Source organism: Heteronotia binoei, chromosome 2 (genome assembly GCF_032191835.1).
Source record: "Heteronotia binoei isolate CCM8104 ecotype False Entrance Well chromosome 2, APGP_CSIRO_Hbin_v1, whole genome shotgun sequence".
Lineage (NCBI taxonomy): Eukaryota > Metazoa > Chordata > Lepidosauria > Squamata > Gekkonidae > Heteronotia > Heteronotia binoei.
Genome location: NC_083224.1, coordinates 163,521,411 through 163,809,768, shown reverse-complemented (window position 1 = coordinate 163,809,768; position 288,358 = coordinate 163,521,411). Strand labels below are relative to the sequence as shown.

The following is a 288,358-nucleotide window of genomic DNA, read 5'->3' as shown; positions in this document are numbered from 1 at the left end:
GGCAAAACAATGATGGTCTTTAAACGAGCATTGGTTCTACCCAAAATAAACCATATGCCTCTGGAGGTTTCTGTGGTGCCTTCTTGCCAACCCATTGCAAAACTTTTGACTTTTTTTCCCTCCTTTGTTAGCTACAGCCAGTTGCTTTTGCTGTGGCAAAAATATGAAGAAGTTTAGGAACTGGAATTTGAAGGATTGAGCCAGTTTATTTATTAAAAGAAAAATAAAAAAAATTAAAAAACACACAGCTGCATGGGATGAATCCCCAAAACAAAAGATAGAACACCCTTGCATACATCAGTACAAGTTTTTTATATTGCTACTGTAGAGGTAATGGTTAGAACACAAAGCTGGTTAGATTTGGTTTTTACTATAACCATATTTTTTTCTATTAACTTAAGCAATTCAAATCACCTAACACATTTTTATAATTACTTTTTCTGTTAAAGGCATTGTACCAATGCATCTGAACAAGTTAAAACCTGCCTTATCAAGACGTGGCTCGCTGTCCCAACAACATAAACCAGCCCCCCACCCACCCAATCTGCCTATGTAACCAATTTCTCTTCTGGCTAGTGGCTTTTCTTTATTTTTGTCTAGCCCTTGCCTAAGTAGACTGGGTGTATTCAGGGCTATTTTTGTAGGAAAAGCCCAGCAGGAACTCACTTGCATATTACACCATACCACCTGACATCACCATTGCTTCACATAGGGCTTTTTTTGTAAGAAAAGCCCAGCACAAACTCATTTGCATATTAGACTACACCCCCTGACACCAAGCCAGCCGGAACTGCGTTCCTGTGTATTCCTGCTCAAAAAAAGCCCTGGGTGTATTAATATTTCACTACTATTAACCAACAATGATCAAGTCTCACTTTGAGTGACATATTCTAGCTATCATTGCCCACCCAGGAAGCTACTTTACTGGCTACACATAATCCAAGAGCAAAAATATGTACCTCGTTTGGCACAACCATAAAAGCAGAAATGGTTTGGATGACAACTAGAGCATAGTTGAAAACTTCCAGTTCTCTATGGTCAGAGTTTAGTGAAGTGCCTGCTTCATTGTTTATGGTGAGAATATTTCCCCTCACTGTGGTAGCAAAACCAAAAAGGAGTCTTGGGGCACCCACAGAACATTTCTTTTGGCAGGAACTTTCATACATAAGATCATACTTTGTCAAACATAGGAAGAATTCCTTCTTGTTATACTACACATTATACCTGGGTTCCAGTTATTACGATCTATCGTTGTACTCCTCTGTTCAATGGCTGTTTGTATTGCAATTTTAATTTATATGGTAATACATAAAAACATTTTTTTAAAAAAAAGAAAAGCTGCACAAGCCCCAAATTTTGTATTGACAGGCTTGAGGTCTTGTGCAAGTTAAATAAAAGGTTAGAAATTAAAAAAAAAAAAATAGGAAGAGAATCCTCAGTTAATTGCCAGCTAATGGACGGGAAGTAAAACAGCTATCATCTGTAGCAGTTCCATAGTGGTGGCGGAAAGTGACGTCAAGTTGCAACCAACGTATGGTGACCCAACAGGGTTTTCAAGGCAAGGGAGGGTCAGAAGTGGTCTACCATTGCCTGCCTCTGTGTCACAACCCTGGACTTCTTTGATGGTCTCTCACCCAAATACTAACCAGGGCCAGCCCTGCTTAGCTTCAGAGATCTGATGAGATTGATCTAAGCTCAGGTTAGACCCAAGTCAGGGCAATTCCATACGAAACTTAAAAGTATACAAAAATAAACAGCGCCCAGCCACAGTAGTTGTAAATGGTGACAATTATGCTAAGCAGCAGAACACCAGTAATAGCCAAGAAAGGTTTTGGCTATCTAGGTTTAGTCTATCTGGTAATGTTAAGCAACAAAGAATATCGCAGTCTATGCTCTTGAGAGTACATTCCAGTAAGTATACAGAGACTTACTTCTGAGTAATGAGACCGTTTGGTGTAGTGGTTAAGAGTGTGGACTCTAATCTGGGAGAACAGGGTTTGATTCCTCACTCCTCTGCGTGAAGCCTTTTGAGTGACCTTGCACCAGTCACAGTTCTCGGAAAGCTGTTCTTTCAAGAGCAGTTCTCTCAGAGCTCTCTCAGCCCCGCCTACCTCACAGGGTGTCTGTTGTGGAGAGAGGAAGGAAAGAGATTGTAAACTGCTCTGAGATTCTGAGTGAAAAACAGAGTATAAATCCAATCCAATCCAATCCAAGAGATTGTAAACTGCTCTGAGATTCTGAGTGAAAGACAGAGTATAAATCCAATCTCCTCCTCCTCCTCCTGCTAGTTCACACTTATGGCTGCCAACTGACCTGTAGAGAAATGTTCTGTCCCTTGAATACGGGCTTCATGGGATGTTATTTACCCAGTGATGTTATTTACTTCCATGCTATAAAAGCTTCACTTGGCCCATTTCCACTCCTTAAGCCTCTGTTAAAGGGTCAGGACATTTTTTCCCCAGGTCAGGTGGCAACCCCAAATAAGGATCTCCCTTATTTTGGCACCTACATTCCACGAAAGAGTTTTTAAAGAACTGGTGGTAGGAATGTCTAGACCAGAAAACACAAAGAAACTGGGCTGAAGTTATGTGGGACGGGGGGAGACTGGGTTTCACATGTTGATTTCAGTTTTCCAGATCAATCATCAACTGTAAGCATTTAGTATGATATGTGCACACCACTTCAGAGACTCCAAATGCAAAGGATATGACCTACGGGCTGCAAGTCAGAATCATTATAACAAAAATAGATTCTCTGAACAGGACCAAAATTCTTGTTAATATTAGCATAGATGTCTTTTCCTCCTGCTTGAATTACATAACATCTCTATGGTGCTGCAGCAGTCAACAGTGGAAATTTGAGATGTGGAAAATTAATATAGGAAAGCACTCAGAGGTTTTAAGTATCTTCCAATGCTGTTTATCTGATGGATAGAAGTAATGGAGCCATCATCCTGTGACCTTGGGATAAAGAAGCTCTGTTTAGACCAGCAGCAAATGCCATTTTAATTGAAAAACCACTGGTATAGAGTGCCAACAAATATATTTAGTAATTAGGAACTGGCTTAGCATGGAATGCATACACACAGCTACAGAAAAAAAGCAACCAATTTGTCTGTAGAAAGATTCTCAGAGCTGAATTCCTTGACTACCACTTCATATTTTACCAAAAACCGGGACCCTCGCATTAAGATTCATTACCTGCACTCCATGGACAAAACTCTTCTCCTCCCTTTTGCAGGTGGCGTTTTTTGTTGAATCACAACAATTTGTCCTGCACTGATTTCTGAAACATGCTATTCATCAACTCTTCATAGCAAGATTTTAAAATTAAGTATCAAAAAATCATTATGATCCTATTCCTAAGCACACATACTCAGGTCCATGGAACTTACTTCCTCCAGGCCAAATTAGATATTATGGCAACCACAGGTGTGACCCATGGACACTGATTTCCTTTTATAGATGAATGTTACCATTTAAAAACCCGACCACTACTGGGGCCCACAGTATGGTAGGACCAGGCAATCTTGTCCCCCATCACCATACACCTGATCAAGTACCGAAATAGCCATTTGAAAAGATGCATGGAAAGAGGGGAAGATGATATCATCTGATTCTGCCATGGTGTCAATGTCCACAGGTCAGACCAGTAGATGCTGTAAAATGTAGTCTGGCCCTAATAAGTGTGTTTGAAAGTACAGTTTTACATTTGATGTTATTATACTTGCAGAATAATTGCAACTCAGAAAACATTCCACAAGTTTGATTACCTGCATATATGTGGTGTGTAGGGGAAAGCAGTATACTGACATTTGGTGATGTTTTATTGCATTTATCTATATGTTTTATTGCATTTATCTGTATTGCAGTTATCTGAATCAGAGATGCAAGTGCTAAAGTGCTAAATGATACAGGATTAGAATTTCCCACTTAAAAAAAAAACACAAACCTACAAGTAATTATAATTCTGCAAAGGCAAGTACAGAGAAGTTCCCAAACAATGTAGCTGCTATGATGTATGCAAGATAACTCAGCATGATTCCTCCCCCTCAGGATATGCACAGTCCAAGGGGAATCTGTTTGTTCAAAAGCTAGTTCAAGAAGTATTTGAATGCCATTTTCTGCACAGGAGCAAAACCTATCATAATGATGTACAGAGACCAGAAAGAAGATGTAATGTGCAGCTACTATACAGGTACTTGTCTTTCCTCTTCCCTTCCTGTGCAAGCAGCAGTTGCAGGGAAAGGGGAGGAAAGAGAGGAAAATTTGCTTCAGGAAAATGATGTAAAGACAAAGCTTAAATACACACACACACCCTCGTGGCAAAGTCTCAGTCTATATGTGTCCCCATAGCACACGGCTATTTTTATCTTCCTAGCTCACATCTAGTTGGTCTCCTATATTTTAATTGATTGGATCTAGCAGAGGATTCCTCTGAATGAAAGTAGGGGTGATTTTCTCTGATAAGTCCTCCTGATATAAATCTCTGACTGTATTTCTTCATGCTATTCCTGGGAGCCCACTGTCCCCAAGGACTCAGCGCTCCATTTCGGGAAGCATCTGGGACTGCAGTAGGAAGGGACAAGATGAGAATTCTCATTGTACTGATGAAAACGTGTCAGTGGAAATCACCACTACATCCAAGCACAATATTTGTATCCAGCTTTTGAGACAGAAGTGGCTCAGAGGAATTTATTAAAAATCCAATAGAATTAAAAAGTTCACTATAAAGGTATTTTCAGAGAGGGGGGTTCTCAGCTGAGCTGGGTTCAGGCACACTGGATGAGCCTGTTGAAAACTAGAGGGAAGGGGCTCTTGGGGGAACCCAAGGGATGGAACAGAAATCCAGAGAAACACTATGTTGGGTCTTGCATTTCAGTCCTGAAGTTACAACGCAGCAAACGCTACAGACGTAGCTCACACATACACTCCGCCAATCAAGATCTGTGGCGGGAAGTTTAACTGGCCAGGATTGGACCTGGCCAGGCTGAGGGTTGTTCCAGGGTATGTATATAATTGGGACCTGGCCTGCGTTTCACTCTCTTGTGATGTACTCGCTAATAAAGCATGTTGCCTTCAAAACGTCTCGCCACTCAGTACATTACATTGGCGACGAAGGTGGGATCCTAGCCAGGTAACTCCCCAAGCAGGACTTCGCTGACCTGGCTGGAGACGAGGAAGGCACGCAGTTGAGGGAGAATGAAGCGCCCGCCGCCATGGCTAACCCGAGTGGGATGACGGGCCACCTTCTGAGTTCGACCCCGCCAACCCCAATAGGTGGGAGACCTACACGGAGCTGGTTGACTGCTACTTACGAGCGAACATGATTACAGACAACAGCCATAAGAGAGACGTGCTCCTGAGTGTCTGCGAGGAGGCCACATTCGAGATAATAATAATAATAATAATTTTATTTATATCCCGCCCTCCCCACCAAGGCAGGCTCAGAAACATGTAAAGTGCCATAACATACAGCAAATATCATACAATAAAAATACAATAAAACACATTAAATAAATAAATTAAAACCACAGCAGATCGGTGCTATAATACAAAACGATGTATATCAGATGGCTGGATAACATTTCAGGATTCAGTCTTGTAGGCCATTTGGAAAAGAATAGTTTTACATGCTCTGCGGAACTGATTATAGTCCCGCAGGGACTCAATAATTTTGAGTCTCAATAATTTTGCCCCAAAAGGGCAAATTTGACACCGGCCGGTAGTGAGCCAATTCGGCCGGGTCAGATGTAGCCTTTTTCAGGAGAAGGCGGACCATTGCCTCCTTCAGGGGCGTTGGAAAAGAGCCCTCTGAAAGAGATCTATTTATGATGTCCCGTATAGGACATCTTAGCTCCTCCCGGCAGGCCTTAATTAGCCAGGAGGGGCATGGGGCCTCCAGATCACAGGTAGTTGGGCGTGCAGTGGCAAGGGTTCTGTCAACCTCCTCCAAGCCGAGTGGGTCGAAGTGGTCCAGGATCGAACCAGAAGACACGCACGGGGCCTCGAGTTCACTTACTGTATCTAATATGGCAGGGCAGTCATGGCGGAGCGACTGGACCTTGTCTGCAAAAAATCTCGCAAAAGCCTCACAGCCTATCTCCAATTTCTTAACATTTGGTTTGCCTTGTGGAAATGTAGTAAGGTTCCAAATTATCCTAAATAATTGTGCCGGGCGCGAGTTTGCAGACGCAATCTTAGCCACAAAGTATCTTTTCTTTGTGGCCTTGATTGCCATCTCATGGGACCTCATAAACTCCCTATAAGATATTCTAGTCGCTTCGTCGCGAGTACGCCGCCATTGCCTCTCTAGCCGTCTGAGGCCTTGTTTCAGCTGGCGTAACTCCGGGGTATACCACGGAGCCAGCCTAGTCCGAGGTCACAGAGGGCGTCGTGGTGCGATCTCATCAATGGCCCTGGAGAGCCGGCTATTCCAGGTCTCAACCAGGTCATCAAGGGGAACGCCAAAGGGCCAGGGATCCCGCAGTGCTGTTTGGAACCGTTCCGGGTCCATCTGGCTCCGCGGGCGAGCCATAATAGGCTCATCGCCTAAACAGGTTTGGGGTGGCATGTCTACACGAGCCTTAAGGGCAAGGTGGTCCGACCATGGCACCACTTCCGTGGCTATATCGTCCACCATAACCCCGGCCGCAAAGATCAAGTCTAACGTGTGTCCGGCCTGGTGAGTGGGAGCTGTAACAAATTGAGAGAGTCTTAGTGCTGCCATGGATGACACCAGGTCCGTCGCCTGACTAGAGGCCGGGTCATCGGCATGGACGTTGAAGTCACCCAGGATTATCAACCTTGGGTGCTCCAAAGCCCAGCCTGTCGCCGCCTCGAGTAGGGACGGTAAAGCGCTGGCTGGTGCGTTAGGCATACGGTATACCAGCCAGACCACCAACCCCTCTCCAGCCTCTCACGCCAAGCCTGCACATTCAATACCCTCGATCCTTGGGGCCGGGAGCGCCCTAAAGGAGTAAGCCTCCCGTATAAACAACGCCACTCCTCCCCCCCGCCCGCTAGTCCGCGATTGGTGAAAGACTGAATAACCTGGGGGAGCTGTTTGTGAGAGGGACACTGTGTCACCCTCTCGCACCCAGGTTTCGGTCACGCATGCCAGGTCCATGTCCTGTTCTAGTAAGAACTCTCGAAGAACTGAGATCTTATTATTAATGGACCTGGCATTGCATAACACCAATGACAGAGGCGAGTTATTTAACCTGGCCCTACTACCTGCCACCGTTGGGATGGGACGCAGATTGTAGGGTGAGCAAGCCCTGATTTGTCTCAGTCTCCCTCCCTTGTATCGTCTGTTCCCACCGCCATACCCCCCCCCCTCCCCAGGAGCACTGGAATCCTTAGACCAGCCATTCCCCACTGGTGGTAGCCGCTGTCTTAACCGCCGCCAACGCACAACAGTCACTAGTTCCCTCCAGCCCACTCCACCCTACTAGGTCGCAAAGGGTCTCTCAGCCGTCACGAAGATCACGGAGAAAACGTACGAAGAGGTAGCCAGACTCCTGGCTGGGCATTTCTTGCCCCAGCCATCCATCATCGCCCGCCAATTTCTCTTCCACTAGAGGAATCAAGGGGCGGGAGAGACGGGCGCCGTCTACCTGGTCGTCCTCCACCAAGTTGTGGGGAACTGCAGCTTCGACAAGCTGGAGGAAGCCCTGAGAAATCTATTTGTCTGGGGCCTCCGAGATGAAAGATTGCAGCAAAAGCTCTTTACAAAGGAGGCGCTCACCCTCCAACTTGCCTTCAACGAAGCCACCGCGTTCGGGAGAGCAACCAAAGCTTACCACAACCCGCGAGCTGAAGCCATCCACCAGGAGGAGATGACGCCAGGCAAACCAGAGGAGGAGGCACACCAGCTCTGTCGCCAACCAGGAAAGGGGCCAAGAGCGCCCACTCGGCCACAAGCAACAGAGAGACCAGCCAACACCAAATGCGCCAGCTGTGGAGCTCCACATGAGCGACGGGACTGCCTCTATCGCAACGTGGACTGCAGGAACTGTAGAAGAGTGGGCCACATAGTGCGGGCTTGCCGGGCCAAGGCCAACTGTAGACGCCAGTCCACCCACCACGACTTGACCGATGCCTGCTCGACCGAATCGACTAGCCTGCAGGTAATGAACTTGCCCCTCACCACCCCCAATAAGGTCAGGGTGTTGGTCCTAATCGAGGGCGCTCCATACCTAATGGAGCTGGACTCGGGCTCCTCCATCTCCATAATTTCAAAGGAGTCTCTAATGAAACTTTGCCCACGTGGCCAGCTTCGGCTGCGACCAGCTGATTTCATACTGCGGGACTTCCAGGAAAACCCCATACAGATTTTGGGTTGGGCCACCGTAAGGGCATAATGGACTCTCTTCTCTTGTTTAAAACAATTTTATTCCAGTAACATATGGTAATAATCAATTCTTGCATTATTAATTACTTCTTTTTATCTATCCCATATATTACTTTTCTAACCTCCCCTCCCCCCGTTACTTGACCCCCGCCGGTGCTGTATACTTAAAATACTAATATTTAAAGGTACCCTTAACTAATAAAACAAAAAAATCTATTTTTCTTTCTTTTAAGACTTAATCATTATCAAAAATTGTCCAATGTCCTTTTATTTTCCACTCTTTTTCTATATAACTTCTAAACTTCTTCCACTCCAACTTAAAAGTTTCTAGATCATAGTCTCTGAAAATTCTTGTCAATTTGTCCATTTCACTCCATGTTATAACTTTTATAATCCAATCCCATTTCTCTGGTATTTTTTCTTGCTTCCCTAATTGCACATACAATGTCCTAGCAGCTGAGAGCAAGTACCAAATTATAGTTCTTCTTTTGGAAATTTTTCCATATATAATCCCAACAAAAAAGCCTCTGCAACTTTCTTAATTTCATATCCCAAGATCCTAGATATTTCTTGTTGAATCATCTGCCAATACTTTTTTGCTCTTTCACAAGTCCACCACATATGGTAAAAAGAACCTTCATGTTTTTACACTTCCAACATCTATCTGGCATCTTATTATTCATCTTTGCCAACTTTTTAGGAGTTATATACCATCTATACATTATTTTAAAACAGTTCTCTTTAATACTATGACATGTTGAAAGCTTTATAGAATTCTTCCAAAGATATTCCCAAGTTTCCATCTGTATTTCTTTATTTACATTAATTGCCCACTTAATCATTTGAGATTTCACTACTTCATCTTCTGTAGACCATTTCAAAAGCAGAGGTAGAGGAACTAGAGATCAAATTGCCAACATTCGCTGGATTGTGGAGAAAACACGGGAGTATCAGAAAAAATGTCTATTTCTGTTTCATTGACTATGCTAAAGCCTTTGATTGTGTGGCTCACAACAAAATGTGGCAAGACCTTAAAGAGATGGGAGTACCAGACCACATCACATGTCTCCTGAGAAACCTGTATAAGGGTCAAGAAGCAACTGTCAGAATGGGATATGGAACAACTGATTGGTTTAGAATAGGAACAGAAGTTCGAAAAGGATGTATATTGTCACCCTGCTTATTTAATTTATATGCAGAGTACATCATGCGGAATGCTGGCCTGGATGAAGCAGAAACCGGAATTAAGATTGCCAGGAAAAACATCAACAACCTCAGATATGCAGATGATACCACTCTAATGGCAGAAAGTGAGAAGGACCTAAAGAACCTCGTGTTGAGGATGAAAGAGGAGAGCACAAAAGTAGGCTTGAAATTCAACATTAAAAAAAAAAACTGAGATCATGGCATCTGGTCCCATCACACCATGGCAAATAGAAGGAGAGGACATGGAAGTAGTGACAGACTTCACATTTCTGGGATCCAAGATCATTGCAGATGGTGACTGTAACCATGAAATTCAAAGACATTTGCTCCTTGGGAGGACAGCTATGGCAAACCTGGGCAGTATAATAAAAAGTAGAGACATCACCCTGCCAACAAAAGTCTGTATAGTCAAAGCGATGGCATTATGTATGGCTGTGAGAGCTGGACCATAAGGAAGGCCAAGCGCAGAAGAATAGATGTTTTTGAGATGTGGTGCTGGAGAAGAATCTTGAAAGTCCCTTGGACTGCAAGAAAATCAAATCAGTCAGTCCTAAGGGAAATCAACCCAGACTGTTCCCTGGAAGATCAGATGCTGAAGCTGAAGCTCAAATACTTTGGCCACCAAATGAGAAGGGAGCACTCACTGGAGAAGATCCTGATGCTGGGAAAGACAGAAGGCAAAAGAAGAAGAGGATGGCAAAAGATGAGATGGCTGGACAGCGTTACTAATGTAACAAACACGAATTTCAGCAGACCTCGTAGAATGGTGGAAGACAGGAGGGCCTGGTGTGACTTTGTCCATGGGGTCACGAAGAGTTAGACTCAACTGTGTGACTGAACAACAACAACAAAAATAGACAGTCCGGGGGGGTCTTTAACAAATCCATGATGAAAAAATTTTGACCACAGTTTCATTCCTGAGAAATGCTTTCAAATTCTAAGAATGAGCAAGATATCGTTTAATATAATTTTTATTTCTTCCTTGTGTGTAATATGTATGCTATGTTTGTTTGTAATGAGCGTGCAATGCAACATGTGCTTGTATAGCATAATTAAGTTCTCATTAGCCCATGTCAAAAACTAGAAATGAAAAAGGTGCAAAAAGATTATCACAGTGGTTCATCAAAGTTTTGAGCTCCTTCTGTATGAGGAAGGGTGCATCTGGAAGTCTCTAGTGTGTTTTTTCAAGATGACTAAGGTTTATAAAATTATGCATAGTGTAGGGGAAAGTTGACAGAGCAACACTGCCCCCCACACCCCGCAATAACTACTCAAACACAGGGTCATCCAGTGTAGTTTATAGACAATAAATTTGGGAGAGACAAATGAAAGTACTTCTTCACACAAATAAATCTGACTGCTACATGATGTAATTACAGCCACTGGCTTTAAAGGGGACAGGACATGAATGATAGAGCTATCAATGGTTATTAGCAATGATGGCTACTTGGAACTTTGGTGTTCAAAGGAAATGCTAGGGGAGCAGCATCAAGTGAGGCCTGTTGCTCAGATCTTATTTATGGACTTCACAGAGGATATCTGGTTAGTTATTGTGGGGAAAGAGGATGCTGAACTGGATGGTCCTACAACACTTTTCAGATGTAGATCCTTACTGCTAGATGGTACCAGTGCTATTAGATTGTAACAAGTATGCCAAGTCTATATTAGAGCTTTATCGTTCCACTTTGTGTGGTGAAATATATTTCTAATCTTTGGATTGCTGTCTGATGAATAATGCGGTCTTTGATGAAAAAGCAAAAGTTGAACTAAAATTATCACACATTTGATTCTGACATAGTACAAATAAAACCCCAGCAGACAGTAAGATGATATATTTAGCATATCATTATTGTTGCATTGTATTCTTTCTGTTTCGTGATTGCCATTACCAATAGCACCTTCAAAAATATAGAGGGGGAAATAAGATTTGATATAATTCCTGGAATCTGGGAAAATTTTCAGCATCTCAGGTTAAATTGAACTGCAGCCTTGAAATCTGAGAAAGGTACTTACTTTAATAGTCTTTGCTTCTACTCATATACTCCATTTGCAAAGTCAAAGGAGAGCAAGGACATTAAGAGATACTATAGGTCAAGTGAGCTGATAATCCCAGAAACCAGGTGCAAGCTTTGATAGTCAATATGCAAAATGTTTATTTGGGGATTATAATAGCCATCATAGCACATAGAGGACAACTTCAGCTGGTCAGTCACAGGGTTGATGTTAGAGGGTGGAAGGTTGTTAAAAGTAGCTTCCAATTTTAACCTCCATGCTAATTTTAACCATATCAATTTAAAGGATGCATATGGCAGGGGGATCACCGAAGAGCTTCATTCTAGGTTTCAAAGCCACGGCTGCCATTTATCTTTCAAGATTATGAGAGGTTGTATCTCTGCTGGAACATATTATCCAGTACAAGCACAGAACAGAGGAGTTTGTCCCAAACGGTACAGACTCTGTGATGTTGTTAGCATTAACCACAGTATGTTGCCCTGGCCCAGATTCCAATCTGACAAATAAACCATGATTTATCTTGCTAAGCCCAACATTGTCCCTAAGGGGCATGCATTGGGAGAAATCAGTGAGGCTAGACTCACTTTATTTTTCTGGCATGGCCCAGCAGGTCAGGGACATAGGGATGATGGTGTCAGTGATGGCATGACATCACTTCAGGGGAAAACCCAGAAGTGACACCACCAGAGTTCCCAATCATTCCTAGAGAGGGCTGGCATCACTTTATTGTCCTCCCTCTGCTGCTGAGAGGTGGCTGCAAGAAAGGGTTGCCAGGGGGAGATCTTCTGCCATAGCAAGAGATTTGGCAACGCTAAGTGAGACTGATTTGTTCCTTTGCAAGAGGAGAGAATGGAAAGGTAAGGAAACTGCCATATTTGCTCTATGCAGCCTTAACACTTGAGCATGGTTAGTGCCAAAACAAAACACTAGTACAAGAAGGTACATTAAAAATAAGAGAATATTGTAGACTACAAATTAAAAACACCACCTGAAACCACTATACGAACAAATGAGACAAGGATACAACTGGAAATAATATTCAATGTACTAATAACAAGTGTATAAAGAATAAGATACAGAAAAATAAACAGTATAAACATATAATACATCAGAAAGGAGTTAGCACATGTTAAGTATTACACAAGCATTAGAAATGGCGTGTTTCAGTTGGCCTGTAAATCACCTCCCTAAGTGGGATTCAAAGCAGGATTAGTCAGTGTGAGTTTTGTGGCATTTACGCAGCCTGCCCAAGGCTTCTCCTTGGAAGTTTTTTTGGGAGACTAATTACCTGAAGAACATGTCAGGACTATGCCAACTCCTCATAATCCAATCTAGAAATAATTTGAGTAATTGTATTAACCCTTTATGTTCACTGAAAACCTCAAAAGTTAAAACTAACTGAAACTTGGGTTTCCATTTGCCATTTGAGGCCTGCCAGGAAGTTTCTGGCACAAAATGCTGACTGCACAGCAGGGCCTACAGACCTCCAATTACATTGTGGCCTAAAATGTATGTCCTCAGCCTTTCCACACATATGACCCTTGTGAATCAGAGTTGGGAGTCTGGGACTCGTCAAGTACTTGAGGGAGGCATTTCGAGAGAGTAATGAAACCTGATAGTTCTCTTTACCGGAAGAAATCTTCAGGTGGTGTTCTACAAATCATACATGTTAATAGAAATATTATGGAAGGAGCAGCACATGTGTCCAGCAACACATTAAAGCAACATAGTAAAGTATGTTTTCTCCAAATTTGAAGTTTAACTAAAACAGACCAAAATAAAAATCCTAACATAAAAAATATATATTAATCATCCAAAATAATATAATTATTTCAAAAATTGTCTTTGGCTAGTAAGACTTGGGTGAGTAGAATTGACAGGTCCAACTCAGGAAATATCTAGGAACTTTGTAAGAAAATACCCCTAATATTCAGAACATCGTAGTCACCCACCTAGTTGCCAGGGTGCCTGGAGACTGAACTCACACACATCTGCTAGGAGAACATGGGTTTTGCTGCCAGACTAGAAAGGACTTATGAGTACTAACAGCCACAACGCTAAAGCAGCACTCCGTGTTCCTGGAGGAGTGCTAGCAAGAAGAACGGATGGTTTCCAGTCGCTTTGAGCGAACACCATCTCTATCATTGGAGTGGAAGAAAGTGCGCAGCTAGGAGCTATCCAGGCCATGCGGTTTTTAGCCTTGACCATAGAATCCACTTTGGGAGGCTAACACCAGCTATCTTCCAGCAGTGCCAAGACTCCATTTCAGCAAAGCAGGAGGCTCACGTACTCAACAGATGTCACCCATCCATGAGGCCATCAAGCTTAGGCATGGACCCTGCCGGAACACCTAAGCCTTTGTCCAACAGAACTAAGGACAAAGACTGGTGGCAAGAAGAACACTGAAGAAGAGGAAGACCATCTTCAGCCAGAGCCAAGTTCCTTTGTGTAAACCGGGTGTTACCGGGTAGTAATTTGGCCATCTATTGTCACCTTTTTAGATAAGTTTAATAGTCCTAAGCCCCCCTCCACCCAGTGATTTCCCCCATTCTTCTCCCCAACGGTCATCTTGGAGCATCCCCACCTTGGTCCATTGTTACCTGGAGGTCCAATCAGGTAACCAGGACCCAAGCTTGTTCATTGGTCAGTTATGGGCATCCAATTAGGGGCCACCAATTAACTTGCTATTGGCTACTGCAGAAGTCCAGCCCTTATGGTCACTGCAGAGCCTCCCCTTTTTCCACCCCTGTACCTCCCATCCCCTGAAGGTCCAAGGTAGTCTATTTAACCTGTGACCCAACTCCACACACGTGTGTATCTAGCAGTACCCCAGTTCTGCTGTCTAGATCCATCCCCGATTCTGGCCACAGTTGAGGGTCCCATTTCCCCTGTCCTCTATTGTCGCCATTGGAGCCTTCCTTGAAGACTACGATCAGTAATTATCACCCTGTTTGTCTACCCATGTGTTTTCTCTATAGCTTTCTCTATTTTTCTTAGGACTGTATGTGTGTTTTGTGAATTACTTGTCTTGTATGTATGCCTATATTTTTCTGGAATAAATTTTAATTGTTTTACTTAGAGTCCTTGATAGATTTAAGCATTAATTTCTGGACGTGGATCCTGTATACACAGATAAAAGATCCTGATTTTGCCAGGTGCCCACCTGACAATTCCCCATCCTCGTTTTGAGGGCATTTTGGCTTACAACTTTGAAGATGGAGCGAGGGTGTGACAAGCATGAATGAACTCCAAAGGGAGTTCTGGCCATCACATTGAAAGGGATTGCATTCCTTTTAAATGCCTTCCCTCCATTGCAAATAATGGAGGATGGGGGCACCTTCTTTTAGGGCTTTTTGAAACTTGGGAGCGTTTTTGAAACTTGGGGGCGTTTTGAGGAGAGACACTGGATGCTACACTGAAAATTTGGTACCTGCACCTCAAAATACAGCCCCCCAGAGCCCCAGATACCCATGGATCAATTCTCCATTATACCCTATGGGAACCAGTCTCCATAGGATAAAATGGAGTGCCCAGCAGACATTCAGTGCCACCACCACCTCACATTCCAATAACCCTGAAGCGGGGGAAGGGCCTTCAAACCAGGGGATCCCCTGCAAGTAAATGTTCCACGCCCATCAAGTTAAACAGCACAATTTTGTCTAGCAGCATCATTTCAAATGCAATCTGCAATGATCAGCATACAGCAGAACCAAACGATATGGTTCTTCTGTTTTCGGAATTTAGACTTCATAGCTGGGCAGCTTGTACCAACCATAAAATTAGAGCAATGTATCCACACAGGATGGTCATCAAATTTAGGCTCTTGTGGACATAGCCATCTCAGCCAAAAGATACAAACAAAAAGTGATGATTCATTACACCTTTCAGTCACTTCCCCCAAGCCTCTCCTATACACAAAAGACACATTTCAGCATACACATAAACTGATAATAAATTGTTCCAGCAAGAAGAGCATAAATTCAGCTGTTAAATGGGCCATTAACTCATTTGTTTGTCTTTAATCACTAAAACCTAAGTGCAAACTCTTAAGTATGATGTTGCCAGCAAACCTCCATTTTGGTCCATATCCACCACTCCCATTTTTATTGGACCAGGTTCTCTGCCCTCTGTCTTAATATGGGCTGGTGCAAAGTTTCTGGCCACCATCACAACAAAGACAGCAGAATTCATTTATGTGTTCCAAACATTCCTTTCAGGCTTCCAAAGGCAGTGAACAGTAATACACCGAGACATTAAAAAGCATTTAAAATTAAAATGTATCAAAATGTTTACAACAAATAAAACATTAAAAATATAAATGCATAAAAATACACAAGCAGGGAGGAAGGCTAATAAGTGACAGAACACCAAATGAAACAAAAAAGGTCTTCACTTGTTGACAGAAGACAATAGAGGGAGACAGTTGAATCTCCCCAGGGAGAGAACTCCAAATTTTCAATACAACTGAGAAGGCCCTTTCTCAAGTTGCCAGAATGAGCAGCTCTATATCTTACCTCGTCACCTTGATTGGCATAAAATAAGTATGTCTTTGGGAGAGACCCATCTCTCCAGCAGATTATCAATCGAAGCCTGTCAGTGATGCCTTTCACCACGTAGAAAATCTTGTTATATTAATGGTTCCCCTAAAGAGGTGTCTTCCCCTCAGTTTGATCTAATGTGTTCCATTTGAAATTGTGCATCAAAGCTCTGTTTCCCAGTAAGACTAAGTCTGTCCCCATACAAGTGCCCTCCCTACCTGGATTCCCCTCATTACCTTTTTTCAAGTTTTGCCAGGACTTTGAGTAGTTCACTCTTCCTCCAGTCAGGTTACACATTTAGAGCCTCCTTCCCCATTCCAAGCCTGAAAAGAATAGGGTTGGTTTTGTTTGTTTGTTTTGACAGGCTGAGGTTCCAAGAATATGCCAGTATCTTTAAACAATTGGTTAAGAGGCAATGCAAAATAATAAATCAGCTAAACATTTTTAATTTGTTGACATTTCCAGATACGTGTGGTGTAGAGAATCTTAAATTACATTATAGTAATGTGGAAAAATGAAACACAGATTTAAAACTGCAAAAGCAACCAGCAGTGAGAAATTGCATGCATAAAAACTGAGAAATGTATCACTTTGGTTCACTTAGAAAGGGACAAGCTGTAATTTAAGTGGCAGTGGGGGCATCTCTTATACCTGTATACACCTTCTTTAACCACACTGATCTAGCATCACATCTCATATTTTGTCATGCCTATTCTTTAGAGAAATAAATATTAGGTTATATTATCATATATCATAGAATTTTTAAAAAACCAGACATCCTTTGATAATACATAGGAAAGATCCTATATAGGCATAAACCAGACACACACACCCTTGAAATTAGCATGTTCTGCCCCACCATTGGTAAAATTCTACGAATACGTGGATGTGTTTAGTTTTTAAAATTTACAGCGTATGCTGATACTTCTATATCATCACTGAGCCTTGTCCTGATATTGGAAGTGGCCTGAAGAACACTTTCCTGGGAGTAAGCCCTGTTGAATAAGATGAAACGCTGCCGCCATACTGGATTTAAGGTTACTTGAGAAGGCCCAGAGTACCCTCCCAAACCTTTCAGATCTCATTTGCCTTGACTGAGAAGCAGGTGTGAGGACCAGGCAGAGTACAAGCAAAATTAAAGGTTTATTTAACAATCAGGTGCAGGATAATAGGTAAGGTGCATATAATAATACAGTAAAGTGGGTGAAGGGAAATAAACAAAATGTCCTAATGTGACTAGACTCACAGTCCCTAGTCTGTTGGTTCAACCAGGTTCTGGCCTGCTCACTCTTCCCTCAGAATGAGGGTCTTCTTCCCTGCAGTGGCCTTCCTGCAGGCTTGGCTTCCCAGGGAGAAAGAGCAGCATTTCTCCTCTCACAGAGCTTTTTTCCTCACAGCCTCCTTTTCTGTGATTGGCTAAAAATGGCCCTCACACCTCTCAGGGCATTTTGGGGCTTGTAGGCTGTCTCTCACTACTGCTACACAAGCCTCACAGGCTCTCTGGGCCCACTAGGCCTCTGTTGCACAACACAAATCATGACACTTCTGTATCATCATTTGAGCCTCGTGCTGATATTCGGTATAATCCTAAGAACACTTTGCTGGGAGTAAGCCCTGTTGAATAAAATTGGTCTTCTCTTCTGATTACATCAGTTTAGGAATTAGGCTTCCCAATCCCCAGGTCCCAGCAGGGGATCCCCTGGTTTTAGAAGCTTCCCCCCTCCCCCAGCTGGCCGGCGGGGGAAGCTCCACCTCCACAGCCATTATGCACCTCCAGGAACGATTCCCATAGGGAATGATGGGGAATTGATCCGCGGGTGTCAAGGGCTCTGGGGGGCTGTTTTTTGAGGTAGAGGTGCCAAATTTTCCATATAGCATCTAGTGCCTCTCCCCAAAATACCCCCCAAGTTTCAAAAGGATTGGACCAGGGGATCCAATTCTATGAGCCCCAAAAGAAGGTGCCCCTATCCTTCATTATTTTCTATGGAAGGAAGGCATTCTAAAAGGTGTGCTGTCCCTTTAAATGTGATGGCCAGAACTCCCTTGGAGTTCAATTATGCTTGTCACACCCTTGCTCCTGGCTCCACCCCCAATGTCTCCTGGCTCCACCCCCAAAGTCCCCAGATATTTCTTGAATTGGACTTGGCAACCCTATTAGGATTGTTCCTATTATACCCATTCATTTTCAGCCCTGATAGTGTGAAAACTATCTGTACAGGGAATCTTTAAAATTATATATGTATTCCTAGACAATATGCATTGCATGTAATCATGAAGAATTATTCTCTACAAGCTTACCCTTGATTCAGCTGCAACTCCAAAGCAAAACTTTGCTGAATAAAAGTAACTGCACACAATATTCTTCAACAGACCTAGACTTTCCACAAATTCCTCTGGGAAACCTTTTGAGGGGGGGGGGGGGAAGTTGCAGAGCAAATATAAGTGTATACTCCAAGGGTGCTCCATGCCTGTATGACGCACTTTCTGAAGTGGTTGTTCTATTTTTAGATTTAAAATTGGTTCTGGTCATTTTACATTTTTAAAAATTAGATGTACATCTAAAAAGTGTAATCTGTGGAGCAACCTGAGGAAACTAAAGACGCTGAAAATATAAAGCTGAGACAGAAAATCATAAATGAGATAACATGGCACTGCTAAGCACAGGATAGGCACAGAACAGCTGAAGAATGCAATAACTCCTATGATATCAAAGGCCTATCAGCTTTCAGGCAATTTCTCACCAGTGCACAAAAAAAGAATGATGTGAATGTATTTCCATGGCAAAGCTCACAGACTAGCATGTGGGATGTTGCCCAGTGTTAACTGCTGAGTAATATTTTAGAAGAATTTGGAAAGATAAGGAGACTTTTAAGTTTCTTTACAACAAGATAGGCTTCCCAATCCCCAGGTCCCAGCGGGGGATCACCCGGTTTTACAGGCTTCCCCCCTCCCCCAGCCAGCTGGCCAGCGGGGAAGCCCCACCCCCACAGCCATTATGCACCTCCATGAACAATTCCCATAAGGAATGATGGGGAATTGATCCGCGGGTATCGGGGGCTCTGGGGGGGGCTGTTTTTTGAGGTAGAGGTGCCAAATTTTCAGTATAGCATCTAGTGCCTCTTCCCAAAATGCCCCCCAAGTTTCAAAAGTATTGGACTAGGGGGTCCAATTCTACGAGCCCCAAAAGAAGGTGCCCCTATCCTTCATTATTTTCTATGGAAGGAAGGCATTTTAAAAGGTGTGCTGTCCCTTTAAATGTGATGGCCAGAACTCCCTTGGAGTTCAATTCTGCTTGTCACACCCGTGCTCCTGGCTCCGCCCCAATGTCTCCTGGCTCCACCCCCAAAGTCCCCAGATATTTCTTGAATTGGACTTGGCAACCCTACAACAAGAACAGAAAATTATTTTCAAATAAAAGGGAGAGTAGTGCCCCTCCTCAAAAGGCAAGCTAAAAGATCAGATGTCTCTACGAGTTCAGGAAGAAAAAATAGCAAGTTAGTGATACAGAGACTTAAGGGGAAAGGGCTGAAGAGACAGGCAACAGGTAGGCTTGCCAATCCCCAGGTCCCAGCAGGGGTTCTTCCACTTTCCCAGGCTCCTTCTGGCCCCCAGTCCACTGGCCAGTGGGGGGAAGCCCCATCCCCAGAGGACCATGTGCCTTTCCACCTCCAGAGGCTTCAGTCTCCGATTGAAAGGCTTCCTCTTGGGATGATGTGTCTGTGTTACTTTGAAGAAGTTGGCTGCAACTCGTGAGTAGAGAGGCCAATCCCTCGCTTCAGAGTCGCCAGAAATGGGGTGGGGGGAGGGAAACATCTGCTGAGCACATTATTCCCTATGTGGAGATAGATTCTCATAGGGAATAATGGGGAATTGATCTGGAGGTTTCAGGAGCTCTGGGGGAGCTGCATTTTGAGGTAGAGGCACCAAATTTTCATTATAGTATCTAGTGCCTCTCCCCAAAATACCCTCCAAGTTTCAAAATGATTGGATCAGGGGGTCCAATTCTATGAGCTCCAAAAGAAGGTGCCCCTATCCTTCATTATTTCCTATGGAAGGAAGGCATTTAAAAAGGTGTGCTGTCCCTTTAAATTTGATGGCCAGAACTCCCTTGGAGTTCTATTATGCTTGTCACACCCTTGTTCCTGGCTCCACCCCCAATGTCTCCTGGCTCCACCCCCAAAGTCCCCAGATATTTCTTGAATTGGACTTGGCAACCCTAGGAACAGGTAAGAGATGATGGAGTTTTGCAAATGGAGCTTCCAGGGGATTTTGTTCTCTAAAAATCAGGTGGGCAAGCTTCAGGATTGCCAGCCTCCTGATGGGGCATGGAGATTAGGCTTGCCAATCCCCAGGTCCCAGCAGGGGTTCTTCCGCTTTCCCAGGCTCCTTCCCGCCCCCAATCAGCTGGCCGGTGGGGGAAGCCCCGCCCCCACAGCAACCACGCGACTGTCCACCTCCGGAGGCTTCAGTCTCTGATTGGAAAGGCTTCCTCTTGAGATGGTATGTCTGTGTTACTTTGGAGAAGTTGGCAGCAACTCATGAATAGACATGCCAGTCCCTCCCTTCAGAGTCACCAGAAATGGGGGGGGGGAGGAAATGTCTGCTGGGCACTTCATTATTCCCTATGTGGAGATCAATTCTCCTAGGGTATAATGGGGAATTGATCTGGAGGTATCGGGGGCTCTGGGGGGGCTGTGTTTTGAGGTAGAGACCCCAAATTTTCAGTATAGCACCTAGTGCCTCTCCCCAAAATACCCCCCAAGTTTCAAAACGATTGGACCAGGGAGTCCAATTCTATGAGCCCCAAAAGAAAGTGCCCCTATCCATTATTTCCTATGGAAGGAAGGCACTTAAAAAGGTGTGCTGTCCCTTTAAAATGTGATGGCCAGAACTCCCTTGGAGTTCAGTTATGCTTGTCACACCCTTGCTCTTGGCTCCGTCCCAATGTCTCCTGGCTCCACCCCCAAAGTCCCCAGATATTTCTTAAATTGGACTTGGCAACCCTAGTGGAGATCTCCCGCTTATACAACTGATCTCCAGCTGGCAGAGATCAGTTCCCCTGGAGAAACTGGCTACTTTGAAGAGTGGGACTGATTTCACACTCACCGTACGCCACTCCAACATTCCTCTTTTCAGCGTGGCCGTAGCGGCCTTCCAATTTCTCACAGTCTGCCCCGGGGCTTCAGCTTGCGTCACCATTTTTGCGAGGCAAAGAGAAACCACTAAAAACCACTTTCTCTTTGCCACGCAAAAACAGCGATGCAAGCTGAAGCCCCGGGACAGATAGTGGGAAATTGAAAGGACACCACGCTGAAAAGAGGAACGTCGGAGCGATGTAGGGTGAGTGTGAAATCAGTCTGGATTATCTATGGCACTGCACCATACTGAGACCCCTCCCCAAGCCCCGCCCTCTCCCAGATCCACCCCCAAAGTCTCCAGGTATTTTTCAAAACAGACTTGGCAACCCTAGCAGGTCGGGATACAATTCTGATCAGGGAAAAATGCATTGCAGGTAATGTTCAATCTAAGCTGAGTCAGTGAGAGCTAGCTCACGGTTTTTTAGTCTCCAGCTCACACATTTTTGTCTTAGCCCAGGAAGGATGGCCCCAGAGCAAACTAATTTATGCAATAGCCAAATTGCTCACTCAACTTTGATGCCACTAGCTCACAAAGTAGAAGTTTTGCTCACAAGACTCCACAGCTTAGATGGAGTATTGATCGCAGGGTAAGCTGCCCCAGTTGCCATTTCCTCCAATCTAAAATAGCCATGGGGAGCCACTGTTTACTTTGTGAGGACTAGCATACCTGTATGTCTTTCCCATGAGCAAACAGCAGTTCCCCTGAGCTATTTCAGGTTTAAAAGAAGGCTTAAACCTAGGGTTGCCAGCTCCAGGTTGGGAAATTCCTAGAGCTTTGCGGTGAGGGAGCCTGGGGAGGATAATGGGAATGGCTTCAGCAAGGTATGATGTCATAGAGACTTCCCTCCAAAGCAGCTGTTTTCTCCAGGGGAACTGATCTCTGTCATCTGGATCTCTAGCTCTCATCTGGAAATTATGAAAAAAGAATAATATTGTGACATAATTACTTTTATGTATACTTTTTAATACAAAAATGTTTTGAAACACAAAAAAATCGCAAGTCCTTAATATGAATTTTTTTAACCTACTGTAACAATGCAATGCCATAGAACATGCATGCCCAGCAGCAATAACAAAGTTCCTCAGTCATTCAAACAAGTAGGGTCATTACCATGTTAACATTAACAACTGTTGTGCAAAGACTAGTCCAAATCCAGTCATCAACTGTTGTTTAAAAGTAGTCCAAATCAGATTATCAGTAGTCCAAATCCACAAAGTCAAACATAGCGGTACTATTCCTTTGTTGAGATGTAGCCTGAAATCAATTTTTCAAATGATACAAACTGTTTAAACTTTTCACTGTTCCAGCAATTCCAGCTAATGGGCCAGTAACTTGAAGTCCTGTTTCACCCATTGTTTCAAAGTCAGAACTGTGTGATTATATCTTATTCAGAATCTCACTAAAATAAACGTATCATGAACACAATGTTGTAATTACAATTGGAATTGAACCCAAAAATTACAATACATATCATTTACCAGAAATCTCCAATGAGTCTCATGGTCATTCAAAAACAAGAACCATCAAAGGACTTAGGCATCATAATTCATTTACCACTCACACAATCTGTCATTAATAGTATACTACAAATTAGTGCCTCTAATGCAGTGCAGCTGGTACATTACTAGTAGATACCATCTTAAAGCAACCACACATGGTGTTGTCCAAACTGCATCCCTGCATGCTTGACTTTTTTGGAGGGCTGGGGGGAGGGAAGAACCCTTGGAACTCAGTTTACAGAAATTCCAGCTTCTTATTTGAGCCCTGAGGCAAGGGACTAAACAGAGAGTAGGATCTGAAGGGATTTCACAGTGTTTTTTTAAAAACGAAAGAAATCAGTCAGTTCTTGTTCACATTTCCTTTGGTTTGGATGTATCTGCAGATAGTATATGTGCTTCTAAATCATTGAATTGTGTTTATTTTAAAGGCTTAAAAATGCTCTGAAGTTCTTAAGAACATGAACAGGCAAAAGAAAATGTTTTTTATCTGTTGGCAGGCTGTGAGACTCACCTGCTCTATGGTGGTTCCCCCCCCCCCCCCGCTTGTCAAATTCTGAAAGCCACAATGAATATCAAAGACAGATTTGTGTTATAAAATACATGGAATGCATAGTTCCATTTGCTATAAATAAAATGAAAGATGTGATAAAATGGAGGTGCAGCTTAAAGCATTCTGTCACCATAAATTGTTGAAGAGACTGGGAATAGAATATACAACTGTCTGCTGTGTATGGAAAATTCTGCTCGTCTGCACGAAGCAGATATAATGAAGCTTCTGAATACAAAACCGAGACATGCCAGGTAGTCTATGACGCTATCTGATGCAGACGCCCTTAGCTACAGAATGCTGTCGTTAATAGGGCAACCCTTCACAGAACTATGCAGGCTGGCCAAAAACTAACACAGGCTCCGCAATGATCTCCCCAGCACATATAAACAAATTACATGACCTGCCAACTTCCCTGATCCCTCAGGATAGCCTAGCTCCCTGGAATTTTGCCAGGATGGATTACATTCACAGAGCACTGCCAGCCATTTGCTAAGTCTGAAATATGAGCAGCAGCTGATGCTCACCCAGTGACGGTGAAGTGACTGATGCTCACCCAGCTGTTCTGCTTCTGGTGTTGCCAACTCTCTTGTACCAACCTGGCTTCATTGCAAAGAGCCTCACAGATAGTTGCTTGACCGGCGTATTTGGCCCTTCCCATGGGCATGCAGAAATAGAGACCAATCTACCATTGTTGGTCCATGCAACTTTCAAAAGCAAAGGAAAGCTGGCAACCCCATGCCCTGAATTTGCTTTCATATGGAAGGCATCAAAAGGTGGTGCACATCGTCAGATCATGGCTGGCATCTAATAAGCCATGCAGGTTGCATGTTGGGAGAATGACGCACAAGGGTTCCCTGGGATGAATGGGAGTTGGGTGGCAATAATGAGCCCCCTTAGTGTGGTAGAAGGCCAAAGAGATCAGCATGTGGGACAGCTCATTCTCAGTGGCTGAGTTTAATAGTGCAACACCTCAGCTGAGTCTGGAACATTGTCCAAGAATGATTGGTTACCAGGTCTGTATGAACCAGAACCCTGAGTATGCATACTATGCCTGTGTTCTCCCACTGAGCAATACCATGTTCTTTTATAGTCCTCCCTGCCTTAGTATATATATGGCTGGGGCCAAGGTTACAGCTGCTGGAGGATAGCTGATGCCCTCTGCCATGACATGTACTTTTGTGCCCAGCTGGGTATGTACTTAGGAGACTGCTGCTGAACTTGAAGGTATGGGTTTGGCTTCTTCCTTCTATTTGGTTGCTGGCCTACCTGTTGCAGGTCAAAAGGTGGGCTTTGCCTTCCTACCAGCATTCCCTATAGAGGCACTTGCATCCATGGCTCTGTCTGCAACATCCTTCCTAGCAGGGCTTTTTTTGAGCAGGAAGTCACAGGAACGCATAATATGGCCTAATATGCAAATGAATTCCTGCTGGGATTTCTCTACAAAAAAAGTCCCACGTGAAACAATGGTGATGTCAGGGGGTGTGGCCTAATATGCAAATAGGTCATTGCTGGGCTTTTTCTACAAAAAAAAGCCCTGCTTCCCAGTGAGCTGTTGAGGCCTTGACTGGAAAAACTTCTGTGAATGTGCAGTCATGGACTCTCACATTGCTGCCCAGAGGTTTGTCTGCCTTCCCAGTGTTTGGTGCTCCTGAAGGCCCGAGCTTTTGTGTGGGAGGGTTCGTGGACATTCTGTCAGAGCAGCCTCTGCTGAGTGAGCTGCAGAGGTGTATGAACGTTAAGGCTAGAGTGGCCATACTTCCTTCCCTGTGTATGTACCTGCCAAAAGGTTGCAGGAGGAAACTCTGGCATTTCATGGTGTACGTTTTCAATGAAATTGCTGAGCAGTCAGGTTAGAATGGATAAAAGGAAGAACTTCACCCATAGAGTGATTAACACATAGAATTCACTGCCATAGGAGGTGGTGGCAGCTACAAGCATAGATGGCTTCAAGAGAGGATTGGATAAACATATGGAGCAGAAGTCCATCAGGGGCTATTAGCTACAAGGTATAGATGGGGCAGTGTCTGGGGCAGTGATACTCTGTATTATTGGTGCTTGTGGGGCAATAGTGGGAGGGCTTTTAGTGTCCTGGCCCCACTGGTGGACCACCTGATGGCACCTGTTTCTTGGCCACTGTGTGATAGAGAATTGGACTGGATGTGCCATTAGCCTGATCCAACATGGCTTCTCTTATGTTCTTATGTTTTCATTCCATTTTCTTCCTGCATATGCCATAGTCCTCCTCACCTTGAAGGTTGCTATTTTCCCTTTCCTCCCTCCCTTGTGGTACTCAGGCTGGTAGCAGGCTGCAATCAGGCGTGTTATGTATGTGACTTTGTCAGTGTGTACTGGTTGGCTGTTCCATCTCTGCCTGTTACAGGGATAACCATTGGGAATGCCACAGTGTGACTGGCAGATTTGAGCAGGACTGCTATGGACTCCAGTGTGACTGCTGCACTCTCTCAGGTCTGGATCTACCTGTTTTTTGATGGGGGCCCACCTTATGGGCCCATTCTATCTTATGGGTTCATAGAATAGAATGGACTCCATACTCAATTTGGCACACCCCCCTCTGGTGGCGCCGGGGCAAGCACTCCCTCTGCCACTCCCTAGATTCGTCCCAGCACTCTCTGCATCTCAGTATGAAATCTAAAATTTACTGTTCTCTCCTCTGCTGAGTGAGCATACATTCCAACTAGTGATGCTTGCACTTTGCCACCATCAGACGTGCCAGTGTTAGGGATCTGAGGACTGGGCTGTCAATAACACACATACACATGACCAAACAGGAATTTTCATTCCAGATCCATTCATTGCTGCCAAGAGCTTGAACCAATTTCTAAGAACATTATTTTTTTAATCCAGTGATGTTCTGACTATCCATCTTTAGCAAGCACCAAAGATCTCTTTAAGGGCACAGTTAATATAGCTATTATTTCTTCAAGATCTTCTAAAAGAACCCACAGGATTCATAACCATTTTAACAGCTTCTAATTTAGTCACATTTATGGATGGCCCACTCATGTTGTGTCTTGACAGGCACCATTCATCTGCAGCTCTGCATCACGCTCAGTTTCTTCAGACTTGTGATTGCGTTTGGACAAGAATGGGTGTTAATTTGATGCACTGATAGCAAATATAAAATAAGTTCACAGCCCGAGTTGTTGATTGGTCAAAACAGTTATGGAAGATGTTGTCCTCTTGCTGTCAGTTAAAAGCAATTGCTTTAATTTGTTATTTGATTTTAATTAGGGTTTTTCTTTCACTTCACACATTCAGGAAATTAGCACCTAGTTCTCAGTAAGGTAATAAATAAGTGTTGCTGAATACCGCTCCATATTTTTCAAAAGTTCCCTTCACATAGAAAATTAGTGTGTTGGGGAGAAGCCCGACTAGAAATGTGGCAGATAAATGGGCGGATTTTTTAAACATAGAAGACCAATGCCATTCCCCATATCTCTGCCCCTCCCGCATTTCCCAAGCCTGGCTACCCTACTTTCTTGTCATGTGGTTTTGTTACTTCCTATCATAAGCCAGCAGCTCAGCTGTCCCTGAATCAGAAAATGCTGGAGATCACTGATCAAAAGAGTTGTATAAGACAGCACTTGCTTGACCTTATTTGTTTGTTTCTCAGTAGTTCATAACTGCAAGAGTTCAGGTGATGTTTGAATTTCTTTGCCATTAGTAGTTCTTCCTGTGCATGCCAAGACAATTCCAACAAGTTTTATGAGATATTTTGCATTTTTTTCACATTTTCATAGGTCGCTCTTTCTTCACTTCCCACACATGAGTTTTGAAGGCTAGAGGCACAAACATATTTCACCAAATGTCTTCCAGGACGATATGCCAACACTTCATGGTAAGGCCTTAGGGAAAGACATCACAGGGATGGTAGACAGGACATATTCCTTTCTATGCATCTTTAAAGGGCTAGCACAGCTGCTGAAAAAAACAGCCAAAGGGCCTCTCCCGCCACCCCCATATTGATTAAATTGAGACACCCTGTTTCAGTCATGGGCAACATGTAACAAGACTTGTGAAGGGGGGATAATTACCCTCCCCTTGTTTCCAGCAACATGTAATTGTAATGTTAGTAGCATTTTTTCTACAAAAAAAAGCCCAGCAGGAACTCATTGGCATATTAGGCCACACCCCCTGATGCCAAGCCAGCCAGAACTGCATTTCTGCTAAAAAAAAAGCCCTGGTTGGTAGTATCAAACAACTTCAATGAAAGTTGCTTTTTCTTTAAATTGCTGCAACTCAAATTTCTTGTTTCCACGCTACAGAACCCTGAAAAGAAAGTCTTAATTTGAGCTCTATGTAGAGGTGCCAGCCTTCAAGTGGGACATCCAGATCAGCTAAAATTACAACTGATCTACAGGTGAACAGGGATCAGTTTCCCTCCCTGACTGAGGTCAGAGGAGACCTGCGGGGGGGGAAATGGCAGCACCAGAGTATAAGCCAAAATGGCCTCTAAATGAGGTTGGAGAATTGACAAGTGGGCACCTATGGCTTAAAAAGGATCTAGAATCTATGTATACAGGATTCCACTTCCAGAAATTATTGCTTAAATTTTACCAAGGATACTAATTAAATAAAAACGATTAAAAATTTATCGTAGAAAAATATAGAACACACATACAAGATGATGGATACATACAACATACATACAGTCCTAATAAAAATAGAAAGAAATGCATAGAGGTAACATACAGATGGACAAACAGGGTGATAATTACCGATCGTAGTTTTCAAGAAAGGCTCCAATGGTGACAAACGAGGATGATGGGGAATGGGACCCTCAACTGGCCAAGAATCGGGGATGTATCTAAGCAGCAGGAATGGGGTACTGCTAGATGCACACCTGTGGGGAGCTGGGTCACAGATTATAAGGACTACCTTGAGCCCTTAGGGGATGGAAGGTACAGGGGCGGATGACAGGTGGTCAGCTGGTACATGACCTCAGAAAAAGGGGAGGCTCTGCAATGACCATAAGGGCTGGACTTATGCAGTAGCCAATAGCCAGTTTATTGGGGGCACCTGATTGGATGCCCATATCTGGCCAATGAGCAGGCTTGGCCTTGGTTACCTAATTGGACTTCCAGGTAACAATGGGCCAAAGGAGGAGGCTCCAGGATGACCATTAAGGGAAAGAATGGGAGAAATTATTGGTGTGGGGGTAATTAAAGCTATCAAACTTATCTAAAAAGGTGACAATAGATAGCCAAATTGCTACCTAGGTAACACCCGGTCTATACAAAGACACTTGGCTCTAGGTGAAGATGTTCTTCCTCTTCTTCATCCCTCTACTGTCACCAGTCTTTGTCTTGGGTTCCATTGGACAAAGGCTCAGGCAGACTGGCAGGATCCACACTTAAGATAAGCTTGATTGCCTTATGCTTAGGTGACATCTGTTGAGTACGTGAGCCTATCGCTTCGCTGTAATGGAGTCTGGCACTGCAGGAAGATAGCTGCTGGTGATGTTGGCCTTCCCATATGGATTCTCTGGTCAAGGCTGGAAACCGCTTGCCTGGACAGTTCCTGGCGGCGCATCTTCTTCCGTTGCAATGGCCGAGATGGTGATTGCACAGAGCGACTGGAAACCCATCTGTTCTTCTGGTTAGCACTCCTCCAGAGACTGTTGCTGCAACGTTGTGGCTGTTAGTACTCACGCAAGTCCCTACATTCTGGTAAACAAAACCCATGTTCTCCTGGCAGATTTGTGTGAGTTGAGTCTCCGGGCACCCTGGCAACCAAACAGGCGACTACGATGTTCTGGAATTAGGGGTCTTTTTCTCACAAGAGGATAGACTCTCTGACATCACTTTCTACCCTCCCATCCCCAAACTCTGTCCTCCCCAAGCTCTGCCTCCAAATCTCTAGGTATTTCTCAACATTGAGCTGGTAACCCTAGCTATGCTTTTTCTTTCATCAGACACAGCTCCTCTATTCTGGTATCTCTTTCTAATACATCACTGTCCCAATTTTGTTGCTATTCATGTCTGTTGGGGAGATTGTAAGGATGATTTTTTTAAAAAAAAATTGTTTCCATCTTGTGTGGCATACTTTATCTTATGCAAGAGCCAGTTTGTTATAGTGGTTAAGTGCATGGATCCTTATCTGGGAGAACCAGGTTTGATTCCCCACTTCTCTACGTGCACCTGCTGATGTGATCTTGAGTCAGTCACAAGTTCTTGCAGAGATGTTCCTCTCAAAAGCAGTTTCTGTCAGAGCTCTCTCAACTCCATCTACCTCATAGGGTGTCTGGGAGTGGAAGGGAAAGGCGATTGTAAGCCACTCTGAGACTCCTTTGGGTAGTGAAGGGTGGGGTATAAATCCAATCTCTTCTCTTCTTCTTCAGCAGTACCCTCTGTTCCAACTAAATGTTGTGTTTAAGGTTCAGCTGTTCTAATAATAAAGCACCAGCAGATCCACTGCAAGATTAATGGTCTTATGCCTTAAAAGAAGGAAATGGTTGCGGTCAGTTAACTACCATCCCCTTCCTTCAGAAGCCAGGACAGGAGAGAGGCTGTTGAGGATTAAAATACCATAGGACTTTGTTGGTTTCCACATTGGGGAGGCTAGGACAATTCTGCAGCCAAGCCACCCAAGGTTGGGGTGTGTACACGTGCAATGAGCTGGCATTGAGGCACTGTAGGGACTTTGCTCCCTCCCAGCCAGCAGTGATGAGCACTGCCTCTGACTGATTTACTGTCATGCACCAGCCTGGGCTGCCTTTCAAGGAGGCATTTTTGCTAGCAGAACCCAGGAAGCAAAGTTTATTGGGTCTTAATAAACTGTACAAAAATGAACTGTCCTTTCGTGCCTCCTCTCTTCTTTATTGTCTGTGCTGCTATTTTCTGTCCTTTCCCTCTTTCAGCTACAGACATTTTTTTAAAAAAAAAAAATCTTCCTCTCCTGGGAGAACTTACAAGCAAGATTTGAAAATAGACATTTATGTGGTTTCACTCCCACTCTTTCCATGTTTTTGAGGAGACAGTTATGGTTCTGGACCACTGCTATTTGCTTCCGTTCCACTTCTGAACCGGAAGGCAAAAGGCAGCAAACAGTGCCCAGTAAATCAGTAAACATGGGATTGCCTATTACTTCACAATTAATTTTCTTCAGCCCGTGATGTGCCCCTAACTCCACCCACACCTTTTTTCAAGAGCTGCACCCACTGCCCAGTTCTAGCTACCATTCCTCCTCACCCCCCATTCTGTTTTTAAGGAAGCAGGTGGCAACTGAGCTGCTTAAGAATCGATCTAAGGAATGTTGGAATGACAGGTGGTGAATGAAATTGTAATTGACTCTTGCAACTTTTAAGAATTGTTATCCTGTTATCTTGAGAACACCAATCACATGCATGCATATGTACGTATGTTCATCATAGGATGACTGCATTGCCCGATGATAAATTGCCTACGTGAATGAACACTTATCAAATAGAACTCTCCTATCTCCTCTACCGCACTGCTTTACAGTGAAGTCAGTTCACATATGCAACAAATAGAATGAGCAATCAAACAAGGTACGGTATGTATACCCTGACCCCTAGTGGGGAACATGTGCTGCCTCACCTTCCCCATCCCCTAATACCATGTGCTGCTGCAGTTGGAGCTGGATTCCAAGAAGAGGACCAAAGAGACACTACTTCTGGAGCCAGAATGCTTGCAGTTCATACCAGATAGATGAGACAGGGCATCTGTATTGGGGATGGAAAATTCAAAGCCAGGTCCAATATATATTTAAAAAATAATAATGGTCAAATTAAATTTAAAATAACAAAATCAAAATCAAACTAACCCAAAGGAAGGGTCTGACATAAAAATAGTATTAAAGGCAGGCTAAAATTTGCACAAAACTCAGCAAAAATTGGGAAAAAATGATAAAAGTTATTAAAATAAACAACAAAAAGGTTGAGATAAAGCCAAACTAAAACAATCAAGAATGCCTTGACCTGGTGCCTGAATGCCATCAGATCCAGCAGCAGGCAAATCTCTAGCACTCCATAGCTGAAATGCCACCATGGAGAAAGTCCTCTCCCTGACTGGTAGCCTGGAAACTAGGACTAAAGATAAAGCTCTTAACTGGTGAGAAGCAGGACCGGATCTACATGTTTTTTGACGGGGAGCAAAATTAAAAAACGATGCCCCCTTTTGGGCCATTCTGTCTTATGGTCCCATAGAATACAATGGACTCCATACCCAATTTGGCGTCCCCCCCACCGTTGGCGCCCGGGGCAAGCACCCCCTTCTGCCCCCCCACCCCTAGATCCAGCCCTGGTGAGCAGGACAATAAAAAGGTAAAAGTAGTCTCCTGTGCAAGCCCCAGTCATTTCCAACTCTGGGGTGACATCACATCACGTTTTCTTGGCAGACTTTTTACGGGGTGGTTTGCCATTGCCTTTCCCAGTCGTCTATACTTTACCCTCAGAAATCTGGGCACTCATTTTACCGACCTCGGAAGGATGGAAGGCTGAGTCCACTTTGAGCTAGCTACCTGAACTCAAGCTTCTTCTGGGATCGAACTCAGGTCATGAGCAGAGCTTGGACTGCAATACTGCAGCTTACCACTCTGCACCACAGGGCTCCTATAGAGCAGGACAGTACCCTGCTTCTTATCTCACAACCCTGCTTCCTACCCAGCAAGTTGTTGCTTTGGCTTCCCTGAAAGGAACAGTGTCCAGCCAAGACATCCCACATAACCAGTGACCAGGCCAGGCCTGCAGATGAAGTGGAATTCAGCACCCTCACGTAAGTCATTCCAATGAGTGAAACTGGCCGGAAATGCAATAGAGGAGAGCTTATGATGGAGGCATTTCTTATTACAAAGGATTTTAGAACTACCATTGCTGTTGTGGTCTGACAGGAGTTCTAGCTCTTGTGTTGATCCCACTAGCCTGCATAGTCTAGAACTGAACATTTCCCACCTGAGTATGTGGTTTGGGGAGTGAGCAACACACCCAGTTCTGCACACCTGTCACCAGAAGCCCATTCCTGAGAAAGTAACCTTAGCAGGAGGTTGGCAAATTAGAAGAAGAGATTGGATTTATACCCGACAGGGCTTTTTTGCAGAAAAAGCCCAGCAGGAACTCATTTGCATATTAGGACACTCCCCCTGGTGTCACCATTGTCTCACACAGGACTTTTTGTAGAAAAGGCCCAGCAGGAACTCATTTGCATATTAGGCCACATCCCCTGGCACCAACCCAGCTGGAACTGTGTTCCTTTGCGTTCCTGCTCAAGAAAAAAAAAAAAAGCTCTGTACCCCACCTTTCACTCAGAGTGGATTACAATCTTCTTTCCCTTCCCTTCCCCACAACAGACACCCTATGAGGTAGGTGGAGCTGAGAGAGCTCTGAGAGAATTGTTCTTTAGAGAATAGCTCTGAAAGAAGTTGTGACTTACTTAAGGTCACAAGGTGCATATGGAGGCCTGGGGAATCAAGTTCATGCTCCTACCCACTACACAAAACTAGCTCTACACCAAATTGAGGAAAGGTGGAAAATGTGGAACCTTTGGACTGAGGAAAGGTGGAACATGTGAAACATTAGATCATTAGGATATCTCCATAATGTACAGTTTTGGGCAAGGACCTAAGAAATGTCAAGAAACTCCTAAACATATAAAGTGCTATTGTGTATTTGCACACATGGGCATCCTACAGGTATGCTCATCAAGTCACAGATTTTGGCTGAGACAAGGTTGGTAGCATCCCAGGTTTGCCCTCCATAATGTGTGAAAGGGGCTATGATCAGTGAGTTACCCAATTGGTTGACTACATCTACTGTACATCTGAAGGCCAGCTAAAGGACAAGACTATTCAATGAAACAACAAAAAAGAGTTGCTAATCTAAATGGGAACACGATGTAAGGATGGTGAGTAATAGCCTTTCTGCAGATTATGAGAGGCACTTTTAACTCCTTTGAAGTGGAACACAATATGCTTGCAATCGCACACCAGTTGCAGCAATGAGTACAGAACGTGACCAAACAGTGCTTCCCCCTATTAATGTCATGCCAAAAAAAAGAGAGTCCCAACTGCTTTAATTTCTCTCCAATTCTATGCTCAGAAAGTGGTCACATAGCCTCTGGCCCCTTTGAGAGGGATGCTTGTTGCATCAGAGTTTAGTGTCTCACAAAAGGCACCCTTTTCCAGAACCTCTGCCAGCCTGCACAAACAGAATTCTCTTTCATTGGCTTGCCAGCTGGTAAAGGAAACATTCCACCAGATTACAGCTCCCCTGGCCATTAATCAGACTGCAAAACCAGACCCCGTGATGATGCATACAAGTGGCTGACAGCTTTTTATGAAGAAAGCTTGACTCTAAAATTAGACCCGCCACTTCCCGATACAAGAACAGGCAAAAAGACACATGCACGCTGAAGCATATCCATTCTCAAAAGGAAACTCAGGTAATGCTTCCAGAGTTATCCATTGCAGTTCCATTTCCCAGGGGACTCAACTGCACAATTATTTTTCCATTTAAAAATCCATGGTTTTGAATTATTTAGATTGGGAATGGACTTCTGCTGCTTCTGTTGTGCTGTCCACCCCAGGACTCTTTTGAGTCCTCTCTCTATTGAGAAGCATACAGCTATCCTAGTTCTTTCTCTCACTGGAGTTTCCATTTGCCTTAATATCCTCTTTCTGCTTAGAACTCTTAGAACTCTGAGGCCACCTCTCCCCCCTCCAACCGCTTGCCATGGGCCTTGACTCATTTGTTCGACTGTCTACAGTATAAGCTGTTTTGTCCTGTATACTATAAACTTAGTGCAGAGAATAGGGCTTTCATTAAGAACAAAATGGTGCAGAACTCACCTGGAGGGGAAGGAAAAACACCAGTAGCTTTCCTAATCACCTATTAAAACTCATTGTGCTAGTAAAATAATGTTGAAACAGAACAGGAAAAACAACAAATTAAAGATTAGTCTCACATTTTGTACTCTTCAATGACCTTTTCCAGGGTTTCTTGAAGCAAGAGTCTATGTGAATGCTACCGCTAAACTACAAATAGAAACTGGTTGCAAACTGGTTTGACTCCCATGAGTTCCCTCAAGGAATCCAGGGTGTTCTGCTTTTGCAAGGACACTGAGAATTCCTTATCAGAGATGCCAGCCTATTCACAAAGATCAAGTCTCAAGATTAAACAAATTTCCCAGGATTAAACAAATTACAGTGTAGACATGAATGAAAGCCTTCTGACTCACTAACCCAAACGTAACCCATTCACCTGCTCCGAGGGCTCAGTTAACTTCCCTGCAGGTGTATCACGCCTTTGAGCAGCCACCATCCCTAGCTGATGGGTAGCATCCAGCGTCATAGGCCAGAGAGTGCGCAGGCTTGCTCTGAAGAGGTGACTGACCCTTTTCTGTGATGCTATGCTACAATGGATACCTGTGGGTCTTGGGCTTTGACAGCTTCTTGCCTTCTGGGACATGAGAGCAATGACATTTGAATTACTTTTACTATCCTCTGTTGTTCACATTCCAAGTCTTTTATGATGACTGGTAATTTTCTGCTTTCCTTTTGTAGGTCAAAGCCAAGAGTTCAGGATTGCCATGGACATTAGAAATGCATGGAGCAAAAAACCCAGTATATTTGGAGGAAAAGAGATGAGCATAAAAGGGGGCATGGATTCAAACTGCAGAGAATAGTTCCTTTGGAGAAAGTCTCCAGGTGGTAGTCGGAGATCTCCTGAAATTACAGCTCATCTCCAGACTACAGAAATCAACCCCCCTGGAGAAAATTGATGCTTTGTAGGCTATGAATTTGTTAAGACTAAGAGTATTTTTATGTAATCTAATGATACGGGGGGGGGGGGGGATGTTGTTGACCTTATTTTAACCTTATCCTTTCCCCCTTCCATTTCTGTATTCCTTTACCCTTCCCCCTCTCAAAATGTCAATAAAAATATATATAACCAGAGAAAATTGATGCTTTGGAGGGTGGACTCCCTCCCCCCCAAAAAAATCTCAAGATATTTCCCAATCCAGAGCTGGCAACCCTACCTCACCTAGTTCTGGTGACTTGCTGCCCCCCACCCCAGAAGGGGAAAAATGGAAACTTAAATATGGTTTTCCAACCAAAGCTATCCATTATGAACCCTGCATAAATCATTCTTTATCTGTCATTAATTTATGGGCAAGGTCAGTGAACTTCTTTTTTTAATATCTAGACCAGTTAGTGTCTAACTTTCCAAAGGAATAAGTGTTGTTGAGTGGCCCAAGGGCTGTGGAAGATAAACAGAAACTCCATATTTAAGGGTGGTACATAGCAAAATACTAGATGCTGGGTGCAAACAACAGATGAGAGCCTTTTCTACTTCTTTGTTTCCTGATGGCATCTGGCTGGCCTCTGTTGGAAAACATGTTGGTGGCCTAAATGGAGGCTTGATATGAAGTAGCAGATCTCTTCTTATGCAATTAGGGTCCTCAATGAATCCCCCCCCCCAAAAAAGTAATCCTTTAAGTTATAAAGGTGACAGTTTCCCTGTAGAACATGCCATTCACTGTTTAGAGAAATACATATGTACATACAATTTGTGAAAAAATTAGTATTGATCTTTTCAGACTTACAAGGATCTTTCTAGTCAATCTGTAATAAACTTCATACCTTAAATCATTCTTTAGTTTAATTGGTTCTTGGTGAGGGTCATTTCAGGGAATACATTCACTGACTACCTGCATAAACCCAGAGTACAGTGATGTCTTCCTGGGCCAATGCATTTTTGGTGTTTTGGTGATTCTATTCTTCTAGCTGACTACTATATTTCAATAATCATTTAAAACCTTGCAACAGTAATAGCTACATGACTGATACCGGACGTTGACATGTCAGAGAAGGACCTGTAAAATCTAGCTCCTCTAGGAAAATGGATTTCGCTTTCTTCCTAACATTTACAGTCTTTCTGTGCATGGACTTTTTGATATGGCATAATGCCAAGTGAAAAAAACAGCTCCTATGCAACAAAGTGTTACAGCTGTAGCATACCCATGTTGGGTTTTAAATAACATTCAAATAATTTGGTTGTTATATTTTTCAAAGTTTGAAATTTACAAGTGTGGTAGAACATAGCTCTGATATTTCTGCCTGAGAGCTGGAGTTATCTATGCTGCAATTGCATACAGAGTGGACCAGTAAGGAGCTGCCTTTGGAAACCATTTGAAACCAATTGGTATAAACCACTGTGGCAAGATGACTGATAGATGCTAGCTGCAGTGCCAGGAATATAATCTCCCTAGGTTTAAAAGAACTGTATAGCCATCCTGTTCATTTCTGGGCCCAATTCAAAATACTGACCACTTCTGTGAAGCTAAATGGTCTGGGAACATGTTATGAGCATACTCAATCTTCCACTAAAGGCTGCTTCCACACTGTGGCAATTCTTCATGTAGCTCCCATTGCCACCACTGTAAATGCAGAGGTGGGATAAAATAGCTATTAAATATTTTCATATGCTTGAGGGTAATTGTGCCTACGGCCAAGCCCTTAATCCAGAGACTCTGCTCCCTCTTTGCCCTCCCATTCTGCTTTCTAAAAAAACCCCCTGTTGTGTTCAGGTACTATCTCTCCAGAGGCTGCATTTAGCCTCTATGGCTATCCCTTAGCTTAAAATGTCAACAGAGAGCCATTATAAACCCTGAGAAAGCAGAAAAACTACTGGACAACCCTTCTGGAAGTGATTAATTGAAGGAAAGACCCAGAAGCAAAAATAAGCTGGCAATTTTGTATGTGTGTGACAATGGCTATTTCAGTTCTTTCTATCAACAATTCAGTCCCTGTTTAAACTACAGTGTTGACAATGCTGCTTAGTAATTTATTACCATCACAATGAGCCCCAGCCCAAAAGCACATTAAGGTAAAAGGGGGAGAGGGGAAAAAAGCATTTTTGTAAGATGCCGGACTTTTTCAAACAATGGCGGACTTTTTCAAACACAAAGTCTAAGAAGAGTTGTCACATTCAGGTGACATTGTAAAATTTAAAAATATTGAAGGATAATTAGAAATAAGGAGTTTTCCACACTGGGACAGACTTGTGTAGTTTCCCTGCTGTTGATGACGATGCACAGCAGCAACAGGGCTTCCATATGACAAGAAACCCTGCAGTTTTCCTGCCCCAGCCTCTAATGATAGCCCTCTCCTTCAGAATTCAATGCCTGGGCTTTTCAGATTTTTCTTTTCAAACTTGCAATTGAATACCGTTATGTTATTATAACAGTCTGCCTGCCAGGTTCTCTGAATTCCCAGGTTTTTAAAAATATGTCTCTAGCTCCTTTTGTAATTAGGGTTGGGATATTCTTGGAAATTTGGGAAGGAAGAAGGGATGTAATGCCATACAGTCCACCTTCCAAAGTAGCCATTTCCAGAAATCAGGTGTAATTCTGGTAGGCTTCCTAGTCTCCCACTGGGGGAAGGTTTTCCAAAGACTGGGGCTCCCCAACCCATTGGCATGGAGCTGGCCAGCAGGGGGGATCTCTGCCCCCAAAATAGCTCTGTCATGTCCAGCGTGCCTGGCACAATAGTGTCACTTCTGGGTGATATCATTGTGCTGGGAACATTGTGCAGGGTGCACTCTAGCAATTTGAGTAAAAACTCTATGGAACCATAAAGTTTTTACCAAATTGCTAGAGCGTCTCCATGCAACATGCCTGGCATGATGATGTCACTTCTTGATGACATCATTGCCCTGTGCATGCTTTACATTCCCTTCACTAGGAGCCAGGTAAGAACTGGCAACCCTAAATTCTGGGATTACCTCAGGCCCCTCCAGGAGCCTGGCATACCTATCAGAAACATGGCTTTCCCCTTATATCTCTGCAACAATAGAAGATAGAGACTTATTTTAAATGAAAGTTGGGAGTTCAGAGAACCTGATACACATATAGGCATATTGTTACAATCAAGGCTTTTTTAAAGCAAGAACTCACAGGAATGCAGTTCCGGCTGGCTTGGCACCAGGCAGTGTGGCCTAATATGCAAATGATTTCCTGCTGGGATTTTTCTATTTCTGGTTACAATGTGGACTTTTTCTTTTTCTGGTTATAATGTAATATTGCACTTATTGATAGTACTACCTGTATTTTAATTTTTGTATTGTTCTTAACTGTTTTAAACTACTGATTATTAGGGTTGCCAAGTCCTCTTCATCCCCCAGCGGGGGATAGCTGTGTGCATGCTGTGCACCGCGCAACAAAATGACATCACCTGGAAGTAATGTCATTAAAATGGTGGCGCCCATGTGGGGCCACTCTAGGTGTTTCCAGGAAAACTCTATGGTTTTCCTGGATGCTATAGCAATTTGGGAGGTTAAAACTCTATGGCACCTATTGTACCATAGAGTTTTACCTCCCAAATGGCTAGAGTGTCCGGGGAAAACCATAGAGTTTTCCTGGAAATGCCTAGAGCATCCCCACACAGGCGCCACCATTTTGATGACTTCACTTCCGGGTGACGTCATCATGCCAGCGATGCGGGGGGAGGTTCCCCCGCCGACCCAATGTGGGTCAGTGGGTTGAGAACCTCCTGAAGAAGAAGAAGATATTGGATTTATATCCCACCCTCCACTCTGAAGAGTCTCAGAGCGGCTCACAATCTCCTTTACCTTCCTCCCCCACAACAGACACCCTGTGAGGTGGGTGGGGCTGGAGAGGGCTCTCACAGCAGCTGCCCTTTCAAGGACAACCTCTGCCAGAGCTATGGCTGACCCAAGGCCATGCTAGCAGGTGCAAGTGGAGGAGTGGGGAATCAAACCCGGTTCTCCCAGATAAGAGTCTGCACACTTAACCACTACACAAACTGGCTCTCCTGGGCGGTAGATTCCCCGCCCAGATTGGGGGGTTGTCAGCCCTACTGATTATTGTTTTACTGTCCTACACTTCTGTTGTGATCTGTCCTGAGCCTGTTTGTGGGGAGGGTAGAATAGAAACTGAAACAAATAAATATATTCTAGTGCTGATTTTATTTTTTAAAAAAGCCTCCCATTATAGCAGGGGGAGGAAATGGTCAGGAAAAAATGCCTGCTATGTAGTTGGGAAATTCCAATCCCTACATTTGGAAGGCATACAGTCTTTGCTGAGATATTTCCAAAAATTTCCCAGCAAAATAGATTTGGAAAAGCTGGGGAAACCCTGAAAGATGCACAAATGTATCATGATGCTGTTGGGAAGTGGAAAAAACCCCCACATTGGATAACGAACACCAAGTTCAAGGGGAAAGGACAATCCAAGCCAAAAAAGGGAAGAAATAGCATCAAACATACATTAATACATCATATGGCTTCTGAAAGTCTTGCCAGAAAATGGTCATTAAGGAACTGGTTCATTTTTTCCTCATCATAAATTATCAGTTGCCAATATATGATAATTTATCTTTCCCTATGCTTGGATTCATTTATAACCTTTTAAAGTTTCTCTCATTTTTTTTCTTTAGAAGCTGAGATATCTTCTCGTACATCTTTATTCCCTTCTGAATCTTGAATCTGAATCGTACATCTTTATTCCCTTCTGAATCTTTATTCCCTTCTGAATCTTGAGTCTCTAGGAGCAGCTGATCACAAACTAACCTGGCTACTTCATTAAGCAAAACTAACCCAAGTTGCAGGTTTGTTCTAAGCTTCCCCCCATCCCCACAGCAGCCATCACATTGCCTGTCCTTTTCCCCTCCTTCAAACTTTCTGTAACCAAAGGAGAATATGAAAAAGGGAAAGGACAATGAGAATTAACAGAGAAAGAGGAACAGAAAATAAAGGAAAGAAGAAACAGACGAGGATATGAGAAAGAGAGAGGGAACAAAAAGCATGTTGGTGCCTTGAAAAGAAAATGGGAGTAAAGAGACACTTCCCCACTCCAGTTTTTAGGGAGAAACATCATCTCACTCCCTTAAACTATATTTGAAAATTTAGACTCCCTTCCCCTATGAAAGGTAGATCTCCAGGACAGGTTTGCAGCTCTATAGATTCTGATGAAGAACAAGGAGAGGAGACCCTTGCTGAATTTGTAACTCAATGAGCTGTTCATAATATCTCCAGTAGCCATCCAGACTTAATTTGACCATGGAGCCTTTTCATCTTATCTGGATTATCTCTGTCTCTTTCAGAACAATATATAATACTGCAGCCATTCTCTGTATCTACTGCTGGTCATCTAGTGATTATTTTTTCTATAATCATTCAATATTTTCCAGAATCTTGCATCGTTTATTTGTGCCTTTGAATTTTATACCCTAAAAATTCAGCCACACTTTGTTCCAAGAGCAACACAAGGGGAGACTCTAATATTTTAATCCATTCTGAGCCAAATGTGCAGACAGCATGAGGCCGTGTGCTATACTGGCATACTTGAAGGAGCATATCAATAGCCCAAAATTAAAACAAATTTCATCTCCCCAAGGAAAAAATGGAAAATGTAGCGCTCTCTCTCTATCTCTCTCTCATACAAACACAAAGTGGCCAAAATAAACGCAGTTTGGAAGCACACACTTCGTGGCCTCACTGGGGGAATTCACTCACCATGCGAGTTGTTGAATGCTGTACATTCAACCAAGTTCTTCAGACTAACACAAGGAAACCAGAGGTTCTCTCTATTTACTGTGCAAATGAGTTCTGAAGGGGCTGTAAAATAAGTGGAGGCAGGGGGGCCCTTCCTTTCCTCACAACAGCCACCTTGTTCTGCAGGCTCACCCTGCCCCCATTCAGCCTACCTTCAAAGTTTTAAAGGCAAACACACTTGAAAAAAAAACAAGCCATTCCCAAGTCTTCTAAGCCTTTGGAGGTGAAGAGGCACTTGGTGGCTGTGAGGGCGGGGATTCCCCCTGCAGGCCAGCTGACTAGGGATAGGAAGGAGGTGGCAAAACCCTTGCTGGGACCTGGGGATTGGCAAGCCTAAGGAAGAGTGTGCTTGCTAGAGATGTGATACCATACAGCTCACCGTCTGAAATTGCCATTTTCTCCAAGGGAACTGATCTTTTTCAATTGTAATTCTGTTGGATCTCCAGGCCCCACCTGAAGGTTGGCAATTGTACTCTGGGGGAATCTAGGAAGCAGGTGTTTGGGTAAGATAGCTGCTACAGATATTGCACTTAGTGCCTCTGTCTGAACCTCAGTTGTCCGACAATTAAAATAAATTTTTTGCTTTACTTCATAAGAGACTGGAATCAGTTCTATGCAGGACATCCCTGAACTAAATTCAATCCCTTGAGACCTACCATTGCTAAAAACAGGAAAGATGTCAGTGAAAAGATGGAGTGGGTGGGAGTGTAAGAGGTTATGTTTGGAAAAACTACATACAGTCATCTGCCCAGGACAGAGCTCCAATGTCCGCCCTGAACCTGCTTCGGCAGGGAGGGTGGGATATAAATAAGATAAATAAATAAATTATATCAATGGCACTACACAGGGCAGGCCTGTACAACCTATGACTTATTAAGCTAAATGAAGTCTACCAACCAGGGTTATGATAAAGTTGAGAACTGTAGATCACAAGCTATACAGACATGACACCAGAAGCCACTCCACCAAATCTAGGTCTCATTATTTACATGCCTAGCAATCAGTGACCCTGGTGAAAAGCAATGACCAGTATTGACCCAATTTGTTTGTTGTTCAGTCACACAGAGTTTCAAGCCTACTTTTGTGCTCTCCTCTTTCACCCTCAACAAGAGGTTCTTTAGGTCCTCCTCACTTTCTGCCATTAGAGCGGTGTCATCTGCATATCTGAGGTTGTTGATGTTTTTCCTGGCAATCTTAATTCCAGTTTGTGCTTCATCCAGGCCAGCATTTTGCATGATGTACTCTGCATATAAATTAAATAAGTAGGGTGACATATACATCCTTGTCGAACCCTTTTCCTATTCTAAATCAATCAGTTGTTCCATATCCTGTTCTAACAGTTGCTTCTTGACCCTTATACAGGTTTCTCAGGAGACATGTGAGGTGGTCTGGTACTCCCATCTCTTTAAGGACTTGCCACAGTTGTAAGCCAAAATGCCCTCAAAACGAGGTTGGGGAATTGACAGGTGGGCACCTGGCTTAAAAAGGATCTTGAATCTATGTATACAGGATACACGTCCAGAGATTATTGCTTAAATTTGTCAAGAACACTAATTAAGTAAAACAATTAAAAAATTATTGTAGAAAAATATAGAACACACAAGGCAATAAATACATACAACACACATACAGTCCTAATAAAAATAGAGAGAAATACAGAGACAACACAAGGATGGACAAACAGGGTGATAATTACCGATCGTAATCTTCAAGGAAGGCTCCAATGGTGATGAACGAGGACTAGGGGGAAGGGACCCTCAACTGGCCAAGAATCGGGGATGTATCTAGACAGTGGAACTGGGGTGCAGCTAGATGCACACCTGTGGGGAGCTGGATCACAGGTTATAAGGACTACCTTGAGCCCTCAGGGGAATGGGAGGTACAGGGGCGGATGACAGGTGGTCAGTTGGTACATGACCTCAAAAAAGGGGAGGCTCTGAAATGACCATAAGGGCTGGACTTATGCAGTAGTCAATAGCCAGTTAATTGGCGGTCCCTGATTGGATGCTCATAGCTAACCAATGAGCAGACTTGGCCTTAGTTACCTGATTGGACTTCCAGGTAACAATGGGTCAGGGGGAGGCTCCAGGATAACCATTAAGGGAAAGAATGGGAAAAAATTATTAAGGCGGGGGGTACTTAAGTCTATCAAACTTATGTAAAAAGGTGACAATAGATGGCCAAATTGCTACCTAGGTAACACCCGGTCTATACAAAGAAACTTGGCTCTGGGTGAAGATGTTCTTCCTCCTCTTCGATCTTCTATTGGCACCAGTCTTTGTCTTGAGTTCCATTGGACAAAGGCTTAGGCGGTCCGACAGGATCCACGCCTAAGATAAGCTTGATGGCTTTATGCATAGGTGACATTGGTTGAGTACGTGAGCCTCCCGCTTCGCTGTTATGGAGTCTGGCACTGCAGGAATATAGCTGCTGGTGGTGTTAGCCTCCCAAGATGGATTCTATGGTCAAGCCTGAAAACCGCTTGCCTGGACAGTTCCTGGCGGCGCACCTTCTCCCGCTGCTATGGCTGAGATGGGGATCTCATGGAGTGACTGGAAACCATCTGTTCTCCTGGTCGACACGGAGTGCTGCTGCAACATTGTGGTTGTTAGTACTCATAAGTCCCTTCCAGTCTGGTAGACAAAACCCACATTCTCCTGGTAGATGTGTGTGAGTTGGTCTCCAGGCACCCTGGCAACCAAACGGGTGACTACGATGTTCTGGAAATAGGGCTATTATTCTCACACAGTTTGTTGTGATCCTCACAATCAAAGGCTTTAGCGTAGTAAATGAAGCAGAAATAGACATTTTCTTATACTCCCTTTCTTTCTCCATAATCCAGTGAATGTTGGCAATTTGATCTCTAGTTCCTACCACCTGAAGCTAATTTTTCTAACCACAACTTTTTTTTTAATGTAATCACGAGAAGATCGTTTCTGGTTATTGTTAATTTCCTGTGCATCTCTGCAGCCACACAAAGCTACTGCACGTGCCCAGAAAAGCTCAAGGATTTCCAATCTCTTATCTACAATGCTTCCCTGTTTGCCTCACGTTGTATCTGTCTGAAAACGTGCAGACCTTTAGCGGCTTGTTCAATTCACCATATGGTTTATTGCCCACAGCAGGTCAATACCAAGTAAACAAGAGGAGTTAAAACTTTATAGGTCAGAAATTTTGCTGAAGTTAATTACTCTCCTGCAACAGCTGTGCAACAAAGACCCCTGTTTTGCTTCCTATTTTCAATTGCCTCTCTTTGTATTTGAGCAGACCACAGAGTTGCAATTTATCTTTCTATGTGGAAAGCATTATTGCAAAGGTACTCCCAAAGAAAACTCCCACACCCCAGTTTTTCAATCTGATAAAATGGCTGCACTTTGCTGATCAGAAAAAGATATGAAACTGTTCATGTTCAAAGCAAGTTCACTGTGGCCTCTTGGCCCCACATAAGAGACCATATGGAGGTCCTTTGACCAGAGTACTACAAATTACAGATTAGACCTGACCTCAAAGCAGTATAAAATGTGTATTCTGTGTCTCCATAAACTCTATCCTGTACGCATGTATGTAAGTGCTGTTGGCAACTGACTCAGGGCAACCCCAGAAGGAGCTTTCAAGGCAAGTGAGAAATGGAGGTGGTTTGCCATTACCTTCCTCTGCAGAGTCTTCCTCTGCAAGTATGGGGTGCAATTCTAGCTTGCCTCCTCATGGTGCACCCTGGATAGTGCTAAAGAGCTAGAACTTTTTGCTGCCAATCATAAAATCTTCTAGCTATGTTACAGATATGGAAACAATCAATCAAATTGTTCTTCTCAGGACTATTTGACAAGGGGTATAAGCAAGGAGACTGCATCTGAATCTGCCAAATGGATATTGAGGATATAAGCAAGTCTAAATGCTAATACTTGTTGCAAATCTTACTGGCCACCAAAATCAAAGAATCATAGAGCTGGAAGGGACCTCCAGGGTCATCTAGTCCAACCCCCTGCACAATGCAGGAAACTCACAAACACCAATGGAGAAACACTCACAAAATTGTGTGGTACAACTTGGGCTGCATCTGCTACAATACTTAGATGCTCAGCTTTGGGGTTGGTGTATAGTAAGGATGGGCACAGACCCAAACCCAAGCTAAAGACCAGGCTGGACTTTGCTCAGTTTGGAGTTTGGGAGCTGAGGTCCAGGGAAGGCATTTCCCCCTGAACACTCATAAAACTTTTCTGCTCAGTTTGGCAAGCCACTTCCGGGAGGCAACACACCCCATACACCCACATCATCTGCAAGTGATCCAAGTGCATTGCCAACATGCTCATGTTATTTCCAGGTAATATGGGCGCGCTGGGGGAGGGGCCCCATGCCACCCACAAGTGACATGAGCATGTTGGGAAGGTCAAGACACATGTGCCACTTCCAAATGATGTGAGGCCAGGGTGGGGCCTGATGGCATCCGAACTGGTTCAGTTCAGGCAGGTTGTTTGTGAGTTTGGAGTTCCAAGATTTCTTGGTCTGTGCCCATATCTAGTGTATAGGATTATGGAATATGGTGCTTCAGTGTGAGGGGCAATCCCAAACAGGTCTATTCATTGGGGCTTACTCCCAAGATAGTGTTTTGAGGATCACTCTGTGAATAACCAAAGGTCTTACAGTATGCCAGCAAGGTTCACTACGTCAAGAATGTAACCATATTGCAGCATAAGTCTGTATTTGTAGTCAATAAACCTCCTTGGAAAAGGGCTTCCCCTTGGACATGTAACTTGACATCCCACATCTACTTGCTATCAGTTAAGATTTACCTGTTCGTGTGTGTTCTCCTGTCCTGTTTATGTGTGTGTCCCCCCCCCCAATTTAAAAAAAACTGAGTCCCGTTTCTTTGAAAAGTAAACCACTATGTCCATTTACTTTATCACTCAGTTATCAGTCCAGGTTCTAGTGGACTTAATAGCAGGCCCACATTTATTTTCCATTTGAATACTGTGTGCAGTGAGAAAGGTGGGCAAATTGTAGCCACAAACCTTTGGGGAAGTGTCTAGTTCCAGGAAACCATTACAGTTAAGAGACAGGATTTTTTTGCCCAGCAAGCCATTTTTAAAAAGTGGCATACCTTCAGCCTGAATTTGTACTATACTTACAGAGGTGAAGCAGCATTCCAGATTTTTTAAAAAATTAATTTTCTTGAAAATCAGAAAAATCAAAGAGAATAGATTTGTCATTGTGGAATGGAATTCCAAATGTACATGCCTGAAAAAATGACAAGTAGCCGCCTCCAAGAATATTGTATGTCCCCATTTTATTGAGATGTTTTCCTTTCCATAATTGGGTTACTGACTTTGTACACAGAGCGGAGAGGAGCCCTGACGTTTTGCAAGCTCAGGGCAAAGTGCAGAATTGGCTAGCAACTAACAAGGGATAACAAGGGATCTGCATCACAGCAGATAAAGAGCAAAGATTTTAGAAGGGGCTGGGAAACCAAAGTCTGATAGGGTCCATGTTTCTTCTCCTGGATGTCTTTGAAGTTAAATGGCACAAAAGCAGTGCATTTTAAGAGCATCTTCTGAAATTATTTTGTTGCCGTTCTTTAAATAAATGGATGGGACACACTTCCAATAGCTAGGGTTGCCAACCTTCAGGCAGGATACTGCAACATGAGAGCCATCAGAAAAGGAAATTATAATAAATAATTGTGACCATTATTTGTTGTAGCCTCCAGGCAGGGGCAAGAATTCTCCTGGGATTATAACTGATCTCCAGACTAGATATCTGTTCCCCTGGAAGAAATGGCAGCTTTGGAGGGTGGAGTATATGGCATCCACATTCCTACTGAGTTCTTTCCCTTTCCCAAATTCTGCCCTCCCCAGGCTACACTCCAAATCTCCAGGAATTTTCCAACCTGGAGTTGGCAGCCCTAGTTCTATTATCATAGTCATTTAGCATGAACTATTGCACTGGCCAGAGGGATAGGTCCTAAGAAGTAATCAGAAAGACAGGAGGTGGCAAGGGGTAGAGACTTAAGTGGCACCTTCTTTTTAAACATCTATCAAGAATCCAGGTGTGTGTGTGTGTGTGTGAGAAATCATGCTCCCCTTTCCTCAATTTTGTCAAAGGCATCCTATCCCTTTCGCCCTGCAAAACTTAATAGAACACTACTGTGATACAATAAGAGTTATCAGAAAAGGGCTTAGAAGATCTTGGTTCAAATCCTTACTTAGCTAGAAAGCTCACGGTGTGACCTTGGGCCAGTCACTCTGTCAGCCCAACCCACAGAGGAATGTTGCGAGGATAAAACGTGATAGAACTATGTGTCTCTCTCCTTGGAGGAAAGATGGTGCAAAACACGAGTTTGCTGAAGAGAGCAGACACGATCAAAGTGCTACTCTTTCCTTCAAGATTTAGGGCTGGGTACACGAAGAACTGCTTCCTCATACACCTGCCATCTGAAAGTCTCTTCCTACCCTCTGCCAAGGCATTGCTGGTAACAGCCAGACCGGGATTTTTCAGTGGTGGCATCTTAGCTTGGGAATACCTGCTCTCTTAAGGCTCATCTAGTGCTTCCTTTGCTGTACTTCAGGCACCAAATGGTTCCCTCCCCTGCCCCCCCCCCCCGCTTATAACAAAAGGATTCAATCTTAAAGCTGTTTTTATGGCCTGCTTCTGGCCTGAAAGATAGTTTTGAGAACTAGTATTGATCATTCTGTCTTTATGATTTTAAAAGTAGCATGTAGCGTGTCTCCTTTTTAAGTTGCCTCAAGCAACTTGTCATAGTGCAAAGAGGAGACTGAACGCAAAATAGCTGGCTTTTATGATTGCAGACTTTTAAAGGTACATGTGGGTAATTTTCTATGATCCTTTCCTTTGTCCTGACCAAGTTGCCCTACGTCAGAAATAACCAAAGGTCATACTACTACTTCTGATTTGGGGCTGATAGGTAACCCTTATATTTGGACTGTTTTCAGTACCTCGTATGCAAAGTCAGGCAAGCTGAATGACTTTATATGGAGAGAGAAAAAAGAAAGCTGTCACTTTCGAAAAGTCACATTGGAATATCTGCCAGAAATCTGTAGTGCTGTTGCCTGGTGACTGTTTTTTACTGGGACACTTGACAACCCCTCCCCCTTTCAAGTGATTTAAAAAAAAAGTTCCCAAAGCAACTCTACTACCACTGCCTTGTGTGAAAAAGTATCCAAAATTGTCAAAAACATTTTGTAGAACATGCTGGCTAAAGTTTTTGCATTCTCCCTATAGTGACTATTTTGAAATTATTAGCCTGTCCTTACAAGCTGGCTAAATGAGTAACTAGTACAATGTTCCCCTGAATGATACAATGTATCTTTAGGTTACCCTACATGCAAAGACATGCATTGCTCAAGAAATCATCCCCCCCCCCCCAAATTTTGTTGATTCCAAATTGCAGTTATTTACTGCTTCCTAGTACACTGAATGGCATCCATTCGTCCAGGTAAAAGTATATTCCAAGTCTGACCCGTTCACCCCACTGTCTAGGAAATGGGCAGATCTTTCGCCTTTCAGCTGCGTCCAAAGTTGCTGCCTTTGTCCCATAGCACTCAATAGACTGATAATCAATCCTGTTCTTGTCTTTCACAGCCCCCAAAGTAGTGGTTCCATTCCTTGGTCATACTAGAAACCTTTTTGGGAACATATACAGATGAAAGTTCCCAAACATCATTTGTGATTCCACAGTATCTAAAAAAGTTATACATTGTTTCAAAAAGCAAGGGGGTGGATAAAAGGGGGGGCGGGGACCAGCAACACTTTCTATACGTGCAGCTTCATGAAGTTATCTTAATCATGCACAGACTTAAAGGAAAGGGACATAGCAGCCCATCTGCTTAACAGGAATGCATTTTCTTGCACATTGACAGGGATACTGTAAACAATGCAAACTGCAGACAATGGCCTCAAGTGTGCTTCGCCAGTCTGTTTCCTTGGATGACCTATGCCCCAGCTGAAAATAAATTATTTTCCTCCTTTCCACCCCACAGGAACGTTAAAGTTCTTATTTTAAAGGCTCATGTTTCAAGAAGAAATTATGTAAAGATAGGATCCCACAAGCCTGGAAGATGGTGCTTACAGAGGCAAATCTGGTGTCCTATTTGGACCACAAAGATCTTCATGAAAACTGTGTGCCACAATTTACACTCAAAGATAAAAAAACTAATTTGCCACAGCTGAGCAGTGAAACTCTGAAACTACAGTACTGTATCTATGCTGTGATCACAAGGGAGTACTGAAAACCTGTGCAGATAGCTTTATGTATAAAATGGACTCCTTGTTGCCACCTCTATCTGGCTTGGATTACAGGCCAGTCAGTCTGACTTCAATACCGGGAAAGTTGGTAGAAACCATTATCAAGGACAGAATGAGTAGGCACATTGATGAACACGGGTTATTGAGGAAGACTCAGCATGGGTTCTGTAAGGGAAGATCTTGCCTCACTAACCTGTTGCATTTCTTTGAGGGGGTGAACAAACATGTGGACAAAGGAGACCCGATAGATGTTGTTTACCTTGACTTCCAGAAAGCTTTTGATAAAGTTCCTCATCAAAGGCTCCTTAGAAAGCTTGAAAATCATGGAGTAAAAGGACAGGTCCTCTTGTGGATCAAAAACTGGCTGAGTAATAGGAAGCAGAGAGTATAAATGGGCAGTCCTCGCAGTGGAGGACGGTAAGCAGTGGGGTGCCACAGGGCTCGGTACTGGGTCCCATGCTCTTTAACTTGTTCATAAATGATTTAGAGTTGGGAGTGAGCAGTGAAGTGGCCAAGTTTGCGGATGACACTAAATTGTTCAGGGTGGTGAGAACCAGAGAGGATTGTGAGGAACTCCAAAGGGATCTGTTGAGGCTGGGTGAGTGGGCGTCAACGTGGCAGATGCGGTTCAATGTGGCCAAGTGCAAAGTAATGCACATTGGGGCCAAGAATCCCAGCTACAAATACAAGTTGATGGGGTGTGAACTGGCAGAGACTGATCAAGAGAGAGATCTTGGGGTCATGATAGATAACTCACTGAAAGTGTCAAGACAGTGTGCGTTTGCAATAAAAAAGGCCAATGCCATGCTGGGAATTATTAGGAAGGGAATTGAAAACAAATCAGCCAGTATCATAATGCCCCTGTATAAATCGATGGTGCGGTCTCATTTGGAGTACTGTGTGCAGTTCTGGTCGCCGCACCTCAAAAGGATATTATAGCTTTAGAGAAGGTGCAGAGAAGGGCAACTAGAATGATTAAAGGGCTGGAGCACTTTCCCTATGAAGAAAGGTTGAAACGCTTGGGACTCTTTAGCTTGGAGAAACGTCGACTGCGGGGTGACATGATAGAGGTCTACAAGATAATGCATGGAATGGAGAAAGTAGAGAAAGAAGTACTTTTCTCCCTTTCTCACAATACAAGAACTCGTGGGCATTCGATGAAATTGCTGAGCAGACAGGTTAAAACGGATAAAGGGAAGCACTTCTTCACCCAAAGGGTGATTAACATGTGGAATTCACTGCCACAGGAGGTGGTGGCGGCCACAAGTATAACCACCTTCAAGAGGGGTTTAGATAAAAATATGGAGCAGAGGTCCATCAGTGGCTATTAGCCACAGTGTATGTGTGTATATAACATTTTTTGCCACTGTGTGACACAGAGTGTTGGACTTGATGGGCCGTTGGCCTGATCCAACATGGCTTCTCTTATGTTCTTATGACGGACCATTTCTGATATTGTATCAAAGAGAGGTCCAGGCAGTCCTCAGAATCTCCATAGCTGATATACAGCAGCCACAGACAAGCACATTCCTTCAGAGCCTCTATCTGGGTGCTCTTTGGATAGACTTTTCTTTGTAATACCATAAAGTTGTATTTCTTACATGAAGCTATCTGCACAGGCACTTTTTTCATTGTCAAAGCTATTTGCACTTTAACTCATCAAGGATCTTTTTGCGCACTATGCGACTTCTGTACTTTTTGAAGACATTAAAGACTGTTGTAATCATTGTGTGAGTTACTAGTATATGAATTGTGAGTGTATTTGCTTGGCTTCTCAACTGCATGGAGGTAATATGTTCCTGTTGATAATCTGGAACTAACAAAATGTGTGATGAAATTAATTTCCTTTCAGCACTCACTGTCACTGTATGGGGAAGCCTGATCCAACTTGCACCACTATCTGCGTGCCCACACAAAAACCACTTCACCATGTATAGTTCCAAGCCAGTAAGATATGGGAACAGCAATCACATGGGAGGACTATGGCATAGGTCTCATCTGATTGGGTTGAGGAAAGACCTGCACTGTCAAGCCACACACCCCTGCCTGCAGTATTCACACATACCCTAAGGGATGTGGAAGTAAATCAAGAAAGCCCTTTTCATGAGTCAAGAGACAGGATGCTAACAGTGAGAAACCAGTACAATGTCCCCCACCAAATGATACAATGTATCTTTAGGTTATCCTACATGCAAAGACCACTGCATTGCTCAAGAAATCACTTTTAGCTAATAAGGGGAACCCCACCCCCAAATTTAGCCTGAGTATTTCTGAGTAGACTAACTCTTTAGAGAGGGGCTGGGATGACTACTTTCAGTTCTTTACTTCTAGGACAGGCATTTTGTAATCCCCAGAAACTGTCCACAGTTCAACAGGAGAGTTCTGTTATAAAGCCATCCACCACATAGTGTGTATTCTGAAAAGGTACCAGAGATGTTTTCTGCCACCATCAGTGCTGCATGGCTAAAATAAGGCGTCACAGAACATGCTTGTTTCCTACATGGAACAAATAAGTCAAGCACCTCCAAAAGTCAACCAGACATTCCTTCTATTAAAAAGACAAGAGTGAATGTAAAATGTCCTCCCCCTCCCCCCCCCCCCCACAGAATTGAAGGATGAAAATATAGCATTTGTTTAATTCAGAATATCAGGAAAAATATATACATGAGTGATGTACACCAGTGCAGGCAGATTAAAAATTCTCCAAGGACTCCTACGGCGTAAAACTTCTTATAGTGACTGAAAAAGCATCTCTCGCAATTCTAGAAAATATTGTAAACCTCTTTTTTCTCCCTTTTAGTTTTGGTGTCTCAAACAGTAAGAGAAGAGAAGACGGATTATGTCAGGATACGAACCACATTATCTATTCATATGATAATACTGCAACATACAAGGTTTGCCAAAATAAAAATGAGAGTATTTATTTCCTCCCCCTCTACAAAGCAATAAACTCTTGAGCTTATTCATTGGTCTTTGTAAATGACTCTACCATTCAAACTGTAGCTTCAACTCTGTATAAAATTTAGACACAAACTCCATAAAACAAGAATGCTGGGCAAGCCACTGAAAGAATAACAATGCAAATTCTCTGCAAAGTTACTCCAGCCCAAACCCACTGGCCATAGATTGGAAGAAGTCCACATAGGTTTATGCTGTCAGAGACCAAGACAGTAAGTGGTGATAAGCAAAGAAAAGTCAACTTAATTCTTAAAAAGAAAAAAGTCAAGCTTTCTCTGCATAACTATGTTCAAAGGCTACACTGAGAGACAAGATATTTAAATATGTTCATTACAGTAAAAAGATTTACATTACTTGTACAAGTTTGGGTCCAAATAAATTGCAGCTCCATTTCCTGATTAAATATGAAGAATCAGTGATATCACTGTTAAATACTGGAATTCGACAGAGACTCTATACCCATTACTGAGTGGTACATGCACATGATGCAGGGAAAAGGGGAAGATTTATAAGACCCCGTGCAAATAGTACAGGACAAACTGTTACAAACGTGCACTGGACAAATTTGAACTTTACAAGAAGCCTGGCAGAGTTATTTTGATGAAGGCAAAAATTCAGGAGCGTGCATTTTCCCCTCCACGAGCACGGTCTTCATTTGGCCTCCTGAGCTTTCTTAGCATTCTGTTTTTCTTTTGCCTAAAAAGATAAAGGCAAACATAGACACCATGATGGATAACTGTAACACATTATGCAATTTCTGGCTGCAATTCAACATATACAAGAGCTCCCTGTCAAAACGCTTATAGTGCATTCCTAAAAAATGTTACTTCAGTGTAAACCCATTGATTTCAGTGGGCTTAAACAAGAGTAACTCTGCTAAGGATTGCACTTTTATCATCCTATTGAATACATCCTACAAATCCATTATGCATCCTGATATTCAGTTGCACACATCATTTCAGGAACTCCTTGGGTCAAAGCACATGCATCCCTCCATCATTTTTGTAAATGCACCTCTTGAGACTGTTATTGTCTAGGGTACAGGTCATCAGCACTGCTGTCTAATTCCTATCATATCTCTGTGATCTTGAAGGCAAAAACTACTGTAGTAGCTTAACATAAGACATGGCACTTGGGTTAGGTGCTCCTGCTACAACCAAAGATGACTCAGTCCCAGAGTGGTTTTAACTTTCTCAAAGAAGAAATAGTGACCTGCCCTATCAAATCACTCTGAAAAGAAAAACTCAAAGGGGAAAAGCCAGCCTTCAAATCCAGGAGACAGGAGGTTGAATGCTGAACACATTTCAAAAATACTTCAAGGAAATTTCCCATTTTCCAACAGTAACGCCTCCCCCCCCCATATGACTACCTGTCTTCAAGTTTGGCAGGCATAACAGGATGGGAATTCAAACCTGTCACTTAAGAGCTGAACTGGACTATGTGTTAACAAAACTGCAATGGCTGTTTTCTGTTAAATGGTGTTCATTAACCCAAAAGCTTAAAAGTTTTGTGAATTCCAACATATTCTGCCTTGGAATTCAACCCAAATAAGGTCAGTTGAGCTATCAAGCAACTTAATAGCTTGACAGGAGATTGACTGGACACCTTACATGTATCTTCATTTTATGTGCTTGGAGTTAAGCCATATCAGCAAGTCAGTGTTACAACTGTAACTAGAATACAGAGCAAACAGCAAAAAGCCATCGTCAATAGCAAAGTTTCTACAGAAGTAGCAAAAATCAACATTGCACTCATTCAGAGAAAAATGAAATTAAGAGTGTGCCACCTAATGTTCACAGCACTAAAAGGCAACTGTAAAAAGACTTAAGTGCTTACATTTTAAAAAGTACCAGTACTCAGGTATAAGGCTGCACTGGATTCCTGCCAATTCTCTCCTCAGGATTTGGGAGAGCTCCCTCAAAAGATGGCACCCAGTACCAGTAACATCTATCATAAAAGAAGCTCCATTTACCATACAGAAGCTATTATTTTGCTTCTGGATATGGGGGCATTTTCCACTACAGCTCCTTTCCCCCCTCCACCCCCCCCCCCGAAGCTAAATACAAATCCAGCAACTCCCTAGTGCATAGTAACGGACACGTAGCTCACCTTTTCTACAAGCGGGATTAATTGTTGGTGTTCTGCTAAAGTCTTCAGCAATTCCATTATGAAAGGTAGGTAGTTATGTTTTCTTCTAATATTTTCAATCTACAAGAACAAGAGACAATATTCACATTAGATTTTCCCTTTCCAAACCTTACATTTTATCTCCTAACATGAATATACGTGCAAAAGGGCATATGTCTTTAAAGCACATGGAAAAAGTCTCTTCTGTGTAAGTTTCTAGTACCAATCATGGGGGGGGGAGGGGGCACAGAGGCAAACGATGGCCATAGGATGCAACACAGCTGTCAGCCCTCCTTGAGCTGTGATGAAAGTTAACTGTGGAGTTAGTGAATGGTACCCAGATCTGTCTCTGTGCTTGCATATGAACATAAAATCTACACACATATAAATATATTAAGGCCTATAAGTGGCATGCTGAATATATGCTTAAGTTCCTCTGGAGAAGGGAAAATTATGTTCCAAGGAAACCCCAAAACACTTGAAGTAAAACCATTTGCTTTCTGAAGAAAAGCAAGTATGAGACTTCAGTGGGAGGTAACAGGCAGTTCAGATACCTAAAGAGGGCAATTAATGTGGCATGCAAGCATACTAGTTTACCTTCTATACTAGCCTCTGGCCATAACAACTAAAGCCAAGAAAATTCTCTCGTAAAGTTGCCAAAATGTTATAACAACGTAAAACAGGAAGTATCCATAAAAGTCTGCTTTGATTTAAGCTTTGAAGTAAATAGCCTAAAGCGTTACAAGATTTACTGACGCTATTACAATTTAAAAAAAAATTTTTAAGTGACCAGCAACTATTATGGTAAAACAGCTTTGGTTCAGATCACAATCTCATGTGACCTACAAAGAAAAAATTGCGCTTCAGTGCGCAATTCTATGCATTGTTACTTGGAAGTAGGCCTTACTAAAGCTAATGGGAACTACATCTGAAGAAATATGCCCAGAAGCAAACTGCAAGAGAGCAAACAAGAAAAACACCACATGCATGTAACTACTAATTTCAGAAAATGTTCAAAGCAATGGAGAAGAAAGCTTCATTTGCTGCAGGTGGTTATCTTGCTATATAGTGAGTTCATGGAAGGATGCAGATAGCCTGTACAATACTGTAACTTCTGATACCACAATAAAGCATTTGCGTCTGCAAGGGGAAGGTCATTTTGGCCTCCGTTACCAGCTGAAAGCACTGAGGTGCTGTACTCCCCCCCCCCATAGTACTGACCTCCTCAGCTTAGTTCCAAATGTTAGCTTGCAAATGGAGAGCAGCAGAGAGCTTGCTTCTGTACTCCCTGCCAGAAAGAACTTTTCTCCCATCGCCAGTGCCTTGTGTCTGCAACAGTGGTGGAGAGGAGAGGGAGAGAGGAAAAGGCACTGGGCTATCACCAGCCAGCTGCTGGGCAGTTGCAGCACTTTCATCTCAGAAAAGGAAGGTCAGTGTTGTACACCAAAGTGTTTAACTGCTTTCTTCCAGCACTGTCACACTGACTTGCCCTCCTCCACCTCGCCTGCCCCCCCCCCCATGCATTTTGCCTTTTAGTGAATGAGCCACAGCACAAAGCTGTTGCCTCATTTTCATCTAAAAACAGCCCCTGGTGTTAGGACTGTGCTTTGAATTTGAGATGGTTTTGGAAAGCCATTTCTGTTTGAAAAGTGGGATGAATAAAAAAAAAAGTCACTTAAAGCTCAGAAACAGGCAAGATCCTTTGGGAGAGGATATTAACGCCACTGAATATCTATCTCAACTTTCATTCTTCTGTTAAGGTAAAAGCCTCTAGCCCTCAGTGGCTGTGGAAACATAAGGATGATGGTGTTGCTTAGAAGCCAAACTGCAAATACCCCTGCAAATGAGATTTTCAAACTCTACTGCTCAACTCAACATACTTTTCTGAGATGAAGATGCTGCAACTGCTCAGCAGCTGGCTAGTGATTTGCAAGCTAACATTTGGGACTAAGCTGCTCTTCATAAGAGGGGAAGTACAGCTTCATAAGTACAGCCACCTCAGTGTGCCTTATACGTTCAAGCTGGTAAAAGAGGTCAGAATGACCTTCCCCTTGCTTCCCGCAAATGCTTTGTTCTGGTATCAGTTACAATATTGTACAGGTTACATTTCCAAGTTACTCTCTGTACTGAGCAGGACATCCATTTGGTGCATCACTTTTTAACTAATGCAGACAAACTGACATATTTTTTAAAAATGCATGGTATCATAACACAAATGTATCAAAGTAATTACACTGAAGTAGTACAGCTGGAGCAGATGTCACCGCAGCTAGCTAACTATAACAGATCGCTACATATGCCAGCGGCAGTGCAAGGCCAAGCCCAAGTTAAGGTTGTTCCTCCCTTTTATAAAGAAGGGAAATGACAAACTGGGACTTCCCTAGTCGCAATGCGGCCATCTTGTGTGATTTTGATCTTCTAACATTATGTGGAGCAGAACACTCATATGTGCAATTAATTTGTGGGAGCAAGAGAACTGTAGAACACTAGCTTGGACAGACTGTGCTGGTTCCACAGAATGCAGAGACTACTGAGCAAGAAAGGGGATAATTTTGCTGAAACAACAAATACCCAAAATTATGGAAATGAGCTCAAAAAAAGGGGTGTGTGTTAAAAAATAAAAACAAACAGGAGCTAAGCGAGTTAGATTACAAACCATCTGACCTTGCTGGAGGGATCAAGTTGCACAGCCTCCTAGAATCAAGGCAGAGAAGAAATTTCAACAATGTATGGAGAAGAAGGGGCGGGGGGGATAAGAATCCAGCATATATATATATATATATTTTTTTTTTTAAAAAAGAAGGCATCTTTCCATCTCCAACATTATCAGGTCTCACAAGTCCCTTCTAAGGTGGAGAATGGAGGATGCAAAACAAACAAGTAATTTAGAGGTAAATTTGGAAAGAGGTGATTCATGTCAACTTCCAAAGCACTGAACAGTGGTTCATCAAAGGTATAAAGTTACAGCTTATCAGAATCTTCTGTTTAAAAAAAAAAATTAAATTTAAAAATGCAATTTCACATGGTTAACATCAGCCAGGGCGTATAATTTGATTTCAGCGTCTGCACTGAAACACAAGGTATTGGAGACATTCCTTATGAACTGGAAATTTCCCCATTTTTCTTTTGCTATGCTGCACCTACAATTTGAAGGGATCTAAATTGCCAAGTGAGTGGTTTTCAAACTGGAATCCTGGGAAATCTTACGTATCCACAAAGCCTTATTTGGTACTGGAATGGCCTTGAATCAGCCATAGCTCCTGTAGGAGTTGTCCTTGAAAGGGCAGCTGCTGTGAGAGCCCTCTCAGCCCCACCCACCTCACAGGGTGTCTGTTGTGGAGGGAGAAGATATAGGAGATTGTAAGCTGCTTTGAGCCTCTGATTCCGAGAGAAGGGCGGGGTATAAATCTGCAATTCTTCTTCCTCAACTGGGGGGATTCCTCAACTGGGAGGAAAAAAACCAGCAAGGGTACATAAACTCCCTTGAAGCATTACCGATTTTCTGGAAAGTACATAAGAAGGTGTGTGCTGGGTATATTTTAAGGGCAACTCTGAGACCCAGAAGGCCTATGCTGACCTGTTCAGGTGAACAAACGTGCATACTAAAGGATCCTCTGCAATCAACAGGGCTTGGCCACACACATGCTGGAAGTCACCAGCAAGCAAGTAAATGTAAAAAGGGGTCCACGATAAGGAAAATCTAAAAGTTGTTTTGGTACAAAAGGTTTCAGCTAGCCATCTATAATTAACATGACCTATGCTATTTTCTTCTAAAAGCAGCACACCCTGTGAGAATGTTAGAATATTTAACACCAAATTAAAAAGAAATAATTTGGATGCTCACAGTGCTCTCCCACACCTTACTAACCCCAAAACAGACATCGTTTCACCTGTTCTGTGCTTTACATTATGTGGGACCAACACAGCAACTGAGTACAGTGTTTCTCAAGCTTTTTTTTGTTTGATATTTTTTGATTTTACTACTTACTGTTGATACTTTTAGATTTTACTTACTGTTCAAAGCAAGAACGCTACACACCTTGTATCTTTTCAACTTTTGGTTTTCTTCCTCAATTAACATCTGATATTTGGCAACTTCTGACTGAATAGAGCTTAGTATATTACTGCTCTGGTCTGTATCCATGGGTTCTTCCTTTTGGAAAAATAAAGAATAAAGAATTTGTCTGGTGTTGCATCATAGAACAATCTGTTTAGGCTGTTCAGATAAACAGGCAATGCTGTATAGTAGTCAGCAATCCAACCTCCTTCGTACTTAGACGTAGGCTCTGTCTTAAAATAGGGAGCTTGTACACTGTGCTCTTAAACATTATTTATTTAAAACCTTTGTATCATTCACAGGGATTGCAATTTTGACACTTTTCCAGTTCCTACATCAGGAACAAGTTACACTTAGGGGTGTGCCCCCCCCCCCCAGTATTTTCCGTGTTTGGGTATATTTGTATTCTAGAAATATCTGGGACTCACACATTTTTCTGGGTCCAATGGACCCAAGACGGAAAAAAGCAAGAGGATCAGCTGGTATGGTGAGAGCTGAGGGCTCCTCTTGCCCCTTCTGAGCCTGGGATGGCTCCTCTTTGCAACTCACTTGAAACTGAGCTGCAAAGAGGAGCCAGGCCCATCTGAAGCTTCTCCCTGCAGGCTCAGTTGGGGCTTTGCTGGTCAGCCTGCCCCTCCTCCATTGTTTTCAATGGGGAGTGGAGAAAGGCATTTAAAAGGATTGCAGGTCCTTTAAATGCCTTTTACCAGCTGCAAGGGAACTCCAAAGGCATTTAAAAAGCTCACATTTCCTTTAAACACCTTCTCCAAGCAGAGGGTCTCGCTGAAGGCATTGAAAGGGACCACGAGCCCTTTAGATGCCCTTTAACTGTGACTATCCAGTGGTCCCTAAAAATATTTTCGGGATAGTCATTTTCAGATATCCAAATCAGTAGCCAACTCAGTAACCAGCTGCAAAAATACCCAATAAATACTGACAAATGTTTAAGCGTTATCATCTGTATATGAAATGAGTATTTTATACACTATATATTTTTTTCTCCAGATAGGAGGAAAAATGTATGCGTTTATCTGGTATGTTAAATATATATGGTCTGTCTTGAATCAGCTATGTTCTAGGAAATCAACAGAAGTATATCTTGTGAAGTTTAGTTAGATTTTACCTCGTTGAAAAATACTATAGCAATCTTACACACACGAAGCTGCCTCATACTGAATCAGATTCTTGGTCCATCATAGTCAGTACTGTCTACTGAGACTGGCAGCTGCTCTCCACAGTCTCAGGCAGAGCTTTGCCAAATCCTTTAAACTAGAGGTGCATCTGGAGGCTATGTTTCTGACCTGGCACCCAAACCCCACCCCACTCTTTTAGCCTGACAAATTGTCAGGTGATACCAGCTTCACACAAAACAAAGGATCAACCAACACACCTTCTGCCTGCACGGCCTCCCCACCTGGTGTCCTCTGCGAGAGCAGGAACAGGGCAAAGTGTGCAGTGACTCTTCTACACCTTGCAAATGGGCTGGAAGACTTAGGCTAGTCCTACACACTATCCAAGGAAGAATCGCCTCAGTCAGGTGACCATGGCAATGTTGTTCCACGATTGGTGGAGGGAGGGAAACGCAGGAGCGGGGATAGGGATTTAATGTTTGGTGCAAGCGCTCACCATGGAAGAAGAGCCTGTAGTCTATGACTACGACTGAGTAGGTACAGAGAGAAAGGAAATGGCATGGGTTGTGGCTGAAAGGGGACTCAAGTGATGAGAACCTCCCTTCAGCCACAGTCTGAGGTGGTGCTGACCAACATGAAATCATGCCCTGGAGCCTCTGACCCCTCCCTCCACTGAACTGGGGTCCAGAGAACCTGACAATGCTGGGGATTGAACCTGGGAACTTTTGCATGACAAATAGATGCTCTACCACTGAGCCATGGCCCCTCCAGGTCTCCCTCCTCAAGGGATGGATCAGGTCCATACTGACTTAAGCTTTGACAACGGTGTAGTATCAGAGGCTCACAGGCCCTATTATCCAGTCATGTCAGTGAAACATCCACACAATACCTCAGCAAGTTGTTTCTGCAACTCTGATATTTTCTGTTCATATATCATTTTTCTGTCTGATACAATTGCCATCAAGTTAAACCTTATTTCACCTTCACTATACCTACAAAAAACAACAACAGAATTGTTAGAAACCATCATCTGTATGAGTTGTTAATGATCTTTAAGAATCTACAAATCATAAAGCCAATTGAGTGTAACATTTCATCAGGAGCAACTGCAGCCTCCAACAGTTTATAATGAAACATCATTACTTTCTTCTTTCGTGTGTGAATTTCTTGAAATGTCAAACGGCATAACATACATGCCCCACATTTATTTAGAAAATTAACATTCCACTCTGTCATCACATGCAAAGCCATGTACAAGAAAATCAAGGTGACTAAGAAAAATGAGAAGACACAGGGACAGATGCTACCATCTCATTCAATCAGCAGTTGTATGTTCTCTCAGCACAAGGACCTTTCTGCTGACATAAAACCCAATTATACAAGCATGCTGGCAGAAAAATCTTTAGGCCAGATATATGTATCAAAAGAACAATGCAGAAGGATCCAATGCTACAGTTTCACAGCTCCATGGATCCAATTTTAACTCCATGTGTACATGCAAATTTGATAATTTTCAGCTTGATGCTTGGAAATGTCAAGGATTTCACTACAGCTTTAAAAAAGTCTATGCCAAAAATGTTACAAACAATAAGTGAAGGAAAATCTAATAAATTTTAGCCTGTGAGGATGGTCAAGTGAAAGAAATACTTTGTTTCTAGCAACTGATTTCTCCATGCCCATTCATGAATCCATAAGCATAGTAGAGGGAGTGAGAAAAAGTGACAATAAAGTGCCATGGCAAATTCCCCAACATTATTTATTCTAAGCTCACGACAATAAATAATGATGGAACAGGAGATGGCAAATCCCAGTTACGCATATGCTATAATTTCTTATGGTGGGGGGAAGAACACCATAAATAATGTGCGCAGTCAAGGTTTTTTTCCTGTACTGATGGTGGCCCATGGAGAAAACAGCCTGTTCTATTAGCCATTTGAGAATTTTCCAAGACTTGCACCTACAGGAAGAGATGAGAAAGGTACTCATGTTACCATTTTGCCTTATGCCAAGGCAGTTTAACAGCTGTTTAGGTTGTTCAAGTGTACTTTTCACTGAACGCCATGCTTATGACTTGCAATCTGCAGTTATAGGTGTCAGTAGAACCAAATACCATACAATGCATCTCCAAGAAAGTTGGATGTAAGGGAAGAGTTGTGTGTGGGAAGAAGACCAAAGCACAATTAGAACAGCTTTCTAAGAACTAATGTAACATTTCTAAATTCTGACAGCTAAATGGTACAGAACTTTCAAAAGTTTACTTTTGTATTCTTTTTTCTATGACAGGCCTTACAGCGCTGATCCAGTCATCTTGATTACATGCTCCTAAAATGGAAACACACAAATGCAGCAAGTAAAAATTCCAGCAAACACAGAATATCAGGCTTTTAAAATAATCCGTATAAGAGACAAGATCATGGATTCACTAAATTCAATCACACAATTTTACTGTCTAACTGAGATCAGTATGTTACAAACTGCTCTTAAGGAGATTCACTTAGAATGATTTGCTTTAATACTGAAAGGCATATAGGAGCCAATTTTTGGAAATGCAAAAGGATGATGTGTGATGGCTTTTATCAATAATTTATATCACAATGAGACCAAAACTAGTTTCTTTACTTTCCCCCAAAAGTATATGCTGGATAACAGGCCTCCATTAGGCTTTTGTTGCATATCTGACAATGCTTTGGTTTCTTCTGTTTCAGGTTAAGTACTTTAACTATTTTTATTATATTTTAAGGATGATTTAAAATTAGCACAAAAACCCGTCTAACTGTTAAAGATGAAATCTCTTTATAGTTAATAGAATATCACAACTAAGAAACTTCTTGCTTATTTTTTCAAAGAGAATTCACGTCAAAATATTATAATATTTTACTATTTGCTCTCACACTAAAGATCTGTATTTTTATTAAAACAGTTGTTTATACTTGTTGTATGTAACTATTCATAATTTTGAAAATTACGGATCAATTTCTTTTTCCCTTCCCCTTTTTCCCCTCTTGTACCCCACTTTTTAAAGAATAAAAATAATCATGGAAAAAGATCATTTGCTGCTGCCCCCTCTCATTTTTTTTATATTTAATGCAATTTTAATTTGCATTAGCCTATTTCTGGTCTATAATATTTTTGCAGGAAACCTATTTTGAAGATCAATCCCCTAATTTAGAATTGTCCAACGGTCATTAATCTATCTGAGGAAAAATGAGGAGTTTTACCCACTGCAAGACTTCTCTAAATGAGATATCTAGTAAGAACACAAGAAGAAAATGTTACCCAAGTCAATTGGGCCTTCTCTTAGACCATCAAGTTCATATAATCTCCCATTTACAGGAACATAACTGACAAAATGGAAAGCATCTTCTTCTTTAGCTGTTGATTTTGCATCAAATTCAAACATCTGTTGTCTAAAAGCAAGCAAAAGACAAAAACGAAAGTTACAGTCTCATAAGATTGCCTTGCTTACTTGTGGCAATTGTAGTTTCATATTACCTGGCAAAACTGTTATGGACTTGCCGAATCACTTCTGAGTTACTTAATGCTAGACCTTTCATCTAAAATTGAAATGAGAAATTCAGTCATAATGATCACAAGCAAGTCAGTTCCAAAGAGGTAACAAAATCATTGCACGTACCGCTGCATCAAAGCTCTGTGAGAACTCTTTAAATTCTGACAGTGTTTCTCCTAAGTGGACATCTTGATGGGTACAGTTCAATAGCACACTTACTATGGCTTGAGTTGCACAAGCGTTATTTATTACCTGCAAAGGTATGTGAAAATAGTTATAAAAATTATAAAACAGTTTAATTAATTTCCCCACTAGCATCCCTCTAGATCTGCAAAATACCAGACACGTGTCCGTAGCTGTATGGCCAGTAAGTACTGCAGAAAACAACAGTCTCAGTTTGCTTTTGAAGCAAACATATTGAAACATCTGATATTGTGTTTCAGGAATTAACACAGAAAAAATAATTGCAATCGTTGCTTTATTAACCTAACCATTAACTGGCAAGCAGAGCATTCTGTTGTAGAGTTTAGACATATTTTATTGCCCTTCAATAGGATGTTTGTGTGGTATATCATCTTGCACCAACATAAGAAATCGATACCTCACTGTACAGACCAGCAGCCCAAGAACTATTTTAGATACTGGTATATTACTACCCAATATAACTACTCAATTACTTGAAGAATTGCAGCTCCAATTTCTTATTTTTTAAACGAAACTGACAAAAGGAAACAAGCATCCAAGCCCAGTCTCCCAGAGCTTCTTCAACAACACAAATACTTTCTGGAGACTGTCAGCCATGTAGGAATATAAGAGGCAGTTAAGACACAAATCTTTCTTTTAGAAGGAAGAGAGGGGAAAGTCAGTAAGGAAAAGATGCAGTACACAGTGGAAGAAGCCAAGAAATTGTATGTTACAAACTGGCAAGATAAAATAAAAGCACTATCTGAATGATCCTCAAGGGAAGAAGCACATCCGAAAGATGAGACAGGTTTACAGACATTAAGGAAGCTGCTAACAAATAAAAACAGTCATTAATCTTGATAACAAAAATTTGGACATCTTCCAGAAGTACAGATGAGTCTAATTTCTTCAATGTTACAATGTAGTATGATAACGCTGAACTATAGGAAGTCAAGATCAAAAAAATTCAAGCTGGATAAAATAAGGCATGCAAAGATGCCATGAGGTTATGTTCTGGTTATATTAGCTACAATGGCTTAGGAATTTGAGTTACTTAGTATAACCTGAGCAAGCTCTTGGGGCAAAAGACAGATTCTCAGATTTGCCCACTGAAACATATTAGTTTTCCTACTGTCTTGTGAAATATTTCCCTAATATTAACCTCAATTAATAGGTCAATCTGTAGCCTGTTTCTCCTGTGGATGACAGAACTGAGCAGGTATTAAAAAGCAAGAAAGAGCCAACATACATACACAGATATGAAACACTATCCTTTTTTATCTATGGCATTAACAATATGAGCTTAAACTCATGATAAAGCACATGAACATACTGAAACTGCACAAACTTTCACAATGACTTTCTGTGACTTTCACAATGATAACATTACCCAACCAGGTATATTTCAGCTGCCATGACTATAAATAAGAATCTCTTCACTGTGTAACACAAGGCTCAGCCTATTGCTCTATCTACAGTGCAATGGCATGCAAATGTGTCCCCTGAAATGGGTACAGTTTGGGTTGATGTGACCTACCATAGCCTCTCCTAGAGATGGGCAGGAAAAAAATTTGCCATCACCAAGACAGTTCTGAATTGCAAACAAGGGTACAGCCAGATAAAACTTATGCAGAAACTGGCTAGTAATGCTCCTCTACTGCAAGAAAGGAGTGTGATCTCTCAGACCCTTGCTTTGGATATGTTTGGCTTATGAAGTATGGTGGGATTATGAAGAATAAACCGTGTAAGCCACTCCACAGCGCTTTAATTAGTATACTATATAAAGAGCAACGGCAAAACAGAATATCAAAATGCAAGTGAAAATGAGAGCCAGTCATCCAAAAGTCTGAGGAATCTTCAGACATCAAACATAACTGCACTAGCTATTTAGAAGACTATGTTTGGCTATGGCCAACATCCATCAGCGGTGGGGGGGAAGAGTGGCTTGACAAAATTAAAAGACAGACAAAAGTTACCAACAAAATTGACAACAATTCTCTGCGAAACACAATCTACGTTGACAAAACAAAAGCTAGGGAATTTAGAGTTAAGGCAAAAATTGTATCCTTAACTCACCTTATTGTGCCTAGGTATCCTAGCTCATATATGGTGATCCAGAGTTCTGAGGTCCCAAATACAGGACCGTATCATACCTAGGCATAACAAGGAGGCCAAATTTTACCAGGGTGCAGATAAAACTGACCACATTGATATACATACAATCTTAATTTTAGTCCCTATTAGGGTTAGTTATCAATGATGCTCATTTTCTTTACCACCTACCTGGAGGGAATGAAAGCTGTGTGAATTAGTAGACTAACTACTGTTCAGCTGCTGCAGTTGTAAACTGTACATTTACAGAAATAGTTCACTACAAGCTCTTCCATGAAATTTTAATTTGAGAGTTGTTTTTGTTATGGGGGAATGGGAAATACACAACAGAATGAAGAGTACTGATTTTCATTACAATATTAAAGCACAGATTTGACTGGGCTATAGAACATTGTTCTAATGTTTTCAATTATACACCTATGCATTTAATAACCATGGGTTCATTTTATGTATTATGAACAGAAAATGTCTGTGGATCTTTCCTGCCTTCCCTTTTCCCAGCAGCTCTGAGACATTAAAAGGCTGATGCGGATGTTAGGAAAACTTGATGGATGAAAATACTATGGGACATGGGGGACTGCTCTGAGGAGGGGAAACTTAGAACTGTTATTCCTACCTATCTTGCCCTTCCACCCAAGCCCTGTAATTTTGTCCCTGCAACTCCTCTGCCTCTCCCAACAGCTTTTTTGAGCATGCTCCTGGGGAAAATGGGACAGATCCACAGCCATCCCTGCATTCGTAGTTTTCAGGATCCAACCCATTAAATTCATATAGATGCATATAATCAGGGCTTAAACGTCAAAACTTAGAAGAATTTAACATCAGACAATACAAGAAAGAATACTGAACTGGGCACAATAGTTCCACACATAAAAATTGCTGCTTTGATGGCACTTTAAGAAATGTAGCACTGTACTGGAATGCTACTGGAATCTACTACTTGTCACAGTGACTCAGGAGCCAGCCCATTTTGGATGGAGCTGCACTCTCCTGAAAGAGCAGGTTCACACCTTGGTGATAGCACTAGACTCACAATTACAGATGGAAGCTCTGTGCATGCAGCAACTTAAGCCAACTTAACTTCATTTGTTGGCTTTAGCCTTACCAGGGAAGCATGATTTGATCATAGTTACAGAAGCACTGATCACATCCGTTAAAGCTAGTGTAATCCACTCTGCAAGGGGCTGTCTTCGAATACTGTTTAGAAACTTCAATTAGTGTAAGATGCAGCAATAAGACTGCTGACTGGCATAAGATATAGGCAACATATATTACCTATGATCTCCATTCCACTGGTGTCTCGAAAGAATTCAAAAGTGCTGATTATCACCTTTGCCCTGGGATCCAGGTATTTCAAGGATCATCTGTTCTCATATGAACCTGCCCTGTTATGAGTGGCCCATTTTTCTGAAGCAGGAGGGAATATGTCACTAGAAACAGAGCACCATCTTTGATGACATGGTTGTAAGATGCCCTCTGCACAAGTACTGGGCTGACACAGAAACTGCTCAGATACCAGCATCAGAAGAACACCTTTTTGTTGACAGGGCCTTGCTCTGTTGACCTTTTAACATAATTTCTGCACATCCTGGCCTACTAAAACCGTTTGTTCTGCTGCTTTTGACTTGTTCCAAACACTGTTGCTATTGAACATTTCTACCTATTGACAATACTGGGGGTCAGGGGGTGTGGCGGAGAGCCAGTTTGGTGTAGTGGTTAAGTGTGTTTCAGAGAGAAGGGTTCTTCTTCTTCAAATTATTTCATCTGCTTATTTGTCGCAAGCTGCCTCAGGACCTTACACAGCAAAAACAAAAGCTGAAAAAGTGGTCACTGTCATCCATGCCCTTGTCATTTCCAGGGTAGACTAAAATAATGTAGCCTAAGTGGGGTTAGCCCATCCCCCAGAACATCAGCTGGTCCAAAACGCTATTGGCCTTTCAAAAGATGTAAGGAGGGAGCACATTTCATTCATCATCCAACAACGTCAATGACCACCTAGGCTCAATTCAAAGTGCTGGTTTTAACCTTTAAAGAATGAAACATCTAAGAGAATGTCTGCTCATACATATCCTCCTGCTTGTTAAATTCTGCCAACAAGACCACTTCAAATTCCATTTCAAGCAGACACTATGCTGTGGCCCATTATGAGCAGGACTTTTTCAACAGGTACTCCCTACGTCCTTCCCTTTCCCACTATCTGAATTATCATCTTTTAGTCTACTGGCTTTTATGCAAGCTGATGAATTTTTGATATCTTGCACACTAGAGCCATAAATCACTGTATCTAGTAATAAACTGTTAGTGCACCACCCCACAGATTACAAAAAAACAGTACAACCCTGTCCACAGAGAAGACTCCCTACGCATGCAGAAAAATATAACTCTGTAAACCAACTAACTAACCAAAAGGGAAAAAAACCCCACTGCCCTAAAACCCTTTGGGATGAGGACTGATAATCTGAGAGGGAGAGAATGAGACACTGAAAGCAGACAAAAGTCAGCTGGGTGGGTTACCAGTCTGCTTGATCTCTTCAGAGTAAACTCTGGAGGGAGGAGATTTACTAGGGGAAAAGGATTTCAACCTGTCCCTCCTTTCTTTAATTCGTCATCAACTCCAAACGCATTTGAAAAATTATTATGGTTTTTACTTCCTTGCAACAACTTTATTTAAAAAATGGTCTAGAAATCCAGAGCATTTAGTTCATACAAATTTAGAAGAAATTTAGCCGTACGAGTGGCAAAACCTGTTCTGCTATATGACGCTATAAAAATCCCCTTTTCAACACTGTACAGGTGCCATCAAGTGCCAGCTCTTTGAACTGCAAGTCTAAAAAGCATTTCACAATAAAAATAGTTCACTGGGAATCAGTTTACTGCAGCAATAATGACAATATTTTATCTTCGGGGAACGTAAAGTATCCTGTTGAATTAAGTTAGTACAAAATGTAAAGTTACTTTGGATTTCTTGGTATTCTTGTCCTCTTCATTCTTACGTTAAACATTTAATGCAATATTTTGAAACAATCTACAGAATTTAAATATATCCTTACTCTTAGATGCAGTGCTACTGCACTGCTTTTTAAGTGAAAAGAATTAAGGCATGTCAAACTAAAGAGTCAACAAACACAAGTATGGTAAAGAACTTGCTCAAAATTAATTTTAAAAAGTCAAGCCACAATGCTAGAGGAACAACTACACTTTCACATTTGGCTGTAGAACAAAGGGAAGCTGAGGAATGCATGCAGAACAGGAAATAGTAGGATTGTAGCATGGTTATACTACAAAAGGTTTGCTCTCGGGATATGATTCCTGGCAGGATTCAAAAGAAAACCAGAAGAGGAGAGGATGAAACAAGCCTAACAATGCAAAAAAAAATGCTTTAAAAAGGCTAGGAGTTGAGCAATTAAGGAAAGATGCTTTTCTCTGAATTCTCACAGCTAGGCCAAGTTTCTCAAACCATGAGTGCATTACAAAGCAAGTGGATTATTTCACTGTTATTTCAATGCAGAGGGCACTTGCACTAAATAAAATGCCTCTGACTTAAATGGTATTTATTTTTACCCTTCAAAATTATGACAATTTGCATTTGTACCAGCCACAAAAGGAGAAAGGAACAGAACTGATGCAAAGTGATCAGTCTACAGACCCAGCTAGCAGATATGAAGTTTGTGCCCAGAACAGCAGGAAAGATTGTCTCCTCTTCATAGAAGATAGTTAATGTAGGAAGGGTCACAAGATTGACTGTCTCTGTCAGAATGGTACTCTAACCTGTCCTGCCTCAGTTTCCCTTATAATTTTATAGAAGAAATAAAAAGGTTTTCACCTAAAATGAAATGGCACCTCTTTTGAGAAGTAACATGGTAGTGTTCCCTCTAAGCTGCAGAGTCTTGTGAGCAAAATTCTACTTTGTGATCCACTGGTTTTAATGTTGTGAGCTGCTGCATAAATTAGTGTGCTCTAGAGTCATCCTTCCTGAGCTAAGACAAAAATGTTTGAGCTGGAGACTAAAAATCTGTAAGCTAGCTCACGCTAAGTCAGCTTAGAGGGAACACGGGTCACTACCTAAAGATAGTGACTGGCTGGTTATGCCTCTCTTGGAAATCATGTACATTATATTATACAATTCATTTCCAAAGCAAAGTATATTTATACTTCTGATGGAACTTTGGATGATAATCCTATTATTGGCAGATACCAGCCATGAAATAACCGGCTCGGTGGCAAAATACCTGTCGATAGTGCTTTCCTTAAAACGTTCCTGAAACTGACCTCATCAATATTATGCACTATAAATTCATAATAATTTTTTTTAAATTCTAAGGCGTTTTACGAATTTAATAACAATTGTATGTAATTTTTTATTTTAACTCGATTTTTAAACTATTGTGGAATTTTGTTTCTGTAAATTTGCCTTTGTTTGCAGTTTTATTCAATGCCCTGTTCATTATGCTAAGCTTAATACCATTAGTCAAAGAAACTAACAAACAAAGGATTTTGTATTAAGCAATAGGGAAATTTCTTACTATCTGGCATAACAAGTAATAGGCTGGAACAAGAATAAAAGCCATTTCCTAAACATCCTCAGTGCTATACATGTTTTGCTTCTCAGAATTAGCATAGTTTCAAGCATATAGCTGCTCAAGACCACCTTATCATTTCTGACTATATCTTTAGCACAATTAATTGAAAACTCATTTTAATATACAGGCACACACACACACACCCTTCATTGCCTGTGGTGACTTATCTGATCTATCACTGAGCAACCTGTTCTGCTAGGTTGCCTTTCTGATTACATTATCTTCCACCATTGCAATTTTCAATTATTATATCTAAGTAGGAATTGCCACATAAAAGGAATTGTTCAACTTACTGTACCTGTTTAGCAAAAAATATTGTATCTAATCTGGAATCCTGGACAACAGAGCCAGCTGGTTCTTCACCTGGTTGCCACTTGAACAGAAAAATTAGCCCATGAACTGGCCTATATCAAGAGAAGGGAAAAAAAGTTTAATAAGAAACCCAATAAAGTACATACATCTAAAACCTTAAACATACTTATTAGAAACTAATTCAACTGAGGCTAATGAGATATGCATATACAAAAAAACTGGCACTCTGTGTCATCTACTAATAAAAGCTCGGGTAGCAACTGCCCAGAGCCATGCAGCGTAAAATCACAGAATACTTATGTTTTTCTGAGGCTGGGGAAACAACCCTCTGAAATCCTCCCACATCAGGATACTGGTGCCCTGAACAAGGAAGGCTCCAACATAAAACTGTTGAATTAAATTTCATCAATGAAAGTGTCAGAACTGGCCAGGGGTTCAATAGGTCTGATAAATTTCTCAGCTTCTTTGAGCACTTTACACAAAGTTATTAATAATAAGACTGCAAAAAGTTAAACTGATTCTTTTGAAATGATAAACTTACTTTAACTTTTCAAAGTTCTCTGGCTCCAGACTCCATATTTCTTCAACCTGTGCACCCCTACAACCTGAAAAAAACAAATACTTTAGCTTTCTATGTAAGAATGATTACAAGGAAGACACACTTACCTAATCAACCTAGTTCAATATACAAAGAAACAATACCCTCCACTTAGGGGTGTCAAACATGTGGCCCAGGGGCTGAATCAGGATCCCGGAGAGCTCATATCAGGCCCCCAAGCAACTGGCTGTCATCTGCTTCCTTCTCCCTCTCTCTTGCTTCCTTCTGCATAACAGCTTGCTTTCCAAGGCTTGCTCAATTGCACAGCAGAGCAACAGAGCAAAGCCTCTGTTTTCTCCATTTGCTGAGGCTCCTCCTTTGAGGAGGAAATGGGGAGGGAGAGCTTGGTTTGCCAGGCTCTCACAATCACACAGCAGAGCTATTAAGCCAATCCTCTTTATTCTATTGGCTGAGGCTCCTCCCCACTTCCTGGTCCCCTGGGGAGGGGAGGAAAGAGCCAGAGCTTCCTTTGCCCAGCTCCCTGGATCCCAAGGCAGAGATACAACAAAAGCACCTTTAAGACCAACACGTGTTAATGTTTTAAGAATGCTTTAAGCTTTTTTTTTAAAAAAAATCTTTAATTGTGTTTGTCTGTGTCCTTTATAAAGTTTGTATCTCTGATACCTAATCTTAAATAGGTATATACATGGCCCGGCCCGACAAAGTCTCATTTAGGTCAGATCTGGCCCTCATAACGAATGAGTTTGACACCCCTGCTCTACGTGTTCTTGTACAGTTTTTATTGTATTATACTTACCAAATTGTAAAAAATTACAGAAGTCACAAAAGCCAGAATATTGCAGAAACCTTCAAATTCAGAATATTTAATCTTGCATAGTAGATTCTAAGAAACCATACACCCCAAAACTTTAGATATATTACTTCTGCCTGCTTAGAGTTCTAACAGACACCAGTTCTGGAAGTTTGCAGTATAAGCATTTTGGATTATAAGCACTAAGGCAGAAGTGTCAAACATGCGATCTGGGGGCCGAAACAGGCCCTCGGAGGGCTCCTATCAGGCCCCCAAGCAATTGGCTGTCATCTGCTTCCTTCTCCCTCTCTCTTGCTTCCTTCTGCATAACAGCTTGCTTTGCAAGGCTTGCGCAATCGCACAGGAGCTACACCACAAAGTCTCTATTTCCTCCATTGGCTCAGGCTTCTCCCTTGAGGAGGAAGTGGGGAGGGAGTGCTTGCTTTGCCAGGCTCTCTCAATTGCAGAGAGCTACTGAGCCATGCCTCTGTTCCTTCTATTGGCTGAGGCTCCTCCCCTTCCTGACCTCCTGGGGAAGGAAAGAAAGAGCCAGAGCTTTCTTTGCCCAGTTCTCTGGATCCCATGGGAGAGATACAAAGAAAGCATCTTTAAGGCCAATGAGTTCTAATGTTTTAAGCATGTTTTAAGATTTTTTAAAAAAACCTTTGTGTTTGTCTGTGTCCTTTATAAAGTTTATATCTTTGTAACCTAATCTTAAATAGGTACACATATGGCCCAGCCCAACATGGCTCGGCCCAACAAGATCTCATTTATGTTAGATCTAGCCCTCATGAGTTCGATACCTCTGCACTAAGGTATTTAGATACCATTGTGTTCATCATGAAGGTAGGACAATGCACTTCATGTATACTCAACCTTTCTCCCTGGTAGGGACCCAAAGCAGCTTACCATGTTCTCCCCTCTTCCATTTTCTCTTAACAACTCTGTGAGGTAGGTTAGGCTGACGGTATGTGACTGGCCCAAAGTCAACCTGCAACCTTCCAAGGCAGAGAGACAATTCAAATATGGGTTCCCCAATACCTAGTTCAATGCTAACCACTATGTCATGCTAAGTCAAACCTTTAAAACTCTATGTGACCAGGGACCAGCATACGTACAGGACAAACTCTCCCCATATGTGCCCCAAAGAGTGTTACACTCAGCTGACCAACACCTTGTGGTAGTCTCCAGCCTGAACAATGTCCATTTAGCATCAACAAGGGGCAGGGCTTTTCCTGAAAAATCCCTGGCCTGGTAGAACATGATTCCATTGGAGAGCAGGGTCCTGCTGGACTTATTACGATTCTGCAGCTCCTGTAAAACGGAGCTGTTTCACCAGGGCTATGGCTGAGGTAGCAGATGTCTAATCCATCCTGGCCACTCCTACTTGTACGGTTTGTACTGTTACAAGTGCCCTTTATTACATATCCTGTAAAAGAACAAGAAGCATCACCCTCCAAAAAGTAGCTATTTTATTATCTTAATTAGCTTCCTTCAGGACACACCTGAACTCCTGGAACAACTGGAATCTTTGGTCTGACTAGTAATTTTGTTGTTAGTCAATTGTTGCTTGTTTTCATGTTTTAATTGTCTCCGAGTCTGCTTGCAGGGGAGGGTGGGATTTAAATCAAATAAATAAATACACTATTAAAGTGCCTGAAGCACCCACCCTGTTTATATGAGCCAAACAGATAAACAGTATCACCACTTACTAAACATTAAAACAGTAGCTTTCTAAAAGGATTTACTTAGAATCCAGGAGCTAGCCAGACTGACATGTGTTGTTGATCTTTGACAAGAAACTACTTTTCAAAATTAATACATATTCATTCCTTCCAGGGAGCTCAGAATGATAGCTTAACTTCCCAACAAACCTGAATGATAGGTTAGGTTGTACCTTAATGGCCGTGAGCCACCTCACACATTATGGACAGTTTGCAAGCAAGCATACACTGCAGTCCATGTGACCTTCATACTAATGCATAGCAGCATGACACATATTTGATGTTCATACACTATGCATACAATTTCCATTAGATATTGTTAGCACCGCACACCTAAAACTACTTCTATAGCACAAATGCATACTTGCAACTGTGTTGTAAAGTCACATATTTGAGGGACCGGCTGCAGCAAACATACACTTATTTCATCTTATATAAAGCTGACATGGCTTTTGGGCATTCACAGGAACTAGAAGCATGTAAAGAAGCCCTGAGCGACTGCTTGAACACAGGCTCCCGATTTTCAACACCTTATAAACTTAAATGTGCAATGAAAACAGCGGTGTGCCTGAAGAAAAGCTAACAGCAGATTTCCCCCACCCCATTACAAGTATAGCACCATCACTTGCCAGCCATGCAGAATTTATTAGCCTCGCAAGATTTTATCCTGCATATTTATTTACGTGTGAGCAGGAAAGAAAAGTGAGAAAAAGAATATGTTCGAGTTTTTCCTGCTTTGAAATATATTTAAAAGCTGGCTTTTCCCCCTACAAAAAAGAGAAAAGACTTCATATCAAAAGCTAAAGACGCTTTGCAGGTGCCTCAGAAATCCTGCGTCCTGGGGAAGAGGGAGAAATCCTGACCTTTGGCTATGTTCCCTTGACAAAAGAGAGGCACCCAGCAAATGCTCAGAGGCAATTGTTTTGAATCAGAACCCGGCAAACGTGGCGGCTCCGTTGGCCCTCCTGCTACCCTCCCTCGAGCCCACCACCGACAAGCCCCCAAACCTCACCGAACCCCTTGATAAGCTCCGTGAAGACGCCCGGGTCACTCTCCATGAGGCACCACTCGCCGGCGCTGCCTCCTCCCGCCATGGCTCCAGCCCAGCCACGGCCTCGTCACCGCACAGGCTCGACTTTCCCTCACCGCCGGCAGCCTCACGCCACCCGCCAACCCCACGCACGCACGTACGTACAGGACGCACAGCCCGCCCCCTTTCCCGAAAGCCTCTGCGACTTCCTACCTCGGACCATTGCCAAGAGCATCACGTCATCATCATAGCTTAGAAAAAAGCGGCCGGAAATCCACCAACGAGATGAAAGGACTCTCTAGCCTGACTATTTCATAGAGGTAGAAAAAGGCCACGCACGTCTCCATGTTTTCTTCTGGTTTCGAGTTGAATGCGTGCGTGGTAGAACGCAAAAGTCATTATTGGTGTTGTGTTACGTCGCATGCGTTGATTACGACTGAGCCCCACCGGAAAGCTCCCTATCACTTCTTCCAGTCTTATGTGACATTCCCTGCCGCTGGTAGACAGTTCCGCTATGATGGACATGGAGTGAATTATAGCCAGTGACACATAGAAGTCTTGACAATGCCGGTTGTTCAGGTTGTGAACAGACCAATTTATCTCTCTGCACGAGCATTCAAGAAGGGAAGGGGGGTAGGATCATCCGGGTCTTTCTAACTTTTGCGGGTATCTCTGTTACCCGGAAAGAAGAAGGGCGGGGATAATAATGCTGAGCTTCTCCATCCGGGTCTCTTCCTACTACCCGGACGTGAGGGAAGTTGTCAGGGGTTGGGAGAAGCAAGCTTGAAAGGATCCTGAGGAGAAAACGAAATCTTCGTTCTCCGTCACTGGCCGGAGCTCTTTTGGATTTGCTGCTCTCTTTGCGAGTCCCGCAAGTAGCTGCGGTTCACCGCTCAGGTACGGTGAGTTGGGCGGGAACGGTTGGGTGGGAATTGGGAAGGGGGCGGTCTGTGTGTCTTCGCTTTTTGTACCAGAAACCACTTTTCAAGGATGACGGGGTTTTTTTCACACACATCAGCCCCCTCCCCGCCTTTATACCTTCCAAAAACTGAAAGGAGTTGGGAAGAGCTCTGTTATATACCGGGGGGGGGGGGTGAAAGGGGGAAGAAATCCTCTTTTCAAAAAGAGATCTTGCTTAATGAAAGAAAGCGGGAAAGAGCGACTGCGGAGAGAAGAGGAGAAATTGCGATATTGCCTCAGAGGGTTTGCTGGAGAGCTCCCTGTATGAGTTAAGTGATAATTATTGTTTATTAAGTGCTTTTGTTTTTCAAAGAGTACAAGGTGAGTGGTCTAGCTTGCTGTCTTCGATTCTTTTCCTCATTACAGCTCTGTGAGGGAGGCAGTACCATAACTAGCCGTTGGATCTGTACCATTTTGCATTCTAAACCACTGCCTACCAGATAATTTTACTATTCTGTCATTGGATCTTAAATTTTGTACCAATTTGCATTCTGATCCACTACCTACCAGCTATGTGTGGCTCTGCTCACTGTACCGGATTCCTCCTCTAATGAAATGTGCTTAGAGCGCATGAAAGCTAAGCTTAGAGCGCACGAAACTAAGTTGGTCTTAAAGGTGCAACTTGACTCCTATTTAGTTAATTTTGCTGCTGAGTCAAGAATATAAAATTGCATTCCCTTTGCTTTCATAATAGCAGTAGAAAGGTAAATGCGAAAATGAGAGAGTCATAATAACAATCTTTATTTTAGCCATGATCTTGCCCCCCTCCCCCCCCCCCACATCTCTCAGCATCATGCTCTCAAGGCAGATTCCTCAATTGCATTGCTCTTGTTATGGCTTTTTGAGGGAATTGAGAGAGAAGAATGGTGACTGACTGCCCCAGTGTTGGCCAGTGATTTTCACAGCAGGACAGGGATTTGAACCATGGTCTCCTAAATACTACTATGATATTGTAACTGAGAGGAAGGGAGCTGTGGCTTGGTGGTAGAGTATCATGTTTGGCATTTCCAGTCATCAAGTAGCAGGTGATGTGAAACGCCTCAGCTTGAGGTTTTGGAAAGCTACTGTTAGAATAAACAGTAACTGACCTTGATGGACCGTTGCTCTGATTAAATATAAGGCAGATTTTTATGTTCACTATGTTGGCTGTGGCAAGGAAATATACACTACCCATTCTTTCAGAAATGCACATTGCTGTGATTCAAGTTTCACATGCAGTAACCTGAAGCCCGGTATACACATGCAACAGAATGAGGAGATAGAATAGAATATAGATGTTACCACTGAAGTTCAGGTTGCAGGTGATGAATTCTGAGTTTGAGGACAACCAGTGAGAATTCTACACAAAACAGATTCTTCAGAGTTTATTTTAAAAGTAAAATGTTCCATATTATGTTGAATGAACAAAAAAGATTTTCTGTGGTGCATGGAACTGTCTAGCTAGCAGTTCTTGACAGCATATATCACCCAAACCTGTAGAAATAGCTAGCACACTTTCCTTATGTTCAGCAAATATGTTCAGTAAAAAGAAGCGTATCTGCTGCTATCTATCAAAAGGGCAGTTAAGTTGGCAGCGTGTTCAGCAGTCATTTGCCACATTCACACCAGTAATTGATAGCATATATGCAGTACTTTTTTTTTTTCAAATAGAGAAACTAAAGGATTTTTGGTGCAGTAGAAAACAATATGCCAGGTGAGAGAGCCATCTCTATGAAAATAGATCAAGATCAGTAGCTGTGTTAGTCTGTCTGTAGCAGTCTCAGTCTACTACTTCCATGAAGAATTAGTATCACATGCTCAAACATTCCACCACTAGGATGAACTGGAAATACTTAGTTTCACGCAGTTGTAAAGTACTTTGCTGTATGGAAGTGTGCACATTGCCTGTGCTTTTAGCTGGCAATAAACTGTATGTGCAAAAAGGTACATTTTCTTTTTTTGTTGCATTTTCAGTTTTATAATCCATGTGTTTTAAATATTCAGAAAGTGCCTTTTGTCTAATTTCACTGTGTTAGTGCAGAAAAAAAATCACCTCTTAAATCTGGGAAAATTCAAATGTTCTTACATCAGCATCAGATTTTATTGGTCACAGTACTCATCAGTGCCCTCCTTAGCAAGCTTAGTCAGAATCCCATTCAGGTCTACTCCGTGGTGCTTACATCGAGGAAAAAGTTCTTAGAATTGTAATGCTAGTTCAGGGGTGGACAAACGTGCTTAATGTAAGAGCCACATAGAATAAATGACAGACTGACAGTAGATGGGGGAGGGAGAGAGTGATGGAAAGAAAGCAACTTTAACTTGAAATGCATTCTCCAAGCTGCCAGCTGGAGAATGTGAGGGTGAAAAAAACATCCCCCCCTTCTTTGCCCCCCAGGTCTCCCAGGGAAATCTCCCCTAAAGAACATACTGCAAGGCACATGAACACTTAAACCTTGAAGAACACTTCATGGGTCTAAAGTGCCAGTAGACTCCAACTTCTCTCTCAAACCCTGGGAGGGGGGAGAAGGAAGGAGAGGCAGCCCAGCTCCTCTTTGCACAACACAGAGACGGGGGAATGAAGGAAGCCAAATGGAGCTCAGGCTTTGCAGCCTGTGTCAGTCTTCAAACCTAGCTTTTCTCTGCACAACAGAGAGACGGGGGAAGGAAGGAAGCAGAGCAGAGCTCAGGCTTTGCTGGGGGCAGAGCTAGCTTTGGCTTTTCTTGTGACCCGGTATTGAGGCTTCCGTGGCCAGGGCCATCTTAACAGCATTATGGGCCCCGGGCAAAGCAACATTATGGGCCCTGGGCAAAGTACTGCATCATACACAGATTAGTATGGGACCGTATGCTCGTGGGGCCCATGGGCAAGTGCTCATCAGGCCCATGTGTTAAGACAGCCCTGTCCGTGGCCCAGTACTGGGTCGCGAACCTGGAAATGGGAAACGCTGGTGTAGAGGATCTTAACTACAGCTTATTCTTTTAAAAAGGCAGAGTTTTAATATTCTTCTGAATGATAGCTTATTATGTGACTGTAGGAAAGAGATCAAAAGCATCATACTTATTTAAAGAAAAGATTTTCATATGTGCTTTTATTTTTTCAGGAGGCCTCTTAACAATAGAAAGGTAAATGGAAGAAGCAGTGAGCCAGATGCAACCCTTGAATGAAAAGCAGGTGCCGAACTCTGCAGATGGATATGTATGGCACATTACTGACATGGATCGATTACGGCGTTTCTTGTGTTTTGGTTCTGAAGGAGGTACTTACTACATCAAGGAACAAAAGCTAGGATTTGAAAATGCTGATGCACTCCTTAGGCTTATTGAAGATGGCAAAGGCTGTGAAGTGGTACAGGAAATAAAGACATTCAGCCAAGAAGGGAAAGCAGCAAAATCAGAACCCATATTGTTTGCACTTGCAGTTTCTTCACAGTGTTCTGATGCAAAAACAAAACAAGCCGCTTATAAGGCTGTCCCTGAAGTCTGTCACATACCAGCTCATCTTTTCACTTTCATCCAGTTTAAAAAGGATCTCAAGGAGGGCATGAAGTGTGGCATGTGGGGTCGTGCTTTGAGAAAAGCTGTTGCAGATTGGTACAATGGAAAGAATGGCATGGCTGTTGCCTTAGCAGTTACAAAGTACAAGCAAAGAAATGGTTGGTCTCATAAAGATCTTCTAAGGTTATCCCACCTGAAGCCTGCGAATGAAGGTAATAAGAATTGAGAACAGTGTTTGTCAGCATTAAATATATTGTTTTATATGTAGGTGGCATAAAAAAATTAGAGAATGGTTGAGTTCTGAAATACTGAGATGTTACAGAAATGGGTGTTCCCAGATCCTTCTTGACTTTGCAGGCTGAAGCAGGAAGCAGTTCTGGGCTTGCAAAGCTGCAAAGAAAATGTGGAATTGACTTTTTTTTGCACTAAAATATAATTTTTGCATACAAAATTGGAGAACTATAAAACTAAGAGACATGATTATTTGCTGAATGTAAATTCTCTTTCTATTCCCTTTTATTTCCCTTTTGAATGCATGTGTTTGAGCTGCCATATGGTGCATCAGTTAGAATGTCTGAATTGTTTCCAAGAAAGACAGTGTAGTATAGCTAGTGATACAACTGAAGATGGAAGAACACACTCCTATCACTTGAGCATTTAGATTTTCAGGTCCAGGGGCATTTCTGAGCTTTGAGTGCCTATTAGCTACATCCTGATCAAGAAGCCCTACCCATTATAAACCTCTGGTCTTGTCTGGATTGAGCTTTCCTTTATTTTCTCTAATCTACGCCATTATAGATCTTAGTCATTCATGGAGGAGCGTATTTCACCAGATAGAGAAATGAGGTGGGAGAGCTGGACATCAACTGCAAACTGATACACATAAAGCTGCCTAATGTTGAATGAGACCCTTGGTCCATAAACTTCAGTATTGTCTACAGAAACTGGCAGCTGGTTTTCAAGGTCTCAGGCTGAGATTTTTTTAACATCACCTACTGTCTGAACCTCTTAACTTGGAGATTCTGGGAACTGAACCTAGGCCTTCTGCATGCCAAGCAGATGCTCTACCTATGAGCCATGGCCCCTCCCAGTGGTAACACTGTATTCCACATTCCCGGTGGTTTTATGTAAATGTGGAAAACCACAGGAGACAAATCAGAACTTTTTGGAACCTTGCAGAATGATTCCCATGTGGGGAAAAATAATCTTTTGACAACAGTTTCTGAAACTTTCCCATAAGGTGGAAATGGAGCCACAGCAAAGCATTGCCTTGTTATTGTTATTATTATTTAAACTTATTATTACTTGTTAAACTTGTAACTCACACAAGCAGTTAAGAATGCTGTGATTAACAGTAGTGATGAGCAATCTAAGAGAATAAACAGGTTTATTTACCTCCTCTGCCTATTCTCAGTTTGGATCTTCAGTCTTGGCTGGAAGCCACATTGAAAGCAGCAGAATGCCTTGGTCAAGAATGGCAGGTTCGAAACAGAACTATATTTGCCCAGAAGAGCTCATTAACTACATTCATACTATTGCTTTCTTAAGAGCAGATAACATCCTGCAAAGATCTTACTAAACATATGATTGGAGCTTTTATGGAATTACAGCTTAGTGAATTTAAGAGTATTTGCATTTTAAGTATTAAACTTTTATTTAAATTATTGTCATTATCATCATTACTCCCGCATAATTTAGATTTATTTGGAGTGGGATATCGTTACTTTTCACATTTTAGATAATTGAATGATGTTAAAGCTTGCAGAGTATGTTCCATTCTTTTCAGTTTGTATTCTCCTGATAGAAATGCCAAACTACTACTTTGAATTCCCTCTTCCATACTAGGGAAGGACATTTATGCTTGTGTGTTTGAATGTCTTGCCATGAGTGGTACTGTTAGGAAGGTTCTCTACACTCTGTACTTCTATACTCTGTGAATGTGGTACTTACCAAATTGACTCTCTAGAATAGATCCTATTATTTTGGATTGACCTAAATTTTCAGATTTCAGGACTGAATTGATTTTTCCTTTGCTTAAGCAGGACTCTATCCACTTAGAAGCTAAGTCTTCTTGGTGACTAATATAAATGAGTAACTTTGTGTGTGGCTAAACATCTGACGACTGTAGTAAAATCACACTGTAGCTCAGGTAGCAAATCTTAGGCTTTCCTTGTTGTGTGTGATGGCTTGCTGTTTATGACTATTTTCTCAAAAAACAAGGAAGGAATATAATTCAAAACAAATTTGTTTCTTTTATTTGAAAAACACAAAGATGAATTTTTAAACTGATTTTTACATTCTACACATCTCACCATCCTACGGTCAGGAGTAACTCTGCAGTTGCAGGGTGGGAATGCTCCAAATCCTCAGCAAATAAAGCAGTGATTGACTACACTAGACCAGAAAAAAATCCAATGTTAATACATTGTAGCTGTGGCGATGCATGTAAAAAAAAAATAGGTAGAAGTCATTGTCTTTGTGTATCTATTGTAATTGATTTTTTTCCTGTCTATTATTGGTGAAATTAAGACAATAAACTTCCAAACTGAGTATATTTCAAGGTAAATTTATTCTGTAATCTATTGTATTTTTGCAAGACTCCAGGTAGAGTTCTTAGCTATTTGGTAAACAATTTGGAGAAGGAATAATAATTGGGTCCTTTTTTCTGTTTCCTTTTAACAGGCCTTGCTATAGTCATGAAGTATGTAATGAAAGGGTGGAAGGAAGTCCAAGAGGCATATAAAGACAATAAGCTTTCTGCTGAGACTGAAAAACTGTTAAAATATTTGGAGGCAGTGGAGAAGGTGAAGCATACGAAGGATGAATTGGAAGTGATTCATCTGATAGAAGAGTATAATTTAGTCAGGGAACACCTCCTCACAAACCATCTGAAATCTAAAGATGTGAGTAACTCATATGAGCATTAATATTTTGCTTCATGTTTACTATCATTTTTGTGCATTTTGCTGAAGTGCACCATTTTTAAAAGTATTTGAAGATGGGTCACTGTCCAAGGCTGACGCTTAAGTTGCTCCTTGCAGATCCTCATGTTAAACAACTTGAGTTCTTCCATTTTTTTACTAATTTTAACCCATTCTGTACAAGGTATGGAAAGCATTGTTGCAGGAGATGCCTTTAAAAGCAATATTGAGGAATCTAGGAAAGATGACAGCAAATTCTGCACTTGAACCAGGAAGTCCAGAAGTAACAATTGTTTGTGAAAGACTAAGAAATGAGAAACTCCTTAAAAAGGTAAAAATTTCTCTGTGTGTTATTCTAGCATTTAGTTATTAACAAGATTTTTACCCTGCTTTTCTATCTCTCATAAGGCCACCAAGGTGGCTAAAAATTTCATCTTAAAAGCCATTAAAGCCAACACACAAATATAACATTGAAACAAGTTAAAACCAGAGCCACCTATGGCTTTTGTTGGGCTGTTCCAGAATATGTGTTGAAGATGAAGCTGTGTTTGTTAACAAAGGATTATTTAGTGTTTGGGAATTTCTCAATTTCAAACCTTGATTGATGGCAGAGTATCTTTAATTAGGTCTTTAGAAAGCAGGTGGCTATTGCTTCAAGGGTCCCATGTCTATAGCTTTTTTTAAAAAAACTGAAGAACATGATGGATAAAATGAGAGAAATAAAGAGTCTTGCGTGGTCTTCTTTCTGTGCATTACCAGTTGGTGGTTTAGAGAAAAGGTTGAAAATCATCCTCTTAGAAAAGGGTGGAATATTGAAGAGTTGGCTTAAAGTAGCAACCTGTTAACTTTTCCACTGGTTGGAATGTATGGTTTTTAGGGGAAAAATGTTATTTTGGATGAGTTGGGAAGAAGACACTCTCTTATTTAGTGGTATGGTTTATTCTTCTATGAGTGATTCTAAGAACAGTAGAAGGAGGATAAGAGAAAGGCAGAAATTGTGGGAATTAAATTCATGGGAGGTGAAAGGATATTGAGGTTAGAACTTGGGCCTCCTGGACAAAAATCTCCAGAGACAATAAAGAAAAGTAACAACCTCAATGTGAAAAAGAGAAGAATACTAAGTTGCTTTGGGTTCCTACTGAGGAGAAAGGTGGGGTATAAATGAAAAAAAATAATAATTAAAATAATATTTCCTCTTTGTAGCAAATGGAATAAGAAGTGTATTTCCTTCTCTGTTTTGTCCTGATAACAACTTTGTAACATAACAACTTTGATTAAGACTGTGTGACTGGACCAAGTTTGTTGCAGCGAGCTTCAGGGCAGAGTGGAGATTCAAACCTGAGTCTCCCATATTCTAGCCTAACACTCTAGCCACTACACTACACTGGGTCCAATTGTTTTATTAAGGGTGCAATCCTAAAAACACTTTCCTAGAAGAAATGCCTATTGAATGGCACTTGCTTCTGAGTAGACCTGCTTAGGATTGCTCTCTAAGTCTCATAATTTTGATGCTTGGGGCAGTTAGCAAGATTGTATTCCTTCTTTTCTGTATATAATATAAGGTACAGAAATTCTTCTCGCAAAAGTGAAAATCATAGTCATATAAATAAAGTATATCTTTAGATACATTTTTGAGAAGGTCTTTTAAATTAAACAATTGAGAGTGTACTTTTTGTATTGCTTTTTTCAGGCTCAAATACATCCTTTCCATATATTGGTTGCATTAGAAAATTACAAAGGAGGACGAGGTTATCGGGGGAAACTTTGCTGGCAACCTAACAAGGATATTTTGGAAGCTCTGGATGCTTCATTTTACAAAAGCTTCTTGGTAACTCTTAGATATTGTAAATCCATGTGATTACCGTGGTTGAACAAATGTACTTGCTTAAATATTTCCAGTATAATTCTTCAGATAGCCAACCTTTTTTGTAGTAGGTTTTGTTTCAACTAACCAGCAGTAGGGTTGACTGCTGGTTAGTTGAAACAATGTGATCAGAGTTCAACATTGTCAGGTATCCCATGAAAATAAAAAACACTGTGTGACATAAGCTTTTCTAATAAGCTATATTTCAAATATATATTATACGTCAAGTCCTCTTAATCATGTAGATAACATGCCCATCAATAGAACTGATACACAAACCATGATCCGTAATATATAAAAAAAGTCATAGTGGAGGATAAATATACAATAATTCAATGGTTCAAAATTACTGTATATAGTCTGTTTCAACTGATGTTATTTTTCAAGGGTAGACTTCATATAATTTCGGAACTCATTAGTCTCTTCACTGTTCTGGCTCCCAAAGGGCTGCATCGCTTCACTGTTAGGATCTTGGAAAATTTATGCTGAACAATTCATCAGAAATTTCACCATGGAAGGTAATTTTTATCTCTACACTTTTTCATGGCAGAATGCTATGACATCTCACAACGTATCAATCACTAAAAGCACTCAATAGTGTATTAGAAAAGCTTATATCACATGGTGTTTTTTGGTCTGAATAATCTTTCACTGTGGTTCCAGTTTTTTTCTTAGGTATCTCATGAAGACAAGAACTGTGGGGGTGGCAGCTTACCTTTTTATTTCTTTATCCTGCCATCCCAGTCTGAATCAGAGTCACACGATAAGCAGTGGCTCAGCATCCCCATGCCTTCAACCTTTATTTTACATCCTTATTAACTTCTAGATGGGCTGCTGCTACTGCTTCCTCTATTTTCCTGGGACCCCCCTTGCAGATTATATTACTTCTTCTGCCACCTTTTGTTGAGTTTCTGTGGACCTAGTATTTTCCTGGGAGAGCTTGACTGAAATGAAAAATACCTTATGTATATTATTAGCAAGTATGCACTGTGTTGGATATTTAAACTTGTTCCTACAAGTGCGTAACGTCTTTGACCTTGTTGATTCAGAATTTAAGTACGCATTATAAAAGCAACAATGTCTTTTAATTCCCCCCCCCCCCCTTTTATCCTTTAGACGATAGAGCCAACAGAGAGGCGTTTCTTGATTGCAGTTGATGTTAGTGATTCTATGTCACAAAAAGTTTTGGGCAGCGTACTGAATGCTAGTACAGTTGCAGCAGCAATGTGTATGGTAAGACTGAAATTGTGTTATGTTCATATCCTTTTGACCTAAATCTGAATGTGGATGATTTTGGGGTTTTTTCTTCCATACAGAGTCAAGTAAAACTTAAAGAGTAGAGCAGCAATGGAGACAGGAAAGAGCTTGCATCACCTTAGGGAAACTTACGACCTGAATTTAAAAATTAAAACCTTTCAATGAAATCAGAGTTTAAATAAACTATGATAAAATTCTCCATTTGAAAGCCACAAAATTTGTAACCCTTACATTGTGTAAGTAAAATTGACCCCATACTTACAAAGGATTCTTGCAATCAATCTTAAAGTCTCTATGAAGGAAAAGACCCCACAGGTCTAATAGCAAGGGTCCATTCATCATGACATCAGCTCTCAAGTAACTCACTGTTTTTGACATTCTATGTGGAAAGAATTTATGGATTATTTAGAGTCAGGCTGATGGAACTGGAATGTTTTTGCTGTTGAGGTTACTGCATGTTTGGAGTCCACCCCTCCCCCCAGCCATTCCAGCCCAGTCTGTCTTCTGTAGCTCCTCCCATCATCTCACAACATCTGTGCGTTTTCAGCAGTACTTTTAGTTGTCTTGACTGAGAGGAAGTATTTTCATGATGGCCTGTCCCTCCCTTGCTAGGGTAAATGCTTTGGTCAAGATAGAGTCACCTAGAAACAACTGCTCTGGATAGGGAATATGAATGCTCTTCTTCTCTGAAATTTGACTGTAGCAACGCAAAAGGTGCAGTAAACCATGGGAGTGCAAGATTTAAGGGTGTGTGGAGGAGCATAGTAGAAGTAGGAATTGAATAGAGAAGAGAAAGGAGTGGTGGAAGATTTAAAATGGAGAAGATAAATTTATTCATGCATGTATCTGAGAAAGCGTGCATGAATGTACTTGCTGAGTGGTGGGTAGGTGATTAAGTGTATGGTTGAGAGAGACTGTGGGTATGTCTTCTTGGAAGAGAAAGGACTTTAATGAGAAATGTCTTCTGTATGTGCTCAGAAGTCCTTATTTCTCTTTGCCTTCCTTTCTTCTCCCATCACATATATTCACAGTCCTCTAAAAATTTATACTCATTTTAGTTTTAAAAAATCAAGAAATTTTGCAAAATCAGTAAAATTCATAATTTTAAAAAAAATCACAAAAAAGCTGTTTTGCTTCACAATGAACCAGACCATTCTGGTGGTTCCAGTTAGATAGGAGGCACTGACCTCCCACTTCTACCCAAATTTATAATATCTGCAACAAAAGAAAAATTGAACAGTTGTTATGGCTATGTTCTCTTCTTTTATTTCACTTTTTTCACAATAGGTTGTTGCACGCACAGAAAAAGATTCCCATATTGCTGCCTTTTCACATGAATTGATCCCTTGTTCTGTGACTGAGGATATGACGTTGCCTCAAGTATTACAGAAGATGTCTGAGGTATAGAAAGCTTTTGATTTAATTTTTTTAAATTTTATATGAAAAAATGGTATTGCATTGTTAATAGCATAAAGTGTTTATATTTGTACCTTCCATTTTTTTCTGCCTATTGTGTGACAGCAGTGGAGGCCAAGTGGAGTTCTCCATCACCATTGCATCCATATGGTGTTGTCTGGTAAGGCTTTTCCAGGACGTGAGGGGGCTTGTCATGTCCCTGAGCCTGTAGATCCAGAAAATATTGTGAGCTGTATGTGATTCTTTCACATGCTATTTACAGCACTTCTTGCAATTTTGGTGCATTAGATGCAAAACTGGTGAACAAGAGATTAAACCATGGGGGCGGGGGAATTCCTCAGCGGACCAAGAGCACCAGAAGGAAGACGTAAAGAGGGGACATTTGGGAGAAAAAGGAAAGTAGAGAGAGTGAACAGAAGCAGAGGAAAAAACAGGAGCTGAGGTGAGAATGGAGGAGGTAAAGAGGCAGGAAAGGCACATTTAGGAGGAGGAGAAATAGGCTTATTTTTGCCCAGAGAGGAGAACTAAACAAGGGAAAAGTTACTAAGAAGCAGGCCTCGGATTCAGTGGGAGCTCACAGGAGCACAGCTCCTGAACCTTTCTGAGAGTTCCACTTCCTCCTTCTGAGAGTTCCACCTCCTTGTCCATTGAATAGTATGTGCAGCTGCATAACAATCCCTGGATGAGCTCCACCACCTATTTTTCTACAAAATGACCCCTGCTAAGAACACACAAGTACAAAGAAGTTTACTATCCTGCTCTATGAAAATTATTTTAGGCTTCTAAACATTTTATGTTCTGGCTGGGTTTTTAATAGTTTGTACATTGTGTGTACTGTTGTATGTTTTTATCAAGTTTTACTTTGTAAGCTGTCTCAAGGACAATCTTTGGAGGGGTAGTATTTGCATTTGCTCAATATATAAATAAAGTCATTTGCAGAGGAATGCAGCTTGTTTTTTTGTTTGTTTTTTTAGTACATATTCAGTGTAAAAAGTAACAGTTCCATGGCTGGATTTTTTAAAAGTGTGCAATAAATAAATGGAATTTAGTTTTCATTGTATTGAAAATTATTTGGCTATACTATATTTATAGTTACATATTCAGTATTATTGTCTGTGTGTGGTTTGTGGGTGGTGCATAGAAGAGACTATAACAGTGGTGCATGGGCCATACATCTTTTTACATCACGGTTCTAACATTAAACCTCTTGTGGTTTTTTTTTAACCCTAGATTCCAGTGGGTCCCATTGATTGTTCTCTTCCAGTGTTGTGGGCTCAAAGAAATGGAGTAGCTGCTGATGTCTTTATTGTGTTCACAGACAATGAGACTGTTGCTGGAGATACTCATCCTGCTGCAGCCTTGAGGACATATAGGGAGGTAAATGTCCTTTGTATAATGCTGTGAAATTGTTTCTGTGAAATATTACTGATTTCTTAATGGTTCCTAGAATTTTGAAGATGCTGCAGAAACACCTTTTCAAATCATTAGGTACAACAGCAGGAACTGTGGCTAGTATACTAATAAATACTAATAGCAACTCTGTGACCAACACAGGCTAAAGTAAACAAGGCTGGGGTAGATTTGACCTTCAGACATCCAGATACATGCCCTTAGGGGCCATACAATCTTCCTGGAGTCAAGCAGAAAGGAGCAACATTAGGAAGTCTGGCTACTGGAGACACTGCAGCAAAACAATCTGTGTGTCCAGGGGAACTCCTCAGATGCCAAGAAGCATATCCCTAGCACTGGAACAAGGAGCAAGGCAGGAACCTGGACAAGGGGTAGGGGGAAAAACAGAGATTGAACATGAAATATTGTTCTTTGAGGAGAGTGAGGGAGGAGGGCCTCATTTCCATACTTGTCACAATAAAGCCTGCAAAACTTATTATGAGTAGTTAATACATTGCTGTGTAGCTATATAATGAAAAAGTTTTTGTTTGTTTGTCATTAGGCAATGGGTATTCCATCCAAACTTATAGTTTGGGGAATGACATCCAGCAGTTTTACCATTGCAGACCCAGATGACAGAGGAATGCTGGATATATGTGGCTTTGACACAGGAGCACCAGATGTCATTCGAAACTTCACTTTGGATCTCATTTAAATCTGAGCACCTGTTTTATTGAATTGGTGTATTAACCAGCTTAAAGACTTTGACCTGGGACCTCCCAGTCTGATTGACTGACTATGCTAACTGATGACTGAATTTGGTGCATCTATCAGAATGTTTAACATTTTTTATAAAGGGATATAAGAGAAGCAGAGGTGAATTCTATTCTCTAGGAACATTGTTTACATTTGTTGCACATAGTTTAGAAATAACAAATGGGAAGCCTTCTAGAAATAACTACGGAACACAGTGTATGCATACTTTGAATTTTTTTTAAAAAAATAGTTTACTTATACCAAGGTTTATTCCATCACTGTAGACTTAATTTTCCATGTTGTGATTTTAATGTTTTACATTATGCTGGATTAACAGTTGTTTGCCTGAATAGTTTTTATTCTTTGTATTGACAAGGGAAAGTGAGACCAGGTATGTACTATAGGTTACCTCACTTCTACCAATGCGTGTTGGTTCGCATTGCTTATAGCACATTTATATCTGGCAACTTGCTGCTTTTCCTGTTCCTTATATTAGATGCAGACATTGTAACTACATATGTCGAGTTACTTCAGAACAACTGGATTGTTCCAAGGGACGGGAGGGTGTTGCCTGGTCAATCAACCTCCTAGATCCACCCTTGTTTCAGAACAAGAATTGCAAGAATTGCATAATTTGTATCCATGCATTATGATTGCACCAGTTTGTAAATAAGCATCTTTTGCATTTTTTATGTTCGTTTGGGACAAGGAGAATTACAGGGCTTACCTAGAAAGTTTGGTTAATTGCACATGTTATCAAAGGAAAACAAAATTGCAATCCTTGCCTTTTGAAGCAAGGGAATTATGGAGGGGAAAGGATAGCATGGGCTTTGCTAACAGACAAAAGTTCTGATGACCAATTTGTAAGATTATTGTCCATGTGCATTTTTGTACCGTGATGAGCTGCCATGCATATATTTGCCCCAGCAGAGTCATATGAGTGATAATACAGTACCTATACAGACTCCCACATTTTCAGTGCAAATTATACCAATGAGCAGTAGGTTATAGTCAGTAGTTGGCTATGGTAAAATATTAGTAACAAAATTAAGCCTCAACCTTAGTTTTGTTGCTGTTTTCTTCAGGCCTGTACTATAGAGAAACGGTTCCTGGAATGCACTAGACCATGTAACAGATAGATCAAGATCTTCTCCTGTTTAACCTATTTTAAACAAGAACAGCTGTATCTAAACCATTTTCCTTCAGTGAGTTTGTTTAGGAGAAATTCTCAGTCGACCTTATCCTTTGTCTTTAAAGATCTTTATTAATCAGCACAATGAGTAGAGCAGAAATCAACACTAGTGCATGTATTTTGGAGTCCTAAAAATGCCATGGGGAGGGACGATGGCTGGTAGAGCATCTGCTTGGTAAGCAGAAGGTCCCAGGTTCAATCCCTGGCATCTCCAAAAAAAGGGTCCAGGCAAATAGGTGTAAAAAACCTCAGCTTGAGACCCTGGAGAGCTGCTGCCAGTCTGAGTAGATAATACTGACTTTGATGGACCAAGGGTCTGATTCAGTATAAGGCAGCTTCATAGATGTAGTCATAGTTTGGATTCAGTTTGGCAATTTTTTTCTAAACGTGAATGGAAAATACTGTTCCTCAATATGAACAGTGATCCTTTTGAAGACTAGTGACAACTGTAGCAAAGTAATAGCACAGGGTTTTTTGGCAGAATGTGGACTACATCTTGGAATGTGATGGTATGTAAACAAGAGAGGTGGTATAAATGCAGTGTTTAATAAAGGACTGCAACTTTTAGTTGGTACATTAGTTTATTATTGAAGTGTACTTGTTTGGATCAACATTCCTTGGCCAACATGTTTTGTTTTACATAAGGAATATTTAGAAGCAGTTATAAACATCAATACTGGCAGGCATCATGTTAGATGTGTCGTAGCTGAATATATTTCCAAATAACAGTAAAAATTTGTGAGTGAAGGCTGTTTCTGTGTTTGCTAAGATCTTCTGTCCTCTAGAGAAACAGCAGTTAATTGTATTTAAAATCATGCCATTTGAAGAATTGGTGGTTGCATGGATCTTAGTAAGGGATCTTTGTTATGCTGTGGAGTGCCAGGGCTGCTATTGAATTCTAGGATGGTATTTTTTTAAATCTGCTCTTGTGTACATTCTTAGAAGATTCTTGAGCATTACCTATTTAATTATAAGAAAAGGGACACCATTCTGGGTTCTTGGACCTTTCTGCCTCTAGAAAGATGCTGTATGTAGGGAATATGGATGGTTAATCAAAAGATATTATTGACAGATAATGACAAATAAATGTGTGTGTTTCCCCACTTCCACATAAAAGTCTCAAAAATATAAAACATGGTAGAAGAGAAACTTCTATAGCATGAAAATAAGATGTACATAGTGATGCTTGGATTTAAGTGTATGTAAAGGCTTGGTGTAAACTTCAGATGATTCAAAGAATGAACAGTAGGTAGAAATTTATAAGTGAAGTGACCTTGTATGAGTTTAATACTGATCTGCATTTTATTAAAACATCTTTATTAAAGCAGCATCTGTCCCTGCACTTGTGCTTAGATCAGGATCCCTTCTGTAGAACTATCTTTGAAATATATGGGAGGTGTACAAGATCAGTTGTGTGCTTAGTAAAGTTCGGAAGGGTTTTATTGTTCCGTAAATAAGAGTTAGATTCAGTTGTCATGTAACAGTTACGGATAGATGCTTGTAACAGAATGCAAATGAACTGAATTGTAAGTTAATTGAATGTAAGTAAATTGAATGAATTATCTGTGTGGGTTTACAAAAAATAATCCAGGAGGAAGGAGTCTATTCATAGGTCTTGGTTGCGATTTAGAGGGCTGTTTAGGCATGTTCAAGACTTTTAGTATGCTGAGCAGAGTTTTTGCCTTTTACCCAATATTGAAGAACAGCTCTATCCCATGCCTTCTGTATCATGGATTTCATGTATAATTCTCCTTCGTTTTAGAAAAGGTTTACTACGTGGCATGGAAGGATGGGACACTGCAGTTCAGAAAACATAAGTTCACTTGGGCACGTGAAACTAGTCATGGAGTTCTCTAAAGTCATTTTATTTCAGCAAAATGTGTATTGGTTTTTCAACCCATTATAATTTTTCTATCACAAAGTGACAAATGTTACAATGGAATTAGTTCACAGGCACTTGGTTCAGACAATACTTGGAGAAAACTGGGCCTCATGTCTTCCTCATTGTTCTATCTCTATATACTGTAGTTTCTCTCTTGCTCTTGTTTGCAGCAAGCTACAGATTCATACTAGGTAAAAATGATTGCTTATGCTTGAACTGCAAACCAGAATTTCATACCATGTGGATTGCACAATTCTAGTTTGCCATTAGTTATGACTGCTGATAGTGTTGCCACAAATCAGGAATGTTAATTGCAAAGGCACAAGTGGAGAAGGGAGTGCACAAATCTAAGTTTATCCCCAGAATTATTCATGATACAGCATTATCTCTGACCCAAGCCACTGTATTCCATGCTGTAGAATATTGTGTCTGATTGTTTTTGGTGACAATAACCTTAGTTTGTTTTATTTAGACTTTCTAGTTCCCCATGTTGACAAATGCTAATTGCCTGACATATGCATTATTTTTTTTTAACCCCAGTTAGTTTGGGACTTTACTGCCAAATTATAGTCAGAATTAAATTATTCATGCAAATACTCTGTGCTGCCTTTTCACCAAAGAATATCATATTAAGAGGAGAATTCTGTGCCTGGAAAACTGAAAGGGAGAGTTTAGTTGAGCAGTTTTGCAAAGGCTTGTATGTATCTATAATGCAGCAGAATTCCTCAGGGATGTTGATGGCTGTTCTGATTTTCTTTCGGAGTGTTGTAAAATGATTCCATTCATCTGCTTGTGCTGCAGAAGCAGCAGTCAGACAGCTAAGGGAAAGGAAATGGGCAGCAGATCAGGACTGAAGGTATCATTATTGGTCCCATATGCCAGAGGTTTAGAGTTGCTATTTTTTCTGTATGCTGCATATTTGTATCATTATTTTGTCTTTTATTCTGGTTACCCTCCCCATTGTATACAAAATTTACATCTCTCAAAATGGTGGAATAAAATAGGCTTTATGAATGTGGTTGGTTGTTTGGTAGCCAGTCTAAAGTGTAGCTGTGGGAGAGGCTGCTATGAGCATACTTGGGTACTTGAAAGAAATGGATACTTGTAGAAGGAAAATAAAACTTACCTAGTAAATATAAATTTATTTATGAATTAACAGCAGCATCCTTGCCATTTGTAAAAAAGAGCTAAAAAGTTTTCAGATGCTCAGTATGGTAGGTCAGTTGCTTATTCTGGAAAAGTCATGTAAACATCAGTGTGAAGCTACTACTGAAGACTGACATTTGAAAACAGGTTGTGAAAATTTCTAACATCAGTAACTGAGAAATGATTGCAGGAATGATGTGTGCACGATCGTAATTCTGGAAAGAAATTCAAATTTAAATTATAGTTCTGGGTAAATTTTAAAAAGAACATTGGAAGGAAAAATACATTTTCTAAAAACACATGGGATTGCATCCTATCACCAGTTGGCACAAGGAGGTTGTGAAGGTAGATGTCCTGTGCCTTCCCTTAATAGACTTGAGTGACTCCTGAAAAGCCAGCATTGAGACTCAGGGTCTCCTTATGGGCAAAATGCCACATGGGTTGGTGAGAACTGATATGAAACAAGAGAATTCCAGGAGGCTACCTTACCTGCACTTATGCTATATTAGATTTTAGCAAATTCTTAATTGCAGCTCCCATACCATATGGCATTTTACCCACAAGAGTCTCCTAGGATCATTGGCTTTTTAGGTGTCACATGGGCCTGCTGAAGAAAGGGGGTTGAGAGATCCCGCAGCCTCTTTGCACTGATGACTCATGGGGTGCACCTGTTGACTGCTTCAAGCTCTCTTCTTTATATTCTATGCTAGGCAAGAATACAAAAAAGTCTAAAAGAATGTAGTAGTAGAAATATGAAGGCTTGTAAATACTTTTGTTCCTATAGTAGAAATGCTAATTGTGCACAGGTTAAGAGAGTTTGATATGGCTCTGTTCTGATGCTACTGCCAGATTCTGAGAAGAGATTTTGCTTGAACTGAAATAGTTTCCTCTGTTTCTGTATTGCCTTTTGAAACTTGTACATTATCTTAAAATAATGCATGAATTAAGCTTAGTTATGGTCAACAGATAGCTATTTCATAACGCTAAACATTTGTGGTCCAAAGCACTGCTTGCATAGAGGCCTTGTGTTCTCTTAAGGAAAATGATCAGTGTGTTTAAAGGGATTTGCTGCTCTGTATATAGTTCACTCTCTTGCTTTCAGAAGGGAACAGGGACGCTCCTGGGTGTGCTGAGCACTACCCATGCATCAGAACTTCTGGCATGGCCAATAAATAGCTTGTTTCTTTTACAGTCTACATGAAACTGACTTAAAAAACAAAAAACACCAATACCTTTTTCACTAATGATGTACATAGAATTTTCATGCCAGCCTCTGTTTTACTCTGGAAATATTGCTAATTATGAATCTTTAGAAAAAACAGCACTTGCTTGTCTTTGCTAGGTGCAAGCCTTATGGAAGTATATGGATCATCTATGATGCCATAAACTGGTAGCTTTCTGTTACCGTTTATATTGGCCAGATTATTTCCCCTTCTCGCTTTTGTTTTCTCAGGTTCGACAATTTCCAGGGGTAGTTTTTTTTCTTCCTTCCTTTTTTGCTTTAGATTCTGTTCATACATTCCCTTCTGTCAAATCTTAGGTTACGTTGCTTGGCTAGTGTATACATCAGCACTGTTTATGTCTTAATCATAGTTACAGCAGCAGCAACAGAATTAGGTACCCTGCTTTTTCTCCTTTTGCATGTTAATGCATCTTGCCTTTCCCTACACCCCTACTTGATGCTAACTGGGATTCATGACTTTTCCTTAGTTTCCATCCCTGATTTTTATATTCTGGGTAATACTACCCATTATTATTTGAACACTGGTTCAAATATAATCCTTAACCACAGCTGGTGGTAGCAGGGAGTGGGGACAGGGATTTGTGGCAGGGGTATGGAGCATAACATTACACAACCCTAACCCTTCAATGACAGTTCCATTTTTGAATGAAAACAACATGTTTTCTTCATTCTTGTTCCTTGTTTTTGTTTTGTTTGGGAATCTTAAAAGACTGTTGCTAGAATTTGAGTAGACAAATTTTTGTGTAGCTGAAATAAGACTTGGTTAAAACACAATGGATACATGTGCTGTTTCAAACAAAATATCAGATTGAATGAAAAGTTTCAATGGTTGTCTGTTACGTAGTGCAGGGGCATAAACATATGACTTACTACTTCATGAAAAATACTGCCACATTTAGTGCTTACTGGGATAATAAACAATTTCCTCCCTAAAATTTAGACCGTAATGGAAGGTCTGGATTAATTTTCCTGGTGCCTGAAATAGGGTTGCTAGCTCCAGGTTAGGAAATATCTTGAGATTTTGGGGATGGAGTCTGTGGAAGGAAAAATTCCATAGAGTCCCTTCCAAAGTGGCCATTTTCTGATCTCTGTCAGCTGGAAATCAACTGTAAAACCTGGAGGCTGGCAACCCTAACCTGAAAGCAGTTATTTCTGCATAAACGGTATGTGCATTCAAGTGTTATCTCTTCAAGAAAATCTATGGTATCAGTCTAAAAATAAAATCTTGTATCTTATGAACAGGGAACTTTAATTTCAATTTAGAAATAACTGATCAGTGGAATTATCTTGAGCAGACTGGTTAAGTAAGAAGGATGCCCCTTTGTCTTTTGCTTATGCATGTGTAATTTAGAGAACTGAAGCTTGTGCAATGAAGTCTTCAGGAAATCAAGGTCAGGATTTCAACTGTCCATTGGTATATATTTGAATACTGATCATGATTAATTTAGTACAGGTGGCTACTTGGTTTACTCTTGGTTTTATAAGTAAGGAAAATGTGAGAAGAACAGACTAAGTTAATAAAATGGTACACTGAAAACATGCTGCCTGTTTGTTGCTCATAAAATGATTCAGAGTCTTCAGTGGATATTGTATGGCTGTGTTTAGGCATATGACTTTGCTTCTAAAACAAAGTTTGTTTGTTTTACTTTTCAGATACTTGTAAATCTAGAGTGCTGCTTGGAATAAAGAAGTAACATTTAAAACTGATGCACAATAATGAGGCACAATACTGCTACCATAATTTTAACTATAATGGAGCACAGTAAGCAACAAATCACGCTTCTCTTGAATACAGTTCTCACTGGGGTAGTAAGCCTGTGTCTGGGCTCTATATCCTCAGATTAATGGTGGGAGCCCTCATTGAATATTCCTGTTTACAAAAAAGAATAAAGTAAAATTCAAAACAAAGACAGTCTGTCTCTCTAACATGCCTGTTTTCTGTGCACAGGGATTTATTTATTCATTTTGGCATGAAAAGCACTAAGTTACGCAAGTCTTCACCTTCAATCTGAACTGGTTCATCCCTGACACAGGCTTTCCATCTCAGTGAGAACAATTTAAGTTGAGCTGCTGCTCTTACAACCCCTTTTTAAAAATGAAGAAAACACCAGTTTTTTTTTAAAAAGGAGTAATACTTTGCTAAAATAATACGCATCTATTGAGAGCAATATAGGGTCCACTAGGAAGTCTGCCATGCTGCTTAATTTTTAGAGCCAAATTTGGCTGCTAACATGGGATGTAGTATTGATAGACTGGTAAATATGGTATTAGTGTCTTTGCTTTCTATAGGATTTCACTAATTGTACAGAAGATCCTTTTTCTGTGGAAAAGCAGAGCCTTAATTTGATAAAGTGTCATAATTAACTTTTAGAATGCCTTAAGACACATGGTATCATAAGAGATGGGCACCTGTTAGAATCTAGAGATGTCCAACATTTCCCCCTCAAGTATTCATTAATGGATGTTTTGCCTTAAGCCACAGTTTTGAGATCTGAGTGTGCAGGTTAACACTAAGTTGGAGAGAGGGAAGAGTGGTTTACATTTAAATGCAAACAAGGATCTAAAATGAAATGTTAAGGTAGATTCATCAATGTAGCCTAGAAATACCAACGGTTTTTGCATGTTTTTTATTATTTTTGCATTTGTTGATTATTTTGTACTATTCGGAAACACTGTGTAGAGAAACAAGGCTGTTTATCACTAATTAAGTGGTAATTCATTGACCAGATTAATTTATTTTTTTTAATATTGTGGGAAGATACATCAGCTTTTGGATCACTATTCGGTGTCATTTCTTCAAGAAATGTTGAGATAAAAATATTTACCAGCATTTGTGCAGAATATTTTTTTAATTTGGTGTGTTTAGTAAGATATATGTGTATTTATATTGATTCAGTAGAATAAAAATTACTTAACAGGGTTGTGAAAAACTTGGCAAAATTAGTAACTCTTGCAGTGCCAGAAAAAATGCAGTTATCCAGGTCTCTTTGTGAATTTTGCTTTATATATGTTAAAGGTGCACTACACGTTTCAAAATAAGGGGACTGCAAACTGGCTGATAAAGCTGACCATTTAGACTTTTATGATGGAAGTAAATGTGTACATATCAGTGTTTGACTTGAGTTTTGAACAAAAGTTGCAGCTCATCTCTTTATAAGGAGCAAAGACTGACTTCAGTAAGCATTGTCAGGGAATCTACAAGTTACGTGCAAACACATATAATGAAATCCTGTCCCATTTTGGAACAACAACTTAAGGATGGCTAACTTTGAGTGGACTAGCAGTGGTATGTGTATGCTTTTCCATTGTATGTCTTTATACGTGTGTTTTCAAGGATAAACATGCATCTGGAATCCTAGAGGAAAAAAGCAGCTGAGGACAGTTGTAATGTGGAACAGAAGAATGGCTGGCAGGAAAAAGGTTAAATATCAGTTTTTCCAACCTGCTTGCTCTCCACTAGAATCACTTATCCTTTTCAAAAAGAAAAAGTCTGCCAGGTTTTTAAAAAATGCACTTGTGTAATGTGTGGTAAGGTTGTAACTTCTAGTGATATTTCTCACTGCTACTTTAAAACATGTAAAATAAGCCTTAATATTTAAAAAAAATGTAGTGCACCTTTGACTGAGACATGAAAACCTTCTTAATAAGCAAGGTGACCATATTTTCTTCAGAGGGCAGGGTTTCTGATCTTAACTCATATCTCTCATATTTGAATAAATGACTGTTTTTAGATGCAAGTGAAATGTTCCTAATCTGCATTATGATTTGTAGAACATGACAAGTATAAAATAAATTCTATGCATATCATTCCTTGGAACTGATCTTTTACCCCAAAGTAACTATAGAATCATTCTAAGTTTACTAGCAGCATGTCCATCACATTGTTGATGTGGCCATGAGAGACTGGTAGAATGAATGAGATGTGGATGCAGGGAAAAAAGTAAAGCTGACTCTTCACAGATCTTCATGGATCCTCAATTTTTTTTCTTTCACAGAACCCACCTCTCCCCATATGAGCCCCATAGGACTTTACAATCGGTGAATCCAGCTCTTGGTGGTTCCCAGCCCCAGGGACGTCCAGCTTGCCTCAGCTAGGGCCAAGGCTTTTTCTGAATGAGCTTCCATTAGAGATCAGAGCCATGTAGGACCTATTGCAGTTTCACAGGGCCTGTAAAATGGAGCTCTTCCAGGCTTTTAGTTGAGGCTACAGGCATCTCCTTCTATTAGACTTCAGCAACCTCAGGGATCTGACTGATCAACTGGACCTAATTTGGTCATAATTGTTGAGGCACTGACTTCCTGTCTGAGTATTTTAGATGTTTTTAAATTGTAAATTTTATTGTTTTAATGGTGGAACTGTGATGGAACCTGCCCTGAGCCTGCTTTGTGGGAAGCGTGAGATATAACTCCAGTAAACTAAATTACCTCAGTATCAAATCACATGTCAAAGCCAAACCATGGACTGAACTGCAAAAAGCAGTGATCCAAAACTTTATGGCACAGCAATGGTTCAAAAACATTAATCCTATTCAATAAAATACTTTTGATTAAAAACAACATTAATCCAAGACACTCCTCATAAATTTAATTGTTTTTACATTGAAACAAAACTTCCACCATAATACAGAGCATATCTTAATCTATGCACAGTACCACCAAAATCATACATCCACCACTTTGTGGTACTGCAGTAGTGCAAAAACCTAGTTTTCGAGCATGGATCCTCACAATTTTTGCTTTGGGTCATCCCAAACTCACCATGAAATTAAGTATGTCCATACCCATAGATGACACCTGAAACATGTGCCTGCTGTTTTGTGGCTCTGCCACAGCATAAAAATATAGTTCCAAAGCAGGATCCTTGTGATTTTTTCCATTTGGTCAACCCAAATTCATCACGCAATCACATATATGGCCACAGATCTCACCGCAACAATCACAGATCTACTACTATGTGGTGCTGCCGTGGTGCAAAAACATAGTTCTAAAGCATGGATCTTTGCTTAGAACTCAGTTCTCAATGAAACAAAGGCTTTTGATACAGTTTGTGTCCCACCTCTTTCTAACCTTTTTTCCTTCTCCAAGCTAGGTCTCTGAGCTATTTGTTTACTGAGTTTGTGGGTATATGTGTTGCGGTGGTTTGAGGGAGTGGCATAAAGGTCAACCACAAGGGAAGAATTAGATCAAAAGGACAACAGAAAACAAAAGGGTTGAGGGGGAATGCTTCCCTCATGAAGATTAGGTATCAGTTTTGGTGCAGAAATGCATTTTGCCCAGTTCATGTATTCTGCCTCTGATGTGTACACTCCAGTTCCAGGTGGTGTTCTGCGTTATCCGGAAGTGACAGCATGTTGCCCAATGTACTTGCATCACTTCCAGGTAATGCGAGCGTATTGGGGGTGGTGCCCAATGCCACTCAGAAGTGACATGAACACATCAAGGTGACGCACGTCACTTCTGGATGATGCAAGCATGCTAGGGGCGGCAATTAGGTTGTTTGGGTTTTTGTTCAGGGGGATGGTATGTGGCCACCCAGTTTGCAAGCCCTGAACTGCACTGGGCTTTCCTGGTCTGTGCCCATCTTGCCCTAGGTGACTACATTAGGTGATACTTCTGCAAAAATACTGCCTTGGGGGGTTTTTTTCATGGTGATGAGACTTTGATTCAGTTCAAATGTGATTTATTTTAACAGTGGTTAATTTGTGAGATGCTCAGTCAAATCTTGGTTTGCTTTGACAATTTACTGCTTTCTCTTTGTAGGCTGGGAGGGTTTTCCTGGAGAATAAGCCAGGATTGTGTTTGTACAACACACAAAAGTGGTGTTAAAATCAACTGTGGTTAATAAATCAACCTAAATGACTATTGTTAGAAGACTGCTTGCATTCAACTGATGACACTATCTACAGTTAGATTAATTAATTAAAGCATGGTGTTATATGTTTAAAGTAAGCTTTTGTTACTTGGAAACAGCAGGGAAAGCAGAAACCATGGTGATTGATGCTTCAGGGAGGCCAAATATTCCAGCCAAATTGACTTTGTTGGCTCACCATTTCTAGGCAGAAGGAAAATTACAAATCTAAAACTGGACCAATGGGAGGCTTTGTTGAGAGGGTTGCCAACTTCTATGTGGCAGCTGGAGCTGTCTTTGGATTACAGCTGATCTCCAGGCAACAGAGAGCAATTCATCAGGAGAAAATGGCTGCTTTGGAAGGTGGATTCTATGGCATTATACTCTACTTAAGTCCCTCCTCAGGCGACACCATTTATGCCTGTTCCATGCAGTAAGAAACCACACAGGTTATGACTTCAATGTTTTAATGCTGAAGAAGTTTTAGTGCCCAAAACACATCATAAAAGAAAAAGCTTTAGGAACTGAGTGGTCAGTGAAGTACAAGTATGTAACACCACACTAGTCACTGATTACAAACTATGAGCTTCAAGTTCAAATTCCAGTGACAGTTCATTAAACTGAAATTGGTATTTTCAGTTTTCAAGGCAGGAGTAAAATTATTCCTCTGGATGTATCAGCTGCACACCTTTTTACATTAGCATTATTATAAAAGCACTAAATTGTATAATCACATGCCTCATACACTAAAGGGCAGTTCTTGTCCTACACCTATGTACTGTAAAATAAGGTCATTTGTTGTGCCCTAAAAATTTGGTGTTCTGATGCAGCTCAGTTACATTCAGCTTGTATTTTAATAGTTTTAAATAATAAGTGTATGTACAGGACTGCTGCAGCAAAGATATTCTGTGTTTGGTGATTTGAAAAAGACATGCAGGTTGTGCTCAGAGCTATCTAGGATTTGCACATACCTAATTTTGGAAGCAAGCGGGGTAAGGTGTTTGGTGATTACACTTCTAAAGGTGTGCTGACATAGATTGCAAGAAGAATCAGAAAGAAGTCTTGTTTTATTTTTTTATTTCTCATTCTTCTGGATTTTCTGTAGCCCACAATGGTAATCAATCTTGGTTTAAAATAAGAAAACGGGGAAAAGACACTTTAGGTTTAGATGGCTTCAGTGCTTGCTACAAATGCTCAAGATTCCCAAGACAACGCCTGTGCAGTTTCTTCCTGATGGGAAACAGAAAAGGCATGAGTGATTCCAACTGGAGAAAAAAAGCAGGAACCTGTAGGCCAAAATACTGAGAGCAGCTTTTAGGTTTTCTAAGGCTTGAAGTGCAGCACTGGGATGTATGTGCACAAATTCCAAATGTAAATATTTTTATTTATTTAACCCATTTAGATCCCACTTTTCTTCCTAATGGGACCCAAGGTGGCTTACCTCATTCTCCATTCCTCCAGTTTATTCTCAAAACAACCCTGTGAGGTAGGTTAGCCTGAGTGTATGACTAGCCCAAAATCACTGTGATCTTCCACAAGAGTGGGAATCTGGTTCTCCCAGACAGTAGTCCAACACAGTTAACCATTACATGGTCTATTCAAAAGTAGGCATTCCCAGAAAGGTGAAGCCCTGGAAAAGCAGAACTCAAGAGAGAAACTGATCCACGCAAACACTGCCTGCTCTTTATGGGTTTCTGTTATAAATATTTTGACTAGGTGAAGCTGCTCCTGTAGCCGAAAGTTCCCTTTTGTCTCATATGCCTTTATTCTTTCCTTATTTGGAAAGTATTCTGGCCTGGATATTCCCTTAATCATACCTTCTGCCCATCTTAGAGCTCTCAACCTTTATGATGTGGAGAAATTATGAACACAGGAATGCCTCCATTTCTTTTCACAGCCATTCCAGAAGCTTGTCTTCAAGCTCTTCTTAAGTCTCCCCAAGCTGTCTCCTCAGATCCAGGAAATCCTAATGTTTTCTTATTCTCCAGCTCCCATATGAGGAGGTACCATCAGCATCTTCACACACAGGTCTTGACTTTTCAGATGTCCCCACTGTTTATTCACTTTAGCCCAGTTTCCTGATCCATGTTTTCCTCTTTAGGTATCCTTTGTATTATTGTCTAAATGTCTGGTTGGATTTCTGGCCAAGTCTTTCATCCTGTAATTTCTAATCCTCTAGGCTTCGACATAGATGTGAAGGCTCACCTTCTCTGAGAATATGCCCACGTAGAAAAGGAATAGCTAGTGTCTTCCACCACTGTCCTGTCATTTCCTTTTCTATGCCTCTCCCTGGAGTTCCAAGTTGCATGTTATAAGCATTCTGTGGGCATCAGGATTATCTGCAAGCTTCTGTTCTGCAACATCAGTATATCTAATTCTGAGGGGGGTCATAGAGTGTGAATTCAAAGACCAGTAAAATTGAGTTGTGGACAGATGAAAGCCTGGGAGGTAGGCAATAAATCCTGGAGATAAAAGTTGGGATAAGGAAGAAATAGTAGTGTATCTACTTTGGAGGATTACCCAATCGGTCTGCATGCCTACTGCATCAGCTTACTTACATATTGTATATTATTATATACTTCCTGTGTGTAAATTGTAATGTTGCCATATGATAATACCAGAGGAAGGAAAGCAGGATGGGGAAATGGGAATGCAGCAAAAGGGAAATATGTCCATTCTTGTAAGCTGGTGTACAGTTCTCCATCTTATATGAGCAGACTGCAAGTATGCAATAATCCAACAAATTGCATTCTCTCAACACCCAAATTTGTTCTTTAATATCATGACAACTTGAGATGTTTTGCTATATTTCATAAGTGACAGTATTTCAAAGATAAATCAGGTAACCCACTGCTCTGCAAGCAAGTGTGCCTTAAAAGAATTTTTAAAACCAAGGCAAATTATGTAAACATCTTTAGGAAACGCTAGAAGGAAAGTCAACTAACTGGCCCATACTAGATTTCTTCATTTTATTTTTATCTTGACAACAAAGAAAAAAAAATAATACTTCAACTGGCTTGCCTTTAGTCCCAAGAATGTATTTGCAAGACAACAGATAAGAGTTTCCAAACTGTGACTCATTACATTTAAAATAGAACGGTACTTTCCCATTCTCAATGCCTGCAGAAACAGCTTATTTGCATGATACCACTGGGGCTGGGAAGGAGGGGGAAGGATATTTTGCAGCCAAGAGGGGTGCTTAACTATTCTGCTTAAGAATTCTACAAGAATGTACAAAGTACATTTCCCAGGTCATTTTTATTTTTGTCCTCAGTTCTTCAAAAGCAGCATGACTCCAAAGTAGGGGCATTTGTTGCCCTGCATACCACCAGTTTTCCCTGGTAAATACCCCCTTTGGATTTTGAAAATCACATTTTGCAAAATAGCACTGCCCTCCAGCTGCCTGGCTGTGGCAATCAGGGGCTTGTTCATCCTTAATGAGGGGATGTAATATTCTGGAGCTACCATTGCTTTTAAGCTCTAGCTGAAACTCTGAGAATTGACATGGAGCAGATACTCTTCTTAACTTAATTTTTTTCCAAAGCATTCTCACAGAATCCCCCACTCTTTTGCTTCATTATGAAAAAAATGTCCTGAATTAGAACCAAAAAGACACAGCTGCCCACTGCCATGAGCGGTGATCCATTTTTCCTTTCAGCTACAGCCCTTTATGTCTTATACAATGCTGCCCTGAAGTGGCACTTGACCTTCAAGAATGACTTTTTGAGCTGTGTAGGTGGGTGGCACTGAAACATATTTGCATGTGGAAAACTTTGCACAGTTCTGAGTCCAGCACAAAACAGAAAGAAGCTTTGTAAACACTTGTTTTCATGCACTCTTGATCTCCTGTCCTCCTGGTTTATGGCTTGAGTGCAATGGCTTTCCACAGTGTGCCGCCTTCAGACAAGGAGGGGAAAATCAGATTTAAGAAAGTTTATTTTAGTGGTCAGTTCTCTTCCTTTTTGTTGCATTAGTGTCTCATTGGAGTAAGACTTTTGGGTAGCTCATGTAACCAGATGTTTGCTCTGGCGTAGTTTTATCTTGTTACGGGGAGTACATTTATCCCCAGCAAACAATCTTAAGAACTAATCTGGCCACAATTATAATCCAGCAGTTGCTCACATATATATATCAGCTTCATATTCACTTACCAAATACTGCTTTTTAAAAGAATTATTATATGTTTCAAGATAATTCCATGCTTCATTAAATGCTAGCACCATGTAAAGAACTAGGATGAAATACCAAAATGAAACCTGCAATTACAGGACAACTTGAAGATTAGAAGAAAGATGCTCTCTAAACCACTCATTACCTGTTTTTCTCAAGTTGCCAAAACACTTATTTACTTGATATGCACATATCCTTGGTGTTAAAAAAAAAGTGACTAAATGCTAAGCAATCAAGAATAAGGTTAAGGAAAGCTACATGGTTGTTGTAAGTTTCCTGATCTTGGCATCTGACACTGGTGCACTAAAGGAAGCAGCTTCCCCTCGCGATGGAGTCTCAGAGTATCTGTAGCCCCTCCAACAAAAGTTCCATTGATAAATATTCGGGGAACCTGTTGAGGATTTTAAAAATGATGTTATTTCTTGCAAGACTATGATGTACATTATCTCTACTACAGTGTTAACATATTCTGAACTGTTCCATATACCTGTTCAAATCTATAGTGGAAAATAGCTCATATGTACAGTTTTACAGCTTGGAGGCCAGGAAGGTAATGATAAGGTGACAAGGATTTCCCTTAGTAACCAATAGCAACATCCCGCACTAGAGTCCAACCAGCTTGACAAGCTGTTCTAACTCATTTTCCAGATTAACTGCAATCAGAATACTGAATAATAATTGGTGCTAACAGATGTTTCATATTTCATAATCAGAATTAAATTTACAAAAGTCTGCACCAAGATAACTCAAATCATGTGTCCAAAATAGCATACATAAATAATTCTAACCTGCTTACTGTGCATAAACTTGTGAACAAAGACTGAAAACTCCTCACAAAAGGAGATGTCCCAGAATTCCTCCTCCAGAACTCTAACTCTTGTAAATCTGCCTGATTCTCTTCATTCCTTTTCTACAAATATGATGTCTAGATACCTCTTTGTAATAAACGACGGGAAAACAGCTCTCCTCAAGAATACAGATACTCGAAGTACATGGCCTTTGTTAACCCCACTTGCTTTAAAGAGAACTAGTCTACGAAAGCTACTTCAGTTTCTATGATAACTATGTTTCTATGAAACTGGGAAGAAAGTACTCACTGTCCTGCCACCAGTCATTCGATGAAGAACATCTTGAAATTGATTTCCGTTTTCATATGTGTCTAGCTCTACGGCTTTGTAGTTCACGTTCATATCCCGAAATAGCGTTTTTGCCACATTGCAATAGGAACAGGTTGTTTTTGAGAAGATCACTACACAATTGTCCAAGATAGTTTCCTGTGTGTGTTTAAATAAGAGTTCTAATACTGATGTTCTACTGATGTAAAAAAAACCTGACAGCACAATCTTAAGAATGCTTTCCTGGGAGTAATCCTAACTGAATAGACTTTAGTAGGATTGTAAGTAAACCTGCTTATGATTGCTTTCTTAAAATAGTTGCTATTAGAACTGAAACTAAATGTTTAAGTTTTGATTTTTCCTGACACAAATTTAAAATGTTTGAATAAATTTTATCAACGTTATTTTTTTTTAAAAAAACCTCAAATGTTCACTAAAGTATTTTATTCTAACCCTCATAGATACTGACTACTAGAATAACGGGGTTACCTCTTCTCCCCAACTGTGGGAGAATAGCCTCTGTTATCAATTGCAAAAATAAATTCTCAGTCCTCTCTTTAGAACCTCAAAATCTCTGTCCCAAGCCTAATATAGAGAAAGTTAAGGCATTACAAATTTATATATATTTAATGTGCAAACATAGCATAACGTCTATTTGACTGTGTTCTTTGGCACTATGGTATGTAATCATAATTTAAGTAGGAGTTCTAATTGAGCAATACGGATGTCTTCAAGCCAACATATGCAAGGAGAATGGGTAATTTCTGCAGATTCCCCTGATGAAAGAGACCTCTGATTTCCCTCAAGCTATTATTGTGGGATACGACCCCCTGGATCCACATGGGGGTGCTGGGGGAGGTGGGAATCATCAAAAAATGTACTTGACAAAATCTAGGTGGGATCCAATATGTTATGTATTAGGGGGAAAAACCAACAGCTGCACAGGAAAAGTTGAATTGTGTTTCCTTGAAATGTTTAATGGATAAGCTGGAATCTTAACAAGCATGTTTGTGTTGTATCTTTTGAAGGGCATGCATCTTCTGTTTGCATAAAATAGTACAAGTTCTGAATAAAATAGGCATACTTTTGCTAACATTTAGGATTACTCCCAGCTAATTTATTCACAATACCATCCTAAACAGAGTTATATTCTTCTCAATCTACTGAAATCAATGGGCTTTGAGAAGTATAAGGAATGTACTATTATTTATGTAGAAAATTATGATCACTTTCCCATTAAAATTTGCCGTAACAGAGCTTAGGATAAAATCCAAATAAAAACCGATATAACTACTGAATGTAATAGCAACAAGCAATAAAACAAGTAAAAAGAAAATCAAATGTTATTAGAAAATCAGGAAGTATTCAGTAAATAATATCAGTAAACAATTACTAAATATTCAGCACAGAACAAAGGTATAGCTCAACCGCTAAAATCACTGAGAAATAAAAGCTGTTGACTTGTAATTTCATGTGAAGGAAGGCATTCAGTTCATTGAGCCACCACTGAAAAAATCCTCTCTCTGGTCACCAATTGGTTAATCTCATATGTTGGTGTGACCTAGACTAGAGAATAACCTCTGATGCATCTTTCATAATTTTTTTCTTCTGTCCTGTCATTTTAATTAATGGAAAATGCAAATGCCTATTTTTACTCACCTGTATTTGGTTAGCAGTGGCAACATTAGATATGTCTGTTGTAGCAGATGTACTGTTCCCCATTCTAAAATAAAGTTTGGAAAAAAGCAATTTTAAAATATTTCAACACTATTTTGCAGAATTACATGTAGTGATCAGACTGCACTTCAGTTTAGAAAAACACTTGCTTTGCTATGGAAGTGTATAAACTATCAGCAAATTGTGCACATATCTAAACAGCAATTAAGTGTGCATTAGTCTAGTGTTCATTTTTCTTACCAATACTACTGTGAATAATTATTTGACAATCCTGCCCAAGACCGTGCTCAGAGGCAAACTACTCCTGTGGCTGGAGAAATAGAATATTGCATTTTTTTCTTTCGTATATTTTTTGTGTGTTTCTATGCAAGCATCTGTGCTTCGAAGTCATGTCAACCTCTGGTGACTGACCCCTACTGAGGGTCTGGAGGATATTCAGAGAGGTGGCTGAATAGAGCCTGCCCCTATTCTCTTGACAGGGTATTTCAAGGAAGTCTCCCATCCAAGTACTAACCGCAATCAACCCTGCTTAGTTTCTGAGATCTGAGGAGATCAGGCTTCCTGGGCCATGCAGGTCAGGGCTTGAATACTGCATTTATTGACTGGTGATGTAAAAACACTGTGTCCATGCTCAGTGGTGTGTGTTTTTTTTTCCCTTCCAGGACTCAGCCCTAGTACTGAAAATAAATTGGCAGTCTGAGCCCTTGTGAGATCTTGAAACAATTACTTTTCTGGAATTAGCCATACTGAGCAAAATAAAAAAGGGGTTTTGTACCAACTTTAAAAAAAAACATTAAAGCATTTTCATGGTTAGAGCCCATTTCAGCAGATGCAAGAACTGTGTCAGCAGATACAGATTTACACATGAAAGAAGAGTAGTAAAAATTATGAACAGTGGGACTAAAATGCCATCAAATAGGAAATACCTTCTGGGGACATTTCTCTGGAAAATTCAGAAGAACAAGGTAATCATAATGACTATTCACAACCTCTGTAACAGTGTCTGGTTAATACAATTAAAACTATAGTTAAATTCTAGTCCAGAAATTGCTTTAATTAAAAATGTATATATCACCTCTTCAGAGATCTGCTTGAGGCAGGACAGCTAACAGAAAAACTTAAAAGTTCAAACTGATACAATAAAACAACTCAATAAAACCCTTCAAAACACACAGAATTAGTTCTAGATGCAGCTAGTGTGCACATAACCAGCTTTGCTAGAAAAACAGTTGAGTGCCCTGCAGTCTTGGGCTGTCTTTGTCAAATTTGGCAACTTGACCTTTTTGACCAAACATATTTTTTAAAAAGACAGTAAGATACAAACATTTATGCCAGGCGTGGCCAAACTTGCTTAACCTAAGAGCCACATAGAATAAACATCAGATGTTTGAAGGCAGGCAGGCAGGCAGATGGAGATGGACAGCCAGCCAGAGATGATAGGAAAGCAACTTTAAATGGTTTCTCCAAGCTGCTGGCTGGCTTGGAAAAGTGATTTAAAGAGACAAATGCCTTCTTCAAGCTAGCTGGCAGGGTGGGGGACTTCGAGAGCCACACAATCTATGTGAAAGAGCCATATGTGGTTCCTGAGTCACATTTTGGCCACTCCTGATTTATGCAGACAAGTATATCGAAAGACAGATTTTTTTTTTTTACTGGTGTAACTTCATTCCCACCCACCCTCATTTAATTTTACTTTTATTTGCAGGGCTTTTTTTCCTGGAAAAAGAGGTGCCAGAACTTTCAAGAGGGAGATGGAGAAATACATGGGTACCCCTCATAAACTTTTTGAGAATTTTGTTTCCACAAAGAGTTCCAGAACTCCATTCCGCCACATTTCCCTAGGAAAAAACCCTATTTATTTGTATTTCTGAGCTGTTCTTTAGAAAGTAGAAAAGATTTATTGTATGTGGCCATTGGCCATCACAATATAAGATTAAACACAATATCATAAAAAATAATGACATAAATAAAAACAGTCCAATAAACAGACCAATGGGTTATATGGGGTATAATGCAACAATTACAACCTTAAATGCATTACTAAAATACAAACGTTTGTACAATACAAACAGTTTAGGTTTAAACTCATAAGATATTATAACACCATAATGCTAAGACTATATCTAAACAGTTAAGTTAAAAATGTTGTAAATCCAATGAACCCATTTATGGTAACTGAGCTGTTCTTGACATTGATGGCTAACCTGGTTAATTTCCGTGTATTTTATATTAAAGTCAGTTACTGAACTGCCATCTGTACTTTGAGAACATTCAGCTCTGTGTTTTGTTTTGCTACATGATTAAAGAGTCTTCACCAAATACTCTTAATATAGAGATATTCACTTAGTGACTCAGGAGCCTCATAAGGCTCTTCTCAGCACCATTCCCTGATGTGGCACCAGCCCTCTGTTTAAGGAAAATAAGCAAAGCCATTGTGGTAAGTAGATGGTTTCCATCTTCAAACAGCTATTAATGCAGGGTGGAAACACTGCAAGCCTCGTGCCAGGGGTAGAAAGAAAGGGCTGTCCACTCCAGCAACTTCTCCACCCTCCTCTGCACTCTCAACCAAGAACCAAGCATTTGGCAGTAGGAGAGCAAGCTGACTGCAGAGGAAAAACAGTAAAATCATCACCACTGCAGTAACCACACATGGATATAGTAAATTGGCTACAGTGGGGTGGTGGTTTCACTCCCCCTTCCCCACAACCAGCATGCTCTCTTCCAGGAGTCCTGGCTCCCATTTTGAGCAGAAATTAAGAGGAGAGGGAAGCCCTTCCTTCAGGAAGAAAAAAAGTTGATTTTCACTACCTGAAGGAGTCTCACTATGGCTTACAATCTCCTTCCCTTCCTCTCCCCATGACAGACACCCTGTGAGATGGGTGGGGCTGAGAGAGCTCTGAGATAACTGTGACTGACCCAAGGTCACCCAGCTGACTGCATGTGGAGGAGCAGGGAATCAAACCCAGTTCTCCAAGTTAGAGTCTGCCACTCTTAACCACTACACCATAGCTGGCTTGCACTCTAGAGACACATGGAATGGCTAAAGTTCAAAAGTCATGTGGACAAGCAAGAAGATTACAATTTTATTTTTATTATTAAAATTGTATTGATAGCTATATTATTGCATGTGTTTGGTGGGGGTGACACACATGGCATACAGTAGTCATGTGTCTCTTGATGTATACAGATTGTGATATTGGCTCTCCACAAACTGCAGAGTGAGAACCACTGCTCTACCCTTTGTTAAGGCTTGACTGAGAAGCAAGCAATACATTTTGATATTAATCTCTTTAGATACTAACCTGAGTGTCTTTAGATATTAATCCATGATTCTCACCCGCATCTGACTCACAATTACTGATCCCAGTGGTTTTCCTGTCTTACTACTAGGCTTCCCTCCAGACAGCAATGATGACCGCCCTTGAGAAACACCCAGTCACTGTATGGATGGCTCATAATTACATGTTAATGGAACTGTGTTTTTTTCTCCTCCGATAAGGGCAAATGTAGCATATGAAGCAGTTCCAACATTCCACGGCTTACTTTCCTGTAAACCCGAATTAGTTCAGTAGAAGCTGACATGATTGACTGGAGTGGGGAAAGTCCTCTTGAGATGCTCAGAAAGACTGAGCTGTCAACACATAAAAGTTCCAGCGCTAACTCGACTCCAGTGCAATCGTATGTAGATTTAGTCCAGGGTTGTCGAACTCATTTGTTATGAGGGATGGATCTGACATAAATGAGACCTTGTTGGGCCAGGCCATGTGTGTACCTATTTACGATTAGGTAGCAGAGATATAAATGTTATAAAAAACACAGTCAAACACAAATATATATATTTAAAAACTTAAAACATGCTTAAAATGTTAGCACTCATAGGTATTAAAGATGCTTTCTTTGTATTTCTCTGACGGGCTCCAGGGAACTGGGCACAAGAAGCTCTGGCTCTTTCCTTCCTTCCCCAGGAGACTGGGGGGGGGGGGGGGGGGAGAGGGGCCTTCAGCCAATAGAAGGAAGAAAGGCTTGGCTCAGTGGCTCTGTTGTGCCATTGAGAGAGCCTGGCGAAGCAAGCTCTCCCTCCCCCCCCCCTTCCTCCCAAAGGAAAGAGCCTCAGTCAATGGAGAAAATAAGAGGTTTTGCTCTGTAGGTCCTGTGCAATTTAGCAAGTCCTGTCAAGCAAGCTGTGATGCAGAAGGAAGCAAGATATATAGAGAAGGAAGCAGATGACAGCCAGTTGCTCGGGGGCCTGATTCGGCCCCCGAACTGCATTTTTGACACCCCATCCCGAGTCTCTAAACCCATTAATTCCAATGCTTTAATCTGGAGTCACTGCACAGGATTGCCCTCGCCTTGCTCTACACACTCTAATTCTGCAAAGGAAGAACGAAGGTTTGGTTTTCGTTCCCAGTGAACGAAGTGGGGCTCGCTTCCGAATAAACATGCACCCGGGATAACCTTAAATGTGGTTACCTAGCGCTAAAGCTCCCTTTCCCGAGTTTTACCTTAACGTCCGAAAATGACAAACCGGAGCGCCTACGTCCGCCAAGCCGTAAGAATAGTCTGTACCATCGAATAGTCGCCGACCTTTACCGTAAAACACACGCGCACATACAGGCAAAGCGCCTGAATCGAAATACCTCTCCACCGACCTGAGCCAAGGAACAGCCGCCCTCAGCCTCCGCAGCCTTCTCAGGGCCATCAGCAGCTCGAGGAAGCCGACTCAAGCCCCGCCCCCTCTAGGAGGATCGCGGCGCTGCCTAGGACCCCTGCCATCCGAGGCCGTCTATGCCATTCCCTGTCTATTTTTTTTGTTCAGGCCGCACCCCCTTCTTTCCGCGTCGCCACGAAGGGCTCGCTGAATTGCCAATCATCATCGGCGCCGCCCGCTCTCGAGGATTGTGAGCGGGGCCATGCTGCTGAACCAGGAAGCTTTGTAGGCTTTTCCCATGGAGCGGGGTGGGGTGGGGGAGAGTGGCAGTGGGAGGGGCCGGCGGCTGGCTTGAGCTCAGGCGTGAGGCAGGACAGGCCGGCGGGGTCCTCCTCGCACTCTCTCGCTTACCCTCGCGCGGAGCGGCGGTGTCGTCGTCGTCGTCGTCTGGGCCAGGTCCGTCCGTCCGTCGGTTGTTGTGTGCTTCTCTCCCTTTCCTGTCAGTGAGGCGGTCGGTCGGAGGGAGGCGCGAAGGAAGGCGCGAGGAGGAGGGAGGGAGCGAGCGAGTGACCTCGCGCTCCGGTCTCGAGGCCAGCCAGCAAACGAGCGCGAAGTCAGTCAGGCTGAGGCGATGGCGGACGTCCTGAGCGTGCTGCGCCAGTACAACACGCAGAAGAAGGAGATCGTGGTGAAGGGGGACGAGGTGATCTTCGGCGAGTTCTCCTGGCCCAAGAACGTCAAGACCAACTATGTCATCTGGGGGTGAGTGTGGAGGGGAGGGGGGTGGAAAGGGCTTCCTAAAAGGAGTGTGTTGGGGTAAGGGGAGGACGTCGACAGAAGGACCGACGTGTGCAGCAGAGATCTGGGTTCCGATTCCTGTTTAGTCAAGTCCCACTCCTGGCTTGGGTGTCAGACTGTTGCAAGGATAAAGTGGGAGTGGCTGACAGGCAAGTCCCCAAACTTCATAAGAAGTGCCCTGTTGCATCGGACCTACAGTCCAGCATCCTGCTTCAACTAGTAGCTGTGGAAGAGCCAGTGGATGGGGCATAAGAGGTCGAGGCTTCTGGCTTGATGCTGTTTGCTGGTGCTTAGAAGGTTATTACCCAGGGAAATTTCCTCTAGTTGTCGTGGTTAGTGGCTATGAATGGACCCATGCATGCTCCATCAATCAAATCTTTTTAAAAAAAAATTATCTGTGCTTGTGGCTATCATGCGCATGCATTGGCTGTGAATACCAGAAAAAAAAGTTCTCGTTAAATGAAGAAACACTTCCTTTTGCTTGTTCCAAATCTATTATATGTTGGCTTTGCTGAGTAGTCACTATTATGGGAGAGAAAGAAAGAAAACCCCTTGTCCATTTTTTTCATTTTTCATAAACACTTAGTGAGGCCTGTTTTGAGGTGTCCCAATGTGATACCTGCCCTGTATTTCAAAACATAGAGCAAGGCATTTTCTTTGTGGGCTTGTGATTGACAGGTAGTTCCCACATTGAAACAGCTGTTGGTGCAAGCATGGCTAAGCTGTGATCCTTCCTAAAGTGCAGGCCTTATGCCAGGCATGGAAGTAACATTGCTCTTTTAATTTATGGTAATTGTGAATGTAGCTTTCTGTGCACCAGGGAGTCAGTATCTCTATTCACTTTATAGCACCGTTTTAGCCATCTAATTAACTATGTGATTGAATTTGTAACTGAATTGTATTTTAAAATTGTTTGTTTTATATTGTATTTTATTTATATCACGGTGTTCCGTGTCTGTGAGCCGCCCCTGAGCCCGCCATTGGCGGGAGAGGACGGGATATAAAAATAAATTTATCTTATCTTATCTTATTCTAGTTAAAAGAACTATTAGTGATTCCCCCCCCCCCCCTGTTTTCTGTACATAGAGAAGAGGGGCAGTTCCACCGCAGTCTTTTTCCTCACTGTCCTGTTCTCATAAATTTAAGGTGTCTTGATATGCTGTCTTGATTGAAAAGAAGATATTGAGATGGGAATCGAATGAGGATATTTTGCAGGGGAGAAGCAGCAAGTAGGAGGCCTAAAGCTGCTATAATGTAGCAGCTTAACACTGACTGGTTTGGCAAACTTGAAGACAACTGCTTGGTTCTGCTGCTGACAAATGGCCACTGGTATGCTGTCTCAAAGTGTAGAGTTATGACTAGCAGACACTGATCAGTGTTTCCATACAAATCTTTTTAAAACACCATCACCACTACATCTTGTAGGAATGTATCCCATAAAACCTGCCTGTTGTGGTTGCATTTTTATGCATGCTTATTTGGAAGTGAGTGCCAGTGAATTCACAGAAGAGTGGACTGTGGAGAATTAGTTATGAATACAAGAGTGACCAGGATGGGATACATGTAGTAACAGTCTCATAATTGACTGCAGATGAAAGAGAGAATGGAACAGTGAGTAGCCAGCTGAGAGATTGAGGCTGCAGTTGTCTACACACGTTTCTGGAAGACTATAGTGGACTTGTAACTGTGATGTTTGGATGTAATAAGCTTGCTCCTGTGTTGTATCTTTACGTGAGCAAATTGTAAGGAGGAGGAAATAATGAGTATGAAGGGGAAATTTGTCCAGATGTCTGTGAATGAAAGGAAGAGATCAGGATGGGAATGCCCAGTGGTCCTTTGCATCGAACAGAAGTATCCTTGTGGAGATGGGTTGCAGTGTAGTGGTAAACATTGCTCTGTTTTAGTGGAACTTGTCATCTACTATTATAACAGTTGCTGTTGCTAGTGCACCTTTGGTGGTGGGGAGGGCAAGAGATGAAGTACTAGTAAGCTGACTTCTCTATATTGAGAAAGTTGTGGGTAAGTGAAGGCCTATGTGTATGTTGTTCCTTTTGCCTGGTAAGTGTGCATACTTGTGCTGTGAAACCACACTGCTTTTTTCCTGCTCACACTGAAGAGGAAAGGCTCAGATTCTCAAAATAATGATTTTGATGTCTCCACCTATAAGCTTTGTTTTGTTCTTACCTTCTTTTTGGGATCTTGAATAGATCATGCTGCAAAGAGCCCTGTAGAGCTTAGTGTAGTGTATGTAGGAGTTTCCAAACCTTAGTTGGCCAAGAAGAGATTATGATGCCTTGATTTTGCTTATGTTGCAGGACTTCCTGTCTTTGAGCAGTAAAGCAAAAGATAACACATTTATTTGTTTTTCTTTTTTGGGGGGGCTTTTTCAAGGAGATATTGGCTTGTGACAGTGGTTGTAGTGTGTTGCAAAAAGACTGTTTTTTGGATGATCTCTTTCTGACTTTGGTAATTTGCTAACATGCCTGCTGCACATTCTTCATTTTATGCATGTTCTTTCTTTTAAATGTTCTTTGGAGTGGACCTAAGGCTTTCAATTTAGCTTCTACAAGGAGCGGCCAGTTTTACCACAGACTCTGAATTGCTGTGCGGGAAAAAAATGAAACATCTTTTCTGACTGCTACTTGTGTAGGCATTTTTAGCAGTACATCCCTGATTATATTGTACATATATTAAAGGATATTCTGTTGATATTCTTAACAGGGATGGCTATGTATTTAGAATGGTTATACTCAGTGGCACAGGAACACTGTTCCTTAATATGGCACTGATACTATGCTCCAGAAAAGTAATTTCTTTAGAATAACTTCATTGTTACTCTGGGCTCAAGTGTTGTTTTTGTTGTTTTAATGCAACACAACTTGCTCATGACTACTATATCAAAGTTGTGCAGGTTTAGGGGTTGGGTTTTGAGACTGGAGCAGCGTATGTAATTGAATAAGATGGTGAAATGAGAGCCCATATCAAAACTGCTAGCAGAGTGGAAAGACAGTCTTAGGTCCTTAGATGTCCTTTTCTGGTAATTAAAAGGGCATTTATTTATTTACACACACACAAACATTTGGGGAGGTAACTGGGGCATGTGGTAATCACATGACTCTTTTTGTCAATGTGGATTGTGAATGTGACTACCACTGGTGTAGAGAATGTAGAGCAGGGGTGTCAAACAGGGGGAGTGGATTGATTCTAGGCCTAATGAGGCCTACAGGCTCTAGAGAAGTCTGTATCCCAAGATCCCTTCTGTCTCTCTGATTAGGTGGGCAGCAGTTTTGGAGGGAAAATTAGCCCAGGGAGAAAAAAATAAAAGGCCAAGCTAGAGACAGGTAAGTGTTTTCTTTGGAAAGGCTGAGCTGGAGTGAGGTTGCAGTTGAAAGAGATCCTCACCGAAGGGGTGGTGAGTCTTTGGCTTTAGAGGAAAGGAACATTTAGTTAGTTGCGTCAGGGCTGTTATTTTCTGTGCATCACCTTTACTGTTTCTATCTTTTACTGTTGCACTAATAATTAATCCTACTTGTTGTTTTGAGCACTTGCAAAAAACTTGTTATTGTTGTACTGCCTGAGTCCTCACAGTTGAAAGGTATTTGCTAAAAAGAAAGACACAGGGTGCTCTGGGTGCTCCCAGACAGACCCTCACAAGAGTGGTGGCAGCCAGTAGAAGGCCCTTCCAGGTCCCCTTCTGTGTGATAGGGAGGAAAGAGGAAGAGAGAAAACAAATTCGGAGTTCCCAGGAAGCTTCATGTCCAACAGTGTTTTATTCCAAGTATAAGTTATTGTGTGTAAGCACACTTCTTTGAAGGGAGGGAGGGTGGATGGATTCTCCTGACAAGCACAGTGTACATTGAGGAAATTATTTTGGTTTGTTCTGAAAAGTTGTTTTAAAAAGATTGGGTTTTTCTGTTTGGACCCTGATTAGGAATTAGAACATTTGAATTGGGCCTTCTATCTTAGAGAGTGGAGTGGTTTCAGATGCCAAATGATGATAGCACACATTGGTAACGAGACAGGAAAACTAACTCTCCATTTAGTCCAGGAGGATTCATTGCCTTGAGCTTCACTACCAGTTGCAGTTCAGCAGTCTTTCTTTCTAATCTCCCTTTGAAATTCATTTGTAAGAGCACTTCTACTCTGTCAGCAACTGAATGTTGTGCTTTCTAATATCAGACTTCTGTCCATTTATTCTTAGTTTTATTGTCTCATTACCAACATTGGTATCTCCGTGTCTGCTATCCCTTTGCATATCACACCTAATCCAATCAAGCCTGCTATTGTCATTCATCTGCTATTGCTATTCGACATCTGAAATCACCTTTATAAAGTTTATATCTCGGATACTTCATGTTACATTTTGTGGTATGCATGACCCAGCCCAACAAAGTTACATTTATGTCAGAAATGACCCTCATAACAAATAAGTTCAACACCTCTAGTATCAAGTATTAGACTGGAAGTCCAGATTTTGTGGTGGTTAGAAAAGTTATTTTTAGCCTATAGGCTAAAAGTCATTTTAGATTTTGTGGTGGTTAGAAAAGTCATTTTTAGCCTTTAGCCTGTAAAGGATATAATACTAATCTGGGAGGAATAGTCTCATGTTTATTCTTATAAAATCTGTTAGGCTGAGCTGTGGCCAGGGCTACCAAAGTTGAACAAGATTTTGAACTGTGGTCTCTGTACCTCAAGTTGACCATTACACTCCTGTAACTTGTAAGTTTGAATATTTCTGAATAAAATGGGGAAAATATCCCATGTGATTTGGTTCAGAAGGTACAGCACAAGATTAAGAGTATGAAGGCTGCTTCAAAAGTAACTTGAAGTCAATAATTGTATTACTAAATGTTCAAATTAAGTTTAGTTTATATTTTGTTATAGCTACTGATCATGTGTCTCTGATTAAGACTTGCATATGCACATGCGCCCCCCCCCCTTCCAGCATCATTTTCTTGGAAACTGTATAAAACGAGGCTGCATAGGAGAGAGGATGAGGAAAGCAGGAGCTGGTGTTGACATCATGTTGTGTTTCCATTGGAGTGGGTGAAGTTGAGGAGGATCAGTGGGGAGAAATTTGCAAAAAGGCGGGCTGTTGAAATGTTGTGGCTCCTCTATCCCCTTTCTAAACGGGGGCAGGAAGGTGCGAGAGTTTCCAGAACCCCTCTTCTTTCTAATATAGTAATTTGGTTATTTATATTTTCCTTCTTTTTCTCCCACTCTAGGAAATGAAACAAGTCTCTTTTCTCAATCCTTTGTCTTCCTGTACCTTTATACAAGCTAGAGGGTGGGGGAAGTGGCTCACATTTCTTAAGGGTTGTGTTTTTGTCCTAGCTACTCCTTAATTTGCATTCTTCTCTTGTCTCAGGTTTGCTTTTCATTTCCTTTTTTTTTGTTAGATTTATGCTGCTTTATTTACTATTTAGCTTGTGTTCTCCCAACTATTGTGTCAATTGCTTTCTTTCTGAAATCTTATCCCTTCTCCCCAATTTGAAGGCAACTCCAGGCTTTCACGTTCTGAGATTTCTTTGCTCCACCCACCCATTTGCCTTTTCATTCCAGCATAGCCTGGACATTTTCATTACTGCAAAAAGCCATAGTTTCATTTGCAATATACAAACTGTGGTTTGCTTTCTTGTTTTCTAACTTAGATTCCAAATCAGTTTAGTCTAGTCCTGCTGTAAACCGTAGTTGTGATTCATATGATTGCTCTCTTTAAGTATGTAAAGTATACCATTTTCTGATTAAAGACTTGGTCAGTCTTTGTATGATTTTCTGACTGATTACCTTTTACAGTGACATCCACTTCCCCTTTTCTTTCAGCTGTACTGCTGCTGCAATAAATGCAACTACCGTATTTGCCGGCGTATAAGACGACTGGGCGTATAAGACGACCCCCCAACATTTCCACTCAAAATATAGAGTTTGTTATATACTCGCCGTTTAAGACTACCCCCTCTTCCGCACACCTTCCACACACTTTCTCCTCTTTGTTCCTGCCTCATCTAGCGCTGGGTGGCAGAGCTTGCAGAGTAGTCTATCTCTAGACCAAATAAGCGTGGCCCTTTTAAGATGGATGATTTCTCGCCCCCTGAGCTCCCACCCTTAGCGTTCACTGGAGAGGAAGAGTGGCAGAATATGGCAGCTGAGTAGGGAGAAAGTGTTTTGGGAGTTGTACTAGTGCATAATATAAACACAGAAAGCAAGTCCCCACCTGAAGCAATCTTATAGTTAGAACTTCAATAGTACAGAAACAACAGAAGAAGAGGAGGGAGAGTTTAACAAGGAGGAAAGGAAGTTCAAACACAGGCATGTTCAGGTAAAATAAACTAAAGTCTCCTGGCCAGTGTGGTATAGTGGTTGCTGGACTAGAATCTGGAAGACTTGAGTTCAAATCCCCAATCTTTCAGGAATTTAATTTGGTGGTGTTGGGCCACTTTTTCTGTCTCTCCCTCTCTCATTGTTACCCGGCCGGGTCAGAGAAGGATGCCTGCACACGCACGCAAGAGCACCCACAGGCTCGCGCGCTTCAAAGACAGCCCCCCCCCCCCGCCCCCAACCCCGGAAAGCAGCATGTGCGGAGAGGAGCCACTGGTTTTCGTGAGGCTTTTTTCCCTTTTTAAAAATGCCAGCTGGGAGGCCGCTCATCGCTTTAGATGCGTCAGCTTCTCTCCCCACCAGCCAGCAGGCCAAAGGATGCAGGGAGTCAAGGTGCAAATAAAAAGGGGGGGGGGGAGGAGCCATCTTTGCAATATTTTTTTAAAGTAGAAATCCTCCCTGCCCTGGATAATATCTTTTTACTGCGTTTTCCCATCCTCCATCTCTGGGGCAAAATTGGAAGCTGGAGAAATGGGAGACCATCTGCAATAAGGGCATTTACAGCCGAAGCGATACAGGGGAGGGAAGGGGGGAATGATCGTTGGTGGAAACTGGGGGTGGGGGGAGCACATCTCTGCCTGCGTGCAGCTACAGTCACAGACAAACACACCCGGCCAGCAGATCTCTTGCCTCTCCCCCTCCCCGTACAAACAGAGAACGACAGACGGAGCCTGTAAGCAAATGCAAGTCTGGTTTGCCCACCAGCAAGAAAAGGGAGAAAGGCTCGAAGAGCATCCACGCCCCCTTTCTCCTGCTGAATGAAAACTGCCCCCTTATTCTCCCCCGAAGCGAAAGCTGCAAGGCAGCAAATCCCTAGGAACAGGAGACAGAAGGTCGCTAAATACCGTAATGTATAGGTGGTTGCTTTGGGTTTTCGTTTCAAGGCTGCAAAGACAGCAGCCAGAGAGCGAGCAACCACAGAACTCAGAAAGGGCTTACTTCCAAGTAAGCATGCAAAGGATCGGGCTTGCACAGCACCTTTTCCCTCCACAGCAAAAGACAGCCTCTCGCCCCGTGACCCGTCCCTTGTGCTTTGGATCTACCGTATTTCCCCGAAAATAAGACCTACCCAAAAAATAAGCCCATCACAAATGCATAGAAATCCTGCTAGGGCTTATTTTTTGGGAAGGTCTTATTTTCGGGGAAATACGGTATCCCAACTGAAGTGCACCCGGCGTACAAGACGGCCCCCCCACTTGGAGGCATGTTTTTCTGGGCAAAAAAGTCGTCTTATACGCCAGCAAATACGGTAAATATCTTTGTGGTAGCTTACTGCAAAAATAAAAAACAAAACTTTATTGTAAAATGTGTTGGTAATGTACACTCCTTCACGTTGGCTCATACCTTTTTTAGGCTGACACTTTCAGGGAGTTTGATGACTTCAGGTCATAAATTCAGGCACTTTAATTTAATGCTTCATTTTAATTTACTCCAGGCAGATGTTATACTGGTATAGCTTATGCAGTTACTTTCTTGGTGGCTCTGAGAACACACACAGTTATTCCACTTCTCATGCTAATATCTCCTGTTGTTTCTAAGTCGGGGCTTCTATCTCTATACACCGGGAGAATTACCTGTTTCGCCTGACCTATGAGATTGTCCTTGTCTCTATCCAGGCCCTTTGGCAAGTTGCCTTTCCAGACTCTTAGTCTTTTCTCAACTGAGTAAAAGCTTTCTCTGCGAAGTGTGTGTGACTTTTTAACACCAAGGAGTTTTTCTATTTGAGGCTCTTTTTATTTAACTACCCTCTCTCTCTAGAGGTAATCAGCAGAACTTGGTCTCTAGCAATAGTGTCCTCTCAAACTGTCTGCTTCTTCACAAATCTTCTCTCTAGATCTGAATGCTCTGACCGACCCTCTCAACTCACTGTCTCACTGGTTCTTCCTCACCCTCAATTCCTCAGAATTCTAAGCAGTCTGAAGTCACAGCTCTTAGCCATGTGACCTAACAGCTCTCTTGGTTCCTTGCTGCTTATCTAAAAGCCTTGCAGTCCATCACAGTTGTGATTTAGAGGAGGGCAGGAGCTATGCTGGCAGCAGAGGATAGGACTTGCAATAGTGGGTTTAAATGAAGGGTGGGAAGTTATCGGCTGGATATTAGAAAAAAAATTTCACAGTAAGAGTTGTTCCAACAGTGGAATCAGCTACTTAAGGATGGGATGAGCTCCTCCTCACTGGTAGTCTTTAAGCAGTGACTGAACAAACACTTGTCAGGGATGTTCTAGGCCAGAGGTGTCAAATTCACCTGGATTCAGAGTCTGGATCTGACATAAATGACACTATGTATGGCCAGGCTATGTGTGCTATAAGTACTGGAGATATAAGCTTTATAAAAAGAGGTACTGGAGATATAAACTTGATAAAAATGATTTCAGAAGTTGAATGACAGTAGCAGGCTTGCTTGGATTAGGTGTGATATGCAGAGGGTTAGTAGGTGTGGAAAAATCAGCATTGGTAATGAGACAGGAAACCTACGTCTTGATTTCGTCCAGAAGGATTCAGTCCAGGAGGATGCAAAGAATAAATGGACAGAAGTCTGAAGATGTGAGTAGTGACTCATGAGAGCTTATACCCTACCACATATTTTGTTAGTCTTTAGGGTGCTATTGGACTCTTACTCTCTCTACTGCTATTAGAAACCACAATATTCAAAAACCAGTGGTAGGACATTTTAACCTTCTGGGGCATTCAGTTGCTGACCTAAAATTGGCAGTTCTCTTACAAAGGAATTTCAAATGGAGATTAGAAAGAGAGACTGCTGAGCTGCAACTGATAGTGAAGCTCAGAGCAATGAATCCTTCTGGACTGAATTGAGACCTAGGTTTCTTCTCCCATTGTCAATACTGCTGTGGTCATTTGGCATCTGAAACCACTTCAGTCTTGGAGATAAAAGGAGAGATGACTCACATTCTAACGATATCTGAAGAAGTGAGCAAAGACTCATGAATGTTCATGCCCTGCCATAATTTTTGTTAGTTTTTAAGGTGCTACTGTACTCTTGCTCCCTTATACTAATAAAGATTTCAAGCTGTACTGTTAGGTTTCTATTTTTTCCCCATCTGTTAGAACTGGAAAGGGGGATCTCTCCAAGTGAAATAATATGTGGATTTCAAACTGGACAAAATCCATGCAGTGATGATAATAAAATAGTTAAAAAGCAAAGGGGAAGGCGGTTAATGTGAAGAAAGCCTGCCAATGAGGTCGTCTGTGAATGTAATGCATGTATGTGTGAGAGATCAGGTCTCAAAGTAAAGAAGCAGAGCTGAGCAATCTTAATGTAAATTGTGCTTGTCTTTCTCTTCCTCTCTCCGAAAAAGTGTGCATGCATGCAAAAACTTATACCTGGAATAAAATTTCGTTGGTTTTAAGAGTGCTACAGGACTCCATCACTTTTTCAGGCACTCTCTCTTTTTCCTTCCCCCCTTTCTCCTTCCTTCTCCAAAGGAGGAGGAGATCTCAGCCAGTGGACCAAAGAGGTTTGGTGACCCAGCAACAGCCCTGAGGATGAAGCAGGATAGAACAATTGAGGAAGCTTTTCTCTGGGGCATGCACACTTTCATTTCTTCCCCCTTTTCTTCCTCCCGGAAGGAGGAAGAGGAAATCTCAGTCATTGGAGGGAAGAAAGGGCTTTGTGATGGGGCAGCAGCCCAGGAGGATAAAGCAAGAGAGAACCAGTTGCTTATGGACCTTGTTCTGACCTGCAGGCCACATGTTTAACACCACGGCTCTGGGCTGATCCTACACTGAGCAGGAGGTTGGACTAGATGGTCTGTATGGCCCCTTCCAACTCTGTGATTTGATGATTCTAGATGTAGCTGTCCAGACTTTTTTCTTTGTTATTGTGTGTGAACTGTGGTGTTTTCCTTCATTTCATTGGTTCCCAGGATAATGGTTGGTAAGTATGTAGTACAGTATTCTTGCTGCAGCTGAGGAAGAGTACACCAGTATAAAGACACAATAGATTGTCTCCACCGAACTATCACTGTCAAGATAGTGGATGTTTTTTCAAACAATAGTGTTTGAATCCATTATTGTTTTCAAACAAAAACACATTGCTTGAAAATGGATGGTTTTTCAAACCCTTCCATTTGAAAGCATTGAGTTACTGCCAGATAGAGATTATAATTGGAGAATTGGGTTCCCACTTTAATAGCCAAAAGTAATCTGATAAAGGACAGACTCCGAAATGTGAAACATCACCAGAATGGATAATCAATTTGGCTTCTATCCAGAATTTTCACCTATTTTGAATTCAAGAACTTAAGAGAAGTATTTTATTTTGTTGTGGGCATTTTGTTGTGAAGGAACTGTGTTGTGATTATTTCATTGTTTGCAATTTGTTGCATGCCTGTGTGCACCACCCAGGTGTCGGAGCCTTTCACTGCGGGCTTTTTAAGGAATGTTATTGTAACGGTTCTCTATTTAGAATCAGTTTCATAAGAAACGATACTGTTTGAAAAACCATCCATTATTTTGACAGTGATAGCTCAGTGGAGACAATCTATTGTGACTTTATACTGGTTTCCTTTTTACCAAGGGTTTCATTATATTGCTAAGGCGGGTTAAATCAGTGTGAGAACTCCTGGGACTCCTACACAGGCTGCATTTAGGTTGCGAAGGGGAAGAAGTGTCATAGAAATATAATGTTACTATTATTAAAATGAGGGATTCTGTCAATTTTATGTCAAAACTTATCGAACAGTCAAACTTACCTTGTTTGAATGAGATGATCAGATATGAGCTGATCACCTAGTCTGGTTAGCTGGCAGTGAGCAATTTAAGTACTTGTCAAGCAGGTTTGTATTTTGTTTGTTCAAAATTTTACATGAGCAAAGTGCCCATCCAAACAGATTGTCAGCCATTAACTAAGAACTACTTAGGTTTACATTGAGGGTTGGCATTTTTTGAAATACATTTATTTATGAGTGATCATCTGTCTGCAGTTGCATCCACACTGAATCATTATTCCCCCACCTCCTTTTTTTTTGTCTACCATTCAATTGAAAGCCTTTTGGAGGCTTTTAAAAATTAGTGATTGCTATGAAGCTTGTGTGATCTAACATTTAGAGCAATGTGTTGCCATGATTGCTGAACTTTTTGTTTTGTAGTTATAAGGGGAAATGTTGAACATCTTATGCTACAGTTGACACTTACTGTAAAATGTTCAGCTCCGGAGTAGATTGCTCGTGCCACTTTCTTGCCCACAGAAAGATGTTCTAGAAGAAATGCTTGATAATTAATTACTCTTGCTGCAAGAAAATATTTCTGTGGAAAAAAGTCTTGCTGTACAGTATTGTACTGTGGCCAGATTTTTCATTCCATTCTTAGTCTGTAACCATCAGCATTAGTTTGGCCTTTTAAAATTTTGTGTCTTGTGCTGGTGGAACTACTTTGAGATAAAGTCATATCACATATTTCATCCAGAGTTTATTGGTGCAGGTTCTGATACATTAGTTTATTACATTGATCCTACCTTAAGTCCTAGTTGAATTAAATAAAGCTTAACGGTGAGGGCAAGGAAAAGAAGATTTTGCAGTTTTAACCCTGTAGGCTCAGGCCAGGGGAAATCATTGTGGTTGTCAATGTGAGAAAAGATAAAATGTCCATCAGCTGTGATGGGGAAGAGAGCAAGCAAGTTGGCTGACTTTCCTTGGCAAACTTTGCAAAAGTTTTATTGCACACATGCATATCTGTAATGTCGTCTTAAAATATAACTTGGGTAGCTGAACTTTGACTGCTAAAATCTTTAGCACCCTATTTAGTATAGAGTCCTTAAGAAACTACCCAAGAGATTTGCCAGCATATGGGCAATCTCACTCTGGTTCTAAACACAGCTGCTCAACCTACATGCTTATTTCAGTACATCAGCGCAGTTAGTCTTCCCAGCTCACGTACAGAACAGAAATAATGTTTATATATGTTGTTTCCAAACTATTTTTAAGCTCTGTGTTTTCCATGTTTTACAGGACTGGAAAAGAAGGCCAGCCCAGAGAGTATTATACTTTGGATTCAATTTTGTTCCTGTTGAATAATGTACATCTTTCACATCCTGTTTATGTCCGGCGTGCTGCGGTAAATATATTTCACAGAATCTAGTTCTGATGTTACTTGGTGAAATTCTTGGGTTGCCTGCTTGTCACCTGTATGCTTATATCATTTTAGAGTGACATTTTACGCGAAAGGATTCCCAAGGCAGTAACTGCAAAATCACAGTCCTGCAACACATTACTTAAATTGGACACATTTGCATCAGTGTACTTAGCTCTCATGTTTCGCAACCACTTTTTGTGGATTTGGAATTCTACATTAACTTTTCAGCAGGCACTGGAGGTATTTTGGGATGGAGTCAGATAAAGCTTTTAGGACTAAAGAGAGGGAGTGGCAGTTATGCTGAGTGAAATTCAGTCATTGCTGCTTGGGCCATTTAATTATTGTAATGTACTCAGAATATAGGTTTTTCTTCTTGCTGTAGGCCAATACAGTCATAACTTCAGCTCCTTTTTAACAGCAATTCATGAAATGGTGGTCAGCCTTTTCTGACACTTTACTCTCAGGGTCTCCTGTCTCCCTCTCCCATTTCACTCAGCTTCCTTGGAATGACTTTAACAACACTAAGCCCTACTAGAATTTCTAATAACCCAGGATCTGAAACTGATTTTAAGGTGGTTTGAGGTCTAGATTCAGGGAAGTTCTGGTTATCCTTAGCAGCAGAGGGAATGTCAGTTGATCATGAATTGCCTGACCTACATTGGAAAAGGATCATTTGCTCTGGAAGAGAAAGAGTTGTGAAGTGGGAGCAGGCTTCTCTAAGGTTTGCCCCTAGTTTGCTAACTGTGATTAGCAGAAAGCTGGCATTGCATTGGCACAATTCCTGTAAGTCAGTGTCCAGTTTTCTGCTGCTGCGCACTTAGTCTCTGTGCCGTTCTCTCTCCAATTGAGTACACATCTCAGTCTGTGTGCCATGTGCCTTTGGCTCAGAACTGAACATTTCAAATTCAGAAGATCAGGATTTCATGAAATCAGGCCCTTTCCACTATTTTTCCACTCCTACTAAGTTGTCAAATGTATGGGTGGTATGTTTCCTGTGACATCATCATGTGATACAAAATGCTAGATCCATGATAATTGATGGCAGAGTTGTCTATTCAGACTGGCTTGATGCTGGAGCAGAGACCCTCTCAGTCTAAAGAAGTTGCTATTCCATCTCTATAGTCAAAGTGTTCACTCTTATCAATTGCAATTTTAAATAATGGCAGATGTCTTGTAATGGTACTACCCTTGTTCTATCTAATAGAAGCCACCCATTTTGTCTGGGTTTGTTCTCTGTCCATTTTAGCCTTACAGCTTGTAATCTTGCACATTGTTGTGGTACTTCTGCTTATTTTCCTGCTTGATCTGTGCTTTGCATTGCTCCTCAAAGAACAAGATAAAGCTTCAAAAGGAGAGCAAGTAGATACACTATAAAGGATGTTTGTTGTAAAGTACCTCTTAGAAACAGCCACTTTGCTGTAGGAGCTCAGAGAACGAACAATGGGAACCCAGCTCTAAGAACAGAGATAATTTTAGTACCACCAGGGGAGTGGGGAAACACACAGAGTCTTTGTGACTTCACATGCATTTTTGTACTGGCAGCTGTGAGCAAATGAAATACTTCTAAAATCATGTTTTCAAACATTAAATTTCCTGTGATATGTTAACACCTTAGTCTTATATGCCCTGGATCTCTGTGGCACTTAGGCATATTTTGGTTTGCAGAAATTACAGGAAGCCATATTCTTCTTTTATAAGTTAACTGTTATTTTAATTGAGTGTGTTTAAAAATATTTCAGTTATTGTTATTTTTAACACTACATGCATAACATTGCATGTAACATTCTACAACATTGTTATCTCTCCTAAGGCATTGAAAAAGTGCATTCTAGAAAACCAAATATGTACTAATCAGAATTTGAAGAATGAAGAATTGTGATTGTAACAGTACTCATTTTGTTATGTGGTAGGAAGTTGGTGAAGTCAAAGCCATATGGTGAGTGTATGACAGAGCAGGGATTTGAACACAGATCCCCCAGTTCTTTAGACACTGGAACACACTAAATAATTATATATCATTTCCTGGCCATGTCTAGGTTTTTTGGCCTTAACCCTTGTGGTCCTTCATTGCCAGCCATGCACTGTGAGGGCTGTATTGCTCCTGAATATGTCTTTTCAGAAAGGTAAAAAATATTGTTAAAATCATTAATCAGGTATCCCCTGACTGTTCCAGACTTAATTAAATGTGTTTAAATGGAGCCAGCTAAAATTAATTTAAAATGAACCGTTACAGTGCTGTTGGTAAAAAAAAAAAAAATCTGAAGGTTTCATCCCTTTGTCCGTTCTGCTGTGTTTGATCACACTGAAATGATAATGCATTGATATTCCCTTTTTTATGTCTTATGTGCCACTGAATGCAAGCTCATATAATATGCTAGTTGCGGTTATTTCTAGAAGAACAGACTTTGAAATGAGGCAGTTTGAAGTGGTCAAGATAATGTGCTTATTGGCTTTTCTGCCTGTGACTTTCATTTCCTTCTCCCAACTGAGCAGTTACCTTTTCCCCTCATGATGTGTGAAAAAAGGATGAAGCATCTTTTTTTCAGGCAGACCTGTGCTGGAAGCTACTTGTCTAGAAGAAGCAACTGGTAGTGGCACATATTTCCATGCAACATATAGTTTGTCCTGCAGGTATTAATGGTGTAGTGCCCAAAGCAGAATCTTCTTCTTTCACATGCCATGCAAAATGTTTCATTGGTATCCTGTGGACCTTGTGCCTGAAGCAATCCCCAAGCATTCTTGGGGTGGAAATAGATGGCTTTCATGCAACACTTAGTGACTGCTGTTACTGGTTGGAGTAGTCATAGCTGCAAGTCCTTGAGGTCCTGGTCCTTGCCAGTTTGAACCTCTCTTACCAGTGCTGGCATTTGTGCAAAACAGAATTCACACCTGCTCTTTTTCTGGGTGCTGGCATTTTATTGGCAAGCTGGTATATTTGCCATGTTTGTCTACACTGAGGGATAAGAAATGGTTCGACACCAAGCTTTATTGCATAATCTGTTAGTTTGGGTTTGTTTTGAAACTAAGCTTCTTAAGGTACTGTTGGTTTCTAATACCAAACTTGCCTTCTTTTTAGACTGAGAACATTCCAGTGGTAAGAAGACCTGACAGAAAAGATCTACTTGCATACCTAAATGGGGAAACATGTGAGTTAAGTTCATTTAACTTTCTCATTTTTTTTACAAGTTATAGTATTTGTAGCTGGGAAGCCTTGGATTTCCTCAAACATTCAGAGGCCAAGTAGTACTAACCTACTTTCCTCTAATGATATTTAAGCTTAGCCTATATATGAATCAGAAATCCTGGAATCCTAACATGAAATTTGGGTGAAGATCTGAATAGATCCTTGAGTGCTCTTGACTGTCTACAGCCAAAAAACAAAAGGGCAAGAAATAGTCCAATAAAATGTGTGCTAAGTAAAGTTGGCAATCAGGGATATTGTTTGTGCTTGATATATACTGTATGCACAAGATGCCTGGTAAGGAAAAACAGTTCTTTTTATTATTGCCCAGTTATCCTTTCTACTCTTTCCTCTCCCCCCCCCCCACTGATTGCTTTGTGCCTGTACCTTTTAAAAATAATCATTATTATTGGTGTTTTCTCATTTGTGCTATCTAGCAACATCATCAAGTATAGACAGAAGTGCACCACTTGAAATAGGTCTTCAACGATCCACTCAAGGTATGATTTAATTATCAAGGGCAGTAATGATACCATTTTGTGAAAGGCCGCCCCATTAATAACTTTTAAATTTTTTTGTAGTTAAAAGAGCAGCGGATGAAATACTAGCAGAAGCAAAGAAACCAAGAATAGAAGTAAGATAGTAATGTTGTCTTGTCATTTACATATATACCTCTTTGAATAAATGTATTTTTATTGTGTCTCATGAATGCAGTCCATGTTTCATGATTGTATAAGGGAAGGAATGTCTCCTCAATAAAAATCACAATCTGTAAAGCTTAAGCAAAGGGCTAGTATTGATACTTGGTACTTTGTTTTTGCTTGAACTGTTTTTGAAACTCTTTTTCAGTTTCAGAAATGGCCAGTTCTGCTGCTGGCGGTGGAGCTATGAGGTGGAATTTTGTTTGAGAAGAAATAAGTTTATAGCCTTCCTCTGTTCATGGGACTGATTTCACAGTTTATTTGGTCCTGCCTTATAATAAGGCAAGCCTTGTTAACAACTTCCTCCCTGATCGCATGAAATATCAGGAATGCATTCTGTACTATAGGAACTTTTGAGTTAAGCTTCAGATGTTAATGATCCGCAACATCCATTTGGTTTCCTGTTAAAGCAGTTTGGTTAACATTGGCTATTAAATACTAGTGGATAAGAGTAAGGGAGAGTTATACTGTGAACAACCAATGCAAGTTTCTAGTCTTAATCTCAGCATCCTTGTTTCACTGCTTGGTGGACTTGGGCTGATTGTGACTCTTCAGTCTGAAAAAACTTATTGTAGTCTAGTAAAGGGTTCCTTTGCAGGACCCATCAGGCAGCTTCTCTATTGCTATATGCTTCTCCTCAAAGGAAGGCCACTGTTTTTTTCCTAGGATGAAGAGTGTGTACGTCTGGACAAAGAGCGACTGGCAGCTCGGCTGGAAGGGCACAAGGAAGGCATTGTGCAGACTGAGCAGATCAGGCAAGCTTTGCTTTCTTCATGATATTACAGTATTTACTCATAAAGAAGAAGACCCTAAATGTGAAGGCAGCCCCCCTAAAAAGTTATATATATATTTTACTGGATATAACTGTTAACATGTATGCAGTTGTAAGCCCTCTTTTTTTGGGATGGTATACCTGGGAAAAAACCCTGATTATACAGTATATTTTAGTTGTACAGTAATTTGAGAATTGTGAAATGTTTTCATGGGGCACCTCTCTCAACACATAAGCTTTTCTGAATATATTACAGCAAAAAATGGGCAATGCTTTAATATTGCCATTTCAGGGAAATGCCATTTCATGGAAATAACAATGATAGCATCAAACATATGGCTACTTTTTTCAAGAATTATTCTAATAGGAAAATACCTGTTTTAATGGGGCACACTGAAAAGGTCAGAAAATGTGATATGTGCCTTCCATTTAAGCAAAGAGCCTGGCATTCCCAACATCCTTTGTACAGAATGGGCAGTTAAATCCTATTCAGATTTAATAGAAGAGAAGATCCCATTGAATTCATTAGGGTTTGCTCTCAAATTTCCTGTCTCAAGACTAAATTACAGCTTGGACAGGAAATCTGCCTGACCCTGGGCAAGTCAGTTTTACAACTTTTTTATGTATCTGAGAAGAGAAAGCAGGGAGGGGATGGAGAAGTTTCTAAAGATGCTAGCAGGTTCAGTACTCTCATTGAAAAGCAGATGCTGTTGATGAGAGGAAAATGGCATCAAGATTTAGAAAGATAACTGCAGGATCTTGTTGAAGCATGTAACGTGGGGCTTCCCACAGCATAGGCTGACAACTTACTTACCTCTGATTTTCCTGAGGGTCCACATGCCTCAAACAGGATAGTACTGCCAAGAAGGATAGGTGGATTTAATGTGCATAGCAGGCAGTAAGATTTATGCTATCAATAGACAATCACAGTTCTTCCCTCTTTGTTGTATATTCTTTATCTTAAGTGTTGTTTCTGGAAAAACAGGATAGTAAGAATTACTGCTTGCTTCCTTTCTGTAACCATATACATATGGCCTGGAGTCTGGACTCATTACTAGGTAGATGAGTATCAATATAACAAGATCATAGTCCTTTAGTCCTAATGATGATATCTCTTCAGTAGTGACAAACAGTGGATGTCTCGTAAATTCTTACCTTTGGGGTTCATCACAGCACCCTCTCAGTCCTGTCATCCTTGGCTGAACTGAGAGGAGACCACAGAATTAGAAGAATTTAATAGGTCACTTACGTTTCTGGTACTGAATATGGGAAGAAGGGAAATACAGAGGAATGGCAGAGCCACTAAGAGTCCCCATCGTTGATGATTAATTGCATGTACATAACACTTAAAATATTGTCTTCAGCCAAAAGATGGAAGTAGAGCTCTGGTATGTTGCTTTAATTTCCTTCCCCATTCTCTTTTGATATGTGTAGGGTTTTTAAGAAATTTTTGTGAGTCCCTTGTGGGGGGGAGGAACTAACAGGACTTTCAGTGTCTCTGGAAATTTCCAAGTTTAGCCCTAGGACAGTGAATTCGTTTATCTTTGCATAGTAATACTTTGATGTTTTGTTGTAAAACTAAGGAAAGTAATTTTCTGGAGTAATCGGTTAATTGTTGTTTGTACTGCCCAGCACTGATTTAGGCCATTCAACTGAATCATATAAATGCTGGCCTGTGACTGTGCTTAGTTTGTCTTTTGCAATGCTTTTCTAGGTCCTTGTCTGAAGCTATGTCTGTGGAAAAAATTGCTGCTATCAAAGCTAAAATCATGGCCAAGAAAAGGTCCACTATCAAGACAGATTTGGACGATGACATAACTGCTCTCAAGCAGCGAAGTTTTGTAGATGCAGAAGTTGATGTAACCAGGGATATTGTCAGCAGGGAAAGGGTGTGGAGGACAAGAACTACCATTTTACAAAGCACAGGGAAGGTAAGAGTTTGTTCATCGTATTTGTTTCCAGCCACTCGGAAGATGATGGTTTTGTTCATCTTATTCAGTAACTAAGCTGAAGTACATTCAGACCACCTGATGGCGCACATTGCCAATATTTACCTTGGCGACTCATTTCTGTTTAGCTATATTTTGATTATGGTGGTTGCTTGTTAATCTCATTGCACCTCTTAATATGTTATTTAGGATTTTCCCACTAAGCACTAGAAGTATGTTTGACCTAAGAACATAAGACAAGCCATGATGGATCAGGTCAGTGACCCATCCAGTCTAACTTTCTTATCACATAGTGGCTAAAAAACCAGGTGGCATCAGGAGGTCCACCAGTCGGGCTAGGACACTAGAAGCTCTCCCACTGTTGCCTCCCGCTCAAGCACCAAGAATACAAAGCATCACTTGCCCCGACAGAGTTCACCACCTCCTGTGGCAGTAAATTTCACATGTTAATCTTTGGGAGAAGAAGTATTTCCTTTTATCCATTCTAACCCGACTGCTCAGCAATTTCATTGAATACCCATGAGTTCTCGTATTGTGAGAAAGAGAGAAAAGTACTTCTTTCTCTACCTTCTAAGTCCCGTGCATAATCTTGTAAACCTCTATCATGTCACCCCTGCAAGCTAAAACCCTAAGCACTCTTAACGTTTCTTCATAGGGAAAGTGTTCCAAACCTTTCATCATTCTGGTTGGCCTTTTCTGGACTTTTTCCAATGCTATAATTTTTTTGAGGTGTGATCAGAATTGTACACAGTATTCCAAATGAGGCTGCACCATTGATTTATGCAGGGGCATTATGATACTGGCTGATTTGTTTCCAATTCCTTTCCTAATAATCCCAGCATAGTGTTGGCCTTTTTAATTGCAGTTGGTCAGTTTCCGCCAGTTCGGACCCCATCAGTGTGTATTTATGGTTCAGATATTTGGCCTCAATGTTGCATTACTCTGCCCCTGACCACATTGAACTTCATTTGCCACATTGATACCCATTTGCCCAGCCTCGACATCCCTTTGGAGTGCCTCACAATCCTCCCTAGTTCTCACCACCCTGAACAATTTAGTGTCATCCACAAACTTAGCCACTGCTTACTCCCAACTCCAAATCATTAATGAACAAGTTAAAAAGCATTCGACCCAGTACTGAGCCCTACGGTACCCCACTGCTTACCATCCTCCACAGTGAAAATTGCCTATTTGCACTCACTCTCTGTTTCCCATTAATTAGCCAGTTTGGTGTAGTGGTTAAGTGTGTGGACTCTTATCTGGGAGAACCAGGTTTGATTCCCCACTCCTCCACTTGCACCTGCTGGAATGGCCTTGAGTTAACCATAGCTCTGGCAGAGGTTGTCCTTGAAACGACAGCTGCTGTGAGAACCCTCTCAGCCCCACCCACCTCACAGGGTGTCTGTTGTGGAGGGAGAAGATATAGGGGATTGTAAGCCACTCTGAGTCTCTGATTCAGGGAGAAGGGTGGGGTATAAATCTGCAATTCTTCTTCTTCAATCCACGAGAATACTTGTCTTTTTACCCCATTTCTTTTGAGCTTATTTAGGAATTTTTGTTGAGGAATTTTATCAGAAGCTTTCTGGATGTCAAGGTAAACAGCATCTATTGGGTCCTCCTTGTCTACATGTTTGTTCACCCCCTTAAAAAACACTAACAGGTGAGACAAGATCTTCCCTTATAGAACCCATGCTGAGTCTTCCTCAATAGCTTTTGTTCATCAATGTGCCTACTAATAACGATTTCCACCAACTTACCTGGTATTGACGTCAGAATGACTGGCCTGTAATTTCCCAGATCTCCTCTGGAACCTTTTTTAAAGATGGAGGTGACATTAGCTATCTTCTAGTCCTCAGGAATGGAGGCAGATTTTAATGAAAGATTACATATTTTTGTCAGGAATTCCACAAGCTCACATTTGAGTTCTTTCAGAACTCTTAGATGTATGCTATCAGGGCCTGGTAATTTGTCAGTTTTTAAATTGTATATCAGTCGTAGGACCTCCTCTCGTCTCCTCAGTCTCACTCAGATCTTTCAACACACCTCCCAAAACAGCGGTTCTAGAGTGGGCAAGCACTTCTCATCTTCCACAGTGAAGACAGAGGAAAAAAATGCATTCAGCTACTTGGCCATTTCCCTATCATTCTTCAGTAATCTTTTTTTAACCCACAGTCATCCAAGGGCCCCACTGTCTCCCTGACTGGTTTCCTGCTTCTAATGTATTTGAAGAAGGTCTTATTGTTGGTCTTTGGTGTGTGTGTTTTTTTACAATATGCTCCTCATATTTCCTTTTTGCCTGCCTGATCACAGACTTCCAGTTTATTTGCCACAGCCTGTGTTCCCTTTTATTAACCTCATTCAGACTAGCTTTCCACCACTTAAAGGAGCCCTTCTTACCTTTTACAGTTTCCATTACTTTGTTAACCATGCAGGCCTTTTTCTATATCTATTTGAGCCTTTCTTAACCTGCGGTATACATTTTATAAGAGCTTCTGGGATTGTAGTTTTAAATAGTCTCCAAGCTTCCCCAAGGATTTTGACCTGTTTTACCTTTCCTTTCAGTTTTCCTTTTCACATGCTCTCTCATCTTAGAGAAGTTACGCTTTTTAAAGTTAAAAGTGGTTGTGGGCAACATTATGGTCACTGTTCCCAAGTGGTGCAATCACTTACATCTCTCACCAGGTCTTGAGCATTACGTAGGACCAAGTCCAGGATCACTTCTCCCCTGTGACCATGTGCTCCATAGCACAGTCATTGAGAGTGTCTAGAAATTCAGTCTCTTTCTCCTGACTTAAAACCACCTATTACGATACAGTTATTTCATCTAGCTGCTATCTTTAATTCTTTCATCATTTTAACAAACTCCCAGACTTAAGCTTCCTTTTTGGGCCCACTGTTTCTCCTACTGTCTCGTTCTTACTGGACTGTATACCCTCTCTGACATACAGAATCACCCCACCTCCAACCCTTTCCACCCATCTTTTTGTTATAATTTATATCCAGGAATCACCACATCCCACTGATCTTCCTCATCCCACCAAGTTTCTGAAGTGCCCACAGTGTCTATATTTCTCCCCAACATTAATCTTTCCAACTCCCCGATTTTACCTTGGGCACTTCTAGCATTTGCATATAAACATCTATAGTTTCCCAGGCATGTTAGGCCCACAACCTTCCTCCAGCTGCCTTGAGACTTTGCTGGGCAGTCCATATTGCTTGCCACTGTCTCAGTGAACAGCTCTAATCTATTGCCCTGTAGAAAAGTGATAGCTAACCCTTCAGCTCTTTGAGATGACCCATCCCAAACCAGAGACATTTTATCTCCTGTTGGCTTTCCCCCAAGATTCAGTTTAAAAATTGCTCTGCCATCTTTTGGATTTTAAGTGCCAGCAGCCTAGTTCCTTCTCAGGACAAGTAGAGAAGACCATCTCTTTTGTACAGCTCCCACTTGTTCAGAAAAGCACTCCAGTGTCTAATAAACTTGAACCCTTCCTCCCTACACCATCATCTTATCCATGCATTGAGACTCCTGATTTAGGCCTGTCACTCTGGCCCTGCACATGAAGCAGGTAGCACTTCTGAGAAGGCTACCTTGGAGGTCCTGACCTAGAGTTTCCTGCCTAGCTGCCTAAATTTTTCCTCCAGGACCTCACAACTGCATTTCCCCACATCATTGGTGCCAACATGTAATGGCTTCTCCCTTATTTATCTTCCAGTTCAGACTTTGATTTCCCTCCTCCCCTGGTAAAAATGGGAGTAGACAGAGCTGGCAAAGTAGATGTTTTTAAAGCCTTTTTTAAAAAAATGAAATATCTTTTTAAAGTTTTAAAAGTTCAAGTTTAAGTTTTTAAAGATGAAATGGGTTTCGTCAAAGTCTCATCTGGGGGTGCTGTTTCTTTTGTACTCTCTTACTTTTCATGCTAATTTAAGGAATGATAAATAGGAATAGAGATGCTATTTATGCCAGAAACATGAACTTAGAATAACTGAAGTCAGTGTGCTGGTGCTGTGTTAGCTCCATCCAGTATGCTCTGTGCCTTGGCACTGAGCGTCAGTTCCAAAAGGAAGGTGGTTGATAATCACAGTGTCCATCCTCCTCTCTTTCCTTGCCCCTGCCTGGTCACCTTAGGAGGTAGTGAATGATTTCTTCTCAGCTGTCTTTTGCTCAGGGTTAAATGGTTCAAACAGGCTTTTAAGCCCCTCCCATTTGCCTAGCCTCTCAGGGCCTTCCTGGGCTCTCTGACTTCCATAGAAGAAAAGGAGTTGGTTGGGAGCTGTGGCAGAGGACTGCACTTTCCTATTTATGCTACAACTTGGTGTTTAGATGCTGAAGCCACTTGTAGCCTTCTGCCACTCTCTCTGTATGATGGCCTTGCAGGGTGTGGCAGGGTCCTGAAGCTACCAAGAGAAAATTAACTCAGTATGTAGCAGCACTGATAACAGCAGGCCTGTTTGTTTATAGATGGTCCACCAGGGAGAAGGAACATTCTTGGCTTCTATCCCATTAACGTTTTTGTACACAAGTAAATGTTTGCTATGTGTACATTTTCCACACTTCTTCCTGAGTTCTCAGTGTGTTTGTGGAGGGATGTTGGGTTGAATTTTGTTGCCTTAAAACCATCAACATACCAAATTAATATTTCTCACATATGCTGGCCGGTAGCTGTTAAATTATAAACAAAAGGCAATATGAAGATGTGATTGGAATGAGGTTGGATCATTCAAAGGTGGGAGAGAGAGATAAGTGCCAGTGTATTGTATAACTGGGGTATTCCCTGATACACAAATTTATAAACTGCTGGATAAACAAACTAGGTGCTGAACCTTGCTGATTATGAGTAGGGGAAAAATAAATGGGCTTGATTCAGACGGGGGAAATTTTTTGGCTCCATTATATCCTATGGGGATCATTATAGTGAATGATTTTCTCCTTGGTATGCTAACCCAATTAAAAGCTCTGATATATGGGTAATGAAATCAGATCCTTTGATCTGTATTTGGCTGAATTAAGACCAGTATTTATTAGGGGTTTTTCCCAGCTCAGTTTATACTGAACGCACACCCCTAGTTGGCAAGTTTATTTCACCCTATCTGCTTCCATGGGGCACCTTGTGTTCATAATGTCAGAGTATGCGTAGTCCCATTCATTAAAATTTTGGTCTATCCAAACTGGGCAATAGATTTGTAACTGTCACTGTCCTGAAAGGTGTGGCAAGAAAATATGTGTAACCCAACATGTGAGAAACTAAACAAATGTTCAGGTTCTGTTTTCTTTGTTTATTGAAAAACATTCAGAATCTGGTTTCCAGGTGGATGGGACCAGTGAAAATTACATGGTGTCTCCAGGTTTTGGAAATTGGAGGTACAAGTTTTGATTTTTCAGGCATATGATTGGCTAACTGTAGGCTGTGAAATAAATTACAGTTCATGTGGTGCTTCTGAGAGTGATGGCTTTAGATTTTAGTGATGAACCTTTTAGAAAGTAATCTAAAAATAAACACATTACATTGATTTGTTTGAATACTGTTTAAAGTTGCCTTTTTCATTCTTAGAGCGAACACTTAATAATGGCCTAAACATGTTTTGCTTCAGTGCCAATAAATATTGTCTTGTACACTAGAAAGTTTTGTAGAACATATGAGAAATCTGAAGCTTCATGACACCAAGATCTTGTTAAAGTAATCATTTTATTGACAACTAAAAGTGGTGTTGGATAGGCAGGCAGCTGAACTGTTCTTGTCAGATCTTATGATTCTAGTCCATAAGAACTTGAATGATTGTCTGGTTCAGACACGTTGAAAGCAATAATTGTTTTAAAAATCTTATTTCATCGGATGCAATGATGTCCCTGCTTGTAATCCTTAATATTTGCTCTCTTAGTAATCTAGTTGTATATTTTAGCATTAAAAAACAGGTACTATTCATTGATAATTTAAAATGTTGGTAGTAAGGATTTTTAAAAACCAAATCCAAATAACTTTGAACAAGATTTACAATACACAGTGTAGTCTGTTTGCAATCTGCCTTTTGTTTTGTAACAGTGGGAATTGTAGTTGAAATAGTTATGAAGGTGAATTTCAGATGAGTGGATAGGTGAGTGCTTTGAATTTGTGCCCTCTAGATGACACAGTGCTACTCCTATGGATACAGTCAGAATTGTTCTTTTGTTCCTTTTCTGGCTGGCTTTGTGTTTCTCTTTCTGCTTCATTTTGTAGCATCTACCCATCTCATGCTTCTGACCATACTGGCATTCTTGAAGGGAACCACATCAGAATTTTGGAACTAGGATTAAGGATTGTTTCCTCTTTGCTAATCTGCTTGCTTGTCACTGCCCCACAGCTATCTTTCTGCACTGATTAGTATTACAGATCTGTTCTTGCTTTCATTTACTCAGCATAACTTCACATTTGCATTCTCTTTGCTGAATAATATAATTCCCAACTTCCCAAACTGCCAGCACTGCCTGCGGCGTTCTAAGTTCTTCTTAACTTGGCAATTGTGGCCTCTTTTGAATTCTTACCCTTGGATATATTCTTGGCTCTTTTTGTAACCTAGAATTCTTTAAATGTCTGTATGTCTTAGTATCATTCAGTTTAAACTTGTTTCCTTACATTGGCTGGCAGTGAGGCTTTTTGTTCTGAGAGAATTTCATTCTCAAAGTAGTCTCTGTAGTACCTGCTATTTCAGGAAACTTGAATTCTTAAATGGCCACCCTTTTAGCAAGGGCTTTGGATTGTTTTTAAGATGCTCTGCTGGTTTAAGTCTACTTCATAAGCCTACAGTTCAAAGATACAAAAAGCGTAAAAAGAGGATCTGCTTTTTTCATCTAATGGATCATTCTCTCTCTAAGCACTAGGTGGTAGCCTTGTTCCATGTCTCTGAAACTGTAAACTGGAAGATTGAATTTGAGAACCAGAGGAGTCAGTTGCATGCTCGTAGTGCTGAGGCTGATTTCCCCTGTTGTCGGCTTATTCAGACTACAGATTTCAGTAATTGTGTTTTAAGTGTCCAACAGCATGAATTATGAGTCTCATAGAAATTTAAATCAAGGCAACGTCAATCATCAATTAAAATGACTAATTTAAATAATTGATTTAATACACATTTTCGTTGTGTAATTCATATGTATCTTAAACAGGATTGCATACTAACTGGTTGTGGAAACAATTTAAACATCTTTGTTTACAGTTATGGAAACTCTTTATTCTACATAGGAATATTATCCTGGACTTCTGGTCATGCTTTTTGCATTATGAAAACATAATCCACTGAAACAGTGTATTTTCACTTGGCTTTCTATATATGTGGAAGGACACTGTTTGCCTGTAGACAAAGTTAGGTATTGTTGAGGGGTGTAGAATGATCTTAGAAGCAAGAACTGGTAGTTTCAGGGGAGAGTAATATTTTCCTGTGACATGGAAAATAAGTCGCCATACTTGGTTTATAGAGTCATGAATACAGATAATTTTGTAATCACAATAAAAATATGGTGCATTTATTTATATTAAGTTTATATAAAAAGGTAAAGATAGTCCCCTGTGCAAGCACCAGTCGTTTTCGACTCTGGGGTGACGTTTCACAACGTTTTCACAGCAGACTTTTTATGTGGTTTGCCATTGCCTTCCCCAGTCATCTACACTTTCTCCCCAGCACGCTGGGTACTCATTTTACCGACCTCGGAAGGATGGAAGGCTGAGTTGACCTGGAGCCGGTTACCTGAACCAGCTTTCACTGGGATTGAACTCAGGTCGTGAGCAGAGGGCTCCGACTGCAGTACTGTAGCTTTACCACTCTGCACCACGGGGCTCTTTATAAGTTTATATATGTGTGTGTGCGTGTGTGTATACATACAAACATATATGTTTGTGTATATATATATATATTTAATCTGTGCTGGAAGCCTTGGAAAAATGGCTTGTCTCACCTCTAGAGGGTGGTTTCTGGGAACTTCCTGCAAGTTCTGACAGCCTAATGTAGGTTTTCACAGAAAAGCCCAATCCATTTTTCTCATGTGTTATACAGAATGGTAAAGGTGGAAGTTGTATTACCTTATATGCAAGGTTATGCAGGGCGCTAAAGGTCCTAACCAGTATTTTTAATGTTGCTTGGAAAGAAGCTGAAAGCCAGAGCCGTTGACAAAATAATGAGTATATTATGGCAATGAGTCCTAATTAGGACTCTAGCTGCAGCATTATGAACCAGCAGAAGGTTCTTTATTTACTTCAAGGGCAGCCCTACATAGAGCACATAACAGTAGTTAATGTGGATGCTGCTACATAGCTATGGACATGTCTGCTTTATTTTAGTAGTAGCCATAGCTGGCAAATCAGCACTGACTGATAAAAGGGTACCCTTTCCAACCTCCATTAACTGTCCATCCAGTGACAGTGAGTCCAGAAGCACCCCCTGACTGTGAACTGATTCTTTAGGGAGAAGTTCAGCCTCATCCAGAGTAGTCTATATGCTTATTCCCTGAAGGATCAATTACACAGTCAGGAGATGCTTCTGGACTCACTGTCACTGGATGGACAGTTAATGGAGGTTGGAAGGAGTACCCTTTTAACAGTCTGTGCTGATTTACTGTAATTTTGTCATGATGGTTTAAATTTCAGTTCATTCAAACTCATCTAGTCCTTCGCTGCCTAGGCACTGGTTTACTGTTTCTACTAACTCCCTAGATGTTGATAGAAGTTGGAAAAAATCTCCCATCAGCATATTTGTGACACTGTCCTCCATATCACTGGGTGATCTCTCCTGTCCTTCATGATGTTTAACATCTACAAGATGGAACTTAAGCCAAAGACCACCAGTAAAAGGTTGTTATTTCAGTATGCATTACTGCTGTCTGTAAAATTTAACTCTGGAAATTATCACTCGGTGAGACTAGAGCTGTCTTGTGGAATGTCCTGTAATTTGCACGGTGGTTTGGAGGAAGCCGGTTAGGATTATTGTTGTTGTTGTTATTGATATTGTTATTAAATTTACTGAAAATTCTCGCAAGTGAGAACAGATTAGTTTCTCTTTTATACCAGACATTTACATTGAAGAAGAAGAAGATGATATTGGATTTATATCCCGCCCTCCACTCCGAAGTCTCAGAGCAGCTCACAATCTCCTTTACCTTCCTCCCCCACAACAAACACCCTGTGAGGTGGGTGGGGCTGGAGAGGGCTCTCACAGCAGCTGCCCTTTCAAGGACAACCTCTGTGATAACTATGGCTGACCCAAGGCCATTCCAGTAGGTGCAAGTGGAGGAGTGGGGAATCAAACCCGGTTCTCCCAGATAAGAGTCCGCACACTTAACCACTACACCAAACTGGCTCTTCCTAATTGAACAATTAGTGCTAGTTTAGTTGCATGGAAAATTGGAGTTTCTGGAAGCTTGATACAGAGCCCTACTTTTTGTGAAGAGTCCTGGCTAAATTGATGTAGCTGGAAAGTGTAAGTGTCTCTCTCTTCCGTAGTCACTATTAACATGTTTGGAGATTTACGGAGTTTTAGTCTGACATTCAAGGATTTGCTTTCTAGGAAATATCCTTGTTCAACAAATAGAACCTCAGTTTCAGCACTTTTTTCTGAAGGCTCTCCTCCATCTGTCCCCCCCCCAAAAAAAAAAATTCTGCCTGGCATGCATACAAGCCCCTAACTTTTTGGTTCAGTTTTATAGAGCAAATTTTGTGCCTCATTTTTGTGGCATTATAATATTTTTACTGTTATTGTTGTGTTAAAAGGTTTTAGTATAAAGTCCACTTTGAAAACATTTTGAAAGCAGCATCACCCCAGAGTCGAAAACAACTGGTGCTGGCACAGGGGACCTTTCCTTTTCCTTTTCACTTTGAGACCAAAGCGGTGATTAATTTAGCATTTTACATAAATATTTCAAAATACCCTGGAAAGTTAGGCAAACATTGCATAAAGATGTAAATTTATTTTCCCACCTCATCCCCAAGTTTGTTTTCTCCTTGAGTTCTCTGACATTTCCTGTCTATTAAGTATGCTTAAGGATACATCATTTTAGAAATAGCAGAGTTTAAAAATTGTTAAATGTGTGGGGGAGGTGTCAGAAAGGAACTAGCAGGACTACAGACTTTCCTGTTGTACCAGATTAGCAGTCTTCATAAAAATCTATTTACTAAATGTCTAAAAACCTCCATTTTTATTGCACGAAACATATGTCAAATTAATAAATTCAGAGGTGATAAAAACATCTCTCTCAAGAGTCAAAATGTTAGGTAATAGGGCTTTAGTTTACCTACTGGAGCTGATATTTCTATTATTTTACAGTATTCCTTTTTACTACGTGCAGCAAAGCCTCACCCATTTTAGTGATTTCAGGACTAAGTGGTGACTAATTCTGTTGATACTGGAGCTGCAATAATGAAGTGTGGTATAGTGGTTAGTGCCTAACTAAGATCTTGGAGAACCAGGTTCAAATTCTCTATCTGCCACGGAAGGTTGTTGGGTGACTTTGACCAGTAATATACTCTCAGCCTAACATATCTTGCAGGGTTGTTGTCAAGAACGATGTAAACATCTTTGGGTTCCTCTTGGGCAGAAAGACACAATACAAAGAATACATAGGTACTATGGATGATGATCCAGGTGATCTTGAGTTCAGACATTTCATCTGCTGTGAACTCACTGACATCTATAAACATGTCAGCAAGACACAGTAAATGACAGTAATGTGCATTTTGTAACATGTGTACATATGCACATCTGAACAGAGGCACATATCCTTGACAGAAGGGCTGACTGTGATAAGTTGTGACCCATCAAGCCAAATTAATCTAATTAGCTGTTTATGTCATTTGACAGCCCACTAAGGCTGGGGAAACCCCTTACCTTCATTGCATTCCTAGGCCTACAAAAATGGGGAAAGAGATTCTAAAACACTTGTAAGTTCAGTCCTCTGTGGAGTTATTCTAATTGATTTCAGTAGACTTGGACTAGGATTGCACTGTAGGTAGGCTGCAGTATTGTGGCAGGTGAGTTGCTTTCAGCCTGATTAGTCACAACATGAAGTTGTGCAATAGAGAAATCATGAACACTTTGATTTGATCCTGGTGTGACTTACCCCCGAAATATTATGTCGAATCTCTCCTCTCCTTCCAAGAGGAAGGTTATAAAAACATTTGATCTCTGAAATTCACAGGGGTTTTTTTTTTGCTCCTGTGGATTAAAGCTGGTGACATACTTGACTCAGCACTGGCAGTTATATATTTTCTGAATCATCTCACAGAACAGTGTGTGGGCATCCTCTGTGCTGCTGCAGTGTAATCCAATTAATATTGCCTCCTGCCCTCTTTGCCAAGTCCGTCAAAAGTCAAAGATGGAGCAGTGCCTTCTGAGCCGCAGGATTTGTCATCTGCAACACAGTGACAGTGGAATCCTATTGCGTTTTTACTTCCACCCTTCAGAGAATATCATTGCTCTGATATTGGCAGAGAGAGGGGAGAATCCAGTATATCCCCTCCACAAGTGGTTGCACGTAATGCTGTCTTAATTTTTCAAGGCATACTTTAGCCCAGGCATATAGTTTTGGAGTTGCTGTACTTTTTAACAACAACAACAAAACCTCCTGTTTTATGTAAGTTGATGGGACCATCTGTTGCCATGTCTGTACATTCTTTTTGATCATAATCTCATTTTAGGTATAACTGTCTGGAGCAGATGCGTATTTCTTCCATGCAAAAATGCCTAGGCACAGCAGATGGACACTGTAGAGCAGGGGTGGCCAACGGTAGCTCCCCAGATGTTTGGGGCTGATGGGAGTTGTAGGCAAAAACATCTGGAGAGCTACCGTTAGCCATCCCTCCTGTAGAGCATGAATCCTGCTGCTATAATGGTGTATGCGGCCGGGGTTGTAGTGAGCGATATAACCGCCACGGCGGTGCCATGGTCGGATCACTTTGCCCTCAAGGCCCATGTAGATATGCCTCCCCAAACCTGTTTAGGCGAGGAGCCTATTATGGCTCGCCCGCGGAGCCAGATGGACCCGGAACGGTTCCAAATGGCTCTGCGGGATCCCTGGCCCTCTGGCATTCCTCTCGATGACCTGGTTGAGTCCTGGAATAACCGGCTCGCTAGGGCCATCGAGGGGATTGCACCTCGACGCCCTCTGCGACCTCGGATTAGGCCGGCTCCGTGGTATACCCCGGAATTGCGCCGGCTGAAACAAGGCCTTAGACGGCTAGAGAGGCAATGGCGACGTACTCGCGACGAAGCGACTAGAACATCTTATAGGAAGTTTATGAAATCCTATGAGATGGCAATCAAGGCCGCAAAGAAAACATACTTCGCGACCAAGATTGCATCTGCAAATTCGCGCCCAGCCCAATTATTTAGAATAATTCGGAATCTTACTTCATTGCCACAGGGCAATCCAAAAGCTAAGGAATTGGAGATAGGCTGTGAGGCTTTTGCGAAATTTTTTGCAGAGAAGGTCCAATCGCTCCGCCACGACTGCCCCGCCAACTTAGATGCAGTAAGTGAACTTGAGGCCCAATGCGTGTCTTCAGATTTAACCTTGGACTGCTTCGACCCACTCAGCTTGGAGGAAGTCGACAGAATTCTTGGCACTGCACGACCCACAACTTGTGACCTGGACCCTTGCCCCTCCTGGTTAATTAAGGCCTGCCAGGAGGAATTGAAATGTCCTATACGGGACATCATAAATCGATCCCTTTCGGAGGGTGTTTTCCCAACATCCCTGAAAGAGGCAGTGGTCCGCCCTCTTTTGAAAAAAGTTACATCAGACCCGTCCGTATTGGCACATTATCGGCCGGTCTCAAATTTGCCCTTTCTGGGCAAAATTATTGAGAGGGCTGTGGCGTTGCAGCTGCAGAGCTTTCTGGAGGACGCTTCCACCTTGGACCCATGCCAGTCCGGCTTTCGCCCGGGCCATGGGACGGAAACAGTCTTGGTCGCCCTCATAGATGACCTCCGGCGGCAACTGGATCGGGGTGGCTCGGCAGTATTGCTGCTGCTCGACCTGTCGGCGGCGTTCGACATCGTCGACCACCGGCTGCTGGCCTGCCGCCTCGCCGACGCAGGAATTCGGGGGCTAGCCTTACAGTGGCTCTCCTCCTTCCTCGAAAATCGGGGACAAAGGGTGGCAGTTGGAGGGAAGCTGTCTCAGAGACACCCTCTGCACTGTGGGGTGCCTCAGGGAGCAGTTCTCTCCCCGATATTGTTTAACATCTTTATGCGCCCCCTTGCCCAGATTGCGCGGAGGTATGGGCTCGGTTGTCATCAGTACGCTGATGACACCCAGCTCTATCTATTGATGGAAGGCCGGACTGGCGATGTCCCTATAAATTTGGACCGGGCGTTACAGGCCGTGGCTGACTGGCTCAGGCTGAGTGGGCTGAAGCTGAATCCAACGAAGACTGAGGTCCTTTGCGTGGGCCGGGACGGACCGGAAGGGGAGATCATTCTGCCGGCTTTTGACGGTGCGCCACTGATACCAGTGCGCAGGGTCAAGAGCTTGGGGGTGCTACTGGAATCCTCGCTATCAATGGAGGCCCAGATAGCCGCCACCGCAAGATCCGCCTTCTTTCATCTTAAAAGGGCGAGGCAGTTGGCTCCCTTCTTGGAACGCGACGACCTAGCAACTGTGATCCACGCAACGGTCACCTCAAGATTAGACTACTGCAATGCCCTCTACATGGGGCTGCCCTTGTGTCGAACGCGGAGACTCCAGGTAGTGCAGAATGCGGCGGCCAGGCTGCTAGCGGGACTACCTAGATGGGAACACGTGCAGCCTGTGCTGCGGGATCTGCATTGGCTGCCGGTTGTCTACCGTGTTCGCTATAAGGTGCTGGTTATCACCTTTAAAGCCCTATATGGCCGAGGACCTGCCTACCTACGGGACCGCCTCTCCCCATATATTCCCCAGAGAGCACTAAGATCCAGCTCCCAAAACCTTCTACAAATCCCTGGGCCAAAAGAGGCCAGACTTAAGATAACCCGGGAGCAAGCCTTTTCACTAATGGCCCCTCGTTGGTGGAACCAACTCCCAGAGATGGTGCGAGCCCTGCGGGATCTGAATCAGTTCCGCAGGGCTTGCAAAACCCATCTTTTTCAGCTCTCATTTGGAACAGGACCTGACCAAACTGACTAACTATCGTAATTTTAGCCACTTTATGTTGAAATTGGAACTGATGTATGACAATATGTAAACTATGACCGACAGAAATATAGCACCTATTTCTACCTACTTTATATTTTTATATCTTTTAATCTCCTATTCTCTTATTTTTATATTTTTAAACTTTATTAATTCATGTAATTGTATTATTTAAACCATTGCTGTCTATTTTAACCGAATCATGCTTGTCATGTCTGTGAGCCGCCCTGAGCCCGCCTCTGGTGGGGGAGGGCGGGATATAAAAATAAAATTTGCTTTGCTTTGCTTTGCTTTGCTATTCAGCTGAACAAATACAAACAGCAGCTTTTCAACCTGTAAGCCGCAGAGCACATGCTGACCTGCTAAGATATGCACAAACCACATGGCACTTCAACTTCCTAAATTTCAGATCATAAGAGAAACCAATGGCCCATCCAGTCCAACACTCTGTGCCATACAGTAGCCAAAACCCAGGTGACCAGCTCCTCAGCTGTTTTATAAAGATTTCCAAAGTGATTTCTCCTCACCTTATATATAGTTCTAAAATGGCACGTGAGTGTTAAGTCATACAAGTGAGAGAATTTGGGGGGGGGTGGTTAGAGTAAAAAGTGATGGGTTGCATTCTACAGCAGAACTTGAAGGAGGAGAAGGGGGAACAGCTTTTCTCTGTTTTGCTCTTTGTTGTCTTGCCAAATATCCTTCACTGAGGATTAGGGGACTTGTCAATACTGTGCACTGCAGCATAGGTATGAGTCACTGAGGAGGAAGAATTGGGTACAATCACTGCCACTGTTATTTGTTATTTCCCTATAGTGCAGAACTTGGACTACTGTGCGTGGAGAAGGAAGTTGGAGATGATTGCTGACTGTAGGTAATGGCTAGCAAGAGATTCCACAGATCTTACATTGAGAGTTCTCTTTTGGATTGTCTTACTGGACCTATGAGAACACTGACCATTATTTGAAGGCTTCATTTGCTGCACCATAGTTACATAGGGGCTTTACAGCCTCTACCAGCAGTTGCCATGCTTCCCTGGAAGAGAAGCAATCGTTCCGCGTATAGAATACCTCTTGTGTAGTACAAAATGTTCTTAACAATCTCCAATAAAGATATTCTTTCCAATTTTATAGAAAATTGATTCCTTTATTCATATCAAAATTCAAAATTTCCAGAAATTAATTAATCCAGGCTTTCATAAAGGTTCATAAATATTCCGAATTTGCACAATGTATGCTGGAGATATTGGAAAAAAATTAATCAATAATCATAACCAGTTTACAGGCACAACTGGTCTAAAGAACTTTTGTTTCGCATTATTGCTTTATCCAAGCCAATTTTTCCTATTCACACACCGATGTGAGAAAAGGGGAAAGATGACAGCAAGCGCTGAGTAAATGATGTTAAAATTATTTCTAATGTGATGAGTGAAGCATATGAATAGGAAAAATTTGCTTGAATAAAGCAGTAATGCGAAACAGGAGTTCTTTAGACCGGTTGTGCCTGTAAACTGGTTATGATTATTGATTAATTTTTTATCTCCTGCATATATTGTATAAATCTGGAATATTTATGAACTTTTATGAAAGCCTGAATTAATGAATTTCTAGAAATTTTGATTTTTTTTATATGAATAAAGGAATCAATTTTCTATAAAAATTGGAAAGAATATCTTTTTTGGAGATTAAGAACATTTTGTACTACACAAGAGGTATTCTATACACGGAGCTATTGCTTCTCTTCCAACCTTTTGTCCGTGTGGCTTTTGTTTTGTTGCATATGCTTTCCTGGAAAGCTGACTCAGAAGACTGGGAACCTGTTAAAGCAGCATTTCATGGGGCAAAATGGCTGCTAGTGAGTGGCAAAATTCACACAAGGGCTTTGTATGTGTATATGCGCACATAGATCTCTTTGTGTTGTATTTGCTGTCCCAATCCTTGTTGTTCAGAATCTCACATTGTATTGAGATTCTAGGATGTAAGGATAGCCCAAGAAGTGTTTAGAAACCAGAACAACTCTGAACAATAACGTGCACAGCTAATTCTATTACCCATTGACTTGGAAAATTCCAAAACAACCTTGCTGTTTGCTCTCTGTTTTGAAATACACCAATATAATTTGATGAATTCTGGAGTTCTACCTGTGATGCCTTTCTTTCAAGAGTCTTTTATGCTTACTGAAGCAATAGGCCACCTAAGGGTATATCCCAGCACCCTACCTACATATATGTTTTTGTTTTATGTAGTATTTACATATTCTGGCCATTGTGAAGGGTGGTAACACTGCAGCAAATAAAATCTAAAGAAAGCTTAGTGGTACTCTTGGGATATTTCATGGGCTATTAGTATGTAATGGCTGAAAGAAACAGTGCAAATGAAAAGCAGGATTTCCAGCTTGTGCTCTGTAGTAATCTGTGTTCATTATGAGAAGATCAGAGTCACTGGAATAATGCAGTAATGCTAAGAAAATTTAAGGTATCAGGAAAAGAGGAAGACCCAACATGAGATGGATCAAGAAAGCCACAGCCCTCAGTTCGTAAGACCTGATCAAGGCTGTTAACAACAGGAAGTTTTGGAGGTCATTAATTCATGGGGTTGATGCAAGTTGGAAGCAACTTGACAGCCCTTAACACATACACACACACACAAACTTGAGCAAGTTATGCATGGTACTTGGTTCCATTACAGCCACAGCCATACTGTGGAAGCTGCTTTTGTATGCATGGAGCTTAATTCCACACCTGATTTAATTGGGTCATAACTCTGCCTGTGTTTTCAATTTTCTACAGTTCCCAAGCCTCCTTTGCATTATTTCTCACTTAACTGAAGCCTGGGATTCTCTGAGCAGGCCAGGTCACTCTGGAGAATTATAAGCCTTCTTGGGCAGGAAGCTATGAGTCCCTGCTTCTTGCCAACTGAGACATTAGATCGCTTTAAACACACCACTTTCTCTGTGTCCTTCATTCTACTCCTGCGCCTGTAGCATAGGATAATTTGATTGATCTTAAGGAGTTGTTGTGAGGGTTGCTGAGAATGCTTGCCAAGTCGTGATAATGCTTGGGGAGGAGGACAGTACTATGTCATTTTAAAAAATGATGAGTGGTTGATGTCTAGCCTAATTTCTTTTGGCTCTAACTCTAATTGTATTGGTTTTCTTCTTCCCTAGAGTTGCCATGCATATATTGGGGACATCTGATGGTTTGAACTGCCTATTAATTAGGGGACCCAAGATTTCCACATATGAGGGAAAGATTTACAATGTGTGGGCATCTATGAGGCCAGTGCTACTTGTTAAGAATTTTTTTAGCTTGTTTTTATTTGGTGGATCAGTGTTGTTCCCCTAGAGATGCAGCCATTATCAGTGGCCACTAAGATCTTTGTAGCACTTCGTTAAAGCAGTGAGATCCAGAGTTCTTCCTCTTGGAGCTACTCCTCCAAAAGAAAAGAAATGTGGACAAGTTACTGTTGCCTATTGTCATTTGCATTCATGGCATTAGAAGGTTTTGGCTTATTGGCACTTTGAAGGGCAGAACAGTAAAAAAAAAATGCTTCAATTGAGCAGGTTAGCAAATGATCCCATTCAGTTAAAGGGAATGAAAAGGTCAAGACATGTAGAAACCAAATTACTACTCATAACAGGGGGACTGGTGATGTTCACATAGTGTTAATATGCTAATTGAGGGCTTCACTTGTAGTAAAATATTAATTGAAAGTGTGAATGATTTGAAGGGGGTGGCAGCTTGGAGTTAATCTTAGACTTGACATATTCATGTGCAGAATGCTACCTCTACCCTTGGCTACCTTATCATGAGAAATTGTAACATGAAGCTTGTAGATGAAAATGAGCTAGCTGTAGATCATGACTGGCATCTTAGCTGAGAGAACATAAGGGAGAGAGAGTATTGGATGCCGTTGAATTATGTTTTTTGCCATACGCTTTTATATGTGTGGGATTCCTTGATTGTGGGGGGGTGCGGTTTGAGATAGGGCAGTTGTGTGAATGGGTGTCTTTGGATGGGACAGAGTTTTATAAGACACAAGGAAACGTCTATTTAGTTTTTCACTCCTCATGCTTTGGTTGGTTATATTATTTCCAGATCCTGGAACACATTTTTCAGTTATCTGTGGTATATGTTTCTATAGAGAGAACTCAGAGAACTGGAACTCAGAGAAAGCCAGTGCTGATGAAATTCTAGCTTCCTGCTTAACATTTATCTTATTTACTGTATTCTCTCCCCCACACTGTGTACTCTTTCTCTCCTCCTGGTACCCCCCCCCCCCGCTCATAGTCGCTTCCTTTTCCCTTCTTTCTTCTCATTCACCAACCAGCCTTGCTTTTATTTGCCATCTCCTAGTCTTCACCTTATTTATGTCCTTCATTTATATCCTCCCTTCCTCCCCATTGAGAAACTAAAGGGGGTGTAAATCATTCTTCTCTCCTACATTTGTTCTTCCAGTACCATTGTGAAGTAGATGAGGTGTGATCCGCCAAGGTCACGCAGCAAGTTTCCATGCCAGAGTGGGAGTTTGAATCTGGCTTTCCCAGATCCTAACCCAACAATTCTAGCCAGTGTCAAGAACTCTTGCTATTATCAGAGCAAATTCTCCACTTTCCCCCATCATTTCATTGTTGAGCAGTCTGTCAATAGATATATAAATCACAGTTGATTAAGCTGAAGGAATTGTTGTAAGGATTACTGATATTAATGGTATTAATAATAGTTGTTGAGTCAACCAAGAGAAACCTTTTAACCAGTGAGAGAAACTGGAATGGAGTGGATTTCGAATCCAGGTTTGGTGAAAACCTGATTAACTTCCACTGTGGCAGAAGTAAAAATATTGCTTAACTACAGTTAAGTTGGAGGGGACAGTTTTATTCCAGGGAGTAAAGAAATATTAGTATGCATTCTCAGCATGCTCAATTTTTGATGGGGAACTGGTGGTATATCTGCCCTAGGCCAGAGAAGCTTAAAGAAGAGCTACCTGTAAGAACATCATTTTTGTTGTCTGTCAAATGAAGTGTTTCCTTTGAATTGACTTTCATTCTTCTGCCATTAATTCCAGCTGCTTCTGAAGATGACTTCAGTTAGCTCTCTTGAATGAGATGCTCAATTTTTAATGAAATATCCTGATGAGGAGAGCTACCACAACAAGTTATCCTGGCTTGCTCTTATGCAGTTTTAAAGCCATTTTAAACTATGATGAACACCTAAACATGGCATGTAAAGTCCCACAGCATACTAGAGATACCTTGTATATGGAGATAGTATACTATACAAATATACTATGTATTTGTTTTTCATGTTTTAATGTTTGCATAATGGTTAGAAAAGAAGCATTTTGCATTATAAATGTTCTTTGAGAAGTTCCGCTTCTTAATACTTTAATACTTAGAATTATCAGGAATGGAAGACATCTGTTGTGTACATATGTCATTTAACATTAAGTGCGTCTTGGGAGTAGATCTAAATCAGTTCAGTATGGGCCTTTTTTTTAAATGGCATTTGGGTTTATGTGCTTCTTTTCAAAATAATGCAATTTAGTTATGGTACCTAGTTTTAAGCATTTTAAACATGATTGTTTCAAGTTATATGCCAGTCTCTTCAATAGGCTTGTGTTTTTACTTGTTGCCTACAAATATTTTGGGGTTTAGGTATTTGTAGGACTTTGTTTTATTAGTTTTGCAAAAAAGTGTTTTGCCAAGCACTCTGATTTGGAACAGGAACTTGCTGCCTATACTTTTGTGGACATCCTCTCTTGTTGACTAACTTTTGAGTTTCAGTTTGGGAAAAAAAATAGGATATACTTTAACTCTTTCATTGTAGGTCTTATGTTTTGGTATGCGGGTTCCTTGAAACAGTTTCAGTAATCGATTTTTACTATATATAGCTTTATTAATACCCCATCTTCTGTGACCTACTCTGTTTTATGATTGGCATTCATTCTCTGTTTTTCATTATTCCAGGAAATACTTTCTTGATGAAGTTAACATTGGATACCTTGTTGATGTATTGCTAGTTTCTTCTGTTTTATGATTTAATCTAAATGGGATGCTGTGTTTGTTTCCAGTGTGTTTTGAATGCTAGTGCCATTGTATATATCTTCCTGTGGGTGAACAGATGGTCAGGATGGTGTATAGTCCTAAAACTTGAAGATAAATTTTAAAGCTCATATAATTATGTTTGAGTCTTAATTTCATCCCAATATTTCTATGTCAATTGACATGATCATTTGAAGTATGACATCTTCTGCAGTTCCCCTATATCCCCTTCCCCTCACTGTTTCCTCTTTCTCTCTTGGCAGCCTCCATATCCTGCCTTCTTTCTTTGCTCCCAGGGATTATGTCGATTGTGACAGGAGATTAACCTGTCTTTGTCAGTTAACTTGGGAAAGCTGCTTGATGATCCTGTCTGATGGTTGCATATTCTTTCAGATGTTTCCTAATTATGCAGAATGTCCATTAATATCTCACAAAAACCATCCATTCATTTAGTCTGGAGTCAGGGTGATCTCATGGAATAAGAAGGCAAGTTTTTAGGCAGAGAGGCTGTTCAGTTTCCTAGTTGGGAAAGGAGAGGAACAACTCCCCCCCCCCCCCCAAAAAAAAAAAAAAAGAATTAAGAACTGGAAAGGTTAAATGGACACAAATTAGGGGATGCAATATTAAATTCAATAAAAATACAAGCCAGTTTGGTGTAGTGGTTAAGTGGTTAAATTCAATAAAAATACAAGCCAGTTTGGTGTAGTGGTTAAGTGGTTAAATTCAATAAAAATATAAGCCAGTTTGGTGTAGTGGTTAAGTGTGCGGACTCTTATCTGGGAGAACCGGGTTTGATTCCCCACTCCTCCACTTGCACCTACTAGCATGGCCTTGGGTCAGCCATCGCTCTGGCAGAGGTTGTCCTTGAAAGGGCAGCTGCTGTGAGAGCCCTCTCCAGCCCCACCCACCTCACAGGGTGTCTGTTGTGGGGGAGGAAGGTAAAGGAGATTGTGAGCCGCTCTGAGACTCTTCGGAGTGGAGGGCGGGATATAAATCCAATATCATCTTCTTCTTCTTCTACAACATAAATATGACAAATTATTTTTATTATTTATTTATTATGTGTTACGTTAGATTTATATCCCGGCTAGTCTATGAAGACTCAAGGCAGGATATATTTATGTATTTATGTAATGTATTTATTACAAATTACTTTAAAAACAGTTATAGGCCCAAATATAGCCTCAGTAAGAATTTCAGATTATACAATATGTATAGTTAGGACCTTATGCAACCCTAGAACAGATGCATTTTGGCCTACTAGCCTTCTTCAGTGGTCAAGCATAAATGTTGCACATAAGGCTCAGTTATTGCAATACTATTATAAACCAATATAGAGCCAAGTGAAAATTATGTTCTGATAAATATCAGTAACTGAAGGCAAGAATGTACTATCTAGGCCTCCTGTGATATTGTCCTGTGTCCAGATCAGGTACATACAACCAAAATGTTGTATACCCTCCTATTTTGGTCCAGGAGGGTGTGCATGATGCTGATTCAGAAAGCAATGTGAATTAAGAATCCTGTAAGGCATGAGTTCCATGTGTGTGAAAACATAGTTATTACACGATGGGTTGGGTGGAGATGAAAGTGATCAGAAATCTTGGAATGCTGAGAGATTATTCCTTGCCGGGTAAGTGGTAAAGGGCAGAGGAACAGCTGCACAATTTCAGAGCTCCGTCAAAACTATCTTCCAGGTATGCTTAACAATACTGCATAGTTGAGTAGTTGTATTTGTTTTCTAATTTGTGTGTCTCAACTCTCTGCCAACCACTGTTATCAAAAGCACTGTACAATGTAGAGAACTGTGTAATAACTGAATATATATCACAAAGATGAGTAAAACTGAATTACTTTCTTTTTATTTTAGAATTTTGCCAAGAACATTTTTGCAATTCTTCAATCGGTTAAAGCTAGAGAAGAAGGTCGTGCACCTGAACAAAGACCGGCACCAAATACTGCACCAGTGGTAAGACTAACTGCACTTAAGACTAAAACCATCTTGATTTTAAAAGCTAAAAGAAACATGGGATTTAATTTTTAAAAAATTGGTTTGTTTGAAAAGAAAGGAGCTTCCAGTGCCAAGTAGTGATGACTGGCCTCTAGTTCCACCCTCCTTACATTTCCAAGAGGGGTTGGCAGATACTAAGCAGCATCAGCCAGTTAGAGACTGTGGAACCTCTGGGAGGGAGAGAGTTAATGGGAGGGAAGGTCTATCATCACTTGAGATAGGGCTTGGAGAAGCAACAGCGAATCATGGGAAACTATCAAGAGATTAACTAGGTAGTTAGGTTTTGCACAGTGTAGAAAAGAACTCAGACATCATAGGGCTCATGGGCCAACAAAGAAGTAGGAATAGAGCAGGCAGCCTCTGTGACCTTAGAAAATAGTAAGCTAACCCTATTTCAATAGGCTGAGAGTCTTGGGTTTAAGAAGGAGTTCCAAATAAAATAATTCTTACTCTCTGACAGAAACACCTAGTCAGTTCAGTAAAACTGTGGGGGTGTGAAGATGTAACTGTTTTAAAGCAGAGTTCTGCTGTCCCTTGCTGTAAACAACCAATAACTTGTTATATTCCTTGTCTTAACCACTGAAAAAGAGATAATAAAAAAGAGATAAAACTTTTTTTTGTGTTGTAAAAGGAAGATATTGGTTTGAAGGGGAAGTAGTAGAAATTATCTCAGATTCCTATTCTATCTCCCTAGGCTACCTCTATAATAACCACTTGTAAGCCAGCATAGTTATTTGTTAACAGTGCCTTATAGACTACTTGTAAAGCATGCCATAGCTAAAATCAATTTGGTCACTGCTACTGCATGGTGTGATGGGGCGGGGGGAGCTGGCAAAGCACCTGGGTGTCACGCAAGTGTTTTCTGTTTAATGTGGAACAAATATTATTAATATTATTTTTCTTTAATCTTGTGATGGAGTTCGAATCCACAGATGATGCTGATGTTAAAATGCATTATTTGGGAAAAATGCTCTTAAGTGTTTGGATAGAATGCATGATTGGGGCTATGGTAAATGGATTTCACAGAAAATCAGGGCACCAATGTTAAAGAAAATGCACAAGTGATAGAACTAAAGTGATAGTACTAAAATTCCAGAATTAAATAAGAGTTCAAACTAGTGGATTAGATACCAAGTTCAACAGCATGGTATCAATGACATTCCCGTTGGTACAAGGAGGGAAGGTGATTTCTGCCAATCCACCCCCCCCGCCACACACACACTGCAAACCCCCCACTTAACCCCTCCACTTTGTTCCTGTGAGTCGTATGATCCACAGGAAAACATTTTTGTGGTCACAGAAAGTTTCAGGGAGGGGTGGAGGGGAAGTTTCCTTCATCCAGTATTAATATAGTCACACTACTTTAATAAAAATAATTTAAATTACCTGGAATATTACTGCTTATTACTACTTCGCAGCTGCCTTGATATTAACAGTTGATTTGGAATTCATTGTATGATTGCATTCAATATCAGTCCTTTTAGTGGTAGTTTCTCTGTTAGAACTAACCCTTGTTAGAGCTAACCCTTGGATATCATTCTAGTTCTGTACTTCTCTGCCCATATTGCAGCATACGCTCTGGCTAACCTTGACCATCTTATTCCCTTTGTTCTGCTGTCCTTTTTAAATCTTATTTCTTATAACAGTATTATTTCCCTCTTTTCTAGAACTGGTGGCAATTGGTATTACAAAACAGAGTGAATGGATGGTCAATTACCCATGCTCCTGTTTTCTGGGCTTCTTTAAGCATTTTCACCATAGTCGTTATGCTTCCATGTAATGGCAAGATGAATTTCAATGTCTTGATGGCTGTTTAACACTGAAATGTGTAAAGTATGCTTGGTGTTTTCAGAAATACTGCCTTAAATTATTGTAACTGTGAATAAATTGCCCATGCAAAAGATGGATAAAATGGACCACCGGATTCCAGCACTATTTCTAACATTTTTTTAACAACATGCTTCCTCCTCATCCCTGAAAAGGAACCCCCCCCCCCCCCAAATATATAGAATGTGTAGTTTCATAGCGGCATCACTCATCTAAAGAGAAAATACCCAAGGGAGCTATATCATTTGTCTAACCCACACTCCTGCCTGGTTTCACATGGCAGAGTAATAGGCCACTGAAAATTAGCTCTTATATCAGTAATTCAGAATTAAGTCCAGTGTGGTATCTTATTATTTATCTACTCAGAAGGTAGAGGTAGAATAACTTATATAGCAGATAGAGTTTGGGAATGGAGTACATCTTGAATTTATCCTCAGAAATGGTAAGTAACTTCTGTCATTTGTGTTATCCTTTGACAGTTTCTTCCATTAGATGTCAAAATGCAAACAAACATACAGCACAAATGTTATCTTTGTGTGTATTGTGTATTTCAGGACCCCACTTTACGAAACAAGCAGCCTACTCAAGCCGCCTACAACAGATATGATCAGGAAAGATTTAAAGGAAAGGAGGGTAAGTTTCCCTGCATTAGCCATATCTTAATGTTAATAATCCTTGGTAAGTAAAGTCCAGGCTGCACATAACAACCAAAGAAATTCACAAAAGGTAAAAAAAAAGAGGAAATAACCAATTATTTTAACAAATACATTATACCTTAAGTATTTTTCTTTCTGTTACAGTTTTCTTCCATTTCAGTTTATCCTGTGGATAAGCTTCTTAAGTAATGTTTCTTTTTGCAAGAAGAACCAAGTGGGGTTTTTCATAGCAAACATTTAAGTTGCAGTTCCTTTTGTCATGTCCTCTTTGTACTTGCTCACTGCTAATAGCATAGAACAACTAGCCAGCTCTGGCGGTTGTGAACAATCAACTTGTCTTCAAGTCAACTGTGTAAAAATGCTGCAATAATGACACTTTCCTGTCAACCAAAAGCCTAGTTTACTGGTAAATTACATCTGTAGAATGTCTTCATTAACTGTTGCTTGGAAGACTTTTAGCTTTTGCTCCATCAAAAATGCAAGAAAAGCTCAGACAAATTAGTGCTCTGTCTGCCTTTTTAAATTCATTTTTGTGCAGACTGCTGTTTCCTTTGGGAACTGATAGCCAGAACTTGGGAAGTCTGAATCCTTGGCAGAAGGCTAGAAAATGAACAGGAAGCAGTTCTCAAATAATCTCCATGGAAGTCATAGAGAGCCCAGTTTTTAAAATTAAGCTGCAGGTATTTATGAAAGAGATTGTCTGATTTTTAAGTGCTTATGTTATAGTAAGAGCACTTTCTCCTAACTTATCCCAAAATGAAGTAAAAGAAAATGACAAGACTGGAGAAGCAATTTCAGTGACAATTATTCAAGGCTTTAGAAACTTTTCCAAATGGATTTATTTATGCTGCAGATAACTAATCAGCTGTCTTCATGAATAAAACTGTCTTCTGCTACTTCCTAATGATCAAGAATGAGCGGCCAGTTACACCTTATTGGAGATAATGTTCCATAGGCCAGGGCCTGCCAGTTGTACCCAGCAGGCGAGCTAGTTTGGTCAGTGGGACTGTCATGAAGGCCTCTCCCTGTGATCTTAATTTCCAGACAGAAACATATGGGAGACAGTGGTCCTTTAGCTATCCCAGTCCCAACTCACGTAGGATTTCAAAAGTCTTGAATTGGGCTTGGGAGTGAATTGGAAGCCAGTATAATTGCTGTAGTACTGAAGTCACATGACACTGGTAACTGGCTCAACCAGCAGCATTCTGCACTAGCTGCAGCCTCTAAACACTTAAAAAGGAAGGCCCAAGTAGAGTGCATTGCAGTAGTCCAGTCTAGATGTAACTGGGGTGGATCCCTGTGATCAGACTGAGCCAGGAACAGACACAAATGGTGCACCAGCTACAGCTGGGTGAAAGCACTCTAAACCACAGCAGCCACCTGATTTACTAAAATAACATCTGTGTCAAGCAGTACTCCCAAGCTACAAACCTGGCTTTGCAAGTGTAGTGTAAACTGAACCAAATGGGGAGATCTAAAATCCCTGGTCTGCCTTTCTAACTAATCCAGAGAACTTCTGTTTTGTCAGAATTAAGCTTCAGTTTACTCCAGGGGTGGCCAATGGTAGCTCTCCAGATGTTTTTTGCCTACAACTCCCATCAGCCCCAGCCAGCCTGGCCAGTGGCTGGGGCTGATGGGAATTGTAGGCAAAAAACATCTGGAGAGCTACCATTGGCCGCCCCTGGCTTACTCCAAACACTGGTTTAGAACATCGTCAGCTTCGTTGGAATTAGGTGGAAAATAAAGGTAGAGCTAGGTATCATCCATATATTGACAACATCATAGCCAAACTTCCTGACCACCTCTCCCAGTGGCTTCATGTAGATATGAAATCGTATGGGGGATAAAATCAAACACTGCAGAGTCCCACAGGCCAACAGCCATGGGGCAGAGCAGGAATTCCCCAGCACCATTTTCAGGGACCAGCCTCCCAGATAGGATTTAGACCACCATAATATGGTACCGCTTAGTCCCAATACTGAGATGGTGGTATCAATGGCTCCTGAGAGATCCAGAAGAACTAGCAGGATTATCTTCCTGTGGTCTAGTTCTCGGTAGAGATCATCAGCCAAGGTGACCAAATCAGTCTCTATTCCGGATCTTGATCTTCTAACTCAAGGTTGAAATGGAACAGTCACGTTGATAAAAAAAATCAGTCTCTTCCAAGAGCCCTGAAGCTGAGAAGCAGCTGCCCACTCTAGCTCCTTATTCAAGAATGGAAGATCAGAATCTGGCTGGAAGTTTTCCAACATGATAGGATTCAGGGAGGACTTTTCTAGAAAATACAGTTTATAGGTTTCAGCAGCATCATGAACAGTTTCTGTAAATATGAAGAATTCACTGAATAGTTCTTTAACTTGTTCAGCTTGGAGAATCTGGTACTAAGCTATTTTTTTTTTTTTAAAAGCACTGAAATTCAAAGTGAGCAAAATAACAGCAGTTTATAGAAAATAAAATCTGTTTTAAAGACATTAAATAGATAGACATTAAATAAATAGACAGCATGTTATCTTTTCCTGTTTGGAGATGTTTGCAAATGGCTTGCAAGCTTTTCTGTGCTGCTAGATTTACCCTTGATGGCCAGAGAGCTACAAATAAGCGATCCTCATTCCTGTCCTTGCTAACAAAGGACCCCTATAAAGAATAGAAAAAAGTGAGTTTGCACCTCCACATTGGCATTCTTGGATTCATGGAATACTTGACCATGGGAAAGTAATAAGTGATCAAATGGCAGTGTTGGGTGGTCCATTGCCCAGTGTGCTAGTCTAGTGCTTTGTCTCTGGATGAAGAATTGTGATAGTGTTTATAGGGAACTTGCACTGTAGCCTTAACGATGAATCTCCCCTTTCCCCTCTCAAGGCCCTTAAAGGGTTATGTCTGCACTAGCAGTATTAACCAGGGCTTACTCAAATCAAAATTTTAAATGGAAGTACAACAGTATTTCCAAATCCTTTCCAAACAGTCCTTTCCAAACCTTTTACAGTGGCTTGGTTCTTGCTATCAAATGCCTACTGATACCAAAATTAGTTTAAACCAATTTAGTTTAAACCAATTTAGTTTAAATCAGTTATCTTCAGTCTTTTATAGATGACTAAAGCCCTGCATTGTTTAGTATGTAACTTTTTGTTCCCTTTTTCTGAGTTTGCATATGTGGGTTGGGCTAGATTTTTCTGCATTTCATTTTTTAAAAAGTGATATATCCTGCTGACATCTGAACATTTTTATCCGTTTCCTGGTGGAGCTTTTATTTACTACTACCATCGAGCGCTAGGAGAAATCCGTATCAGGTATTCAGCTTGTTTTAGGAGTCTGCTGCTTGTAAATGCAATTCAGGAGGATTCCATATATGTTAAAAGCCAATGGGGACAATACCATGATGTATTACTTTTCATAATCTGTACTTGGGATGTTTCTAAAACATGTCATCAGTCTTTTTCTCTGAGATTTATGTCTGTCTAGCGAGACTACACCCATCACACTTTCTAAAACTGGTTTCTGCTAAAGTATTTGGAAGGATTTTAAGTATGAAGATGCATAACTCTGATTGCTTAACTTATTAGTGGCTCTGATTCTGGCTTATGCTGGAGCTTTAATTTCAGAACTAGAAAATGTAATGTTTTCAAAAGAACAATAAATTTGTATGCTGTTTCAGTTACACTATCTTTCCCACTTATTTAAACTTTGATTAGGGAAGTTACCTTCTCAGGACTTACTGAAGGAATTGTTCTGTCAGGATCTCTGGGTCTTGATTGAAATATCTCAGGGTTTGAAGCTGAAACTTAGCCTGGTAAGCTACTATGGAGTGTGAGTGCTCAGGCCTCAGAGCTCTTTAGGCACAGAAAGGTATAAAGATGTACAGCATTAGTTCCTGTACTTGGCCGGTACTGTGAAGCCTCTTGATATATTTTGTGTTTGCACATGTGCATCTTCACCTGAAAGTCATGGTGACTTCTGGTGATTGACCCCTACTGGGGGCCTGGAGGGTTTTCAAAGAGGTGGCTGAATAAAACCTGCCCTGGTCCTCCTAACTACTGGTATTCCAAGGAAATCTCCTATCCAAGTACTTGCCAGAGTTGGCTATGCTGAACTTCTGAGATTTGACAAGATCAAGCTTGCCTGGACTATCACGGTCAGGGCTATGAAGCCTCTGGTTTGTTTGGCAATACTGGGAGTATTCTGACTGCCCTCAGTGAGCATCTCAGTAGCTTCTGGTTGCTGTGTACTTTGAGCTCCTTGCACCAGGAAGTTACTATAGGGTCTTGGAGCTAGAGAACACAAGCTCCGGGTCTGGATTTTGAGCCTAAGTGCAATGACTTGGTGTGACTCTTGTTGTGTCATGAGCTGGTGAACTATGAAGTTGTGTGACCTAGTAGTGTATATTGCAATTACATAAGTAAAATCCTGATATTGATCTCTCCATTAGCAGGGTTAGTTGCCCAGTTTCTGACATAATTGCCCACAATGGGGAAAAGGATAGTCTATGGTATTCATCCAAGACTAAATAGACCCTGTCTTTTATATTGGGTTCTGTTTTCTGGAAAAACTTTAATAGGAAATTTCCCCCAAAATTTTCTAATGTGCTGAGTGTGATTTGATTTAGCACAGGGGTGTCAAATGTGCAGCCCAAGGACCGAATCAGGCCCCTGAAGGGTTCCTATCAGGCCCACGAGCATTTCCCTGTCATTTGCTTCCTTCTGCATCACAGCTTGCTTTGCCATGCTTGCTCAATCGCACAGGAGCTACAGAGCAAAGCCTCTGTTTTCTCCATTGGCTGTCCAGCACATGAAGCAGTTTATATACAAAAGCTCCCAGTGCCCAGCCATTTCATGTTTTTCCCTGGGTCTTAGGCTCAAAGCATTGACCATGATATCTCTGTAATCAAAAGTAAATTTGCAACCTGCATATTCAAGGTTGCTACAGCACAGACATTGTCTACAGATTTTGATGCAATAATTCGGAGCAAGAGGTGTCAGTTATCAGAAACTGTTACATAAACAAAATACTGCTAGAGTATTAATCTTTTAAGCAAATTTTATTTTAAGTTTTTTTTTTAAAAAAACTTTGTGTTTGTGTCCTTTATAAAGTTTATATCTCCGCTACATTTTATAACACACATGGCCTAGCCCAACCATGTCTCATTTATGTCAGATCCAGCCCTCATAACAAATGAGTTCAACACCCCTGATTTAGCATGTTTAGGATTTGTTACTTAGATTTATTAAACTAGAATTTAGAAGTACCCAATTTTATGTCCCAATAGAAACAAATACTTGAGGTGAAATATTTGCCTGAGAAACAAATAAATCAAGTGTTATTTAAATGTTACATTCAAACAAAAATGAAAGCTTTCAGTGAAAGTTATTTGTATTGGATTAGGCTTGTAAAACTTTAAAGACAATCATTTTAAGTGGAACTCTTCCACAGAAGTCACTGGAGCACCACTGTCACTCTGTAGCATCGCTTGTATTGTTTGAAGAGTAGAAGTGTCTGTTCTGTCTCGATTATATGTAAACTAACTGTCATTTTAGAATAGGAGCTAGATTTCTGCATTTGTTGCTGCATTTTCAGCTGTGCACAGCTATGAACCTAAGTACTCATCACTCCAGGATGTTGGTCGTAAACTGGTGTGGATTATGAGAGTATACTGCCCATAATACATGGACAGCAATTGTTCAGTAAGTCATGTGTTGCTCTCCTTTGCTATATGTTGTATCTGGTATCTTGACACTCTCTTGAGTAATGGCTAACTATTATAGTGAATACTGTATCCTTTAGACTACTCTGTGCTTTTCAAACTAAAAAAATACCTGTTTTCTATGGGAGTTATTCTGTTAGGTTTCTCTCTGTAGTTAGAAGAAAACAATAAAGATTGGATTGCAGCGTATGTTTCCCCCACAGCTGGTAATAGCTTTGTTAAAAGGAAATATTCACATCCTTTCTAAAGCGATTTCATGTCCTCAAAGATTATGAGAACAGAGTTGCGGCTTCATATCTTGTGAATAAAAAGCCCTGTGGGTTTAACAGAGCATGGTAATAAACACTGGCAAACCTTTAAGCAGAATATATCAGCCTTTGACAAAGTGCAAGCAATTTTTTGAAAATGGTTACTGTCTGATAAAAAATAACTCTCACTCAGTGACACACCAAACATTCAAGTGGAAAATGGGATTAAGCTGAAAAAACAGTGAAGACCTATAACTATCATCCCTAGATATCTGTTGCCTTTAGTCCTTTCTTTGCACTTCAAAATCTTCTTAATATTATCCAAGTCTTGTAGCATTTGCTGCAGTCTCAAATTTTTGCAATGATTCTTTCACACTTCAGACAGATTTATTCAGACAGTTTGTTTTTTTTAAAAGGACTTTAAAATTCGAGCTGATTTGAATATTCATCTATATTTTTATTGAATTATTCATTTTATGGCTTAAGTCATGTGGTGAAGCTCATATATGAGATGTTTTAATGAATACTAAAAGCAACAAACAGAGGAAGGAAGAAAGAAAGAGGCAGGTCCCTGACAGGTTGTAGATCTAGCAGTTGAATACCATCCTGGTAGTACTTGATTAAAAGTTTGCATGTGGTAACTGGTTAGCAGAATATACTGGAAAGTCCATAGTACACAAATAGAAACAACTTGTAAAGTGTCATAATTTTATATAATTTTCTTTCCGTCCATTCCCCCCCCCCCCCCCCCAGCTTTTTCCTCTGTCCCTTCCTTGTATACTCTGATAATCTGGAAGAAGAACACAATAAGCAGGACACCATTGGGGTTTTTGGAATTTTATTGTTTACTTTGGATTGTTATGCTGTTTTAACTTGTGTACTGTTTTTATCTGGTGTACATCGCCCGGAGCAATTAAACAAATAATAATAAAAAATAAAGAGTGGATCCTGCCTAACATTTCTGCAAGTGGCAAGGGGCAGTTTTCACAAGTTCCTCCACAAACACACTTCAGTCTCCACCCTCATGCTGATCTAGTGGTCCCTGGTTCTCCCAGGAGCATTGGGGTGGGGCATTTTGCGCTGTAGCAGGAGGAACGCAGGGGACAAAGTTGCACTCTGCCATTGCATATCTTCCCTTCAGTAAATTTCAGCAAGCCACAACTTCATAGCCATAATGTTTAAGAATAAAAGCAATGGCTTGGATCTGAATTAAATTTTCTAATGTCAATATGGAACTTTCCTACCTCCCCCTCCCACTATAGTCCATTACATCAATGAAATGCTACTCCTGGGGAATAGGAAACCCTGAAGAATGATACAGAGGGAGGATCTGCTTTGGAATTAACAGACTTAATTGGAATTCAGCCCAGTGGACACATCACAACTTGTACGTGTGTAGGGTGAGGGAAAGCGCTGGGGTATTGAAAAAACCCTTGTGAATGTATGTGTATGTATATACACTTTGTGTAGTGTTTTGATCCTGTTGTATCTTCAAAACAGTGCCAGATGGAAACTGTATGTTGCTGTCATTGCAACTGTGTCTCTTAAAGGAGAGAAAGGCAACTGTTCAGTTACATTAAAGAAAGTAAACATCTTCTGGTAGGAAATAATTGGAGTTTTGGGGATAGGGAACTAAACCTGCTCCCATGTTGACCTCAATAATTAAGCATAGCTCTGGCTGCTGTCTTGATAGCTGTATTCTGCACTGTGTTTCTTGGTTCTTCTCGTTTGGGTGTATATAGACCATTTATGTAACATTTTCAGTGGAAAGGTGTTTATTTTCCATGTTCTTCCTTCCAAGAACTCCTAGGCAGAGGATTGCTACTTTTGCAGCTTGGAAGAGATATGACAGAATTCTTGCTTTAAGAGCATCTTCTTCTGCAGTTGTAAGAACTTAAGATTGTCTGCTATAAAAGGTAGACAATATGTCATGCTTAGTCACTTCAGTCTTTAGGAATTAGCTACTTTGTTCGTATTAGCACTTATATAACACATAACAGTCCTTACTATGCATTAACTCTCGTTATCCTTACAGTAGCCCTATACAGTAGACCAATATTTATTTCCATCTTAAAGATATTTTTAAAAAATAGTGGCTTGCCTTCCACTTTGTAATGAGTGGCTGCACTGAAATGTGAACTTGTGTGGCTTTCACTTTTGGGTGCTAGGCTATAGCATTCTTCTTGATTAAGAACATAAGAACATAAGAGAAGCCATGTTGGATCAGGCCAACGGCCCATCAAGTCCAACACTCTGTGTCACACAGTGGCAAAAAATTTTATATACACACATACACTGTGGCTAATAGCCACTGATGGACCTGTGCTCCATATTTTTATCTAAACCCTTCTTGAAGGTGGCTATACTTGTGGCCCCGATCCTGTGAAACAATCTGCTTAAGGTGATCACACAATAAAGCAGCTCTTATGGGTTACAGCATCTCTTAAGCTGCTGACATTAAGAGACTCTGAACATGGTCTCCCTAGTAGGTCTTGAACAGCAGTGGAAAGCTCATACTTTCCACTTGTCCATACAAAACGTGTCCAGCCAGAATGTGTCCCTGAGTTAGGAAGAGGCATTTACTAGATACAGATTAGATTTAGAATGTTTGTTTGTGATAAGAGCATAGATATTCTGGATTACTGAGAACTTCATAAGTGCTATTATGGTGGAGTTATTAAAAAATGATAGTGAAATTCTAAAATAAGCAGCTCTTTAAATGAATGCTTTAAAGATTTTTTGATGTCCAGTGGAACTTCTGGCTCCAATAATGGAGATACTGATGAAAATTCAAGTGCTGATGGAATAAAATGCTCAACATTAGAATATTTGCAAGCAATCCAGTTTCTCAAGGAAAAGTGAAGGATTACATTGGCTTGAAAAATCCCAGAAACTAGACCTGGAGACTGGATTGCTGGTATAGACAATTAGGAAGAAGGCCCATAAATAAGGGCATAGAATGAGGCCACATTGGCAGCTTCCCTGTTTCCAGATACTTTCTACTTATAAAGAATATAACTCTGTAAAATTTTGACCAACTATCACTTCCATATAAAACCTGAGAGGAGAAATAATGAGAGAAATTGGTTTGGTATGAGAGAATTGCGTTATTCTGATCCTTGTTTATCTGCATGACTCAGAATCAGCCTGCTTCATTGCTTAATTTGTATTCATAGAGGCACCCTGAAAGTACAACTAAATGAAAAAGCAAATTGCAGATATATGCAACACATTGATTATATATGCACACAGTAATCTCATTACTGTAAAAACAAATAGACTGAGCTCTAATGAAATTGATAAAAGCTCTTTTTAAATATAGTAGAATATGCAGCTTTTTTGAATCATGTTGAAAACAAATGCTTCCTTCCCTTTCCCTCGTTTCTAGACAAGAAGAATGCCTTGTGGTGCAGAGAGGGCAAGTTCACTGAGACTTCCAATTAAAAAAAACCCATTGCTCTTGTGCTACTCTCAGTCCTATTCAAAGGGTTTGTGTCCAAATTCTTCAAATTGGTTGGCTGTCTCTAAGCTCAACCACATTACCAGTAGAACAGCAGGTACTTGTAGATGTTAAGTAAGGTATTCATGGCAGGGGGAGTGGGGGGAATTAGTTTGAAAATGGCATCAATTCCACTGTTCTTCAGCACACAAAAGGCTGGAAGTATGAATGTTGGTTGGTGGGGTTTCTTTTTCACTCTGTGAACAGTTTCCAATGTAAAAACAATTTTATTTGCTGAAACAGTTCTGTTAGTAAACCTTGGCTTCAGTTCTTTTGTTTTTTACAAAAAAAAAAGTGAAGACACAGTGAGTTGGAACCTAAGCTGTGTGAATAGAGTGATTTTGGACCTTCACTATCTTAGCTTTCCCACTGCAATCCTCTGTGCTCTCAGAACCACCCCTGAGATCTGGGAAAGAGTTGAACACCTAGATATACAATGAAAGGGACAACAGGAGACAGTTGTATCATCTTGCTGCATCCTACATTACTCCTCAGTGACTCTTGGCCCTGGGAATGACTTTTATGGAGGCACTTCTTTTCTGCATATGTTGCTTATCCTCTTTGCTGGAAAAAAACCTCTGTGGATAGAGTTAATTGGAACTCATATCAACCTGTGGTGTTCGATGCTTATATTAACATGTGGTTTTTTATTTGGGCTGCTGAAATAAATAATGCATGTCCTTAATTTCCTTAAATATAAATATCTGCATTAGTACAAATAGGCATGTTGTGGATAGCTTTTATTTTCCATGTGCATTTCTAGTTAACTCCATTTTTACCTTTGGTCTCCTTTTTATGGTCTTCTGAAAGAAATGCATTGTTTAACAAGGGTTATTACTCCTTTCATTCTTTCCTTTCAGTCTGTTGTCAAGTAGCTGCAAATAATGCTGCTTACTGTATGAAAGAACTAAGTGTTGGATGTAAGGAAAATTCTGTAGGAGCCTTAGATTGTAAATGACTAGAACACGTTCATCACATCAGAAAATGCACCTCGTAAATGGTGACTAGGCTAGCAAATTGGGGGTAATTTCACAATTCCAGAACCATTCATCATCATCATCGCAGACTTGCTTTAGCCTTGTTGGCAGAAGAAACAATGACCACATTAGGGGTACTGACTGAAGGGTATGTTTGCATTGCCCTCTTGATAGAAATATGGGGGGCCAGAGAGGAAAATAAGAAGTATGAGTTTGGAAGGAACAGGCAAAAACGGTGGGTAGTCCACTTGTCAGCATCTTGGCAGTTTGTCACATGCTCTAATAAATCACCTGAATAATTAACATTAGCCACAAGTGAATCAATGTTATTAAAATATAGTTAACTGTGTCTTATTTTATTTTCATATGGATAAATTAAGGATATTGGAGGCAGTGCATACCTCTTTTCTTCAGCTCCTTTTTTGAGTTCTCATCATCAACCCCATCTTTGAATGTTTGTGAATAATGTCTTCAGAAGCAGAGACAGGCAATATGGCTAACCAGTTTAATCTTCTTTATGGAACACACTGTAGTTAGGGCAGTGAGCTAATACGTGTTGAGATGGTTTTTGCAGGTTATTGAATATTAAATGACACTTGAAAATTTTAAATAGTCCTTGATCTTGAGTTTTGCCTTCCAAATACAAGTTCTTTACCCCAACTATATTTCTGTATGAATATTTCAGTGTTGGGTCAAAGGCTCAAGTCAGGTAATGCTGAAATTCATGAGTGTTCACAGAGCAAGTTTAACATCTGTGCTATATTATCTTTGAGGGCAGCATTGTTATAGCATGGAGACCACTGCAAGCCAGAAGCATTTTTGATTGCTTTGTAGGACTCTTAATAAAATATTTTATTTTGAGAAATAAGGAAGTCATGGAAATGAGTTGGAAGGGCCTTAGGATTCAAGACCAACCTCCAGCTGGGGACAAGAATCCTGTCTAAAGCTGCCTTGATAAGAACTATGCACCCTAGTGATGATTGTCTGTGGCCATAGAACTCAAAGTGAATTTTAAGAGATCATAAAGGTGATACTTTTGTTGGTATGGGGATTGAGTCCTCTTCTTTTTGTTGTCTAACCTGTTTTTAGAGGCCTCCCTGCATAGACAGTTTTTCCTGTCTCTATACCTTATTTTAGTGACCATACAGCTCAGGCAAACTTTGAGTTGTAACAATTGCTTAGAATTCACAGTTATGTTGGTTTTGCAGATTATTGGGCAATGTTGGTAGCAGTTTCCCACAAGTGAAAATTCTTTTACCCATCTACTCATATAACTGAGGTCATCACACATGTCTCACTGACAAATACTATTTGTATGCTTTGAAGATGCTGTTGTTCCAAAGACTTCATTTGAAACTACCAGTATATGGTACCTCGTTGAAATAGATTGTAAAAAATGATTGTAGCTACGTACATAGAAGGCAGCACTGAAAGTCATCTAAAGGTTAGTCAGCACAGTCTATTTCCCATACTCTCTGAATGAGCATAGTGTGTAACTGAATGGAGTAGGTAGTCACCTGCGCCATAGCAGTTCACCAAGTTAGTGCCACAATATTGCATGGTTCATTTTGTTAGGGAATTATGTCCATTTACCTTTATTATTATGGTCTCTCTTTCAGTTTTACCCAGTCACAACTCTTACCACAAACTTCCATAACATAATGTTATTCCTAGCGGGTAAATTCATGAGACCAAAACCTAGTGTACTTTAAACATACGATAATATTTTATTTCTCTATGTACCAAAATACAGTAGCAGGAAAGAAAAACGATATCCAGTTCTCAGATCTTAACACGTATAAGCTTATATCTTATTATTTAGCTTCTGTGTATACCTGGTAAAATCTAAGTCCAATATGCATTTTCAAAAAGTCCAAAAACTCTCAGAAAATCTTAAGTGCCCTTAACAAATATCTATTAGAGATCTCTAAAAGAGAATTGGCTAGCACCCCAGAGAACAGTTCTGTTTTCTGACATGGCAGCAAGAAACAGAAAAACTTAGCCCTTTTATATCATTTAATGTAGGGTGGGGAACCTCCATCCCAAGGGCCATATGCAGCCCTCGAGGTCACTTGTTGTGGCCCTCGGGATTGCTGGGCTGAACCGAGCTATGTGGCAGCCTCTCTGGGGCCTGGCTGGCCAGCGAGGATCATGGGGCACAGCTGCACTATGCAGCAGCCCCATGAATAGCCTTAACAGACCTTTCCTAGCCTGAGATACCCTATTTTCAGGCAGCCATCTTGCAAAGCATTCTGGGGCCTGTAGTCAGTAAGTGTGTTGAGTGCTTTAAATAGTAAGTGAATATTTCAATGAATGGATGTTTCATAAAGGAGCCAATCTTTATGAAATTTTCCCAACACATTTGAGCATGGATTGACTTTTAAACAGAGAGAGCTCCTTGTCTTCTAGGAGTGTAGCTTTTCTAGTTCTATATCTGTTGAGAGGTTGTCCAGAGTGTACAGCTGTCAGCTGCTGTCGTGCATTCAGCCATGGTTCTGTTTTACTTGTGGTAAGACGCAAGCACAAGGGAAAATAAATAGAATCTAAGGTATACAGTATGGTAGAAGAACACACATTTTAGATTCTCTAAAATCCATGGCTTGTGTCTTTCAGTATTGCAATAGCTATTATAGTAGCCTACTCATATGAATGTCTGCATCTGTATTGTGGAGATAGTTGGAAAAATTTCTAATGTCAGATAGTACTTAATCTGAGTCTTTAGCTTGGTGCAAAAACACACCCATTGCAGTGTTTTCAGTCCTGAGTCCAGTCACCTCTTTCACAGTTTGTTTTCTTGAAGCCTTCGGTAGATCTGTGGATATTTTCACTGAGAGCCAGTTTGGTGTAGTGGTTAAGTGCATGGACTCTTATCTGGGAGAACCAGGTTTCATTCCCCACTCCTCTACTTGCAGTTGCTGGAATGGCCTTGGGTCACCCATAGCTCTTGTAGGAGTTGACCTTGAAAGGGCAGCTGCTGCAAGAGAAGAAGACGAGGACATTGGATTTATATTCTGCCCTCCACTCAGAGCGGCTCACAATCTCCTTTATCTTCCTCCCCCACAACAAACACCCTGTGAGGTGGGTGGGGCTGAGAGGCTCTCTCAGAAGCTGCCCTTTCAAGGACAACCTCTGCCAGAGCTATGGCTGACCCAAGGCCATTCCAGCAGGTGCTCTCTCAGCCCCACCCACCTCACAGGGTGTCTCTTGTTGGGGGGGGGGGAGGTAAAGGAGATTGTGACCACTCTGAGATTCAGAGTATAGGGTAGGATATAAATCCAATATATATATATCTTCAAAACTACAAATAGTGCTTAAGATAACTAAATCATATTTTTCTGTTCCTCTCCTGGTCCCTAAAGTAAGCTTCCCTCCCCTTAAGAAAGGTGTTGGTGATTAACTGTGCTCAAAGTGAACTAGGTTCCATCTTAACCAATTTAGCTTCAAACCCTGTTCAAGGGGTTCTCCCAATTGGCTTTAACTGTGGTTAATGTTGTTGATAATCCATTCCTGTGGACGAAGAGCTGCAGTGAAGGATCATGCAATCCCATGCTTAAGAGAGAAGCTCTGTGCTTACAAGCTTCATGGAGATTTGCAAGCAGGTCCTTCTCAGTATGTATGTAGTGAAGCACTCAACTTTCCACTGCTCAAAATTAGTTTTCATTTCTTTAGGAAAGGAAAGGTACCCTGTGCAAGCACCAGTTGTTTCTGACTCTGGGGTGACATTGCTTTCACAACGTTTTCATGGCAGACTTTTTTTACGGGGTGGTTTGCCATTGCCTTCCCCAGTCTCTTACACTTTTCCGCCAGCAAGCTGGGTACTCATTTTACCGATCTTTGAAGGATGAGTCAACCTTGGGCCGACTACCTGAATCCAGCTTCTGCCGGAATTGAACTCGGGTCATGAGCAGAGAGTGCAGATCACAGTACGCCAGTACTGCTGCTTTACCACTCTGCGCCACAGGTTTCATTTCTTTAGTATAGCCCTAATTCTTTTTAAAGGCAACTGTGCACTACACTTGCTTGAGGATAAAGTTGGGAAAGAAGAAGAATAGACAACATTACAAAACCTTCCAGACACAATTGGTAGATTATCTCAAATAGCTTCTAGATAGCAATTATTGGGAATGCCTATTCCAGCATCACAGCAAACGGGTTTTTGGCTATTGAGGTTAATTGTGAGAATAATGCTAGAGAATCAGTTTTAACCTTCCCCCTGATAGGTGCCTATAAGAGCAGTCCTATTCCTGATTTGAATTGATGATGAGTTCCTGCCCTTAAACATTAGGATTGATTTTCTATTTACATTTTAATGCTTGCTAATGTGACTGCAGTTACAGTTGTATTCATTATAACATCTAATCTTTATTTTAAGGCATGCTCGGGTTTGTGGCTTTTTTAATAGCAACATTTTTGTTTATATAGTTGACTGCTTTTGACTATCTGAAAGTGTACTTTATCAGCACTTTTTCATGTGCATAACTTTTAAAGAAGCCATTAATCAAAGAATAGGTAATTGTGTGACACCACCTTTATCCGAAGCTTGACCAGTGGTTCATCTAGCTCAGTTACATGCATTTGTATTCTCATTAGTAATACCTCATCTGTTCTTAGGGGGAAGTTTTCCCCAGCCCAAGCACATGAAGTTCCTGAACTGGCAATGCTATCTGTAGTCCCCACCATCCAAGTTTTGTACCTAATTGTAACTGAGGTTCCATGTCACATTGGACATCCACTTTGTCATGGGAAGGGTTGTGTCATGTGACAGTTGTTGCTCAGTACTGCTTTTGCAGGCTGCCTTCTGTCATTGAATGAGGTTTCCTAGAGGCCTCTGCTTCTCCTGGGTAGCCTCTCGCATCCCATGGGAAGAGTTCTTGACAAGCCAGAGGCTGGTTCACGTGTCAACAGCAGAAACTCCTGGACTGGAGAAAACCATTTGTTCTGTCTTCAACCTACAAGAAGCCTTCTCTTTGGGGTATGAAAAGTTACTTTAGAGATGCAGAGACTTCTGAGGAAAGATTTCATTTCTAATGGAAGATGTGCCAGCAACCAAAAAGCAGTGTGATGTTCTGTATTCAGCCCAAAGCTGCCTACCTAGCTCAAGAAGTAGAATACATATTAGCTATGCTCATGCATATTGTCCAAAGGTACATGCTTTCTGTTTCTGAAGCCAAGAGAAGGCCAAGTGTGTCTAGCACCTGAGTAGAGGGACAGAGCTGAGTATTCTGGGAATACATTGGTCTGAGTGCTTCAGGAGAAGAGTGATACTTAAATGTTAATAGATAAACAGTACTTCCTGATCTTTATAGAAGTTTTGCACACCCTGTCCAATTGTATCATTTAAATTCTTGAGGCCTTTTTCATATCATCCTGTAAGCTGATAAAGATTCCAGATGTAGTCAGTTTTCATAATTTACTGGTTATAGTTCCAAGTCGTACCAGGCCAGTGTATATAGTGAAACTTGAGATACTATGCCATTGGGAAGATTATAATTTAATACTGGAAACATCATTGTCACCTGAAGCAGCTTACCTTATATTAAGAAAGTAGGTTTCTTGCTTGTATCTGATGTATCTTTGACTGTTGAAAGCTTATACTCTAATAGTCTTGTTGGATTTTAAGGTGCTGTTGGACTCAAATCTTGTTCTCCTTATGTTATGTTTAATCTGTCATGTAACTACTGCAGTTTTGCATGAAAAGTGACTTACAACTTTTATTTTACTCCACAGAGACGGAAGGTTTTAAGATTGACACCATGGGAACTTACCATGGAATGACTCTGAAATCTGTAACAGTAAGTTGGAAAAATATTTGCTGGAATACTGGGATGTCTTGGCTGCTTTTTTCAAATTTTATTTATCTTGCCTAGCGTGATAGGAATCTGTTCTGTAGTATGATAGTGAGAAATCATTGCCACCTGGGGAATGAAGCAAAGCTGATTTATAGCCAGAGTGTTGGTGTTTCTAGTTCTTTTAATGGAGAATTGATACCAGGCTGATTTTGCTTTATGCCCTGTCTGCTTGCAAAGCTTCAAGCTGAGTGATTAAGTTCTTTATTTAAGAAGGAGGAGCATCCCATGCAATTGACATGATTGTTTCATTTTAATGCATAGAGCTACTCATGCAGCTGAAGGAGGAGAGGCTCTGAAACAGGTTATTGTCCTGTGCTTGTCTTAAATTGTCGACTTTTATGGAAGTGGGTTGTGTGTTCTCAAACAAATGCTGTTTTGATCTGCCTGCAAGTAGGACAGATGCTACAGAACTAGTGTAGAAGCCTCATTAAAGACTTTTGCCATCTGTATGCCTATATAAATGTGATGAATAGATGATACTAAACAGTCTCCAAAATCTGTGCACCTACTTTTCGTTTGCTCGCCTAATTTGAACATAAAATAATGCCTGGAATGTAAATGTCTCAAAACCAATTAGAGCTAACTTGTTTAAACTTTCCCCCATCTAATAAAATTGTTCCTTAAGTTTTTACTATCACCTTCCAATCTTTAAATGTTGGCTTCTAATTCTGTTTTAATCAAGTAATCTGAGAATTAATTCTCCATACCAAATAAATACCAAACAAAGCAATAACGTATGTCACTGGTGAGCAAAAGACATGAAATCTTTCATTTCTTTGGATATTCTTAGTTGGCAAAGGGCCAAGTAGTTGCTGTAATAGTAGCATTTGGGTGAGGGGAGTAAAACATAAGATTGATATGGTCATTTTGTCAAGTGCTGCTTGCTTGAAATGTAATCTGAATACAAGAGTTTATACTTTGTTTAAAAGGTATGACTGTGCCACCTGTTTTTATCCTATATATATAAAAGCTGTTGGCAAAACTGAGCTCCCTCATTGGTTGGGACTGTACTGCATCAACCTTTGGCTTGTCAAACCATCAATCAGGAGTACTTGTATGCCATTAATTGAGTCCACTCTTCTCTCCCACCTGAGTGGCTGTTGCTAGCCAGCCAAGCTGATTCTGTTAGTAAAAGACAACCAACTTTGGCTCTGGCAGTTGTCGACTCTTCTGACTCTCCCATTGGGCGAGCTTCCTGTTGTGCTGCTTCACAGAGGAGAGAAAGAAACCCTTCCCTCAATTGGCTGAGGGAGGGAAGAGAAGGGAATTAGCCAGAGAAAGCCTTCCCTTGATTGGCTGAGAGCTCCTCCTCCTCTGAAAGGGAAACAGCCAGAGATAGGGGGGGAAACGGTGTCCCCTAGCAGCAGACCAGATACAGGGAGGGAGGGAAAGAAAACAAGACAGAGAAGAGAGAGAGATTGAAGTCCTGCGCTTTAAGACCAACAACATTATCAGCGAGATACTGTTGGTCTGAAAGGTATCACTAAAGGCCTCTGGGGGAGAACTCACTGGGGCCAGTCCTTACTAGGGCTGCCAGTTCCAGGTTGGTGGGTAATTCCTAGAGATTCTGTGGTGGAGTTTTAGGAGGGCATAGGAGTTAGGGATTCAGAGTGGGGTCTGCCAGACCCAGATTCTTGCTGTGGAAGGTGACTGGGTGGTTTTGGACCAATCACAGACTTTCAGCCTAACTTACCTCGTAGGGTTGTTGTGCAGATCAAAGGAGGGAGAAGAGAATGGTGTAAGCTACTTCCCCACCCCGGTGGAGAAAGACTGTCCTTTGCCTATGTAGAGGCTGCAGGGAGGGGGGAGATGATGGAAACCTGAAGTCAGAGAGGCAGATAAAGGGAAGGAGATAGGATTTCCAACTCCAGGTTAGGAAATCCCTGGAGATTTAAGGGGTGGATCCTGGAGAGGGTGGGACTTTAGACAGGTACAATGCCATATACCCCACCCTCCAGATCAGACATTTCCTCTGGGGAATCACTATTGAAGGTTGGAAATCACTCAGAATCACAATTGCTCTCCAGATGGCAGAGATCAGCTCCCCTTAAGGTGTGTGGAGGAAAGGAGGAAAGTGAATGCCTTCACTTGGGTGGGTGGGAAGACAGCAAGGGTGTAGGGCATTTGCCTAGAGCATCTTTCTAGAGCCTGTTGTATTGTTCTTCACAACTGGCCTTATTAGAGACTTATGCAGTAGGTTTCAATTTGTCCTGATCAGTTAGCTACATTGAATCAGTCACATAGGTCCTATTTTTGTACTTTTACTCCTATTGTAAAATAAAGTACTTCTGACACTTAAACTGACACACGCTTTAGGTAGAGCCTAGCAGTACAGAGGCAGATCCCTGTTCCAAAAGGGCTGAGTCCAATAGTGGAGGGGAAGCATTGTATAATAGTAAAGTATTGGACTGGGATCTTGGAAACCAGGGTTTGAATCCCCATTCTGCCATTGAAGCTTGCTGGGTGACATTAGGTCTAGTCTTAGCCTAACTCATATTAGTCTCAGCCTAACTCACAGGTTTGTTGTGAGGATAAAACTGAAGAGAGAATTATGTAAATTGCTTTGGGTCTCCATTGAGGAGAAAAGTAGAGTATAACTTTTTAAATTGTATATATTTTATTCTTATTTTAAATAAAATACATCAGAATGTGGAGTATATCACTAGTGTTTCCCCTGCCACTAAGCAGTACATGATCCAAGCCAACAGAGATCATACTTATATAAGGCAGATGTTGCTTGTATTGCAAGCATGAAGCAAGAATTCAAAATACATAAATAAGCTACACTTTATGCCACGTGTCTGTACACGAAAGTTATTAGAAAGTAAAAAGCAGAAAATATTTAGCCATATGACAGACAGGAAGTACAGAGAAAGACTTTAGACAATTGCTGAACTCACGGTAGAGAACTGAAAACCCATGCAATGCAGAAACCAGATCAGAGACTAAAAAAATCAGGTGAATACAGCTGTGTCTTATATTACTAAAAACGTCTCAGAGCTGATCACTTAGTCTTTCTTGTGATTGTCAAAAACTGTTCAACAAAAAAAGCTGTTTTGTTCTCTTCCTGTACAGAGGCCAAACTAGAAGCATCAGTGGCAGCCACATTGTCTGTCCTATTCTTATATAAAGTAGGGTATGTCTAATTTTAACATCAAAATGGATATGCAGCAACCCTTCTTCTCTCTTCCCCACAGTCCATCACACTAGGCTGGCTCCAGCAATGAAGCTGGGAGAAAACTGCCTGAAGGCAATGGAAACACACTTCAGATATGCCTCAATAACCAATCTGTACCCCTGCCTGCCAGATGGCAGTCAAGTCTTGGCAAAATAGACTGTGCTATATCGGCTGCTAGTTGAGAATGACCACAGGAAGCTGAGTCTCAAAGAAATTGACCCAGAGAGCCATCCCAAATTGATTAAGAACACAGACTGTCTGCAGTGCTAAAAGAAAGCAGTAGTCTTACAAATACCCTGCAAATCAAACCTTCCTATTCATGGAAGATTTAGTTTGTACCCTGCGCATACTTTGGAGTAGGTTCCATTGAACCTCAGAGAGGCTTACTTTTGAGTAAGCTTGCTTTAGGATTGAACTGTTAAAGGGGACAGGCTCCCTCCTTCAGGTGGGTAAAAGTCTCTCCTGTGCATCTCTCTGAATAGTCCTGCTCTCCATAAGCAACCTGGGAAGTAGCTATTTATGAACCTGTTCTAATCTGTCTGGAGAATAGCTGATTTGCAACTGAAGCCATGTGTTCTGATATGAATTGCATTAGGCATTCCAACTCTCCTTGCATCCTCCTAATTGACCCCATCCTAAATGCCATTGTCCCTTGGGGATTTATGTGCCTTTGTCAAGAGTGGCACTGGGGTGGAGAATGAACATATGATCCTTTGGGCAGGGAAGGCATGAAGAACTGGGGCCACCAGAACTATTTTTTTGCTTCTCTGGCACGGCAAGTTTAGATGGAGCATGTTATCCCAGATTAGTGGTTAGAACATGATGTTTTCATCTTTAAGCTACTCCTCAATATGGACTTGGATCAGTAAAGGAATGCTTATCATTTGCCTTTGAGTAGCACTGATGGATTTGAAATATTATCTATTTTAAAGCAACAAGCAGATGTTATTTCACTTTTTTTGCTGTAGGAATTTGCTCTGTTATTACCTCAGTCAAGTTTTTTTTTATGATTTCATGGTGCTTTAAGTTTTGTGAAATTCAATATGCTTTTTTTTTGGGGGGGGGTAATTTGAATCCAAAGAAAACATTAATTATTGTTAACTCAGATGCATTTTGGTAAATTATTTTTAGCTCTTGACTGAAAGAGACTCCTGTCTTGTTATCATTAATGAACCCATGTAGAATTTTTCACAACTCTGGTGCAACAGATGGTGAAGGTTGGATATTTTTGAAGTAATGTTAATGTAAATAACCTGTTTGGCAAGGACTTTACTGTCATAGTTTTATCTAAATGCAATTATGAATGCTTTAAGATGATGATGATGATGTTGGATTTATACCCCTCTCTTCACTCTGAATCTCAGAGTATCAGAACAGCTTACAGAGTATCAGAACGGCTTTACCTTCATCCCACATAACAGATACCCTGTGAGGTAGGTGGGGCAGAGAGAGCTTTCACAGAAGGTGCCCTTTCAAGGACAGGTCTGTGAGAGCTATGGCTGACCCAAGGCCATTCCAGCAGCTGCGAGTGGGGAATCAAACCCAGTTCTCCCAAATAAGAGTCTGCACGCTTAACCACTATGCCAAATTTTAAATGATTTTTCCCCCTTACCGAATGAGAATTATTTTCTCTGGTTAGCAGCATTATGTATCTACTGTGCTCCTTTCACTTGGAGGCTCCCTCTTTGTCTCCTCTGTTTTAGTCCTTTCTTAAAGGCTTGTCAGTGGTGGCTGTGGAGCAAGCAGCACAGAGTATATTTTTATGTTTTTGCTAATTTTCTATGCATTGCACAACCTTTATTGTGCTATACAAGTGATATGCCTCATCCTTCTGCAACTTCATTTCCATGGATTTAAATGTAGAGTGTTTGGGTTTTTGTTTCGTTTTTTGTACTGGAATTTTTAAAATTTAAAAACCAGCCTTTTCTGAATCATACTGTTCTTCAGAACCTAGAGGATATTCTAAAGGTAGTTTTTTCTACAGTGTGAAAGGATTTATTTTTGAGGTTGATTTCTGTTCATTAATAAGATCCACAGTGTGCCAAGTCCTAGAAGTAAAGCAGCCCATATTTGCTCACAGTCATCCTTTCAGCAAGCCTATGGGTTGGGTCATTTATAAACGCCTTTTTTCACAGATAAGGAACTTGAACAAGAAAAATGAGCTAAGCAAGGGCTCATCTGTTACACTGGTGGTTCATCGAGGAACTTGAAATTTCCAAAAGCTATTCTAATGTACACATAGCTATCACATGAATGACTAGACATACATTTGAAGTTCTTATTCTTAAATAGCAAAAAGATGTGATGAAAACCTAATTGGATGGATACCATGTGATTACATAGGCTTTCCCTTGAAGGTGACTGTTCCATGATGGAGAATGTGAATACTTACATTGAAATTTGAGCAGATAGCATTGGACAGCCTTCAGGCATAAATTGCAATCCAGTAAAAATAAGTATGCCATTTTGTCTTGTTATGCTGAAGTGCTGAAATGTAGTTTTTCTTGTACAGAAACTTCAAGAATATTTGTATGTTGCCATGGTTGAGCACAAAAAGATGAGAACACAAAATTTTCTCAGGTTTTTTTTATTGTAGCTGCTGGATCCACTGGCCAGTATGCTGAGTACACTACATACTTAGAAGTTTGCTGTGATGCGTAATAAAACTCTCCCTCTTAGTGGTTAAGGAATATAGCGGTGGCTCTTTGTTTTGATGCTGTTGGACACAATGCTATTTTTAGAGTATTTTTTATTTTGAAAAATATGATGATATCCAGAACCTTCTGTGGTTGTAGAAGAATTACAAAACAGAAATCCTGTGGCAACTTAACAGATTGTAGGAGAATTGCCATGGTCAGTAGCCAATTTCTTTCCAGTAAAGACTTGGGTAACCCAATCTCTTCAGATCTTGGAAACTAAGCAGTGTTGGACAAGGTCACTATTGGGATGGGATACTACCAGGGAATGGTACCAAGGTTGCTATGTGGAAACGGGCAATGGCAAACCACATCTGCTGGTCTCTTGCCTTGAAAACCCTTCCAGGTCACTGCAAGTCAGCCGCAACTTGACACAGAGAGAGATTACGTCTGCTGAAGGCTGTAGTAGAAAGTTTTTTTTCATTCTGTTTTTTTTTAATTAAACTTAAAAAAAAAACCAATTATATGCAACAAGTGCTGTCAAATATTCACAAAATCTTAACCCTTTAAATCTCCCTCCCCACAGACAAAAACCTATAATAACACATCTATAACATTATCCTAGGATCAGATTCAGACAGGCAACATTCAAGAAGTAAATACAATATGATCAACATAAAAAGCTGCAAAATAAACTCCCTACATAGAGAATACATACTGACAAGTTCAAAAGAGGCTCAGCTTATAGAATGCATGGAATGCACAGGGTGAACTAACTTCCCAGAAAAGGAGGATGAAGGGTAGAAGAAGAAGATAGTGGATTTATATCTCGTACTCCACTCCGAAGAGTCTCAGAGCGACTCACAAACTCCTTTTTACCTTCCACCCCCACAACAGACACCCTGTGAGGTGGGTGGGGCTGGAGAGGGCTCTCACAGCAGCTGCCCTTTCAAGGACAACCTCTGCCAGAGCAATGGCTGACCCAAGCCAACAGGTGCAAGTGGAGGAGTGGGGAATCAAACCCGATTCTCCCAGATAAGAGTCCGCATACCTAACCACTACACCAAACTGGCTCGCCAGTGAAAAGTTCATTGGAAAAAGCACTGGGAAGGAAAAACAGGCAAGAGCATCCTGGTCCTGCCTTCTGTCTCCATTCAGTCAGGTGGTTTATATGGGCGAATGCATGGAGGAAATGCCCACAAGGAGATTACATGTGCTGGCGTGGAGTCAGAAGATGGAACTCGTGCCTGCTCTTACTCCCTGCATAGTGAGTGCTCACATGATTATACATCTGCATATGGTACTGGAAGCATCATTTTTATCACCTGCATACCAAAGCATACGAAGTTGATAACAATATACAAATCTGGGATATGGCCACACTCGGAGTAGGGAGTGCTCTTATGGCTGCTCCATTCAAAAAGGGAAGAGCTGGAAAGGTGTAGAAAGGGGAAACAAAAATTAAATAGAGTTGAAGATATTTTTCAATTAATTAAGAGGGGGAAAGTTACACTTTTAGTTGTTTGTCTAAACAAGGTACAGAAAGTTTGTAAAATTATGAATAGATTCACCCAGATATAGTAGTAATGAGTAAACGAATGGTCAGGAAATCCACTGTGTATTAAAGCAGTAAAAGCAAAATTTCAGTCAATGCTTCAGAACCTATAATACATCTCATGTATTTGGCGTTAGTGCTGTGTAATTTTAGTTTGCCTGAAGGCTCCTGTTCCTTTTTGTGGTCATAAATTCTGCCCATAAACTTTGAACCTCTTAACAGTTTTTTGCCTAACAGTATGGTTTACATACCGTAACGCAATGTATTAAGAGCCTGTCCTACAGGAAGTTGGCTTGTTAAGCAGCATATTACAGAGGCCACACAGATGCACATGATAGTCTTTTGGTCAAGAGCCTCCTCCCGCCCCCCCACCCCCATTTTAAGTGACCAAAGCTGCAGCCAACTGTTTTTATTTTTGGATTTTTGCAGTGCAAAATCATAATTTATCTCCCCATATTTTTCTTTGCAAATTCACATATGATAGACAAAATAGGTAGGAGTCTTAACTATTTTGCTCCGTAGTACACCTGCAGTTTTTAATGAGTGCTTTGCTTGCTGCAGTGTTTGTTCTCCTGCTGCCGTCACTGGCCGAGTACAGAAATATCAATAAGACTGTGTGAATTTCATTGAAAGCTAGGTGAAGTTGTTATATCATTTAACAAAATAAGTGGGGTAGTTCTCTTTTATAGAAGTCTTCAGAAGGAATTCAGGAAAATGAAGTCCGCCAACATCTTTTGGCATTGACTTGGCTAGCTGCCACATTTTTTTGGAAGTCAGGACACCAGACAGCGATTTTTGACAAATGGCTTGTTTTTAGAATACAAGCCTGGATTTAAAAAACATGAGCTGCATAGTACAGAACTACTATCTCCCACCTTCTGCATGTGGTTGTGGTGATACTGCCTGTCTAGCCTTTTCAATACAAAAGAGTTGGGGTTGCATGATGCATCTGGAAGATTTTCATCAGCAGTTGCTACAGATGCAGAAATAATTTTCATCTTGTCTTTTGTTCATCTGCTTCACTAGCTGGTCTGTTGTCAGAGTACAGAAAGGTCTTGTCTGCTTTGAAAAAACTAGAGGGGTGATTAGTATCTTTCAGTTTCTTGCATTTTAGTTTAATTTCACTATGGTTGTGGTTGTCTGATTTGTTTTCATACATGGAGAGTGGAGTGGGGGGAGAGTTTTGCATTCCATAAAACTATTCTCAGGAATCCAGTATGGAAAAACTGCTTCTCCACACATCCTCTCACTTTTCTTTCAGCTGTAGTATTGCTTGCTTGTACTTCAGCAGTGAGTGGAGCAACATGGCCTGAAAGTTGTACCCTTTAATGAAATGAACTTTCCCACACCTAACAGGCCAAAAAAAGTTTGTAAGCAAGCAGAACACTAAAATAGTTAAACCATATAATGGCATTTATGTAGCAGAGTTGTAAACGTATACCTGCAGTCCATGCAAATGGCAATAAAATCACCAGAAAGCCTTCTAGAATAGTGCTGTTTTACAAGTTCTCTTAACTGCAAGTGAGGAGGTGAGTTTCACTCGACAGCCCATTCCAAAACAACAGAGCGACCACTGTATGGGCCCTGTGATGGACTGTCATGGACCAGACATTTCTGCGAGAGGGACAGACAGAGGAGAATTAAAATTGGTATATGGCTCATACAGGGTAAAGTTGAAGGGCTTTATAGCTGAAAACCAGCACCTTAAATCAGTGGTCCCCAACCTTTTTGGCACAGCGATTTTGTGGAAGACAATTTTCCCACTGGGGGGCAGGGAGAGATAGTTTGGGGATGATATAATTGTGCACTTTATTTTGGTCTGGTGCTTAAGTGTGCAGACTCTTATCTGGGAGAACTGGGTTTGATACCCCACTCCTCCACTTGCAGCTGCCATAGTTCTTGTAGAACTGTCCTTGAAAGGGCAGCTTCTGGGAGAGCGCTCTCAACCCCACCTACCTCACAGGATGTGGGGGAGGAAGATAAAAGAGATTATGAGCCACTCTGAGATCTGGTGTGGAGGGCAGGATATAAATCCAACGTTGTTTTCTTCTTCGTCTTCCTCCTCCTCCTCTTATTATTATTATTATTATATTGTAATATATAATGAAATAATTATACAACTCACGGCCCAGTTGCTAACAGGCCATGGACCAGTACCGGTTGACAACTGAGGGGTTAGGGACCTCTGCCTCAAATCAAGCCCCAAAACAAACCAGCAGCCAATGTAGTTATCAGTGTAGTAAGACAGAAGGGATATATCTTTATTAGAAGGTAGGATGCTGTGTTTTTTCAGTTGAAGTTTCCAAATGGTCTTTGAGGGCAGCCCCATGTTTAAACCACATTGGAATAATCTAGCTCTGAGGTTACAGTAATGTGGATTAGCATGTTGATTTCCCTTCTGATTCTCCGGTGGAAGCAAATATCTCAACCACATGTAACTGGAGAAGAGCATTCTTGGCAGCAATGCCAGCCTGCTTATATATTAAGGGCATTAAGTCCAAAACTTCCCCCAAGCTTTTCATACCGTTTGACAAGGTTATGAGACTTCCTCAAAACTATCAGCTTTTCTAACCAGAATCACCACCTACTTCTCTAGATTCAGCTTGTTTTCCTTTGTGCCAGTTGGCTGCAGCATTCAGATGTCTACCCAGGACAGAAATGGCTGCTTCTGATGACTTAGTGAAATACAGAGTTGTTGTTGCCAACATATAGGTAATGCTGAATCCAGAGCAATGGACAGTCTAATTGTGTCGGATATTAAATGGCCTGGGTGAAGAGATAGGGCCTTGGGGGAGTTCTACATATTTGACACCTCTGTCTGATAGCTTCTATATAATATATAGAATCCGTAATCAGTTCTAATAAATTAGCATTGTGGTTATCTACCTGCAAAGAGAGATTGTCCGCCAGTACAACTAATGCAGTGTCTGCCCCAGAGCTGGCCCTAAACCCAGAATGAAAGTAGTTAAGGACCAGGTAAGTTAAAAAGGAAAAGATATTTTTTTTCTGCTACTGCCAGTTTGTTCATTTTCTTTTTTAAAAAAATGTAAACTTGAAAGCAGGCTATAATTATCTGGATTTTTTTTTTTTTTTGCAAAGAAGGCTTTGCTAGCAAAGGGGATTGAAAGTCCCCTGCACCTTCACTGGAGATTGAGCAAATGGCTATCACCAGTATACGTCTACATTTTTTCAGTAGAATCATCATACTTCCCACTGTTATACCACTATAATTCTAATCATGGGAAGTTCACAAAACTCTCTTTACCAGTTTATAGCAGGTATCAATAAAAATGATATTGATAGTATCCAAAGAAACTACATCATATTGTCTCACCAGCCTCTCCTCTGGAGCAGAGGAGTATGAAATGCTGGAGTTTCTTGCTAGAAGGACACGTCTTTCCTCCCCAGCTACATTTTCTGCAGCCAGCCAGTAATAACTGTGCTGTTTGTTTAATACCGTTTTGCTAAGAACCCAACAATGCAAGGAAACTTTGGCTAGTACCTGGGTTTTCTGCTTGGACGCATGAAGAGATGAACAAACTAACTGGGTTGGGTTAGTGAATGTCTGGTCTGTGGTATATAGCTTACCAAGCCAGGTTCATGTGGCACTGGTTTATACAGTATATGGTGATGTCTTATGCTGTCATATTTAACCTTACATAGTTGACTGTATGGCAGGTTTATTTAGGTTCATTTGGTGGGGGGAAATATTAGATATCTGTGCTGAATTTCTTCTTAAAACTGTTCCATGTTGTCAGCTAGTAAAGAAAATTAGTATGATTGTATTTCAGCTTGAATGTGTGTTTGACTATACACTCATTAATGAAAATTGAGTTTGCCCTTTCAGAATCATTGTATGATCCAGAGTGTTTAAAGGGCATTTTTGAGTTGCTGGATAAAGAGTGGTGAAGGGATTGGCAATTTCAGTAGATTGTTGTATCAAAAAGGACTGAACTAGAAGGCCAGTCCTAATCCCCCTATTTTAATTGAATGCGATTAGCATCATTTTGTGCATTGTTTGAATATGCCAGAATTTTTTTTTTATTCAGTACCATCAAAATTAGAATTGGATCAAATCCCTCAGGATGATTTGACTGCTAGTTTAGTTTTATCACAATGACAAAATACATTTCCAGCATAACATTTAGATCAGTTCATTGGATGCTATGTGTAAATTTGTAGGTTTTGTTTATACTTTACTTTATTTGATTTATATCCCACCCTCACCACCGGAGCAGGCTCATAGGCTTTAGAAGTCACGATTTCATACTTCCACTGCAATTAGAGGCCTGTAGTCTTTAAACTATGTAAGTAGTTAAATGTTAGCCTGGAGCAGGTCACTAGGGGAAAGTGGTAAATTACAAGATAGGTGCTTTGTAGAAGATGGTTGTAAAGATAATAGAGCATGGATAATGAGCATTGCATTAGGACAAGGGGAGAAAACGTACTGATTTTAGGTATGAATGTGCATGGCAGTTTGGACAAAATCTTCCCAGATTTCAGTAAGCTGGCTGCAGCTTTGATATTCAGGACTCTTGGTACCTCTTCTTGACTTCAGTTCCAGAATTTGCATGTCTCAGAGATGGTATTTATCATAGCACAGAATGAGGAGGAGCTAGTGAGATGGTCCTGCTATCTGTAATCTGGCTGGGATCCAATGATATCCAGTCATGTATACTTGTGAAATTCTTCCATATGGGGAGGCAGCTGTTTCTTATCATTTGTAATCCTTGTGGTACTCTAGTTCCTAACTTTCAGGAGTCAATTTGAGGAGTGCTTGAATATGTGGCAAGAATAAGGGTTGTTTGGAAAGCCTCAAAGCATGTTTGGGACATGCTCACAGCCCTCTGAGTTCCTGCTTACATTTTAGGCAGGAATATGGAACGCAGTTCTTACCACCATCCTTTGAACAAATGAAATTCCTTGGTAACAGGTGGCTGTTCTTCAGCTGTTTGTTCCAAATAGATTTGAGTTTTAGCTTAAAGGTAATATTTCATGTTGTCCGTTGGAGTACGTTCTGTTCGATGCAAACATGGCTTTCTTATAGAATGTATGGCTTATTTATGTTTATATTAGGATATATATTTCGTGTAAAGGTTTATGCAGAATTTTGATTACATTCTAGAAAAGAAGGGAAAAATAAGTAATGAAAGTGTTTTAGTATAATATTGTTATAATGTGGCCAAGGCTCCACTATTGTACAGATGTTAAAATTTATGTGCAAATATGCCCACTATGAGTTGATCATGAGATGGAGATTTTTCAGGATAATGTGTGTCTTGTACATGAAGTTTGGGTTTTGCATTCTTATCTGGAAGCTATTAATGTATTGTGTTTGTAATGACCAAAATGTGTATGATATGTGATATTAGATTTTTGTGCAGTTCCCCCCTTCCCCTTTCAGTCATAACCATACAGAATTCAGAAAATAAATCACTGTATTTTGGCAGGCTGTGACAGAACACATTTTAAGGAACAAACAACTGTGGGAAAAATTTGATGGTTCTATGTATTCTGTTTGTACTGAACAAGAAAATAGCTTCCTGTAATTAATTTTAAAGCTGCTAGTTACATTTAAGCATTCTCTAATCTTGATTTTTAAAAAATCACCTATGTCTTAAAGAATGTGGATATAACCACTTCACTTGTTGCAGCAGTCCTCATAATTAAATCCAGAGAGGTGTGGTGTTTCATGTGGTCAAATCGTGCTGTAGAAATGAGTTCCTAGACATTATAAATGGCAGTGTCTGAGATTGATTGGTCACAGAGCCAACCGGAGCGATACTGATCTTGGACTTTGTACACAGTAAGGTTTTTGAGGTCTATTACAAGATGTAGATGTTGTTGCACCAATTGGAAACTGACCACAATGCTATTGAGTTCAGCATTCACGCCAATAGAAAATTACCTCTAAAGTTCTTTACAAGAATTACCCAGTTTGTACAGCATCCGTCTTAATCTGATATGGGTTAAGGACATCCTCCATAGGATTGTGGGAAGAATTTGGGGGTCCTAGAGTTCAAAAACAGGATCGTATGATTTCAGAAGAGGAATCTTTTACAAAAATGAGGGAACTAGTTAGCTGAAAGGAAGACTCAAGAGAGTAAAGTATCTAAAAGCTCTTTAACATCACAAAAATTGAAGCCCAGATAGAATGCATGTCCGATGTTGGGAAAGGAACATCCAAGTCTGAATGTGGTTAACAACCCAAGTCAAGGAAGGCATGAAAGGCAAAAAAGTGGAAGTTCTGTCCCAGTAAAGTGAACACAGGATCTGGCAAAAGAAGTGTATGGTAACAGGCAAACAAAAAGAAAATTTGAGGACCAGATTGTTAAAAGCATCAAGGCAAACAATAACCATGTTTAAGAGTATGTCTGGAGCAGGGAACTGCCTAAAGAGGCAGTTGGGCCTTTAAAGAATAAAGGTTTTGCTAATGGAAGATGGAGAGATTGTAGAGAAACACAATGAATTTTTTGCTGCTGTGCTCACTGTGGAAAGAGTGTGTGGTATGTACCCCAACCACAGACACTGTTTCCAGAAAGAGAGTCTGAAGAACTGAGTAAGATGAAGGTGATGAGAGATGAAATTCTACACCTATTGGAGAAATTAAAAGTGCTAAGTCTGCAGGTCCTGACTGTGTATACCTGAGAAGGAAACAAATAATGGAATTGTTGATCTGCTCTGTAACTTATTTCTTTATTCAGATAAGCCTGTGCTATTTTTTCCAGAATTCTGCTTGAAGTGGCTGACAATTAAAAACTACAGTACAATTTGTCACTAAAATCAGTACCAGAAAGCTCTTACCTTTCTAAAAAGGGCTCCAGAGGGAATCAGGAAATTGCAACATCTGTCCCAAACAAACTAGTAGAAATTGTAATCAAAGACAGAATTATTAGACATGTAGAGGAACAAAATCTGCTGAAGGGAAATCAGCATGGCATTTGCAAAAGTGTTGTTTTATAAACCTTTTGGAGTTCTTTGAGAATGCTGACAGACATAGAGGAACTATGAATGGTAGACATTATGATAGATCCAAGTAGGCAGCCGTGTTGGTCCACACTAACTCTTTCCATTCACCAGTTTAGCTGTAGTGTTTTCCATGGTCAAGCAATCTATGAGATCTGAGGACAGTATTTTTTTTCAGGTGCTTTTAACAGTGAGACTTCTTAAAGCAGTTCATTGGGAGTTTGGGTGGGTTTTTCTTTTTAAAAAATGATTAGATTTCTGTTTTAAAGGTATTTCATGGCTACTCTGCTAAAACTCAACTCCCACTGTAGCCTAAGGGGAATGGTTAATATGCTACAATTTTGAGTTACAGATCAGTTAGCTCCTGAAGTCAACTGTGGCCCTACCATCATTCAGATAGCGTTATCGTGAAGCTGTCAGATATTAAATACTTAGGAGAGAACTCTTATACCTGTTGCCATGGTGATAGCATGAAGGCAACACGATAGTTTTCATCTATATCCATGTTTGCTGGACTCCTTTTCTAGTCATTTAACTGTGAAAAGGATGGTAACATTTGGTAGTCAGGTTACATGTCTTTGAGATACACTACTAAAAATTAGGGCTGGAATTAACATTTCCCCTGTAAATGAAAATGTACTTCAACATTAGTTACAGTAGGTCTAGCATATTCTTTCTTTACTTTAATATTCATTGACTGATTTCTGTGTAGATTTGTTTTGGAATTATTGGCCTAGTATTATGCTTTCATGTCACTTTTCTCCTCTAGTATTACCTCTGCTCAGGGTGTAGTTAAGTATGCCTTGCAATCAGAGTAATTGCAATGCAGTTTGTGTCTTTGACATGGAAATGGACTTCCGCCTCTCTAACTTGTATTTCTTTATGCCCCCATGCCTAACTGGGTAACTACAGAGATACTTTAAAATATATTGAAATCTTCTTAATATTTATGTTGTTTGTTAAAACATGAATATGTCTCATTAGTTTAAGTCCTTGTAGTACATGCTTTTATAGTGAATCTTGTCAGGTAGTAGGTCAGTTAATATGATTCAGTCTTTTATCTTCATGTTCCCTGGACCACCAAAGTAGGGTACCAAACAAATACCAAAGCTAAGGATGACTTTTTCAGAGTTTGTCAGTGAGGCCCACAAGTGGTGATTTCAACACTGTTCAGAGGCCACACTAACTCTCATAGTTTGACTGATTTGAAAAACAAAGTAATACAGGTAGAGAGTGAGCTTCAATGATATTGTAAGACAATAACAAAATTGAGTTGGATCCAGGGCGCTATGAGTAGAGCTTAGCTCACAGAACAGAACTTTCCCAGCTTGCATCCTTCCACCAGCAGAATATGAGGTTTAGATTCAACCAATATAAAGCCAGCCTTAACTGAGTGAAGTCACTAGACCTGCTAGCTGACCACTGTCATCTCTGGCTGGCATTGCCTCTTCCAGATTTTAGGCTGAGATATTTCCCGTCCCTGCAACTTGATCTCTTTTTTAATGCCATTAGTAAGGCATCAACATTAACATTTTATACTGTGTGACAAAAACTGTTAAACATGCATAGATGTTTATGGATTACAAAACTTTATCTGTATATTTGCCAAACACGCATTTTTTTTTGCCCTTATTTGGAATGCTTATATATCTTTTGAGCTTTGCAAGGTAACTTCCCTTATTTCTAAAGATCACCTTTGCTTAATCAGCCATATTCTGCAACATCTTGCCTGCTTCACCATATCCTATTTTACTTGTTAACTCAATTTAGCTTGTGCAAGACTTCAGCTGGCCTGAACTTACATAACAGTTTTGGTCTTGCGTATCAAACTGTTCTCCTTTCCTCATCATGTATTTCCCACTTCCCTTCAGTAAACATGTGAGGTAAAATGTTAACATTGCTATGGCAGTGTGTCAGGGAGCTTTTTAGGTAAATAAGCTTTGATTACAGAATAAGTATATGATTTAATTTTCAATCAGTTTTTTCTTAGATCCAATATTTGTTGTGGTTTTGTGGGTTGTAGAAGTTTGGCGATCTGGTTGTGATAAGGCTGTGATTACAATTTGCAGACAGTATCTATAAAGGAACCACCTTATGTATTTTCTTCTTTCCTTCTAGTCTGTAACTTGCATTGCAAAACTATTTTACAGTTGTGAACATGAAGGCATCCTGAATAATTTGAGCTATGAAGAAAAGGACACTATTATAAGTTATGAAAAAGGCTGTTTGAAAGTGCAATGTTAAATTCTAACAACAAGCTCTGTTCCCCAGGAAACTCTGATCTCCATTAGTGTAGTGACTATCAATATCTCCATTTTCAGATTTTTTTTAAAGTCTGCAGTTCACTTTCCCTTTAATGAGCTCGTCATTCAGCCCTCACAAATGCACACTAAAAGCCAGTGAAGCAATTTCCTTCCAAGCTGGGCAAGAAATTGTGGTTTTAATTTGGATGCATCCAGGTAATAAGAATTATGCAGACATATACTGCTAAGTTGATCATTGGTGCAAAGACACCAGTGGACCATATCATAGTCCACTGGTGTCTTTGCACCCATGATCAACTTTGCAGTATATCATGGTCCACTGAGAAAGATACTGGACATATTTCAGTTTATTTGAAAAATGTATGGATATGTAAATGTAACTTCTTCTATCCTTTCCTTCTGAATGCCCTGTTGGTAGGAATAATTGTTCCCCATTGACATTTTCTGTAGAACCAAAACTTATTGTAGAACTCATAGTAGAAAAGTAGAATTTTGAACGTTCATATGACTTGATCCAGTAATGATGCTACATGGATAGATAGCAGAGACTTCTAGTGCTGTGGATAATCACTCTGAAGACAGATCCACACGAAGTCCTGTTGTATAATGCAAAAAACAACAGATTATGACAACTCTGCTGGCCTGGGCACTAGCAAACTGAACAGCTCATCCATTTGGCTTTTATATACATCAATATGTGCCTGATTGTGCTAGTGCAGGGGTGTTAAACATGCAGCCCAGGGGCTGAATTAGACCTCTGGAAGGCTCCTATCGGGTCCCCAAGCAACTGGCTGTCGTCTCCCTCTCTCTTGCTTCCTTCTGCATCACAGCTTGCTTTGCCAGACTTGCTCAATCACACAGGAGCTACATTGGCTGAGGCTCCTCCCTTGGGGAGGAAGAGGGGGAGGCAGAGCTTGCTTTGCCTGGCTCTCTCAATCGCACAGTAGAACTATTGATACAAGCCTCTCTTCCTTCTGTTGGCTGAGGCTCCTCCCCCTTCTGGTCCCCTGGGAAAGGAAAGAAAGAGCCAGAGCTTTCTTTGCCCAGTTCCCTGGATCCCTTGGGAGAAATACAAAGAAAGCACCTTTAAAACCAACAAATGCTAATGTTTTAAGCATGTTTTAAGTTTTTTTTTTTAAAAAAATCTTTGATTGTGTTTGTCTGTGTCTTTTATAAAGTTTATATCTCTGCTGCAAATTCCGTACTCTTAGACTTGAAGGGGAAGTCCTTGTCTCTTTATCTGATGACTGCATGAAGTTGTTTTAAAATGTTATTATTTTTATTTGGCATATTCTATGCTACATTTTATCCCGAAGGGATGAAATTTCCAAAACCATTAATTTAAACAAATTTTAAAGAAGTCAGAACAATCACATCCTGTGTAGATCCTCATTCTGGGCTATCATAGGCCCTAGGCTAACAGCCAAGAATTGTTTAGCTCTTGACCTTCATCTCATGCCCTTGCCCACACCCAGGCTTCAAGGAGTATGGGGAATGTCTTACTAAACATCTGAACTGACTGCTGCTAGTAGGGCCTTCTCAACTTTGTCATCTGGCAGTTTTCCCTACATAGTGGTATCTGTGTGTACACAGCCTTGTTTTTATTTTATTTTACTAAATGTATACTATACCTTTCTGTTCTCATAAGATTTGGGCAAGCATTTCTGAGTAAGGAGGAGGAAATTAGATAATTCAGCCGGGTCACACTTTAGACTTCCAAACTCCAGTGACTTTCTATGAATGGGCAGTCGACACAGCTTTGTGGTCTGCTGGACAGGGCAGACAGGGAGACTATCAGGCTGACTCTGCATTCCCATTGCAGAGGGAACTAGGATTCCAGAAGGGACCAGGAGACGTACCTCCACTGCCCTGGTTATGGAGACACTCGGAAATAAAGACCTAGAACCGAGAAAGGACGCATATGTCAAGCCTGTGGTTAGGTATTTAAATTCTGGCTTCTGGAAGAGAACACACAGAACTCTTTTTTGCTGATTACACAGGAAATGGAGAAAGTGCTGTGTTGATCTCCTTCCTGATCTCAAGCTCTTTTGAGAGCAGTTGGGAGACGCTTCTGAGTAGAGCAGTGGGGAAGAATCTTATACAACTATCATTCAAAACTTATCCTGGGATTCCCCCCTCCCCAGTTTTTAAAAATGGATTTTGCATTGTTAATAGCTTTTGTGAAAGATGACAGTAACTTTCGGACAGCCAGAGATTGGGTTGGTTTGATTAAAACATGGTTGGTAAATTGTCATTGGCTGATAGACCAAGTCTAGTAGTGGAATGGAACAAGATGTGAGAATATGTTTTATTTACGGAAGTTGGAGAACATAATCCAAATGCACTTTACTGTGATGCCTTTAGACTTTGTAAATAGAATCTCATTGTTAGCTACACACAGGATTCTTTTAAAGAATAATACTTCAGCTCCTGGGGCATCAAAGGAGAAATTTTGAGAACTAGCTATGATGAATTTCAGATCTTCTATATGGAAAATAAATACAGATGCTGCTTCACTGGTTTTCAGAGACTGTACAATGGGTGCTACTGGCTGATCCCTCTCCCTGGTGCTGAACTTAAGTTTTTCTGTCCACTGCACAGGGAAGGAAATATAGGAGTAGCCACAGCAGTGACTTCCTTGGGCCAGATGTAGCATCAGTATGAAAACTCTGGCTGATCCTAATGCTTTGAGCTGCCTGACCATTTTATAATTGGCCATAAGATCAGGATCTTTTACATTATTTTAGCTAGGTGAAATGATGGAGGTGCAGGCTGTTTTTCCCAGTGTGAATTGTACAAATGGACAGCATCACAGAAGAGCTTCGTTACGTACAAAATAAGAAAGGAGGTGGTTGAGAAAACATCTTTCCAGCTTTCAGCTGTGTGTTTTCTCTTTCCTGCCTACAGGTATAAGGGCTGGGTGTGGCCATAAGCTGAAGGGCAAGAGCTAATGGGCCTTTGAACTTGTCTCTTTTAGCCCATGGTTCACAGCCAATGCAATGCCCATGGGTGAACCAGCTACAGAACTGCAATCATCCCCAAATACTTTTGGTTGGTTGGTTTATATTATATTTTATAGTTGTAAGCCGCCTTGGGAAGAGAAAAGCAGGATATAAATCCTTGGTACACTATTTGTGTTAGGATCATTCAAATAATTGCACATTTGATAAATATGCATATTTTGATGATCATAGCACTCCAGTTCTGAGCATATTCCCACTGTATCCAAGTTGTATGTATCTATTGGCAGCTCAATAAGCACCTTGATAAAAAAAAACCAGGATGGCATCATGTGATGCCAAATACCAATCCTTGTTTCCAGTAGCCAGAAACACTGTTCTAACATTTAATTGTTCAAGAATACTAGACAAAGTAGTCTATTTTGTACCTGTTTGGAAATTTCTTTATATCAGGGTTCTACATTCTATTTCTAAATCCTAAAATAAGGCATTGGAAATAGTAAACGTTATGTTCCTTTTTTCTTTTTAAATAAATTTTAGTATGAAATTTGCGCAGTTAAATTTTATTGGCACATAAAATAGCAATTGTACCACCAAAGTGTGCATGCTTATTATTGCACATTAAAACAAATACCTTAATACCATCGTTTTCTCCCCAAATTTCAAAAGCCTTTTGGTTAATACTTTCTTCATACTACTTTTTTTTTAAAGAATTAGATTTTTTTTCTTTTAAATTAAAAAAATAATTTTCAAACATCATTAAGTACTTGGTCTTAAATAGACTGTCCCTCTTAAGCGCGTTTCCCCCACTGTACATGCTTTCAGCCATATTTTTACAAATTGCACATGGAATACTTTGCGGGGGAGTGTCCCTTCTAGTGCAGTTTACGATGGCGGTACTTGCCCGCTTTTTCTTTTGCTGCATTAGCGCAGGCATTGTGCTTATTCTGTTGTAAATGGTTCCAGTATTTGATCAGTTCACTAGGCTGGAACTGATGGGAGGTAATTAGGTGACTGTATTTACAGCTGGAATAAGAAACCCGCCAGTGATTGAAGACAAACTCATTGGGTGGGGGTATTGGGTCAATTCGCAACTTGGCAAGACAAATGCCCACATACACATCCTCTAAGTGCAAACGTCTTATACTCAATGAAACCTTAAAAATTTTTTCAGCTAAATCTCCAGAAAACACATAGCCAGTCCCAGAGCAGAAGACAGGGTAACGTTCACTCGGGTACAGATCAGGTGGCATATACCACTTGCTGTCTTTGTTCCGATTGGGTGCATATCCCCTCATTAGATAGCCTGTGAAGTATTTGTGCCTAGGAGACAATTCTGGCTTCAGAAGCTTATGTATTAAATACTCTGTATTGACAAACATGTCACTGTCTGTTTTCATAACGTATGGAACATTTGGACAGTAAGTGGAAACCCAGTTCATCCCCATAAGTGTTTTGATGGTTAAGTTGTAATAAGTGTCTAAATACTCTTGTTGGATAATATCATGATATTGCCTGCTTTCCTCTAGGATAGCTCGCTGAAGATATCCATTTAGTTTCACACCTAGTCCCAACAAAAAAATCCGAACAATTTGGATCCCGGGTGCCAGGCTCTCATTCCCCCAGGTTTGTCTAATAGCTTGCCGGGCTTCTACTTGGCCTGGTTCTGCAGCTATGAGTAGTATTAGAAATGGATTTTTCTCCTGGCATTTCTCAGGCTCATTGATGATATACTTAAAATGATATGAAGTGGGATGTCCAGTACCTCTGGCATTATAAATACTCCCATTGGCACTGAGTGTGTTCTCTAAACCAGTAACTCCTTGAGGTGACAGTTCAGTATTGTTGGAATTAGTAATAGTCTGTGGCCTGAGGGTTTGAGGGACTGCTTCCTTCCAAATGGTTCTCAAAGAGCTGTGGTTTGTCTCACTTCTCGTTGATCTAAATCCGCGTGTAGTGTAAGCCACAGGGTTTTCTTTGAATCCAGCTCTGCCAGGCAGCCAGTCATGGTGATTAAAAAACAGAAATATAGCAAAAAGGAACACAAGAGAAAGTAGACCAATGAAGTGGGTGCGAAACAGAGTTCGCTTGGTATTCCAGGTCATCTTGGCAAAGCAGCAGTGCCGCCTTCTCCACTGAAGCATGTTGTAAGTATCCAGTAATGGGATATGAGAATGGTTGAAGGAAATGCTTTGTTTTTGGATCCACTGCTATTTCTTGATATTCATCTTCCGTCGTCAGATGGTTAGTGAGTTACTGGCTCTGCAAAAGTGACAGAAGGCTGAGTGAACATGCTTTCAAAATTTGCCCTTTACATTGTTCTATGCAACTTGGAGAGAAAACTATGTAAAATGGAAAACATTGCTGCTGTTAAGCACAGTAGCACTCTTAATATTGTAAGTGTATCCATCTGCAGAGCAAAACAAGTCATCTTTGTTTTTTTATTGAAAAAGCCCTTCCATCCTCAGGATTTCAAAGTAGTTTGAACCCTGCCCTATAGACCCACATTATATTCACTTTCTGCCATACTTGTCTAAAGTTTTGTCTAAATAAGGCTTGCCCAAAGTGACTAGGCAAGTTTGTTGTTGAGGGAGGTTGGTTTAAGAAATTTTTACCCCCACTCCCCCTTCCATCCAGAGGATTTTGAAATAGTTTGACCCCCTGGCCTATATACTCACATTTTGTTCATTTCCTGCCGCACTGATGCTTGTTTTATGTAAATAAGAGGAGGCTAAATAACAAATTGACACTCTCAAGAAAAAAACCCTGTACCAGTTTTCCCTCCCCTACCTTGACTTCATAGAAATACTGTATCTACTGTCTTGCAGTAAAGTTCTGTGCAGAGTAACTGGATTGCGCTGTTAATGACTGAGCCCCATGCTGATTTCTCATGGGACCCTTGAGTTGCTGATGTTGCCTTTTTAAAACGAGCAGAGGCTCTCCAATGCCAACCTGTCCAAAATGTTCCGAATGTTTTTTTTTTCATATGGACTGTAAAAGAATTCCTGCTTGGAACATAAAGATATGAAAACTATTTGAATGGGACAAACATATACCAAATGAGGAATGATTATTAGGTTTTTGGGAAGGGCCAAGTGTAAAGGCCTGGATACCAGATGGAAGCTTTATTGGCATTAATTAAAACTGATTTGATGTGCAGAAGGTAGCATGGCTCACAGTCGGAGGCCTTTTTTGCAAAGTGATCATGTATTTGTAGTGGGGCAGACTGTGCAAGGTTGATCATAGCATAGTTCTGTTAGTCACAGTACACTGCTTGGCATGTTTCCATTGGGTCCCTGCTGTGTTCAGAAAGTCAGTGAGAAGATGCACCTGTCAAAATTTAATTTTCAGGGTCCACTTGCCTCACTGCAGCATCCGTTACCATTAACAAATGCTAAACACTTCAATTCAAATTAGCCTTTTTCTCTGGAGCTGGTGGTCTAAAGAATTGCTTTCTTCACCTGTCTTGATTAAATAGCTGTATTTTCAGTTAACTGTTTGCCAATAGGTATTATGATTTTGTGGCAGTTCAAGTATGTGCGTACAAACAAAAAGCTTGTTCTGCCTTCGAAAAAGTACTTTAAGGTAGGCAGTTTTGACTTTGGAACACCTTTATAGTTCTTCCATTCATGATCCTGAAACTATGAACCAGAATATGTGTAGTTGGCTGACTTTCTACAAACTGCAGAATATAATTCTCCTGATTGTACAGTACAGTACATATTCGCCAGTTATTCCCCATTGATATTTGAGAAGGGAGTCAGTGTGTCACTTACATGATACTTCATATTAAAATCTGGTCACATCTTACTAATGAGCTGCATTGCATAGTATAAATTTGTAGAAGGGGTTGTTTCTGTTTTTAATTTGTTCTAATTTATTTCAAAACAATAGGATTTTGAAATGGAGGAAATCTCTGGGGGGAAGTGTTTTTTTTTTAAAGGCAAATGTGTAGTTTAATTATATAGGTATATGTCAAAGTCTAATTTGGATTAATTATTTTTTAAATATTAGCCTATTGTATGTGTAATGACATTTTTAGTGTAAATCTTTACTTTTAATAAAGTTAGTTCCTGAAAAGGGCACTGAAGTTTAAACAATATATAGATGGTTGCTGACCTAAACTCCTAAAACAGAGGTGTGTGCTGAAATACATAATTATATATGGTGGAAATGGACAGTATAGCAGAAGTCTGGAATTTGAGATAATTGGAGATTTAAAATTTTCAATGGGCTGCATTAAAGGTATGTCATACAAAATGGAAACATACTGCAAATATTTGGATGTCCTGTTATTCAGAACAAAAGCTATACTTCATCTTCACCACCACTAGGAGGAGCAGATGGGGGTTTAGCCTTGAATTGTAGTATGCAGTACATCCTTCTGCAATTTATACAATTTCTGCGTTTACATTGAGGTCTCCAGTACTGTTTGCAGAGAAACCATAAATGAGCTGCGAATGATTTTTAAATAGTTTCTCTGAAATAATGAGGTACAAATGTACCTTCTGGCATTTAGCCGAAGCCCTGGATAATCTTTTTATTGATATGTTAAAATCAAAGAATAATCTTGATTAAATTAAATGCCTGACAACGCAAGACAAAACAAATGTAGCAGTTTCCAAATCTAAGTGTTTAATAGTATGTAAAAGATGCAAACAGAGTAGGACTAAGCTTTATCTCCAGAACTAAGCACAATAAACTATGTTTTAAAAAGAAATTCATTAAGCAAACCTTACCCAAATGAATGTGTTTTTTTTCCAGTTCCTTGTTAAGTGCAAAATGGATTAACCATAAAGCACAACTGTTGGTGTGCGAGTAAACTAAGCAATCAAATTCTGTAAATATATGTGGTATGTTGCACATATCAGTACTTAGAGTTGTTTTCAACAGTTATTTGACCTCCTGTACTCTCGGTGTGCTGTATGCATATAAAAGATTTATTTGAATAACTATTGAAAGCACTTTTATTCTTATTTTTTTTTAAAGTCTTTCTCCAAACCCCTGTCATTTACACATTTTAGGCTGTCATAATATTATTGCTGGGGGTGGAGGTGGTATGTCTTTCACAGCTTATCCACCAAACAGTTATGTTGTTCTCACTGCATTTTAAAATGCATGAAAGATCAGATCCTTGTTCAGAGGAGTCTCTTAAATAAATCTCACCAGTTTTTTACTCTTTGATTAACATTCACCTGATCCTTTAGCACAATGGGTTTTGTGTTCTTAAAATAAGGTTACATATAGTGTTGAGAATTATTCTACCAAAACGCAAATATTTCTTTCAATGCTGGAACACTTGCTGTTTCATTAATAATTTAGCATCTTAATGTGGGTTGAGTTACGTTACTACTTTGTGACTAGTGAATGGGGCTCCTGTGATACCTGGTGCACACACTGTGGAATGTTGTACTAAGATACGAAGGTCTGTACACTATATGAACCATGTCGGTTGCATCCAGATTAGGAGTCAGACAGAGCTGTGTCCCAATTCCTCCTCCCTATGTTTGCCTGGAAGTGCTTTCTGCTAAGATATGGGCCTCTTTGGCTCTTGGCCTATATTTAGAAGAGAATTCACATGCCTATTGCCTCATTAGGTTTCAGTTTCTCAGCCTCACTGTAGAGCACTAATAATGACACTACTTGGTTGTGGTCATTGGTTTGTGTGTTCCAGTTCATATTTCCCTTAATTCTTGGGAGGCAGCTGCTCCCTAGAAGGAAAAGGCTAAACAGGAAAGCATGAGATCTGGTGTAATAGATCTGAAAAAGTGTATACCAACACCACACAGGGCCTCATATCTGCCTTGACATATCTGCGTCAATCCTTTACCCAAAAGGGAAAAAGGGGGAAAAAACCCTGTTCAGTACATTTAAAAATCCTAGCAGCTCCAGTGAAAAGTATCTCTGAATTGGTTAGAACTTATAATTGAAATGAATGGGTTTTTTAAAGAGGGAGGTATAGTTTCTGAAAATGCTTCTATCACAAGCATAACCCTGGTTTTTAAAGTTTTGTGTTCAATATAAATGTGTTTTGCCTTTATTTTTATTACACTTGTCTATAGGCATTTTTTTTAAAGCAGGCACTCTACTATGCTATACTTATACTAGTTTTACTGCATGTTAGTTTTGCCCAAGGCAGGCAAAAGGCATTTATATTTAACATGCTTTAATGATTTAGTATTGTTTGTTGGGTAGGTCTTCGAAGAGAAACACATGGGCACTAAAGAACTATTAAGCTGATATAGATTCAGGTCTTAAATTTTTAGTGCAGATAAGTAACCTGAGTTCTTTGCCAGTTTTCTTCATCGGTATGTGTTCCAAACAAAGCTAGAAGGTTTAAATGATTGGAAACAAAGGCAGTTTAATTGTAGTGGCTGCTTTTTAATGGCTGAAGAAGGCAAACATCACACAGTAGGCAGAACTTAGGTTGGCGTGGCATACACCCTGTCTTGAAGGAACAGGATATTGAAGCGTCTTTCTGGGATGCCGGTACATACTACTTGTATCTCAGTAATTTCAAGGTTGGTGCTGGGAGCTCAGATCACTATGGTTGAAGCTGCTGTGGAGGGTGTGTGTGTCAGATTTGGTGTGGCTGATTATATGAATCAGATGATACTTCGCTTGTGTGCCAGAGGTTAAGCTGGGGCAAGGGTAGCAAATGCAGAAAGAATTGGAGGTGGTATTGAACTGACTATCGGACTGCCTAATCTGCTTTTGATGGTTCTCAGCATGTCACATCATATCTGGGTTTACCACCATTTTAAGGGTACATTAAGTAAGGGTTGGTAAATCTGACCTAGTTTGATTAGCTGGTTTTGTTTTAAAAGCAAGAAGATGTAAAGTTGAATGCCTCAGGACTCTACTCGTGCTACAGATAGCTAGATTATCCACCTTAATCCCTTTTCTTCTCTCCCCTGTCCTCTCCATATCCTCCACAGCCTTCACATTTGACTGAAAGTAACAGATTTATTAAACGTAAAGGCAGAGGTATCCTTCTCAGTAAAGCAAAAACAAAAGCCCATCCTGGATCCTCACACACACCATTAAAGGAAGCATAGCTTCCAGTTTTTGTATGTGGGGGATAACAATGTTTGGAAGCTGCTGCCAGCACATGCAATTGAATGAAATATTATACAATGATCTGACATACCTTACTTGATCAGGCCATTTCTGGCAAGAGGATTGTGCCCACTGCAAGTAGTTTTGGCATGCCATCCCTTCAGCCAAAAAGATGTTATCGACCATGCGCACATCTCCCCCACAGCAGCCTGCTTCCTGCGACTGCTTTTCACAGTATCCAGTGTGTCCATCTGTATGCTTCTTGCTCTGTTCCCTTCCCTGCTCACCAGGGTGTTCGTCTTGATTTTTCCCTGGTCATCCTTCAAGCAACAGAAGCAGCACTTCTCGCTTCCGTTCTGACTGGCATTGTCTGCTGCTGACAATGGAAGCATTGAAGCTTTTACAGTTGGTGTTTCCCTTGTTGGACAATGCAGTACCGTGTTCTCTTTTCAGTATCCATATTTCTACTGGCGATGCCAGGCAAAGCAGCAGGAGCTAGAATCTGGAGCTGTTCGCTTGCATTCGATAGCAGGCTTGACTTCTCTCACTTCATTGTTGCTAGGCAGTAACAAAAAGTGTTTTTTTTTTTAAAAAAAAGGCTTTTAGCTGAGGGTTTTGGTCTGCAAAATCCAATCCATAGCTCCTCAGCCGCTGCACAGGCAGGCAGCAGTTTAAATGTGGGCTTTGACAGATGCTGTCTTCTGACAGAGCAGAATTTCACGTCATTGCTTGGCTGAGTCCCACGTGATAGTTTGCATTCATTTGGACTAAATCCTAAAGCAGCCAGAGAGCTTGGAGCTTTTGCTTCTGTTCAATAGAGGATCCAGTGCAGAGTTGGAGGAATAAAATGAGAATGGGGTTGTTGTGGTACGGATCAAATTAATGAGTGTATCTTTCTCCAATTGCCTTCCTTTATCTTTAGTGCTTTAATTTAGTACTCTTTAAATGCTTTTTTAAAAACACTGAATGTTATCTTAATTCAAGCACATCTGTCCATTGTATAAGTACTACGAGCTATTAAATATGTTGGCTTATAGCCTTCCTCAGAAGCTGTGTTTTTTAGTGTATAGACTTCTGTACCCTTTTAAAAAACAACAGTGAATGCCCTAAAGTGGGCTCTGGCTTACAAAAAGAGTATGTAATCAGAAACTTGTTACCCTGTAAGGTGTGCCATGAAACTTCAAAATTAAAACTGATCTTATCACAGTTGTCTGAACTTTACATTCTTTACATTTTGTGACATTAGTCCAAACAATTTTATTTGGCTTAATGTTTCATGGTTTTAGGTTTTTTCATGCATTAATACCACATAGTTCAGCACTGCAAAATCATAGTCAAATGACCTGCTCTTCCAGATACATTCATCTTAATACATGCCCAACATTATTAGGATGGGAATGATCTTCATGCAGCCCTTCTTGCTTTTGTTTCTTTTCCAGAAACTCTCCTTTCAAGCTAAACCTTGTGAAGTCCATACGCATACAATGCATGATGAGTTTGGAGTTCATAATCTGAAGAACCAGTTAATTCTGTTTTGGTTATAAGCAAACAGCCATCTAAACACAGTTGTGCATCAATATATTGGTCTTTGTTGACATTGCAGTGTGTGTTTATTTTCCCATTTAAATTACCATTTAAATTTTCTACCTGAGCTTTGAAAATAGTGTGAATTAGCTGTAATTTATTTGCTTGAGTTCCACATACCTCTCTGTGGCACGGAGTTTAAGTTGATGACTTGCATATCTGCCTGGCATTCTCCATGCCTGTGTGTGTGTTCATGAACAGGGCGAGTAAGTATAAAAGTCAGAACTAGATCGCTACCTGTGGAGTCTATATTACAACATAGGGAGACAGATTTAATTTGGAGGAATGGTAGGGGATAGAGTCTGGCCATTGTCACTCTCTAATAACAAGCCCTGAGAGTATTATGGTTTCTGAGGAAAGAGTCCCAGTCATACATCCAGCATGTCAATAGGGAAAAAGGTGGAAAGCTAAGGGAGCTTATTTCTCCACCATTCCCTCATTTGTTCTGTATTGTGCATAATCTTTTTCTTTGCTTTTGAACCCCAAGATCTAGTTTGGTTTTTCTTTCTCATTACTGTGTACCAACACTGAGGGTCTTTTCTCTTCAGTCCAGTGAACTAGCTACTTGTTGCTTTTTTAAAATGAAAACTCAGAGATTTCTGGATTCCTACCTACTATAGACATTGAGAGAGATAGGGTTGCCAGCCTCCAGGTGAAGTCTGGAGATCACCTCCAGCTGGTAGAGATCAGCTACGGCGGCAAAAATGGCTTCTATGAAAGGTGGATTCTGTGGTATTGTACCAAACCCTGTCATCTTCTGGATCCACCCCCAAAGTCTCCAGGTATTTTCCAACATAGACCTGGCAGTGGCAACCTTACTTCAATACTTGGAAATAGTAAGGAGTTTTTGAGTCCTTGTGAGTGGGAATGTGGGGCTTATAGGCTCTTCTGCTCCTTCTCATGCTATAATATAAGCAAAAAGCATGTGTCTTTTGGGTTAAATCCTGCCCTACCAGTTTCTCCTGGCGCAAGAGGGAGAAAGAGTGATCTCATCTGATTCTCCCCCCCCCCCCCAATGCATACACTGCAATTCCTGGCCATTGCCTGATTCCCCCCACTGCCACCCCTTATCATCATGATTTTTTATCCATGTGCGTACCCTGTCCTTTGGCATAACCTTTTCACAGGTAAAAAAGGTAGATGGGGTGACGGAAACTACAGTAAAGCATTTTTTTCCAGCAGTTGAAATCTAGTAGGATATCACCACCCAATTGGAAAACTGGGCTGAAACAAATAAAATGAATTTTAATGGGGATAAATGTAAAGTTCTGCAATTAGGTAGGAAATTATAGAATGGGGGAGACTTGTCTTGGCAGTATTGTGTGTGAAAAGGATATTGTGGTCTGAGTAGACCACAATGAACATGAGTCAGCAGTGTGATGTGGTAGCTAAAAAGGCAAAATCAGTTTTGGGCTGTATCAACAGAAGTTTAATGTCCAGATCACATGAAATGATGATATCGTTTCACTCTGCTTTGGGTAGACCTCACCTAAAGTATTGTGTTTGGTTTGGGGCAACACAACTTAAGGATATAGACAAGCTGGAATGTGTCCAGAGGAGGGCAATGAAGATGATGAAAGGTCTGGAGACCAAGTCCTACAAGGAAAGGTTGAAGGAGAGGAGATGGCTGAGAGGTAATATGATCACCTTCTTCAAGTACTTGAAAGGCTGTTATATAGAGGATAGTGCAGAATCGTTTTCGGATGCCCCAGAAGGTCAGAGTGGAAACAACAGGTTGAAATTAAATCAAAAGAGTTTTTGGCTCAACATTAGAAAGAACTGACAGTTAGAGTGGTTCCTCAGTGGAACAGGCTTCCTTGCAAGGTGATGGGCTCTCCTTCTATGGAGATTTTTAAATAGAAGCTAGATGACCATCTGACAGCGGTGTTGATTCTGTGCGCTTAGGCAGATCATGAGAAGGAGGGCAGGAAGGGTTGCATCAGTGCTTAGTTCTTGTGGCCATTTCTTACATGCCAAGCGCCACTTTGGGGTCAGGGAGCAGTTTTTTCCAGGTCAGTTTGGCCAGGGATCTTGGAAGATTTTTTGCCATTTTCTGGGCATGGAGCAGGGGTAACTGGGGGTGTTGGGGAGAGGTATTTCTGATTCTTCTGCATTGTGCAGATGGTTGAACTAGATGACCCTGGGGGTCCATTCCAATTCTGTGATTCAGTTGTAAGCTTGCAATATTATTGTTGTAGTTATCATTATCCTTCTCTCTGTATACATTATGTGGTAGCCTACGGCTGTAAGAATTCTATAAAAGCAGTAAAGAAATTAGATGAAAGAATAAAAACAGCAACAAAACCAGAAAAAAGCAATAACATTTAAAATGGTGTAATATATTTGCTTAGAGATTCCTTAAATGCCTAGAACAGCCAGTATAAAACCAGGAAAACCCTACTTAAAGAAATTTGGGAAACAAGGACTAGATTTCTGGAAAATGTGGAATAAAACTCCACATATGAGGGCAATTCTGTAGAGTCTGGGAGCATAGAAATGTATTTTGATGAAGAATTAAAATGTAAGTTCAGCACCTGGCAAGCTTCTGTGTAGGGAAGATGTTCCAGGCTCAGGTACTATTACAGAAAATGCCCATTGTCTGATGCCTACCAGCCTTATGAAAACGGGGGATGACAGAACAGAGCCTCTGAAGATCTGGTAGAACTGCTAGTAGGCAAGCTCAGAAAGGATACATTTCTACCCATTTTAAAAATGCTTCATTAGGATCATGTATGTTTTTTTTAAAGTCCTGGATATTATTTAACAGTGATCCTGATTAATGTAAAAATATGAAGGATTACTGTTTTATAGTACAACATAATGGTTGTGACCTACAGTCTGTAATTACCTCTAGCATTGATTCTTATGGAGCTTTATTTGGAACACTTTAATCATAAACTTTTAAATTCAACTCAACACCTAGAATAATGAGTAAACATAGGTTAGCATCTCATTAATTAACTGCCGCATCAGCATAAAATATTTGCTAAAGAAAGCATTCCTCATTTTAGGGTCAGTTAGACCCCAGTGCCTTAAATGTGCAGCGCCTTATCCCCCATTCACTTTAATTGGTCTCTTAGCGCAATATTCTTTTCGTGAAATTCTTCATAAATAAACTCTCACAATGAGAAGTGTTGTAACAGAAGTGGCAAACATGAGGATATGATCTTAAATACACTTGAGGGTTAAAATAATATTTTCCCACTTTTAAACAATCCTGTCAACAAGTGATAGCTATTTTGACACCATTGTTGTTAAAATATATGTGATTGAAGAACTGAATCATATTTTCCATCAAATAGAGTGGATTGGGATGACTGTTTCTGGGATACCTACCATATAACCTTGAGGTGATATCTAAAGAAGAATCAATATTTAAAGAAGCTATGAACATTGATTGTAACCTGCTGGGATTTTTATTTTAATACAGGGAAATGTTGTCGTCTTCTCAGGTTTACCAGTAGATTATATTAAAAGTGTGACAGATGGATACATGTTATAGCTTGCTTTGTGTTTTAAAATTTCAGGCTGATGATTTTGCTTGCATGAATGTTGACAATGATGCAAAATTCAAGGTTTTTTTCTGTATTGACAAGAATTCCTGTGACTATTAAAATTTGTTTAGAAAAAAAAACTTATTCATTGCATTTGAGCAGTTTTTAGATACTGTTTCCTGTCAAGGTTAATCAGAGAGGGAAGCCAGGCCCTCAAGCTCAAAAGTGGTTTCAAATTTAGACAATCAAGTGCTTAAGCACTGTACCCCCCACACACTTCAGCAGCCTCTCCAGAAGGATACCATGGTCAGCGTTCTAGGATAATCAACAGGGACAAGCTCCTCATTGCTCTTCCAGCAAAAATCATCCATCAGGGTGAGTTAAGGCCATTTCAATCTGAAACAAGCCTGAATTCAGATTGAAATGGGTCTAGATGGTTACCTCCAAGACCACCTGAAGCTTCATGCCTGCCACCCTTTCAAGTATCATTCCCTAATAGGGAATGTTGGTCATGAGGCTGTAGTTGCTCAATGGGGGATCTAGATATAAATAAATTTATGAATGCCTTCTTCAGGAGAGGTCCACAGCTGCTACTTTTAAGGCAGGAACTACACCATCCTTCAGCATGTTTCAGGGAGCTTTTAACTTTCTCAGTCAGGAGCAGGAGAATATTATCGTGTTCTAAGAGAGAAGTTTCCTTCCATTCAATTGGTATCTTGCCTCTGAGGAGACAGGAAGTTCTCCATAGATCAGCTTCTGAAACACAGCAGTAATGTCAAAGAAACAGGAAGGAAGACCATAGTTTTGCACCCCAAGCCTTAGCATAGTTTAGCAACATTGAAAAGCAAAGAAGCCTGACTAGCAGCCATCTTTCATGAACTCAGGTTGTGAGGGTTGGGTTCAACCACCAATGGCTGCCAAGCAAGAAGGGACCAGTCACAACATGGCTGCAGATCCAAAGTGATGCTTCCCGGGATCTTTTGGAACACTTCTTGTTTACATTGAAGTGGAGAAGTCCAAGATTGGCTGTTTGCTTTGGGGAAGAAACAAGTGGGCATCAGTGTGCACCATGGCTGCAGCATTAGGTATTATTACTCCATGCTGTTCTGCTTAGCAAACTGCCTGTTCCAAAATATGCACACGCTGCATCTTCAGAACATGATGATGAATGTTCCAGGTATCTACTAACCTGCAAAAGTTCTTTTTAGGTGTTTTGTTCTACTTAGTTTTCATTGCTCCTGTGAAATTATTTAGTTTTGTTAAATCTTTGTTTCATAGGACTGTCTCTGCTAGCCAAGCAAATGATAGAATCTCATTAGATTCCCATTGTCTCAACAAGCATCATGATGCATGTTGACTTCACACAATCAAAACTTGACTTGTGAACCACTGGTTTAATATTTATGATACAGCACTGCTCCTAAGCAGTCTACTATAACTGAGTAAGAGAATAATTTCTGTGTTAGAATAGATCCATACTTATTCAATGGGAGTAAAAAATCCCTATGTTTACATAACAAAAAGTATGCCTGGTTGAAAGTGGTGCCTCTGCCATGTTTAAACGGACAAGTTTCTCCATGCTAACCAAAAAATTGACAGTTGGGAAAGAACTGGATCACTGCCTGTATGTAGCTGGGATTCCTTGCAGTAAACATCAAAGCATGCAAGCTATTCATAAACATATTTAAATGCGAGTGCTTTTTCTACTGGTTTACAATGCAAGTAAGACTCTGCCTTTACAACTATTCTGAGCATGTGACTTCATTGACTAACCTTTTATTTCTGTCATGGTGTCAGATAATTAGCATGTAAGTGATAACTAATTATTGCAGCAATAATCTTGTTTCTTTTCATACCACAAAAATGTTGTGCATTGATTTTAAAACATACATAGTATATAGTGACAATCTACACTTGGCCACGAGTGTCACTGTTGCCTTCCAGATTTCTCTTTCCAGGAAGTTGTATTGCTTTAACATATTGTTCACTTTCCCTTTTGTTGTTCAATGGCAAAGAGCAATATTTACTTCATAAAGTTGAGCCTTCCCAAGCCTTTAAAGCTGAGAGAGGAGTGCTATTATTCTTCCTTGTCAGAGAGGGCTACATATGTTCCTAGACTAGGCTGTAGTTTTGTAACAGCAACAGCAGGTAATTTTACAAAATTTCAGGGTAATTTTACAAAACCTGAGTATTCTTTTGTAATATAAGCATCTGTAAAGAGAGGTGCTCATAAACAAAACTGTGAGCTAGTAATGTCTGTGGAGTTACTTGAGAGGCTGCTGAATTGCTAGCAAAGTTTATCCTACCTATCTTTTTTTCCTGTGCATGGACTTCAAAATGTTTATAAAACTGGTACATTGTTTTCTTCTAAGCCTGCCCATTTTGTTTTCCATGTATTTTCCCACAATAAAGAGATCCGTTTTTAGTGGTCTCAACCCTACCCTCTTACAATCTTTTGTTGTGTGTGTGCACGTGCACACACAAGTTTTGGTGTCACTGCCCTCTCTCTCTTTGGTATCATTGCCCTCTATGGCAGCTTCCACTGCAAACCATCTGATTATTTCATCCATTTTGAACTCCAGGTCTCCATCTCCGAAGCCAGCATTAAGGTTGTGTGAATATTTTTTATTCTTAACAGTTTGGTATAGTTGGTACCCTTCAACTTCTTCCTAATGTCAAGTAGGCAAAACTGCAAGATTTATCTGCACACTCTACAGCCTTGTGGCTTGCACATTCCTCTGCCACTGAACTGATATTCACCAGTCCTAGGAATAGTGCTTCATGCCTGTCAGGAATGCTTCTTTTTCATTCTAAAAGGAACTGCAACTTTATGAAGCTTTGATTCAGCACAGCAGGGGAGAGGAGGCTAACCTGCAGCTGCGCTGAATATTTCAAAGTTTTTTTTTTTAAAGTAAGAGAAAATTAAACTCTTATTCAGCACAGTAGTGATTTATACACTTACATGCATTGCTTAATAATATGGACTGCTGACCGAGAACTTCAAAGTGTGCTTTGATCAATGTGTATATTAATCATAGTGACAGTGTCATGTGCATACCACACTCTAAACATTTCTGAATTCAGTGAAGTATTTCCTTGTATGCATGATCATCACTTTGCTTTAGTTTTTATGGTTTTCTGTGCTATTCTTGCCCTGCCTTGTGTATAGTCTAAGGCACCTCTTGAATCCTTAACCAAAAACCCCTGTTTTTTTCTGTTATAACTCTAAATAGAATGACTTTTTCCTGCTTGTTTCTGATATTTATATTGAATTTGTGGAACCCATATTTTGCATGAATAACGTGATTCAATGTGTGCACTGCCTGTAGTGCAACTGGGAGGCTCCATTGATTAAATGAACTTTTGCTCTTCTCATTGACAATGGTAATCTTCAGTACATGCTTTAGTGTATCCAGTGAATGAATTGATTCTTTGTGTCTCTCTGGATGCCAGCAGCCTCCAATTATAGCAGCTCAGCTCTGTTGCAAGTTTTCAAAGTAGTGTGCATCCCTCCTGCATGGCTAACTTTAGAAATCTGCAGCATCTTAGAAAGGCAATCAGAACTCTGCCAGCTATTCTGAATAATGCATTTGTGTTCTCCATAGAATCTCTCACAAGCCAAGTGAAGACAAACACATCCTGTTCTCTTGTAATGCTAGTTCGGATAATGTGTACATTGTCTGCGCTAGGCCATAAGCTTAGAATTCAAAGTGGCCAACCCCTCCTGTTGAATGGAGTGGGCTGAAGAGGTCATATCACTCCAGTCTTGTTCGCTTTACACTGGCTCCCCTTTTTTTCTGGGCCCAATTTAGTGTGCTGGTATTTACTTTTAGAGCCCTGTATAGTTTGGGGCTAGCATACCTTAAGGATGGCCTCTCACATATGAACCTTCCTGTCCACTCTTGTCAACTTTGGAAGCCCTACTTTCGATGCCCCTGCCATCTGAGGCTAGATGGGTAGCAACCCAAGAAAGGGCCTTCTTGGTTATGGTGCCAAAACCTTGAAACTGGGGAGATATATCTGTCACTTTCAATTGTCTTCTGCCAGCAGGTGGAAACATCTTTTTTTGGGGGGGGGGGGGAGGGCATACTCCGATAGATCATCATCAGTCTTTTGTGCACATGAGCAGATCTGCCATCGGAGTAGTTTTTCCAGCTAAAAGCCTCCAGGGGGTGCTGTTTTCTGGAGTCTTAACGATTTCCCCTGCCTCCATGGATCACATTCTCCCATACTCTCAGTTCCCTTTTTGCCACCGAAGGAGTAGGTTGTTGTTTTGGAGACACCTGTGTCAGCTGGTAAGGAATTGATCTTCTTCGTGGTCTCTGTGCAGTCCCACACATGGGGTCTTGCCGCAGGCAACGGATCCATACCTCGGAGCTCCAATAGCTCGCCTATAGCGTCTTTTGGCATGCTTTCCTCCCGCCCTGGGGAGCAGGCAGCGACCGCGCATGCCTGGAGCGGGGGGAGAGCGCCCATTCCACTCAGTTTCTTCCCTACCGCCGCCCGGACATCACCTACCTCGCTGCGTTTCCTCCTTAGCTCGTTTTCTTCTTCATTCATCTCTTCATCTGGTATTGTATTCACCTCGTCTTTTCATATTCCTCACTTCCTTGCTATTTTTCGTCCCTAAAAATACAAAAAAAAAAAAAAAGGTCCGTTTCTGCGCTTTCTTTCCCCTTTTCTTTCCCTCCCTCCCCTCCCTTGTCCGGAGCGCATGGAAGGGAAGGTTACGTTCAAAAAGTGCAGGCGCTGTGGGGCTAAGATTCCCACCACTGACGGCCACAACTATTGCCTCTTCTGCCTTGGGGAAGCCCACCGGGTCGACTCTTGCACACATTGTGCTAATTTTGGGAAGCAGGCTCGTAAGAATCGTGCAGCAAGGCTCCGGAGCTTTCTGCTTGAACTGTCTTTGAGGGCGATGCCCTCATCTGCCTCGCCGCCTCCCCCACCTAGAGCGGGAGATTCGGCTACTTCGGACGCGTCTCTCTCTCAAAAGCAGACGCACAAGTCCGGTAAGAAAATATCGAAGCACGCCGGGACCGGCCATAAGTCTTCTAAAAAATCGCGTCACTCCGGCTCCGAGGATTTGGCGCCGAAAGGACCGCGTCACTCTGCAGCGACTGCTTCGACTCCGAGGAAGTCTTACGAGTCGCACCCGACCTCGCACACGCCTCGGGCCTCGACTTCGGCTCCTGATACCATGGACGCCACAACCTCGGCCGCTCAACTCCTGCTCCCTTCAGAACTCTCGGCTCCGTCAGATGTAATTACTGACATGCCGCAGCTCACTCCTCACTCTTCTATGGCCGTAGAAGTGATTCCAATCCAGTCTCGCTCACCGTCGGTCCGCAGCGTGGTTCCGTCTGACTTTTTGGAACCTGACCCATCCGAGCCTACTCAACATTACGCGAAGTCTTCACTTCGACTCGGATCCTTCCGAGATGTCGCACTTTCCCCCCTGTATAGGGAGTCAGCGACTCAAAGCTCTACTCACCGACTTCGTTCGCGTTCTCCAGAAGACCAGCCCATGCTGTGTCGGATTCGATCACATTCCCCGACGCCTCTGCCTCCTCGGTTTCTGCCTCCGCATAGACGCCGTGATTCTGGCTCCTCCGCCTACTATGACTGTCATGACCTGTATGTGCGCCCGCACCTCGACTATTCATCTCATCCGCGCTACGACTACTCTTCTCAGTCGCGATCGCCTTCACCAAGGGTTAGGTCTCGCCATCGCCTGTCCCGTTCCCCTTCCTATGAGGGCACTCACCACTCCAGATATCAAGACCTGGGTCATGATGTTATTACCCCTCGGATCCGCTATGACGACTCTCCTCGAACCCGTGCATATGACTCTCTCCGAACCCGTGCATACGGTCGGGCCCGAGACCCTCCTCCAATCCGAGACTCTTCTCGAGCCCGTGACGACGATCGACTCCGAGACTTCTCCGACCTTCGAGAATCCGATCACCTGCCCTTTCGGCACTCGGTACCGTCTCCAGTCCCAGATCGTCCTCGGGACCTCAACAAACCCGGTACCGTCCCCCCTAAAGCCCCGACAGTTCCCATCCGTATTTCTCCACCTCGGCCGGCCCAGGACTCTCACGCTCCTAGGCTTCGGGCCTCGGCCTCGGAATCGATCGCTCCGCGCCAATCGTCCAATGCAGACGACTCCCATTCCTATAGGGAATCCTCCCTTTCATCGGATTCGGAGGACCACCCTGCCTCTGTTGCCTCGGAGTCTGCACCACAGCTGCGCCTTTCGCCATCAGATGCTTCCAAAGCATATTTAAATCTCATCACCACGATGGCTGACGCTCTCAAAATTGCCTTGCCATCTGACTCTCCCAAAGTTTCAGACATTGTACATGACCTAGTACAGGCTGACTTCCCACCAGGGTCGCTTCTCCCGATGCTACCTGTACATCTTGAGGGCTTGCGAGAGGCTTGGGACAAGCCGGCCTCTGTCCCACCTACTTCCAAACGATTTGACTCGCTCTACAGAGTGCATGCCCCGGATGCTAAATTCTTGGCGACGCATCAAGCGCCCAACTCTATTATAGTTCACTCTGCCACTAAGGCCAAGCCCTCACGACACCCTACACCACCAGATCGCGAGGGGAGAAAACTTGATACCTTGGCACGAAAGTTATTCACTCTGGCCTCTACCAATTCTAAACTCAACAATTACTTAGCATATTTTTCGGCGTATGTCTTCAATCTAGCCAATCAATTTACGCCCCTGATCCCCTCTCTCCCTGAAACCTCTCAGAGAATGGCCTCCAACTTGGTGTCGGAATTGTCCAGAGTCTCCAAACAGCAGATAAACACCGTACGACATGCTGTTTCTTGTTCTTCGAGGGTCTTCGCTTCCTCCGTTGCCTTGCGCCGTCATGCCTGGCTGCATTCTACTAACTTGCAGCCCGACATCAAGCAGAAGATAGAGGATCTCCCTTTCGACGGCCTAGGCCTCTTCCATGCGTCCACGGACGAAGTGCTAACCTCTGTTGACGACGGCCGCAAACGTGCCAAGCGCCTGGGAGTTTCCCAACCTAACTCCCAGCAGTTCAGTCGATCGAAAACTTGGAGACCATCATTTCAGAAACGACAATGGTCACCAAAACAAGGTGACTACTGGAGGCGAAAGGGTCCACAACAAAAACCTCATTTCCAACAGAGACCTAAGCCCCAACAAACCAAGAAGGCCTCCCTCCAATCTAAGCAGTCTCTTTGACTCTTTCCAAACCCCACCTGCTCTCCAAACCCCACCGGCTTACAGCGCACGTCTCCTTCCGTTCCTTCCCACTTGGAACTCGATCACAACCGACTCCTGGGTGCTGACCATCGTGCGCCTAGGTTACGCAATCGAGTTCATTTCTCCACCTCGCCACCACTACTTCATTGCTACCCCCCCGTCTACACTCCTCCATCAGGAAATCCTGGACTTGCTCCAGAAAAATGCCATAGAACCCGTCCCTCCTCAACATCGAGGGACAGGCTTCTATTCGAGATACTTTCTGGTCCCCAAGAGGGATGGAGGCAAGCGTCCCATTCTAGATCTGCGGAGGCTCAACAGGCACATCGAATACAGGAAGTTCAGAATGATCTCCCTGCAGTCCATCTTGCCCCTTATTCCCAAAAATTCCTGGATGGCTTCTCTAGATCTTCAGGACGCTTACTTCCATGTGACCATCCGACCTCAACATCGGAGGTATCTGCGATTTGCCATGGGCCAGGACCACTTCCAATATGTATCCCTGCCATTCGGCCTCTCCAGTTTGGTGTAGTGGTTAAGTGTGCAGACTCTTATCTGGGAGAACCGGGTTTGATTCCCCACTCCTCCACTTGCACCTGCTGAGATGGCCTTGGGTCAGCCATAGCTCTGGCAGAGGTTGTCCTTGAAAGGGCAGCAGCTGTGAGAGCCCTCTCCAGCCCCACCCACCTCACAGGGTGTCTGTTGTGGGGGAGGAAGGTAAAGGAGATTGTGAGCCGCTCTGAGACTCTTCGGAGTGGAGGGCGGGATAGAAATCCAATATCTTCTTCTTCTTCTTCTTCCACTGCACCCCGCGTTTTCACCAAGTGCATGGCAGTGGTGGCAGCTGCTCTTCGCATTCGGGACATCCCAGTCTTCCCATATATCGACAACTGGCTTTTCATAGCTCCGACTCAACATCAACTGCAGAGCAACCTCAACATAGCTCTCACCCTTCTGAAATCCCTGGGTCTTCGTGTGAATGCTTTAAAGTCTCACCTCACACCTACCCAGGACCTCAAGTTCATTGGGGCTCTTCTACGCACTTCTCTCCATCGTGCTTTCCTCCCCGAGGATCGGGCACTATCATTGCCTTAGCCAAGTCAGTTCAACAACAGCCTCGTCAGTCTGCATTCACAATCCAACGCCTGCTGGGCCTCATGGCCGCCACAACATCTGTCCTTTACTTTGCCAGGCTACGGATGCGACAACTACAGCTCTGGTTTGTACGAGCCTACCATCCCCAGGCGCAACCGCAGAGCGTTTTACTCACTGTTCCGCAGAGAGCACTTCTATCTCTCACATGGTGGACTGTACCCGACAATCTACTCGCAGGCATGCCGTTTCTACCGACTCCTCCGATGGCTATCGTGACAACAGACGCCTCAAAGTGGGGATGGGGAGCCCACTTAGAGGACAAGACCGTCAGGGAGCTTTGGACTCCCCCCGAGAGGGCCATGCACATAAACTGCTTAGAACTGATTGCTGTGCACAGGGCCCTCCAATCGTTCCTCCCACTGATAAGGGATCGGCACGTTCAGATCTCCACGGACAATATGGCAACAGTTTACTACATAAACAAGCAGGGAGGCACCAGATCCCTCCGCCTGTGCCGTATAGCCGTACTGCTCTGGGAATGGTGTGTCAAGCACAACATCTACATGACTGCCATTCACCTCCCGGGTGTGGAGAATGTTCTGGCCGACTCCCTCAGCAGGGTTCGCATAGACGACCACGAATGGTCCATCAATCCGACCTACCTTCGTCGTATCTTCCGATGCTTCGGAATGCCCAAGGTGGACGTCTTTGCTTCCAGGGAGAATGCCAAATGTCCTCGATTTTATTCCAGGAGGGGCAACGATGCCTTCCTACACAGCTGGACAGGTCCCCTTCACTACTTCTTCCCACCAACTCCCCTTCTGACACGGGTGTTGGTAAAGATAGCACGAGATGGCATGGACTGCATCCTCATTGCTCCATGGTGGCCTCGGCAACCGTGGCTCACGAGACTTCTACAAATGTCCCGCCACACTTACCGCTGCTTTCCTCCGGTGGGCGACCTTTTATCCCAGGTCAGTGGTCAGGTTCTGCATCACAACCCTCGGGTCCTGGCCTTGGCAGCCTGGAGAATACATCCGCCTGCCTCTCCACAGAGGTAGCCAACATCATCCTCAACGCAAGGAAGCCTTCCACTAGACTTTCGTACCAACGCAAATGGAAGCGCTTTTGCTCATTCGCGACATCTAATCATCTGCAGCCAGAATCAGCACCCCTTAACCTGATTCTTGATTATCTGCTTTCTCTACAGAAATCCGGACTCTGCTATTCCTCCTCAAAAGTTCACCTTTCTGCGGTTTCTGCGTTCCATAACCCGGTTGATGGCAAAACCGTGTTCTCCCATCCCTTGTCTAAGTCCTTTCTTAAGGGCATGTTGCACCTCAATCCACCTGTTAAGCCCTTCGTCCCGACTTGGAGTTTATCACTAGTCCTTTCCTGCTTGATGAAAGTTCCCTTTGAACCTATGGCTACCATAGACCTTAACCTTCTTTCCTGGAAGACAGCATTGCTGGTAGCCCTTACCTCAGGCAAACGGGCAAGTGACTTATGCGCCTTCCGCCACGATCCTCCCGACACTATTTTCCACAAGGACAAAGTTGTTCTGCGACCGGACCCTGCGTTCCTTCCTAAGGTTGTCTCCCAGTTCCACTTATCGACTTAAACTTCTCTACCAACGTTTTTCTCCAACCCATCCGACCAGGGACAACGAGCCCTGCATTCTCTGGACGTTAGAAGGGCTTTATCTTTCTACCTTGATCGTACACAACCTTTCCGTAAGGACCCTAATCTGTTTGTGGCCTACGGAAATCCTCACAGAGGACACAAAATCTCTACCCAGAGACTATCTAAATGGGTAGTTAGTGCCATCAGGTTGTGTTATGAACTGGCTAAGCAGCCCCTACCCGAAGGCCTTAAGGCTCACTCTACCAGAGCGGTCTCGACGTCTTTGGCTTTCCTACAGGGCGTCTCCTTAGAGGACATCTGTGCTGCTGCATCTTGGTCCTCACCATCCACGTTCGTCTCCCATTATGCCTTAGACGTTCGTGCGAGACGAGACGCCTCCTTCGGCCAAGCGGTCCTCAGATCCATCTTCCATTGAAGCCATGGGTGAGTGCATCCGCTTCCATCTATAACCTATATGGTGTGATGTGATTGGATTATGTGACTAACTCTTTTCTTTTACCAGCACCCTCCTCCAGGACATTCAGCTGGCTAGTCACCCATGTGTGGGACTGCACAGAGACCACGAAGAAGATAAACAGGTTGCTTACCTGTAACTGATGATCTTCGAGTGGTCATCTGTGCAGTCACACACGCCCACCCAGCCTTCCCCGCTGCTGGCCTCTCGTAATCGTTGCTTAACTTTGTATAGTGTCAGTGCCAACGGCGGCTGGAAGAAACTGAGTGGAATGGGCGCTCTCCCCCCGCTCCAGGCATGCGCGGTCGCTGCCTGCTCCCCAGGGCGGGAGGAAAGCGCGCCAAAAGACGCTATAGGCGAGCTATTGGAGCTCCGAGGTATGGATCCGTTGCCTGCGGCAAGACCCCATGTGTGTGACTGCACAGATGACCACTCGAAGATCATCAGTTACAGGTAAGCAACCTGTTCTTTTTGCAATCAGTTGTTTCTGAGTGCTTTCTCAGTGGCTTAGAAAGCGCTCTTCAAAAAAGGTACCCTTTGCAGGGTGAAGATGACCTAAACAGATGAACAAGACTTATAGCTGTTCTGTCTGGTGAAGGACACAATATGCCCACATGTAAAATTTGCCAGCATTTCACTCTCAAGTCTAGAGGGGATAGAGCATCAAAATTAAAGGCAGCTTTGTGGGAAAAGGCCTAGGACCCTTTGTCCAAACCAACTCAAGAAAAACTGAGTGCGACCATATCTTATTTATTATTTTTATAAAGAATGAGACCAATATGTTATTTATTATTTTTATGGGAAATAATTCTGCTGTTCCTAGAACTTTTGCCTGAAGATAAACAACCCCTTGCCAAAGTATTGCAGGCAGAAGCTATAAAGCTCTCAAAGCAGCAGATAAATGCAGGATGGCATTCTGCAGATGCAGCAGCACATTCCATGGACCGCTCCATAGTCCTTAGATAGCATGCCTTGTTAAGGTCAAGAGCGTAACCTAAAGTACCCAAACAGAAAATAGAGGACTTGCCCTTTGAAGACTTTACATTATTCTCCATCAAGATGGATGAAATGCTGTCCCTAATAAAGGAAAATAAACAAATGGCTAAACCATTAGGGGTCACTTGCCATTCCGGTATGAGCAAGGATCATTTGAAAGGTAGACCTGGTATCCCTATCAGAGGGATTTCTGATATTCTAACCCTCCAGGCCAACAGTATCCTGTGCCTGTTATGTCCCAACCAAAAACGAAAGGCTTTAACTGACTTAGATCTAACACCCAGCCACCTCCTTTGAGAGAGGTTGCTCAGCAGCATGAGTCCTCTTTCTGACTAGAGGGAGTCTACACTACAGTTAAATTTGGTGTTAGATTGGCCTGGTTTTATACTACCTAGGAAAGCATTGCTACGGATGAGTGGGTCTTATCCATTATAAGTTTGGCTTGCAGATTAGAATTAAAGGTAATCCCCCCCCATGTTGGAAGTCTGTAACTAGGTAGAATCTGACCTAGGTCAAGCACTAGTTACCCTAATGAGAAAAGGGGCTATTTAGGAGGTGGCAGAATCGCAGGCTTCAGGTGGCTTTTTCTCCTGGATGTTCCTGATTGATAAAAAGGACAGAGGGAAGAGGCCCATTTTAGATCTTAGAAATTTAAGTGTATTAACATTGCCAAATTTTGCATGGTATCTGTTTCATCAGTTTTACAGTTATTAATGGTTAATTGTTGGTTAATTGTTATTGATATAAAGGATGTGTATTTTCACATCTCTGTCCATCAACAGTACATCAGGTTTCTACATTTTCATTGTGGAGCAAAAATGTTTCAATACGTGGTGTTGCCCTTTGGCCTGGCTGTCACCTAGGGTATTTTCTAAATATCTGATTCCACTAGTAGCCCATTTATGACCAAGGGTGCCATATCTTCCCCTGCTTGGATGATTGGCTAGAGATCAGCTAATGAGATATTGCTGTCTAGTCTCTTGGACTCCTTGTTAATTGCAGAAAATCTCATTTGGTCTCTTCACAAAGGGTTCAGTTCATAGATGCCATATTTGACTCAGTAGTGGGAAAAGGTTCTTTGTCACCAGAGAGAATACAAATCATTTCCTAGCTAGCTGCACTGCTTATGACCAACAGATTCCAGTCAGTCTGTAGGATCTTTCATCTGCTGGGATATATGGCATCCACAACACCAGTCTTACTTCTTGCCAGGGTATGTATGGGACCCTTACAACTATGATTTCTCTCCTGGTATCAGGTAGATTGACATCCTCATTGGCAGAGGTTTTCCATTCCCAGGCAGATCTTACATTCTCTGTAATGGTAGCAGTCACCTGATATTTTATCTCATAGCATAGCCTTCAGTGCCCCAGAACACAAGGTGGTTCTTACTTCAGTTGTTTCTTTCTTAGGTTGGGGTACACACTGTGAAGATCTGTCTGCTCAGGGCACATAGTCATAGGAAGAGAAGCAAGCTCACATTAATCTACTAGAACTAAAGGCAGTTCATAACGCTCTTAACTGTTTCTCAGGTATCCTATGGGATCAGTCCAAACTGTTATAAACAGACAGTTCTGTCACAGTATTTTATGTGAACAGGCAAAGGGACACAGGATCTAGTGACCTCCCCCAAGAGGCTACCCTGACCTAGCTAACAATGAAGCTCAGTGCTCATATTCAGGCCATCTATATTCCTGGAGAGCAGAATATAGAAGCCAACAGAGTGAGCCGAGCTGGGGCCATATCCCATGAATGGTCCCTAAAACCAGTGTGAAGCCAATATTTGCTGTTTGGGGATCCCAGAGGTGGGGCAACACAAAGGCTCCAAGATTTTGTTCCTGAGCAGGAAGAGGTATGGGTTTCCTGGGAATGCCTTCCAGATGAGATAGGAAGGGGCTCTTTTGTATGCCTTTCCCCAACTGATAAGAGTGATAGAGAAGACCAGGATAGAAAGATCAAACATGATTTTGGTGGCCCCCTTTGGCCATGTCAGATGTGGTTCCCAAATCTTATGGACATCCCCCTGCCCTTGCAACCAGACCTAGTCAGCATCACCCAAGTATGGCATCATGATTTGCATCGCCTCAGTCTCACAGCTTGAAGGCTTAGTTCAGGGATTTAATGTTCTCCCAAGAAATTAATATCCTTTAATTAATAACCCAACACAAGAAAATTCTGTTGCTATAAATGGAGAAAATTTTCATGTTGTGTGTGGGGAAGGAGATGTCTCCAGATCCTGTCCCAGTGCAGGTTATATTCGAGTATTTAATACATCTGAAAAATAAGTTTAGTCTTTTCATCATTAAAGGTACACCTGGCTGCTATTTCTTGTTATTACAGAGGAATCAATGGGAAATCTGTGTTCTCCCATCATTTATCCAAGAGATTCCTAAAAGGTTTGTGTAATCTGTGCCTACCTGGGGTTCCCATGGTTTCCATGGGAAAGTCCCTCTCACTTGTCTTAATGCAATTGATGTGGAGGCCCTTTGACCCACTGGCTACTTGCTCATTGAAAGTACTTTCAATGAAAGTTTGTATGGGGTATTTTTTGGTAGCCGTTACACTGGTTAGAAGAGTGAGTGAATTGACAGCATTGCAGGTGGAACTCCTTTTTTTGAAAATTTCCCCCCAAAGAGTAGAGCTTAGGCCTAGTCTTGGGTTTCTTCCCAAGGTTCAAATTCTTCAAATTCCACCTGTCACAGGAAATCATTTTATCTGATTCCCCCCCCCCCCGTACCAAATTCCAAGAATGAGAGATTGGTGTATTCTCTTAATGTCAGAAGGGCCCTATTATTTCATCTAAAAAAGAACATTGGAGTTCTGCAGGGTGGGAGCACAGAGCACTATTTGTATACTTTGCAGAACCTAACAAAGGAAAGATGACTTCCTCTCAAAGTCTATCCTGATGGATTGTTTCTTCTGTCAGACAATGCTGTGAGTTAGCTGGTATTCCATACCCTTTAGGTGTTAAAGCCCATTTCACCAGAGCTAATAGCTTTCTCTGTAGCATTCTTCAATAAAGCTCCGCTGACAGAGGTGTGCCGTTCTTAAATGTGGTCATCCTCAGATGCTTTTGTGCAACATAAAGTGTTGAATCTTTAAGCAATATGAGAAGCTCAAGTGTGGAAAGCAATTTTACAGTCATTGTTTAAGTAAGGTGAGCATGCCCCTCCACCTGTGTATGGCTTGCTGGAAATTCCTATGTGGGACTGCACATATTGATGATGGAAACAAAGTTGCACTTATATGTAACTGTTGAGTATCTTCTAACCAGCCACACCCCCCCCTCTCTCTGGCTTCAGCAGCACCAGAGCAACTGTGGGTAGGAGTGCTGCACTGTGGGACCACATGGTCTCTGGGCAGGAACAAACTTTTGGCTCCAGTGCACAGCAGCCCTTGGAAGCTTTTAGTTGTAAAAACCTCCTCAAAGGCAGGCCTGCTTTTGTGCAGTCTCCATGTGTGCCTGCACAAAAGGTACTCTATGAGCAATAGTTACAGGTAAGTGCAACTTTGTTTTGTTGGTCTTCCTCTCTGGATGTGGTGTTATATGTTTTTACTGATTTAGTCTACTTTTTAAAAATTTCTTAGTGTTGGAAGGTTTTAATGTATTGATCTCTGCCTTAGGGACCCTATTTGGGTGAAAAGGCAGCATAGGAATGTTTAAAATAATTCAACCTGCACAGTCCAGGCCAGTTTCCTACTAGCAAATGGCAAGTTTCTTGTAGGACATGGTTATGGAACCAGTTGGCAAGTGCTACAGGGCAGTGCCAGTGTGATAGAGTTGACAGCTTTCTTAATCTTGTATGTCTGTTAGGCCCCATGTAAACAGATTGTATCAGCCGGGTTTACACACTGACCCAACAGACTGTGCCCCTAGGTGTGATGATTTACAATGGTGTGTTCGTAATTTCCTTGCCTCACATCTATGGAACTGGAATCTGAAACTCTCTTTTATAAATGTCCCCAACTCTATCTTGACCTCCCTGAAGCCCAGAATTATTCAGCTTCAGTGTTTAAAAACATTTCCAAGTTAATTTTCATAATGTAACATCATTATGTAGCCATTGATTCTTGCTTCCTTCAGCCACCATTAGGTAGAGTGGCTAGCTTCTTTCTGTATTTTGTAATGTTTATGTTCAGATACTTTGTGACATCCAGGCTTTATTTGGATTAGGCATGGGTCTTGTACTTGGTTATTCCCTCAGACAGGTATGTAATGAGTGAATTCTGGTTCCTGTGTTGCCCTCTGTTGGGCAAGTTTAGACCTGCTTGTGATTTCACTCCAGACAGAAATGCCTGGTTGCAGTAGCAGCTGAGGAGGCTTGATACCTGTGTATGTTTGTGTATGCTTGACACCCTGTTTGGAAAGTACTCTGCCCATGCAGAGTACATACAAGCTCTGAACAGAATTAATTCTTTGCGATAGAGCTGGGAAGAAGCTGGGCTTGCATTCCTCCCTTGTGGGGAAAACAGTTCTTTATGTAGTAGGAAGTAGTTCTTACAGCTGTTTATTTATTTATTTGATTTATATTCCACCCTACCCCACCAAGGCGGGCTCAGGGCGGCTCACAATACAAAGATTCTAACATAAAATTCAAATTTAAATATAATAATTTACATAGTTAGGAAATTAAAACATTAAAAACAGTGCATCCGTCCAACAACGTGCAATCCAAACACTTCCTTCATTTTTTGGTACTTTAGTGGTTTGGTGCCGGTCAGTTATAGGCCAATCGGAAGTGGACTGTCTTACAGGCCCTGTGGAATTGTCCAATATCCCGCAGGGCCCTGACCTCTTCCGGTAACTGGTTCCACCAGCAAGGGGCTGTTATTGAGAAGGCCCTGTCCCTGGTTGACTTCAACCGGGCCTCCTTAGGCCCGGGGATTACGAGCAGATTTTGGGAGCCAGATCGCAGTACTCTCTGGGGAACATATGGGAGGAGACGGTCCCTAAGGTAGACAGGTCCTAGACCATATAGGGCTTTAAAGGTAATAACCAGCACCTTGTACCGGTATATTATCGGCAGCCAGTGCAGTCCCCGAAGGCCCGGCTGAATGTGCTCCCGTCTAGGGAGCCCTAATAGCAGCCGGGCAGCGGCGTGCTGCACTAGCTGCAACTTTCGGGTTCGGCACAGGGGCAGCCCCATGTAGAGGGCATTACAGTAATCCAACCTTGAGGTGACCGTTGCATGGATCACTGTTGCTAGATCGTCCCACTCCAGGAAGGGAGCCAACTGCCTTGCCCGCCTAAGATGAAAGAATGCGGACTTAGCAGTGGCTGCTACCTGAGCCTCCATAGATAAGGCAGGCTCAAGTAGTACCCCCAAGCTCCTGACCCTGTGCGCCATTGTCAATGGCACACTGTCAAGGGCTAGAAAGGGAATTCCCCCCCCCCCAGACCACGGCGACCCAAGCAAAGCACCTCTGTCTTCGCTGGATTAAGTGTTCATATTTTCCTTTCCCACAGTGCTCTTGTCCAGGTCTTCATCCGTGAGGCATGAGCAATTTTTTGCCATGTTGATTTCTGGTCTCTGTTTTTTAGACTTCTGGGTTCTTGCAGAATATAAAATCTTGTTGTGATGGTTTTGTTCCATTTATGTCTCTTCATAGTTCATCTCTATACATTGTGAGAAAGGGAAGATAATGTTCTTTGATTGGGCTCTGGTAAAGCACTGAAAGGTGTGAAGTATCAAAATGCATGTAAATCCACAGCCAGGTCCTCTATATCTTGGCAAGAAGAATTGGTCGTTGCAGTCATAAATATTTGGCATATCAAAGAGATGTGTAAGGACAGGTGAGAAATTCCAAAATTATGGAAATACCCCATGGCATTACTTCTTCTGCCATAGCTCTTTGTGGTGGGATCATGCTCACTAGGATGTTTACTGTCTCTCTGGGATTCGTATCTTGTCCATCTTTTCAAAGTGTGTGATTCTCCCTTTCATACAGAAAATAAATACTTAGGCAGAGCAGTTAGTGTTGCATAAAATGCAAACTCTCTGAGCAGCATGGGCAGAAAGCTGGAATTCTGTTATATACATAACCTTGCTAGCAGAAACTGAGAAGGGAAAATAGATAATACACATCTGTTTGATTTTTGATGTTAGAAAGGGTAATTAAAAGAAGACTGGACTCTGTCAGCCACTCTTTGTCATATTTCGTAACTGCTGAGTTATACAAAGGACAGAACTCTTCACTAGTCACTGCTTTTGATTTGAACAGAAGTAATTCAGCTCTCCAGCTATGCCTTATGTTACTGTTCTGCATCTAATCCCCACCTCTCCGCCCTCATGACTGACTCTCTTTCTTGCTGCTGGCATAAACTTCCGTCTAGCTTAGAAGCTTTCAATTGTCGCCTCATTCAGCTCATACAGTAGTGTCCAAGAGAACAGCCTCGGGCTTCATTCTCTCTGTCCCTCCACTTTGTCCTCTTTTCTGTAGCTAGTGTCAGTAAAGGATGAGGGAAGGGTTAGCTAGGATGCTGTAAGCATTGCAGGAAATGGACATTGAATGTCTGATGACATTAGAAAACAGCATGGTTGTTTTGGTGGCTCATTTGGTACCTTGAAACAGAAATCACACGCTTCCATTGCTGCATCAAAGATAGGGTGAAGTCTTTAAAAAAACCCTCTTCCATATTGAAAGATATCACATAGTTTAAAGGTGATGGCATGGCTGGTGATGTGGGCGCCTGTTAATAGTGTGTGAGTAGAAGTGAGGACTGAGTTAGCTCTCAGATTGTATCTCCATTGGATTCCCTATTTTGTTGCTTTAGATTAGAAAAAATGTCTGTAATAAAGAGAAAAATGCAAACCTTCATAGGTCTATGAGAGAATATGATTATATTTCAGGAGATGTCCTTCACTTTCCCAGTTGCCGCTTTGGTTCACAGACTGTTTCCTCTTTCATGTGCCACCACCTACACCTTACTGTTCCTGCCCAACCCACCTTTGCTCCCATCTCCCATATTACAGTGCTGAGATAAATGGCAAGGACTAGACAGAGGGTCGTCCAGATAGATAGAGAATGCTGTCTTTTCCATCCATATGCAGATAAGGAGAACGTAGCTAAGGGAGGGGTGGGTTCTCCCACTGCCCTTAAGTTGTGTGTCACTGCAGGCCCCTTGTGTCCTAAGGGCCTAACTTGGCATTTTATCCATGGAAGTCATAAAGTGTTCTGCTTTCCCTTACAACAGTGATGGAATTGAAAGGAAATGTTCATATAACACACGTGCAGTAGGTTTTCACCAAAAGGGGGAGGGGTATGACTTCTGGAGCAATGTTCCATTTTTGATAGACTTTTTAAGTCAACAGAAAGGTTAGAAATGTTTTCTGTTTATTGAAACATTGCTTTGAAAACCTGTAGCCCTGCACTGTGGAGGCAGTGTCTATGACTTAACATTTTACAATATATTTTCTGTAATTTGTCCAGACTACACCCCTGCTGGGTAAGTTCTGTGTGCCAGATTTGGATATTTGATATCACAGCCACAAGCTGCCATTTGAAACCACGTGGATTTAATGGTAAATAATGCAAACATTTATTTTCATTTTCAGAATGGAAAGAGTAGGGAATAGGTTACCTTTTTCATTTAAAGACACAAATAGAGGGCAGGCCTCCTACTCTTCATTGAACAAGTGTTAAATTTTGAACTTTTTTATTTTTATTTGGCCCATTTTGAATATTAAACAATTGGGCATTTTCCTCATATGTCTGCCAGGTTTTGGCCATTAAAATGCATTCTTTTGTCCCATAATCCTCATATATGGGCTCTTTGGGCAGCTTGGAACAGCACACAGGAATCCTGTGGAAAGCAATTACAGTTAGATTCCTTATGAATGCTTAATGAAAGAATGTTGCCTCATCAAATGTGTGTGTTTGTGTGTATGTCTAGTGATTTTATACAGATCTCATTTTGGGTATACAGGCCTCATTTTGGGTAGGAGCTCACAGGAGTGGAGATCTAAAGCCTCTACATTTTACTGTGCTCTTTCTCCCCCCCCCCCCCCGCCCTGCACTTTCTTCTGGCTCCGTTGTTCAAACCCCTTGTGAGAATTTTGCTGAACTCTTAAATTTGACGAATTTTCTAATATTTCTCCCCACAAAAAATGGGAAAATAAGTTCCCAAAACATATAAAATGGACAGTTGGAAATCTTCATCATGCCACTGTGGCCACAAGGGAGAAAATAATTTTAAAGGTATGATGGGAGTAAGTTTTTATTATGACAATTATAATTCAAGAAGCATTTCAAGATAGATGTTGAGATGATATCATTTAGTACATGTTCCAGTGATGTCAGTGGTGTGGGGCATATGCAAACGAGTTATGTAAATGAGTTGCACCTCCTTTTCTATGAAATGACCCCTGATTTTTTATTTTTATACACACACACTTTTTACATGGATAACATTTTCCTGTGCTTTATTGTGACAATTTTCATTCAAGCTTATATCAGTTTTTCTGAGAGGTAGAAATGGCTGGACTGAAATCTATTTGTCAGTAATACTCTCTCTGTTTTCGTGCCCAGCTGAAAATATTTATAACTTTGCCTAAAATGAAGTGTTTCTTCATTTTCCAGAACAATTTTCAGTTCATTTTTCTGGAAACCCAACCTGATTAGTCTGATATGTTTGAGAACCAGTATGGTACAGTAAGTAAATCAGATGTCAGACTGCAGCTGGTGAAATTCCATAGCTAGCTATGAAGCTTACTGGGTGATCTGAATTGCATTTGATTTCATTGCTGGTGATTTTTAGGGCAGTTGGGCATTATTGGTTGGTTCTGTGTATGTGAGCAATAATGTTTATCTAAAGTAAATTGTAATTTTTGATTACCAGATAAATGTTTTGATTACCAGATAAATGTTGGTATCTGCTTGCAGTTCTGGACTCTAGTATCAGCACAAAAACACCAGCTCCACTTATGTGTCTGTGCAATGCAAACTTGTCCCAATTGAATATGGCACCTCATGCATCTGATAAAATGGGCTTTGGATTGCAAATGCATATGCCATAGTAAATGAGTTTATCCTTATGCTGTTGATTAGCTCCTTGGTGGTTTTGACTGCAGCAAACTAACGTGGCTGTCCTTCTGGAGTTTTGGCACAGTTTTAAGTTCTGAAGTACTTTTAGGGTAGCAACTTCGGTTCTGACTATAAGTAAAACATGAGGGCTAAAAGTTTTTTTTTTAAATCTTCTCTGACAGTTGCATTTATTTCTCTTTTCCTGTAGTATTTTGCAGGCTACTTTACAATACTTAAAACGAAGTACAGAAAACTGGGAGTTCTATTCCCAGCTCACCATTGCTGAATACAGTGTTTTTGTTCTCTAGAGAGCAACTTTGAGCACTTTTGTTCTCTTTGAGTGGTTTGACCTTCAGATGTGCATTTAAGGTCATTTTAAGAGGTTTTCACCAGTTTCCTAAAAACATTAGCAGGCAAGCTCAGAACTGGTCTCATTTGGACAGAAATTCCAGAAGATTGGTATCACCATAGAGAAGGTTCAGATCTTTGTCCTAGATCCAAGCCATTCCCTTCAAGTTCCTATGCTTATCTTGTGTTTTTGTCATTGTACACCACACATGAGCACACAAGAATCCACCTTATACTGAATCAGACAAAAGTCCATCAGGGTTGTTACTGACTACTCAGACTGACTGCTGCTCCAGTGTGGGGAGATAGCAAGCCCCTGCAGTAATCTGAGTAACTGGGCAAATATATATTTGTGTGTGTATGTATTTTAGGATATTTAATGATATTTTGTACACCCTGAAACTTTCCCGGTTTAATTTGAAAATAGATCTTTTTGGTCTCAGTAGTTTCCTAACTTGTCATAATTTTAAAATTAGGCCTTTGTACAGTGCATGTTCAAAGATTTTATTTTGTCTTAATATGTGATTATTAATTTTCATGAAATTCAATGATTATGTTCATTTAACTTAACATACATACAAAATTAAACTAAAATGAGAACTCCTTTCTTTATATAATTGAATGTACATTTGTTAGGCTGTAATCCAGTGGTGTAGAATCAGTTTTGAGATAAAGATTAAACTACTTTTTAGCTGTAGCCTGTGACCAACTCGCTAAAAAAACTTGAGCTGTTGTTGAGCTTGTGTTAAAAATCTTGAGCTGTCATGCTTAAGAATAAAAAAGCTTCAGCTACCACTGAATTTTGTCACTTGCCATTTATGAATTTGGGAAAATGAAATAGAAATGTAATGTCTGTCTGATTCATTTTATCCAGGGTTGCCAGCCAATTATTTAGTTGATTAATCAGTCCATTTAGGGGTCAAATGAGTAATTGTTTTCATTTAAATAAATCTGCATTTGATCAAAGGCTCAGTGTAGATGTGGGTTATAATAAACCAAAGCTGTCACCCTTGTTAGACTGAGAGGCCATTGCTTAATTTTTTTCATGTTGCACTACAGTATTGTAGTAGAGCCACAAATGGACTAAAAAAATTATGGCCTTAAATCTCAGTCCTTCTGATTAAAATTGACCCCCACTGATCAGTTGACTGAAGCTTCAGAATTGATTGATCCACCTAGTTCAACCAGTTAAATCTTGTGGCAAACTTATTTCTTGATACTTTCATGCACACTACTTATTGTGAAAACCACTTGAATAAAAAGGTTTCTCTTGACACAGGCAAAAGAACACTGAAAATAAATTGCCTGCCCATTTATCTTACATTGTGAGTACAGTAATGTTGTGCTCAACAAAGGATAGGTAACTTCACATTAAAGAAAATGTACAGATCACTGGCACTTTTGCTGTTACTATTTTGAGCTTAACCTGTTACCTCATCCCAAAGTCCAAGCTCGAAAGAGATGAGGATGGTACCTGTAGGAAGGCTCAAACCATGACCTGCAAGTTGGATTAGGTCATGTAATAATCGTGTTAACCCTTGAGGAAAATTAGGGCACTTTGCCTCACAACAGCTTTTTTTAAAAAATGAAACTTTTTCTATCCTTGATCTTTGAGTGTGTCTAGGAGTAAATTGTTAATGGTTAAGAGGGTCAATATTAAAAATTGGGAATCTTTTATCATATTTGCACATAATGTATGTGAACAGTGACTTTATACATTCATTCTTCAGTATGTTGGAAGATGGAATCATTTTCATACCTGAATAAATTAGAGCTAGCTTTCCTTTTTAACTGTTTAACCTTCATATAACTTGGATTGATAGTAACACAAAAACAAAAATTCATTGTAATACATTGTAGTAGATTTATTCCAACAGAAGAGGGTGATTTCAATTGATTTCCCTCATTCTGTGTCAAGCTTAGACTTACCCCTCTTGACTTCTAGGAGTAGTATTTCAGGGAGCATTTAATGTTGTGGCAGAAAAGTCCCATTCTGCTGATGGAGATATCTTCCACCAGTGGAAATTGCCATTGGATCAACTCATTATGTGAGATTACATTTTTTTAAAAAATCTCTCACCATCAAAGACCAGCTCAAAGACATTTCATAGCACTTCTAGTAAATGTGCATATTTGGGCTTCCTCCTAAGAAAGGAATTCCACCACTGTGGAACAACCACTGAGGTTTTATTTTATTTAAATAGATCCAATACGCTTTTCTCCTCAATGGGGGTTCAAACTGGCATACAGCAATAAAAAATACAAGTATCTTTTCTATGGAGTAGACATGCAAAACTCCCTCTCTTGGCTTCCGGGTCATGGTGGCTTCAGGGTCAGAAGCAGCTTGCTGAGTGCCTCCTGGCAGTTCTTCTGAACTGCGTGAATGGAGGGGCCCCTTCAGCGGGGGGCTCTACCGGAGTCCCAGTACGGATCTCTGGCACCAAGAGGCATGATGGTGGCGCAGAATTCCGACAGGTGTGGGATTCTTAGCACCTTCTTTGCCTCTGGCTCCATCGCACAGTCGCCATTTTCGCAGTGGCACTAGAAGTGAACCGCTCGTTAGTCCAAGAGCAATGAAGATTAAATAGCGATATTCTTTACTGAATGAAACATCTACGAGTAAGTCACTGAAGTATTTCTCTTTTTGCAAGAAAGAAAACTCCATTAGCTGCTTTGAATCGGGGGAAAAAAGTCAAGAAAGTCTACATACTGTGTGCAGTATGTAGAAAAATTAATAAAACTTGTTATTTTAGAAAAAAAAACCTCTCTTGGCTAAAATGGCAGGGGGTTATGGGAAAGAGGTTTCTGGACTCAATTCAGGATTTTATGTAGCTAAGTAATCATTACATTGCAAAGCAAACAGGGAGGCACTGCAAGTAGTTGAAGCTATGGTGCAATGTGTTCTTGGCAATGTACTATCATTAGAAAGGGTTGTGATGTTCTGGACCAGCTGGATCTTAACAGCAGGGCAAGTCTTACATACTCATGAGGCTGTGAAGGCATGAATGATGCTCACAAAGTTTCTCTTTTAGAAGTCTTCTGGATTCAGATTTTTATTTATAACTTCTAACAGTTTTCAGTTTTCATACACATTCTCTTCCAAATATTACATCGTCTGTAAAAGAAAGTGATAGAACGTTATGACAAAACATGGCCCGCTCACTTCCATATTAAGCACTGCCCAGTTCAAACATTAATTACAATAAAAGACATGAAAATCCTACATCTGTAGGCCATAGACACATATTCTTTATTTGAAATAAAGATTTGTAACTACCACTCCAGTCTGCTGTGTGAATTACGGTTTTGTGATAGACAGACTATAGAAATTTGGGATTGAATCCTTGCTTTAAAGGGACTAAAATCCATAGTGGTGCCATTGCAGTGAAAAAGGAGACTGGATACTTTGACCCATGTATTGAAGAAACTAATGGTTGTATGCCAAGCAATGATTACATGCCATATGTAATTAATGAGGTATATTTTACTATAGTTCAGCATGGAGATATTTGACCAAATCCTAATCTTTATGAGCTGGACAAATGTGAGATGGCCCATATTGTACCTTTGTCTACGATACTACAACACTGAATTGCTTCAAAGAACCCTGTTGAGTTTTAATTTTCATGAGAGAACATTTAATTCAGATTTAGTTTAACAGTATCCATTGTCAAAATCAATGGATATAATCCACTAAGTGCTGCTGCTATTCAGTTTGAGTTTAGTTCAGTGGGACTTTCCCTGCTCAAACTACCATGCACAGCTACGTTGAGAAGAAGAGCAGTTGCATAGCAGCTTTTGTCATGCCCATAGTCACTGGTACATATGTCATTAAACAACCAGTGGCCTCATTTTGCCTGTTTGATTCCATGTAAATTGTGGGTTTGTGTTGCTCATTACATCTTGCCATTTTTAATGGAAAAAATTATTAACAAACTTAACAGCTTTACAAATAAAGTAGCTTAAATAACAAAAAACATGGTAAAGAAACATCTACATATAACTGAAGTGTATAGCAGTATAACAGATATACAAAACTATACAACTTGGTCAGAACTCATTACCTAAATCTGTTTTCTGGATGCAAGGCAACCAAATTGAATGTAGCACATTTATGCATCTACCGTTCTGTAGATAAGTTAATTTAATTAAGAAACTTGCTACTGAAATAAGTCGTGTTCAGTTACAAACCATATGCTGCTTCCAAATACACATAATCATGACAATATGGACACTGGTGTGATTCTCGACCCCCACTCCCACTCAAGTGATAAAAGTACTTAAATTATCTCTTGGGGAGGATACCATGTACACCCTTTTATGACAGGACTTTTATTCTTTTCCAACTATCTGTGAAGTGTTATCCAACTTTAGTACCATTAAAATGTCACCTTCTTACTGAACATTTACTTTCTTTCCCATAATCAATTTTAAAGTAATGTGCTAGGTTCACATGGGTTAAAAGATTATTCTGACAGCTGGCAAGATATTTTCTGCATGAGAACAATTACCTGAATTGGCATCAGCAATATTTATGTATCCATAGGGATTTCACAGGTTTATTAAGGCAGGAATAGTTTGCTTTTTTGTGTTCTGGTAGTTAAGTTTGGTTTGTTAAGAAGTTTTTCAGTAAGCAGAAGTGGCTTATTCTTAGCTTCAAAAGCCTTGATGCGTTCCTGTAAAAATTACTAATATTGCAGATTTATATAGTAAATCAGACTAGTAAATAGCTACTCAGGTAGTCACATCTGGGAACACAGAATTGTCTCCAGTCAAGGAAACATCACTATTTTTTTGGCCACAAGTTACTGTTGAAAACCTGTTAGTGAACATTTTCTTGTATGTAATTATATAATTGTTCACAAACCTGTACTGAGATTTCAATCAGTACAGAAATGCTTTTAGCCAGCTTGCTTTTCATAGTTTATAACATGGTGTCAGATAACCGTTCTTAAAAGAAAAACATGTTCCTCCAGATTTGTAATGTTTAACTATTGGCATGCTGTTGCTTCAGTTGCTTCAGTGTTCATTTATTTTGTATATATATATATATATATATATATATATATATATATATATATATATATATATATATATATATATATATATATATATATATATATAAAATACATAAATAAAGTCCATGTGAAAATAAAGTTTGTCTTTTCTCTTTCTTAAGGAAGGAGCTTCGGCACGGAAGACTCAGACCCCAGCAGCGCAGCCAGTGACAAGGCCAGGTAAAAAAAAAATTTAGCCATTATTTTCTCCATTAGACTAAAGCCCACACTGTGTGATAGGTACAATTAAACATAATTTTTAAAATTATATCTTCAGCATTTAAAACTATGATTAAAACTCCTGCTGGGTTGGATCATATAGTTGCCTCAGCAGAAGGTCCCCATGGAGTTGGATCTTCCTCTCCTTTCTCCACCCATAGTAGCCTTCTGCAAACTCTGAAAAGATATTGTCAGGGGTCATGAGTTCCCTTGGGAAAAAAACCATTCAGTTGGGGGGCAGCAAAGTGAGGAGTGTAAATCGGACAAAATTACACCATCCTGCCCTTCTGTGAATGGAAGATTCCTTTTTCCTCTTTGCATTCCTCCTTGCCTGGTACCTTTTAGTCACTGCAGGGTCCTGCAGTCTCCACTAGTGCCTCATATTGGTGTTGCAGGAGGATGCTGTGGGTGAAAGGTGGAGACGACACACTTCCAACAGTCACATTCTTTGAACATAGTCATAAAATATAAGTAATTGAATCCAGTATGCACAAGTTCTGAAAACTGATTTCCCTTTGTAGGTATTAGACATTTTCATTTAAAACAGAAACTTGTGTACCTAATTATGCTTGATGAATCAGTAAACCTGATGGATTGTATAGAAGAGCACATCTATGTCAAAGACATATAAATTAGTGTAATAAGTAGTTTCCTCTTTCTGGGAATCTTTGAGACTGTAGTTCTGTGACGGAAAAGAGAGAAGGGTCTGGATGTGTATTATACTGATTTTTCTGATTCTTTAAATACATCTTTCTTCCACTCCAACCCCCTTGAAAATAAATACTCAGATGTTCTAATTACACTATTAACAAGAGTATCTTTTCATAGTTGCAAAGGAAAGTCCATGCTTCCATGCCCCATGACCCTTGCTAAATAATTTTATTCCATCAGTTTTAGCAAGTGTGAAATAAATCTTTCATTGTAGGGGAAAATCTATCTAAAAGTCCTTACTAAAGATTGAATGTTAAATAATAGAGTTGCATGGTATTGGGATTCTTTTCTGCTTTTGTTATCTTTGCAGTTGTGCGCCTGTGTTTTGAAAGGTCATACTGCCTGTCATATTTATCTCACTAGGGCTGTTGAGAATAAGAATGTGTTTGGAACTGACAGGCAATGATATGAAACGAGTAGAAATAGCAAGAGCAGAAATACATCTGGATAAACCATTGCATATGGGTCATACTGCCAGATGTGATTTCACACACATTAACTGAAAGGCCTGTATAGGCCTTCTGTGGCAAGAGGCTAGTCTGTATCATGGCCGACCTTCCCTTCTGGAGGTACACAGACATAATTTATTTACAGCCCACCTTTCTCGAGGCAGATTATAAAATATTAAAAAATGCAATCAGACCGCATAAGTTATCCAGTGGACAATGTGGTAGGACTAGGATTACGAAAGAAGATGATGCAGAGGAAAAGTACACATTAATATATGACATACTGTAAACAATGAAGCAGATGGATTGCAAAAGTAGAAGACAAGACGTCAAATCAAGGTAATACTTACAATAAATAGGCTGTAATAACAGCACTTCCCTGAACCATCCCATTAAACGACAGCTTTTTTTTCTTGATAAAAATCTGTCTTCCTGAACATTTGTTTTCCACATGTTGCAAAATGATAGAAGTGTTGGGGTCCTTCCCAACATATCAGCCAGACTATTTCAAAAGGTTGGGGCCACAACAGGCAGACCATTTCAAAAGGCGTAACAGGCATAGCTGTAGATAGCTTTAAATGGGTAAACCAGTTTTTTTCCATGACTCCTCCTCCCTCCCGATTCCTTGGGAGGGTTATGTGAAATTGAAGTTTGCCTCCTAAATATGATTTGGGGGATGTACCTAGATACAGGAGGCCAAGCTGGTCAACAACCATGAGTATCATGACAACAGTAGCTAGGGAACTTCCCCCAAGTATACTTTACATGGTGATATCCCCACCCCCATTAGTGAAGATGTGTCTTCTGTCCTTTATCTTTGGCCAAAGGATTGACAATGCTGTGGGATCCTGCCTCCCCTTTCCCTAGAGACGAACTTGTGAAACCACCAGTCCCTGCTCCTTCCCTGATTTGTTATTGAGTCTGCCTTAATGTTAACCATGGCCAGTGTTAACGTTAACAATGATTTGAGGGCAGTTTCAGATGTTGCTTTAAATATTGTTAAAAGCAAGCTGGGGTTTGTATTAACCATTAATTATTTTTGTCATAAATTTAACATTGAACCATGGCATCCAACAACAGGAATATTTGTCAGTAGTGGAGCAAACGCTTGTTCAGCACTGTTCAAACCCAGAGGAGTATCCTGGCATCATCTGAGTTGTTACAAGTTATTCTGAAATACCATGTATGTAATACTAGAAGCAACATGCAAAGTTTTCTGTGTGTACATAAATTAACACTGGATCAGCATATGAACTCTTATGGGCATCCCTTATGATATTATTGGGGGATTCTGGAGCACAAACATAAAAAATGTACTATTCCTGGCATAAATGGTCTCTTTCGTGGAGGGGTGGGGAGGAGTTCTGTACCAATAGAATATTTCTACCAAATGTTTGTCTGGTGTTAACTATAGTCTGGGCAGGATCCCATAATTCATTAGTGGAAAATGCTGACCATTGCTGATCTTCACAGGTTTTCTCTCTCCCCCTCCCTCCCCCCCCCCCCCCCCCCCGCATTTCCAGATCCTGGAAAGTTTATTCCCAAAGCTTTTGGATCTGAGTGGCATAATAGTCCTGTGGGTTGAGAGACTGCAATAGAAGCAGGCAAAATTGCTCCTTCCTCTTCTCTTGTATGAGCAGAATTCTTCTGATGGAACAGGAAGGAAAGACTAATTTTGCTCCTCCTGACTCACATGGCTGTTATTCCACATGTGTTCCAAAATCCCTGGGGGGGGGGAACTTCCCCAGAGTCAGAAATGGCTGTTGAGGAAAAAGGGATTGGTGGGAAAAATCAGGGATCCTTGCATGGACTTCACACATCCTTGCACTGCATTCAGCCTTCTGTATCGAAAGATGTTTTGTGTATGCTTTATTCTTATGTGACCATTTTTGAATTGGCTTAGATCCAAGTGGAATGGAGTTAATGGAAGGGATACTTGCTGATTCCCACCTCCTTTTCTTCTGCTGCCCCCCCCCCCCCCACTTCTCCTGAAGGCTAGGATGCAGTTGAAAATAACACAGAATCTAGATGCATAAAGAGGACATTCTACACCATTACCATGTTCTGCTACAAACCAAAAAGCTTGTACAAAGAGCAGGGGAGATTTCTATTGATTTCCTCCCTCCCCAATGCACCTTCACCCAGGCTACAGTATTCCTGTGGTTTCTCAGATTTCAAACTCCCACTTATGATAAAGTTAAATTCTTTATTTTTCCTTGTTGCACTGCTTGAGCAATCTTTTGCATTGTAGAAACCTGTGACATGGGTGTAAATTTCTTCACAGGGGCTTAATTGTGTTCTTATTGTCATGGTCTCACAGTCTGTATTAAGGCTTTCAAAGACTGATCAGAAACATGTTTTCTCAAAAGTGAATCCCACTAAAATGGGATCTACAACCTGGTAAATGTGCTCAGCATGTAGCTACAGGTTTAACTATGAGTATTTTGCCACTATCCTCTGGGAATCACTGAAGAATATTGTCCTGTTACTGAAATGTGGGATCTCATAATAAATTCCTCTACAAAGTATTGACATTGCTTCAGCAGAGACTTGTTCACTTTCTCAAGAATATTGAAGGGTTGTATATTCAGAATTCTTAACCAAACGAGCTGCTCTTGTGTATATGTAGGAAGTCCCAGAGTATATGCTTATTTGCTCCTACTCACTAACTCAGGTTCAGTTAGGACAATGCAGATTGAAGTAAATTCTGAACTTGGGCTATCTATAAACAAATAAAGCAAGACAATTGCAGACAGCATGTGCCTTCAGCCAGACTTCCATCAGGCACTGCAGAAAGGGATATAACTTTTGTTCTAACCAATTTTTCTGCTGTTAATGGGGGAAGGGGGGGGGGGCTTTGACTACCTAAAAAGGCTATTCTGGGGAACATGGAACCTGCATGGAACATGTGGGAAATTGGGGGGGGGGGAGTACTAAGGAATTGGCAAGTCTTCACAAAAGAAAAGCAGGATGCTTGCCCTGTTCTCTGAAGCTATAACAAGCAGAACAAGAGGGAAGGGTTTCATCTAGTTTGTACATGGGACTTGGATCCTGTGCTGTGCATTGCTTGCCCAGCTCTTCACCTGCTGCTTAGGGGATCCTCTCCTGCAGAGCACAGTCTTCTTACTCAAGCAAAACCAAGTGACTTTCAGTGATCTGGAAGCACCGGAGGACTGCCTTTGCAGTAGTGGGAGAGCTGGAAGGCGAGAGTGGAAGCACCAATAGGACTGATAGGCACAACTCAGGACTGATTAAGAGTTCTCATTATCCAGGCGCTTTTCTCCATATACTCTATTCAGCCTCTGATCAATACATTGGCTGTGTAAGGAAAATAGAGAAGAAATGAGCCCTCAAAGCAGCCTTGCATGAATTGCCTTACTCACTGGAAGTTATTATTCACTTATGGCAGATTGGGGCAGAAGTGAGGCTGAAAAGGAGCAGCTTGACTAAGACCACCTAGTTAGTTTTTGATGAGGAGAAAACTAGTACCAGAGATTTTGTGCTTTATAACTTCATTTCTTGTACATTATTTTACACCAGATGGAGATAGATTGTGGTGTTTGTTTGTTTTTCAGTCTCCCAAGCAAGGCCTCCACCAAACCAGAAAAAAGGTGAGGAGTTCATAATTTTATAGGGCATGCTATATTTCCAAAAATGTTTTATGTTGTGAATCCAAATTGAGAATTTACAGTTCTGCATTATTTTACAAGGAATAATGATGATTGTGTTTTGTTAAAATTTGTATCTGTTATTTGGGTTTTTTCTTTATCTTTTGTTTTTTAAACCCTCTCTCTCTCTCTACAGGATCTCGGACGCCAATAATCATTATTCCAGCAGCTACAACCTCTTTAATAACTATGCTTAATGCAAAAGATCTTCTGCAGGACCTGAAGTAAGTAGGTGACTGAAATATACTTTATAAAAAGTTGTTTCTTCAGATATGGAGAAAAACCAGTGCAGTGGTAACATTCCAGAACATTTTATCCAGTGTTGTGGATATGCAGGGAATGGCAGCGAAGGGGTGTGTGGGAAAGATCTGTTCTGTGAGCAGGATTTTAGAGTTCACGAAGAATGAAGTGAGAGCATATTGAACATTCACCGTGGATTTGTATTTCCTTTTTGTGAACTTACTATTTCAGTAATTTAGCTGCCTTGCTGCATTCAGAGGGCCACCTCCTGAGAAGACTGAGCTCCTGCTTAATCTTCAGTTTTAAATGTGGGGGAAGTGCTATACAGTGCTCTGTGTATGACTGAATATTGACATGGTCATTATATCCATTATTTGATGTTCAAATTTGTTAGCACTTTGCTTATTTGCAGTAAGCATTTTAGTTGCCAGCAGATCTCTAAAGGACATAAAGAAGTATTTAATACCTTAAAATCATTATATGATTATTTTCCAGCAAGATTTCCACCTACGATATCTTTGTGAATGGACCAGACTGCCACATTTCTATAAAATATGAAGGCTTTGCAATACATTTCCTACAAACTGGATGGACCAGCCCATAAATCCTGTTAAATCATTGCGGGGTCAGAGACAATGAATGTTACTTTATAAGACTTTCTCCTCATTAATGCAGATGGAATTTGAAGACTAGATGTGTATATCCTACCAAGAGAGTTGATTTTTGAAAATATTCAGAATAATGAAAATTAAAAAAAAATCTACTCTGAACAGTGATATTTTAGATATGTACAAACATGCTTTTATATTGAAAGTTGAATCTTTCCATATCTCTTCTCGGGACCCAGGGAAGCAGTGTTGATTCTTCTGGTAGTCCTATGCCTTTTGTCATCATACATGTGTAGACTTTTGCCATTAAACATTTGTGATTTTGAACAGTTATTGTTTGCAGGAAGGTAGCCCAGTGTAACCCAGGCTAGCCCAGTCTTTTCAGATCTTGGAAGCTAAGCAGGGTCAGCTCTGGTCAGTATTTGGAAGGAAGACCACCGCGGAATACCAGGGTTGTGATATGGAAGCAGGCAGTGGCAACCCATCTTGGAACATCTCTTGCCTTGAAAACCTCACGGGGTCACTATATGTCAGTAAACCAAAAATGAATTTTAAAAGAAAGGGGGATGTTTCCAAAGGAGTAACAAACATTCTGTTGCTTGATTTTGATAAATTATGGCCGCTATTCTCAACTTTATTTTAGCTGTAAGAAGCTGTGACATGGATCACAGTGGCTTTTATCATGCCAATATGTGTGAAGGAGCTACAGCCATCATTTAGGGCTTCTGCTTGTCACAGAAATCACATGGGCAAATATACTCTGCCTTTTGTTTTTCTGAGAGTGCCTATGGTACAACTAGTTACAAAAACTGAAGTGAAAGATTATTCTAAAAGTACATTTCTGTAGATAGTGGTACTGCTATAAATGTCTGGCAATCTGTCTATCTTCGTAGGTTTCTGTATCCTGTAAAATTTGTAATGACTCTTTGACATTTAATGATAAATGTAGTAATAGCCATCTTGTAATTGTGACTCTGGAAGACTGGATCATTCTGAAGGTTTTCTGCATCTTTATTCTTTCATTCACACAGATTTCCTCCTCCTTTTTCTTAGTTATCACACAACTATGGTAAGGGTTACAGTGCCACACATAAATCTCATAGTCTTTGCAAGCAGCTTCAAAAGCAAAAACATTTTTTTTCTCCTGTCATCTATAGACTTTGTAGTCTGTGAAACCTTATTCACTTGGTTTCACAAATCCAAACATCTCTTCACCAAACTTCTTAGCTTCCCTACTGCTGTAGTAATTATGTGTGTCTTGTTACGAAGATCGGTCTAGATAAAGTTCACATACGTTGCATTTGAGCATCTGACAGAGACAGTTGCCACTTGATTCATAGTTACTACTTAAGCCATTGTGGACAATACTGAATTTGAAAGTATTTCAATTAATGGACCCATGTCAATTAGCAGGGGCTGATATCTTACCTTCTGGGTGATGTGCAGCAGGTGATAATGTCCTTTTTAATTCTAGGACTAATCTGAGTTGCGAAACTTTTGCAAGGTGATTATTTCTAGTGACTATATTTAGGGTCTAAATAAGGATTTAAATGATGCTTTTGTTACTTTTTTGTACTGATCTGACAATTTTCAGGGATTACTCAAATTTGTTTTGAGATAGCCGGAAGTGTTTATTTCCAGTGCCTCAAGTACGATGCTGGTCCAGTTTCCAGCCGATAATTAGATCATGAAATAACTGTGCTTACCTTGTCTTAACCAAATAAATAAGTACCAACCTATTTATTCTTTTATTTGCATCTTTAAGGTTTGTGCCATCCGATGAAAAGAAAAAGCAAGGCTGTCAGAGAGAGAATGAAACTTTAATACAAAGACGGAAAGACCAGATACAGCCTGGTGGCACTACCGTCAGTGTTACAGTACCATACCGTGTGGTTGATCAGCCTCTGAAACTTATGGCTCAGGATTGGTAAGGGAGGGTGCTTTGTTGCTAATAATGGTTTCCTGTTCAGAAGCATGTTGAGTGTTCAGCTCTCTTTTTACCTCCTCTACTCAGGGACCGTGTGGTAGCTGTGTTTGTGCAGGGTCCTGCATGGCAGTTCAAGGGCTGGCCGTGGTTGCTACCTGATGGATCACCTGTTGATATTTTTGCAAAAAGTAAGTTTTCACTTTTGCTCTAATTTTCTTGACAGGCTTTTCTCTCTCTATCTGTATTATACAGCAGCATGAGCTCTTCCTCTCCAGGCTCCTTTTAATTTGCCACAAAAAAACTTACATATATTGTCATTAAGAAATGTCCTTACAGGTCCTCTTGACCTCCAGACATGCACAGAATTCCAAAGTTAACCCCACCACTCTTCCATGGTGGAGATTAACAAAGATTTAAAGTTTCTTACTGTGGATTGAATGAATTTTTTAAAAAACAAATAGTTGAAAGCTGATTGCAGTGAAATCTAAGAAAATGTCTAAATGTAACATGCAAATCCCAGATTAGACTGGGATTTAGAGCACATCAGACTATCTCACAATATCACTTTATCCTGGCTAAAATCCTCTAAAGTGTCACTCGAACAAACTTCAAAATAGTACTGTCTTTATCCTGTGTTTTTATCCTGTGTTTTCCCCCCAATCTACAGCTCTCAGCCTCTTGCAAAATTATTTTTTGGACTCTGTACCAATTGCTTCTGTAGAAAATAATCTCTTTTATCCCTTCATTTCAGGGATGTGTGCAAGGAAGTGGGCATTTGAATGGAAAGTTTTTTTGCGTTTTGGCATTTTAACCAACATGAATATTTTATCTGAATGCCATTTTAAAGGTCTACTAGCAATTGCATGTTAATGCAAGTCTATTGAACTTGAAGGTCACTTTTAGTGGATTGATTCTTGTTCAATACTTTTTGCTTCTAACTCAAAGGGTCTGTTTGACATTCATAGATTTCTTTGTAAATGCATATATCCTTGATATACTTCATAAGCTCTCTTTAAAAGGAAAAGTTGCTTCAACATGTTCTATGAGTATTTTATCTTAAATGCTGGAAATGTCCCCAATACTTAAAGATGATGCACTTAACACAAGGTTGATGTACTTAATACAGCATTCTGTAGATACAGAAAAAAAAATTATTGGAAGAAACTCCACCATTAGTCAAATTGGTATACCAGTTCCCTTCTCATGTGTGTAATTGTTCCGTTTCAGCTGTATGTAAACTGGAGATGTGGTTAGGTGAGGATTTGTGATGCTGATCCTAAGTTCTAGTTCATAGGTTACCTACTGTTGCAGGACTGCCACTGAAAAGCCTTTCCCACATGGTTGGTACCTGCATCATAGAGGTAAAGTACATAGGCTGTTCTCATTCAGATTGCCTGATACACATGGTGATATCCTACATGGTCACTGGTCCACTACTGGAGAGCAGAGGCGCACAGATGAGATTCGCATGAGCACCCTTCCCACATTGCATTGTGGAAGAGAAGTTTTTTGGCAGTTGCTGCAGCAAACAAACATTATGTGAGCCAGGCCTGTGTTCTTGTTTGAGATTAGGGAAGCTATCTAAGATTATCCTGATGTCACATCTTGAACAGTGTTTATTGTAACGCCTTTTTAAAAGGTGTATTTATTACAACACGTTTTAAATAGATGTCCAGCAACATCAGCAAAGACAGTGGGAAGGTCTGTGAAAACTTTCCATAATTCTCAGTAGAAACATAACCCATGTGGCGTTCACATTGCTATAAATATTTTTGAAAGGCCACTGAATACAGCATCGCTGTTGTTTTATTGTGCTTATTTTGTTGTGCTCATTTCTTCAGATTATTTGACCCTGCAGAACTCATCTTTTTAACCAAAGTAAGTGTATGTAAAATAGGCACACAAGATAAATATCTAATATTTCCTAATCAGCATTCAGGAGTACTGTGGAGTTGACTGAAATATTTCCTAATCAGCATTCAGCAGTACTGTGGAGGTGATTGAAATATTCCCCTCAGATAACCCTCACAAATATATCTGTTATCCCCCCAATTTGTGAGGGTTGCAGAATGTGTCTCCTTCCCTTTCCTCCACCCCCAAGATGCTGAGCAGCTTTGAGTTCATTCTAATACAGGATTGGACAACAACAGCTGGCACCTCTTTTACCACTCCAAAAACAACTTCATGCAGGAAATCACCTGATGTTGAGTGTCACTGGCCTTGAACAGTAATTGAATTATTGATTCAGCTCATGTGATTTTCTATATACAGATATTACCAATATGGCATGAGAGGTAGCTACTGGGAAGTGGTAACTACATGGTCTCCAGTAATATCAGAGCAAAGAGAGAAACCATATTGCTTTTACTTAAGCCCCAGATGCAGGGATTAGAGCTAGAGAAGAGTCCACCAGGAGGCAGCATCCATACAATAAAATATTTCTTTATGTATTGAATTTTATATCACCCTTCTTCTAGACTGACCTGTATGATTTCCTACGTTATATACACACACACTCAGCAGGTCTTTAAGATGCAGTATCCTGCAAGATTGTGATCACAGCAAGGTCACACAGTAAACTTCCTTGAAGACTGGTAATCTGAACCTGCATCACTTTATTCGAAGTCTGAAGTTCTCATCTGTACACCACAGGAACTCTGGAGCCTTGAGAATATGTAGAACCAGCAGCAAGCTCATGGATACGCTTGTATGAAGGCTCCCTTTGTCTTTCCATATGGATGATGTATAAAACACTACTTCCGTCCTTATGGTAATAGAAGCTTGAGTGCTTCCACCATCATAGGAATAGTGAAGGGCCAACTCATACAAGTGGAGAAACCTCTCAGTCTCAGTTTAGTGGCCACTGATGTTGCTGCTTGCTTAGGAAGGAGTTGCACGTGACTCACCATGTATGAGCTAGCTCTATTTGTTGTCTTGTATGTCTTAACTGTAATAATACAGAATGGGGTGTGGGTACCATAATAAGTAAACTTTCACTTCCCTTTTCTCCTCCTTTGTATCTTCTTGTAGTTAAAGCTTTCCACCTTAAATACGATGAAGTCCGTCTAGATCCAAATGTCCAGAAATGGGATGTAACAGTGTTAGAGCTCAGTTACCACAAACGGCACTTGGATAGACCAGTGTTCCTACGTTTCTGGGAAACATTGGACAGGTAAATAATAAGCTGGAGTAAAAAAAGTCACACTTGTATTTTTATATAAAGGTGAAGAGGCATGTATTGAAGGTTGCAAGGAAATTGCTCAGGTTAAAAATACAGAAAATAACTTGTCAACTTGCTTACTAGCTGTTCAGGATTTAAAAGCCCTCTGCTATTTAGGGTAGTTTCTTTCACACTTGCTGGCACAATTTGTCTATCTTTACAAACTATATGTAAGAACACGTCTGGTATTATGCTCCCCTGGCTGTCACTTAGCTAGCACAGAATGTCTGTAGATGCTTTGCCATACATCCACTAGCTTGTGAATACAGTACTGTGATGTATGAATTGGCATTTACTCAAACTGGATTCTGTAACTTATGTCACCCCTTACATAATACAAGTATTATTACATAATATACATAATATAAATCCATTTTAGCAAATCGGAAGATTTGACACACACCCCACCCTACCAGGTGCAGCTGTCAGGCTCATGTCTGTAAACATATATGCAGTTATTCATATTTTCATTTAATGCAGACTGTACCTCTCTATAAGCCAGTTCATGTCATCTTCATTGCAGAGCGTTACTTACCATAGTGATAGTATAGAACAGAAAGTAGTTAGTGGGGTGATATATTAGCAAGTTAGCCATACTGTTGCCATAAAGCTATGGTGACATACCCCAACTAGGCATCATGTAAAGGAACAGAAAACATCCACTTGGTTCCAAATACTAGCAAAAGTTTCGTGATTCTGCCACATTTCTGAGCAGATTTCTTACATATTGGTAACTGCAGTCTCTCTTTTTTAATATTTCAGGTACATGGTAAAGCACAAATCTCACCTGAGATTCTGAGTTTGGAACTGCCATTTTGTTTTCTCAAACCTTGGATTCAGGAATCTGGAAGCTACTCTGATCTACAGAAGAGAGTTCTCCCTGTCCATATTTGTCAAGAACAGTTTACAGATAAAGAAGGGAGCCATCACTGAATCTTTTATAAGACCTTGTTGGACCGCTGTATTGCAATGACAGGCTAACAACCCGTCATCATTACAAGCAAAGAGTTTTGCTTAAAACTTATTTTTAATAATGTAAGCCTTCTAGCCTGCAATTCAAATTGTATATTTTGATAGCAGCCATTTCTCCCCCATTTTGTTAAATTGGCAGCATTTTTACTTTTTTTTTTTTTTTTGCGCTTCTGAATAGAACATGGGTTGATTTTCACAGAAGGTTATGAACGTGTGTGTATGTATATATAGGTGTTCTAAACCACTGCGCTTCTGATCATAGTTCTTGGTTCTCTGCTTTGTTTCACTTATGAAAAATTCTGTTGTGATTGGTATTATCCTTCTAGTCTAAAGAACTATAGGAACTAAGTAAAGTGAAGACTTCTTTAGATTAATCAAATTGTCAACCTGTATATGTACTGTATATTCTTTCAGTCTTTGGAAAAAGGGATGAAGAAAATCCAGAACTACTTCTTTTTTATGATACTTTACCAAAATTGTTTTAAAAAAACATTATGAATACTTTTGAACTATAACATCCTCCATGGAAAATTCATTAACTTGAAATTGTGTGTGCATATAACCCACATTGAGGCATATATGAAACTGTATACACAAGAATATACTTAGAACTGGAGGGTGTCTTGGATTATTTTTTATCATGGTGATTTCAAAGTAGAATCATAGAATCAATTCTTTGACTCCTGATTGATGTAGACTGTGTTCTTAAATTCTCTTAGTGGTATGGAAGCCACGGGAGTATTGTTCCTTCCCATGCTAATGTGTAACATGAGAAACCTTTGGACCATGTGGGAGGAGTCCATGCTGCATTTCTTCTCCCCACATTCCCAGGCTGCTATTAATCCAGTTTTTAAGGGTTAACATTGGCACAAGGAAGAGCTGAATCATAAATCTTTCCAGTGTGGTCCATGGCTTCCCTTGTTATTCCCCAGTGGTACAGGAAGGTTTGGTGCCTCACGCCCCCTAGGCAACAGAAAAGTGCACTCTCAGTGGCACAAATCCAGACAGTGTCAAGTTACGGTTATGACTGGCTAAACTAACTTTCCAGCATTCATATGGAATAGAAACTTTGCAGTAACCAAAGAGCATGCTTGCTTGACCAGGAATCAGCATAACTAAAGGAAGTAAGTACTGGTTATTTCCATGATGTTTGTATTTTATAACACAATCGCTGAATGCCGCAGACCAGTGAGCAAACAAAACTTATCCTTAGCATATTCCTTTGGATAGATTTCCTTTGGGGGTGAACAAACCACTTATTTCTGCCTTTCGAAACCATGTTTTTAAGCTGTGCAGCTGAGGTTTGACAAAGTAAAATATTCTAGATACTCTTCCTAGTTTTGCTTTTTTCACTTTCGAATTGGTTCCTTGTGTAGCATTTCCTAATGTGAAATGTTAAGGTGTTTCTTACTGTTTCCCTCTTGAGCCTGCAGTTGTCTAGGTGGCTTGGAGGATACTATGGATACTTTTCATATTTATTTCTAATATACTGAAACTGTGATTTCTATTTTGTTTTAGTTAGAGCAGGAATCAGTTTTCCAACCTTTCAATGCTTTTTTAAAAAGTGATGTTAAGAATTCACATTGGTAGTATTTTTGAAAGCATATCACAATAGAACTTAGTTAGATGAGCCAAATCAGGATTGGAATGTGTTTTTAAAATAAAAAGGGGTTTCAGACTCTCTCAACTGACTCTTCCTGCACTTTTATTTAGTATGACGAAAATCAAAGCTGCATTTATTCTTTATTCATATAGTGATATGCAGTTAAAAATGTTAACGCTGTTTTCTAATGGGAAAAGAACACACAAGGATGCAATGAGAGTTTTTGTGGAACTGTAAATGACAATACTACTGTGTATGTTATAATGTAGTGCTCCAAGTAGACATGTGGTATCTTCCTATTTATGAATCTGATCTAGGAATCTGCGTTGACTACGACATCTGGACCACATATTATGAACGTTTCTCTCTGTAGGAAGGGGAAGTCCACATAGAAATCCCTTTACACTTGTGTAGCTACTTTGGTTAAAGTGAATAAGGAAGGCTTTACATGTTCAAGAGTCTTATGTGCACAAGCTCCTTTCTGTGCACGAAGCTACTGCTCAAATCCCACATGGGGTATGGCACTGCATTGCACTGTGCAGACCCACAAGATGTTTAATACAAAGCAGCTCTGGGCATTCATCCTTTATTCATACAGTGATACACAGTTTTTTAAAAAATTAACACTGTTTTCTAATGGTGGGGACCCTATCATGTGAGGAGTTACCAAGAGTTACTAAGACTAATATATGCATAATCAGGGCATTTTTGTGGCAGTATTCACCAGTACTGGATGCTGGCATCTTTTTTGGGTAGGGGCTTTCCCAAGTTCTAAGGGGGGGGGGAGAATGGGTGGAAATCAGTGCAACTTTATATATGAGTACTGACACCTTTGTTTAAACAAAATAGTTGTGTATAATTTATTATTAGTAAGACACATTAGCATAACGTCTGCTAATGAACCAAGGGCTTTTTTCTTTTAAGTATGTCTTCCTTAAGCCTAGCTTCATTTTCTGCTAAGTCTCTGTATATCATTTGGTATGTTAGGATCATCCTTTCCCCTTAATGTCACACTGGGTTCTGAAAGATCAAACTATCACACTACCCTGGAAGTTGAATAGGTGGCCTTGGGCCAGTCACACACGTTCAGTTTCATATGCCTCACAAGAACGTTGTGAAGATGAAATGGAGGGGAGGAGAATTACACTTTCGATCCCCACTGAAGAGAAAGGTGGAGCATAAATGAAGTAAATAAATAGGGATAGGCATGAACCCAAAAATTTTAATTCGTTCTTTGAAGCAATGCCAAACTGAACTTAACAAAAAAAAATGCCTGAAACAAGCCAGCCAATTTAGATTCCCCTTTTCCTGGCCATGACTTGCCACAGGCCAGAGGAGGAGGATCAGAGAAGGAAGGGTAAAGTGGCTGGCAGCCATTTAATTCATTTGTCTTGCTTTCCCCTGCTCCAAAGCAAGGGGAAGCAAAATGGAGTGCTGAATGGCTCACAGCCATTTAAACCTAACAGCGGGGTGGGTTTTGGCAGCCATTTAAACCTAACAGCTGATGGGCAGACCTGCCTTCAAAGCAGGGAAGTGAAACAGTATTGAAATGGCTCACAGCCATTTAAACCTAACAGGTGAGCTGTGATCCCCTGTTGCTTAGCTGTTAGATTTAAATGGCCCAAACAACCAAGTCAGACAGAGGTTTGGGGAACATTTGGGAAAGGTGCCTTCCCCAAACATTGGTTTAGGAGCTTCAAACTGGGCTAAGTGTGTACCAAATTTTGGCTTTTCTGAACTGGTTCATGCCTATTCCTAGAAATAAGTATTACTACAAGTTGTTGTGATAGCTGCTAGCTTCCATGGTCAGTGACTGTAAATCTCTAGATACCAGGAAAAAATGTTGGTGAAAGAGTGTTGCTTTCTGTGAGCCTCTCAGAGGTATCTGTCTGTCCTCTGCTGGAAACAGGGTCCCAAGTGCTGATCAGGCCTGATCCAGCAGGACTCATCTCTGTTTGTCATAACAATATAAAAACTCTACATATGTATGCAGTAAAAGCTTTGTTAACCAACATGTTTCGTTGACTGGCAACCCCAGTTCCCCATGGATGTTGATTAACAACCCTTTGGCTGTATAGTGTATCTGACATAGCTGGAAATAGAAAGTTCTACTTGACCATGTGGGGTTCAATTATTATGTGTAGTGCACTAGTCCAGTTCAGGCATTGGGCTTCACAGATACATAGTTATGCTGTGTGGAAGCCTTGATAGCAGGTGGTGGTGGTGGAGGTTGTGGAAAGTGCTGTCAAATTGCAGTCAACTTATGGCAACCCCATAGGGTTTTCAAGACAAAAGACGTTCAGAGGTGGTTTACATAATTATATATATATATACACACACACACACACACAAATATACACACTGTGGCTAATAGCCACTGATGGACCTCTGCTCCATATTTTTATCTAACCCCCTCTTGAAGGTGGCTATGCTTGTAGCTGCCACCACCTCCTGTGGCAGTGAATTCCACGTGTTAATCACCCTTTGGGTGAAGAAGTACTTCCTTTTATCCGTTTTAACTTGTCTGCTCAGCAATTTCATCGAATGCCCACGAGTTCTTGTATTGTGAGAAAAGGAGAAAAGTACTTCTTTCTCTACTTTCTCCATCCCATGCATTATCTTGTAAACCTCTATCATGTCACCCCGCAGTCGACGTTTCTCCAAGCTAAAGAGTCCCAAGCATTTCAACCTTTCTTCATAGGGAAAGTGCTCCAGCCCTTTAATCATTCTAGTTGCCCTTTTCTGGACTTTCTCCAATGCTATAATATCCTTTTTGAGGTGCGGCGACCAGAACTGCACACAGTACTCCAAATGAGACCGCACCATCGATTTATGCAGGGGCATTAAGATACTGGCTGATTTGTTTTCAATTCCCTTCCTAATAATTCCCTAGTTTGCTGTTGCTTGCCTCTGTGTAGTGACCTTGGACTTCTTTGGTGCTCTCCAATCCAAATACTGCCCAGGGCTGACCCTTCTTAGATTCCGAGAGCTGTCAAAATAAGGCTAGCCTGGCCCATCCAGGTCAGGGCTGATAGCAATTAGTGCAATTAAATGATCCCCATATAGTGTGTGACTTCATTATACTTTTTCCTGCTGGTTGAGGTGCTACAGGTCTCTGGTTTTGGGAGTAGAACTGGCCCATACTGTGCTTGCAGCATGGTAAAAGTCATTTTGCAGGATCAAAGGGTGAAGAAAACCCCAACCCCGAGACATTGATATCTTTCTCACCCAAGGTTAAGCATGCTTCCTAAGTACAGGATTTTGGGGGAGGGATGCCTGGGCTGCAATTGCTATTTATGGGTTAATCAGTTAGTATGTAAACAGACCCATGGAATGATAGAGTGGGTCATAGTCGTGTCTACAGCACCATCTCAAAGAAATTTGCCTTATTCAGCTCTGGTTCCAGATTTGTTAAATTTGGGATATGGGGTTTCCTACCTTAATTAACATTACTTCAGAAACTTCAGAATCTGTTCAAATACTATAGTTCTACTTTTCTTTTTTGATTGGTCAAATGGAGCCAGGATCACAGGTCCCAAAATATAAAGAATTCACTTACATTAGTAAACCTTTTTCTTTGTGCTATGGGAAGTAGAACCATATGTGTTGTTTGTAATTGTAAATCCATTAAGAGCCTTAATCTGTGATCAAGAGTGATGCAATTGATGCTGGATAGATGGTTTTATATGAACATCAGCTTTGTTTTTGACATTCATTTTCAGTGCAATCGATGCATAAAACATGCAGCTTGTTCTCTGTGGAGGCTGTGGAACAATTTTATTGGTACAGCTTCTCAGTCTCCTGCCCAGTGAAATATGCCTTCACTTGGTAGTGCTTGCTAACACTCTGTATGTACAAAACAGAAGCTGGCCAAAATTAATGACTTAGATGGTGATTTTAAAATTTAATGTTGCGGGGCTATGCTCATTTTAATTCAGGAGCTATAACTAATGCCAAGCACTTTATTAAAGCAATGCGTTCATAAAAAATTAAATACCCCCGCCTGGAGGAATTGTTGGCCTAGCAGGTTAAAGTTTGCCCAGCATGCTGGCAGCAATTGTCAACGGTACAATATACCATGTAAATCGGATTCTGTGAAGTCACATTTTGGCTGTTCAAATAGCCTTATGATGAACACTGCAGTGATTTGTGTCCTGAGGTTTCATTAGTGGAAAGAACACAGGCATTCTTAGTTTATTAGAATTGTACTTTGGCCATTTAGCTTAGTTACACAGTCATCCTCCTGCCCAGAGGTCTTCCCAACATTTGCTGTAGCTTAGTAGAGAGCAGTCTACAAGAAACATGGGACATAGTTTCCCATATGTTTCTTCAATGTGCCCCTGATCATTTCAGCATGACATCTGTTATCTATATAATATAACCTATGTGGGAAACCTACTGTGGTGAACAATAATAAGAACTCTGAGGAAATTGAATGCACACAGGGAAAGAGATCCTGTGCTTGTAAGAATCAGTTTTGGCAAGCCAGATTTCAGAGTTACCTTGGATTAATCTTTAAAGAAGTGCTGGCCACTACAATAATTCAAATGAGTATTATTATTTGAGTATGAGCTCAAATGATAATCTTAAATACTGGGATAGTTCTTAATCAACAGTTAGTGAGAACAATATATAAAATCTCTCTATAAAAGTACCACCTCCCATTTTTAATCTTTGTCTCCTATTTTCCTCCCCATCCTATTTCATTCAAACCCAGTGAATCAGATAAAGCTGTATTATATGGAGTCAGATTGGTGGTTCATGGAGCCCAGTACTATCTACTCTGAGAAGCAGCAACAGTCCAAAAGCTCAAGCTGATCTTTTGACTGGAGAATAAACCTATTTACTAAAGCATATACCTTACCATCCTTCCTCAAAAAGGATTTATCCTTGGATCAATCATCCAAGACAATGCTCACCCCATACGTAATAGACTAGTTGCTTAGAAGAAGTCTTACTAGCATTGATAGCGCAAGCTTACCCCATTACTCAGGATTGGAACCATGGCCCTAGATACGACTAATATTTTTCAGCATTTGAGGTCATGTTGGAGACTTATCTTTAGCTGGAAAGCTTTGAATTGCATATCATTTTTGTGGCCTTGGGAAATCATAGAATCATAGAGTTTGAAGGGACCTCCAGGATCATCAAGTCCAACCCTTGCATAGTGCAGGAAATTCAGAAATACCTCCCCCCACACACATATATCCCCACTGCCCCCTGTTCCATGTCCAGAAGATGGCAAAAACCTCTAGGAGGATCCCTTGCCAAACTGGTCTGGAGAAAAATTGCTAACTGACCCCCAAAATGTCAATCAGCATTTTCCTGGGTGTGACATGATTTTTTCTAAAACTTTTCTGGGTATTTCATTTTATTTCATTTTTCATTTTATTTGATTTACAGATGTTAAGCTGACAGGTTGGTTGTTATTCAGATCCTTCTTTTTCCCCTTCTCAAAAATAATGGCCAGAGGCTCAGAAATTACGTCCATGGGTTCTTTTCATACCCTTAGATGAAGTTCATCTGGCCCCAAAGGACTTGGTTTCTTTTAAAGAAATTAGATTTTTATATACTACTGCTATGTTGATCCTAGGCTGCAGCTCCCTTCCCTCATATGTTCTGTTTTTGCCATGTTGAGCACTGTTTCCCTCACAAGAGAAGACTGAGAAAAAGGAGGAATTGAGCAGTTCTGCGCTTTCTTCATCACCTGTTTCACTTTCCTGTCTTCACAGTGGGCCTAACTCATTCTCTACAAGCACCAGTTATTTGTTTATATTCATGCTTTTTTATTTCTCAAGTCTTTAGAGAGCTATGTATGGAGCCACTTTGACTTCTTTAGGCTCCTCCCGTTTTTCCTTCTCAAAGGAATCATTTGTGATTGTGCCTTCAATATTTCACTTCAATATTTCACTCGTCCCTCTTGAACTCCCTTCTCAAGTATTTCTGATCATGGGATTTTACCCAGTATCACTCTAAGTCTGTCCAGCATCACTCTAAGTTTGTCAAAGTTTGCTTTTCTGAAGTCCAACCTATATGTCTGACTATGTTCAGCTTTTCCCTTCCCCAAGACTGTAAATTCAAAAATCACATGGTCACTACTACCCAGGGTGCCCACTACTTCCACTTCAACCAGTTCTTCCCTGTTGGTGAGAATCAAATCCAAGATAGTGGATCCCCTTATTTCCTTCTCCACTTTCTGGAAAAGGAATTGATTCGACCTTTCATTTTTATCAGAGTTGGACTTCCAACAAATGTCTGGGTAATTGAAATCTCCCATGACCACTCCCCCTTCTCTTTGAGAACTTCGTAATCTGTTGTAGGAATATCTCATCCAAGTTCTCTGGCTTGGTGGTCTATAGCAGACTCCCACCATAATATCACTGTTATTTCTTACTCCTTTTATTTTTAGCCAGAGACTCTCAACTGAACTGCCATGCTTAGATTCAGATATTTCCTCACAAGTGTATACCTCCTTCACATATAATCAGGGGTCGTTTTGTAGAAAAATAGGTGCTGGAGCTCATCCAGGGATTGTTATGCAGCTGCACCTACTATTCAATGGATAAGGAGGACGGAACTCTCAGAAGGAAGAGGTGGAACTCTCAGGTTCAGGAGCTGTGCTCCTGTGAGTGCCCACTGAATCTGAGGCCTGCATATAATGCTATACCTCCACCCTTCTTTATTTGTCACTTTAAAATAAGTTGTACCCCTCAATCTTAGTATTCCAGTTGTGAGTGTCATCCCACCAAGTTTCACTAATGCCTATTAGGTCATAGTCTCCTTCCTGTATTAATTATTATTATTATTAAATTTTATTTGTATCCCGCCCTCCCCGCCTGGGCAGGCCCAGAGCGGCTAACAGACTTCAGTTTATCCTGCTTTCCCATACTCTGTGCATTAATGTAGAGACATCGGAATCCATTTTTATACACCCTGAGGTTTTTGTTTCCTGATGTACTTGTGAGTTAATGTAACCTAGCGTATGTGCTACTCCCTGCAAAAATATGAATCCAGTTATTGGCATTATACTAGGCTTTGAATTATTGTCTCACTCCCCCATACCATTTAGTTTAAAGCCAGGCTCTTACCAAACACTTTTTTCCCTACCTGCAAACCATCTCCCGATAGAAGAACACAGTCTCAAAAACGTAAGCCATAGTCCAAAAATCCAAATATTTTGTGATTACACCATCTACATTGCCAGTCATTTATCTGCAGTATTCTTTCCTGTCCTAAGCCACGGTCTTCAACTGGAAGTGATGAAAACAAAATCTGCGCTCCCAGCTCCTTCACCTTCTGACTCAGAGCCACATAGTCTTCTCACGTTCCAGGCTGTGCCAGGCAGTATCATTCCCACATGGATCAGTAAGGATAATAATCCGTAGGCTTGATGAGTCTTCCTACTCTTTCCGTCACATCCCAGACGTGTGTACCCTGTAGACAGCCTACCTCTAAAGATGACAAGTCTGGTCAGCACACTTTGGGGCCTACTCATCTGAGTAGGAAATCCCCAGTTACCAACACCACACCTCTTCCTATACTGAGGAGCAGAAGCTTGAGTCTTCTCATCCATGGGGTCCTGAGAAACTTCCTTCAAGCTTCATGGAGGCTGGGGAAGTAGCCATAAGAACATAAGAGAAGCCATGATGGATCAGGCCAGTGGCCCAACCAGTCCAACACTCTGTGTCACACAGTGCCCCATAAAACCAGGTGCCATCAGGAGATCCATCAGTGGAGCCAGGACACTAGAAGCCCTCCCACTGTCCCTCCCCCCCCCCCCACCCCAGCACCAAGAATGCAGAGATCACTTCCCCAGACAGAGAATTCCAACAATACACTGTGGCTAATAGCCACTGATGGACCTCTGCTCCGTATGCTTATCCAATCTCCTCTTGAAGCTGTCTATGCTTGTAGCTGCCACCACCTCCTCTGGCAGTGAATTTCATGTGCTAAATCACCCTTTGGATGAAGAAGTAATTCCTTTTATCCATTCTAACCTGACTGCTCAGCAATTTCATTGAATGTCCATGAGTTCTTGTATTATGAGAAAGGGAGAAAAGTACTTCTTTCTCTACCGTCTCTATCCCATGCATAATCTTGTAAACTTCTATCATGTCACTCCTCAGTCAACGTTTTTTCAGGCTAAAAAGCCCCAAGAGTTTTAACCTTTCTTCACAGGGAAAGTGTTCCAACCCTTTCTTCATTCTAGTTGCCCTTTTCTGGACTTTTTTCCAATGCTATAATAACTTTTTTGAGGTACGGTGACCAGAATTGTACACGGTACTCCAAATGAGGCTGCACCATCAGTTTATACAGTGGCATTATGATACCGGCTGATCTGTTTTCAATTCCCTTCCTAATAATTCCCAGCATAATGTTGGTCTTTTTTTATTGCTGTTGCACAAGGTCTTGACATTTTCAGTGAGTTATCTACCACGACCCCAAGATCTCTCTCTTTGTCAGTCTCCACCAGTTCACAACCCATCAACTTGTATTTATAGTTAGGATTTTTGGCCCCAATGTGCATTACTTTGCACTTGGCTATGTTGAACCTCATTTGCCATATTGATCCCACTCACCCAGCCTTGACATCCCCTTGGAGCCTCACAATCTTCTCCGGTTCGTACCAGCCCTTTTTCTAGTGGTTCAGAATCAGTATTTACGGGGAGATCTTAGAACCAATTGCTTACCAGCAGAGGTTCAGAATGTCTCCTGATTTTCCCGCTCCTGTGGGTTACAACTTTCCACATGCCTTCCTCCTGTGTTGGATTCTCCTCTATTCCCTTAGATACTTTTTCCTTTTCCTCCTATTGTCCTCTCAAGAGCACTTCACACATTCTATCCATGAAATCCTCACCTTCCCTTATGCAGTGTGGACAAGCGTGCCTCAAGTTCCTGTATTTTCTCCTTCAGTTGGGCTACCAATTTACACTTTTGCTGCAAGTGTAATCACTGTTACTCTCAGGTAATAATACAAACATCCCACAGACTTTACATGTCACTCCTTCAGCTCCCTCTCCAGCCATGCTGTTACAATCCATTTCAAAAGTAGTTCTGTTTATCTTAACTTCTCTGAAAACTCAACTGCCAAATTGCCTCTTGAGACTACTTGAGCTGTTTGTTGTTCTACAAGGCCCTTTGGCTTGCATCTCTGGCGCGGAGGAGCCTTACAATTTAAAGGCCCAGAGGCTCCACCTCTGACTCAACAGCCAGAGCAACAGTTGAAAGCAGAGCCAGCAACTACCTCAGGCAAACAGGCCCTTCTCTCTCAGCAACAAACCAGACAAGACACACAGAAGCAATCAGAAACCCTTCTCCAGCAGGCTCCAAGCACTCACACAGTTCTCTCACATAGCAATCTCAGCTAATGTTCCCCAGCAGTTTAGGAAAGGCAAAATTAACACTCACTTCATCAGTAATTCTGTCCCAGCTCCCAGCACCTTCCTCCAACCCAGCTGACTCACTTATTGTCCAATTGCAGTTTGTAGACATACGTTCTTGTCAAATTGCAGTTATGTTATCTGCATTACAGGTTGGGTGTGAACATGTTTTTCAAGCCGTTTTTATTTCCACAGGACAGAAATATATTAACACTGCATTAGGATCAATCATTTTTAAGTGCTTAATTTTACCTGGATTGTGCTCATTGTTCTTATGTTCTGAAATTAATCTCTAATGCCAGTGGAAAATGGGCATCATGAGAAGAGCTTGGTTTCTAGTCACTATTAGATCTTCAGACTTTCATGTGAACTCAGTTCATTGATAACATTTCTCTGTATAATGGAGGACTGAAAGAGCTGAAATTGGATTTTATGATTACTATTGCTAGTGGACTCCAAACTGGATGTAACAAACTGGTTGTCCTGAATACAAGAATTTTAAAAATGACAAATTGTATCAGGTGAAAGTAGAAACAGGGAGATATCGTTACCTGGAAATGTGGGGGTACTCATGAACATTTGAAGGAACCTTTGGTCTATGCTTGCATTGGTGCAGACAGGCTGTACCTCGGATAAGGATGTGAAGTAGCAAGGCAGTATTTTAGCTTTAATCATTACTGAACATTAAAAGAAAGGGCAGGGAAATGCAGATTAGATTGACAGAGCAATGTGCTGAGTTTGAGGATTTACACAAGCATTTGGGGAATAAGCAAGTTGGATGTTTCCTAGTCTCAGTTATGCCACATGTGTCCTCAGGTTAGTCCAAAGTCAGAACTCACCCCTGGAAGTGTTACAAGTGTGCAGTGTGTACAGAGAAGAGAAGAGAAGGGTAGAAGGGCAAACATTGATACTTCCCTCTTCACAGTGCTTCTTTATTTAACACACTTTTATCCCTCTATTCTGCTGAATTTAGAGCTCTCAAGGTAGCCGACAGTTGAAAGCAAATCAACTTTGAACATGTTCATATATTAAAAAGAGCAATTGACACAAATCAGGTGGGTCAGTAAGGGAGTGCCTAATGAAATAAAGCTCTCACGTGTTTGCAGAAGATTATTATACAGGCCACAGACTAATCTATTTGGGGATAGGCTCCACAGTTTGGTGCCACAGCCAAGGAGGCCATTTCTCAACTATTTTCTTTTTCTTGGGAAGTTGGCTGGTTTATCTGAATCTAGTAAAAGGCAGTTCTGGCTATAGCTGCTACCAGCTTGTCCAGCAGCACTGCCAGACTATAAACCTATTCTTTTAGGAGGAGTGGAGCCCCATCCAGAACGGAAGACACTTCATCAATTCCTGGCTCAGACCTTCCAGAAACCAAAACCACCTCTGTGTTGTCAAGTTTAAGGCTGAGTTTTGAGTGGAAAAGGAAGAGAGAATAAGAGGAGCAGAGCAAAAAAATGTTGTACATTGCCTGGTCCTATAGTTTAGTGCAGCTGCAGAAATTCAAGAGTTGTGTGGAAGACATTCTAGCCAGAAAGAGAGGGTCTGTGTCCTGTGACTTACATGGTGGAAGACTGAACCATGGAGTGGGGGATGAACCTAAGCCTTGTCCTGTAGCGGTGGAACGATTTGGGATACAACTAGACCAAGTTCACTTATGCCTTTATATTAGGCATGTACTATTTGGACAAAATCTCATTACTAATGTTTATTGGATCCTGTCCACCATTGGGGGAGGGAGAGATGCTGGTTCTTACTGATGCATTTGAATTGTTAGGACAAAAGGTATTGTGGAAGAGAGGAAGAGGGTAGTACTTAGTGAGCAAAGGGGAAGGTGGGGTGGATCTGGGTGGAATGATTACACACACACACACATATATATACACATACACTCTTAACATAGACTTTATAATACCATCTGATTTTACATAGACCATTAAAGGAGAATGATTATTTGAGCCATTAAGGTGGCTTACCAAGAGTAAACAGGTTACAGGCAAGGAGCATCCTGAAAGAAGATGCTACAGATTGGTGCAGTTTCCAAGATAGGTTTTCAGAATAATCTCCCAAGAATAGCAAGCTGGCCCTCCTGATAGGGTTCACATTCTTGGCTAGCTAATTATCTTATAGCTTCAAACACGATACAAAGTTAACTGGATTCATCTATCTTCTAAAGATATATCAGTGCTGTGATAACTTACTTTCACTACTTTTTATCATAACAAAGAATAACAAATCGCGAATGTGTTTCTAAGAGTTTCAGCTGCACCCCAACCAATTCACTCCATCTTTGAACTCTTCACTTCTACATTTAATTGGAGGTTTTTACAGTCTCAGACACCTCTCACACTTCAGCCTACACACATCTAATGATAGTGCTAATTATATTATTTGTACTATGTAATTATATTATTTGTAATTTGTAATTATATTATTTGTATATTATTCTGCTATCCCTCTGAAACACCAGTTTGGTGTAGTGGTTAAGAGTTCAGACTCTAATCTGGGGGAACTGGATTTGATTCCCCACTGTTCCACATGCAGCTGCTGGTTTTTTTTTAAATGTCAAGACCAGCTCCCCTGTATTTCCGGCTATATTTGACACACTCTCCTTGCTTTCCTTTTATTATGTACAACTGTTTCCAGAATTCACTCTGTCATTTCCATGTGGCCCAGAAACATCTGCACTCAGAACCATGTTTGCACCAGGGAACTAGATAACTGGGTTCAGGCAACTTTTAATGGATACAAGATCACTTCTGTTTTGCAATTCTCGCAGCTATTTAAAAAGAACAATTTCCACATACAGTTCTATCTCAAAGTATAAAGTCAGTTCCCTTTTCTTGCTGATTTATCACCACACATCCTCTCACTTCAGGATCATCCTTTGCCTGCAGGGACTGCATGGCATTACTTCCAAGGCCTGTAGTTCTTGCTGGCAACCATAACGTGAGAGTTTTGGTGCATCTTGGTAACTGAATTCCTCATGGATTGTTACAGATTGGTTGCTGGTTATCTTACTACAAATCTTCTCCGAGTGCTCTTTGGGGATTATATGATGGATACTGCTTGTAAAAAGTTTTTAAGATCTCCCTGATTTAATTGGCACCATCATAGAAGACAATATAGGTCAAACATTGACTCTCTAAAATTTGCACTTCCTTTGGTCTGAAGGAAAAAATAAACTTCCCATAGACAATCAGAGTTGGAAGGGATCTCCAGGGTCATCTAGTCCATGGGTCGCCAGCTCCTGGGCCATGGACCAGTACTGGTCTGTGGCTTGTTAGCAACTAAGCAGTGGAGCGAGGTAGAGGTACCACACTGCCCCTTTCAGAGAAGGCAGCCTCGGAATGTGGCAGAGCAGCCCCGCCATCCTTTTCACCCAGACAGGACCGAGGCAGATGAAAGAGGCAGCACAGCCTTGCTCTGAAGCACCACCTCTCTCATCCTCTTGGATCCCAGGCAGGTGGAAGGGGCAGTGACCTTTGCCGACCCCTCATTTAAAAACCCTCACAGGGGGCAGGGATGAGGTAGGGGGCAGCTTGGAGTGACAAAAACCCCAGCACCACCATCCCCACCGGTCCATAGAAAATTTGCCTACCACAAAACCAGTCCCTGGGGCCAAAAAGGTTGGGAGCCACTGATCTAGTCCAATCCCCTGCACAATGCAGGAAATTCACAAATACCTCCCCCCATATGGGGGTTGGACTAGATCAGTGGCTCCCAACCTTTTTGGCCCCAGGGACTGGGTTTGTGGAAGGCAATTTAAGGTTATTAAGGTCCAAGAAAAAAAAAAAATATATATATATATATATAAATAAATCTGGTTGGGAAATCTATCATGTTCTGTAAAAAATGCTGTCTTGCGAAAATTACTTGTTTCCTTAAGTGCATAATAACCTCATATATTATGCCCTGTCGAGACTTTTCTCACACAGAAGTGCATCAGCAAGTATATTTCATAATTGTTCTGCTTCAAGCAGTAGCCAGCATACACAGAGTTAACTCAGGCAGATAATGAACGCTAGTTATCAGAGGAAAGATGCCAGAGTTTAGTAAACAGAGTCTGTAAATTATACAGGAGTTGTCTAGGCCAAAAAGCAAGTCCAATACAGCAGCAACAGGTCAGTGTCTAAAGCAGGGGTGGCCAAACTTGCTTAACATAAGAGCCACATAGAACAAACATCAGTTGTTTGAGAGCCAGAAGGAAGGAAGGAAAATAGATGGTGGGAGGGAGGAAGGAAGGAGAGGTGGAAAGAAAGCAACTTTAAATGCATTCTCCAAGGCGCTGGCTGGTTTGGCTTGGGGAAGGGATTTAAAGAGAGAAATGCCTTCTCCAAGACCGCCGATAGGGTGGTACAGATTTTTGAGAGCTGCAGAGTATGTGTGAAAGAGCCATCTGAGCCAGTTTGGCCACCTTTGGTCTAAAGGAACATGTTGAAGCCACGCTGAAGGGCTCCTCCCCCATACTTTTTATATACTTTGAGCCCTACATCACACCTGCAACAGCTGCTTCACGTCTCCTCTGCTGATGTTTCTTCCTCTACAACAGAGTTCTTGAGGCCTGCTGACCTGCATTGAGACCGTACAGCCCCTCTATACCTGCACCAGTGTTGCTCTTGTGGCCATGGGGATCCTAGAGGAAATAGGGCAGCTGCTTGACACAGAACTGTCAGCACCAGGCAGGGGATGAAACATACACCTCATAGCCTCCTGATTCCTCATCTGATTGCTTAGCTACAGCTGGGTGGTGACTGATAGACATGGAATCCAGCGGTTCTTCATCAGGAGTCAGAACTGTCTCCAGGGCTTGGCTGTTCTATGACAATAACTGAATATTTGCCTTTATCTTGTGTTCACCACAATCCATTGACTACCCTGGAAGTACCTTTTTGTACAGGGTCCTGTGCCAGCTTTGGAACTCGATTCTCTGAAGAAAATACCCTAATCCATGCATATTCCCCTTTCCAACATGTCCCAGGCCAGCTACAATGCTCACAATTCTATGTATGTATTTTACGAGACTCCATTATCTGACCGGCTGCACCATTTTAAAAATTATTTTGCCCTGAATACCACTGCTCAGTACACAATTCTTCATAATCTGTCCTGTTCCACATTGGTGGAAAACGAGGTTTATTATAAAAAAATCCAATGCCATTAAGTCTTTAAAGAAGAATCCTCCTGTGTGATCAAGCCAAGAAGCAGCTAGACAAATTTCCTTATCTTTTTCTATATTTTCATCTTAAATACATACCCTGATCCTAGATTTGAGTCCAGTAGCTCCTTAGAGCCCAACAAGATCTTTGGGATACAGGCTTTCATAGATCCGTTAGTAAGATACGACTTTAAAAAGCTTATATGCTGAAAATCTTGTTGGACTCTATGATGCTACTGGACTTGAATCCAGGTGTTTTATCGCAGTGCAACACAACAATCCCCTGGAAATACCCTAATCCAGCCAGTGAGCTGCTCCAATCCTTCAGATATAAATCCATGGGCATTAATTACATTAATCTATACTGATGACAGTAAATAAATGCCCCTCTCTTGCCTCACTGGAGGCTGTAGTGTCTGAATTGCTACCTTCCATTGCACCCTGAAAATTAATCCTAAAATTGCTGCAAATGTTATACAAAATATAACCATCACAGTATACACTAGCACAGCAGTTCTCAGCCTTTTTGAGCCTGAAGGCACTTTTGAAATTCTGACATAGTGTGAATGTAATTACCAAATGGCTACTGTAGGAGGCAGAGCCAACCACAATGTCTGGGAGTGAGGTCATACATAACTAATAATAACTCTTCAACATTTTAGGCAGAAACACTGTTTAGCAGGATACCTTTTAAAATGAATATGCATTTTCTTGCATACACAAGCGTACGTTCAGCCAAACTGTAAAGATCCTTGGGCTGTAATGGCAGCTGCTACTGAAGCCCTGCTAAGTCAAAGCCCCACCAGGCACTGACTGCCCCCTTTCTAAAAATGTTTAGTGAGTGACAGGAAAGACCACCCATTCCCACTATATTTGGGATCCCTGCACTAGCATCTTTGGAATACTCCTTGTTTCTTTCGTGGTTGTCCAACACTATTATATCTTCAAGAAAAGCTGAGTAATTAGCCATTTGTGTAGGGACCAGTGGTAAAAGTTTATTCTTGCAATGCATATTCACAGTACTTTGCTTTTAAAAAGGTGCCAGTACTCTTATACAAGGTTGCACTGATTTCTACCAATTTCCCTCCCCCTGTGCATACGCCCACTAGGCTATTCCATTGGCATCAACAGGGCTTAAATGTGCTTAATTTGGGCTGGATCGTGCCTTTGATTTGTAATAATGCAATTGCTGTTTAACTCAATGGTCAGCTGTCTTCAGACTTGGCTTTGATGTTCTGCTGGAAATTTGGGCTCATTTAGCAACCCAAAGAGTGGCTTATCCCACAGCTGGGAAGACTCCTTTGAAATCTGAAGTTGCTCCAAGGAATGAGAATCTGAGCTGAAGGCTTCTACTGAGTTATAAAAAGTAAACCAAGGAAGGGGATGTTGAGAGCATCAAAGAAGCCATGTATGTTCTGAGTCACTGGAGGCAACTGTGCTTTATTTTAAGCTGGCTTTGTAGTTATTTTACAGTGCTTTCAGATCTGAAGGTTATGAAGTGCGCAGGAAAGTTTTGCCATTATCTGAATTGCCCAGATAGAACTCCACATGGAGGAGGGGGGCCTCTTTTCAGCCTCAAGAATTCCATGTTAATGTGAGTTTCCTTCTCCTCGCTCTTAGAATACATGATACCTGTGTACTTAATAGAAAACAATGGAAAGAAAGCTATCCTTTCATTTTTCAGCTCTCTGCAACATACTACATTTTTGAGTCTGTCAGTCAGAATATATTTCTCTAGGCAAAGTAATTATTAAAAAAAAACAACCTCCTAGCAATAAATGATTACAAAATACACTAAATGCCACTTCAGTTATTGAAGATTCATCCCAAAATGTCAGTAGTTTTAAAAACTTGTGTCTGATGCAATATTCTTCCCAGATCTTGACCTGTATTTACCGCATGTGCATGTGGAATCACAATGCCAAGTACCAAGCTGTCAGACATGCAAATTGGCTGCACCCCTGAAGGAAATCTGAATGATCAGGCTGGCCTTTACATGTCTCCATTTGTACCTTGATGGTTGTGACACTTCCACCCCGGTGCGCTCTTTTCAAATTTGGGCAACCAGTCCTTGAGTTATCAACAGAGGCGCTCGGAAACTAGGGAGAAATTTGTTTTGGATGAGGAAAAACCTACCCATCCCCACAGGAATCCCTTGCTGTTCCCATCTTTCTCTTAAGGGGGGGCAGGGCCTTCCCCCTCAGTAGACCACCTCCATCTTCTGATCCCTGCCCAATCACCAATTGGATGCTAGGTAAAAAGGTAAAAGTAGTCCCCCTGTGCAAGCACCGAGTCCTTACCGATCCATGGGGTAACGTCACATCATGATGGTTTCTTGGCAGACTTTTTACAGGGTAGTTTGCCATCACCTTCCCCAGTCATCTACACTTTACCCCCAGCAAGCTGGGTACTTATTTTACCAACCTCGGAAGGCTGAGGAGTGTCCAAATCAGGGCTGTCTTGGTAATATGAACCAATTTCTCTTAATACAAGCTTTATTTTACTGGCAAAACACTAGAGAAAATATGGGCACAGGACTAGAGTAAAGGTTAATAAAAGAAACCAAAAAAGATTGCTAACCTAACTTGGAATATACAACCCCTGAGCATCTGATCTCCCCTCTCCACTGAGAGATTCAAATAAGTCAGGAGGAAGCAGTCTTTTGCAAGGTCACACTCCTCCCCCATCCCCCATCACACACAGGAGGGACAGCACCTTTTCCGTTCTCCTGCCCATGTGTGTGTGTGTGGGGAAAATCTTAACTGATCTGGGTCTTTGGTTGTGGCAGCACAAGCCTTCTGGAACTTATTCAGCCAATACAGAGGTGCTAGGATATCAAAGATATATAGCCCGAGCTGGGAAGTTCCCTGGGTGATCTGGAATCAGCCTAACCTTCCTTATAAGTTAATTGTGAAGATAAAATAATATCACATGCCCCATCCCAGGCTCCTTAGATGAAATGTAAGATTAAAAAAAGCCTAATACAACCAATGTCCTGCCACTGGATCCAAGAGCCAGTGTGTTTTAGTGGCTAGAGTGTTTGACTGCGATATCAGAAAATTGAGTTCAAACCCTCACTTAGCCATGAAGCTTGCTGGTTGGCCTTGAGATCAGTCCCCTTTTCTTAGCCTAATCTAACTCATAGCATTATGAAGCTAAAACCTTGTAGGTAGGGTGGGGGTATATTAGGTATATATATATGGGTGTTTCTTCTTTTGCCTTCTGTCTTTCCCAGCATCAGGGTCTTCTCCAGTGAGTGCTCACTTCTCATTTGGTGGCCAAAGTATTTGAACAATTAAGAAAGCTGACAGGAAAAAAGCTGATTCATTTGAAATGTGGTGTTGGAGGAGAGATTTATAGATACCATAGACCACCAAAAAGACAAATAAGTGGGTTCTAGATGAAATCAACTCTGATTTCTCCTTAGAAGCTCAATTGACTACAAAAAGGTATGATGTCTCAAGAGAGTGAGTCTCCTAGGTGAGTTAATCCTGGTCTCTAAGTTGTGTAAAGGCACAAGCCCTTGTTCATTCAAAGGTTTCACCTGTGTGTAAGTCATTTAGGAACTAACTTAGGTAATTAGGTATCAGAGCAGCTGGGTCTGTCATCAATCACATACAGCTGGGTATAGTCAAGCATTTCATTTGACAGTTTGACATCTAGAATGGTAAAAAACAGCTTGACAGTTCTTGATCTAGGTGGAGTATCTAGATCAATTAACCATCTGAATTGGCTGGCCTATCAAGACCAACCCAGAGAATGGAATACAGGAAGCCAGAGTTTACCTCAAGAGGTCTTCAGCTCACAAGCTTGAGGGTGGTAGGGCAGAGGATGTTGCAGTGCGAGTGAATCTTTGTTCATCACTGACTTCCACAAGGCTGTGTGAGTTATTCTGCTGCTGTGAAATGCTTATTGAATTCCTGGGAAAAGCCTTAATGGTTACAACTGGCTGTAGGGCTGTGTGGTAAACATAGATAGTTGGTTTTTTTGTTTTGCTAGCTTTGCTAATAGTATGCACCTTTTTCCTTTTGTATGTTTTATCCATGTTCTGTTCTAGTCTTTATGAATTTTTTTTTGAACTTTTAACATAGCTTGGTCCAAATCTACAGTTGGCTTGTTTTTAAGTTTACTGTTTCACCACTCCAAAGGGAAAGACCCCTCCCTAAGTTCTTGTAGGATATTCCTTTGAAAGAACCCATGACCTTGATTAAAATATTTTTCTCTTTTACCTCCATCAACACCCAAATATAGTGATATGAAGTTTCCCCCCTTTTGGTTCCCATCATCTTTTTTTGGCTGTTCAGCCCCTCATCTTTCTTCTTTGTTTCTCTGTCCTACCCATTTGTGTAAACGTATGTAGATAGAAGTTGACCCAACCTTGGGTCCAACTGCAATCCTTCTTTTGTCTTTGTTTGATAAGTGCACGTGAGAGGCTGGTCTTTTATGCTGAGGAGAGAGAATTCTTGGTAGTTTGGGCTTAAATAAACAAGCATGAGTTTCTTTGTCTCAAAGATATTTGTGGTGGAGGAGGAAATTGGATTTAAACCCCACCCTTCACTACTCAAAGAAGTCTCAGAGCAACTTAGAATCTCCTTTCCCCTTCCCACAACAGACAGGTAGGTGGGGCTGAGAGAGCTCTCCAAGAACTGCTCTTGACAGAACAGCTCTGAGAGAGTTATGACTGACTCAAGGTCACTCCTGCAGTTGCACATGGAGAGTGAGGAATAAAACCTGGTTCTCCCAGATAAGAGTCTGTGCACTTAACCGCTGCACCAACTGGAAGGGGCATTCACATAAGTTCCAATTTCTCTTCTTAACTACTTGATAAGGATTACTGCCCTTTACTAGAGCTATTTCCCTCAGACTTGAAAGTGATCACCACACTTTAATAGGAGCTATTTTCCTCAGGGAAAGGCTGCTTGTTCCACTTCCCTAACTCAGGGTCCATCTTGATCTTCTCACTCTGCTTAACTCTCCACTGTAAACTGTCACTTTTAACTGCTACTCCCAATTGACACTCAGCTGTAGAATATCAGAAGGCAACAATACTAGGAAAAGTTTAAAGCAGGGGGGTGGGGTGGGGTGGGGTGGGGGAAAGAAGGAAGACCCAACATGAGATGTATTAACTAAATAACAAAAGCCAGTTTGCATGATCCGAGCAAGGCTGTTAACAATAGGATGGTTTTGAGGTCATTAATTCATAGGGTTACCATAAATTGGAAGCAATTTGTGCCAGCTAATAGAATTCAACTATCAATAATAACCAATAATCAATAACAACCTATTACAACTTGATTCCCTTCTCCTTCCAAAAATCCAAGGCAGCATCCATGGGGACTCCCATTTTAGCCTCACAATGGCCACATAAGGTTGGGTTCTAAGAAAAAGGGACATGCCTGAGGTCAGATATAAGCCCACGTCTACCAGGGATTTGAACCCAGATCTCTCTGATCCAATTAAAATAATGGCTCTTCAAGAAGCTTAAGCCATAATATTCTAGTTTATATCCTGTTCTGGCTTAATTTACAAATTGCTCATAGTGCCATTTAATAAGTATTTTTGGATTAGAACACAAAGGAATGTTTACTTGCCTAGAAATTTCTTCTGCTGTAATAAGCAATAAAAACTTCTTAGCAATATGTTCCAAGTTCTATTTATGCATAACAATCAACCGCACAGCCCCCAGTATAAACAGTCTTTTCTGTTCCAATGATGTGCTGGCAACAAACCCTAAACCTTAGGAAACTCTGGGTGACAGTCTAAAAAGCTCAGTGAAATGATACTGGGTTTATTTGAGCTTGCCCCATGGGCTTTTAAAGAGGGTTTGCCTCTACTTAGACATTTGACTTCCATTAGTCTAAAACAATAAGTGGTATTCCAAGCAGATTAACCCAAATTACTAGAACTCTAGGCTAAAACATTAATCTTCTGTCACTTGACATACCCTGCAGATCAAAGCTGAATTTCTACTGATGTCTCCTGAAAAGAGCTTTTTACAAGGAGGCTCCAGTTAACACACACTATCTAAATTGGAACAGATGAAGGGCAGGTGAGAACCTTTACTCAGATTACAAAGGAGGTAGCTGGATTCACAAGAGAGCTTGTACAAGAAACAAGAAAGTGTAAAACGAATCTGAATCAAGATAGCTATAATATTGTTTCCATAGAATTGGAGATATTGCATAGATTAGTACATTAACAATATCCCGTGATACTTTTCTCCCCAGCTCTGTTGTTAGCCTATTAAAAACTGATGTCAGAGCTGGAAAAGCTACAGAAAGGAGAATTAAACTGTTCAAGGTTTTTAAGCATGTTTCCTTTGAGAAGAGCCTAAGGTATTTGAGGCTTTTAAATTTAAAAGAAGAAATACTAAGAGAAAACATAAAAGAAGTTTTTAAAATCTTGACTAGTGTGGAGAAGGGAAATTTCCTTCCTACCCTTCATAATTTTTGAACTCAGGGTCACCTGACAGAGCAGACAGTAGGTTCATAATTAGAAAAGGAAGCCTTTTACAATTGCCTTTTCAGTTTTTATGTTATTGGTGCTCTTTCCTTATGTTTCAGGAAAGTCCACTGTTCATGATCTTCCTGATATAGAAGATCACTGTTTTGTGTAAAAAGTCCAAAAAGGCATATGGCCATTGAATTGGCAAATACTCAAGCAAACCTTGTGAGATGGAAGTACTAAATGAGAAGTCTCCTCTGCTATCAGACAACGAAGGAGTAGCTCAAATGACTTCCACAGTGTTTCAATACTCCCTCATGCAGTGTCTGTGCAGTTGCTGTCCTCTCAGTATTCCTGAACTTTAAGGGGCTACTATTGTTGATCTTAGCTATCATGAAAATTAGAGAGTTGAGCGCTGAAAGCGTTGGTTGTAGCTATACAAAGATACTTCTTACTGCTTTGGCAGTTAGAAAAGAAAGTTCACTTAGCATGTTACCAGCAAGTTCAGCATTTACCGCATCTACTCTCTTTATTTTGGTGGGTCTTTACTTTAATCTACAAGCAAAATATCATGCTGAGAGATGGTAGATAAAGCTGCAGAACAGTTATACACGTGGAATGTTATACACGAGGGAATTAGCAGGGGCAAAGGAGTCTCCGATTCTGCTTTGCTTAGGAGGAGGAGATTGGATTTATACCCTGCTCTTCACTCCAGAGTTTCAGAGCAGCTTACAGTCTCCTTTCACTTCCCCTCCCCACAACAGACACCCTGTGAGAAATGTGAGGCTGAGAGATCTCCCTGAGGACTTCTCTTAAGAGAACAGTGCCTAGAGGGTTATAACTGACCCAAGCTCACTCCAGCAGCTGCATGTGGAAGAGTGAGGAATCAAACCGTGCACTTAACCACTTCACCAAACTGGCTCTCAATAAAATTAGTCAGCCCACTTAGCACCTTCCCAGCATTTCAAGCAGCCTTTGCAACTGGAGAGTTTTCAAAAGCAGTTTACAACAAAATGTTGCACATGGAGGGATGCCTGTTTTTCCAAGAAGGAAATCCAAAAGGTCTGTTGTGCTTTTCTTAGTCATTTTTCCTGCACCTAAACAACACTTGGATATCTTACAATACAACTGTGTATTTGCCTATTTCCAAGAAAAAGGAAATAGGTTTTTTTTAATTCTGTTTTTGTTTATGGCTTGCTGGGTGTATTCTGAAATCCAATCTGAATTCCCATGACATTTATCTTCTTTCTGTGTTGGTGGTTGTTCTCCCAATATTTTTTCAGCATTAGTCATTCAGCAGAAGAAAAAAAAGATGGCTTGTTGGGAGATTTTCAAAAATTGAATCTCCTTTGAACATAAATATTTGTTTTTCTTTATGGAAACCAGGACTAGATTTTCTTTCAGAGCATTTCTACAAGTGTTGTCCTTGGCTAACAAAATGCTCACAAAACACTGGCTAACTATATGTTGACTTCCATGTAGGAAATCTGTCATACGCAGGGCTTTTTTTGCAGCAAGATCTCCTTTGCATATTAGGCCACATTTCTCTTATATAGCCAATCCTCCAAGAGCTTACAGGGCTCTTATTACATGGCCTACTTTAAGCTCCAGGAGCATTGGCTACAACATGGAGGTGTGGCCTAATATGCAAAGGAGTTCCTGCTACCCAAAAAGCCCTGGTCATACCACTTCTGACACTGAGCTGCCCTTCACATATGATAAGCTCTTTGTGATGGAAGGGTCTGTCGCTTACATTATATCAGGCCTCAGATTCAGCAGGAGCTTTCTTAGGGTTCCCCCTCTTCTTCCCCACCTACCTTGTCCATTAAATACTGGTGCAGATGCATAACAATCCCTGGATTAGGAGAATGGGCAGCCAGCCAGCCAACCATGGGCTTTGCCACACTCCCAGCAGCCCTCATTATCCCCTGGAGAAGCCCACACTACCCTTTCTCCACTTCTTATGTGATTTTGGGCAGCGGGTAGCTTGCTGGCCTTTTGACCCACACATGGATCTCTAGCCAGCCCAAGCAGGCTTTGCTCACCCAGGGCTCTCCTTTCTTGCATTGGGTTGCTTTTGGCTGGGGAGAGCATATGCTAATGAGTTATGCTAATGAGCTCTGCCATGTATTTTTCTACAAAATGACCCCTGCATTATATAGATCCAGGTGGGCAGCCGTGTTGGTCTGAAGCAGTAGAACAAAGTAGGAGTCAAGTGTCACCTTTAAGACCAACGAAGTTTTATTCAGAATGTAAACTTTTGTATGCATGCGTACTTCATCAGACAATGGAATGGGGTACAGTGAGCAGAACTTACATACAGCTGGTGGGTAGTGGTTAAGAATGTAAAGTGATATAAAGTTAGAATCAAATGGCAAAATAGTGTAATAAACAAATTGAAAGACCATTTGGTCTGGATAGCATTTGCATGGGAAACCAATAAAAGGTAATAAAAATTGCCTGTTAATTGTTCTTGCTACAAGTCTAGGTCAAACAAAAGGACGTGCATCTCCTAATTTGTCCACACCTAATTTACTTTTTAACATGTAACATACACTCTTGTCCACACCTAATTTACCTTTTAACATGTAACATACATTTTATGTGCAGATTTGCATGGAGAAGGTTCCAGATTTGATCAATCGCATCTCTGGTTAAAGTACCCTGGACAGCTGAAGTCAGGTGTAGGAGTCTATTTTGAAGGCTCTCCTTCCTTGGAGGTTTTTGAACACAGGCTAGATGGCCATCTGACAGCAATGAAGATCCTGTGAATTTATGAGGGGGGGGGGTGTATTTGTGAGCTTCCTGCATTGTGCAGGAGGTTGGACTAGATGACTCTGGAGGTCCCTTCCAACTCTATGATTCCATGAAGGTTCACACTTCTCAGCTGTGTGTGGGTCCAATTCCAATTAAGACTACCACATGTGGAATCAGCCATTTTCCTGACTTGAAATGGTCCAGGTTAAGGATACTATTTGCCTTGTTCAGGTGCTGCTGTGCAGGTACTGATGAACTACAAACATGCAGTCCCCAGTGGGGCAAACAACACCCCTCTCCCAAACTGTTCCAGGTAACTAAAATGGCACAGAGAGGAAAGTCTAAACCACCTCACTCTGTATGCTATGGCCCTGATTTGAATTGAACCCATCTGCACCTGGGAAGCAAAGATCTTCAGAACACACCTTATCTATAGCCTCAGAAGCAGGAAACATAACCCTGGAAAGGTGCTGCTGGTCAGAGTAAACAGTACAGAACAATCTTCTGACTCTGTGTAAAGTAGCTTCTTATAGTGGCATGCTAGACTGGACAGGTCACTGGTAAGGAATGGGGGGGGGGGAAGTAGAGTTATCAGATCCAGATTGGAAAACTCCTGCAGATTTGGGGATGGAACCTGGAGAAGACAGGAACCTCAGTGGGGTTATATGCCATAGAGTCTACGCTCTGAAGTCTTCCTTTTTCTCCAGGGGAACTGACCCCTGAAGTCTGTATATGTGCTATAATTCCAGGGGATCCCCAGGTCCTACCTGGAGGCTGGCATGCCTATGGCATGCTGTGAAGTTTCCACCTTCAGTCATTGCCATCTCCAGTTAAAAGAATCCTGAGTAGAAACCCAGAGAAAGACCTGTGCCTCTGAACCTTGCTATTATCCCTGGATCAATGGCCTGATAGTAGGTGGATACGGTCAATTGGGCAAGGCCTCAGGAAAGAGACCATAGTGCAAGAGCAGTGTGCACCACAGGAAGCACTGAAAGATTATGCAAAGAAAACCCCTCTGCTATATTGCTGTGTGTTAAAGCTTATTGAAATCTTTCTTTGTTAGTTTTTGTTAAGCTCTGTCTATGAATTCTCATATACCGTTTTTCGGTCAATTCCGCCTCTTTCCACAGCTGAGCATGGCTTTATTTAGTGACGTAGTTCTAGTTATGGCCAAACGGATCTTCTTTGCCTGGAATTGGCAATCACATTTATTATCTTGACTATCTTCAGACACTGTAAACAGCCCCGCTAATTGCCATTGAACAAAGTCATACAGATCTCTGATTAAACAGCAAAAACCATCTTGAAAGGGTTGTTTTTATGGTGGCTCCCCTCCCCTCCCCAGTCCCAGTCAGCTAAATTATTTTTTGTAATTAATTTCAAAGGCAAGATCTGTCCCACAGAATAGCCCTTTCAAGGGAAAAGGGAATTAATGCTACATTTCTTCGACAGCATCGGGTATAATTGCTTTCCTTGTGCAATAGTGGAACTCATAAAGTGCTTAATTGATATTGCCGCATTATTTGGAATATCAGTCTCTTTCTAGTCATTGCCTTCTGCTTAGTTTGGTGTTCCCGTTAATTCTTCTGTTGAGCCAATTAATGCAAGCGAGGGTTGTGCATCTGGTGACAATAATCCTGCTTCTGTGGGGGGATCATCTTCCCACCCCCTTTCCCCATGAGACTGAAGCATATCATAAGAGTAATGCACAGACTGTTTACTCAGGGCAACCTAATTGAAATCCCATTTTCATCTAGGGGGCTTTTCCATCGTTACTTCCCAATAAACCATTTGTGTAGGGCAGTTCTGTGTGTACCAAAAGCATAGTTATATTGCACAGTCAGGTGTCCTTGAAAATGGCAACCATATATTTAGGTGTTTCACCCTTGTCACTATTTCTGGCAGAACTGCGTGAGGTCATCAACGCTTTGTGCTTCCCTGCCCCGTTGAATCCTAGGAAACACCCCTGCATTCTCCTAACTGACATGGAAACAGAATACCATGATTTGACACAGATACATGTCTTATGCATCATATTCTAGGGCTGTTTTTTAATTGCATTGTGGTTAACAGGGCTTTTTTTGAGCAGGAATGCCCAGGAATATAGTTCCAGCTGGCTTTGCATCAGGGGGTGTGGCCTAATATGCAGATAAGTTCCTGCTTTTCCTGGTTCCTGGTTTTTCTACCAAAAAAAGCCCTGGTGGTTATTGAAACTGGGTGGGATTAAACAGTTTTAGTTGTGCAACTGTGGTGCTAGAAGCTGCATTTTGACTTCTTTAGATCAAAAGAAGAAAGAATAGAGGAGTAATGGAAGCACTTACTGACTATGGAAAGTCCTCTTGCCCAGATTGCCAGGAGATATGGACTTGGGTGCCATCAATATGCAGATGACACCCAACTCTATCTGCTGATGGACGGCCGGCCTGACTGCGTCCCTGAGAATTTAGACCGGGCCTTGCAGGATATGGCAACTTGGTTGAGGGGGAGCGGGCTGAAATTGAATCCAGAGAAGACAGAAGTCCTTTGTCTGGGTCGGGGCGCTCAGGAAGGGGAAATACCTCTTCCGGTCTTCGACGGGGTGCCGCTGATAGCGGCGCTCCGGGTTAGGAGTCTGGGAGTTTTACTGGAGCCTTCATTATCAATGGAGGCCCAGATTGCAGCCACTGCCAAGTCAGCCTTTTTCCACCTAAGACAGGCAAGGCAGTTGTCTCCCTTCCTAGAGCGCCAAGATCTGGCAACGGTACTTCATGCAACGGTCACCTTGAGACGGGATTACTGTAATGCCCTCTACATGGGGCTGCCTCTGTACAGAACCCGGAAGCTGCAGCTGTTGCAGAATGCAGCGACTAGACTGTTGCTGGGGCTTCCTAAATGGGAGCACATACAGCCTGGACTGCGCGAGCTGCACTGGCTGCCAGTTATATATCGGGTTCGTTACAAAGTGCTGGTCATTACCTTTAAAGCCCTATATGGTCGAGGACCTGTCTACCTTAGGGACCGTCTCTCCCCATATGAACCCCAGAGAGCACTGAGGTCAGCCAGAAAAAACTTGTTGACTACTCCCGGACTGAGAGAGGTGAAGCTGCAATGCACCCGTAACCGGGCCTTCTCCTCTGTAGCCCCGAGCCTATGGAACCAACTTCCAGAGGAAATGCGGGCCCTGCGGGATCTTGAACAATTCCGCAGGGCCTGTAAGACCTTCCTCTTCCGACTGGCTTTCGCTGACGAAGAAAGAAATTGCTAATGATAACCGCCATCATAAAAGAACAGTAGTATTAGCACTTTTATTAACTTAATTAACTAATTTTTAAACGTAATCAGAATTTTAATGTTTAAATGTAATTTTGTTTTCTTTTGCTTTCCTTGTATAATTGAAATTTGTATGATGTTGTTAGCCGCCCTGAGCCTGCTCCGGAGGGGAGGGCGGGATACAAATAAAATTATCTATCTATCTATCTATCTATCTATCTATCTATCTATCTATCTATCTATCTATCTATCTATCTATCTATCTATCTATCTATCTATCTATCTATCTATCTATCTATCTATCTATCTATCTATCTATCTATCTATCTATCTATCTATCTATCTATCTATCTATCTATCTATCTATCTATCTATCATCTGCTTGTCTGTCCTGAGTGGCTGTAGCTGCTGTTGTAGTGGAAAACATTTTCATGTGAATCAGGGAAGCCAGCAACAAGCCCTACCTTACAGTGGTCGCACCTACTTTCTGAGAAGCTTGGTGAGTACCAAGGTGCCCACCATTAGACAGTATACATGTCTAAATAAAAAAAATCTATTAAAATCAATACCATCAGTTCAAAAGGTAATGGAACACTATCACAATAGTAATAACAACAATCAGGGCTTTTTTTTGTAGCAGGAACTCCTTTGCAGATTAGGCTACACCCCCCCGATGTAGCCAATCCTCCAAGAGTTTACAGGGCTCTTTAGTACAGGGCCTACTGTAAGCTCTGGGAGGATTGGCTACATCAGGGGGGGGGGTGTAGCCTAATATGCAAAAGAGTTCCTGCTACAAAAAAAGCCCTGAAACAATTATTACACTTTTAGAAGGCTTAAAGCTGTAAAATATTTCACTAGGAGCTACTATGGATTACCTACACCTGTGGATCTTCACAAGGAGCAACAATGATTCTAAGTAATTATATGGGTCTATGCACCAAGAAGACATGCCAAAGCATGAACCTGTTTATTTTTTGTAGAAAAGGCGACAGTTTTGCCTGTGTGTTTAACAAGACTACAGTTATTAGGTAGGGGTGAAAATGTGCTGCAAAGATTTGTTGCTGTTGCTGCAAGGATTTCCCTCAGCAAAATCCTTACCCCCTGGAAACCTCTGCTTTAGAACCAAACCTCTGCCTCTTTGCAATTTGTTTTTGAGTACATCCAGGAATGGCCTTTGGACTTTACTAAATCCCTCCAAATATTCTTTTCTTGCCCTTCACTATTGAACACTGAAATAGGGCCCCAACTCTAGCTTAACTGATCTGGGATAATTCATACTTTTCACTTCTAAACTCACAATCACAGACATAAATTGGAACCATCTATCATACACATTTTTAAAGTGGAAGGGTGAGGGAGACTATTGCCTCAACCTGCTTATTCTAGATGGGAAACTGAGAGACAACCTAACCCAAACCAGTAACTGCAGTTATGTAGGCACAGCCTAAGAAAAAAGTTGGAATTCAAGTCTTTGGTTGTTCAGAAACAGGAGGGCCTTGACTTTGTCACATCACATCACTGAATCCTACAGTCATCTATACTTTGTATATACTAATGGGAATAGTGATTTTTTTCAGGGACTTGCCCTCAATCCTCAGTAGCACAAAAAAAAAAGCGGGGGAGAGAAAAATATTGCTCCTCATTTGCTTAGGTATAGGCAAAAGATTGCATCTTCCAGAACCACTCACCTGGTTTGATCTACCCAGGCCTTTTTTCATAGAAAAGGCCCAGCAGGAACTCATTTGCATATTAGACCACACCCCTTGGGGCCATGCCAGCTGGAACTGCATTCCTGCTCAAACAAAGCCCGGGATCTACCTGTTACTAAAATATTACCTTTATATCCTCCCCCACAAAACTCCCCTAAACCTAACATAAAATTATATTGTAATAGTTACTGGTCAGATTTAACCATAAAACCATTTAAGTTCTTCCGTTAAGCTAAAACGTTAGTATAAAAGACACCACATGCACACACACATTAAATGAGATAATAAGAGAAAGCCTAATTCTGTTCTTGACCAGCTGACCAGCTGACAAACTTAGAGCCAGGATTTGTGTACTGAGTTGCTGAGAAGTCCTTTGCTGCTTTTATGTCACCATCTAAATTGTTCGTTTGCCATAAATTATTGTTGCCATAAATTATCGCTGTTGCTATTGCTTTGTTCCTGTGTAGTTGCAAACTCCTCTGTCTGGTATTGTTCCCGCTAGTCTTGATCAGGGGTGGGGTGGGGAGGATCACACACTGTGAGCCACAGGCAGGAGCCCTTGGTTCATGCTTCAGATAAGTTTTGACTGGAAGGGAGGAAGGGCATATACTCCAGGACAGTTCTGCTCAGGTTTTTCCAGTTCTGTTTCATCCACTGGTGATTTCAATGCCAGACCAGGACCCACTGATGAAGCCAATGAGAGGTAATCATTAGGGTGTCCAACTGGAGGACTTAGGTTTTTGAATCCCCAATAGGCCACGGAAGCTCACTGGGTCTTCTTGGACCAGTCACTCATTCTTTGTTTAGCCAACACAAAGAGGAGAAAGGGTTTTTAAAAAACTAAATAAATAAATACTCTAAAAATCCCATAACTGGGTTAGGAGGGGGCTGATAAAATGCAGAAACACAGCTTCAAGATTCTCCAGAGATCAAGGAATTAATACAGCTGAATTTAATTTTGATTTTATTCTCTATGGGCTGGATTTTGTGCATATTTTCCTTTTATGCAAGAAGCTTTTCTCAGATGCAAGAGGTCCCACTGATTAAAGATGCAAGAGGGGCAGTTTTGCCCATTCTCTTCTCTGCCACTAAACATGCTATATTGCTTTTAATTCATGTGGAGACCCAAGCCTTAGCTTTAATATCACCTTTTGGCCACTGTTGGAAGAAGTAGTGACTGCTGGAGGAAGCAGTGAAGATCTGTCTTTACTGATGCCTTCCACTGGTACTATGTAGATAATTTCATGGTGCCCAGTACTTTCTGGACACCATCAAAATTATTTAAGTTGACCATTGAATTGACAGAGACCATATACCTTTCTGTTGCTTGATTCCTCAGATATTATTCATCTACATATTAGACAAACCGTCTTTTTAAATGACTTGGCAGTAACAAGAAGATAAATTAATTCAACTAATAAAACTGAGTGAAAACTGACCAACCTATTACAATCTTTGGAACTCATGAGTTTATGTGCTGAACTAATGAGATTAGAGCAATTGGAGAAGATATCAAATCTTCAGCCTGCTGTTTCATAAATCAGTGTGACGCAGAAACCAAATGTGTATATTTTGCTCAACCTTGGTTGGACAGAGAATATTCTGATTTTCAGAAGCAAATACACAGAGGGCGTTTTCGCACTCACCTTCAAGTGGTGCGACCACCCTCCTCACGCCGGCGGATCTGCAGGGATTTCGCACCAGAAGCGCCAGCGCACCCAAAAGAGCCGGTGACTTCCGTCGCGAAACCAGCTCAAACGTTTTCCTGCTTCTTGGCGGTTTCCGTTTGAGCTGGTTTCGCGACGGAAGTCGCCGGCTCTTTTGGGTGCGCCGGCGCTTCTGGTGCGAAATCCCTGCAGATCCGCCGGCGTGAGGAGGGTGGTCGCACCACTTGAAGGTCAGTGCGAAAACGCCCAGAATGTATTGCTATTACGGTATATAGGAAGAATAATATCAGTGTTCTGCCATTTAAAAACTTTTGGTTTAAGATGTAGTATAAGAAGGTCTTTAATTAAGGAGAAATACTAAACTGAGATGGAAGCATGGCGTCTCCATGATAACGCAGGACTGTCTAACATACACTGATCAGTGCCTTAGTCAGCAGTTCACGTTCCCCATAGATTTACAATGATTAAAGAAATTATGAGAACAAGATTGTGGTATTGGTACTAGACAATGCTCCACAATGGCTTCCGATTAGTACTGGAGAAGCAGATTATGTTGTCCAACTAAAATCATGGAAGGCCTTTTATCCAGATGATGATATTCTCACAGAATTGATTAAATTTAATGTTAAATACCGGTGGTGTCCTACCAGGGATGGAATTCTAGCAGAAGCTCCTTTGCATATTAGGCCACACACCCTGATGTAGCCAATCCTCCAAGAGCTTACAAGGCTCTTTTTGTAAGCTCTTGGGGGATTGGTTACATCAGGAGTGTGTGGCCTAATATGCAAAGGAGCTTCTGCTAGAATTCCACTCCTGGTTCTTACTATTGTTTTTATTTGCATGCTTTATTAAGTCGGGTGGAATGCCAACTACCCAGGCAAAAGCAATAATTTCCCAATATATAAAAAGGGAGATTAAAAAGGATCCTGCTATCACCCACTTAGTTTGCTTTGTGTAATTAGAAAGATGCATACCAGCAGCTTTTGTAATAAGCTAAAAGTTTGGCAAGATGATACCAACGTTTCGGGTAAACAGCACTGTAGTTGGGTAAGCACATTAAGGGAGAAAATGGTGTTTTAGTAGAAGGTAAATAGGAGTTTTTATTGATAAGTCAGCTTTTGACTTAATTTCAAGGTAACTTAATTTGGCTTAACTTCAAGGTTGCTTTTGACTTAATTTCAAGGTAACTTTATTGGCTGAAACTAGGGAAATCTTACAAAAGAGACTGCTAACACCTAAGAATGCTCATGGATGCTCATCTATTGGAACAAATATAGATCTGTAAGTATTTGTGCATCATATTTCTCTCTTTTGGTAAATCAATTACACATTTGTATTACATGCATGTGAAATCTGAACAATCTGCTTGAGTAGTTACTTATGGGAATGGCAGGCCATTTTTTCTTACTGCAATTCATTACTTAAGGGCTAACGTGGTGCCTCTATTATGTGGGGTATCTGTTTGGTCTGATGGTTGTAATGTAAACATAGAGAAGATGCAAGCTTAATTTCTCAAAGCTGTTCAGGGACTCTCTAAATGTTTAGCAGTTATGAGTCTCAAGATGGGGCAATGTTAATTAGCAGCTACTACAAGGATTGCAGCCAGGAAGTTGGGGTTATTTATCATAGAAACTGGAATAAAGTTACAATCTAAGAAATGAACTATGCTGGATTTTCTCTCCTGACATTATTAAGGGAAGGCTTAGATCAGGGGTGTCAAGTTCATTTGTTATGAGGGTCGGAGCTGACATAAATAAGAGCTTGTCAGGCCAGGCCATGTGTGTACCTATTTAAGATTAGGTAGTACAGATATAAACTTTGTAAGGGACACAAACACAATTAAAGATTTTTTAAAAACATGCTTAAAACATTAGTACTTGTTGGTGTTAAAGGTGCTTTCTTTATATTTCTCCCATGGGATCCAGGGAATTGGGCAAAGGAAGCTCTGGCTCTTTCCTTCCTTCCTTCCCCAGGAGGACCAGGAGGGGGAGGAGCTTCAGCCAATAAAAAAAAGAGAGGCTTGTGATTGAGAGAGCCTAGCAAAGCAAGCTCTGCCTCCCCCCTTCCTCCCTAAGGGAGGAGCCTCAGCCAATGGACACAATAGAAGTTTTGCTCTGTAACTCATGTGTGATTGAGCAAGCCTTGCAAAGCAAGCTGTTACGCAGAAGGAAGCAAGAGAAGGAGAAGGAAGCAGATGACAGACAGTTGCTCTAGGGCCTGATAGGAGCCCTCCGGCAGCCTGATCCAGCCCCTTGGCTGCATGTTTGACACTCCTGGCTTAGATGTTGATCAAAGGATCTGCAACACACTGTGGCATGTCATGTAGATTTAGTTCACCCTAAACTTTTAGGTCTAAACTTTCCAATAGTTAAGGAATGTGCAAGTTGTTTAGAAATCGGAAGTGTATCAAAACATAGGAGAACTTTTACAGTAGAATGCTGTAATATTTTGCCTTCAACAATCCTTGAGGGCTGTTACATTTCATCAAGTAATGTGTTTTGTGGTTGTGGTGCAGCGGAGATAGACTGTGTGGCTCACAAGCCATTACTTTGTAATTAAAATTGGTCCAGTCTTGGCTATAGTACAAGGCCAGCCATTCAACAGGAGATCTAGCTACCTTTCTCTTGCCACCCACAAGAAAAGTGGCTCTTTCTTTTAAGTAGCAAACAAGGCAAGATTGTGAATGATGAAAGGGTTTTGTTAATCAACATGCACAGATACTATATGCCTTTTGTTTGAATGACTATTCTGCATTGATGAAAGAGGTCTATACTAAGGAGAACTGAACAAAAACAATTACTAGATCCTCCCTGTTTTATTGGCTGTGAGTTTAGAAACTAGTTATTTTATTTTTGTACATATTTTACTGCCATTTCTCCAAGGACATTGAACACTGTTCTCCCCTCCAATGCCGTGAGGTTGGTGTCTGGCCCAAGATTTGCATGGCAAGCTTCAAGGCAGGAGAATTTGAACCTAGATCTCTCAGATCCTAGTCTGACACTCTGATCTCTGCCACAGTGGATCTCCTCAATTATCCCTTGATTCAGCAGAATGGCCACACTTGTTCCAACAAAATGGAATGACAGACAATAGCTCAGATTGCTTAGCAAAAACAATTAAAGAAATTTCACCATGGAATTGGACTATTACAGTGTGACCCTAGGAACATTTTCCAGGGAATAACCCCCACTGAATAAACTAGAGTAGCATTCTGAGTAGACCTGCTTAGGACTTTTGTCTTAGTGACTATGAGTTATGGCAACTGAAAGAGAATCTCAATACAGAGGAAGTATACTCTTTAAAACATTTTATAGAATCATAGAGTTGAAAGGGATCTCCAGGGCCATCTAGTTCAACCTCCTGCGCAACACAAAAGATTCACAAATACCTCTCCCATGCTCATACATCCCCAGTAACTCCTGCTTCATGCCCAGAAGATGGCAAAAACCTCCAGGATCCCTGGCCAAACTAACTTAGAGAAAAATTGCTGACTGACCCCAAAGTGGTGATCAGCATTTCCCTGGGTGTGCAAGAAAGGGCCACAAGAACTAAGCACTGGCACATCCCTTCCTGTTCCCCCTCTCATGATCGGCCTAAGTTCACAGAATCAACATTGCTGTCAGTTAGCCATGTACCCTCTATTTGAAAACCTCCATTTCTGGGGACACAGACTATTTCTGTCATTGCCCCTTGTGTTTCCCTGAGGCATCTAATAAGCTGCTCCTCAAAGGATGTTGGCAATCTGTAAGCTCTTGTTAGTATATCAAATGTAAGAATTAGAAAATGTGAGTGAATGCATTTGAATCCATGGACCAGTTTGTGCCCATCTCTATTCACAAGGGTGTTGTAAAGAACACTGAGGTGATAGTAATGCATGAAAAGGTATTTGAATACTTCTAAAATGCTAGATAAATGCCAAGGAAACATTTGGTGTAGTAGTAGGACTGATTCTGGACTGCAGTAGTGGTTAAGAAGGCTCACCTGAGCATTTTTGGATAAGGACTTTGCACAATTCTTAAGCATTACAAATTTGAGCTGTTCTTTACTGCCTGTCCTAAATGACTTAGAGATTTTTGAAGTGGCTAACCCATCTGTTCCCCTCTTAGGAGACTAGTTGCTCAGCTGGACTCCTAAAGGGAAAATCATGCTGTTTTTTGCAGTTCTCTCACCCCTGGAAATCTTAAGATGTTAATGTGGCTGTCCCGCTGCTTGGGTTCCAAGTTCAAAATAGATGCATGCCAGGGGTGGCCAATGGTAGCTCTCCAGATGTTTCCCCCCTACAACTCCCATCAGTCCCAGCCAGCATGGCCAATGGCTGGGGCTGATGGGAGTTGTAGGCAAAAAACATCTGGAGAGCTACCATTGGCCACCCCTGCTGTATGCAATGTTGATTCTGATGGGCATTAAAGAAGCACAGTGGTTTCTGAATAGTCTTGGTTTGCCCCCCTTCCCTCTTACTAGGACGATTCTGTAAAGCCCTGTTTTGTTTTTGAAGTTTACATTGGAAAACCACCTTTCTTGATGTCCTTATGGAACAAGCCAGTTTCTCTAGCACTATACTTCTGGTAAATCATTATTCCTAATTTCTTCCAGTTTTTTACTTTTGAAGATACCTTGTTAAAATAGTGTTAGCATGAGCTTCAGGATTCATGTTAAGACCTTTCTTTTAATGCACCATGGTCCCAGTCAGTGTTCCATCTAAGCTGCAGAATCTTGTGAGCAAAAATTCTACTTTATGAGCTACTGGCATTAAAGTTATGAGCTACTGCATAAATTAGTATTCTCTGGAGTCATCCTTCCTGAGTTAAGACAAAAATGTGTGAGCTGGAGGCTATAAATCTGTAAACTAGCTCACACTAACTCTGCTTAGAGGGAACACTGGCTCCATTCTAAATCAGGCCCATACGTTCCTGAGAAACACAGATCTCACAGAGCTACATCTGTTAGCAGGACCCACCCTGGAAAAGTATATCATGTGTTGCCCATACAAAAAAAAATCCAGTTGCAAAAGATTTTTGTGGTAAATCCAGAGTGCATCCAAGAATGTGTGGATTAAGCCTAGTTCACAACATGGGCCTGAGTGCAGAAGTGGACATGAGATCATGGACCAAGAGGAAATTTGCTGATTTTGGTTAAATAATGTACAGAATTCAGCAGTTTATTCTTTTGCATGAACTGTCTGGAAAACTGTGTCCTATTAATAGTGTGTCCAACATTACAAAAGATAGAAATGGGGAAATGTGCCCAAATGTCACACTGGATCTAACTAGGTTTTCAAAGAGGCTTAAATCTTCATTGATCATTTGCAGTTAGATGAAGGTAGTGTCTGCCCACACATAAGACTCCATCTCAAGAAGCTGCTGTTAATGATCTTTGACACCAGTCATGGCAAGGCTTATACAGAAATTTTCCTATAGCGGATGGAGACTTGGGTATTAGAGGTGGGGAAAGCTCAGAAGAACAGCCTAACCCTATAATGTGGACAACTCTGTGAAGAGCAAAGCAAGAGATGACTAGGAGTGTCAAACTCCTGCCAGAGAAGACCAAACCAAATTTTGGTCTATGCTCCTAAAGCAGATTAACTGCATAACAGAATGTGTTGCATGCACTTTATTTGAGTGTTTCATTACTAGGGTATTGTGCTATAGTGCTTAATGAATTGGTTCGATTTGTAAATTCTCATTTTAATTTACTCTTCCACATCAACCTGAAAAAGGGATAGGTTGGAGATTATGCCCTTTGCTCACAGAATATGCATGCAACCTCATGTTCAAGGCTGACCTGAGGAAATCTGGGGTTTGGATAGCAATTATGTTTTTCCTCGGAAGATGGTGGAAGAGACTACCAAGAGTGTATTTCTGGAGTAGAAGAGACGTGGGTATGTATGAATGTGTAGCTAGGGTTAGAGAAACCAGAACAGCACATGATATACAACATTTAGTGTAAATTTATTTATTTATTTATTTATTCGGTGACTTCTATCCCGCCCTTCCCACAAGTGGCTCAGGGCGGCTTACAACAAATGTGATTGGGGCAAATATGTAAGTACCCTATCTTCATTGTAAGACCCATAGGTCAGGACCTTCTGTCATCTTTACACATCACTTAGCCAGGTTTTACTCTGGTCAGTATCTGGATATTAGATTTCACATAATCCCTATGCCATTATGAGCACCACAGAGTAATGGAAAGTGTTTTCAACTGCTGTAAAACAATTATGGTTTTCTAATATACTTTAATTGAAGAACCAATCAACATCTTGGCTTCTAAGGTAATGGAGGAGGAGAATCGGTAGAAGCTGCTTTGTAACATTAGCAGGATGGGGCTCTGGCAATGAGATTTCAAGAAATTGCCTGCTTTCACCTGTGAAAGCTTGGAATAAGCTGAGAAATATGAGCACCCAAGCTCTAAAGACCTATTTTAATATTACCAATGATGTACTGAAGGTTTCAAGAAAGCTGGGCTTGGATCCGATTCATTGCAGTTGTGTGCTTCTTTGTCCATTGTGGAGGAGGTCCTCTGCTGTGGTTTGCACATTTCTCTGGCTATAGGCACTTCTGCAAACCCAAGACCAATGTCTTTCAAGGAGTTAATAAGTGCCTAGTGCAGGGATCCTCAATGTTATGCCTGTGGGCACCATGGCACCCTCTGACACTTCTTCTGGTGCCTGCCAAGTGTTTTTAGAAAGTGAGCAGGGCTAGAAGGGGCTTTTCTCCAGCAAGATTTCTGATCGACTATACAGATTTTGAAAATACTGCTTTGGCAGAAGCTGCCCCCACAGCACAAGGATCTTCCCTATGTGATTGAAGGTAAGTGTCAGCAGTCATTTTGTGGCTGGTTCCGCCTCCTGTGGCAGCCATTTTGTGGCTAAACCCATCATACTGTGTCAGAATGCCAAAGGTGCCTGAAGTGTCAAAAGGTCTGGGGACCCCTGGCTTAAGTAACATGATAATGGTTCTGTTGTGGAGAACCAGCAATGGGCAAACAGGACTGTAAGCAGAAAAAAGGCATAGAATCTAAGACCCCAGTATAAGCAAGTGTGGTAGCTGTTGGCTTAAAAATATGAGAGAACATTTCAAATCCTCCTTTAGTTTCAGTTCAGTGGAGCCTAGAACTAGACACTTCCTCAATCTCTATTAGCCAGCAATAAGGAAAAAAAGAGCTCCTACCACAGCACTGGTATAAGGGTAGTTGAAAAACTGTAAATGGGTAGTGGAAAGTGTTATATAGTTCCATCCAAATTATGGTGACCCATAGGGTTCTGAAGGCAGGAGATAAACAGAGGTGGTTTGCCATTGGCTGCTTCTGAGTAGCAACCATGAACTTCTTGGTGGTTTCCCATCCAAGTATTAACCAGGACTGATTCTGCTTAACTTCCAAGATCTGACAAGGTCAGGTTAAACTGGGCCATCCAGGGCAGCTCTAAACTACCCATTAGTTAATAATAAATCATTTAACTAGTGTCCTTTCGCCTTCTGGTTCAGGAAATCTGCCTGGCCGGCAAGTGCTGAAAAAACAAACGCAGCAATTACAAGGCAAAACAGGAGCAAAACATCATCACGACCTGCCATACTGTTTCCATCCTGTGAGTAAAATGCAGTTACCTAGCAACTATTGAAAATCGGTGATTCACCTTCCCTGGCTTTTCTTGCCACACGTGCAGATTTGAGAAGAACTAAGTGTTCTACAAAATCCAATGAGTTCAGAATGTTTCACCAGCAATACTTTGCAACATAGCAGCCGCAGCTTAACAAGGGGACTGCTGTGCAAAAGACTGCCATTATTTTTCTGTCGCCAAGTTAGAAAACATGCTTGCTGTCATACTTAAACAATCATACACAGCTTCTTATTTTATAATTATAAAGTAAGGTATGACAGCCCCACCCTTCCCTCGGAGGCAAGATATTGCCTCCATTTTTTTCACTTTACTAACTGAACTGCCCTAGTAACGAGTTTTGTTTTCTGCTGAAGAACTCTGGCTGTCCCACCCTGTCACAGTATGATATTTTGGCTGTTGGCTCAGCCCAGGAACCCGAGGAAAGGATCAGGAGCCCACTTTAACTTAAACTTAAATGGCACCTGAGGCATTATGAAACTAACAGTGACAAAATATTTTATATAATGTAGAGGGGAAAGGTCAGGTGAAATCAGAGATTGAAATTTCTGTGTTAAAACCAGCACATGCACAGACTTGAGTTCTTATGTTTCAGGTTAGTGAGAGTTTCTTAAGGTACTCACAGTTACTTAAATCTTTATGTATTTTTCCCTGTTAAATCGCAGCTTTTATTCCCCCCCCCCTCCCAATGCAAAACCACTACAAAATACTCATTGTGTTCAAATACTCATCTTTTTGATGATACAGAATATTTACAAAGAACAAAACAGTGCATTTTTAGCTGCAACAGCTGCACTTATTCGACAGAAGCTATTTGCAGACACAGCCCTTGGCATAGTTGGTGCAGCCAGCTGGACAACAGGACCAGCAGTTTTTTGTTTGTTTGTTACAGGGAGTACCTTTGCAATTTTTGCATTTGCAGGAACCAGCACAGGTACAAGAACCAGCAGAAGTCCTGAGGACTTACCATGCTTACAGGCTGTTTTGTAGTCACTGTTGGCAGCTTATATGAGAAGAGCAGAGCAATCAGCTGTTCCTTAAATCTTTGTTGTGAAGCTTTTGTTCCAGTGTTTTCCTAAACACTCCACTTTCTTTGCGTATTTACTGACTCTTTTAGTTTCCAGAAGGCTGGTACATGCTTTCCAGTACCCAAACCCCTTCTCTTGAAACATTCTGAGTTCTTAACTGATTCTTAAGGTCTCTACAGGCAGTTTCTAACCAGACCAGACCAAGGGTCTCTGCACCCTTCAGAGCTAATTTCCTGTTTGACAAGTTAGGAAATTTGCTTCTCTCTAGAACATCTATTCCCTTTCCTTTGCCCAAATGGGAATCTTCATTTACTTCCCAAACTTCTTTGCCAGCTTTCTCCTAGCACTCCTGTCTGTGTTAAAGTGATCTCCGCTAAGGCTGAAATCAGACTGTCAGTACTCAACTCAGTCAAGGCAGAAATCTGCCTGAATTTCTCATCATCATGCAGCTCCCTCAAGACTTTCTCTGCTCAGCTGATACTAACCAATCAGATTGCTTGGAGTATCCTGTCATTTAAGGCCCTCTGTTTCTGTGAAGAATAAACCCTTCACAGCCCTTCAGCTTTTTTAAAAGTGTGGTCTGTCACATAAGGCTATTCTGGGGGAGTGGATTATGCTTTGCAAAATATCCTGACAAATTGAGGCATATACTTTGGCATAGTTGCTTTGTCATGACTTGGTACAGTGCAGTGGGAGTTCATCAATCACATGACACTAGGGCTATAGTTGGACAACAGACTCAGTGTGATCTGGCCCCGCCTCTAATTAACACAGGTTTTTTTTGCAACTGAGTTTTGATCAGACATCCTATCCTGACCTGCTTCAGTGCACGCTCACTCTGTGGTTGATCGATCAGATTATGTGCTTATGCACACATCCCTATCTGATTAAAAAAAATAATTAAAAAAAGAGGGAGAATGGATGAGAAAGTTCATGCTTCCTAACTGACTTCAGTTCACAACAGGAGAGCGCAGACATCCAGAAATGTGGAATGAAAGCAATGCCATTCATAAGGACTGGACCTTCCCCAGTGCCTAATAACTCTGCCTTGAAGGTTGGTCAGAATGGGGTGCCAGTGACTGGGGAATGGGAGGCAGATGCCACTGTCTGATCGTGCACTTTAAATCCAGAAGGGAACAGCAACATCTTTGGATCAATGTGCTCATCTGACCACAGCCTAGGTGCCTCTTTCAAATGTCCTACAAACTCTGGAAACAGTTGCTTCATAAAATGGGGTGTGCAGCAGCAGCGGTGTTATAATAAGTAACCCAAAGAAGAGAACATGGTGGTATTTCAAGGATAGGACACAGTGGGGAAGTGTGGGAAGTTACATGGAGGAGCAGCTCTATGAGAGGGGAGTGACTCAGTGGTAAAGCATCTACTTTGCATGCTGAGGTCCCAGGTGTAATTCCAGGCATCTCTGGTTAAATGGATTAGGCAGTAGGTGATGTTAGTCATTTACTTGGGAGAGCTGCTGCCAGTCAGAATGCACAATACCGACATCGATAGTCCGATACTCTGAATCAGTATTAGGCAGCTTCATGTGTTTATGTGAGTGCCAACTTATTTACTTGAATATAAATGGAATTTGTATGGCAAATGTGAGGTTCTCCCTTGGTGTTCAGATCTGCTACTGTGAATAAGAGAAACATGGGCTTGAATGTTGCCCACAAGTTCTGCCACTCCTGGGTGGGGCACAGTTGCAACTTTTCCATTATTTTACCAATCTGGCCATGTTTTAGTGGGGATCCAGTATTCAGGATTGAAAAGCCAACACATGAAAGTAGTGTTTACTTGACTTCTACCCCTGACAAGCCAAGCTAGAGTCTAACCTGACTTTATCTAAGACTTTCCAGCTCCTGTCCACTGGCCCTTCCATCTTACAGCATTTCCACATTTCAGTGATGCGTGATGAGACATAATAATTTTGAAAAGAAAATTTGCCAGCCCTACAGCTCAGACTGCATCGCTTGCATAATCTGACCTGTGTTTATAACCTGATTTAACCATTACCAGGAAAGGTAGTAATAGTTGCTTCCATGGGACCACTGTCTGATAGAAAGCTTCCTAGGTTACAGCAGATTGCATGGTTTGTGTACCACATGATACATGGGAGGTCACAGGTGGCGTATCTAAACATGGAATTCACTTTAATCACATGGGGTAGGACCAGCTTTGGGAGCAAGCAGTGAAAGTCAGCAGCTATGACATTTAGGGAGTGTTTATTCGGGTGACCAGGTGCATGACCAACAGTGCTACGGTCACCTCAAGAATAGATCACTGTAATGCTCTCTACATGGGGCTACCCTTGATGCTAACCCGGAGACTACAGCTAGTGCAGAATGCTGCGGCACGGCTGCTAATGAGGCTGCCGCGATGGGAGCACATTCAGCCAGTGCTGAAAGAGCTGCACTGGCTACCTGTTGTGTTCCGAGTTCGCTTCAAGGTGTTGGTATTGACCTTTAAAGCCCTTTATGGTCAGGGACCTGCCTATCTATGGGACCACCTTTCTCCATATATCCCCCAGAGAGCACTGCGTTCAGGGGCAAGAAACTTACTATTCGCCCCGGACCAAAAGAAGCCAGGTTATGTGTGACAAGATCTAGGGCTTTTTCGGTGGCAGCACCAGAACTTTGGAACACCCTTCCAGAGGCCATAAGGGTCCTGCGGGATCTGTCTGCATTCCGCAGGGTCTGTAAGACCGAATTGTTTAAGCAGGCCTTTGATGCTTAACTGAAAGAGGGCTGCCACCGGACATCATACAGAATGCTGGTGATCGCTGTTCAAACATTCAATGCCGCCTATATTGTACTGATGCAGCACCACAGAATGGTTTTTAAAAATTGAAAATGTAAATTATGGTTTTATATGTTTTATTGGTTTAATTGTATTGACATGATGTTGTGAGCCACCCTGAGTCCGCTTGCGGAGAGGGTGGGATATAAATCGAACGTAATAAATAATAAATAAATAAATAAATAAATGTATTAAACATCCTTTAATTTGTAGTAATCTGTGCTAATGTTTGCTGGGGAAGACCAGGAGCGCCTTTAGACTGTTTCAAGAATGACACGGGAGTTGTACAACAGTGATCTGCAATCATTAAGCAGGGAGTTTTGTACGAGTTTTCAGTGGGAGAGGAACATGTAGCTGGCATTAATTACATGGTATGAAGGAGTACTGGCAGTCAGTGTTTTGCATGGAGGTTGGCTTTGTAGTTAATTATTTGGGTCAAGGGAGTATTGTATCAGGCTACTGATGCAATTTTCTCTAACTGCATAGATGGCTTGTCGATAATGGACATGTGGGATTCATCTCACATAGCACTTAGTCTGAGGTGGTGTCTGTGCCTTTGCAGTATAAATCATCAAAGGTCTCTCCTACTTCATTTGAGAGATGGAAGGTGACTAATTCAGCAGTAAAACAGCACATTTCAATCAAAATTCATTAGTGAGAGCACACATGACCTTTAAGGGTATGGTATACACTCTTCTACTCTTAGTACAATGCAATAAGGATATCTCTTACTGTTAGAATGTTACAGAACTGCTGATCAAGGAGGTCTATCTGGCCAGTTGATCTCTGCTGATTTTAATTTCTGGTAAAGACTTTTATTCAGAAGAGCTCTTTGTTATCTGTGAGTTGATTATTTTGTTTATTCTTCTGACTTTTATTCTGCTCTTCCCCACTGTTGTGAGGCTCAGAGAGGATCACAGCATATAACAAAGTTTAAAACACAATTAAAACAAATAAATAGAATCAGATGCCTACTTGCCTGGACCCTTCTGACATCAGAAGTTCAGAATAATCCTTGTATTTTCTGTCCTGTTAATGTTAAAAACTCTTTAATCAACCATGTACTTGTTTTATATTGTTCTGGAGTTTATTGCTTTGTTATGACTATGGTTATCGTCTTAACAACTTTTATTGGTTTTTCTGTTTGTTTAAAACAAAAATGACTATTGAAGAAGTTCAGAAATTTCAAATTGGATTTTAGAAATATTCTCACTGGCTAAATGAATTAATGATGTTAACACAACATTTACTCACTGGTATTGCTGCTGTCCAGTATTGGCTGCCACTGCATATCAGCTGTCCAAATACAATGAAGTGCTGATTTTTGCAATGATTGCCTGTAGGCAGTCATCTTCAGGTTGCTGCCTGCTTAGTTGCTCTCCCTGCTTAGTGTAGCCGGCCTAGCATCAGTTAGAGACCTCCCTTTTCTATTGCAGCTTCCATTGTGTGAAGGGGCTCCCTGAGTGGTTGGAGGAGGTACTATCTCTGGAAAATAAAAAGACTCCTGCTGGATCATACCAGTGGTCCATCTAGTCCAGCATCCTGTCTCACACAGTGGCCAAACAATTACTCTAGAGGGCCAATAACAAAGCATAGAAGCTGAGGTTGCTTCCTGGTTGTTTTATTTTCAGTCTCTTTCCTAATAATCCCCAGCATAGAGTTTGCCGTTTTCAGTGCAATGGTACCCTGTGCTGACATTTTAATTGAGCTATCCACTTCAACCTAGGATTGCCAGCTCTGGGGTGGGAATTTCTGGAGATCTGGGGATAGAGCGGGGTTTGGGGAGGGAAGGGACCTTAGCTGGGTATAATATGATAGGCTCTACCCTCTGAAGCAGCTGTTTTCTCCAAGGAATCTAGGGTTGCCAAGCCCAATGCAAGAAATACCTGGGGACATTGGGAGTGGAGCCAGGAGACTTTGGGGGTGGAGCCAGAAGACATTCAGGGTGGGGCCAGGAGCAAGGTTGTGACAAACATAATTGAACTCCAAAGGCAGTTCTGGTCATCACATTTAAAGGGACCACATACCTTTTAAACGCCTTCTCTCCATTGGAAATAATGAGCATATGAAACTGCCTTGTACTGAATCAGACCCTCGGTCCATCAAAGTCAGTATTGTCTTCTCAGACTGGCAGTGGCTCTCCAGGGTCTCAAGCTGAGGATTTTCACGCCTACTTGCCTGGACCCTTTTTTGGAGATGCCAGAGATTGAACCTGGGACCTTCTGCTTACTAAGCAGATGCTCTATCACTGAGCCACCGTCCCTCCCCAATGAAGAATAGGGGCACCTTCTTTGTGGGCTCATAGAATTGGACCCCCTTTTTGAGGGAGAGGCACTGGATGCTATGGTGCAAATTTGGTGCCTCTAGCTCAAAAAACAGCCTCTCTCGAGGCCCAGATACCCACAGATCAATTCTCCACTATACCCTATAGGAATCTGTCTTCATAGGGAATAATGGAGTGCTGAGCATACATTTCCCTCCCCCCCACTTTCTGATGACCCTGAAGTGGGGGAGGGTCTCCAAACTGGGGGATCTTCTGCTCCCACCTGGGAATTGGCAACCCTAAAGGAAACTGATCTCTGTAGTTGGGAGACAAGCTATAATTCCAGGAGATCTCCAGGTCCTGCCTGGAAGTAGGTAACCCTGCTGAGATCCAAGGTTTCCTTTCCTCTTGGTCTCAGAAAGTTTAGACCCCATAGCATATACTAAAATATACATAATATACTTAAATGTGAATTTTTATTATTTATGAATATGTTGTAATCCACCCTAAACCCATTTGCAGGACGGGTGAGCTGGAAATAAAATCGAATAAGTAAAAACGAATAAATAAAAGCTGAGATATTTTGCTTCGTTGTGCATCACCTTACACTTACCTACATTTGCCACGTTGTTGCCTACTTGTTCAGTTTGTGAGGGGGTCCTCCTGGAACTCTTCAGCCTTGGCTTTTACCATCCTGAATAATTAAGATAATAACTAAAAAATGTTTAGGAGGTGCTACAAGCCATTTTATTTGCCAGATCTTTGAGTGGCATACAGACTGTAAGTATTTTTTAGGGGGAAAGGTTATTAGATGTTTTATTCTCGGTGTTTTAAATTGTGGTTTTTAAGCTGCCTTGAGCCATGAGGAAAGGCAGGATCTATACCTTGAAATAAGTAAATAAGTTGGTATTTGGGGTAAATTTCTTTCTTCTTCCTGCCTTACAAAATAAACACATTTCTTTACTAGATAGTTCACCTGCAAAAGATGCTAGATGGCAAGAAGTTTCTAAACTACCTTTTATACCTTTTTTTATGGAAAAGCTTGCAATTATATTCTCTCTTTTCCCAGTGAGTAACTAGCAAAGGCACTGAAGCCTGAAGTAAAAGATGCAAAACAGTAAAAATTGTCTATATCGTGAATGCAAGGATGGTGGAATAGGCTTAGGGCGAAACT

At 41.1% G+C, this 288,358-nt stretch overlaps 5 protein-coding genes across 8 annotated transcripts; 2 read left to right on the top strand and 3 right to left on the bottom strand.

Annotated features, from left to right (window-relative positions):
- Window positions 1–51,726: 51,726 nt before the first annotated feature.
- Window positions 51,727–74,394, bottom strand: UCHL5 (ubiquitin C-terminal hydrolase L5). Of its 2 annotated transcripts, XM_060232379.1 has the most exons (12): window positions 74,163–74,352; window positions 70,619–70,682; window positions 70,064–70,169; window positions 63,017–63,142; window positions 62,875–62,936; window positions 62,659–62,789; window positions 61,641–61,704; window positions 60,272–60,374; window positions 58,235–58,348; window positions 56,860–56,889; window positions 54,178–54,276; window positions 51,727–52,764 (listed from the first exon to the last, which is right to left on the bottom strand). In XM_060232379.1, the coding sequence occupies exons 1-12, from the start codon at window positions 74,242–74,244 to the stop codon at window positions 52,720–52,722; spliced, it is 1,026 nt and encodes a 341-aa protein (XP_060088362.1). In that variant the 5' UTR covers window positions 74,245–74,352; the 3' UTR covers window positions 51,727–52,719. The 2 variants fall into 2 exon arrangements, with proteins under 2 accessions (XP_060088362.1, XP_060088363.1); XM_060232380.1 differs by lacking the exon at window positions 56,860–56,889 and having other exon boundaries at window positions 74,163–74,394.
- An 86-nt stretch (window positions 74,395–74,480) lies between these two features.
- On the top strand, window positions 74,481–88,455 carry RO60 (Ro60, Y RNA binding protein). Of its 2 annotated transcripts, XM_060232377.1 has the most exons (9): window positions 74,481–74,500; window positions 78,221–78,826; window positions 81,297–81,517; window positions 81,720–81,866; window positions 83,226–83,363; window positions 84,516–84,632; window positions 85,944–86,057; window positions 87,303–87,449; window positions 88,024–88,455. In XM_060232377.1, the coding sequence occupies exons 2-9, from the start codon at window positions 78,247–78,249 to the stop codon at window positions 88,174–88,176; spliced, it is 1,617 nt and encodes a 538-aa protein (XP_060088360.1). In that variant the 5' UTR covers window positions 74,481–74,500; window positions 78,221–78,246; the 3' UTR covers window positions 88,177–88,455. The 2 variants fall into 2 exon arrangements, with proteins under 2 accessions (XP_060088360.1, XP_060088361.1); XM_060232378.1 differs by lacking the exons at window positions 74,481–74,500; window positions 78,221–78,826 and adding an exon at window positions 81,077–81,175.
- Window positions 88,456–102,483: 14,028 nt separating this feature from the next.
- On the bottom strand, window positions 102,484–111,405 carry GLRX2 (glutaredoxin 2). 2 transcript variants are annotated; one of them, XM_060232374.1, is made up of 4 exons: window positions 111,140–111,405; window positions 106,473–106,536; window positions 104,796–104,972; window positions 102,484–104,089 (listed from the first exon to the last, which is right to left on the bottom strand). In XM_060232374.1, exons 1-4 carry the CDS (start codon window positions 111,187–111,189, stop codon window positions 103,943–103,945), a joined length of 438 nt encoding a protein of 145 aa, XP_060088357.1. In that variant the 5' UTR covers window positions 111,190–111,405; the 3' UTR covers window positions 102,484–103,942. The 2 variants fall into 2 exon arrangements, with proteins under 2 accessions (XP_060088357.1, XP_060088356.1); XM_060232373.1 differs by having other exon boundaries at window positions 110,993–111,202.
- On the top strand, window positions 111,278–243,202 carry CDC73 (cell division cycle 73). The gene is made up of 17 exons (XM_060232376.1): window positions 111,278–111,900; window positions 124,280–124,385; window positions 127,480–127,549; window positions 128,022–128,084; window positions 128,166–128,218; window positions 128,952–129,040; window positions 130,772–130,988; window positions 153,044–153,142; window positions 155,566–155,644; window positions 171,814–171,878; window positions 229,624–229,681; window positions 234,456–234,491; window positions 234,685–234,772; window positions 237,162–237,323; window positions 237,411–237,511; window positions 240,354–240,495; window positions 241,306–243,202. The coding sequence occupies exons 1-17, from the start codon at window positions 111,770–111,772 to the stop codon at window positions 241,340–241,342; spliced, it is 1,596 nt and encodes a 531-aa protein (XP_060088359.1). The 5' UTR covers window positions 111,278–111,769; the 3' UTR covers window positions 241,343–243,202.
- LOC132566879 (beta-1,3-galactosyltransferase 2) lies at window positions 192,042–199,320 on the bottom strand. The gene is made up of 2 exons (XM_060232372.1): window positions 198,645–199,320; window positions 192,042–193,756 (listed from the first exon to the last, which is right to left on the bottom strand). Exon 2 carries the CDS (start codon window positions 193,636–193,638, stop codon window positions 192,370–192,372), a length of 1,269 nt encoding a protein of 422 aa, XP_060088355.1. The 5' UTR covers window positions 193,639–193,756; window positions 198,645–199,320; the 3' UTR covers window positions 192,042–192,369.
- Window positions 243,203–288,358: the final 45,156 nt, after the last annotated feature.

Coding starts and splice junctions, on each gene's coding strand:
- CDC73 (XM_060232376.1), top strand. CDS start 111,770: ATGGCGGACGTCCTGAGCGTGCTGCGCCAGTACAACACGCAGAAGAAG. Junction 129,041..130,771: donor GTGCAGACTGAGCAGATCAG/GCAAGCTTTGCT, acceptor ATGCTTTTCTAG/GTCCTTGTCTGAAGCTATGT. Junction 237,324..237,410: donor AAACTTATGGCTCAGGATTG/GTAAGGGAGGGT, acceptor TCCTCTACTCAG/GGACCGTGTGGTAGCTGTGT.
- UCHL5 (XM_060232379.1), bottom strand. CDS start 74,244: ATGGCGGGAGGAGGCAGCGCCGGCGAGTGGTGCCTCATGGAGAGTGAC. Junction 62,937..63,016: donor CACAGAGCTTTGATGCAGCG/GTACGTGCAATG, acceptor TTTCAATTTTAG/ATGAAAGGTCTAGCATTAAG. Junction 54,277..56,859: donor AACTTGATCCCTCCAGCAAG/GTCAGATGGTTT, acceptor TTGTTCTTGTAG/ATTGAAAATATTAGAAGAAA.
- LOC132566879 (XM_060232372.1), bottom strand. CDS start 193,638: ATGCTTCAGTGGAGAAGGCGGCACTGCTGCTTTGCCAAGATGACCTGG.
- GLRX2 (XM_060232373.1), bottom strand. CDS start 111,189: ATGGCCCTGAGAAGGCTGCGGAGGCTGAGGGCGGCTGTTCCTTGGCTC. Junction 106,537..110,992: donor TGTCATTTTCGGACGTTAAG/GTAAAACTCGGG, acceptor ACTTTATTTTAG/AATGGGGAACAGTACATCTG. Junction 104,973..106,472: donor CCACTGCTAACCAAATACAG/GTGAGTAAAAAT, acceptor AAACACACACAG/GAAACTATCTTGGACAATTG.
- RO60 (XM_060232377.1), top strand. CDS start 78,247: ATGGAAGAAGCAGTGAGCCAGATGCAACCCTTGAATGAAAAGCAGGTG. Junction 83,364..84,515: donor CATTTTACAAAAGCTTCTTG/GTAACTCTTAGA, acceptor TTTATCCTTTAG/ACGATAGAGCCAACAGAGAG. Junction 87,450..88,023: donor CCTTGAGGACATATAGGGAG/GTAAATGTCCTT, acceptor GTTTGTCATTAG/GCAATGGGTATTCCATCCAA.